General features: G+C 47.3%; 1 protein-coding gene across 1 annotated transcript; it reads left to right on the plus strand.

The window, feature by feature from the left end:
- The first annotated feature begins 49,363 nt into the window (after nucleotides 1-49,363).
- On the plus strand, nucleotides 49,364-204,135 carry LOC8036128 (insulin gene enhancer protein ISL-1). Its single transcript, XM_029983141.4, has 7 exons — nucleotides 49,364-50,273; nucleotides 101,533-101,773; nucleotides 114,354-114,604; nucleotides 134,889-135,005; nucleotides 135,989-136,239; nucleotides 185,592-185,792; nucleotides 201,734-204,135. Exons 1-7 carry the CDS (start codon nucleotides 50,252-50,254, stop codon nucleotides 201,905-201,907), a joined length of 1,257 nt encoding a protein of 418 aa, XP_029839001.1. The 5' UTR covers nucleotides 49,364-50,251; the 3' UTR covers nucleotides 201,908-204,135.
- The last annotated feature ends 867 nt before the right edge of the window (nucleotides 204,136-205,002 follow it).

A 205,002-nucleotide genomic window follows, 5' to 3' on the forward strand; every position in this document is an offset into this window, starting at 1 on the left:
GCTTGGGTTGACCAATCGCTATACACAATCTACGGAAGGTCGGCGAATGGAAATGCTAAACCTATGTTCACCGTGCGTCCTTTCGCAGAAGACTGCGTCATTTACAGAGCCATCAGAACACCAGATGGCCATAAAACGCTTCAAAATAGCCTCTACATAATTGAACAGTGGTGTCACAATTGGTGGATGAGCCTAAACATGGAAAAGTGCAAGCTACTAACGTTCACTCGTCGTACCACCTCGTCTAATTTTTCTTACCAACTATAGGTAATAATAATAATAACTTTATTTTCCAAATGAATTGGAGGGACAGAAGGTAAAAAGCCTCCAGTGGAGGCTTTTTACCTTCTGTCCCATACGGTAACAAGCGCAGCAGCACAAGAAAAAAAAAAAAAATTGCACACACGCATATACATAAGAAAGACAAAAAACTTATTCAGAATTATTATAAATACTACACAATAGGCGCTGTTGTAGCCCTAAAATTAACTAGACAGTTCAAATAAACAAGTAGATAATAGTTGTAACATAGTAGGCATCGATGAAGAATCACAAGCGCAAATAGAATGAACGCAAATCTTTAGTTGATATGGAGTCTAAACAAATTTCGTTGCTGGCGAGTTAGTTGAGCAATTTAGGTATAGTGTAACGTAGAGTTTGTGTACCATAGTTTGTCTTACAGCCGGTAACCTTCCAATATTCCATTTGTCGGGTTAAATAGACGTGATCGTTCGGCACTAACTCGGATAAGTCTAACAAAAAACGCGTTTTTTTTTTTTTTTTTTTTTTTTTGTTCTTGAGTTTTAAGCTGATGCATAATCTATAGTCATAGAGGTTAAATATTTTTAGCATCCTGAACTTTCGAAACAAACCCTCACTATGGTAATCATAAGGCACATTACAAACAATTCTCAATATTCGTTTTTTGCAATAAATATAATTTCCGCAAGTTTGTGAACGTCGTGTTACTCCAAACGAGGCTACAGTAATGTAAATGGGACTGAAACAGGGCATTATATATTAATAGTTTCACGTTAACGGGTGGGGAAGAATGTTAGCCCTATAACACGTGACAGTTTAGAAATCAATGTTACTGGTACTGGTACCAGTAACATTGGTCACTGCACATCATATAAGTACCTAGGACTTCCCCTTACCAGCGACCTCACATGGAACAACCACGTTAACGAAGCTGCCCTGAAAGCTAACCGCACACTTGGATACCTAAACGTAACCTCAGACTCTGTTCACCCGAAATCAAAAGGCTAGCTTACGCAACTTTCGTTCGGTCCCAACTAGAATACGCATAATTAATTTGGTCGCCATTTCAAAAATATCTCTCTAATCAACTAAAAAAAAAATATGAAAGACGTCTAAAAATCTCTGTAATGCGAAATTAGAGCGCAGCTCTTGAGGAGGAGGACGGGAGGCTACGCAGGGGAGGGTATGCCCCTCTTCCTCCTACGTACCCTCTCCTCCTCTTCCTCCTCAATCCTCTTCCCTCCTCTTCCAATTGAGTTTCCCCGCTAAATCTAGCGGGGAAAATGACGCCACATGACTTGGTGTCAGGTCACCAATGAACAAATTCAGTTTCTCCGCTAGATTTAACGGGAAGATGACGTCACGTGACCTCAACACCAATTCAATTCCCCGCTAAATTCGCGAAACACGGAAACGGGTGCTTAAGAGCTGCGCTCTATAATCAAAACAGAGTACTAAGGTACATTTAGTCCGACCAGTCTTCCTATACCAGTATCACTTCATTTCGTATTCGGGCTTGTCTTCAAACACTTTCTTTTCGTCGAAGGCTCTCCCGACTTGCCCTCCTTCTTAAAACATATTATCAAAATCCGCAGATGAAAATGGCCCTTCTCAGCGCCCCAGGTCGAGTTTCCGCTAGGGTTGACAATGTGTGTAAAATCAAAATCAGGCACACTTCATCCTTGTTTTTCGCGAATTCCATGCTACCCCTTGCTATTGACAATTGGCATTCATTAAACGGCGACATTGTAATAGAAATTAACACTTCTAAGTTTTGCGAACCTCTCAGCGTTTTCTCAAATCAAATGAACGAGTTATAATATTGGGGGTGCTGAGGACCAGTCAAGCTGCTTGGACAGCTTTTTTCCTCAGCCCCCATCATGCTTATACATGGTAAATAAAGCTATTATTATTATTATTATAGTGATTTGCTAACTTGTTGTTATCGCTTTTTAACATTTGTACCGTGCTGTTTCTTATTACTTCCTTGTTTTCTTTTTTTTTCTTTTTGTGTTTAAGCAGTGTCCTCTTGTGTCTTCTTACCTTCACTTGCGTAATACCCGGAAACGGGTCCTCAAGGTAAATATATGAAATGAAATGAAATAACATGAAATTTTTAGACCAAAAAGAAAAACAGTTTTTGAAGTGCTAATTTTTATACAGCCTTCATTTTATTCTCTCTCTTTCTGTCTGTCTGTATGTCTTCGATGTGAGACAGAGCTTAGCGTTTCATGTGCTTTAATTAGGTTCATTGTTACAAGGCGTGCTGTATTTCTTTCGTGTCTAAACAGGTTTCAGCCTCATCGTTTGCCGAGCTTTCTCTGTGCATTTCAGCGATTGATTTTTCCGAGTGATTTGCAAGAGGGAAGCAGAAGAACGGGATACTTGAAAGTGCGTATATTTTAGAGCCCGGCAATGGACTGTAGGACTCGCTCGGATAAAGGTGTATTTTTGTGATAGTGATATATAGTGAGAAATATTTATTTCGACTCAGGAGAACCGAGGTGCCGCAGAAAGGCGAGTAGACCATACCGTGAAGCAAGGACGTATCAAGGGGGGGGGGGGGCGCATATGGGGCCCGGAGGCCTATGGAGAGCCCGGCCCCCCCCTCCCGAAATCTTCTGTTTTGCTGGGGCCTCCTCCCTCCCCACCGCCTCATGAAGAATTTTGTCATTTGCACCCCCCCTCCCCCCCCTCTCTTGAAACGAAATCCTGGATACGTGAATGCCGTGAAGACCCGTGGCGCCGTGTGCAACGATGATGAGATGGTATTGAACAGAATAATTTACTGAAAAAAGAAAAATGGTCATGATTGCTTAAACGGAGCTTGTGGACGAGGGTGGGGGGTTGTTCTGTTGTGCAGCCTGACATGTACTTCTTGCGGGTAAGCAGTATGCACTGATCTCCAGAGACGTCAGCGCGACGTGCAACTCGGTAGCGGACTCTTAGTCCTTTCGGAAGAACGCTGGGTGGCAACAATGGGGGTGTGGAAGGAGCCTCTGGCGCATTCTGATATGCGTTTTGAGACTCGTTTTTTTTTTTTTTTTTCCTCTAATTTCTCGGTTAGTTACGTGGTTCGTGTATTTTATTTATTTGTTTGTGCTTTGTCTTGGCCGAAGACAACAACACCTGTATGCTTTATAGACACCTTCTAAGAATCTCTCGACGCTCAGTGGTGTCTACCTCGGCAAGAGACGCCTGGCAGCATTGTACGAAAACGGCAGAAATACAGACGGAAGGAAATTGAAAGGAAAAGTTGAAGGGGTATAAAGATAGTTTAGGCTAGGTGGCGCAAGCTACCACCCGGTATAAAGGGTACAGCCGCTAATATCCATCCATCCATCCATCCATTCACGTCCCGGTTGGAGACTATCGATCTTTTTCACAAGGGTGCCGCCATCTTGAATTGTCCTCACTCCCAGTATGGGCGAAAACATTGTTTTGCTCTCGCCACGCCAATAGAAGACATTTAGGATGTAAGCGTAACCGTCACACATTCTTGTTGTGTTTATTCTGTTTCCTTCTGTTTATCTACTACTATGCGCTACGGAATGTTGACCTCATCACAGTGAGATCGAGAGAAGACACCGATTGGTCGCGAGTGCTGCGTCAGTGCTCGGCTGGGCTTCGTGTCCAATCAGCGTTTCGAAGAACGCTCGGGATCGGACTCGGGTCCAATTGCTGAGTAGGCGACATCCAACTTTGATGACGTTTCATGGAGGAAGAGTGGGCGTTCAGAGGCCTTCATTAGCATAGATGGTATAGACTAAAGCCCCCGATCCAGTGACTTTAGTATAGACCAGCGTCTGCTCTGGTTCATGGGCGGCGCCATGTTTGTTTTTGCTGACGCCATGACAAGGAGAGCTGTGCTTTTGCAAGACACCGTTTTTTTTTTTTTTCACCGCTTTTTAAACACTTTTGCGCATATCGTAGTGCAAGAACGTCAGAAATGCATAGTCACGAAGTTCCAAGAACAACACCGATGCCAAGAGTGCTGTCAGAACAAAAACAAAAACAAAATATTGTTTTATATCCGCAGCCCCCCTTCTCTCAAAAGCCAGCGTTTGAGAGCGTTATTTCACATTATTTTTTTATCGCTGGGGGCTAGGATTTTGGACACTGGTCTATAGGTTTGAACACATGTTCAGCGTCGCCTTTAGCCGAATCACCTCCGCAAATAGACCGATGTCACCAAGCGAACTGCGCAGGCGCGCGCATTCCGGAAGTGGTGCCGCCGCCATGCTATACTTGTGGTCATCCCTTCCAGGCTACATACGGTTGCGCGTACGTACATCATCATCGATTATCATTTGGCACGCCCCGCCCGGTATCACCTTGATTCTCTTGCATGTTTTTACTCCATAAGATTGTGTTGTTTGTGATGCCTTACTTTCCTCAGCAAGTGCAGAAAAGCAGTTTCAGTCGTCTTATCGCTTTTGTCGTCTGCTTCGTCGTCGTCTGCTCCTTCGTCTTCGTGAACGCGTGAGCCTACTGCCGTTCACAAGGTAATCCCACTGCAACCGCGGAAAAAAAAAAAAAAAACAACGGCGCCACTACTTGAACATTCCGACTCCTCGGACGTCTCGATTACCTTGCAAACAAGTGAAGATCTGGTGCAATAGCAAAGAACAACAAAATTCAAGGGACTATCGGCTCGGTGTAGCACCACGGAACAGCATCAAATGTGATGAAAAACTGAGCTTGGTGGTGCTCAGTCTTGTGCTTAACGTTTAATCAGCCATCAAGTAAGAGGAGCTAAATAGACTTTCTTGGTCAGTAATAGTTTTCTAAAAGTTGTTTCATTCTGGTTGACAGCCTGTGCGACAGAGTACAGATGAATAGCGGGAGAAGCTTGCACACAAAGAACTGATCTACAGAAAGGCCATGCCTGACGCGCCGTAATAATTGGCATCTATCAAAAAGAAGCAACCATGCCAGATAGCTGAAAGCTTGGGGTGGAGATGATTTTTCGTGCACAGTTTCTATTGAGTTTTATTTCGTTTGCGCAAGATCCGAACGCTAACAGTCGCCCGACGGAAGAAGCTTTTTTCTGCGGTCTCGACTGGTGCTAGTGCAGAATGGATCAGTAACACCAGCCTAATAGACCACCACAAAATGGATGAGGTTCGTTTGTTACATTTTTGGTGGTAAGTACGTGTTGTACTTCTAAATTGCATTATGTAATCTTTTCGCGTTGGTATGAAAAAAAAAATGAAGGCTGCTTCCGAAAAAAAGTTTTTTTTATATCAAGTGGTGCATATCGCGAATCGCTGCTCTTTTTTAGCGATTGTCCTGATCTTTTGCAGCACAGTTGTGCTTGAAACATGTTGTCGCAAAACCAGTTATAACCACCAAAATACACCGAGTAAGAAGTGTATTAAAAACGGCCTCCGCAAAGCAGTGCGGACGTAGTATTTGAGATAGACCAACGAATAGGCCGCTACGGAGCAAATGGTCAGAGAGATTCCAGCTTAGGGAACACTTCGGCACGCTGTATGTCTCGTGCCCTGTAATCTTACATATTTTAGCTGACGTGCAATAATTGGATTTAAATTATGAAGCAAATCGCGAAACAAACGCTATTTTTCCTGTCGCTCTGTCCGGCACTGTCGACCTTTCTTGGCCATGCTTCTTTCTTGCGGGAAGACATAATATCCGAGGCCTTTTTGCATTCTTGGTGCTGCTCTTATAGCTCCGTGGCATACAACATGTGAAGCCACCAATTGAAAACCATGCACGCGGCTAAAAGTCTCGTGCTAACCCGAAAATTCCCAAACGCCGGGCGTACAATGCGCGCCGACGCGGCCGGAAAACTGGGGAGAACTACAGGTACCAGAATGCACCGCGGCAGCGGTGGCGTCGCGCAACTCCTCGTGAGATCGGTCTATTGCGGCAGCACTTCCAAGTGCTTTGTGAAGAGGAGGAGGTGGGCGCCTCAGACTTCTGGGCGTATACATATACGTCGAGACGCGACGGCGAGTCACCGAGGCATCCATGCTTCTGTATGAAGCGGGACGAACAAGTCAATTAGCGCCACTCGGAATGCGAACCACAGATGTCCTGGTAACCCGCTCTCGTATACCTCGACGTGACTCAGCGAGCACGCCATTGTGTGAATGGGCCTTCAGTCATCACTGCTTCAAGCACCGGCCGCAGAGACTCCACACGACAGGCAGGCATGCAGACAGGCGCCGCGGGCGCCTCGTTCTTAAGGTTCCGTTTACGTCGTTGGCTGCGTCGGTTTACGCGGCCCGCGATACGGGCTGCCCCGAACGGTGACTGAGTAAAAGCAATGGCACATACGCCGACGGAACGGCTGTCACGTAAACAAGACCCCGCGGCGCCGGTGCTCGCGTGCACCTTACGCCCGGAGGAGGCCCGAAGCCTTTGCGGGGTCCCCCCGCTGTTTGTTATGGCTGGGTTTCATCTTCGTGCAACTTGACGTTTAGCAGTTTGCCGCGTGTGGGCCTCTATTTACTCTTTTTTTCTTATCGGCGTTGTTGATCTGCAGAGGCGTCGGCGACTGATGACGGCTGTCGATCTCGGCTATTCGCGACTCCGGCGGAGGCAACGCCACCCAGAGGAGAAGACGTAAAGGGGAGGAGAAGGGTGACATGGGGCCTACCCAAGAGTGTGCAGCGAAAACTGGCTAGGCCTCGCGGCCGAAATGCGAAATGCGGCAAACGGAAGGCCCCAGGGTTGGAGTTGCGAATGCATTCACCCTGTTCGTCCTCCCAGATGTGTTTGAAGAAAGAGAAAGTAAACAGGCGAGCTACTTGATGTTACACATAGTTGAGAGAAAAATAAAATAAAATAAAACGAAGACGACGGACGGAAAAGGGGACGAACACAAAACGTCTCAGACACAGCCACTAAACTTTATTGACACAACCACTTATGTACCATTTTTGTATGTCCTGTGCTTGTACCATGTACAAGCACAGGACAACCACGTTCGTTCGTGTCCTTCGTGTTTCATTCTTTCGATCTTTAGCATTCATGTTCAACTTGCTCGCCTTTACCAGTCCTTATAGTAACGGTGTTCGTATATGTAAACGAGAGATCACTGTACCATAGACGTACCGCGTATGTCCAAAACGCTTTCCGCAACCGAGCAGGCATGTCAGTGTGAAGAAGAATATATGACTATAAAAGACAAGGCTTCGCCTTTCTCCGTCAAACGTCATCACTAGTGAATCTACACAGCGTCAGCGTCTGAAAACAAGCCTGTAGCTCTCAAGTGTCGAGCAGCGCCCCTGGCGAACAAAATTCCTTGGTAGTGTGTCTGTTGTCCGTCGCCTTGCGTCCTTTAAAATGCCCTGTTGGCGCATATGGACAGACGGGACGCTGACAGACGCTTGTTTAAGCCCGTGGACCTTGCATGATGACACGCTAGGACACCGCTTCGCGTAAGCATTAAACGGTCGCGTCTCGCGGACGCTACAGCGTCACCTGGCCGATAGAGCTTGCGGGCGACGCCAAGACGGACGCGTCCGCCCCCTTGTTGCGATTCTAAACCGAGGTTCCGCGTGTTTGCCGCTTGAGGGCGGGTCGGGGATCGACTAAGGATGACGTCATATTGGCAGAAGGCTATTATCCGCCGACAAACAGAGCCAAAGGATGAGACGAGAGTGCGCGGGGGAGTCAGGATGGCCAAGCTCTGGTTGGAATGATTAGTGGGTATCAGGGCTTAAGGTCTGGGGGGTCTCGGGGGTCTCGAACCCCCCGCTGATTTTAACGGATGGTCTGAGACCCTCCTCCACAGCGCCAGAATCAGCGAAATCAAAATCATATCTGATAATAAAATAGCTTGATTTCAGGGATGTGACATTTGGGGATTAGCAATTTGAAGGTTGCAGGTACAGCGTGGGTAGAGTCAGCAGTGAGGTTTATTTTATGTCCATGCATCTAACACATCTCGTCACCCCCCCCCCTCCCCCCCCCCCCCGTTCCTTCTTGTAGGGACCCCCCTCAACTTACGGGAGAACCGGTGAGTATAGACCTAAAGCTACGGGCAGAGCAAGTTGCCTGATTCTTGCGCACGAGTTGCGGTGACGTCAGAAAGACGCCGAGCTGTGATTGGCCCTGATTGAAGGATAGTGGGTAGTCCCCAAGGCAAGCGCTAAACAAACAGACACCTTGCTCTCCGCATAGCTGCCTTTAGAACGCGGGACTCCGGCGTCAGGTGTTTGGCACTCGTATTCGAACGCGTTCGACGAGTGCGGTAGAGACAAGGGCAGCTATCTTTACGTCAATCCACTAATCATTCGAACCATGGGTTCGGCGTTCTGGAGTCCACGGGCTCTCTCGTCTCCTGCTCTCAGCTTCTCGGCGCATCGGAAGGGTCCGCTCGCTTTTCCTAGAAAGTGACAGACAAACGGGCACGCGCGCGAGAGAGACCGCTTACGCTGGGATCTCGACGAGCGTGTGTATACATGGGGCCAGATAATAGCGCGCGGTGGTTCTCGGAATTGCGTGTTGACGTTGGCGAGGCGGCGCGGCGACCGAAAAGCGGACGCCGTCGACGCCGGCCGACGTGCTATCGTTCTGACCCCGGCAGCAATCGGGCGTCTTCGCACCGCGTTGCTCGCGAAAAGGCCATCGTTACAATGAACTCGGGCGGCCGCCCCGCTCGCTCGCGAGCCGCGAGACTCCCTCCTGCACAGCGAAGCGAAGATCGAGGCAGTGCAATCGCATCAAGCCAACACCACCTAGAGCTGAAGGCCGGAGCGCATTGAGTGACGTGACGTCACACGAGTCGGCTGGCAAGTGACGTCACACGAGTCGGCTGGCAAGCCCCGCGGAAAAGTGCAGCGCTGAAGGCGTCGCGCATTGATTTACTGACGTAGAATGACATTTTTATTGACCCAAACGTTTGTTGATTGGTAAAACAGGATTTATAAATATCTATATGACTGGGGAAACATATTTTGTTACACGGGCAGCATATTAGGACGTACAATTATTGTTATGCTATGAAAGAACAAGGTTAACGATGTTCTGAGAGAGATGGGTTTTCGTTGTAGGCATCCAGATCTTGAGTGCTTTAATTATTTCTAGGAGTGAGAAGACACAATCAAACAAAAAATAAATGCCCTGAAACGTTATTGTAAGTTATGGGACCCGCCAAAATGCATAACAGCAACAATCAAGTTGGTGATGACTGATGACATGTGTGGTTGCTGAATTCGTATATGTGAAGCTAATGAAAAGAAAATTATTAAAAAAATGTAGAATTTTGGAGCCCAAAAAAATGTAATGTGTTCAAATGTATTTTTACCACAAGTAAACATATGATAATAAAAACAAAACTGCAGGCGAACTGGGGTATATTTATCATAAAGTAATTAATTCGAGACTGAGACACGTTGACGAAAAATTAAACGCAGAAAACACACAAAAAAGAGGGAAAGACGCCGCCTAGATTGAAGTGCACAAGGTTAAGTGCAGGCAAATTTAGCAAACTCAAAGCATAATTTTCAGTAAGGGACACATGCAACTGTGGGAGCTTCATGCACGCATCTACCCGCGTTCACTCACACGACGACTAGATGCTTGTGAATATAAGTTCTCTCACCTTTGAAAGCTTCAAATTTATATTCTCGTGTATCTATACTTTCTTCTTGTATCCATCTTGACACAGTTCAAACACAAGCAACTTAGATGCCGCTCTGTAGCTTTCGAGACACTAAGACACAACACATGTACGGCATGTAGATTTTAATGCCGCTTCGCAATAATAATGCTATGACAACAGTTGCACTGAATATAAAATAATTATTTAGATTTTATGGTTTTACATTTTCTTTTCTTTGACTTGGAATTAGCCTCATAACCTTTTCGTTCACACTTCCACAATAGCGTTTCAGCACAATGTTCAGGTTGCACCAGAACAAGTTTTTCAGCACGAGCTCACTTGTGTGTCCTTCTTCACATGCGTCAAACTCAGAAGTCTCGTTAGTAGACAACAGTTCCATTGTAAGCTCGGTGACGAACTGACGCTGGATCGGAATTTTCAGAAACCCTGCCTGCTTGGAGAGTTCTTGAGCAACAACGTAATTCTGTGTCACGGCATAAACGGCGAACATAGTTGGATAAAAGAGCCCCCTCGATCCAATTTCTTGAGAAGAGAGTATTTCTGCGCAAGTAAAACTGTTGCCGTCTTATCTTCTTCAGTAGGCGACGCCCTGCATTTTTGACATTTCGGCTTTTTCAAAGCGAGTTTGAGTTATGTTATCGATGTGGACTACGCCACGAAGGCAAGTGTGAAGCCAACGCCAGCTGCGTGAACTGTCAGGGACAGCACGCCTCCAACGCAGCCGAGTGCCCAGTCAAGGTAAGAGAGACTGAAGTTACAAGGTATCGGCTATAGAACACAACACTAATTTGCGTGAGGCAAAAGATGCCGTCCAGGCTAAACTTCAGGCAATCAAGAAAACGGAGCTGAGATCGATGAACCAACGTCCAGAATCACCACCAGTTATCTGCCGTCACTAAATGCTGAGGAGCACCCTCCTTTTAAGAACTTGGAGAACACAAGTGAAAATCCTGGAGCCGTAGCGTCCACTATAGCAGTTCGACTCAGAGATGCTCGGAAACCATAATTTGGGGAAAAACAAAACATCACTTCACACGGGCCTTCCGATTCGCGTACCTTTGCACCGAACCAGGCTGTGAAAACAGGTACTACATCTTTATTAAAAACCATAGTACCATTGGTATTCATCGCTCTTCCTCAAATATCGAAAACAATCCCACCGGCGCAAATGTGTTTCATCACGCGTTTGAAGCAATCTTTTCGTTAGAGTCCTTCAATGCAAGGATACTCTGAAGTTTTCCCATGCTCGCCTCACCCGAACGAACGAACGCTGTTCATGTTACGCTTCAATCGCTAAAAAACAGACCTCAGAAAAAACCCCGACTACTAGGGAAATGTACATATATCTCTCGCGAGAGTTTTCTTCCGAATTCTGTGGCCGTACCCTTCATTCACAAACTAACACTCTGACTGTCAAGGAAACATTGTTACTTCAAGGTCACTACCAATCCACCACACCCTATTTAATGTTTTGTTAAAGCTGCAAAAAACATTTTTTCACAAAGTATGGAAGGCACGGCGTCTCAAAATAACGTGCTTACAATTTTAGCTGTACCTGACCGTATGCTCTGTCCAAGCCCTCCCTCCTAGCCTACATATGTTATCAGTAGAGCTGATTCGGTCAGAAGCAACCATTTTTCAATGGAATGCAAGAGATCTTCGCAGTCGGCTATCTGACTTTCGACAATGTTGTCATAAGTACCGATTTCCTGTCATTACCTCGTTTTTATTTATTTATTTTTTTTTTCTTTATTTGTTTGGCGGGTTTTTTTCCGCCCAGGGGGCAGAGATAAAGGCGTGAAGCCTGACAGAGTCTCTGCCCTCCCCCCCCCCCCCCCCCCCCAAACAGTTCAACAGTAAACAGTACAATGAATATAATCAGTAAAAGGTATACTCAGTAAAAATTAAAAAAGGCACAATGAAACAGGTATTTTAACATTCAACATTGTGAATTGTAAAATAAAATAAAACGGCACAATCAAACAACCAGCAAAAACATGTTACACGACAAGCATGATTCGAATGTAACGTCGTATGACAAATGTAACGTCGTATGACAAAGAAGCATCATATCACTAATATAAACATTAAAAAAAATTACACAAAAAAAAGTGAGGACACAGCATAAAATAGGACTGCTGGCCGCCATTTAGTATAGCAATAAAGAATGATCTAATATATGTCAAGAGCCACATTTTTAGTCAAATATAAGTACATAATAGAAATAGCCTACATATTACACAACTGAGAAGCTGATACCACTGCCCACAAGAAAGCTTCGGCACTGTTTCTTGAAGGCATTATATGTTTTATTATAATCTATAGTCAATGTCTGTTCTGTTTAGCATCTTAGTTATTTGATATGACCAAAGCAGTGCGGCCATAATTGGTTCTTATTGAAGGCATCCTTCGCTTTGCGTCTCGTAGTTGGTACGGACCTAAACTCGATTTTGGTGTGTAGTATATTCTGTTTGGTCTGCCTGAAGCATATTATATTTGATGAATAGTGGTTGGGTTTTTATGTTTCTAATATCTCTTTTATAATTTTTGCACATGCGGAGAATCCTCTTCTGCAAGGTGATAAGTTTGACATAGTTCGAATTGATCGTCGTTCGTTTGAATCAAACATTGTTAGTGATTTGCGTATATCGAATTACAAGGTTTTTCACGCGACGCGAGGTACAGCTCCAAGACGTGTACTAGTCGCGGTTTGTAATTACCTTACCCATATTTCTCACACACTTCCACCTGACGCCAACAAAGATTATACGTAACGTTGACTGCAAAAACGATCGCTGTAAGTTCACCATAATCGAGGCGTGTATTCCACCAAATACTCAGTTTAACTGCCTACGCATTAATCCTACTATTGAAAGCACTCCTTTTCCGCACATCCTAACAGGGCACTTTAATGTCCATCACCCCTTAAGGGGATAGTGTGAATACAACTATCCGGGGCACCTCACTTGCGACACTTACCCATCAGCATGGCCTCTTTTCGCTGAACAATGAAAGACCTATACTATTTTTCGGAGAACGGCGGTGAGTAGACTGGGATTCGACATGTGCTAGCGCAGGTCTCTCGAATTTTAGTACGTGGTTCGCAGACATCAAATGCCATGGCAGCGGTCATCTTCCAACGTATACTCTTCTCAAGGGGTTTGGATCACATTATAAATCTTCCCCAATTAGACGCGCCGAAGGTATTTCTTTAAAATTACCTTTGCAAACACGTGGGAGTCATTTGGCAACAACGAAAAGTTTTTCCACGGTTCTGAAGAAGTTGTGAAGCAATCCACGCAAACATGACTTGCCTCGATCGTACCCTGTCATCGATGCAGAGTACGAACGACTTCGCGCGCTCCGAAGGAGATACGATCGAAAGGCTAGAAAAGCACACGACCTTGAAGATATGCGCAAAGCGAGACGCCAACAAAAACGTATAACACTTTTAAAAAAAGGGTGTCGTCTTACACTTTTTTTGTCCAATATAATGCACACCAAAAGTTCCCGTCGATGTACAGTGCACTATAGTCGAATAGACTGCCTAAAATTTCACGAGGGGCTTGATAACGGTGCGATAAACTTAATAAACAGCTAAGATACGTATCAAAGATTATAGAAAGAAAACACAAAAGTTTTGCAAAAAGGCCAAGAAAACGATTTTTTTTTTTGTATCTCGTAACACGTTACATTAGCTATTGTATTAGATTGTACCACACGGCTATCAAGCCGCTCGTGAAAGTTGGTACCGTCGGTTTAACGTCAGTGCGCTGTACGTAGAACTGAAGTTTTGGGGTGTCTTATATGGGACAAAGGGTGTAAGAATACACCCTTTTTCCGAAAGTAAAAACGTCACCTAGAAAAACTGGCTGCCGTTGGAGGGCCCACAGCGTAACGTTAGATCCTCGCAAGCCTCTTTCTTATATATACAACCTCGCTCGGAGTTTCCCGACACCACCCCAACAGCGTCACCCTCTTCGGGCACTAGCACTCAAACAAGGTGTTTCGGTTTTGGCTGAAGCCTAAAAAACTTACAGCAAATGCCACAAATCCGGTGGCAGCTCTTGTAAAAACTCATAGTCATTTCCGAGCGTGCAACTACTAGGACTTAATATTTGATGCACGTGAACTGCTCGTCTTCTCCCGGACCGGGTGGTATAACTTACTCAGCATTCGCTTATCTGGGTAACAAGGATACAAAGGGGCTCTAGAAACTCTACAACAAGCCATGGGAAACCTGCAAGGCACCCCGGGAAGGGAAAGCATTGTAGTACATCATACCTATCCTTAAGCAAAGGAAATCGCCTCTGGACCTATCCTCGTTTCGTCCAATCGCATTGTCTTCTTGTGTCGGCAAAGTGATAGTAAAAATGATTGGCACACGACTGGAGTGGTACCTTAAACAATCTGAGAAATACACGGAGTCTATGGCGGGCTTCAGATGAGGGAGGAATTCCTTTTACAACGTAATTGATCTCACAACTAGCATCCTAGAACACGGTAAATGTTGACTAATCACTACCGCTGTATTTCTAGATATAAAAGTCGCGTTTTACTCAGTAAGTCACGAGGCTATCCGTGACACCCTAAGCTATGCCGGAATAGAAGGACGTCTCTACACGTGGATATTAAGCTACTCAGATAGTCGAACAGTTCACATATTGACAGGAGACGGGAAGACGACTGAGCATACATTGTCGCCAGGCCTGCCGCAAGGCGGAGTTCTTAGTCCAACAATTTTCAGTATTACTCTCCTGGCACTCCTAAACAAACTTCCCCGAAATGTCAGCATTATTCTTTCCGCTGACGACATGTGTATATGGATGTCATCAATTACGTAGCGATTTAATACGATAAACTTTAAAAAAAAAGATCCTCAAGATCAACTCCAACATTTTACAACACCGCGGCGTGGACTATCTATCACCATCAAAGCGGGCTGCTATGGCATTTACCAGAAAGAGCACTCTAGTTGATGGTCATCCCCTATCACATGTTAGAACGAACAGATTCCTAGGAATAGTTCTGGGCAAGTCTTTGACATGAACGCCGCACATAAAGCAGCTGAAAAAAAAGCTTCTCGGCATTATTCATTGGAACTGATGCGATTCATAAGTGGAACTAAGCGGGGCACCTCTGTAGCTGCCCTTCTTTAGCTATATAACGCCATTTTTGTCGGCTAGCTTTGGCACAGCCTACCGGTACTTCATGAGATGGGCCGTAAAAATATAAGAGCCTTGAAGATTATGCAGGCTCGGGCCTTACGAGCCTGTCTAGGGCTCCCAAGATGCACCTCAAATGTCGTAACTGTAGCTGACGTAGGGCTGTTCTGATTGGTGCGCTCAGACTTCAAGAAACCCTTCGAGCGTACATCTGCTACCTGAAAATGCACAAAGACCACTACCTAGGCAGATATCGCAAACAGCAGAAAAGCGTCTGGTTTCCCCAAATTGTGAATGTTGACAACTCGGATCTTCCATGAGATTTCGAACCAGCAGAGTTCTCGTTGTTACCACCATGGATATATCCAGTAATTGCTATAAAGCTAGATGTTCCAGGGATACATTCAAGAAAATATACTCCATGGGAGGTATTGAGACAGCATTCTCCAGAATCCATTAATATACAACACCGTTCCCAAATTCATGTGTACACTCACGAAACTTCCAGCTACGGCTTTGTTATGCCATCAATAAATGCAGTACTTCAGGGAAAGCTAGGCCTTGTAACATCATCGACAGTAGCAGAGCTAGTAGCGATGAGGAAAGCAATTCGCTTCATATGTCTACAAGTGCCCCAAGCAATTGGTTACTCGTGACTGATGCAAGGGCAGCTCTTCAGAGCCTGAAATTCACCAAAAGCAAGAACACCAATGCTCAGCTAGTACATCAGGTCCTGAAAATTCATAACAAGGCTCTAAATAATTGGCCACACACTAATTTTACAGAGGATCCAGAGCCATTGCGGTATTCAAGGCAACGAAAGTGCTGACTTGGCAGTCAAGAATGCTCATCATCTTACTTTCAGACTGGTAATTCTCTTCTCACAATCAGACTCCAGACCTACGACCAACCGTATTACCGCGGTTCAAGTAAACTCCCTGTGGGCGAATCCATTATATCATTACAGACACCTTCAAAGCATTGACCCCCTCTCTCAGGTTTCGTCCTCCCCGGGGGCTCGAACGTCGGACACAAACTGCTCTTCACCGAATACGACTGAACGTGGCCTCAACGAAATATTACCTAAACTCACCGGTCAGCTGGACTCCTTTATCTGCAAGAGCTGTGATGTCGTAAAAACGCCGAAACACGTCGTTTGTCACTGCGCCCTCTACGCTGACTCAAAAAATTAGCTGATAAACTCCCTGGCGCTTCACAACGGAGAAGCTCTCACGCTCAATCATCACCTGGGGCCATGGTCATCAACATCGCAAGTGGACGAGTATAGGACACGTTCCAAAAGTAAATAAGAACCATCCTCAAGAATTTATCTCTTTTTATTTTTTATCTCCTTTTTACATGCTTAAAGTAGCAATCCTGCAAATTCCTGTCTAACAACCACTTCACCTTTCCAATAAACGTGTTTCTCTCTCTCTCTCTCTCCCTCTTTAGAGCGAAAGTAAACTTGATACTTGAACACACTTTTCTCTGAAGTGCATAAAATCGACCACTAACGGGGTTGGTATCGCCTTGGAATTGCAGGGCACTACGTACCCCTAATATATGACTAATAATAAACAAACATTATTGAAGTCTTGGTGGGGTACAAACTGACATCTGATTGCTCCACTGTGAATCTTGAGGTGTAAGGAAGTTCAGCGCGTTACTTAGACTTTTTAGCCGAATATGTGTTTCTAGGCGAATAGGCGAATAACACGAATCTATCTGTTAGAAAACGAGGGTCAGAATACGACCTTGGCCTCGTTTGATTTGTATAAATCATGATTGCTTGACTTCGCCCGTCTAGGCGGTTGAACGTATAAATTCATTGATCCCGTTTCAATCCGAATGAGCATCGTTTCTCGTATCACTTCCACTAAGTGGTGTTTGTTAAAGATCCCAGGTTAGCACCCGCACTGCGCCGGCTATATTTCTCGACTAAGAAAGAGTCACCAGACGCCCAATTGGGGTCCAAATCATTTCTTGCCGTCTAAACATGCATGAAATACAATTACAATTTACTCGCCAGTCTCTCCAGCACTTTCTAATAATCTCGTGAAGAGGAATGCAACAAGCGTGCGCGTGAACCTGCAGGCCACGTCGCGCTTCGTCAACTGCGCACGAATGTTCAACCATAATCGGTGACACAGGTTATGAATGGAATTATCCGCTTCCAGCGCGAGTGTTCTGCCTTCGATAATGCTTCGACGCCTCGTTAGAAAAAGCCCGGCGGAAGGCAGAGTTGTTAGATCAACAGTGACAACGGCTGCTTTAGTTTCTAGAACACCAGCGATAAGGTAAACGGAAGAGTGTTTCCTCCCACTTGCCACCGATCTCGAGTGTATGGGAGATGAATGTTTTGCTGTCAGATGACAATGACCAAAAAACGCTATTGTCTCCACCTTCACTCGCTGGATTTCTTTATACGGACGAGAAATAAAAAGCAAGAGAATACCAACGGCTTGCTGAACGCAAAACCGCTAAAAACAAATAGCAGCGACTGGTCATGAGCGAGATAATGTCGATAATTAAAACTTTTAAGGAAATATACGAACAATGACGACCTGGGTGCAAGCTCACAAACCAGTGTGCAGACGTCGCCCTCTTTTGCTCTATTTTTAATATTTTACCGCCCCTGGCTCGAGCTCTGAAAAATAATAGACAAAGTTTCTTGCGAAACTACGTTCGCGTGCCCAACTTCAAGCATGTATGTTTGAAATTAGCGTTCTGGAAGACGCGTCAAATGTGTTATTCCTTACAGCCATACGAAAGACCAAAACACAGATTCATACTACCTACTAATCCTTACGACGAACCTCTTCCACAAGATTCCATTTGAAGAGAGCGAGGAGGGATGGGTTTCAGGGAAGAAAGGGAGACGCAAGAAAAGGAAGGGAAAGGTTTTCCTCTCCCACAAAATGGAGAGCCCTTTTCATGGCGTCGACCACAAAGAGAGGGAGAGAGAAACTTGCATGAAAACCACACGCCTTTGTATACCTTGAACCAACACCGACCCTCGGATCCACTCAAGCCGCTCAGATATTCCGATGAAAAGCGAGGGGAAGTGAAATAAACGCTCGCACGTGCAGTCCATACAGGTACGCGCATACCTTTGTACGCGCACGAACGGAGTACATCGAGCATGCGCACTGACCCGTTCGTGGTAAAAGAGACGACCGCGGCAACAATGGCGGCGGCTAATGGACCGACCTTCGCGGTTGTTATATGCACCGATGGATAGAGTGTGGGGAGCCGCGCTCGGTTTTTTTGTTGCCGCTTGCTGTCCCCAGCGTCGCCTGGGTGCGGAAATGCGAAGCATTCGAAGGATGAGACAACCCATTACGACTGTCGCGCCATTGTGAATATCGGGATGAAGCGCCCCACCGTGGTGGCTTTTGTGTTTCATTTGATGCATTACTTACGTTATTTCGATTTCATGCGGTGTCACGGCTTTGTTGATGCTAGTCGAAGAATACGAAATTTGAGGTGGGTGAAACGAGCTAGAGATCTTAATGTTTCCGTTTATGTCGATACTTTTTTTTTAATGTTATTTGTTGAGCGAGCAGTGCTTGTCTGCGGTTGGATTGAGGGTCCGCGCGTCGGCTTCGGATTTGTCTTTTGCATGAAAGAGACGAATGGCGAGTTCAAAAACGACCCGGCTAGAATCCATTAGGGAATGTTCCCAAACGTTTTTTTCACAGAATGTGGTCTGTTGTCATAAGAGACGATTTTCTTTCTGTGTATAAGGATCGAGGTTACATCTGCTTTGGCAACAGATCGTATCATATGACCCGCACATCTGCTAAACAGTAGTTTTAAGTGTATACTCGGCTCCTCCCAATTTTTAGGGGTATGATAATGTATTCAGCTGCTTAAAATACAAATATAAACTAGTCTATTTGTTATCTTTTTTATTTATATTTTCATGTATTGGTTATTCAGGATTTTCACCGAAGAATTCCACTGGTGCAACTCAACAAAGAAAAGGCATGCCTCAATTACTTTATTTCTTTATTTTTTGTTAACCCCTGAAACCTTTTGCGAGAAAAAGACCTCGCAGTTGTTTCGGCAGCTGATTAGAAACGCCCACAAGTGAAAAACAAAAACTCGCTTGTATCCAAACGCTTACAAAAAAATAAATTTTAAAAATTCTGGAATGATTGAGAAAAAATTAACAAGAAAAATTTTCATCTAAGGAATGCTCAAAAGAGAAATTTCAGCAGAGATAGCTCACCATATTCAATGACAGGATTAGAGCTGAAGGAAGCTCCTTCAGTTTTCCCGCCTCCCGCGTATCGTTTGTATCGTTGTATCGTTCAATCAACACGTTTATGCATTAAAAACAAACCGTCACATATTTCAGACGTATAGCACCGATATTCGGAGCATTTACTCGTGCAAAACAGGCCACAGGAGAACGAAAGATAAACCGTAAACTTTCAGAATTGTTGAATTTCCTGAAAGAAAAATAGCGATATACTACTTTAACATCAAAAAAGAGATATGAGGTTTCATCCATAGAAACCCTGAAACGTAAGAACAATATCAAAACCGGACAAGTCTGTTATTTTTATTGTTCCTACGTCTAAGGGTTACTATGGATGTCCTTCACCAGCTCGTCTCCGTGTTTTTTTTTTTGTTTTTTTTAAAGCTAAGGTTATTCTCTTTGGTGCGAATATGACTACATAAAAAGTGCAGAGAATATTGTGTTTTTTTTTTCGCATTTATAATAATTATTGGAGCTGTCTTATCGTGCTTTACATAGTGTACAGCGAGAGCAGCGCACCGGGGAAACAGTCACTCGAGTCAACATACACACAAAAGAAAGAGACACTTACGCAGCGCTGACTGACAACTCTCGGGTATATTTACACTTTCTCCTCTTCTATTTGTATTATAGGCTAGAGCCAGGGAAAATGTTTGGTCTTTTTTTTTTCGATATGAAGCCAAATTTAAAGCTAAATAATTTGAAATTAATGTAAGGCTAGGTAGTCTAATTCTTTTTTTATGACCATGTTAAAGACGGAGTACTAACACATCTGCCGTTATGTTTTGCAATGTTCTCTGCCTCGATAATTTCTCTTGTAAGCTGGTTGTGGTGCTTGCCAAGCACGGTGCAGTTACTCAGCAGCACTGAGCAGCCACAGTCTCGACAGTGAATGCCTAGATGACCGGAGTTTTTGTTGGTGAATGTGTTGTTATGCTCACGAAGGCGATCGTTAAGACGCCTTCCGGTCTGACCTATGTACAGTTTTCCACAAGAGGGGGGAAAGGAGTACACCACCTTCTCTGTACAAGGGACAAAGGTGTTCTTACGCTTCATTTTGCAGCCGACAGTTGTAATTGGTGGGGTATTTACTTTCTTGCACAAGCTGCGAAGTTTGGTAGGGGCTGAGAAGATGACCTCCAAGTTTACTCGGTTAGCTATTTTCTTCAGTCTGTGAGAAAAATTATGAATATATGGCACAATGATGGGTTTCTTTGTTTTGCATCTTTGATACGTCTTGCCTGCTTTCGTTGATGAGCTTTTCGGCCACTGATGTTAATGACGAGATTAGGTATCCTGCGCGCTTTTGTCTTGAGACTTGCCCGTCAGAACTCGTTGGAATGAAATGCGAGCACGACTTTGTGAGTGAGTTTTTGAGGCATAACCGCATGATGCTCCTTTTAACAAGTTTTGAATGGGCCGAGTTAAATGGTGATAGCGGTTTGTTTCCCCTGGGCTCATACTGTCATCTTGCGTTATATGGCACAAGTGCTGGCTGGCTGTGTTGGCTGACAGATGAGCGTGACTCGGGTAGCGCGGGACGGATGCGCGTGGAAGGCTGCGATGCGCGCGTGTGGGCTCGAGGTTTTGGGTTGTTCGATAAAGGCTACCGGCGTAGTTGGTGTTCCCTTGCGGCTCCTGTCTTTGGTCCTCTTGACTCGACCCGACTCGGTACACGACATGGTGGCAGCGGTGGGATCAATGACCCTCTAACGTCTCCGAGGACCTGAGAAGCGACAACAGGGTTGCCAGCGTGATCTCACGGCCAGGTAGGAAGCGACCCAGCGGCCGAACTACGACATGCCTAACGACGCAGACGGTTCGGGTTCTTCGAACACCCAGGCCAGCGGAGGGGCATCCTTCTTCAATCCTTTCGCAGTCGAGCTCCCGGAGAAGTTGGATTTCCGGAATCCTAATGACTGGAAGAGATGGATAACCCGATGGGAACGTTACCGCATAATATCAGGACTCCATCTCCGGGACGCATCGACTCAGGTCAACACTTTCCTTTATGCGATGGGCAGAGAGGCAGAGGATGTTCTCTCCTCGCTCAACTTAACCGAAGATCAGCTTATCGACTACGATGTAGTCAAGGCCAAATTCGACACCCACTTCATTCCTCGGGTGAACATCATCTTCGAGCGAGCCAAATTCAACTCGAGAAAGCAAGAACCGGACGAGCCAGTGGAGGTCTTCATCACGGCCCTAGATAAACTGGCGGATACTTGCGAGTATGGCTCTCTGCGGGACGAGCTCATCCGAGAGCGCATCGTGGTAGGACTGCTCGACACAAAACTCAGTGAGAAACTCCAGCTGGACGCTCAACTTACATTGGAAAAAGCGACCACGACAGCACGATCGTCGGAGACAGTTAAGCGGCAACAGTCAGAGCTGCGCAGCGCAAAGACTGGAAGCGACGTCCTCGAAGAACTTAAAAGACATCCGCGAAAAAAAAGCGTGAACAAAGATACCAAACGTCAGAGCACGTCGCAAGACCAAGGACGTTCTAACAGTTTAACGTGGACATGCCGATGGTGTGGCAGTTCGCAAAAGCACGCCCAGCTTCAATGCGCTGCGAGAGGCAAGAAGTGTAACGCCTGCAAAAAGCTAGGCCACTTCGAAAGCGTCTGTTTTTCGAAGCATGCGATAGAAAATCGAAAATCACGAGCACATGGGCAGAGACTAAACGAAGTCTTCCTTGGCGAGCTGGTACACTCAAGAAACGGGAGCCCCTGGTTCATCACAGCTAAGCTGAACGACCGGGAAGTAACCTTCAAGATGGATACGGGAGCGGACGTCACGGCTGTACCTCCTAGCGCGTGCGACGCGACAACCTTGGCAGCGCTGGAGCCAACAGAGACGCAACTTTTTGGAGCCGGACACTCTCCACTCAGCACACTCGGCAAGTTCAAGGCAACTATAACCTGGAGTGGGCGAACAACCAGAGAGACGATCTACGTAACCGACCGGCTGAGATACCCTCTGCTTGGAAGAGCGGCTATTCAAGCCCTTGAGGTGCTGCCAAGCTTACAGGAGGTCAACGTTGACAGCAACATAGAGTACGATCAACAACTGCACGCTAAGTACCCATCGCTTTTCCAAGGACTGGGGAAAATGAACGTCCAGTACAAGATCACCCTCCACCCGGACGCTAAGCCGTTTGCAATCACCTACCCGCGACGGGTACCCTTTCCGCTGGTACCCAGCGTAGAAAAGGAACTACAACGCATGCAAGACATGGACGTGATCGAACCAGTCGACCACGCCACAGCCTGGTGCGCACCCATGGTGGTTGCCAAAAAGCAAGATAACTCTATCCGGATCTGCGTGGACTACACTCAGCTCAATCCGCAGCTGGTGCGGGAGCGCATCATCATGCCCACGGTAGAAGAGACCCTGGCAAGGCTTGCAGGAGCTACGGTATTTAGCAAACTAGATGCCAATTCCGGCTACTGGCAAGCCCCACTAGCTCCGGAATCAAGAGAACTGACCACTTTCATCACACCAGTGGGGCGTTTTCAGTTTAAGAGACTCCCGTTTGGAATCGCGAGGGCGCCAGAATTCTTCCAGCGGGAGATGCTGAGGATTCTAGAAGGAATCCCGGGGCATGTTTGTCACATGGATGACATTCTAGTTTTCGGCCGCGACAAAACAGAGCACGACAGAAATCTCGAGGTGGTGCTCCGCCGCCTCCGTAACACCGGAGTGACCTTGAACTCCGCAAAGTGCGAGTTCGCCAAGAGTCGCGTCAGGTTTCTGGGCCACATCCTGGACGGCAGAGGCATCGCGGCAGACCCTAAGAAGACGGAAGCGATTGTCAAGATGCCAGCACCGGAAAGCATGGCAGAGCTACGATCGTTTTTAGGCATGGTAAACCACCTCGGCAAGTTTCTACCTGACATCGCGGACAAGACTATGCCACTTAGAGATCTACTACATCAGGATCCAAGCTGGCTCTGGAGTGAGCCTCAAGAGAAAGCATTCTGCGAGGTCAAAGATCTCCTGTGCAAGACTCCTGTCCTAACCTTCTACAAACCAGGAGCGCACGTGACGTTATCGGCAGACGCTTCTTCGTATGGACTGGTGGCGGTCCTACTCCAAGAGGAGGAGAACGGCAACAGACGCCCCATGGCGTACGCGTCGAGAGCCATGACGCCGACGGAACAAAGGTACGCCCAAGTCGAAAAGGAGGCTTTTATTTATTTATATTTATTTATTTATTTATTTACCCTCAAGGTACAGAGTACATTTTAGAGGGGAGTGAGCAAACAATAAATAAACGTAATTAATCAACCAAGGGTGCTGTTAATAAGTGATTGCTTAAAGAGTGAAATATCATTAATATCTGCAATAGAAGCGGGAAGGTGGTTCCAGTCAGTCGATGTGCGAGGTATGAACGAGGTGCTGAATTTGAAGGTGTTAAAATTAGGTATGCCTACCTTGTGAATATGGTCGAGACGGGATGAACGGTAAGAGGGCTCGAGCATTAGTTTCAAACGGAGAGATGGGATGTGATGATAAATTTTGTGAAACAGGCATAAACGAGCTGTTTTGCGCCGAGACGACAAACTGGGAAGTGACAAAGTTAATTTCATTGATGTTACACTGGCTGTACGATGATAGTTAGATAAGATGAAACGAACGGCTCGGTTTTGTGTAGCTTCTAATCTGCTGATAAGACCTTGGTGACCAGGGTCCCATATGGATGACGCATATTCTAATTTAGGACGGACTAAGGACTTGTATAAGGTTAGTTTAAGAGAAGAAGGGGCTTGAAAAAAGTTTCGTTTTATGTAACCCAACGTGCGGTTAGCATTACTTACAACATATTCGACGTGGGTATTTCAGGTAAGGTCAGAGGTTATATGGACTCCAAGGTATTTATAACATGTGACAGACTCAAGGGATTTATTGTTAATGCTATAAGTAGGACATAAACTGTTAGAGCGGGATACTCTCATTGACTTACATTTATTAGTGTTAAGTTCCATTTGCCAAGAGTTGCACCAGAGAGCTATGACGTCAAGATCAGATTGCAAATGAATTACATCAGAATGGTCAGTTATATTGCGGAAAAGGACACAGTCGTCAGCGAACAAGCAGATCGGCGAGGAAATATTAGTTACAAGATCATTAATATAAATTAGAAACAACAGGGGACCAATTACAGAACCTTGCGGTACACCGGAATCGACAGGCACCAAATGAGAATTATTATAATTTACGTTGACGAACTGGACCCGATGAGATAGAAAGGCGATAATCCAATCAAGCACATAAGGATCAATGTTTAGAGTGCGAAGCTTATGGATTAGTAGCTTATGGGATACTTTATCGAAGGCTTTTGAAAAATCTAAGAAAACACAGTCAGTGCTAGAGCCGTTATCAAGGAAGGAGTGGAGCTCATGAGTGAAAGACAATAATTGAGATTCGCATGAAAATGGCCTTTTGAAGCCATGTTGAGCGGACGAGAAGAAACTATTTGATTCAAGGAAAGACACTAAATGGGAGCAGATGATATGTTCGAGGACTTTACAAGGAACACTCGTTAGAGAGATGGGACGGTAGTTGAATGGGTCATGGCTGTCACCTGATTTATGCAGCGGTACAACCTTCCCTGTCTTCCAATCATCAGGTATGGACCCTGACTCAAGTGATTGGGAGAATAGTTTAGAAAGAATGATGGCCGAATACATTTTAGTGCTTCTTAGAAATTTAGAGTTAATACCGTCAACACCTGCGGCTGATGAACACTTCAACACATCTATTACCTTAGATACTCCTATGACATCAATGAAGATAGGGTCCATTGGTAAAAAATTCCGAGAAGTTAGAGGAGGCACATAAGTGTTACTAAGAGCTGAGAATGATCTAACAAAGACATCATTCAACACAGAAGCACACTGGGCAGGTTCCACAATTATCCCATCAGAAGAAGTAAGAGATATATTTTGGTTACGCTATTGCTGACAATATTCCAAAATCGTTTAGGGTTATTAAGAAGCATGGATGGAAGCGTATGGTTAAAGAAAATTTGTTGTGCATTTTTTACTGTTTTGGCATACTCGTCAGCAATATCGTGATAGGCCTGCCAACGCAATTCAGATGAAACGTGTTTAGCGGCACGGAACAATCTTCTCTTTTTGTTGGACAGTCTTTTCAGCTTTCTATTGTACCAGGGTGCGTCAGCATGGTGGCGAATATTAACAGATGGAATATAGTTTACAGTCAAAGAATCTACAATAGTTTTAAACAGACTCCAATTCGTCTCGAGAGAGCGATTCTGAAACCCTTCTAAATATTCACCAAGAAATTTACACAGCTTTTGGTTAATTGTAGTGAAATCTGCCGCCTTGTAATCTCGAATAGATTTGAATATTGGTAGTGATGGCCCTTTAGGTATGTTAAGAATAAAGTGAAGTACGTGATGGTCACTGATACAAGGCATGCATGATATTGAAGAAACAACGTCTGGGTGAGTGGCAAGGATCAGATCTAAAACGGATGACGATGTTGCTGTAACTCTGGTAGGAGCTTTGACAAGTTGAACCAAGTTATAATCAGAACATAATGTAACAAACTCATTAGCATCAGTGCTAAAGGGGTATAAAGAAATGCCGTCATCAGACCATTTAATATTTGGATAATTAAAATCACCCATTAGGATTATGGGTGAACCTGGGAAACGCACATTAATCTGATTGAGACAGTCATGTAATACATTAGAAAATTCAGAGTATTTGGTTGGAGGGCGGTAACAAACACCAAGAATCCACTTCTTGTAATTAATGGAGACACATACCCAAATTATCTCTAGAGAACAGGCTACCGGTATAAGGGCGGAAGAGAGAGTATTAGTTATTGCCAGCAAAACGCCACCACCTGAGGTACCACATCTATCAGCTCTAAAAATATTATAGCCTTTTTGGCACAGGAAAAGCTCATTGTCACCAATTTTAGCTGAAAGCCAAGTTTCGGTTAATGCCACAATATCAGCATCACAGGAGTCAATAACCAAGCTCAGATCGTCACGATTACGAATTAAGCTTCTGATATTAGTAAGAAGAACAGAAAGATTTGAGCCAAGGTTTCGAGACCCCCTCGGGGAATGTTATGGTATTGGCTGTGCCGAACTGTTCAGCGTTTGAGCTCGGTTATGAGCGCGATGAACAGTTTTCACAGGCAATTCATAAACGCAATCATTAACCGAATTGTAGCAAAAACATTTACCGTTCACAAAAAGCTTATTATAGCGCAGTTTAAAAACCGCACCCTGGCGTTTACCGTATTCCAGCACTTGCCTTCTAGCCAAGCGAGTCTCGGGGCAAAAATCTTCGGCGATCGAAAAATGCGCGTTTTTGAGACCTGAACGACAGGAGAGAACTTGTTCTTTCATCTTGAAGGATTCAAATTTTACTATTAAAGGACGACATTTACCATCAACAAAAGGGCCTAACCTGTGGGCACGAGCTATCTGCTCATGCGATATGTTAACATTCAAGTGATTTGATAAGAGACAATACTTTTTCTTCGGCCTGCGTCCATGACTCGTTAGCTGCGTCATCGACACCATGAAAAAGCAGGTTGTCTCTACGTGACCGGTCTTCCAAATCATTTAGCCTATAATTAAATTGTAGGCTATCTTTTTCAATCCGCTCAAATGTCTGATGCGCCCCGACAAGTTCGCGATGCATATCATCGAAGATAGCAGTTCTCGATTCTAAGACCGTCACTCTTTGAATGAGATTAGTGACGGAAAGCTGAAGGGACTCGTGGTTTGCTTTTAAATCGTTAATGGAAGACAGGACAGTATTTTGGCCTTCTTCAAACTTTAGAGAACGAGCGTTAAGATCGTGCAAAAGACGAAGCATTTCACTGAACTGCTTAGCCTGCTGGTCACTCATGGGACCAGGGTTCTGCTCAACGTCACCGCACAGAAGCAACAACAATATTCGAAAAGACTCGACACAAGCTTCGGGGCGTGGAAGCACGACAATGCAAAGGAAGTTCGACTTAAATTGCGGGTCAGAGTCCCGTTTACTAACCTGACGCAGAAGAACGAAAAAACTTAGGTGCTGCATCGCTGCCGTGCACCCACGCCCACTGGCCGATTGCAACGATGAATCGGGTCTTATAGGGGATGAACTTGACGACGCCGATGACCATGCCGTTACCGATGCTTCCGGCAGAACGAGGGATGGCTTGATGTAGGTTAATCCTGGATGTGAAGCGGCGCAACCCGGCTCGTAGAAACCGGAGGTGAGCGGACGATCAGTTGCTTCAGCAGGGAAGATGCGATGAACGCGCTGCTGACACCCACTTTCCAGAACCATCCATCCAAAAACCTGAGGCAGAAGAACGAAAAAACTTAGGTGCTGCATCGCTGCCGTGCACCCACGCCCACTGGCCGATTGCAACGATGAATCGGGTCTTATAGGGGATGAACTTGACGACGCCGATGACCATGCCGTTACCGATGCTTCCGGCAGAACGAGGGATGGCTTGATGTAGGTTAATCCTGGATGTGAAGCGGCGCAACCCGGCTCGTAGAAACCGGAGGCGAGCGGACGATCAGTTGCTTCAACAGGGAAGATGCGATGAACGCGCTGCTGACACCCACTTTCCAGAACCATCCATCCAAAAACCTGAGGCAGAAGAACGAAAAAACTTAGGTGCTGGTCATCGTCTGGGCGTGTGATCATTTTAGAACCTACTTGGTAGGACAAGTATTTCACGTCGAGACAGACCATAAGCCCCTTGTACCGTTGTTATCGACAAAACGTCTCGACGAAATGACACCGAGGCTACAGCGGCTAAGAATGCGCATCTTCGAGTTCGACTTCACTATCTCTCACGTACCAGGCAAGAAGATGTACACCACAGACGTCTTGTCCAGGAAGCCGCTAACAACGACAGACAACTCTACAGTCATACCGAGAAATGCTGACAAGAGTGAAACATTCGTTCAAGAGTACGAGATGCTGACAGTGGAGCTTCTTCCAGCATCTTCTTCCTTTTTGGAGAGGCTGAGGACTGAACTGTCCAGAGACCCTAGTACGGCGAAAGTTATGGAATACTGCCAAATACAGTGGCCCGAGACGGACATGCTTCCTCCAAACCTAAAAAAGTTCGCCAGTCTCGCAACAGACCTTTCGGTTGTGCAAGGTCTACTTATGCGGAACGACAGGCTGGTTATTCTCCCCGTCTGCAAGGAGAGGTCCTAGAAAGAATACACTGTGGACATCAAGGTGTCGTCCGATGCCGTGCAAGAGCGAGGGATTCTGTCTGGTGGCCCGGGGTCAGCACAAAAATACAAGAATACGTAAGTCGCTGCCCTACATGCCAGCAATATCGACGAGCTCCTACGGGCCACCTACTTCAAACTCCACTACCCGATCGTCCGTGGCAAGAGATCGGAACGGACCTTTTCCAGCTGGGAGAAAAGAAGTATGTAGTCATCGTTGACTACTACTCGAAGTTCTTCGAGCTTGAGGAACTTCCAGGAACGACAACGGAAGACTTGACCAAAGTCTTCAGTCAAGTTTTCGCAAGACATGGCTGTCCGGAAGTTATACGCTCAGACAACGGTTTCCAGTTTGGATCGAGCGAGTTCCGGCGATTCGTGAACCATTGGGGAGCCCAACTGGTGGCTTCTAGTCCATATTACCCCCAGAGCAACTGGGAGGCCGAAAGAGCGGTACAAACTGCAAAGAACCTGCTGACGAAATCATCGGATGTGGCGCAAGCTCTTCTGGCACACCGGACTACCCCAGGGCCTGAAGGTCTCTCCCCTGCAGAGCTTCTGATGGGACGGAAACTCCGTTCAACACTTCCGAGTGCGCCAACTACACTGAGACCTCACTGGCGCCACTCGAAGAAATATCGACAACGGTACCGGTTTCGTAAGACGAGAGAGGCGTCTGACTATAACAGACGCCATAGGACGAGAGACTGCCAGGTGCTACCCCCCACTCAGCGGTCTGGATCCACGCGGGTGCGGCTTCGCAGGGAATGATACAAGGCCAAGCAGGACAGCCTAGGTCATACCTCGTGGAAACGGACCAAGCGACAGTGCGACGCACCCGGCACCATCTTCAGCCCGCGAGCTCCGAGATGGAAGCAGCCGGTCAACAGGACAACGACCTTTCAGCAACCGTAACCCGGAGTGGCCGAATTTCGCGTCCTCCAACTCGTTATGGACACTAATGCTTAAAAGGGGGAGGTGTCATATAAGTGGGAACGCATCTTGCGCTATATGGCACAAGTGCTGGCTGGCTGTGTTGGCTGACAGATGAGCGTGACTCGGGTAGCGCGGGACGGATGCGCGTGGAAGGCTGCGATGCGCGCGTGTGGGCTCGAGGTTTTGGGTTGTTCGATAAAGGCTACCGGCGTAGTTGGTGTTCTCTTGCGGCTCCTGTCTTTGATCCTCTTGACTCGACCCGACTCGGTACACGACACATACGACCAGCATAAATGGTGGGGTAACATAAAGAGTCGAAGATCCGGGAATCTTAAAGAGCGCTCGTATGGAAGTTCATGAGGAATTTCTAAAGGACTCATGCAGACTTTAAAACTGTCAAGGACGTCGGCAACCATGCTGGTAAAGTTGCGATCGTCGGAAGCTAGAACAATTAAATAATCGTCGACGTACCGGAACACCCTTATAACTTTGGAGGTGTCTAATGATTCTTTTAACTTCCTGTCGTGGTGCGAGATCGCTGAGGACAGGGGCAACGCAGGATCCGATGCAGACACCTCTCTTCTGTAGGTAGGGTTGGCACTCCCAGGTAGCAAAGGTCGACTTGAGGTAGATGTTGATCAAGGTCAAAAACTTATTTTGGGATAAGCCCGACGCATTTTGAAAGGCAATAGCACCGTAGGTGTCTATGCTGTCCTCTACCTTAGGAGACGGTCGTGGGGCAAGGAATAGTAGAGATCCTTAATGTCGATGGAGAACACCTTTAGGTCTTGGTCACGATGCTCTTCTAAGAAGTTGAAAACTTCGTAGGAGCTGCGGATAAGACAGGAGAAATTATCGAGGCAGAGAACATTGCAAAACATAACGGCACATGTGTTAGTACTCCGTCTTTAACCTTGTCACAAAAAGAATTAGACTACCTAGCCTTACATTAATTTCAATTTGGTTAGCTTTAAATTTAGCTTCACATCGAAAGAAAAGAAAGAAGACCACTTATTCTCCCTGGCCCTAGCCTATAATACCAATAGAAGAAGAGGAGAAAGTGTAAATATTCCCGAGAGTTGTCAGTCAGCGCTGCGTAAGTGTCTCTTTCTTTTGTGTGTATGTTGACTCGAGTGACTGCTTCTCGTGTGCGCTGTTCCCCCTGTACATCATCAGCAACCAACTCGCCCGAACCTCAGTGTTCACAAGTGCTTTACATATTTACTTCTGTTTAAATGTGTTGCATATTGAAGTTGTTGCTGTTGTTGTTGTGCTTGTTGTTGTTGTTGCTGTTGTTGTTGCTGTTTATATGGTATGTCTTTGCGCAACATACATGGAATACTGTGTACCTTTGTGACCTTTAATTGTATAATTTCTGGGGATGAGGAAATTTGTCAGGTCCATTGTAAAGCTTATTTATTTTCCCCATCCTTCCTCACCGATTTAATGGGAAATAAAAGTATTATTATTAACACTATTATTACCTTCGATCATGCTTCGACGCCTCATGAGCCTGAAGCGTGCACGCACAACTGAAGCACAACGGAAGGCAACAAGCGCGGGCTGGAGGTCGGACACCTGGAAGAAGAGATGAACCTGCCGTCCTCAACAGAGAAAAGTTAACCAGAGAAGCACTTACCTGAGCAGAGCTAAAGAGACAAAAACTTATAAAAAAAAAAAAAAGTAACACCACCAAAGAGGAGCTAATCGACAGCAAACCAAAGAGCAGCTAGAAAAAAAAAAAAAAGAAGCTTACAAGAAAAAAGCATTTAGATCACATAACTTGCTCGTAAGTAAAACGCTAAAATGTAAAAAAAGAAAAACAGAAGAAGAAAAACTGTTCCAAGAAAGAAACGCTTACCAGAGGACCGATTTTGAGTCGGGGCGTATAATAAAAGGAATGAAAAATAAAGGTTTCCATGTCCGCTCCAGGCTCACCAGAGGAATAAATCACACACACACACAAAAGAAGAAAAAAAAACGCTCACCATACAATAAAAAAAAAGAAAAAAAAACAAAAAAAAACCTGGGTGATCAAACTTTTTGAAGGATGAAAAGCTCGCCAAAGTACATCTGGCGGGGGAAGTTGTCAGGAAAGCAGAACGCATCGTCAAATAATTGTTCACTGCAAGAGATCACGCATTGGTGACTTCTCATGGTGTGAGACGCATCACAGAAACTTTTTTCCCCCGTTATTTGTCTCTTTAATAAATAACTGAAACATTCATCAGACGCTTGGGGGAGTGGCGGATACGAAGTTTGGGTACAGAGTCGCCGTCTGGTGGGTTTTTCTCAAAACCCAGAAGTGAGGACAATTCCAATACAGTTAAAAGTGCGTTGGCCTCGCCTTAAACAGTTGCCACGCAGACGGCGCGCGTGGCAGCACAGTAGCGAAATCCCCAGGGATTTTGCTTGATTATTATTATTTTCTTTGATTATTATTATGTGCTTGATTATTTCTCAAGATTATTAGTGACGAGCGCGACCAAACGCATGGCTGTGGTCGGCCTTCCACAATTGGCCAAAAGCTCACTGCAGCGTCTTAAGTGCGGTGAATTCTACATTTATTAATGGAGATGAAGGGTACGTGAGATTGTCACTCTTTTACGCTGTTAGTTCAAGGACGCGACGAATTCAAGCTTCCACCCTGCTTTTAACACAGATCCAAATCGTCAATCACAGTTGATAACCCTGATCGTAACGTCACAAATAGGAACCGTAAGAGGGGGCCACCGAAATATCTCGTCGCCGAGACGGAGCTGCGGTATTTATAAAATTCAGTCTGGCAACTTTTGATCACTATCATCATCCTAGTGTGTGGCATTCGTTCCATACTAATGGCTGCCTTCTCGAGGCCGATGAAGGAAGAGGCTCAAGGTACTATACCAAGCGGGGGGATACTTTGAACGACAAGACTTTCGCGAGGAGATCCAAATTTCGCGAATTTCACGACTTCAAAAAGAGTGCCAAAAACACTTATCCCGGGAACATAAGAATCTGTACTATTCCTTGATCCACGACCATCTCCTAAGGTACATGGAGGACAGCATAGACACTTACGGTGCTCTTGCCTTTCAAAATGCGTCGGGCTTATCCCAAAGTAAGCTTTTGACCTTGATCAACATCTATACCCCAACTCCTTAATGATCGTTAGCGCCGCCGTGTAACGCCTGCCGATCGCGATTGAGTGCTAAATGACAGTCAAAAGGGGGCTTGTGCATCTAGGGCATTGGACGCATATCCCCAACATCCCGGACACCGCTCCTGATTCAGTCTTCCACCTCTCCATTATTTTTTACGCAATGTAAACAGACCGACGCACCCCCAACAAACGTACAAACGAGCAAACAAACACACATAAACACACACACGCGCGCGAGCGCGTACCCTGAGACACAAACACGCATGCACAAATAAACAAAGATACACGCACAAACAGACCTGGATTGCTACGGCAATAAGTGCGTGCCCTCATAGTTAACACGATGAAAACGGGGTAAAAGGGTATTTCAAATGTCGCGCCTGCAACTTCAGCGTTTCACACCGACATTGCACACCGGATGGCAACGAACGCGGCAGGGGCCATCCGGTATACTTACAAACTTCCTGCCTCTCCGTCACCCGGCTCGTATAATGATTGCCATCGGCACCTGCGAGTGGGCTTCCCACTGGGCTTTGGTGTACTGCGGAGAAGAATCGCGCAGGGAGCGGACACCGCGATTCGGCTTCGCCGCAGCGCAGCAACCTGCTTTGCGGGAAAGCACGCGCACCCAGACACCACGCTGCGGAGAAAAGCCTAGCTTTGCCCAAGTATTGGTGTTTCGGTGGCGCCACCTCGCGGGCGTCGAAGCACAGAGTGGCTAGGTTAGTTCGCATCTATGCCGATTAGAAACAATCTATTTATTAAAGAAAAGTGTATGACGTTTTTGAGGGTGGCCTTTTTAATGAATAAAAGCGCCTCAAAGTTGCTTCTTATAGTAAAAAAAAAAAAACATTAAAATATTAAAATTAAAAAAAAAAAAGCCCGGAGTTTCATATTACAGCTTGCTCGGCATGCGTCAGGGCTATTCACAGCCTCCCTGATTCTTCTTGTTGTTGTTTTTTTTTTGTTTTTTTTTATCTGTGGAGGGTCCTGTAGAAAAAAGGTTTTGGATGCACCAGAGTGTATTACTTGCTGTCATCCTAGGTGCGCACAGTTGTGTTGCAAAGCGCCGCACATTTGTTTTAGCTACATCGAGCTTGCCGATTTCAACGCCTCTATCCAGGTGTGACTCGACAGTTGCCGACGAGCCAATGCTCGACAGCAACAGTCGCTTACTCATCGAATATGTGGCAAAGAAATTCGTCACATCGCGATTTCTTTTCGAAAGAAAAACAGAAATGTTCATAACTTCTTAAAGTGAGGGCTATGGCCCGGAAAACTCGGGCGATTGCTTAATTTGTTCCATCCAATTGCTTTATTAAGAGTTGTTTACAATTTTAAAGTAGCTCACTGGGAAGCATATCACGCATTATACGCAATTCTTTGGGTTCGCAAATTTAAACATACAAACGGCAGTAATTTATAGCAGGTGCATAACCATTTTTTTTTTTTTTTTGACGCTGAAGTGTCATTTATTTACTAGATCTAACAGACCTGAATCGCGAGGGGGCCTCGCACGTTTAATAGACCTCGATCGCGCGGGAAAAGGGGGGGGGGGGGGGGGAAATGGGAAGGAGAGGACGAGGGGGGGGGGGGGGGGTTCGCACGCTTTGCGACGACCGGGCGAATAAGCAGGGATTTAGTCTAAACGACTCCTGAAGCCAGCCGCGGCTTTTTCCTGACAGTTATTTATTTATTTATTTAGTTATTCGGATACCTACATCGCCCAGTTCTGGCCATTATTGTAGGGGGGCAAGGCAATACAAAACAATATAAAATTATAAATATAGAGATACACAAGACATTTTCTGATGCACAAATAGTGGCTATGGCATTTTAGGATAAAAATACAGCACTTTGTACAATATAAAAAAAAGTATAGTGACTGGCACTATTAGAAGAGCAAATTGAACAATTATTCCAACAGGTAGTTTTTTAGGACAGTAGGGAAGGGGGAAGGTGCAACAGAGATGACCTTACACTTGTTAGTGAGCGCGGTGGTCATGATGTAGGTTCAGAAAGAGTTATATACGTAAGACAGGGACTTTGAAAGTTGTGTTGTCCCGTCCCCTGTCTTTACGTATATAACTCTTTCTAAACCTACAGATGACCTTAGTTGGTAAATTGTTCCATTCGTTTACTATTCGTGGGAAAAAAAAGCGCTTAAATACGTCAATTCTGCATCTGAATTCACGTACGTTTAAGTAATGATCTGTACGCTGGCCACGCATAACTCGGTTATTTAAGATAACGTTCTTTCTCGATCCCGGTTCTACCATTTAGTATGTTGAAAAATAAAGTGAGCCTAAGGTAGCTTCTTCTGTGCTCCAACAGAGGCCATCCCAGGTTGCGGCGTATTCCAGATGATCTTTTAGAGAAATTATAATCGCCGGAGACGAACCGGGCTGCCCGTTCCTGAATACGTTTGAGTTGTTCAATGGTGTGGCGTGTATGGAAATCCCATGCGGCACATGTACATGCCAAAATGGGACGTACATTTCCTATGAACAACGTTTCTTTAAAGGAGCTGTGCAACGATATTCAATCGGAATGTTTTTCTCTCTACACGAGCTTACTGGCACACCTGGTACTCAAGGATACTCACACGCAACGCCATTGGCCAAGAAACTCCTTTGTTGCGGTGTAATTTCAAGGACAAAAGCGATCATTTTCATTCAATCTCTCCTTTGCAAAATTTGATGACGTAACTCGGGGATCGCAGTACACCCAAGTGACGATATTTGAATGCGGTTCGTAGATTGGACCCGAGCATTGCGTGGGCAATCGACTTGGGCTCGTGACAATTGCTAGCTCGAGAAGCATTCGGGTTGTGACCCGTGTCCAATCGCTGCAACGACGACAACAGCCGAGCCATAACAATGTCTGGAACTCAGCGCGTGTCCTGCGCTTTGCCAACCCCAGCGCGTGGCTATGATCAACACTGGCGGCATATAATCGGCTCCAGATCACGTGGCCGCTTGTTCTGGCTGCGAGTTGAGGGGGTGAACGCTGCTCGTTTTTCTTTAATTTTTTTCTGGGACTTCTATTGCGTGGGGTGAAAAACGAACGCGTGTTTCATAGGTCATTAACGTTAGGGATCCGTTTTAAGCGGTATTTGCACAAAGTACAAAAATTGTTGCGTAGCTCCTTTAAGGTTAGCAGGTGCCAGACTAAAATATGCGTTTGAGAAAGTTTAATGTGCGGCTGGCCTTAGATGACGAATAATCCACATGAGCAATCCATGACAAGTGACTAGAAAATAAAACTCCCGGATACTTATATTCAGGTACAACAGTTAAACCTATGACACCCAGAAAATATTCTGTGGCCAGAGATTATCTTGGGTTAGAAAATCTGACTTTGTTATATTTGTTCAAATTTAATGTCATTTTCCATGTTTGACATCATGACATGACAGAATGGAGATCGTCTTGTAGTATTTGGGAATCCGCCTCACACGTGACATCACGGTATGTATACAACAATCATCAACATACAGTCGGACGTGGCTAGAAAGATAACCAGCAAGATCATTTGTGTACACTAAAAAAAGAAAGGGGCCCAACACCGATCCCTGCGGAACCCCTGATAAAACACTAACAAGAAACACTCGTTAAAGGGATAGTCGTATAGTTGCATGTGTTGGTTTTATCTCCATTTTTATGTACTGGGAGCACGTTGGCGCTTCTCCAGTCAAGAGGAAGTTCGCCCTTATCAAAAGACTTCTCAAACAACGTCGTTAGGTAAGGGAAAAAAGAAATAGCACAGTTTTTCAGAATGAAGTTGGAAACACAATCTGGGCCGGGGGAGACACTGCTTACTTTGACCTTTTGTAATAACGACGCAATGCCATTCTCCGAGAAGTCGATGTTACCCATTTGTGTAACTACGTTTAAAATCGGTGATCTATTTACCGGGTTGACCGGCTGAATGAAAACTAATTGGGGAGTACACATGAAATGTTTCAGCCTTGCTCTTAAGGTTCGTTCCGTAACTGACACTAGGGAATTGTAGTAGACCGTTCTCGCAGCCCGCTAAGCACCCGGATAGCGCTCCGTAATCCGCCACAAGACCTTGAACTATGCAGACAAGGCTAGCGGCGCGCATGCGCAGCTGCGGCTTTTTCTTCGGGGATACCGTAGCGGAGGAGAAGAACGATCTACTACAACTCCTATGATATCGGGAATAGCAATGCTAAGAGCTTTCTTTTTTTTTTTACGTATTTCCAGATTTTTTTAGGATTTCTTTTTATCTTATAGATATTTATTTTGCGCCGTGCGCATTTCTTTAGTTAATAATTTGCCTAACTTCTTCATTTTGGATTGGAATATAAGCTAAACTCTTGCGAACGACAATACCTACTGAACAAATGATTCTTCTGGTTTATTAAAGTTCGAACTTTCCTATTCATCCACGGTTTATCATTCCTTCTTTTTCCTGATATGATGCGTGACGTTTCAAATAAATTCCAGGCAGAATTCTTATTCAAGTTTGAGCTATGCAATTGAAATACAGAAAAAAAAAAAAAAAAAAAAACGAATCTAGTTTTCGGGACAGCATTACGTAGTCACCTCTTTCATAGAAAAACACCTTGCGTGGTTGTGCACTGCGCCGTAGCATTGCATTACAAGACATTCTTGTAACGACAAAATCAGTTGACTAGAAACCCCGAGCCCAGGCTGGTACGATAATAGACGGGGTTTTTAGTAAAATGTATAACCACCACCAGCTCGTTTGCGCCCTAACGTTTTGTTCACAAAATCATGATCGCTTGTTTCTGGTTTCACACTGACGGAAAAAAAAATTAAAATCATTAAAAAAAAACAAAAAAACTAGCAGATTAGTGCTGTTAGGACCCCGTCCTGTTTGAGTTTTAAAAATTCAAATAAGAAGTGGACAATGACCGTTTCACAGAAAGCAGAAAAAATTATAGATGTAGTAGGATGATTGGCTGAAAAAAGACCCAGTCTATATTTGAGAGATTAAAGATACCGGCAAGGACTGTGTATGTTGCCCCCAGGCTTAATAATATAGTGCTTAATCGAAACAAGGGTTAGCAAGAGCTTGAGGCGGGTGGCCTAAAAAAAAGAAGAGCTTATAGCCACAGAGGAGCCACTACCTAACATGACTTTACATCAAATAGTTTCACATGATTTGCACTCAACATTGATAGGGACACTTCTCAGACTGTTGTGAACAAGCCCAAAAACACCACCACCGTGTGTGCTGCCGTCTTTTCGAAATGTAGTATACTTGGATGGAAAAATTTCACCATCTTCTATGGTACTATCCAGCCAAGACTTTATTCCAAAAAACTATATGAGGCTTTGTTGTTGTTTTTTTTTTCCGAAAGCGAAACGTATTCCAGAGTTTAATTTTTTTAGACTTCGACAATTGATTATAAGTCCATATAAGCCGACCGCCTGCTTTGGGTCGCTGTAATCAATGGTTGCTAGCAGTCTAATCTAGTGACGGCATATGTTTCGCTATTATACATGAAAAGTTGTCCATTCATTATAAGTTTATTAAAATTTAATTTCAAAGTTTCTCCACGTTAACGGACGAATCGGATGAGCTTTTGCCTTTGAAGGCGAACTTTGTTTGAGCAGTCTTCACTGACTGCAAACTGGGACATCTCTAGTTTAGCAGCGACTTTAAGTACACGATGTTTGTCCTTGAATGACAGAAACTTAACTACCAGAGGTTGATTCTTTGTTTCCATGTAGCGTCCTAATCTATGTGCTCTTGCGATAGCTTCGGGCGCGATCGGAACTTGCAGTTTTTCCGAGCAAAAATATAGTATTCTACTCTGGGACTCCGCCCATGTTTCATTTTGATTATCTTCGATACCAAAAAACAAAAAATTTAGGTTATTTCTTCGCGACTTATTCTCTAGGTGATCCTCGTAATCCTGCAAATTTGTACACGCAGTGAAAAGTTTGTCTGAACATTCTACGAGGCGTGCTACTTCGCCTTTTAATGGAACCAGAGACTCAACGTTGTCTTCAAATTGCTTATTCTTGTTCGCTAGCTCTGTCACTTTCTGCTCAAGAATCTGCTGTTCAGACAGAATAAGCTGAATTTCGTTAAGAATCTCAGACTGTTTCTGCTGGATCACTGGTATTGTCGCGATAACCTCGAAAATTTGCTGTTCTTACTGCTCAGAGAAGGGTACAGGATTTTGTTCTATATATCACCGACAAGAAGCTTTCGAATAAGGCGCGAAAAAAACATCGTAAATAAAAGACAGTCATGCGACGTGTAACCAAGCGTATACAGGCGAGGTGAGCTCTGGCGCCGACTTTTTGAACACTCTGCCATTGACGGAGAGATAAGAGTAACCAGCCTGAAGAAAGACGAAACGTGCGGCCATTCTCGGGCGCCAGATCCCACCACATTGGCGAGGTGAGGCAGCTACTTATGTAGGCTTATAGTGGATGGATCGATGGATGGTAATGGCTATACCCTTTGTAACGGGCGGCAGCTTGCGCCACCTAGCCGTGTTGAAGTGCCCACAGTTGCCAGTCCATGTAATTGACGAGAAGCGACGACAGCGCAGTCCTATTCAGTGGCAGGTGGCTACCCCAGGGGGGCGGGAAAGCCGAGCGAACTTGTGCATGGCCGATGTCGTCCCTGCAGGGAGGCAGGAAAGTCGGGCACACCTGATCCTCGACGTCGATGCCATCTGTGACGACACACTCGTCCGTCGCAGCGTCGTGAAAAGAAGCCACCATCCACACCACCTGAAGAAAGACGAAAAGTAAGTTTCTGGCGGCCAGATATTTTCAGGAAATGTTTGTTTACTTGTTTACGAAATTTAAAGATGAATCACCTTGGAACTATAATAAGAGACCAGCACTCACGCAACACATTGGAACTAACAGGACACGCGGTGTCGCTTTCACTGAAGTGTTTGCTGCACACACGAGAGGTTCTCGATTTTCGCATTCCTTTCTCAGTTTTGTATTGCCCAAATTTGAACCCCCCCCCCCCCAAAAAAAAAAAAAAAAAAAAAAACATCATATTTGCCGTGTTAGATGTTGTAGTGGCGTAAAGCGCTGGCTGATCTATTTTCATCATCCCGCTTTTTGTACTGGGGTGTATGGAGAACAACACAGTACCAACCGAGCGCTACGACACCTCAGGTGCGAAAAGTGTCTGCTAGCACGACCACGCATGCCACGGTTTCAAGCTTCGGTGAAATGTCCTACCACGAATATCACTTCACCAAATTAACACAACGCGTGAAACAGGCTTTACCACGTGCTAACTGACGAGCCGGGGGATCCAAGCCCTTGGCGATCTGTCCGGCCCGTGACGTCACAAACGATGATGATGGTAGCTAAACAAGCGCCCCCTGTTGTTCACGCACGCCGCTAATAAAGACCTTACTTGGGCTCCATTAAGTTTTTTTCCTAGTGCCAAAGTATTTTTCTTTGGCTTTTCGCTTTTCTCTGGTTCACCACATCCTTGGCTAAAGTGGCCTAGAAGGGGCAAACGAATACCAGCTGTTTTCTGCGAATACTTTCAAATTCTTACAAATACGGTGGTTGAGGAAAAAAAATACTTCTTTCAGGAACTGCCAGTCATGGCGAACGTCAAGTATTCAAACACAAGCACACGCACACACACACACGCACACACACACACGCACGCACGCACAAACACACACATACACACTAGTTAGCAAAATGATCACCAAAGGTTTACAAATAGACTTTAATTGTTGAAAAGAAACACAACGTTTACTTTCACTAAAACTTGCTGAGCGTCATCGACAAACCCTAAATAAGTCAATTTGTGAAGAGCGAGGATGCGCTAAGGCTGGCATGGCGATGCGAAAACAGGGACGATTTCCTTATCGTCCGCGTTTTTCTTATTCGCGCGAAAACGAGCGTGCGAGGAGGGCCTCACGCTGAAGCCACGGGCATTTCCCCCTCTCGGATCTCGAACCCCTGACGAGCATCGTTTCCCTGTGTGCTTCTTTAAGTCGGCCGAAAATGAAAGATGACCTGCGTGTTTCGTATCTTTCGCTTATGTTTCGCCCTCATTTGGGCCTTTCCGCTAAAACGACAATTTGAATGTCGCTGCGATCTCTTCAGCGTTCTGGAGCTCCGTGACCTTGAATACAACGTGCAATACCCCCCCCCCCCCCCCCCCCCACACACACACACACACACACACGAAATTAGCTGTTTTTTCTTGCAAAATTAAACTACGCATTGCCGAACTCTCATTCTCTGTTAAAATGTAGCGCTAGGGGCCTGAATAAGATGCCAGGGTTTCAGAAGTAGCTGTCCTCTTATTCAAAAGTTATGTTGCCTTTATTTATTTATTTATTTATTTTATTTATGAGCTTTTTTAATGTGAAGGGAAAATAGAGTTTATTTCTGCCCGTTTTCGGTAAATGGCACCATATAGAGCTTTGTGTATTTCGAGAGCTCTGCGAGCAGCCATTTTCTTTTTTTAATTAAAAATAAAATAAAAAATCAGGTTTAGCTTTTTGAATGAAATAATGGTTAGTGCTGAAACTTTGGCATCTGGTCCCGACCGCTAGCCCTACATTTGGGCAAAAATGAGCGTTCACCTGCGCGTAAACTATTTTTGTAATAAATTTTTTTCTTCTTTTCTTAGAATTCCTTGTACATTTTTTTTTTTTTCACCCTCCGGCTTTAGTTACACATTCAAAGAAAACCAATTCGCAAACGACGCGGACAGTGAGCAATCCCAACCGGCCGTCCACCTGTACACAAACAGCCGCCGACATCGTGGAACAAAAACCTAACGCACCTTATACAAAACGTAAAAGAAAAAAAAAAAGGAAACTGCGCACGTGACTTGGGGGACGGCTACAATACACGTACGCCACCAATTACACCCCTTGAACGGACTTCAGTGACTTTACAAATCACCGGAATAATACTCGGGTTTACCCTAGATGGACCACGACGAACGCTGCGAAGCCGTCTCAACCAATCAAATGTCGCGAAGCTGTCACGTGACAAAGACGCTGCGGCGGCGCAGTAATACAGCGACTCGCGAGCGCTCCTGGCCTTCCCGATTGGCTCGCGGAACGGCTCGCAGCGGTCCGCACAATGAAAATCGCGCGCGTTCCCCGACTTCGGATTGGCTCCGGACGGCTCGCAGCGGTCCATCTTTGTCTCGCGTGACAGGAAGGACGTCGGCGACGTCGCGACGCAGTAGTAATACAACAATAGCCACGCGTGCTCCCGGCTTTGGATCGACTTGGAACGACTCGTATGTACCGGTCTTCCGCCTTACTCTGAGAAGGGGTCAAAGTACCGCTACAGCATGGAAGACAAGGCCGGCTCGTGACGTCATCATTTGGGTCCGTCTTTGGCTTCGTCGAGTGCTATGGCGTCGCGTTCATTGTAAGACGCTGACGGAGATACGTCGATCAACTACTGATGACGTCTGGGGGGGGCAAAGGCGCCGGCCCTGTAGTCTAGGTGGTGTTGGTCGAACGGTCTTCTTGACCAAAGAAACCGCCTAGAAAAAAAGAAAAAAGAAAAAAGCTAAAATGGCGTGAAGCCTTTTTCGTCCGTTAGTCGTGTGGATAGACGGCGCCGCCGCGCCGTCTATCCATCACGATGAATGACCGCTTGACCGCAGCCACCATTAGTGAGGCGGGGTCCGTGTAAACGCGCGACCGGTGTCGGCGTTTTGAGCTTCTGCACGCCGTCCGGCGGCATGCAGCGCCGATCGGTTTTTGATGAGCTTGTTTTCGCCGGTTGCCCGTAGCCTATAGCCGTGCGTATGCGTGGGTGATTTTGTTGTTCTTTTTCCCAAAGTTGTCGTTGGGGTCAGCCACCTATTTCGACCGTGTTCAACGAATTAGGCGATGGGAGTTTGATGTTTTATAGTCAAAGCTATAACTTGACTTCCTCGTGGCAGAAAAACGGCTTTGCATCAGAACAATTCACCTTGTGTCATCCCACACGGGGAAGGGTCGCATGCAGCTAATACATTTCGCGAGGGACCGTCTTCAGGCATCAACACATATGTGTAAAGAAAACACGCTTCGGACATTTCTGAGGCGTACCCGCAGGGAATTCTGTCACTCTGTCTGCGGAGAAACTAGCTGTCTTTTGGCATGGAACATTGAACAATCTGGCTTTTTTTTTTCTTTTTTTTTAGTTATCCAGACTAAGCATATTTTCGGCATCATCCATAGGCTTTGCTCTTCACGGCATGCTACGACCAAATACTTGACTTTGACGACCAAATACACAACTGCAATTGCCTCACGGTTTTTTTTTTTTTTTTTTTTTAAGTAGCTTTTTTCGCTTTTCTGAAAATATATTTCCGGCGACGCTGAAGAGCCGTTCTATACTGACGCGCTCGGAGGAAGGGCAGTGTTGTGCTTCAGCAAGAGCTGGTGAGTCTGGGATTCCCCTCACTCTTTGTTGTTCTCTCTGCTTTGAAAGTTTCAAGTTGACGATGGGTTCTCTGCCTTCATGCGTTGGCAACCACCGGGTTTCCATTCGGTCTGTTACCGATTCCAGAAAATTCGACCAACGAATCTTATCGTGTTCGCTGGGTGAAAGACATCCCCTGCTGTCGAGTTCGACAGACATGTTCAGCGATAAACGTTGCTCTACTGTCATACCGTTTAGTTGTTTTTCGGGTTGCCCAGCTGCCTTTGTCGCAACAGACGTGTACTGCAGGTTACAATTAAAACGAGGCTGTTTAATATTTCTTGTACACGTTACCCACCAAAAGTAACAAAATGCCGTTACTCGTTACTTGGCATTCAAAAGTAACTCAGTACGTTACTCGTTTCTTTTCTAAAAACGTAACTAAATGAGTTACTCATTGCCCAGAAAGTATAACTAGGTAGGAGTAACTCGCGACTATCTATAGTAACGTCTCAGCTACATGACTGTTTAGCATCATCAAACTTCTTGTATATAAACTGTTAAGGATAAAGTTCCCCCGTACATATTCGGACATTTGACGTCACGTTTTCAGTGTACCCAGCAGAGCCTCTGCTCAACCAATTTTCAGGTAAGTCAGTAACTATTAAAAATTTCGGAGGCTTTGGTCCACGTAAGCGTGAAGCGTTATGTAGACAAATTGAAAAACAAATTGGAACTTTCGGTTTCACCTCCGATTTATGACTTTTGAATAAAAGATAACGACTAGTACGGAATTTTTGGCATCCGTTTCGGAACGCTTGTGGGACATCTAGGCAGAAAATTAGTGCTCAACAATGCATAACCTATTAAAAAAACTGTTTTTTTTTTGGAGAGGGGGGGCGGCATTTTTTATGTCGATAAAAGAGAAATACACACCGAACGATATTAAACAATATTCCTTATAATAAACACCGGAAAGTTTCACCGGCCGAGCTAGAATTAAATTTCGGTGCTTGGTAAGTTGATCAAGAGAGTTCTAATGAAAAGTTAGGTCGCAGATGGTCGAGTGTGTGTAAATATACTCTGAAGATAAAAGGAGTCTGTGAGGCTTAATTCGAGACCACGAATCACGGCGAACAGTAAAAGCGTCCCAGAGAGCGACAAAATTCAAAATATGACTTGAAAAAAAAAATAAAATAACACTGCAATGTGCGTAGCACTTCTCTTTCTTTTTAAAAAAAATATTTAATGGAAAAAGTGTTTCGCAATTCGCTGGGTCCCTTATTCGCGACACCATAGCAAACCGGACGTCGCCTAGCGAAAAAACACTGAACTGGCAGGAACAGGTTTTTTCGTGCTTTCTGCTCGTTTCTTGTGCACCTCACGCGTGATTCCATGTTGTCGTCGATTTGCGCGATGAAACGGTTGTACCAGTGACTCTGTTGTAACTGTATACCATCAGCTTGTTTCCCGCAGGTTGCTCTGAATGTGAGGCACGTAACAGCGCGCGAACCAGACAAATCCGCGTTCATCGACAATCATAAGCACAGTATATAAAGGGACAGTACGTAGACAGTCCATTCATCGCTTTTTCCTCCAAGAAAGTCAAGCCTATAGTGGAAGCTCGCCCACGCCAACACATCGCCGCAGGTTCGAAACCAGTGGAGCATAAAAATCGGGGCAAACCAAATTGGGTTCAAAGCCTTTTTTTTTTCTTTTTTTTTAGAGTGATTTCTGATTGCTTTGACACGCTTCCAGACATTTACGTAAAACTGCCGACGCTAACCTCCCCTGTGTACACGCAGGGACTATCACACTCCCAAGGTCGCAGCCACAATGTCCATATACAGTTCATACAAGAGACGCGGAGTTTCTCGGCAGACATGACGACAGAATTAATCTGAAGACATGTCTCAGATATATGTTCGGAGCACGTTTTCTTCCATACATTTGTACGCTCCGTATACATGTTCGCAGAGAGTGCTTGTATGACTCATATCTGCCATGGCCGCCACATGAGGAATGTAAACACGCCACAGACGGTGTCTACAAACTGACTGTCTGCAGACCCCAGGCCAACGGTTCGCAACGCACTGGCTAAACTCCTCATCTATACAGCTGAAAGACGAGTCGCGCATTGAGGCAAACTATACAAGTTCTAGGTTGTATATAAACAAACACACACACACCAATATTTTTTTTATTTTTTTTCTGGAGACAGTCTTTTGTACGGCGTATCGTGTGGCGGTAGCGGTTTAGCCCGCTTCGCGCATGCGCTGTGAAACTGGGCGAAGTTCCCTTCCGACTTGCGATGGCTGCGCGAGGGCGTCCGAGGTGCACGGAATGGCGAAGCGCGTTGTCGAAAGTGAGCTCGCGCTGGAAGCGGGACAACCGAAGCTTCTCCCTGCCGTTCTAGCCCTGTCAGTGACGTGTACAATAAATCCAGTCTCATTTCCTCTAAAACACGTACGATGTTGTACTTGATCCTTGGCCATCCTTTAGTGCGAAACAAAAAGCCACGTACAAATTTTCTTCTGGGTACGCGCTTTCGAGTCCCGACGGAAAAAAAAAGAAAAAGAAGAAATATACGAACTAAGCATAGAAGAACAAACAATATGTCGTAAGACTTCTATAGGACTCGCAGACTTTGTATAGGTTCTCATCTGTTTTCTGGAAAAACAATAAAAGAAACACTTTTTTTTTTCTCAATGGTGCGAACAACAGTACGCGAACGTTCTCCGTTCACTCCATCTTTCCCGTGTATTTAATTTGTTTTACTCTAGAAACTTTTTTTTTTACTGTATTGTGAACTTGTGATCGAATTACCTATGCGAAATGCTTACTCCAGCCTCCAACCGTTGCAAACTTCCTTTGACCTCCAAAAAAGAAAAAAAAAGAAAGAAAAAAAAGGTTGATAATAATTGATTTTGGTCACACAATTACACATCAGTTTTCAATGCGTCAAAATATATTTATTGCAAAATAAATATTCGAGTTCAGCTGAGAAAAAAAAGAGAGAAAAAGAAAAAGTACCCGGTTTTTTCCCGTGCTTGTACACAAATCGCTGATGAACAATCGAAGCGCTGCGCTCTACGCTGCATACCGAATACACAACTATTCTCCATCACAATTCGAAATGTGGCAAACGTGTAAACATTACATTGTCACGTAACGTAAAAAGAAAAAAATATGAATACGCAGTTCATAGTAACCCCAAAACGAATAACTATAAAAAAAAAAAAAAAAGAAAGGACAGAAATTAAGTATTACATTTTGAGACTTGATTGTTCTGTCTGTTTCTTATATATACCTTTTTTATTTTTGTGTTTTGGGTTTACTGTGGATGTATTCACGAGCTCGCCTGCGTTTACACTTTTCCATATATTTTTTTTTATTTAGGAATACTGCAGGCCAATTGCGGCCCAAGCAGGATTGGGGGTTACAAAAGACAAGTAAAAAAAAAACGCAACACCAGGTAATCCGTAAAATGGGAGACGGGAACAGGGGAACAGGGAAAAAGTATGCAAAAATTGTAATAAAGCACATGTAATAGCTCACAACAAAGTTGGGAGGAGTGGCGGTAGTGGGGAACAGGAAAATAAAACACAATGCAAAAAGTTACACATCAAACAAACGCTCAATCGACTCCAAAACATTGTCAGATATAAATACTATGATGAGGTAGGTTGTTCCATTCTGTTATGGTTCTGGGAAAGAAGGAGTATTTAAATGCATTTGTTCGAGCGAATACTGGAGTTATTTTATGCGGATGGTCATGCCTTGTGTGCCTAGTCGAGGATGGGTGAAGAAAGGACGACGATTCAAGCCGGAGTTTTTTAAACCAGAGTTGATAAAGAAATTTTAGTCTAGCTAGCTTCCTTCGTGATTCAAGAGAGATGATGTTGTTACTTTGAATTAAGGCAGCAGGTGAGTCATTCGGGTGGTAGCGATTAAATATAAAACGAGCTGCTTGCTTTTGAACATCTTCCAGTATCTTGATATCTTTTTTTGTGAATGAATCCCAGACTGTACAGGCGTATTCTAACTTCGTTCTTATCAATGTGTTATAGGCTAAAAGTTTCACATGAGAAGGCACGTGCTTAAGCTTGTGCCTTATCATACCTAGTTTTCGACGGGCAGCTGCACAAACGTGTTCAATGTGTGAGGACCAAGATAAGTTGCTAGAAATTGTTATACCAAGATATTTAAAGCTCATCGTCCGAGAGATGTAGTTATCACCAATGAAGTATTCATACTGATGAGAGGACTTTTTGTTAGTGATGCGCATGTACAAGGACTTTTCTTGGTTAAGCTTCATCTCCCAACGATCGCACCAGCTAGAAACTGCATTAAGACTTTCGTTCAGAACAACTTGGTCCCTAGTAGAGTTAATATCCTTGAACAATAGACAGTCGTCCGCAAATAAACGAATACTCTCGCTTTTATCTATACAAAAAGTGAGGTCATTAATAAAAATTGAAAAAAGAAGAGGGCCAAGGACACTCCCTTGCGGAACACCCGAAATTACAGGAAGAGGATCAGAATGGTGACCGACTACATCGACGAATTGTTTTCGCATTTGAAGATAAGCTGAAATCCATTGAACAACTGTGCTGGGAAGGCCAATCTCATTTAGTTTGTATATAAGACCGGAATGAGGAACTCTGTCGAAGGCTTTGCTAAAATCAAGGAAGATGACGTCGACTTGACCAGGCCTATCTACTATAGAAGCAAAAGAATGAATAGTTGAAATGAGCTGAGTAGTAGTAGAAAGTCCCTTTCGGAACCCATGCTGAAAAGGCGAGATTATTTCATGTTTATCGAGGAAATCATTGATGTAATTAGAAATTATATGTTCCAGTAGTTTGCACGAAGAGCTGGTAAGTGAAATTGGGCGATTTCACCTAATAAAATGACAAAAATGATTTGACGAAAAGACAGTTGCAGGATACAAACGTGCCACGAAGGCTTGGACAAGCCGCGGCACGGTGACCTGGTTTCTCAAAACATGGGGGGCAAGTAAGCAGAGGTGAACTGCCCTTTTTTATTAGTCCAAAAATATTCCGAAAGCTGGGAGACGTCATATTTAAGATAAAAGCACCGACTCGAAACACACAAAAAGAAAAAAAAAATCATTAGACGTTTCGTTGGCCCTACCTTAGCGTAACTGCCAGTTGTACTTCTGCCCAATAAACGCTTCTCATACATACATACATTTCGCTTTCCATGCGGGAGGCATCTTCAGTAGTTACAGAGCAAATGCAAAGTTCAACTTCAGGTCAACGCTATTTATCAGGAATGTCCGTATAATCTTCGTGGAGAGGGCCGCGGCTTTTGTTACACACGGATGTGTCCCTGCGGAGAAACCAGGTTAGTTTCCGGGGCCCCCATCTGTCCTCCCTCGCCAAGGTCGTTGCGGCCGCAAAGTCAAAAGAATGCCCCATTGTCCACGCATGGTCAACTCTTGTATTCATTCTCGGTCTTTTGGACAGAGGCACAATAGACCAATACACAGGAATCCCGTCAACTGATTTGCGTGACCATCTGAAGAAGTCCATGGTCTTCGAAAAAAAAAAAAAAAAGAAAGAAAGCAACGAAGTTTGCTTTCTTCCGGAAGTTACAATCGCATCATGTAAAACAACACAAAAATATCCAGAAAAACAAACAAAAGAGACCCAACAGAGAAAGTGAGAAGATAAGAACGCCATAGAGCTGATTTTTTCCCCACTGGAGAATGAGGACGTATCCATTTAGCCTTCCCCAATGCGTTGGCCTGGTCGTGCCAAAGCTGCAAAAGCTCCCTTTCCTCGCGATCGCATAAGCGGAAACGAAGACGTCGGCCGTCCTGGAATTGGTAAGCTAACAGCATGCGATCTATAATTACTTTTTATTGTCTTCTATGGACATATACACGACAAGAGTACCTATTTAAAGAGTACAAATGAGTAGCTTGCGTCCGTATAGGTGTGCCTCAGCGTCTGTCTAAAGCAGTACCCTATGTGCGGTGTATGAGTAAGCGAAGAAGCGGGCTGTTCGCGTTTGTATTGTCCCCGACTGTGACTCGCTCGCGGGAGACTCGACGAAGCTTCTGGATTAACTTAGCGCCGCAAGCGAATAGTGCGAGTTAGTTACAGCCATTCAAAATACAGGTATACGTGCGTGCGTTTCTAAACCCCGTTTATGATACGCAGAAATCCGGTAGTGTCGTAGCGGCCGAACCGCAGCAGGCTACCCGCTAAGCCGCCGGAACGCTTACCGGACGAAGCCCGAACCGACCCGAGCCAAGAACCCGGCCTACAGCCTAATCCAAGACGTAGCCAAAGGCGAAGCCGCAACTGGGCTTCACGGCTTCGCGCCGCCGCGGGCGCCGCAAACGTAACATAAACAATGGCCGTGCCGAGCAAGCAAGCCGCCGCCGCCGCTTTATGGAAAAAGTAAACACGCACGTGAAATAAGATAAAATAACTCCCTTTGCCTTCGCAGACGGACGACGCCGCACATCGATTCCGCCGAGCCTCCGCCCTGCCGCCGCCACCAATTTCAAACGAGCCAATAGCGAGCCCCCTTTTTAAAAAAAGAACCGACGTGCCAACTCCGCCCACCGCACGGTCGAACCAATCGCAACGTTCGAAGGCGGAACCTAACCGGGCGGCCGTTGCGCCTCCGCCGTCCCGCGTCTCAGTACGGCACGGCTCGGTCCGTGGACGTGTCGTCTGCGTTGGTCTGTGGTTTCAGCTTCGGGTACCGAGTACGGCGCTAGGCCTAGCCGATCTTCTTTTTGTATTTGTTTCCTGCCGTTTTCTGTGAATGCGATGGACGTACCTACGGTGGATGTGCGGTGCCGTCGGCTTCGCGGCGGCACCGCCGCTGTGACCACGAGCAGTGCCGTGCCGTGAGTGTGTCCTTGCCGTTCGGTCTGGGAGACGACGTCGTCGTCGTCGGCGGCGCAGCGTCGTCGACACCCGAGCAAGGAGCTACCGCCTGTACCCAGGTCGTAGTTCCTTGCCGTGCGGCGGGGTCGTCACGAATTGGGACGTGCAGCTCGGAGGACGCTCGAACTTCGGCGAGGTCGTCGTGTTGGTCGGCTTCGAGCGACGTCTTCTTTCAGTCCTTGCAGCCAGTTTAGGAGGCGCCGGTGGTGCTTGCGTCAAACAACGTCGTTGTCGCCGGGACTGCGATCCCGGCCGCCCTCATTCAAGCTGGTGCTCCGACCCACAGCCAAGATTTCGCCGTCCAAAGCCGACGCCAGCGTCGGCTCCATGAGCGAGGCCATGCCGCAGAGTGAGTGCAATCTCTTTTTTTGACCGGAGTGCCTTCACTTTTAGAGTGCGTGCAGTGAAAAGCGTAAACCCCGTGCTATTTGGTTAACGGCTACAAACAAACCGATTGCGTAGAACGCGAGGCCTGTAATCTCCTTAGGGGCATCAGGTTTTTGCGGTTGTGTTACGTTTACGGCGTTGACCGACATATTACAAGACGTCGGCGGTTGTTGGGCATATTTACAGACATCGATTAGCACATCGTGTAAAGTGTGGCGAAGTCGAGTCAAGGCTGCTGGCCAGGGTAATGTAACAACAAACATAAACGTCCTCTGTGCCACAGATGTACCCAGGTAAGCTTCGGCTGCCAATTGAAGATAGTATTCGGAAATCGGCGCGTTTTTAGCGTTCATTCAATGGGGCAATCCATCGTTGTTCCAGCAATTATTTCTTTAAGATCGTTCGTTCCTCGTGAATGACGCACGCATGCCTGAACACGGGGCAGTCGTGTGCCAAGCAGATGCTTGACAATTATGCTTGATGACATCACCTCTTTGGTTCTTTGAGCGATCGGCGTTTTTCTGATGGCAAGGCTCTTTCAAACACTGATGATCTAAGATCACGAAGGCAATATAACCACAGTCGGGATGTCTCGGGAAAAAAAAAAATATTCTGGTAGTGTTTTTGAAGTTCTCGAAGTCCGGAAAATTAGTCAATACTGACATAATAAACACTTCGCCTCTCAATATTGTCGATGTCAAACCGACGAGGACCCATTATACAGTAGACATAAGGAAAATGTTCGTGGAATGTTGATATAAGTTGGCTAACACGGGGCTGACAAGAACGTTTGCTGCATGCTTCTTTTGACTCATCTGTCCAAACATCGAGACAACGTTTTGGGCTACATGTATAATATATACAGCTGCGCTCAGTAAATCAAGAATCGTCCAGTCCAGTGTTCCGGCGAGCTTCCTGTGATGGCAGGAGACCAGGGCAGTCTGAAAATAAATATAAAGTGGATAACGTTAACCTACGGAAGTACGCTCATAATTTTACTTTAATGATTATTAAATACGAAGTTGTATAGGCTGCACCAAAAATAAAATTATTCTGGTTGCGCCACGAAAACCGTTTCAGTGGCAGGGACGCTATGCTAAAATTCGAGCAATAAGTTATTTCATAGAGCGAATAACACAATCTGGGACCAACTTTTTCAAATAAAAAAATCCTATTTAAAAAACAAAAAAACAAAAAAAAACATTTGCTTCGTTTAAAGTGGTGGGGGTGACAATTATCCGTTTTTGCATTGAAAAGTTCAATGACCTTTCAATCCGCGGCCGCATCTTAGTCAAATTCGGGATAACGTATGCTTGTATTGAGATACGACTCATGTATCCCAGATTTATTGACATGGTTGGAAGCCTCGCGTTCAATGGCCCGAATCGTATACATTAACCGGTGGTGCGGTGGTCCTTGTATATCCTCTGAAGAGCTCGTTTTTATTTTCTTAATATTACTGGCAGATAAACACACACAATCAGACACCAAAGAGATTAGCCAAAAATTATGATCCCACAGGCTTTATACCCTGCATGGGGGAAAGGGAGAAACAAACTGAGTTAAGGGCTTGAATTGAGCTAGTTCGTACATACTTCTTATTGGTCAGCTTGAACTTGTGTAGAGAGAAGATTTAAAGGGACAAGAAATCCAAGCAAACTATATCAACCTTATTGATGAACCTTTTTCTTGTTTTTCTTTTTTACGCATCTTCTTTCTCTTCAGAGGTCGTATAAATACAGAAATTTATAGTACACACAAAACATATTCTGTGCAAAAATTATTTTTTTACAGAATATGTTTTGTGTGTATATATTTGTGCATGTACAACGATCACTGAAGAGGAAGAGAATACGTGTCAAAGAAAAGAACAAACTTTGAACACTAAATCAAGTTGCTAGTCAGCTGGTGGCTTATTTCCTTTTAATTCTTCCTCTTTCTACACAAGAACGAGCTGACCAATAGAAGTAGGAAAGGATTCAATAAAATGTACGCGATTCATTTGTAGAAAATTAAAATACAATTCACGTGTCCGTATAGATACAGGACAGGGCACGCTTATGGTATACGCACGAACGCCATCTTGCAAGATTGCATCAAACACCATAATATTACACACATGACATTGGGTCATCGAACACAATCGTTGAATTATCCCAGCCGATCTAAAGAGATGTGCGTTTGTGTTTAGTCGTGCGCTGCAGCTCACGTTAATAGTGCTTAACACAACCTTGCCGAAGAACTCCAATATACACCAATGAATGTCTGATAAACAAATAAAAAAAGGGGGGGGGGCTTCAAATTATTTCGGACAGAGTAACTTCCTTTCAGTTTTACATTTAGGCTGGTTTTATCTCTCTAAAAAAACGTGTAAAAAGAAACACGAGGATCGCGTTTTTGAGCGTATATATATATATATATATATATATATATATATAGTCCATACTCAGGAATTCAAGAAATGTTGGAGTATTATTACGCCCACGCGTGATGGCATGTTTGTTTCAAATTTGGCGACACCGTTCCTCGCTGTTCTGTCGCAATTTCGCATGAGCCGATTGGCATTGCTTGCTCTCTGCACCCATTCGTCCACCAGTGGGCTACACAAGCGAACAGACTTTTGAACATTTATTAGTCTGCATAACGTGAAAGTTTCACGTTATGCAAACTGTAATGGCACGCTACAACGTCTGTCGCGTAGCCACTTCCAACGTTTACTTACGAGTTCTACGGCACAAGGTCATATTAGGCAGATAATCGAAGAGGCTTTCTCACGAAAGGGAGCCAGTGGGGAACGCTGAGAACAGCAGGGTGTACAGAAAGAGCAGACTACAGCGTATAACAATGTAAGGTTCCCTGCAGCAGTTACTGCGACAGGCCCAGATGACATTCCCATCGGGCTCATAGAGACCCTATAAAACAAGTAACTCGAATTTACGACAAATGAGGCTGATACGAAGAGTCAGAGGAATTAATGACATCAAGACGTACCGCTCGATAACAGTAACATCCCTTTTGTATAGACTAATAATGCAGATAATAAAGCGAAGATTAGAGGAAGGGGCAGAAGAAATGCAAATTCTGGGCAAGCTTTAGAATGGATTTCGAGGAGACATAAGGCTTGAAGAAAACCTATTCGTCATCACTCATTAGATAGCAATGAAGAGCCAAAGACCCTTATGGTGATCTTATTTGGACATCAAGAGGACGATTGTGTGAAGCAGCGAAGACTATGGGGCCAGCTGAAGGGGCATAACTTACGTGCAAATTTTGTTAGGTCTCTCAACAGGTGTACGCAGACAATGATGTAGTTATAACAGAAGAAGCAGAAACTGCACAACCAACAGCACTAAAAAGAGGGCTCAAGCAGGGGTGTCCAACTGTCTCACCTGCTCTTCATGATATACCTAAGTGGAATGAAAAAGAAATTAAAGCAGATCAGTTTAGGTTTTCATGCGAGTTGTATGGAAGTGGGGAGAAATATAATGCAAGTAATCCCAGGACGAATGTATGCCGACGACATAATCGCAGATAACCGCGATACATTAGAAACTGTATGGAATATGTGGAAAGGAAGGGGACCGCTTGGGCCCTAAGTTTTGCTATAATGGCGAGTCTGGAGTAATGGTGTTCTACAACGAAAAGGGCGAACACTGAAAAAAACCTGCAAGACAGAAATGCACCATGTAGAAAAAATGCAGATGTCTAGGGATATTGGCTCAATCACGGAAGGAAATATCCAGGCGAACACCACGAAGAAAATATGATTACAAAAGGAAAACTAAATTCAGCTATTATGAAACTCGAGGCTCTAGGAGGTGGTCAGGGGTATATGGAAATGAGTAATGGCACCGGGACTGTATTTTGGCAATGGGGTTCAGTCAGAATGGGATATTCGACAGAGGAGCGTGGGCAGGTTAGCACTGGGAGCGCATGGGACCACACCAAACGAGGTAGGGCAGAAACTACAATTCGAAGATATAGTTAACTGAAATGGATGACACCCGGTGTGCACGGAAAGTATTCAAAAGTTCAAACACAAAACGGACAAACCGAACCCAAATTAAAGCCGACATTTAAATACCTGCACACTGTTTTGACGGGGCTGAGCAGAATATAGTTCCGTGAAAAAAGAAGCGAAAGAGGTAGAAAGGAATATATGGGAGGGAAGAGTGCGAGAAAAATCAGCTTTAAGAGGGAGCGCTCCTCCAAGCCCCATAGAGAATACACGCGATTTTCTCTCTCATTTTACGAAAATTCTCATTTAATAACCGTTACTCCCATTTTTTCAAACTTTTTTGCTATAAAAAGATTGATTCTTCGTCGAACTATCCCTCAGAGCATATTTTTCATAAGAACATTTATTATATTTTATATTAAATCGTGAAATCAGTCGGAATCGGCTGTTTTGACATCGACAGGTCACAAAAAAAAAACACAAACAAACAGGGCATGCGAAATGAAAAAGTGGTTGATAATTAACAAGGAAGTTCTTCGATTTTCGAGGTAAAGATAAATTTCGTCAGATTATAGCATACGGCACATTATGTGTCGTAGGCTGTAGTGAGGGCGAGACCTTTGAACATTTTGGTTTTGAAGGCGTAACGGATCGGGCGGTAGCCCTGCAGGGGTTTCGGTGTCGACGATGACAGATTGGAAGAGTAAAGGATTACAATCACGAAGAGGAGGTTCGAAGATTGGTGGAAAGTATCTAGGAAAAGTTGAATGATGGACAACTAACTAGCACAGCTGGGGACAGGCGGGGCAGAGGAAAATTGGAATCGCTCCCGCGTGGTTCCAGCCCAAAGTCTCAGCCCTGTCTCCTAGTGGGTCCGGTGTTGGGGTAACGCCGACAAGGTTTGATCGGAGACAAATTACCGATTCCCTTTGCAAAAAATAAAAGAGAAAGTAATTTTTTAAATTTTTTTAAAGGTTATTTTGGTGATAGTCAGCACTACCTGGTGAGAGTAACAAAATCTTCAGAAGGGAAGGAAGATTGGCTTAGAAGGGCGAAAGAAGGAATCAAACTTTTATCGTTATTTTTTTTCTATGATAGGTGGCGCAAGCTACCGTCCGCTATTAAGGGTACAGCCGTTAGCATCCATCCATCCACGGGGCTGGATGGCCAGATACAGTGGCGATGGTGTATTCAACGTCATCACTATTATTGGCTGACCAGTAACTTACTTCTTGACGAATAAATAAGTTATTATCGCTACCCGCTAAAAAATAACCTAATACGTTACAAAAAGAAACCTAGTTGTTTTTGTTATCTCGTCTAATAACCGCAGCATTCATTTGAGTTTTATTGCAGCTGCTTTTCAAAATTGTTGCCGGTGACATTGTTCTTTTTCTTGTTTTTATAATACATTTTTTAGAGCTTTCTATTTTTACACCCTTCGAAGAAATGAAAAACTCTCGTGCGAAGTTTTCTCGTTTATTTTTGGGGGGTGAAATAGCGCGTTGAACCCCTGCAGGCTCCCTTTCTTCATTCGGAGGGGCTCTGGTCGTCGGAAAGGGTTGTGTCTCGTGTGTTTTGGAACACACGAGGCACAAACACTAGGCAGTTTCAAAATAGCGCACGCTAAAGCTTTGCGTCGAACGCTAATCACGTTTCGCGCTTTGCGTGCGCTATTTTAGCGTACGCTATTTTTTTGGATATTGCGTGCGCACGCAAAAAGTCGATGCCCCCCCCCCCCCCCCCCCCCCCCCCCCAAGGAGGATTCGTGATGAGAAGTTGGCTAAAGCCAAGACGTAACAGCTTGCTGCTCTGGATAATCAAACGACATATTTGAAAAAAAAAAAAAAAAAGTGGCGGCTCTTAAAGGGGTATTCACACGAGGGAGAAATCCCGGGGATTTCTCCCCGGCACGCGCGCATCACGAGATAAAAACGCGAGGCTTTTGCACATCGCAAAGCCTGACGTTTTCGTCGTTGGATGCGCGTGCCGGGGAGAAATCCCCGGGATTTCTCCCTCGTGTGAATACCCCTTAAGGATGGCGGTTGCGGCCGCTTTGGCTACGGTGTGAGCGCGGCGTCGGCGGCATCCTCGCGACTGCGGTTTTCAGCACAGCACGATATTGCCCTCGGTTTAGAAGACCCAGTAACGTGGGCAACAATCGTCGGCATGTGATGCTTGCGGCGCGTAGGCATTTTTCGGCGACGGTGTATACAGTGTGGGAAGGTCAGTGCAGAAGACAGAGTTCAGTCAGCGCTCGTCCCGTCCACTTCTTCTACTCGTCTTTGTGTGTGTTCCGCTGTTTTCTCGATTTAGTCAAGCGGACACGCGCCCGGTCGACCGCCCCCGCCGCATTCTCATACTCGAACAAATCTAAAATGTTACTCTGGATCAAAAAACCTTTTTCTATTTCTCAAGTCACAGCATTTCGTGTGTGAAATGAAGAAAAAAAAAAGTTACTGTATCTTGGTGGCGTTGCAAGCGCGAGATGCTTGGGTTTTTGCGTCGCGGCGGAGAAGCACTATTCTAAAACCCTCTTGCTTGGTGCGTTAATGCAGGCGCTAAATATAGCGCTAGCGTGCGCTAAAATTGCGCACGTTATCCTGACTCTCTATTAACGAACAATAGCGGCAGTCGTTGCCGCGGTGCAAAACGCGAAAAGGCAGTTCGTATACATGCCTTGCACCTGTCACATGATGACGTCGAACACCAGTATCCACCATGCTGGTGGTTGACTCGACGGCCCTTCACAGCGAGAGCAATGGTAAACTGCGCCGCGCTCGGCTGTAGCAATTTACCCCGTATCCCGACGATACGTAGTAATTGCTACGTAACTACGCATGCCCCGCGAGACAGAGTAGCCATGAAAATAGAGTAAGTACGAGCGGCAGGAAAGGGATGCGGCCGTGGATTACCGAATTTGCGGGACGCATTTCATAACGGCGAGCGACGGCACTTTTCTACCGTCGTTTACGTTCTCGCACGCCTTTGCATCGGCTGTTGCCCGTTCGTGGTGTAGATGGCCTTTGCCTTTCGTTACATAACGCCGTTTGCATGCTTCGGGGCTCCCGGCCGAGTACGGGCGATTGTTAGAGAAGCGAGCCCGGCCAGACGGCGATCGGTCGGTGGCGGCCCCCATGTGCAAGCTCGCCGAGAGGCCGCCGCCGGGGCATCGGTTCGTGCCGTCCGCGAGACGGTTACCTTTGCAAGGAGCGAAAGCATGCAGGCGAGCCGGTTAGGAAACTTCATATTATAAACCCTCCGTTATTTGATTTGTCCTTGTCTCAGGGTTTAGATTATTTTATGACGGTAACCTTGCGTTGTTTACCAGTATTTCACAAAATCGTGACATTTTTTTTTTCTACAAGCGACTCAGAGCCGCTCGTCCAATGTTAAAAAAAAGCAATTCAGGTTTTTTTTTTCTTTTTTTTTCTTTTTTTTTTTGCGACATGGGAATTTTTTGCGTCAAAACTTCGTCGGCGGCATTTCGAAAGTTTCTGTTCGTAGCGCTATCGCACCGATGCCGAAAAATTCTGCACGTGCTGGCTAAACGTCGTCATCGTAAGCTCGGCACGTTTTTTCAAGTTCCCATGTAAAACAACTAAATACCTTTGTTAAAAAGCCAGTTCATGTCAGCGCATGTCCGGGCAGTTAGCGGCATCCTACGCCTTGGTAAGCGCATCCGCGTGGTATGACGTCAACCACCAGTATGGTGTGGGGCCACGTTCTTTCCTAGCGTGACGTCACTTGCAAGACATGTATACGCTTCGTGGTCGTGCATGGACTACATTAGTCAGGGGAGATGTCGAGTTAAGTTTCTCTTCCCTTCGTCCCTTCGGGGTGACCTCGGAACCTTCAAATTTAAGTGCCGAATATTCTCTCTATACACGAACTGAACTCTGTTACGTCACGCCGCGGTGGTGGCACGTCGGGCGCACTTCCGGTCTGGGGCGTTGGGCAGAAGTCCCCATGCGAGACGTGTATTCCTGCGTTGTTTTGAAAGGAACCAGACAAAAACCTGCCTTCTCATCAAAAGGTCGCGACTAGGGCTGTACCAAAAGAGTCGAGAATGCTTTGAAGGTCCGTTCACGTGCTCGGTTCGTCCGAGAACGTGGATATGTGCCGTGAAAAGGGAAAACCAGACACCATCGGACCACGATTTCTTGGGCGGGAAGCACTTTGGGTTGAATTCACGGATACTTGAGGTAATCAGATTTATTTGTTTTGTTCCAACATGAACGCCAGAAAACCGCCAAGTTGTGCAGACCAGCTGTGGACTACGTTCGTGCGTCTTCCAGTTCAAACGGCCGCCTGATCGTTCGAACTGTCGTCTGCTCTTTCAAACGTTTCTGCTTGTCGTCTGCTCGTTTAGACGACACCGGCCCGTAGACCAAATGTTGGCGTTTCTGCTAGAAAATTGAGGGGCGAACTTCCTAAAAGGTACCTCCTAATCACAGATGCTACCATGAGCTTCCTTCTCGAGTTTCTTCTACTTGTTGGAACTTGCCTCGTGTTTTGTTGAAGAAGCCATCCCGAACTGAGTATTTGTGCTCTGCGTCTTCAACGACAGGTGGGGCCCACTCAGTGATTTCTCTTTCGACCTGCCGCTTGGCGCTTGGGAGAAGAGTTGTACGGAACGACGTTCCTAGAACGTGTTCCTTTCAGGAGAAAAGCAGGAACGCCGACGGTCCATCTTGCATCACTGAAAGTGGAACGCAAGCTACCGCCTGTTACAAAGGGTACAGCCATTAACATCCATCCATCCATCCGCGCCACCGTCTGTCCGCCATTGCTTGATCACGTGCTCTAAGCGTCTATCGGACACGAGTGTGACGTCAGCGTTCGACGAGAACTCGGACACAATCCCATGCATCGTGTCCAAGGATGGATGAATGAATGTTAATGGCTGTACCCTTTGTAACGGGCGGTAGCTTGCGCCACCTAGCCTAAGGTGCCATTGCTTGGTGGCGGTCGCCAATGTTGCTTGATTGACTTTTTGAAAAAGGTGCATTAAAATGCCGAAAGTAGACTTTTATGTAACAACACGTTCCAACTATTTTTTGGAAACGAAACGGAAACGAGTTCTTTCCCACCGACCGGAACTTGTAACGCGAACTCGTTCCCAGATTGAGAAGGAACGAACTTTCGTTCCTGTCGTATATAGAAGAACGTGTACAGCACTGCTTCAAGGCCGGTTCACACAGCAGCGTCAGCTTACGCTGCATTATGACATCTAAACGAAAGCTCCGCTTACTTTGAATGTCACCGGGACATCTGCGCTTCGTATGAAGCGTGGCACCTGGTTCAAAGAGTAGCCTTGCACGCGACATTCGGTGACACATGCTTCGGTGACCGTATGACGTAACCTACGAAAACGTAAGCAAACTCTCCCGCGTGAATGGGCCTTCAGAGCCACAGTGGGAGCTAAGGCCAAGACGAGGTCGGGGTCACTCTTTACGAAATATAGACATAAAATAACGCAGATCCCTCTCTCGTTATTCGGGCAGCGGGTAACACAAAATTCGTTACTCGCAACAGTCGTTGGAAAGTACACGCTCAATCTCTAGCGACGACAAAAAACCCCGAGACCGCAAGCAAGGAAAGGACATATGCATGCACGCAAAGTCTCAAAACCACCAAAGTTGCCTGCAATTAAAAAAAAGTAATTATTTTTAAATTACATTCGCTTGTTTATGACAGTAAGCCATTACTTCGTTACTGAAAAAATAAACTATCCAATACAAGCAACGCGCTACTTGTAAAGCGTTACGTATGTACTGTCATGCATGAACATACTGCGATGTATATCGTTAACATAGACCCCTTATTTTAAAAACAATTTCAATAATGACAAAAATGCACTGCTTAATTCGTCCCTGAATATTGTGTCTATATACTATAGATGTGTATTCATGTAAGCGAGGTTCATATTAAGGAGACATATGACTGTGACCAAATACGCCTTGCCGGCGTATTCTGAGAGGCAAATCTATAGGCTAAAAGTACGCATGGCGTGCTTGCAAATGCTCGTAAGAGTGTCGCTTAGAAAAAACAAACAAAAAAACTGCAGTATACTGCGCCAAGGATGTACGAACGATCAACGCAACCTTCACAAGAGTGAGGGAGGCTTCGGCGACTGCCAAACTTCTCGAAAAGTCTGCCACAGTTTATATCTGGTGCGTGATCTTCCGTAGCCTACGTTATGTTCCACTAAAGCATAACTCGATTGTATTTTACGTCTTCGTTTTTACCACCGTGGCTCTATATATCAACAGGCTAGCCGTCGAGTGTTCAGTAACCTGAACCACCAGCTGGCGGTCTGCCATCGACTCCAGTCGCATATGCTCGACGAGTAGGTTTCCTCCGCGCGGCTAAACACGGCATAGCTCCGAATTAAAAAAAAAAAAAAAAAAAGGACGTGAACTGATTTCTTTATTGATCTGAATAATTATAAGCTACCTAGCTGCGACCACGTTGTCGGATGAAGTGCCTGTATAGGGGACCACGGTATGCGGTACTTCACTCGGCGCCTCTATACACGGTCACTCATGCGACCTCAGCTCACAAATCCTTCGTGACTCAGCAGCATGACGTCTGAACGCACGTGCCTGGGGATGCAAATGTGTGCAAGCACGTGCGGCGCGTGCATTCCAAATCGACTTTGCCGAGCTTGCTTCGTCCGCGATGCCGACACAAGCAGAAGAGATGGCAGCAGAGCGAGCGCCCCGTTCGCAACGGTGGACGCCGGCTTACTTCCTGACTGTGGTTATCTGCGTAACAAACAGGCTCGTGTCGGCCTGCAGGGCCTGTTTGCTCCAAAGATAGCCGGTTCAGCCATTGGCTATGTCTGTCCAGCTACTGGTTTATACTTTATCCCGTCACACGTTAGAAAACAATGGTTCTTTGTTTTTTGGTGGCTTGCCAGAGTCCACCCGAAGGGCGTGAAGACAATAAATTGATCGCGAGCCGAATCATTAAGATACGGTATTTTTCGGAAACGCTTAAATAATTTAAAAATGTAAACATATATAGAAAAAAAACGAGAGAAGCAAAATCTGTTTGCATCCCCATCTTTTGCATCACTGATCAGGAGATTCTATATACGGTGACCACGCGACTTTGACAGCAGAGTGGAATGATTGATAGGACCTTCACGGCAGCGGAAAGGGCGAAACTACGCGGTCTTCGTTACCGGGGGTACAGTGTTGTAGAGGATGTAGGGGCAAGAGAGGCGCCTGCGTGAAAACGGTCAACGTAGATGCCGCGAGTGGCGTTGGAGTTCCGAGCCGAGAATTTGTGGCAGATGTGCGATGAGGCGAAGAAGACGACGAGAAGCTGAGGCGGTTCGGTTCTCCCGAACGTAGCACCGTCTAGCACTTCTCTTTGTAATTAAAATAAGAACGCCGACTTGACATAACAGAAAAAAACAACTTCATTAGACGTTTCGCCTCCATCTGTCCTCTCTCGCCGCGACGACCTTGGCGAGAGAGGGCAGATGGGGGCCCCGAAAGCTTCTAGAATCGTGGTTTCTTCGCAGGGACACATCCGTGTGCAACAAAAACCGCGGCCCTCTCCACGAAGCTTACACGGACATTCGTGATAAATAGCGTTGAGTTTAGGTTGAACCCTGCATTTGCTGTGTAACTACTGATGATGCCTCCCGCATGGGAGGCGAAACGTCTAATGAAGTTGTTTTTTCTGTTATGTCAAGTCGGCGTCCTTATTTTAATTATGACGTCTCCCGGCTTTTGGAGTATTTTTGCAACTTCTCTTTGTTGTGTAGTGGTGGGGAGCCTTTACCGTTCCGTTGCCGTCTCGGTCATGAATGCAAGGAAAAAGACGAGGAGACACACTGGTTCGCGCCGGGATGCAAGTCGGGCTACCCGGTCAACAAGGGCAGGTGGAGCACCAGCGATCGTAAGCCGTCGCTGTTTCGTGCGCCAAAGGAAAAGTCGCGCAGACTACAGTGCAAAAAAAAAAAAAAAAAATCTTATTCGAGAAGATAAACGCCTCGCCGAGACATCAGCGGTGTGCGAGAGACATTTTGAACCGCGCCTTATCCTTCGGGATTATGTGCACATCATCAATGCCGATCAGGTTAGGATTCTATGCCGCAATATGTTATGACTCTTTTGTAGTCTTTGCGTAGTATGGGGGGGGGGGGGGGGGGGTTTGCTGGATATCTCTCATGTGCCTGCTGTGTATGTCAATGAAGTGGATTACCACTTTTAAGAGGTCATAAACCAGTGTGTTAAGAATAATCTTTTTTTTTTCATATTAGGGGTTGTTGAAGCTTGTGTTTATATTGTATTGTAATGCTTCATGCACTCCCAATCGAGGTATTTTTTTCTGCATAGACTGCCTTCTACAAAATACGATTTGCTATATGTTCGCCAGTTGCAGTGGCACCTTGACCGTTCCCAAACGCGCTCGGCCTTGCACCTTACACAACGCTGGTCCCCGCATCAGCAACACGATGACAAAAAACAATACACCAGTTTATTGTTCCTCTCACCATTAAAAAAGTGAGAAATCTATTGAGACTTGTTAGTCTATTTTTCCTTGTTACTTCAGTATCGCGTGGTTTCTTTCGCAGCTATTAAGCGTGCAGCCCAAGCGCGTTGCTAAACTACTTGTCAGTACTGGGAAGGAGGGGGGGGGGGGTAGTCGATATTAATCAAATTATCTCCATCAAAAACACGCGAATAATGAAAGCAGAGGATAGCACACACTCTAGAGGCATTATTGCAAAGAAAAACCTACAATTTTGCACATTAGCGATTGTTTTTCGTCGCGAAAAGCTCCCGTCGAAGCACGCCGAGCAGCGCCGACGACGAGGCTGACGGGGGAATATTGCTTCTCAGAACAGCAGCGCTACGGTGTCGTGTACGTGCAAAATTTTCACGCGGCGGCCGTCGTGCTCGCCACTACAACTCTCTAGAACAGTGGTCGGCAACCTTTTGGCGAAGCGGGCCGAGTCGCCGCGAAGCCAAGGCGAAACGGGCCGGACGGGAAGCAGCGGGGGGGGGGGAGTTAAAATTAAAACAACGCACTTGCACGAACTTACATTGCCGTACATTAATCGAAAATGAACAGTTTCTTTATTTCACGACAAACAACATGAGATACGACATTTCCACGAAAACCTAGAGACTCCTCTGAGTGAGACTTTAGGTGTTGAACTGCGCTCGCCAAACTACGAACATCCACATTCAAGCTGCTAATTGCGAGTCGCAAAACATTGTGGAGGTTCTCGCCAGTCATTCGTAAGCGGAAATTGGATTTTATGCACTTCATTCGTGAAACAGTCTGCTCGCAGACGGGCAGCGAATTAGTCAAGTTTATAGCTGACTGCGTAGAGGGGAGGGGGGGTTACCGGGAGGCTGAGGGCCGTATGATACAACCTCGCGGGCCGTATCCGTCCCGCGGGCCGCTGGTTGCCGACCACTGCTCTAGAACACTGTATACCCGGGCGGTATACCCACAGCGAAATGGGACGTTAGGGTTGGGGTCTACCGTAGTATCAAGTAAAGTACCAAGACCATGGTTTGCGCTGTGGATAAGAAATGTATCTTATCTGGTACAACTGCCTTTAATGTGCGCTCGAGTCACATTCCTTGGCTTGTTGTGGTAGATTCATGTGAGAGACTTATCCGAGTACGGCTCGATCACGTGACTACAAGTTCGCCGATCGTTTTTGCTCCCAAAAACATTCACCCGGAGGAAAAGACGACCAGAGGGCAGCGAAGACGAACCAAACCAATTCGAGATCCGACCTGCTCGTGAAATATCGGCAACCCACCCGGTGACACCGTTGTTCGAAAGTGTCATCGTCACAATGGACGTTGAGCGAAAGCGACTTTTGACCGCGATGGACGCGGCGCAGAATCGTTGTGTGCAGCAAACAAGCCTCGACGTATATGCAAGAGGCTGCACGAATGTGCAGGAAGAACCGCAGCGTCACAGCAGAGCTTCGACGCAGAAGTTTCTTGACTTTGACTCCAAGTATACCGGAACCTGCGGCGCGTCGACCGGGAACGGTTACTGCGGCTTCTTTCACGCGGGAAACCACGGGTCGCGCCACAAAACGCAGTAATTCGCAATCTTTATTTGGCGACACTCATTGTTGTTGCCGGACAAGACGCCTTTCAAATCAGTTCAATCAAGATCCCCCTTGCCCCCCCCCCCCCCCCCCCCCCCCCCCCCCCCCACACACACACACAAAAAAAAAATGTTTGCGAGTGAATGCGTTTGACCGTTTCGACCATTTCAGTCCCCTTGTCCGCGGACGAGGCGATGGTCGCAGGAATAGATGACGTGGATGGTCACGTGATCCACGATCCGCGGATGAGAATTGTGATTCGGTCCGTCATCCGAATCTGCCATTAGCCCCACGTGCTGCGAGGGTCATTTAAGGCTTACCAGGACATTTATCCCCGAGAAATCGTCGAACAAATCTAGCACGATGCAACGTGCGGAGCACTTTTTAACAAAATCCTTTCTCGAATGTCGCGCGCACGGAATGAATAATTTGACGCACGCGTCTATAGTTGTCATGGCAGCGTGCAACGTGTCCGCAGCTATGTGACAGTGGTGCGTAGTCGAATTTCTGGCAAAAGAGACAGTTAATTAAGCTTGTCGAAATTTTGGCAACATTGCGAGCGCAGTTCGGAGAACTGATGACGCCACAGACGGCGAAGAGTGTACGAATGGTGTAAGCAGTTTGGCAAAGGACGACCGCCCCTGACAAATGATACCTACGTTCCTTCGACTGTAATTACTCAGTACAGTTATTTAAAGGGGCGGTGCAATGATTTTAACACTGAACGAATGTGCAGCTTGTATTTTTTATATTTTTTACTTCGGCATAAGTAAGAGAAAAAGTGCCACCATACCCCAAAATACCTCTATTTCGCTGCGTAATCGCAAAATAAAAAACGCTTTTTTTCCCAACCTGCGGCCACATGGTGACCGCAAATGGAACCTGTGGTGTGACGTCATTCGGAGTGGTTTTTGTAAGTGATAGTGTTAGGCATTTCTAAGCTTGATTTAAGGTTAAGTTTTAAAAAATCTTGTTGTTTAGGCATGCAGAAACGCTTCAAAAGCCTAATATTGCCGCTAAAAGGGTATGAATTATTTGTCGCGCCATCTACCGCAAGTCAACCAAACCGGCCGTCGCCGTCATCCGTCGACGCCCGAGGCGCCTACGGCGGCTACACGAGCAACCCGGACGTTTTGTCTTTCCCTCGCTCGACGGAGTGCGTTGGTCGTGGTCTGTAGTATCGTGGTATCGTTATTGTTCCTGGTGTCTCGACCTCGACTTCGACTTCGACTGCCCGCCGCGTCGCAAGCATCTTGCGCTCGACGTCGCTCAGGCTGTCCGCCCATGCCGCCATGTTGGTCGGGAATCGGCGGGAGAGCGGCGAGCCTGGCGAGCCGGCGAGCGTTGGGGAAACGGAAGCCAGAAGAACCCAACCGGAAACCAACGCCACTCCGAATGACGTCACAGGCGAAGCTGGTGCCGCTTCAATGTTGAGTTGAGGGGTGCCGGAGATACCAATTTTTTTCTTTTTTTTTAATGAAAACTATGGCAAGTAGGAAACAATGGTTTTCGGTCCTTCGTTTCATATGTGGCCGGGATCAATTCCTGCAATTAATTAGCCAAAGTCCGCAAACTGTTGCACCGCCCCTTTAAGCGCCGAGGGAATCGGAGAGCTGACAAGACAATTCCAGCGGTGCCTGGATATGTACGGGGATGAAAGTTCCGGGAAACCTTGGCCGATTCTTGTAGTTCACTTTGTCCCACTATACGCGATTGGAGGCAGGGGGTGCATTAACTCCTTTTTGGGAAAGGAGGCTTGTGACCACGATGAAGAGTGTCTAGACAAATACAAATAGGACATGAATACTGAAAACAGTCTCGTTTGCGAGGGACGGAACCATTTAAGGGACGCCACGACAAGAGATGGCACTAGCTTTCGCAACGAATATTAGTCTAAGGTCTGGAACGAGCACTTGCCGTTCTGTATTCGTGCGGTGTGCCAAGCACTATACCAATTTCCTGCCGGCTTGGGGTGAAATGACAGAAAAACACTCCGAATGTTCAATACTTTTTTTTTTCCTGCAAAAATAAAGTACGCGTAATCGAACGCTCATTCTCTGCCCTAACGTAGCGCTAACGGTTCGAACCCGATGCCGAAGTTTCAGAACCACAGCCGTTAACGTTATTCGAAAGTTATACGTGCTTTTCAGAAATGTTCAATGGAAAAGGGAGCCCGTTTTTACCCACTTTCGGTTTTTTCCCCCTAGAGCCTTCGTGGGCCACCATTTTCCCACATAAAATTTCAGAAAATCATTTTTAACTTTTAGGTAAGATCACGGTTAGGGCTGTAAGTTTAATGTAGTTTCTTCTTAGTGATATACAGGTCTTGCTCCGACTCCAATTTCTTGACTTCTCGTGCGTGGCTCACTTTGGGAGGGGAGTGAGAAGGCTGATGGGAAGATTTCGATAATGTGTTGAGAAAGGAGCATCTGATAGCGGAGAAAAAAGTGCAGCGCTATCAACACTTCTCCGTGGGCTCGATCGATCTTGTATATAATCGGGCAGCGCAGCATTGCTGCAGAGCGCGCTCTGATTCGTGCCCTTCCAAGTTGTTATCGCGTGACGTCGATGGTCCAATGGGGTTTCTCCCGACACCGACTCGCAGGTCTTGCCGACCGCGGACCAATCGCCGTCGCTGCAGTTTGTGACCGTGGCCCACTTCCTTTGTGCTACGGGACGGCGATTCCGCTTCCCGACCGTCTGCCTAGAAATGGGCGACATCTTATGTACACGAGTATTTGACAAACGTATTGACAATATTTTGTATTTCGTATTTAATTAGATATTGGCTAATCTGTTTCTCATTTGCTTTTTACTGGAAATTGAGTATTTCAGATAATTGTATTTCGAATGCTGCCGCAAATAAAAAAATTGGCGCTGTTCTTTCGAATCAAAAGCGACATTACGCACCCTTCGCCATCGGAATCGTATGCAAATAAGTCTGAAACTTGCTACGATTTGCTCGTGATAAACACGGAAGAAGAAAAAAAGTAGACCATTAAACGAGTGGCGTGGGTATACCTTTGCTGACCTTTTGGTTGACATGATTTAAAATTTTAGGCTTTGCATTCTACATGTGTTGTTTGAAAAGCCTTCGTTGTTTTAATTAACCGAGCCTTTAAAACCAAACTCATACTGAATACATTGTGTTTTCTGGCGTTGTACTTGCCTATCTCGTGACAAATCTTGTATTTGTTCCCGTAGACTGGCAAAGTATTTCAAAATAATCAAACTCTTGTTGTTTTTTTGTTGTTATTTTTTATGTATGAAGACGGCACGAGTGCATTTCTGTCTGCGTCGAATATGGACCGACTCATAGCCAAGGGAAACTTAGTTTTTGAAAAGCTTATTTTGGGGTTAACAATTAGTGGTCTTAAAATAAACACTGTAAAAGCTAACACAATCGTTTTTAGACCTGTAAATAGGCACGCTACTAGTAATTATGATCTAAATATTGGTTCCGACCGTATTGAAATAGTCGAACAACACAAAACGCTACGTGTCATTTTTTTTCTTTCTCAAGAACATACGCAATGGGGTGATCGCGAAACCGTCAAAAGTTGTTGGAGTAATTTATCACTGTCGCTCTTGGTTCCCTGTCAATATTAAGACGCAAGTGTATCACGCTCTGTTTAGCTCACAAATTAACTATTGTCATTTTGGTTTGGGGTACAACGACTAAATGTAATGCTAACAAACTTACGGTCCTCCAAAAGAAAATGCTGCGTTTTATTGCAAACGTGTCTTACGACAGTCATGTCGGACCAGTATTTTCGAAATTCAATGTCATGAGAATTGCTAGTGTATTCGAGGTCTTATTTATTTTCAACTCATGAGTTTATTTCTTTTTTTGTCTAATTTATCCCACCCGACAAAACGTGAGTATTCCATCCAAATATCCCACGCAGAGAGTTCTTGAACGCGCCTTGCCTTCGTACCAATTACGCACTGCAGTCAATTGCTCATAATCTGCCTATTATAGACCGTATTAATATTCACTGTTTAACAAAATGTACGCGCTTGTTTTGTTTAGACAAATAATATTGTATACTGTTTTTTGTTATTATTATGCCCTGTAAGTGCAGGGGGCAACAGACCCAGTCAAGTTACCTCGTGGAAACAATCTCGTCCGGTGCCCTCAGCACAACAGTGCTGAATTAAACAAGTTCAAACAAACAAACGGAGCTTGTTGGCCACGAACGCGAATCCAAATATTCATTGGCGGATCGACCGCGTTCGTCCGAGTGACGCGGTGCTCGAGTCCAATGCGTGAGATGGGGGTCGGCTGGAGTGCTTTGTGTACCGCAGATGCATCACAGTGAAAAGGCGGAGAGCTTTCGAAGGAAAGGAGTTACCAAATAGTGCCCCTACGTTTTCAAATTTTCGTACCGAAAAAACATATGCTTTTGACTTTCTACCCCCTTTCTTTTGGCCCCCTCAACGATATGCGATTAGTAAAACCCCCTAAACTCATTTATCCGAGCCCAAACCTCATTTTGCTGCCCCTTCAAAGAAAAAAGAAAAGGTTCGGTGCGTCTCACGCGTTGCATATACGCGGGCAACAACGGGGGACAAAAACATGCAGCCGCGCCGAAGCACATAGCGTGCCGGCGGCGTGCCCGTGACCGAGCCCCCGTGTTGTTTTGGGCGGGATATTACACGAACTCGCGCTGCCCCGGTCGTGTCTCCTTCGTCGCGCGCTCGCCGTTCGAGGACCACGCCCTCGGCGTACACAAACCACGTAGCGCCTCACGCACGCACTATGTACTTTTCCGTTCGCCCCTAAGCTGATAGTGCGGTGGGAGCTACGCACGCGCGGGACCAATCAGCGGCCTCCCTTTCATCACGTGACTCCGCCCTCTGCGTTCGGAGACGCGTAGGGAGGGTGACCACGTTATGAAATATAGACGTTTACGATTGGTTGGACGAGGGTGTAGCTTCCACCGTACTGCCAGCTTGGCGCTCCGTTCAACCTGTAAACTGACACGGGTGTGCGAGTCCGCATGGCTGGGCAGAGGTCACTTCAAAAGTTATTGCGGAATACAGATACCGAGATACGTATATGTTTACCTTAAGGTTAAAACGGAAATACTGAGATGCATTTGTCAGAAAATAGTGAGTTGGGCGGGTTGGGCGGGGGGGGGGGGGGGGGGGGGGGCGGCTCGTTAGGTACGTTTAGGCGCCAAAAACAAGGACAGAGTGAAGAACGACGACATTTTGTCTTTGATGTGACAGGAATATCTCTGAGATACTTCTGAAAGAGAAAAACGGTAAAAAGAAATAACTAGCACAGAATACAGCTATACGCACATGAATGAATATTTGTTTCCCAAATGGTGGAACCTGGGAAGGGGGCAGTTCAAGGCGAATGCGATCGATCTTGTGTTCTTCTCCTTGTTTCAGTTTACAGCGCCTCCCCTTATCTCAGGCTCTTCATCAATGTCGCTGAACCAGGAGTACCGTGTTGCACATACTTGGTAGTTTATACGGAGCAGTGTTTCAGATGATTCGTAATCGTAAACGATAAATGTAGAAATAAAAGAAAAACCCTCTGAAAGTTTAAAGCGGATCAGACTGGCGCTTAAGCGGAACAGGGCAAGTATAATGGCATGTAAGTGGAATGACAATTCACGTAACACCTACCTCTTTCCATAAAAATAAGGGAAACATAAAGCGAAGGAACCGGCGTTCCGGATAAAATCTTCTATCCACATAAAATTTGACTTGCTCCAAAAGAATATCCGGAACGTTAATTTATTTGGAACCTATGTAGAAGTTAAAAGTGTAGGTATCTGGGGGCCGACTGCCTGCCATGCCTGAGAAGACGTGCTTGCCCAAGCTGAATCCTGCTTTGCTCTAAGGGTGCGCCTCAAACTGTCGTCTGCTTTTGATACCCTAGTTACACGGGCACACTTAACTAAAGGTCCGCTAAGCCACAGTTACCACACAACACTATGCAGTCAAAGCTATGGGTGCACGTGCGCTCGAGCATCTTGAGTAGCCATCAAACCAGTGTGCCCGCGCACTCTTCACTTCCTCTGAAATAGCTGTCCGAGAGCATAGTGCGGGAACTGTGGTGCCGCGTAACAGCAGTTAAAGGCGACTTAACGGCGTTTAAGGGTGCCCGTGAAACACCGGTACGAGCCATCCAGGGTGGGCAGATTGAACAGAGTGGAACCTGTCTGTCTTTAAGACACTCTAGATTTCACGAAACCTATATTGCAACATAGGAAGGTAGATCTCTGTCCATAATTGAGGGTTTCCCTCTCCATTCGCTTCTTTTCCATCGTTTGCTACTTTAAGGTGTCGAGGGCTTTGTGGAAGGAACTTATTTTTGCTATTCTTGCAAGTACAGTGCAGTCCACTTCTAACGATACCACATGTAACGATGTGCCGCTTGTCACGATCAGTTCCTAGCAGACCATGCGTTTTTGTGAGAGATATCCTGTCCAGATGCAACGATAATGGGTTATAATGTTTGCATTTTTGGGTTTTCTCATTATTGCTATAAGAGGATGGCACTGTAGTCTTTTTTTGCAGCACTTTTTATGCAGATTGTCTTTTTGTATGATGCATGAGCTAACGTTGGCATAAGCAGTGTGACCCTGGCTTTAGGCTTTTCACCTCTGTAGAGGCGGTTACGCAAACGATTTCGCAGGTTTCACCAGATTTTCAGTTTATCGTAAGAACTCCAGTTCATTTTCCACACACGATACCTAAGCGTAGCAGAGTATTGCAATATTCAATCGATACGCACTAAACGTATTTCACTACTGAGATACATACAAATAAATTGTTCAAGTGCATTTCGTCGATACAGTGGTATACATATATCATCCCTAAAATACAATTGCGATACATTTGTATCGCGATACTGCACAGTGTGCGAGCTATAGACGCGCTTGCCGGACTGCGCCACCCTTTCAACAACTGGTCCTGCTCTCTGGCGCGCGTCGGTATCACTGGGAGAGCATGATCACGTGACGAAGGACGGACGTCTCATTGGTCCAACGATCATGTAGCTTCCGTCGCACTGTCAGTTTAGGGGTGAGCGCAGTACTCATAGGTCGGAGCACGAAGGCGGCGGCAGTCTTCCCACGTGACACCTGCCGCGCGAGCGGTGTGAGCGTGTGCTCATGCAAATGAGGGGCAGGTTTAGCACGCACGTAGCGCGCGCTCGGGAACGCGCCCTTGGAGGCAATGCCTCCTCGTCTGTCGCTGCTCGTAAAACAGGAAGACGAAAAAAGTGAGAACGCAAAACAAACCACAGAGACGTCCTTCGGTGGGAAGCGAAGCCTGACCGTTGCACACTGCGCGAACTAGACATAAGAAAGAAAGAATTATAACGACTTCATTTTAGTTTGTGCACGTTTCACCTGTATGCTAAGGAACGTATAATATATACGCTGTTCGACAATGTGGTTGGTTACTGGACACGCGTTGACTGCAGGTATCCAGTCAGCGCGCTTGTTTTGTCGTCTCGTTCTACTAGTCCTTATCTTTTACAATGTGTTTCTACTTTTCGTTATAAGATTTAAGAAGAACAAGAAATCTTCCGGCCCTTACAGTTTTTAGCGTTAGTGCGATATGGCGTTCGATTCGTTCGTTTTGCGATGTGCCGGACATGCGCGTGCTGGGTTGTGGAGATTTCACGCTGGGCTGCGAACTTAGGAACGTTGGAATGGTGCGAACACCATTCCAACGTTTACACAGCCCAACGTGATGCGGATCTTCTCTTCCACAAACACACGGCATGCTGTATGTCCCTGCATGAACGGCGAAACAAAACAATTCGCCGGCCGTCAAAAAAGAAAAAAAAAGTTGTTGGCAGACGCGACTGTTTGAACAAAGTCTTTTTGGTTCTAGATTCGATAGTTTTGGTGCTGCAGCATGTCAGGATCGTCATGAAACTGCTGCAGCAATAAACATGCCGCGTCCACATTCACTTGGTTTGACAGCCTTGTGGTTGGCACACTGTTTCGATGTAACAGTTCTCTTCTCTTTTTTTTTTTGCACAATTATTGATTGCGCAAAGCTAGCTAGCTGTCCGGTCAATATACCGATCTCACAGCCGGTTTTTATTGCAACCACCGCAGCCGCCATGCACCATGGGAACTCTATGTAGTCTTTCTGCACGACCGATATACCCCATCACTGACGGTCTGCACGAGTAGAGCACGAAGCGCCACGAGTTGTCTCGTGAACTGCGACCCGCCTCCAATTATCTACAGCATGACTTTACGGTTACGGCGGCATCACGCATGCGTGGAACCCTTTTGCGACATCGGTTCTATTGCGTTCTCGAATATGACAAGAGTACGCGAAACAAACCACCAAATCCGTAAAACGGCCCTACTGATATTCCTGGGGAAGCTTGCTTCGCTGCGCTCGTACCAGCCCGGCCGTTTCTAACAGTTTCTTCGAAAAGGCTACGTTCCGAGGGAAAGGGTAAGCGTGTGCTCTGGTTCGAGGGTAGTCGCGAATAAAGAACAAAAAAAAAATGGAACCCGCTAATAGTAAGTAAATAGAGGTGAGAGAAAACGAGAATGGGTGACAGTTGCTTAAATATCCTGAATAACGGCAAAAACAACGCTATCGCCCATACTGGAAGGGACGACATTCAAGATGGCGGCGCCTTTGTGAGAAAGGTGTATGGTACGGTGAAAACCCACCGCTTTTGAAACACAGTCAAATGTACTAAATCCCCCAAGTCTGGGTTACTTGGGTACCTTCATGTGCGCTTCGCTCGTGGTGACGACATCTGACCATTTTGTTCCCGGCGCCTTTTGTGTCATTCATTTTTGTTTTGTTCCGGAGCGCTTGACTGCGTTCCGGAACGCGTTACTGAAATAATAGGGAGTTTTCGTAGACCGCGTTTCCCCCTCCGCTAAGCCCTCCGCAACGAAGCAGCCGCTACTGCGCCGGCGCGCCGGTAGCCTTGACTGTAGAGTTCCGGCTAGCGTAGCTGGTTGCGGAGGGCGTTGCGGGACAGCGGAAACGATCTACGAAAACTCCCTAATAGCGACTTCTAGCAAGCCCGGTCTACTAAAACTAGTAGACCGTGTTTTCCCCTCCGCTAAGCCCTCCGCTACGAAGAAACGGCCACTGCGCCTGCGTGCCGATGGCCTTGGCTGAAGAGTTCCGGGTAGCGGAGTGGGAAACAGGGTCTACTAAAACTCCCTAAAGTGACTAACGCGTCACGCGCTACTCAAATGAAGTGACTGAATACCGGGTTAGTTGTTACTCGAAAAGTTACTAACTCTACGTTACTCGTGACCGATTAAAAAGGAACCCGTTACCTTAGCTTTGAAAGTAAGGCGTCATTTTCCCTTTACTCTGAATGTGTCGTTTTTATCGAGATGGATAGCCGCTTCCAATATTTGTCGTCGTCATTTATTCATTGATTTTTTAACGCGTCAATCGGGGATAACTACGACTATACTGACTTACCGTGTGCACCTCTTTCTATGGTCTATCTAGCGTTTTCTCGTCGTGCAGATTACAGGCGCGAGCTGGGAATGAAAATTAGGTTGGGTACTCGTGTTGTACACGTTCCCCTCAACAAGGAACTAAACAACATGATTCGTTACTTCATCAAAAAGTAACAAAACTCATTACTCGTTGCTTCTCTGTTTTCCAAAGTATTCGCAGTGGACGTCCAGGCACCACTGCCTTCGTATTTGCAGCTCCCTGACGCCTTCGGCGTAGGAAAAAAAAAAAAAAATTAAGAAAAAATACTGGGTTTTGTGATTGCAGTCACATGAGCTTGTCCGTGCATTTCATTTGTCAGTCGTCATACGGCGAACCGTTCACGCGATTCGTTTGCCTGCGCTTGTCCGCGTGAAGATGTTCGTTCCCGATACCGTGCGCGTAATTTTGACGAAATTATACAACTGGCTGAACTTCCCCCATTTGCCGAAAACAATTGATTTTTTTCACCACTGCTCCACAGATACAGGATCATTGCACGCCTCCGTGATGGCTGAACCTGCTGCGCATGCGTCAAATACGTCGTTCTTCTCCGGGCGCTATAGACATTCGAGCCGGGTCAGGTTAATGTCCCCCGCAAGTTTCATTATGCTACGGTTCTTCTGCGATTTCTTGCGCACAAAAGTCGCGTGGTAAACCTTGAACGACCTTGAGCCGTGGTTATGTTGCTAACACATTACACACAAAAAAAAAAACATTCCGCAGACACGTGTAAGGCAAACATCCGTACAAAGCAAAATAAAAAAAAAGGAAAAAGCTGGGGAAACGAAGCCGCGAAGCGACCAAAAATTCGTTCATGTGAGAACTCGTTCACTCGCCTCCTTCCTTCTCCCCCTTCCTTCTTCAAGGGGGGGAGAGGATATGGTCTGGCACGTGACAGTCGCATGGAATGCGTGGCAGCAGGCGCGTGCGACAGGAAGCCACACATTCCCGCCACTCACACGCATAACGTGCGAATAAAACGAAAAAAAAAAATACGCAGAAGCGCTTGGTTTCCGCCGAGGCACGCCTTTTCTCGCGCCGCGAGCCGTTTCTCAGACCGGGCATATCGACCAACGACACTGTTTATAAACAAGAACGCCTTTGCCAGGACCAGGTGTGTGTGCTTGGGGAGGGGGGAGAGGGGAGGGGGAGGGGGGGGGGGGCACATGCGCGCGTGCGCAGAAACCAGATTAGCCCGAGGCGAAGCATCTGCGCATGCGCAATGCCGACAGCAGCGCCACCCACGTAAGAAAGCTGAGTTGTGGGGCGACGCCATTTTGGTACCTGGTGCAGAGCGCGGGCGATCGTTAACGATTCGAAGATGACACTTCCTGAGGTTTAGATAACCGTGTTATAGGAAACTCGGGCGATGGCGGTTTGCTATGGCGCGGACTGTTTTTAGCGTTTCTGGAAGATGCAAAAAGTCTTTTCCAACGATATCGGATAAAGTTTAAGATAACTGGAAACCATACCGTTAAACAACTAGGTGATTGAAGTTTTGTTGCTCTGTGGCGTAGCTTGTCTGTTTTCGGTGACGGGATAAAGGGGAGGCGCAACGATTTTTGTTCAGGAAATATTGCTTAGAGCGACTCCCCGACTTAATACGTATTCGTTTTTCTGCCCACGGAATATGGTAGTCGCGGAAGAAAATGAAAAGAAAAATCGAGAAGCGTTCACCCAATCAACTGGCACCTTCAGAACAAGCGGTCACGTGATCGAAAGCCGATTAAAGCGGTATTCACAAGGGGGAGAAATCCCTTCCTTTGCTCCCCAGGATATGCGTATGCCGTCATAACAACCTGACGCTTTTGCGCGTAGCCGCGCTGACGTGGACGTCCTAGGGGGATGGGGGAGGGAGCCTTATGCTCGGGCGCCTACACAAACCTTAACTGGGGATCTCTTCGCAATTATCGGTATTTTGTTCGCGTGTCTAGCAGCTTTACAAATTTTGCTCAGCGAGATGTCGGCGGTGGCATCTTGCCTAACTTCTCACTTCATGTCGTCCGAGGCACCCGAAGGAGTCTTAGATATTCATCAATGCCGTCCTCAATCCACTCCTTTGTTAAGATTTCGCATTCTTTGCCTGGCACCCTATTGAAAATTCCATCAAGATACATAATTTGGGACACTGATTGCCAGTCCGCAGCCTTGGTGGAACGTGATGGACCATCAGACGTCATCTGATGGTCCATCAGATGACGTCTGACTGCCACTGCCAAGGGAACTTCATCAAGAAGGGCAGCTTTTACATAAGAGTTAAGCTATACGCACTCATAAATATCGCCAAATGCCTCGATAAAACAAAATGTTCGAGAAAAAAAAAAAAAAAAACAGGACCACCGCGGATCGAACCCGCGACCACTTGCGTACAAATCGGACACCTTAAACCCTAAGCTATGCCACCTCTTTGGAAACACAATTTGACTATTCGTTTTAAACGAGATGCTTCGGCTGCAAATGCAGTTAAGCCGTCAGCATGTTATGCAAAGCACTCGTACATCACTCGCCGTACTTCAGTTCTACTCACCTGCCATGTAGAGCACTTTCGCGTCGTAGAACGATCCTTTTGTTCGCGCGTCACCGGCCCAGTAGACCTGGTACACCTTGTCGTCTTCAACTACACCGCTAAAGTCCCTTACATCGTCGGAACTCACAACAGGCTGGGTTTTGTCGAGTAGAAATTCTACTGAAACGTAAGACATTGCAGAGCCCGGGCAGGATCGACAGGTTGGAGCAAGCGGGCAAACAAAACGAGTCGAAAGCGATCGTTCATGAAAGCTCGGCGAATCCTCTATGGGCGAAGCGAAGTGTCGTGTTCGGCGCTTCGGCGGACTTCTGATCAAGGTTGTCGGTCGGTTGCGTGTCATATCTCTAACGCCAGCGGTTTTATGGGCTCACGTCCCGAAATCGTTTTCTCGTGCATAGATTACTTTTCGTATTCATAGATTTGACGAAATAGTGGTATCCGAACGAACTTTACGTCCTTTGACCGTACGTCTGTCTGCACGTCAAAACTTTTTGTCGTACAGTCAGAGACAATCGATGAACAGTCAGAATCGCCACCAAGACATCCTGATGGGATTTCGCGGCGGCCGACTGCCACCAGGAAACCATTAGAAAGCCGACAAGCGGAGTCTGACTGGAGTTTGACTGTCGGTCAGAGTAACTTGTTGGCCAATCAGACATGCTTGACGTACAGTCAGGCACAGTCAGCGGTCCACTAGAAAACATTGACTGCCAAACAGGGTTACATTGATGGATTTTTCCTTCGGGCATCCACCCATTCAAGAAGTATCTTTGTTTTAGCAGGAAGCAGGTGGTGGCTGCTGCCATAACCGAGTGCGACCGCTAGATGCGTCTGATAACACCGACATCCCTCTCGGCCCCTCCGACGTTCGTGTGAATGCTTGAATCGGGGAGGGAGTCCCTCTGGTTCCTACGATCAATGACGTCACGCACATCCCTCCCCGAAAAGCATCCCCCGTGCGAATACCCCAGGCCGCCAATAGGGACTTTTATCAAGTAGTTACTGGTGTTCTGCGTACCGCACTGGGGATCCTTTGAAGCATGGTTTTAAGCGTGCGCCCCGCGGTCATGATATAACATGGGCGCGCACTTAAAGACCGACGACTAGAGACGAGATTCTGCAAGGCAGAAGATCCTCCTTACCCTAGGGGAAAAGTAAACAGGCAACGGGAAGCAGGGTAGACGTGCAAACATGCTTCCCTAAAAACTCCCTTTTAGGGAGTTTTAGAATACCGTACCCAAAAGTTTTACGCACTTCAATGAATAGAGTCGTCACCATGAACCAATAAAAAAACGCGGTGTGCACGGGTTCGACGTATAAGAAGTGTAGACGACGCTACTTTTATTCGCTTCTTTTTTTGTACGCAGAACTTTTGGGTACGCGATTCGAAAACATTTTTATTACGTGCTCGCGTTATTCACAGCTGAATTGGGACGTTCACACTTGTGTTTGTATCGGTGAAGTTACACTAGATAGGGCTGCGTGAAAGTTGCGCGTTCTTTGAGAGGGCGAGTGTCTGTCTGCGTAAAACGCACGCAATGTATTTGTGTACTGTAAAGTGCTTTTTTTTTTTCGTAACGCCGTTTACAATTGGGTTTAGGATTCTTGCTAGAAAGCGCGAGAGTTGAATACGCGTTGCGGACGTGGCTGAATGAGATATTGGACAAACCGTGCTTATGGGGTGTCTGAGGAACGGTTAAAGCGAAACCTTAATGAGTTTTTTTTTGTTTTGTTTTTTTTGTTGTTGTTGTTTTTTTTTTGGAAAAGGGGGAGGGGGGTGCGGCTTAGTATTTTACCATCGCATTTTAGCGTGACCCGAACATTCACCCAAAAAGATCGAATGCCAGTCCCAGAGGAATCAAGCCCAACGGGACACGCGAAATTACTTTATTACCTCGTCACTGTTCTGGGATGGTATACGGGTACCTCGCATTGCCTTCGGGCCCGGGACCAATCAAGTAAGAATTCTGACAGTGCAACAAGTTCAATTGCAAGCTTGTTTAAAAAAAATGCTTTGCCGAGTTGGCATCATCAACGTGCAGTATAGGTGTATGCGCTGACAGGTCTTTATACCGCCGGGGCAAACCCGATCATGGCCGAGTACGTCACAGATCTGCAAGAATGAAAGGCCGCTAAAAAGACGAGGTGACCGGTGCTGAAGATCCGTGCGAGCATTCGCACGGCGCAGTCGCATGGACTCGTATCCACGGAGTCTCTTTTCGCGAACGCGTTTGCGACTTTCTGGGGCTCATCGAGCAGAAGACAGGGAAAGAGAAAAAAAGACCGAGAAAGGCACCCCACAGCTCAGCGCTGCTGGCCGTAATCCTTCTCCAAAAGGAAGGGGAACGGTCACTCTGTCGCGGCTGGTCGCGGCTCCCCCGCCGGCTTGGAAGATGCGTGAAAAATCTGTGGCGCGAAGCGTGTGGCTTCAAAACTCGATAACGTTTAACCCCCTCCTCGGAGAACAACTCCGTCGCGCGTACACGCCGCAGGTATCGTTGTTTTGCGTTCTTTGTATACAAGTGTGTTCGTAATATTATCTTCAGTCTCTTACTGCAAGACTGGCGTTGAACTCTGAGGGAGGTGAAACACGTTTCGGTAGACATTGGTTGCAAAAAGTCCGCAGGACATCACAGTGAGAGCTAGTGCGTCCGTCTGAACCCCTCTCTTCTTTTCGCCAAGCGTACAGTCGGAAGCCATATTTTTGACAGCATGATGCACGCCGCGCGACACTGTTAACGCCAACACGACTTCGGCGTTTTTTTTGTTTTTTTGTTTTTTCTCGCATTTTACTTCTAAAGTGCACTAACAGGCATCAAAGTTCCCTACTTATGTTAGTAGCCCAACTGAGCACCGTCCACCACTATACTAGTTTTGGTGAAAGTCTTTTAATACTCAGAGAAAGACAAAAAACCGTCGATGGCTTGTTCGCGCAAACAGTGTCGCGAAGTGAACTTGAAAAGGGAGTCCGTTGGAGAAGTTGCACGCGACGTTTTTCTGCGACACGTTCGCTCCTTCAGGGCTGAACAGCAGTTTCATTACTGGTACGACATGTCGGTCTGACTATTGGCGACTGCAGAAAAGGCTGTAAAAGGCTGCGCCACCCAGCGGAAACGACTGGCGCGACCTGGAGATCGAAATGGGAAACATAAAAAAGGAGGGGTTAAATGCACACCGTTTGAGATGCGATTAATGTCACTCGGAAGCTACATGCCCATAGTAGCGCCCAAACAAAGCTCTCTTTCTGTCACAAGACCAAAAGAGAAGGGCAAGAAGAGAGCTTGGGGCGGCGAGAAGCACGACAAGCAGGAAGAACAACGAATGGAAAGCGCCGAATAAACAAGGACAAAGAAGGGGACAAAGGCGCTTTCCCCTTCTTCGTCCTTGTTTATTCGGCGCTTTCCATTCAGTGATGTCTCAACTAGCCCATTTATCTATTCTACTAAAGAAGAACAAACAAGTCACGTGTAAGCAGTTGAGCAAAACAAGAACAATATATCCTTGAGCTACACATTTCACGTTCCAGTTTCGAATGACAAGAAAGCATTCAAAAGCAAGCCCACCAGATGGCGATAATTGTATTGTCTAGTTAGGGTGCCTACATGTCTGTCTGTCTCAGGGTGAAGACATCCATTGTTGCCCTGAATGTGCCAGCGCGTGACGCTCTCGCGCACTCGGTGCGTGACTTGGGCGGTAAAATGGCGACTATGCCTTAGCCAAAGCTACACGCTCGAGCTGAGCGACACCAGATTGCGTGGGCTTCAAGACGCATAAAAGAACGATTGGGCGGAAAAATGGCGGGAGATGTCACCACTCAAGCAAAAGCGCGTGTGTATGAAGGCACTCTATGTCTAGTTAGGGTGCCTATACTTCGTTTCAGCTTCGGTCCAGACGCAGCCGATGCTACAAGCGCGAGCATGTGGCCCAGAACAGTGCTTGCATTGCACGAGCGCGCGTGCTTGGCAGGGATGTTGAAAGCCCGGAGCTCGCGTTTGTAGCTTGGGCTGCGTCTGGACCGAAGCTGAAACGAAGTATAGATGTCTGTCTGTCTCAGGGTGAAGACATCCATTGTTGTCCGGAATGTACCAGCGCGTGACGCTCTCGCGCACTCGGTGCGTGACTTGGGCGGTAAGATGGCGTCTATGCATCAGCCAAAGCAACGCGCTCGAGCTGAGTGACACCGGATTGCGCGCACTTCAAAATGCATAAAAAAACGATTGGGCGGAAAAATGGCTGAGATGTCACCACTCACGCAAAAGCGCGCGTGTGTATGAAGGCACTCTATGTCTAGTAAAGTAATAAAGATAAAAGGAACCGTCACTTTTGAAACTTAAGTCAATGATGTATAGACAGAGGAACTCAACTTTTCGAGGGGACGAAATAGTAATCGCGATTGCATGATTCGTCTAATCTGTTGTGAGACAGATGTGGTAACGTGTACAAGTGGGGTCAAGAACACGCGTGAAACAGAATAACGAGGAAGAAAAGAAAAGGAAAGAAAACAACGTTGCGATGATGCAACGATTTCGTGGGAACGCCGCAGCCTCACGTCAGTGTTGTCCGCTAAAAGGATGGGCGGGCATCAAAGGCCTTCACCCACGCGACGTCGTGACTGACACGTGTGACAAGCGCCCCAGAAGCCATGCGTGCACGTCAAAGAGTTGCCACACCACGACGGCCCGCCCAATGTTCCAAACGTGCCTCCGCCCCAATGCCACAAGTTGCCCTTGCCCTCGCAGCATTACTCAACTCCTTGTTTCGCTGAAGCCTTTCAATGTCAGCGACGATCGCACGCGGATATACGTAACCGGTACAACGAACAGAAGGTACGAAGACGCATATGCCGTTGGTGACCATGCATGGTAAAATGCAGCGCGATAAGTGGTTCCGTGCCTCTGATTGGTTCAGCGGCGGTCGAAGTCTCGCAATGCACGCCGCGGATTCTGGGCAGCTGATTGATTCATCCACCGGTTTAGTTTGGCAGAGATATAGACATGGCACATCTGCGCTACACGCTGTAGACGAGAAATTTAGCTGCGGTGCAGAAATTCTGCTCGGCTGAGGTCTTTAACGTGTATCACTCAGTAGTGACGCACGACTTCGCGCCGGTGTATACGGTGCGCGTTCATATCGAAAGGGTATAAGACGAACCGGTTCTAGACGCACGCGGAGAGAAAGTTCACGCTTATTTCCCTATCAACTTTACGCGCTCTCTCTAAGCCCCTCGCCGCGTTCGTGCGCAACTCAGTGGCACATACCTTATAATTTTACGGGCCGAGGCGAAGTTTTAAGGAGAATGCGCGTCTGATGGGTCGTTCCGGCGAAAACCACGGCAGACATAAAACGTCTAGCGACACTCTTGCCAAAAACCAGCTTGATATTATAGAGATTACCGCTATTTACGACCACTATACACTTCTCAATCGGTTTCTTTACGAGATTTGCCGACCAAGCCGGGGTTTTTCGTTGTGCTTCGAGAGATTGACATCACCCAATACCACCAAGAAAAAAAAGGCCTTATCGTACCCTCCCCTCCTTTCCTCCCCAAACGTCATCACTGGTGAATCCACGCAGCGCCTCGGCCAGCGCATCTTCCATGCATCTCACAACGAGCGCGCCGTCGTGAGCCTTGAGTCGTGAGTCGTGAGTCGTGAGTCGTGAGTCTTGAGTCGCGAGTCTTGAGTCGCGAGTCGCGAGTCCTGAGTCCTGAGTCCTGAGTCCTGAGTCCTGAGTCCTGAGTCCTGAGTCCTGAGTCCTGAGTCCTGAGTCCTGAGTCCTGAGTCCTGAGTCCTGAGTCCTGAGTCCTGAGTCGCGAGTCGCGAGTCGCGAGTCGCGAGTCGCGAGTCCTCAGTCGCGAGTCCTCAGTCGCGTGTCACGAATTCTGAGTCGCGAGTCTTCAGTACGTTTGCCACCTGGGGGCGGGGTCTGGAATCCGGCGAAAGACGACGTCACCCGCGGGCCTTGTCTTCTAGATGGCGTCGTATCACCCCGCCCTATTCGCTCGACTGACACCGTCTTTTTGTGCCGCCGAATAACTGAATGACTGTGACAACTTGAGAACCGCTCGCACGTCATACCAAAGACAGGCTGTTTGTTCCCTGCAGACACGATGAGGGAATTGTATCCGGACAAGCCTCAAGTGTTTTCCAAGAATGTTGGTTTTGTATACTACATACGTGTGCTTCAAACGTGTCCGCAGACTTTTTTTTTTGCGTGGTCAATGTGAGAGGATGCCATACAAGGAAAGCCTCAGTCACTGTCTCCAGGCTGTCTTTTGTACGATGTCTTAACACCGCGGCTTTAAACCGTCCTCGAATATAAAGAGAGTTCAAATCTATGATTGTCCACGTTGTTGAGGCGCGGGGTAGATAACTTTCGTTCCGAATCGGTCGACGGACTGACACCTATCCGATCAAGGCTTACTTCTGACGAAACACGAGCTTTCTTTTATATTTATGTGGAAAAATACTCAGTTCTGCTTTTTATGTTATCGTACTGCGAGCTAATGCTAAGTTGGGAGGCGGTATAACGTCTTGAACAACGTTTGTTAATACACCTTATATTATAAAAAATCCGAATCAGTTTTTTCTCTTTTTTTTGTTGAAAAGGCATTGAACGGCAGTACTTCCATGTCAGATTTCTGGAGGACATGAAATCCAAGACTATTATTTTTAGAACGTCATTTCACGGTTGATCACAACCGTGAAATAATGAAATGAAACAACAACCACGATCATGGTTGTTGTGCATCCTGGAATGTCAGAGAACGCCAGACAACGACTCTGAAATTTCTTGTGATCGGTGCACGGCCTAAAAAAAATGTCTCAGTCGAAAATGCGTTTGTGCATCGCGCGTATTATCACCATTCGTCCGCGTAATGCATCCACTCCTCGACGCAGGATGCCTGGGATGGCGGCACCGACTGGTGCGAACTGTTATCGCCCCATCCCGCCCATATATAGATACGTCAAATATGGTCCCGAAGTGGCAACAAATGACGTCATAGAAGCCGGCCTGTCTCGTTGTCGGATGCCGCGATCCTGCCGGTTGGGTGTAGAAGTTCCGGAAAGAAACCACGAGAAAACGCGAGTGTCGCCGTCGTCGCCGCGTCCCAATTCCTGACTTCCGAAGCTGAGGCTAGAGTGCGCGCAACCTGCAGCAGAACGGACGCGTCTGTCACCTTCAGCTCCGCTGGCTCACCGGCGTGTAACTTTGTTTTATGGCGTCATCAGGCGGAAATCGAGGGACCACGAATGATAACGCGGTAAACAAACCTGTCGTAGACGCGTTACATACACCGCGTGTGCTCGAACTGCGTTCACAGTTGGCTGAACAGTCGGCGTCCGCCGACTAGATTACAGGCGGCGAACCGTTTTTTTTTTTTTTTTTTTTATTTTACTCGTATCTTTTGAGTTTGAAAGCGCGCACAAGCACCGTCTCCCCAACTTCTCGCCATCGCGGTAAACAACAAGCTCCACACAAAGCGGCGCGTTTAGCTATAGGCAGCGAAACCCGAAACCGCGTGCCGAAGCCACATACATATCCCTCAGACCGTAGCCGGAGCCAAGCCAATCCAAACCCGCAACAGATCTTCCCTCCGTATCCCCTTGCAAAAAGCGTTCGCCGCCGCATTGGAGAAAGCCGTCGCGAAAGAAAAAAAAAAGGTGCTCACGAAGAGGAGTATCCTCAGTCTCCCTTTATTTCATGCCTCTACACGCTGCAGCCATTGTCACCCGCGCGTCCGGCGGCGCATGCCCAGAAGGGCGTGTGATCATCGGTGAACCTTACGGCTCGCTTGAGCAGCAGGACCGCCCGTTTTTATTTTTTTTTTCCCCGCCTTCCCTAAAACGGTGAGGGGAGGTGGGAAACGCAATAGGCTGGAAATCGATGCGGCTTCACTGATCCGCGATTCCAAATCCCCGGTAAGCCCGAGCGTGGTCGTGCACGGACGCGCCGCGCTATTGCCGGTGCTCCCCTAAGCAGACGGTGTGGGGCGGGGGAGCTACGGGCTCGCCGGACCAGGCAGCCACTACCTCCCTTTCATCACCTGACCCCCGCTCTCTTCTATGCTGGGGTATGGGGCGAGAGCGTGATCACGTGACGACAGATAGACGTGCGATTGGTCCAACCATCGTGAAGCTTCCACCTCATGGTCACGTTTGGGGTGAACGCAGTGTACCGGAGATCTATGTAGCGTTGGGAGGGGAAGTGGTGCCGACGGAGCGGTCGGCTGCACCACAATGCACCTGTTGGTTTTGGAGGATGCCACGACAGAAGGCGTAGGCTTGCGGCTTGTATAGACTCGAAGAGCTATTGATTGTGTAGCACGAAGTATGTGGGGGTTAGTTTGTGTACTTTTGTACGCGTGACGGTCTATATACGGCACGAGGTTGATAGGCCTCGCATCTTCTTTTACCCCTCACGAATTGCAGATGTTCGGCGTTTGGAGACCCCGGAGGTACTGAAGCCGGTTACCTGTTGTACATACGCGCCAGGTAATGGCGGCGCACGTTAAAGAGGTTTCGGGGTCGTTTGCACACCTTCAGAGCGCTTATGATGACCCAGACAAACGATGTCGATGTCGAGTGGACTGCGGACGTGTGCGCGGGCTCTGATATTCCCTCGAAGAGGTCTAGAGCATGTTCAGGGCGCATTTTACAGCCCGTTAGAGAAAGGCGGTGGCGCGCAGAGTACGATTAAGGTGGTCTATATACATACGCGTATTGGACGATTTTTAGAGCGCCATCGACGGCGCTCTAAAAAAAAAAAAAAAGAAAACACGGCTTGGAAGTTTGGCATCAGTGCAATCAAACCCATGCCATCAAATCCCTTACCCGCCATCTTGCCACGTCTAAGGTCACATTGACTTTAAAGTCACTCTTTTAAGCATTAAGAGTTGCAATCTCTCGGTATATACTTCTGGCGCATGCGTGCAGTATGTTTGTTGGAAACCATTCCAATGATCGTCTTCTGCGCGCCGCCATCTTGGTCTGCTGGGCTGTGAAGCGTGCCTAGAGCATGTGTACTAGTTTTCTTCCGCAGAATTTTAGATGCCACGCATGAGCTCACAGCCCAGTGATTCGGCATGTTTTGTGTGGGTATTGAGCCCTCGAAAAGCGCGCAAGTGCCTTGTGTGGTACACAATGCTCCGCAAAGTAAATCTTAAAGTACTTGAAGTAATGTAGAAAGTGAGTTGGAGGTTATCTACTTCAGGTAAAGTAGTAAGTACACTGGGCGCAGTGTACCTGAAGTACAATAAATACAATGTACTTTTAAAGTAAAGTACAAGTACTTTTTTACACGAACTTTTATGATGCCTTTTCATCCTTCTATACACTAGTTTTCTTAACCTGGTGTGATTTGTTTAAGGGGTAATCGGAGGGGGGGGGGGGGGTCATGTTATTTTAGTAAATGACGGCAAATATTGGATAAAGTCAATTGGCCACAGAGGAGTTGTTCTACTTTCGCTGACGAACTCTTTAACACAATTAGCATGTAAGACACTTATATGTTGACAAAGCATCAGTTTGTGATACAAATTTAGCAAGATCTAATATGGGGAATGTACTTCGAAGTCGGGAGTTGCACTTTCCCCCGGAAAGTATCAGAAAACAATACTTTAATAGAGTACAATTGCATACTCGGAGAATGCACTTGAAGTGAAGTACAACTTTTCTCAACCTGCTTGAAGTAGTACCTCAACCTGCTGCATATGCCGGTCTGTCGATGTCGTGTGCCAACTGACCGAGATTCTCGGTCGCAACTCGCGATGAACCGGAGGGGGGCGTGCACGGTTCCCCCGCTCGCTATCGGATAAATGAGGCCGATAACAACGGATAGCTGAATCTGCGGTTCGGGCGCCCAGACGTGTCGGGTCCCTTATCGTGCCCCGAGGGGAAGGTCAAACGCGATGCACCTCGTTGCACGGACTGTTCCATCGCGCCCTCTTGAACACCGTGTTAGTTGGGCGGGTGGTCAGGCGTGCACAGCCAGATCGAGCCAGAGAAAGAAGGGGTCGTGTTATCGCAATAGACCCCTTTCGAAATGCTGCCCTCTGTTGGCAGTTGCGGAATCCCTGCACAATGGCGGACTAAAGCCGCAACGTCACGGCATATTTTATGCATTTGGTTGAAGCAGAAGAAAAAACAGACACACAGAAAAAGGCGATGAGGGCAGTGACGTTGCACTTTCGACGCTGTTTGACTGGCTCGTTGACTCCTAGCATTGACTGCACTCTGACGTTCACTATATTATGGAATGACTTGCACGTGTCACGATGAGTGCTGTTCCGCCATTGTGCAGGGGTTTAATCGGCACGGGAATTTCGAAAGGGGTCTATAATAAACATACCGCGAACGAGGTTTCTGGCTTCGGGTATTGTCATTCTTGAGATGATGTCTGACGAGGTATTTACGCCTATAAAATTATAGGAAAATTCATTGGTGGATTGGTGGATTCATTGGCAATGGGTTAGCATGACCTTTAGGAATTCCACACACGTCCTCCTTTGGGAAATGCTAACGCTGGCCCCTTCACTTTTTTTTTTTCTTTTTCTGCTTTCTCTTTTGCTTCTTCTATTTTTCGCTGCCTCTTTCTGGCCTCGATACGGGGTCAGTGTTAGCGTTTCCCAAAGGGGTCATGCTAACGTATTCCAAAAAAATCCACCAATGGATCTCCCTGTAATTTTTTCCCACCCCTTTCCTGCACTCTCTACCTGTCAGAGTACGTTGACGCCCTTGGATACGGTCATCCATATCACTCGTGGAAAGAACCATATCCATGACACTAGTGCAAGGAATCACATCCATATCACTCGTGGAGTGAACCGCGTCCATCGTTTTAACTACACACACACATCGCAGCCCACGCACCGCTACCATGGAAATTAAGAGCGAAGAAGAACCGTCGACGGGCAGAGCGGCAACTGAGCACGCCCGCGTTCCACCGCGCCGCGGCGCTACACCTCCTAGATAACAAAGACGTGGTGCTGAATGAGACGGCGTCATCAGAGAAGGCCAGCGTTGGGCGCAAACTGGACACGACGATTGCGTCAACGTTTGCCTCAAACTGGAATCAAAGCCCAGCGCTGACGCACCACTCGTTTCCAATCTGTGTCCGGCGTTGGGCTTCTCTGATTAAGCCATCTCATTCAGCACTTCGGCTTTGTTATCAAGGTATTGCGCGGCGCCTCCTTCTTGCTGGCTCCGCGACAGCTTAGCCGAAAACGCTGACTTTGCCGAAAACGAAAAGGCTCGTTTTGACAAAAACCCGGCAGTGTCTGTCAGTTTGTCAGCGCCGGGGAGAGAGGAAGAGGTCAACGCGTGCTCACATCAGCGCTTCGGACCAAGGGGAGCGTCGCACTAGTCACGCTTTCCCTCTCCCTCTCTCTGTCTCTCTCTCGCCGGCCGTAACATACTAAAAGACACCGCCAGGTTTTCGTGAAAACGAGCGTTCTAATGCGAACGCGTTAAAACAAACGAAGAATACGACCAGTTCCACGCCGAGTAAACCATCTGTGCTGCGAGCGCCAGTCCTTTGCTAGCTGTCGCATGGCCGCGCTCTGCCCCACAGCGCCCTCACCGGCGTGCTTGCAAATCGCGACACACTCATGGCCGCCGGACGGCACACCTCCCCATTCTAGTACACCTCAGCTATGCGCTGAATGCCGTGCTCCGCTTCCGAGGAAACAGAGTCAAGTCAGTCAGAGCATTATAAAGCTGGAGCCACCAGCGAAAAAAAAAAAACAAAAAAAACGCATCTTTAGTGGTGAATGATGTTGATTGGGACGAAGTTCTGGTGGCGCTGATGATACTGATTTTATTGTTCATAGGTAGTGCTGGTGGTGCTGATTTTTTATTATTGCTCATAGGTAGTGCTGAGTTCCGGGTTGCGTTTCGACGTCATTGTTACCGCTTTATGGTCGGTGAAATGCAGAGCCAGTGGTTCTTCTAGAGAATCAGCTTGGATCCGCTAGAACCCGTGGGAACACATCTCCACCGCTTAAGTCAACGGTCCATGTCAGAAAGAGAATGTGTGGTATGGAACGTGGTTATACACGCATTTGAGCATTTGACCGCAGCGCCCTCTCCTGTATAGACGTTGAGCGGCTTCATGCAACGTTTCATCCATGACAGAAACCCCAGCTCTTGAGTTACTACCACATCTCAGAGCCCCCTATTCGTCCCGCAGTCGTGGCCGAGTGGTTAAGGCAATGGACTAGAAATCCATTGGGGTTTCCCCGCAGTTTCGAATCCTGTCGACTGCGCAAACATTTTTTTCTTATGTGAGCACGGAAGCCGGCCGGCCAGATGGACGGACGGGCAAGGCTAGACCCTAAGGAGCTTCGCCCCTAAAGATATAAATACATCAAGTCCGGTGTATGTTTAAATTTCACTTCGTGTCTGCATTTGCGGCAAAAAGAACTTGAACCGAAAATGTAATATATGAGATAATACTACATCTGCAGACTTCGTCTATTACGTTTATTTAAAATTGTGGTACCAGACGAAAGTTTTTATGGATACTTCTTTCTACATTAGTTTTGGCGCGACTGTGTTTTCATTGATTTTTTATGCATCTATTCCGGTGATTTTTATGAATCCTTTATAAATTCCTCCTTTGCTAAAATTCTTCACAGCGAAAGAGACTTTTTTTGTAACAGAAAAAAAAATTACAGAAATGCCGGCAAGAATGCGTGCCTGCAATGGTAAGAAGTGGGAATATATAAGGTTCGATTTTCGCCCTAAGGGAAAGCTGTTTATTAGAAAATCATCCAGTGCTATATATGTCTTGTCATTGTGAAAAAAGCGCTGCATGTTGAAAATATGCAGCGAATCGAAATCGAATATTGACAGGCGGATTCACTGTGCCGTTGACAACACCTGTTTATTGATCGCTTGAAACCACCTTGCTCGCTCAACTGGATCAGATGGTATTTCATGGTGTGATACGGTGTTCTTGAGAGATTGCCCTCATTTGCTTGCACCGCAAAATGGTATGGAGCAATTCATACCTGAAAGAACCTCAGTATTACGAAATATAAATTTTCACCCTTTCATGCCAGAGTGGTACAACTGTTCCATCTACATCTTAAAATCGCTGTGTTTTATTTTTCACATTTGGCGCGCTAACCATTTTAATCTGGAAATCAGACTAAGAGCAACTGTTGGTCAATTTATGTGTCATGTGACGCCATGGTGTCGTATGAAGTCACAAACTCACGTGACGTTCTGATGTCACGTGACACCGTGGCATATGGCATCCCTATGGGCTTACTACTTATAAGGCCATAGGGCCCATAAACGTGTTACGCTCGAACAGATTACCCCGTCGGTTTTCTCATTGAATTCGGTTTATAAAGCATTCTGGTTGTAGTCAGAAAAGTTACGACCTTCACAGATGGCCCACCACCAGTTTTATATAATGAATAAATACAGCGGTGGTGCTAACATAGTGATAAGCAATGTGCCAGATCTGCGGCGAATGAACGTGCTACCAAAATATCATGACATAAAATAAAGTGTTTAATTTAAGCATAGCCTCCTTTATTATAGAAAGTTCAATGTGTCAAATCGCGTAAGAACGTGATAGAGGAGGAGATTAGGTAAGAGGACGCGCGCGGGAGCTCTCTCGCAGCGCCAAACAATGCCCCAGTGGTAAAATCCGGAAACACAAACTCGCTCTTTTTTGTTTTGATTTTTCGAGGAAAGGAAGACATTTTGCGTGGGCCTTGCACTATTCCGCCTGTCTCCCATTTCTCCACGCGCCGGTATACCTCCTTTTCTTATTTTCTCCGTTGTGGTTTGCTGTTGTTTCGCGGAGAGACCACCGCGGGTATTGGTGGCGCTAGCTGAAAGGGTTACTCTAAAAGTGCCTCTGCGCTACCATATGGGTAAACCGTTCGGCGCTGCTGCTCGCCTTTTTCCGGCGACCGCGCGCTCAATGGTTCCGTCGTGTAATTGACATGCTTTCTAGAATCAAGGAGGCTCTGGTATGAAAAGGCCATGCAACGATATTCGCTTGCAATGTTTTTCACTTACTCACTTCCTCGCACTAGGGGGACTCAAGTGTACTCGCACGCGACGCTACTAACCAAGAAACTCATTTGTGACGGTGTAATTTCAATGACAAAAGCGAGCGTTTTCTTCGCAAAAACTTGATGACGTATCTGGAAGTCGCACTGGCCTTCAGTGACGACGCATGGCTACGATCAACGTTGGCGGCATATAGCCGGCTCCAAATCACGTGGCCGCTAAATCTGGCTGCGAACTGAGGGGGTGGACGGTGCCCGTTTTTTTATGTATATTTTTTCTGTAAAAGGTTATAGCGTGCGGCGAAAAACAAACGCGTGTTTCATGGGTCATTAACGTCAGGGATTCCTTGTAAGCGATATTTGCGCGGAGCACAAAAATCGTTGCATCGCTTTTTTAAGGTGGTGCAGCCAGCGCAAAAAATGAGGAAACAATTTTTCTCAACGAAACAACAGTTAAAGTTTTATCATCAGTAATTCTGTCATAGTGTCCCGTTACTCACCTGGTGATATTGGCTGTGTTTTGATGTCTTCGGGGCGTGGAACCTAGAGCCACTAAACGACCTGGCCTTAGAGTATCGGCACTCTGTACCCCGACATTGTTGTGGGCGCCACCATTTTGGTGCTTGTGCAGTGCAGACACAATTGCCGATCGTCATGATTCGAAAATGCGACTTCCTGAGCATTAGATTCAGTATCAGGAAGCTAGTGTAATATTGCTTTGCTCTTTCGCAAACTGTTTAAACATTTGTGGAGGACGGAAAAGCGTTTCCCGTGATATCAGGTAAACCTTCAGATAACTTGCAACCATGGTTTTCAGCCACAATATGGGCAAGTGTTGTTACTCTGAAGCGTAGCTTATTTTGTGGCACTAGTGAAACCGCGGTAAACACAAGAGTGCCGAGACAACGCTAGATCCGCCAGGCCCAGATGAGCGAGAGCCGAACGGCCGTGCGAGCTTGCGCGGGTTGCATCGTGTGCAAATGATTTTGTAGCCGCGACAACCACGGGATGGCGCTTCCGACATAGCTGGCTAGGTGGCGTAAGCTACCGCCCGATCCAAAGGACTCAGCCGTATTCATTCATCCATCCCTCCATGCAGAGAAGCTCCGGTTGTCGTGCAGGCGCTGTGGATTGACAGGCACTGACGCTTAAATGCACGTCGCCACGGTTTACAAAAATCACAGTCCAGCCAGCGCTCGCTCGCAGCGGACATTTCTGGAAACGCCAGCGCCACCAGTGAGCGCTCCGGGGCATTACGGGAATGTGAGGCTGTCGCGCCGTTTAGCCAAGCCAAGTCCATGGCCTCCGAGATCCCGACCAAGTCTAGCCTAGTCGAGCCTTTGCATGGTTGGTGGCGCACGCTACCACCCGAACTGCAGCACCATTCTTAATGCATTCATGCATGCATCCAGGGGAGCTAACGGCTTTCAAACGTTAATAAAACAAGCTGCGTGTTTTTTTTGTTTTTTTTTGTTTTTTTTTTTTATTGGCGAAGGAAAATAAAATGTACCAAAAAGCTTAAACAATTCCCGAAGCAAGAAAAAAAAAACACGTTGGATGCGTGAGTGGTACATCGATCTTTTGGCGTGTGGCCCAGGCACGCATCCATTCAACAAAGAACGGTAGCAGAATTGAATGTTTTTCACAAGACTCAAAAGAATGCCATTCTTTTTTTACTCTGTCACGGTATTGGGCGAGGCATGCTGCTTCACTTTTGAGGAGTAAAATTCCAGGCACTTTCGGGGCCACCTACACGAGAAAGATCATTAGCACTTGCAATGGTTTCTAGTTCTGACGACCTGAGGTTGCACAAGGAGACTATGGGTGCTTGAGGACTCTCCCCACGCCATTACATACACTTTAGCCGTGTCCCGTAGCTTAAAAAAAAAATCAATTTGGTCACCTCTTGTCTCTTCGCCATCTCGTACAGTTGAAACCTATTTTTGAAATGACCAGCCTCCCCGTCGGAGATGTCGAAAGTTTCATAAATATCGGAATGTTTTCTTCCCGCCACTTTTCAGCTATGCGCAGAGCGAACAGTGTGTTTTCTGTATTCTGCACGACGTCGTCGCTGACAATTCCGAAGCTGTAAATTTTGCGCTCCTTTGTAGTGACGCAGGTGAAGATAGACACGATTTGGTTCTTCCAATGAAAGCATTGTACCGCTCGGTGAAGAACGACGCTCCAGTTTTCCGCAAAATCAAAATGCAACACGCCGGTACAAGCCCTGAGATGCGACTTGTTTGAGGTTATGGCAAGCCGCTGGTCATGTCGGGTGAATTACTGGGGTAAGTACTTTGTCACGCACTTTCTGAGCTCATTGCAAAATGCGTTACTTCCCATTGCTAGATTCCCACAAGGCCACTTCGATTTATTCGTTTTCCTTCATTGGCAACGATTCCAGGGTTAAACCATCTCTTTTTGGACACACCTTACAGGTCAGCGAAACGCACTCCTTAGTTGTGTTAGCACACAGGCAAAATTTCTTAATGCCTTCGAGACTGAATTCTTGGCCGCCCACGTTTAATATTGCTGCCAGGCAAAGAGTAGTTGTCCCATCTCTCGCTTTTGGTGAACTGCGTCTAACAAACTGAGATGAGATACCAGATACGTGGACAACATAGAACCTGCCAGCGAAGGAAAACGAAAGGGAAAGGCTACCGCTCTCGAAGGCGGCGCGGAAAACGAGCTTTAGCTCTAGTAGCGCCTCCTGGTGATCACAGGTTGTCTATAGCTTCTTCCTTTCTGTCACGTGTACGGATCGTCATATGGTAGTCTTTTCTATGTTCATAGTGACCCTGTCTGTGGTAAATAAACAATCACAAGAGCGATATATAAAAAGGGGATGCGACACTCATAGAGTTAAAAAGGCTGGCGGCATGCCTATGTCCCACTCTGCCCGTGGATTGCCCTTTCGTTCCCACTTTCCGTTGAAGAAAAATAGCCAATGCAGCTTACGAGAACCTTGAAGGTGCTTATATCTCAACAAGAAAAATAATATAAAAAAGGCGAAATTAGGGAAGTCGCGCACATTGCAGAAAAGCGACAGCGAGCGCCGAAGCGGCGCGATGCTTTCAGAACTGATAGTTTCTCCTCATATATCATTCTACGAGATTTATAACGTACGTTTGGTTTCGCAAACACAGAAGTGCCAATAGTCAAGACGGAAATTGGGAGGTTACAACAAGGCCCAGAAAGAAAGTCGTGCACGCTTATTGACGTTCTGGGCGGTCGTCGCTTTGAAATGTTTTTTCCCCTCAAGTGCATTATTAATTCGCTGAAAACTTTTAAAACGTCCTATATACGTTTTCTTAGTCTCATATGACAAGGCTCAAGCGCGAGACACATGTGCGAAAAATCCGTCCGATCCGACGTCCGATCCGGCAGTACGACTGCCTGATCCGAAAAAGTTTGTCGCTTCAGACGTCGGATCGGCGATCCGACATGCGTCCAACGGGCCAGATAGTTTCGCACGGCGGACGGATTGTCGGATGCGTCCAGCCAATGACAGCACAGCTAGGGCGAACGTCATGATGATGTGCTGGGTATGGCGGGACAAACAAGCAAACGGGACTGACCCGGGCGACTGGAAGCCGGACGCGTGAATCCCGCTGACCCATTCGAGAAAGATGTCTTTAGCAAAGAATGCACGCGCTAACGAGAACGAGCTCCTAGTTTCGCTCGTGCGAGCTGAACCGTCAACGCTTGGATCTCTTGGGCGAAGCCGAACGGATCGTCGCGTCGCATGCAAGGTCGGAGGCGTGTGTCTCAAACTGTCGCGTGCAGCAGTTCGGAGCGGCGTTCGGACTGTCGGATCGGACGATTCTGCCGTCCATGTGTCTCGCGCTTTAAACATCATTTGAGACAGTTTTGATATCTGTAGTTCACTAAGTAAGCAAACTGAACGTCCGGACCATATAATATTACACTATAAATACAATCGATGTTTAAGTTTTGATTTGCCAAGCTGTGTGTTAACACGAGAACCAATAAAAGCTAGATCATGTTACAAAAATAACTAATATTTAAGTGAAAAACAAAATGACTGCGATGTGCGTCGTAGAATGGAGGTACAAATGTCTTTTTTTTTTAAACGCACTGCTTAATGTGACGAAACCATATATGCCAAAAAAAATTTATTGCATTTATAAGAGCACATAGAAAGCTTTTCATGTAAGAAAATGGAAAAAAAATACGTATTCTTATAAAATAACGTGGGATTTTGTACTTTTCGTTTTTCTTATTATGTTTAGTGTTGTTTCTTTTATATAAACTACATATACTTAAGTTAAGAATAATATAATTTTAAATAGGCATAAATACAAGCTTTCATTTTTTGTTTATTATGCCTTAAATAATTTTATTTCGAAAGCTAGCGCGATTCAAACTTGGCCCATTTTTGCCGAAAGTGCAAAATTCAAGAATTTGTATTTTAAAAAAATAAAATAAAAAAACACACTTTTAGCAAACTTTATTCCTCCTATATAAAGTATTGAAGAAGTAAAGAAAGTTATCATTGTTACAAAAAAAAAAAAAAAACATAATCTAAACGTTGCGATACTTCAAAATGTGTCACCAGTGAAAACTGCAAAAATCGCAAGACCTACCTTGTCCTCTTTCAAAGTCCATAACTCAAAAAAAAAAAAAAAAGGAAACATTTTCGTAGTTCTAATTTGCAGTTTTGTTCTAATCAGATATTTTCCACCAATATATATATTTTCCACGATTTTTTGAGGACCCATCATTTTTTGGTGCACGATTCGAGGTGAAATTACACACACACACACACACACACACACGCACACGCACACGCGCACACGCACACGCACACGCACACGCACACGCGCGCGCACACACACACACACACACACACACACACACACACACACACACACACACACACACATATTTATATATATATATATGTATATATCTCTCTCTCTAATATATATATATATGTGTATATATATATATATTAGAGAGAGAGAGAGAGGGAGGGAAATTCTCCACGTGATGTCTACTTGTCAAGAACAGGTCGCTTGGGAGTTTTCCTTACTTTTTCTTCTTTTCAGTCACGTACGACTGCGGAACGGAAAGCGGAAGTTTCGAGAAGCAATACGTCGACTTTGGAGGGCCTTTAACGAACACATTAGAATGCAAGAAACGCAACTTTTATGAGCACTGAAACACCCAAGTCCCGTTGATTTAAACGGCAACGCGTTCTGTACAGCGAATACCTTGTAGATTGAATTCCGAACGTTCACGAACCAGGCATTAGAAAGTTTTAGTATTGCGCACAGGAGCCGCTGCGCGTTAACGTTAGCATTCCGTGCTCCACGCCGCGCATGCGCGCCGTAGCCCTGCGCCGATCCCAGCCCGCAGTTTGAACTCCGCGCACGCGCAGTGTGCAACGCGCAACGTTAACGCAAACGTGTACAGTGCATGCGTTCGCACGTGTAGGCAATACTGAAACTCACTCTCAGGTTTGACCTCATCCACCGCTGTATTACGGAGCGCAAGTTCGTCTGCTTCTTTTTGCAGGGGTTGTGGTGACGTCAGAGAACGCACAGCTCTGATTGGCTCTGATAGAAAGGATAGTGGAGTAGACCTCAATGCTAGCTGCCGTCAGATTTATCCACCATCCTTCCAATCAGGGCCAATCAGAACTGGACGTTGTAACGTCACTGCAACCCCCTATGCAAGAAGCAGACGAACTTACGCTCTGTATAGGATCTGATGGAACCAATCAAAAAGCTTCAAAAGCGCATATTTATAATCATCGTCCTGTTTGTACGTTTTAGCCAATCACGCGCAAAAAAAAAGAAACAGAATCACGACGCATTCATTGTACGTGATTGGGTTTAGCTGGTAATGTATAGCAAGCGCGCAAATATAGGACGACCGCCATAACGATACACTTTTGGGCTTCCACTGATTGGCTCCGTCCGATCATGACGTTGGCGGTGGTCAGATTCAGTGCCACCGTAACGCATCGAATCGAGATATGACAGTTTTGATTGGTTGCAGATCGGTAGAAAAAATAGGGAGGCGAGGTGCGTGTTATTGGTCCCTGCTCGGTTCAGTGAGCTGCTACGCTCGTGTTCGTGGAAACCTTGCCCATAATGGCCCAGCCAGAGCCATATGGGCTGGTGTTAGTTATGCCTATTCCAGCCGACGTTCGTCAGGGGCTGGGAAATAATTAAGGCAAAGCCAAAACCGGCCGATGTTCATCGTAGCCACGCAAAAGATAAAGTTCCTGCTAACGACTAAAAAAGATGAGCACATAGTTTTTTTTTTTTTTCTGACGAAGCGATGTTTTGTTAGAAAATGGAGTGATGACTCGTTAATATGGATGCCTCTGTTCCTCCCAAAAAATCGTTCCTAAAGTGAGTTGTCCATAATAACGAGACTAAACTGCATGTAGTTTCACGGTTTGTACCTGAAGATGGTGTCGATATAGCGGGGCACTCGTTTAATGGGGTCCATATTAAGGAGGCATGACTGTATATTAACTAGGTGTAGAAAATGAAGGTATTGCTCCTAAATGTTAGTGTATATCGGAGGTACGTGACGAAGCAAAAAAAAAAAAGGAACTGTGTTAGAAGATACAGCGTCGGACGAAAGGAAAGTCGTAAAACTAGAAAACAAAACACAAAAAAAAAGCATTGATTTGCATTCGACATCACTGGGATACGCTAATTCGCCTCGCCCTAATCGGTCAGGCGTGCCTCACCCCTTTTATCTGCGCACACACGCACACAGAAAGAAAAACGAGTTTGCCATCTTAACCGCGCACACTTGTCTCGCCGCATCGGTGTCGCCGGTTGTCGACGGGTTGCCGCTTCTAAATCCAGTTCCAAATAGATCACCCCCCCCCCCCCGCCCCCCCCCCCCCCCCCCCCCACCCCCATTCCTCCCGTCCTGAAGGATATCGAACAGGAATCGGATGCCGATTTGCATCTTTGGCATCTCTCTGTTTATACTCCGTTTCGTCTTGCGATGGAGCGTAGAGGGAGCTACGGGCCATCGAGGCCAACCCAAAGTCACATCACGTGATTGCTTCCCGGCGCTGGATTGGCCGAGAGCTGAGATGGCTCGGTTGCGTATGGAGCTACCAAATATGCCTGAAACCATTGTTTTCCGGTTACCCGAGGCTTTGATCTGAAACCGCAGGAGACGGTTTGCTCCTCTCGAAATGTTAAAACTGGGGATGTCGCGAACTTTTGACGAACTTCAGGTTCGGTTAACATTCGACCTTTTTTTGCAACGTCCGACGCAGTTCGACTTATGGACAGTGTTGCCCGGCTCTTACATAGAGATTTTATATATTGGGGAAAAAAAAGAAAGTAGTTTATTTTATATCTTATAAAATGATTATCAATGTTTACGCGTTTTAAATGCAAAATTAGGTACTTTTAATGCTTTCCTTAGTTTCTAACGAAAACGAGTCAAGCAATAAATCCAACAAATATTGCACGTTTCCTGCGCCGAGTGGTGTGAGCTCGTTTTCAAAATTTTCGCGCATGCGTGCTAAAGTTGAGCTTTAGTCGAAACCTTTGTCGAAGTTCGCGTTGGAAGTTTCGTGAAAGTCGAACTTAGTCGGAACTCCAGACCTCCGCAGGTTCGCCGCATTCCTCGTTAAAACTGTCTGCGACAGAACAAGTGTGTATCGTCTCAGCTTTCTGACACCGAGCTTGGAAAATCGCATTTTCGAACCCCAACAATCACCGATAGCGCCCGGTGTGCACCCGGGTGCACCAAGATGGCGGCGCCTACAAAGAAATTGGGCAGTGGAGCGTATATTTAGGAACGCGTCCGATGCGGTCCAGTCATTTAATGAAACGGAGTATGGTATCGTTCGACAAGAAAACAGAAGCAAAGAAAAAAAGCTAACAAGAATTCCCTAGCACTTTTTAGAGAGAGAGAGAGAGAGAGAAAGTAAATATGCCATAAAATAAACGAAAAAAAATGATATCGTTTCCGTGAGCTTTGCTAGGGCAGCCTGCGTCGTTTCGGCATTCCTCTACCTGGGGAAACCGTCTAGTCCGGTTTTCGGGTGGCGGTTCGTGACTTATGGTGTATGCGTCTCGGTTGGGGGCACTCCGCGCGTCTCTTATCTGGGCTTGCTCCTCGGATGTCGAAGTTAGCGCCGCCGCTGCTACGTTGTCGACTGGCTCTCGTATTTAGTGCCGGGCAGAAGAGGAGAAGCGAAAGGGGATCGAGTATAGGGTTCAAGAGAGTGGTCGCCTTCCTCCGACACGTTCGTCACAGTCTCCGTCTGGTTAGTGAGTGAGGACCGCTGGTGAACCAATTAAAGCTGAGGTCACACTGCTCATCATACATCATAATAAGACAGTCTTCGGACAGTGACTGCGGAACGTCGGCCGCCATTTTGAGACTTCCACGAGTCTCGTCTCCAACATGGGAGATATCGTAACACCCTAAACGATCGCATGCCGGTGCGATATGAATACACAGAAAAACGACCACGAGACATGGCTTCGGACCACGTCCGGGATTCCGTTTTCGGTTGCGTAGGCAGTTCGTCTTACAAATTGTGTGCAGCCCTGTCACAGGCGCAGACCGTTGCCTGCGGCGGGGTTCACCGTCCTTTTGTTGTTGTGTGCTTCTGGGCACAGGGCACAAGTGCCCTCAGGGTTTAGTTCGCACCATCCAACACAGACGACGTGAAGGTCACAGGCTTGATACTTCTCCAGTATCATCATCTTTAAATAAACTCTGTAAATGCTTTACTTCTTTTTTTTTTGTCGTCCCTTTTAACTATGTTAGATTTCGATATGACGACATAAACTGTGTCCGCATAAACTGGACAACCTATGGAAATCGAACTTCTTGATTGGTTGATGTCAGACTTGTTCGGTACTCATACCAAGTAATAAAATTTTAATCGATAACTTTGTGGAGTAATTTTGTAATCATTGGATTACCTTCATCAGGGAGCAATCACAAGAGTTTAGGTCAGAAGCACTTTGAGTCACAAGTACTCAAACTGCTTCTGACCTAACCTAACCTAACGACGCCCACTGTTTGAACTAGTTTCGTGCCGAGGACTCTTCGATCCTAGTCTACCAAAACGGCTGTATTGAGAAGATGAATAGTTTGTAACTCCGTGATTCTAATTCAGTATCGAACAGTGCTAAAAGCTAGTTTTTAAACAGGCAGAAGAAAAAAAAAACATCTCGTTTTGAAAAATCTGAAGTAACGGGGAAAGTAACGGTTGCAACTTTAATTTGATTTTCCTGTCAAGTAATGATGTAATCTACATTGAATACTTTTCTAACCGAGAGTAATTGCATTTGTAATCAAGCACTTGTGAGTAACGACTCGGGCATGTTGACGACATGGAGGACGTATGTAAAACGTATGCGGAGAGAAAGTCGTCTGCTCCTTGTGCGAGTGCTGCGGTGACGTTAGAAAGACGCCGCGAGCTGTGATTGGCTTCGATTGAAAGAATAGTAGGGTGAGTGGCTTCCGCGCATTGAGGCACTTTTGTCCATGAAACAATTTTCGCCTCCGACGCCAGTCACATCGGGCTGGTTTAGTTTAGCCTTGCCCTGCTTCCTGTGGTTTGAGCGATATGCCTGCCTATTTGACAATGTAAAAAATCCGGCAATAAAGAAAAAAAAAAAAAGGATCGGTGGCCGAGTGGGCTAGCGCACACCAGCTCGGAGCACGTGGAGCGAAAGCTCGCGCTGCAGAACCCAGGGATCCTGGGTTCAATCCCCACCCCTGCCCGTTTCGATCTGGACGAGCATCGTACCGGCGTGCGGTCGTGTATCACTACTGCGTGATGCACGTTAAAAACCTCAGGTTAGCGGTTGTACTGTACTGGCTAAATTTTTCATCTACAGCTGGGAGACTTGTCGCCGTTGGAAGCAGACCAAGTTCTAGGCTGTATAAACATACACACTACCCAATTGCCTCAAGATTTACCTTTTTTTTTTTTAGCAATCAGCTAAAAAAAATGGTGTTCTGACATCATCGCAATCCCTTATGCAAGAAGCAGACGAACTTGCGCTATCGGTGTACGTTCGAAAGTTCCGAACCGCGAGTGATTTACTACCGGTAGGAGGATCGAAAGGCAAGATGGCAGAGGCCACGCATGCGTCTGCGAACATTACTTGTCATTTTGCTGCTCGGATGATGAGTGGTGGAAATGACTGCATATTAAATAAACGGTAAGTTGTTCAGTGAAAGGAGAGCAGGAGTTGCATGCCCACCTTGATTCCATTGCGCGGGGCTGCCGCCGCCATGTATCTGCTCGTGCTGGAAAGCCCGTGCAATTGCAAGCTTGTCAAAGCTATATATGTTCACGCGCACGCTACATGAGCTTGCACGCATGGCGCCAGTCGGGGCTCCATAAGCTTGCAATGGTCTATTGGCGACGTGAGCGATCGAAAGCGTCGCTGTGTTCGGCCTACCGCGATTGGCCGAATGCTGACTGTGACGTCACCAAAGGATTTCCCATCGACGGAAATAAGAGTTATGTAATATCTTCCATTTTGACGGTGTTGGCAGTGCTTCTTTCAGAGCGTAATGATTACAAGATTCCGCCATGCTAATTACAAACGCCATCGAACTTGTTGTTCGCAGGGTAATGACGTCACGAAGGAACCACGGGAGGGCGCCACCAAAACATCTCGCCGCTAATAGTAACCCGCCGCTAATAGTAATAGCCACGCAAAGCTGCCTTGTTGCAGCTTTGCGTGGGCGCCGCCATAACCGACCTCCGGTTCTTTATTACTCTTGTATTTGGTTTTTATCGCTTCATCATTACCATAGCAGGCCAGGTTATTGTCATTTTAAATGCTATGTTGCATCTTCAATAGGTGTGCTCTGTTATATACTTCGTTTTAAGACCACACTCAGCCGACGCTACGAGGTAATCGGGTCAATCAAGCAGCATCACAAGCGCACGTCACTAGGCTTTTTTCTGTTTTGAAGATTGCTTCAGCGATCATAGAACAGATAGAGAAACATGGCGAGCGTCATGACGGTGCGGGTCTGAACTTAAGTTGAAAAGAGTTGTAGGATGTTGCGTGGCGTCACCCCTCTTCCTCCCCAACGACGTGTCCTCCTGGATCTTGATGTCCCGACGTTGTCCTCGCAGTGTGCGGCTCGGCGTCGTCGGACAAGCACGGCGTGACGCACTGCCGCGGGAGCTCGCTGTCTCGGCGCGTCTGCGTGGGCTGCGGTGCCCCGATCCGGGACCAGTACATCCTCCGCGTGGCCCCGGACCTGGAGTGGCACGCCGCCTGCCTCAAGTGCGCCGACTGCCAGCAGTTCCTCGACGAGACGTGCACCTGCTTTGTGCGAGACGGCAAGACCTACTGCAAGCGAGACTACGTCAGGTCAGTAGTTCCTTTCCCAAACGCCGCTATATAGACCGGCACAGTGTTTACAAACAAGTCAGCGTTTGCCTACAAACAGGTGTGGGCAGTGCACGTGCGCAAAAACCAGATTTACGTGAAAGGAACGTTCTGCGCACGCGTACTAGTGACAATAGAGCCACTGCAGCGCTCTGACGTCACTGCCGCGTGTTGGTGTATATGCAGACTTGTACGGTTATCATTACAAGCAATCAAATTACTTGTAAGCGATTACCTTTCGGAGTACATTTGCAATCATTTGATTACGTTTATTAAGAAGGAATCACGAGGGTAATTTGATTACCTTTGCATGTATTGAAATTACTTGTAACCCTTACTATTTTCACCTCACCTCTTTAAAGCGCCCTTTGTGCAAGTTTCCTACCAAGGAGTCCTCGAACCGTTGTCTCCGAACCGGAAGTTGATTTACCGAAATTGGTGGATGAAAAACATAATTATTTTATAGTTTGCTGATTCTAATTCAAGAAATGAAATATACGAAAAGAAAGAGAAAACATTTTCAAGCCGGTAGAAAAAAAAATCTTTGGTTTTAAAAATCGGAGGTAATCGGAAAAGTAACGGTTTAATTTATTAAGTACCGTCCAATTACTCTTCATCACGAGAAATCAAGTGATCTAAATTAATACATTTTGAACCAAGAGTAATTGTACTCGCAATCGACCCGAAGTGTCGTGTCCGCCCGTTCTAAAAAAAAAAAAAAATTATATTGTGTTGTGCGTTTGTTAGTCTGCGTAAAGTTGGTCAACCCCGGTGGGCTCCCGGTGTCTCCTCTAGGCGAGAAATTTAGCTAAGGCAGTACCACTGCTAGCCTGCTGGGGTCGTTAGCACGCATCACGCACTAGTGATACACGACAGCACGTCGGTATGCGATGTACTCATCCAGATCGAAACGGGCAGGGGTGAGGAATTGAAGGGTCCCCATGGGGTCTGTATAATTTCGCTCCACGTGCTCCGTAAAGACCCTTCATAATATTCGCGCACAAGACCGATCAACGTGGGCCAGCGATTCCCCCAAGTCCCTCCGCGTGTTCGTGAGACTGCAGCCAATGCGAGATTCATCGAGAGCTCGAGATCGCTGCTTTGAAACGTTCTTCGGCAGAACGAGCGCTCACGCTATAGGAGCTATTCACTGGACGCCATATTTGAGGGCGATGTTTAGAGCGCATGCTCAGAACGAGCTCGCATTAATAGCCTGCTAAGACCGGCAACCTTGATGGTGCTAAATGCACGCTCCAAAAAGGACTGCGGAAGCTCGCCGTCAGCACGCGCTCAGCAGCAGCGCACACGGATATGGCCGCCAGTGAATACTCCCTATAGAAATGGAAAAGCTCGTGACTCGTGCTGCCCTTGGAAGCGAATGGCGGCACAACACCGAAATTAACGACCCTTGGAAGCAAAGGGGGGCAGAGCCCTCACTGGTGTATTTGGCGTTAGGAAGTGTTGGTTGATAGAGAAAGGGAAGTGAGAGGGAAAAAGGGAATATAGAATAGGAAGTTTTGATCGCACTAGCCAGGTGCCTGGCTCCGCGGATCCTGCGTACCACAGGTCTGGTGACGCCCGTGACAGAGTCCCTCTACAGATCACATGAGCGTCCGACAACCGCGGGCCCTCTTTGAGTCTGACAAGGATAACGGGGACTCGACAACGTTTAGTCAAGACTGTTTACGCGTTAGACGATAGCGGCGATTCCCGTTGACGGACGCCCCGAGGCGCTGAGTGGCGGCGCGTTTGCTGGGGTCACGACACGCACGCGGAGAACCTGACCCCACGGCGGTACAGTGTCGAGCACAAACACTCGACGAGAGGTTCTCGAGCACGAGACTGCCGAGATTCGCAAAAGCGGCCTAAGGGCCGATAACGAAGCTGCAGGGGAAGCCGAGTGAGCAAAGCGGGAAGGGCGCGGTGAAGTGGTGGAGGGGGTCCTCGGATGATGGTCCACGGCGAGGAAGCGTCGTGGAAAAATTCACATTTGGCGTATCGGGACTCAATGAGGGACATGCTAATCAAACGGTAACATACGCGTACGAGTACGCGCCATGACTAGGCAGTTAAGCGCGCTCCTGCATTGGTCGTGATCGGGTGGGGAAACCAGCGCAGGTGAGCGCCTATGGCGGGTAAACAAACGTATACGTGAGGTGTGCAGTAGCAAACGAACTTGCACGTAATAACAAGTGATGTCAAAAGCCGCGCGTTAGAATGGCCTGTACTCTAAACCATTATAATAGCGATTACCTTCTGCGCGCTGTCATCTTTGTCTACTGGGCTGTGGAACGCAGTCTGCGCATGCGCTGGAGCATGTCACATTTCTATGAACGTCAGTGGGTATGACTAAGCAGTATTTAAATAAAATCGAGAGAAAGCGTTTCGTGGTCTCTTCCACCGCAGCAATCTATAGGGGCGATTATACCGACCGAGCGGGGATGTTTATTTCTAGCAAGTAGCACCATCTCGTGCTGATTTCTGGCAACCCTGAGGTGCGCCACGGCCACAATCCTTGGATCCGTAGAAAGTGGTCCCGAAGTTGCAGCGAATGACGTCACAGAAGCCTGGTTGTCACGTTATCGGATGTCGCGATCCTGGCGGTTGGTGGTAAAAGTTCCGGCAAAAATGTACGAACGGACGCGAGGGGTCCCGGTCGTCGCCGCGTACCAACTCGCGACTGCCATATTCACCTTCCGGGGACTGTCGAACTGAAGAGCGACCTACTGCAGAACAGAAGGCGCCTGCCATATTCACCTCCATCGCTGTGCCACCGGCAGGATCGCTGCAAGCAACAACACGACACTTCGACAACGTCGTCAGGCTCAATTGGAGGGACCAGGTCCAGTTTTCATGTTGCGGTAAACATACCAGTCAGAGAGGCGTTCCAGGCACCATACTTCTTAGTAATGTGCGAGATTTTTTTTTATTATTATCTTATTATTATTTTGGTTATTGTAATTACTTCTGAAGTAATGTATTTACCGTGGCTTGGCTGCACTCCCGATGGAAGCGTGACGACTACGTGTTTTTTTTTTGTTTTTGTTTTTTTCTTCCCCTTTGCGTCGAAACCGGACGTGACTTGGAAGAGCTTCCAATTTGAACAGTGCGTTACCGGTGGAATATATTATCATAGACTCGGCGGAAAAGGTCCGTGGCACGCGTTTAGAAGATCCCTCTCGCATTCTGTATGCCGGGCTTCCGCCTCGTCAGTTGTCTTTCTTTTTACTATTGAAGGCATTTATATATCTACGAACCCCAGAAGTTGGCAGATTGAACGCAGGCGGTCGTGGAAACTCGTTCGTCCTTAGCGTTTTCCTTAGTTAACGCCAAGTTCGACAGACGTTCGATTGAGGTGACACAATATACCATATGCGAAAAGAAGCGCCATCTAGTGTATTCCTAATCAATTATCAGATTTCCTCCATATTGGGGAGTTCCCGTACCGACGGTTTCGCCCGAGAAACAACAGTCCCGCCGCCCGGCAACGTGGAAGTCGTAGAACTGAAATATGTTCACCTGCTGCAAGTCCAGTACGAACCTTTCACAGGGCGTCTTCGATAAATACCGTTCATTGACCTGGTTCACTGCTTGAATGACGAGTCTTGCGACCTCGTTGCTGACAATTCCTTTTCCAGAATTTTGCGGCCGTCTTTCTTTTCTTTTTTGAACCGAAACTAACCAGCAACCCGTTGAGTGTTCAAATAAATTGCCCTAATATCATGAAAACTGAGTTAAATGCAGATGCGCCTCGTCCACAACAGGAAGATGTGATAAACCCCCCAATATGGCGGCTCCTAATGGCCTGATGATGATAGCTGGCAAGGATTTTGCATATGGCCTATATGCGCATGCGCGGAAATTGAACAGGAACTGACGTCGCCTAGCGGAGGAAAAGCGCAGTAATTATCGTGTATATTGTCTCTATTTGAAGCTAAATGAATATTCAAAAGTTGCTTCTTTATCGCTATATCGTGCAAGCATTGGTGATTATTCACTAAAGTGTATAACAAGCCACGATATCAATTACTCCTTAAATTTGAACTGTTTAAGTAAAGATCGGGCAACGCTGGTTATTTAGTCGAACTTTGTCGAATTTTCCTCAAAAGTTCGAAGGGTTCGTCGACCTAGGTAAACCTCAGGTTCGTCAAAATTTGTTTGCGACATCACTACATCCATTTTCACCTCAAGAAAAAAAAAATGAAGCTTTTGCGCATTATTCATACGCGGTGCAAAGTAGTTCTTACGAGATTTGGTTGCCAGAAGAAACAGGGATGCTTTTGTCGTTTGGAACGCGTACATCTTGACAAGATAAGATATATCTCATCTAAAATTTCCCTACATATATCTTTAATAACCACATAAAAGGGGAAATTAGTAATGCTCCACAAGGAGCCGGACTTTTTGTTTTAGGTGAAAACGAGTGTAGGGTGAACGGTAGGTTGACATAACCGGCATAAGCTATATATATTAAAATCATCTGGTGGCCTAGTTGGCTATCCATCTTGTTAAAGTTAGCACTAATTTAAAAATAAAAGAAGCGATATACAATTTCTTCTGAACGGGACGTTGCTCGGAGCGTCGTCACGTATGCGACGACGTGTGTGTTTGGTCGGCAATTCGGCAAAGGAGGGAACAGTTCCTGTTTTAGTCAACAAAAAGTACACAATCCTAATATTTTATGGCGTTTGTGTAGCGCTAATGTATGACATGGGAAGGCGTCTACAAAAATAAAACATGGTGTTTTAAGTATCTTAACAAAGTAGATTCAACAAATGGCCCTCTTCGTCGTCATCTGGCTACGGCAAGAAGCGATCTGAAACGTGCTTGTCAACGTGAACACGTTACAATCATAGCCGCGTAAGGAGTGCACTTTTGCACCTAGTACAATGTAATTTGTGTATGCTTTTTAACCACTAACAGGCGTTTCAAGGAGCCGGTTCTTGAGATGTCTCCTGAACGTTTTCGAGAAGCAGTGACCGCAACTAACTTCTCTGGAGGCCTCTGAGTTCGATCTGCGAGTGGGAGACAACAGTTTTCGTGCCATCGAGCGATATGATCTCTGGAATTTCCTTACGAGCCCCTAAGGTTTCACCTATTATTCTTAGCTTACGTCCAAATGGATAAAGGAAGTTCTTATATGCTGTAATTAGAAAAAAAAACAAAAAAAAAAAACAAGACCACTTTTAAAACGGATTGAAACATTTAGCGCCTGTCCTGTTTACTTCTTGTCCTTGTTTCTGTTGCGCTATTTTATGTTTTACTAAGATGAACCAACTAGCCCAACAACGTACCTTACTTGAACATTTTCCCCTTAAAATAGACAGCATGTAGGAGAGGAGCCTAAAAATATATTCTTGATCTTCATGAGAAATGTCTGTAAATGTGCCCAAATGACTGTGATTGCTATATTGCAAACGCATTCAGTCTCAAATATTTCTTCTATTACTTGAATGCAGAAGTCTGTTAGTCTGGAACACGAGAGTTCAGTTATTAGAAGAGAGTGAACAAAGCGGTTTGAGCCCTAAGTATACTTTAACCTCCGAGATTACTTCGTTGTCTGTGTTGCTTTACTGTTCAAGTCAGCAATTATTTAAACAAGCTCCAATCAATCGGAGCAATTTCTGGAATAAAAACTGTATATTCTCGAACAGTTTTCGAGTTGCCAGTCGCGAGGCACGTCTTCAAGGGTAGCGAAATTTTTTTCTCTCTCTCTTGCAATAAGAGTTTCGCCGCTCTCCTCTCGGTTACTGTCTAATGCAATTTGTGTCCAAGTAATCATGCCACTAGACATGAGTGTCATCTGTGCCTACTCTCTAGCTCGACATCGTGATGAATTCATATGCAAGCCGGCAGGGACACGTACTGCATAAATAAGGGTGAAGGCCTGGTCAGATAAGGTCAAAGGAGCGCGGAGTCATCATTTTCAACTTTTCAACGGAAGTTAACTTTGTGGAGCTGCTGAATGTGCGCGACACTTCTTCACATTTTTCCCAATCGTTCATTGCTTTGCGCTCTTAGCGAGTGATTGACTGTTTTTGAAACAGCCTCGAATCCACAACCGCATATGCTTCATTTCCATCTATCAAGACCTGGGTTTCTTAATCATCGAACCATAAAATGAACGATATTTGTATTTTATAAGGTGGTGAAATATACATATTGCCGTCATTGTCGTTACCACCACCGTCATTGTCGTTACCACCACCACCATCGTCGTCGCATTTACTATTATGATCATCATTAGCGGCCTCGTGAACTTCCTTAGCCCAGGGCCCAAAAATTTCTTAATCCGACCCTGGTTACTCGGAGGTGCATGACGATGGATAAAGTGAGTTGGCCACACGGAAGCATTTTTACTCTCGCTGGTGACGACCACTTATAAGTAAGGTTCCGTGTTTTCGGATAAATCCGAAAAATTCCGAATAACACCCGCCGTTAGAATTTTGATCAATTCGGGTTGATCCGATAAACTCCGAATTTGTACGTGCCAATGCCTCTCCACCCCCCCCCCCCCCCCCCCGCTAAAAGAAAGGAAGTAATATATATATATATTTATATTAAAATTTCATTAGCGCAGGGTTAATGGTCCTGGAAGAATGCCACCATAATTATCTTCCAAATCTCAAACCGTTGTCAAAAGGGGTCTTACCGCTGGTCTCGGCAAGGTTGGTTCAGGGCAACAGGTCATTGTACATTCGGGTCACGACACAAGAGCCACTCTTTTGGTTTCCAGTTTGGGCCATGCGATTTGTTGATTTAAGGAAAGGAGAGGGTATGTTTTTGTAACAGTAAAAGCTATGGACCATAGAGATTGTATAAAATAGGAAAGAGGGGGCAGTTGAAACTTCTCTTTTACATCCTTAACCACTCCACCTTGCGCGGCCGCGGGATAGAATGATGGAATAGGGCGGGATGACTACGAGCTTCCTAGCGTACCTCCGGAAGTTTATTGATTTTAAGGCACGGACGTTTATCGAAGCAACACTTGTGTGCAACTTTTGTTGTGGGACAAATTAGTATTGCCAATGGCAATGGCACCAACGTCACATTCAACTGAAGAAATTTTAATTGATAAAAGCGCGTTATATTTCTTATCTGGCACACGTTTACATCTGGTTAATATTTATTTGTTTATTTTTAATATGAAACACTGCGAAATTAAACTACGAATTTCGGAGAATCGGGAATCAAACAAATATAAACTCCGATAAATTCCGAATCTTCGGCAAAAAAAAAATCAACTCCGAAAAACGCCCTCCGAATATGACGAAAAATAAACTACGAACACACGGAGCCCAAATAAGACACTTATTTGTATCGGTCTTATAGCCGTCATTACTTCACTCGGAGAAATGACCAAATAAGCAATGCGTCGTTTACTCGTGTTTCTGTTAAGAGTAGAATGTCCCTCCCAGTATTTCTTCAGAGCTGACAAATCATAATTTGTGATACGAACTTTACAAGATTAAATTTGAGGAATGTGCTTTGAAGTTGAGATTTGTACTTTGCTTAGAAAGTGCCAGAAAAAAAAAAAAAACGTTAAGTAGGGTACAATTACATGCTCAGAGAATCTACTTCAAGTAAAGTACAAGTTTCCTAGACCTACTTGAGGTAGTACTTAAAGTACAATGTGCTTAGAATACTTCCCAACACTGTTTTTTTTTTCCTGATATTCCTCGTAACAAAACACGCCTTCACTGTTGACTCGCATATTTGTGGTGACCCACAAAGTTGGCAAGACACGCACGGTGTTTGCTCAGCTCAGAAGACCCCCACCGAACCACCCTCCGGCCAACCGCGTCTGCTCGCAGCCGTCACGTCGTTCTCCATCCTCCCTCAAAAAATGTCTCAGCAAAGACAACACGTCCGACGAGGGGCACCAACTATCCCCCCTCACCGAAGACAACAATTAGGCATGCAGGCGCCACGGGTACCCCCCTCCTCCATCGCCGCCGCTTGGCCGCCGTCTCCGGTACAGGACCCCATTAGAAGCAGACGCCCTTCTCCCAGTCTAACGTTGCTGTAGCCCCCTAGCATGGCGTCAAGCTTCTCCCCCTCCCCCCCCCCCCCTTTCCCCCGTTTGCGTGGCTACAGACAGACCACCACGCCGAGAAGAGGAAGCCGTTTTCTCCGTGGTGTCCGTCTTCCAAATGGGTGCCTAGGGGGAGGGAGGACAGCCCCCCTCCCCCCTCGTTTTCAGTTCACGCATAGATCCCCCCCCCCCCCCCCCCCCCCCCCCGAAAATTGACCCCCTGCCCCCAGCCCTCTTTCCCGCCTTCGCGTGGTGAGAAGAGCGTCGTATAGTAGACATCGGTTATAGTCACAGCGAATTGTTGCTTGCAGCGTCAAATATTGACTGCCGTGAAGTGTATAGAAGGCTTCAACTGGCCGCTTGGAGAAGAAGCTATCGAAGTGATTATTTTATTCATTGAATAAATTATTGACAGATTCCCATTATAAAAAAAAGTAGGAGGATGTCAACCTGCTATGATACGCTGGTTTGCTACTTGACGATGTGAGCAGCATGGACCTGACCAGCGTGACGAAGTTGACGCCAAGCTGCAATGCACTCCAAATTCATATAATTAAGCGCTTTACGCAGCGAGAAGTCAGTCTACCTCAAAATGGCATCTCTGCTGTCAATGTGTATATTGAGCAGCGCAGCACGGCCGCTAACCTTGGACGCCTAACGTGGGGTGGGTCACGCTCTGTTGATTACATGAATGGACGCACGTATACGAAACGCGCCCGAATCAAAGCCCTCTAAGAGTGGAATTCATGCTAGGCTCGAGGTCCTAGACAGTGCTTTATAGCTCCACGTACTAACGACAGTCGAACCCATGCACCGAGCAGACGAAAACGCGAAGGACTTGTGCACACGAGGCAAAGTTTCTTCTTTGTGTAAGGGTTGTCTCATTGGTCATAGAAAAGTCTGTCTGCAGGGTTCAATCCCCACCCATGCCCGTTTCCATCTGGATGTGCATCGTTCCTGTGTGCGGTCGTGTATCAGCACTGCCGCTGAAGACACCAGGCTATAGCACTGCTACCGGACTGGCTAAATATCACCCCCTATACCGGAGACGCTAGATGCCCATGGGGGGGGGGCTGATTATCTTCCCGTTGTCTAACCTAAGCACGATACCATTACTCTTAGAGAAAATTAGGACTGGCGAAGTGCTGGTATGAGTCGCGCCGCTATGAGTCGTGCGGCTACAGTAACCGAAGTGTGACCGTAAGCGACGTGGACGTAGAGGCGTTTCGTACAGCGGTAGGCCCACGGGGGAGGTAGGAGATGGAGCAGTCGATAGGAAATTAGGAATTCTGCGCGCTTCGCGGGCCCCGATAAGCTTGCAGTCTGGTCTGGCGACGCCTGCTTGTCCGTCCCCGGACGGACTGTCGCTCGGGGAGTCCTTTGCCCGCGCGGTCGGTGTGCCGGATCCTCGGGCGCGGTGCCCGTGTGTCATTATATCCGGTGTGGCATCGGACGACCGACGTTGGTGATCGTCTGTGTGCGTCTGTGTGGGGGGTGAGGGCTGGTTTCCCTAAAGCTGCGGTGTACACTGCAAGGACATCATACAAAAGACTGTCTGAAGCGTCTGTCTTACTTGTGTGACAGTGCACGCTGTCAGATTGGTCATGTGAAAACTGTCTGCGAACATGTTTGAAGTATATAGATATACATAAAACAAGCATGCTTCCAACATGTTCCAGGCGTGTCCGCGGATAATTGTGTCATCATGTCTGCGAAGAAACTCCGTGTGTTTTACATGATGTGTGAAAAGCGTGTCTGCGGCTTAAGCTGTGACGTCACGCGGTCATCTTTACCCGGTGTGGTTTTACTGCCTTCGGACAAAAGATCTCCAATTGGCAGTGAATCGAAAGATCCAATGAGTCGAGAGATTTTATAGTCCCGTGACAGCGAGTTGAGATATCTAATAAGGAGATTCAATATGGGTCGAGACGTTCGTAGTCAACAGATCCAATGTGGAGATCCAACACAGGTCAGTGGGTCCAACGACTCGACGTATCTAATGGGGAGATCTAACACGAGTCGAGAAGTCCAAAAGAGTCAAAAGATCCAACGAGTCAAGATGTCCAACAGTCAAGAGGTCCAGTGGTCCCATGACAGCGGGCCAGGAAATACTATAAGGAGATCGAATATGGGTCAAAGAGTTGAAAGAGTCAACAGATCAAATATAAAGATTCAATGTAGGTGAAGGTGTCCAACGAAATAAGAGATTCCAGATGGAGATCCACGTGAAAATGTCCAACAAGTGAAGTCCAACGAGTGGAGAAGTCCAACGTGTCGAGAGGTCCAACTAGTTGACAAGTCCAACAAGTCTACCAGTACGCGTGGAGTCAAGAGGTGGAATAGTCACGTGACAGCGAGCCAAGCGACCCAACATCGAGATCCATTATAGATGAAGTGGTCCAACCAGGGCTTGAAATCTGGGGGGGTCTCGGGGGTCTTGGAACCTCCACTGATTTTAACGGATGGTGAGACCCTCCTCCACAGCCCCAGCATTAGTTAAATCAAAATCACATCTTGCTATAAATTAGCTTGTTCTCAGGGATCTGACATTTGGGGATTAGCAATTTGGGGATTACAGGTGCACCGTGGGCAGAGTCAGCAGTGAGCTTTATTTTATGTGCATCTAGTATCCCCCCGCCCCCCTACCTTCTTGGGATCTCCCTCAACTTACAGGAGACTTTAAGCACTGGGTCCAACCAGTCGAGAGATCCAAGATGGAGATGTACTCTGGGTCGAGAGGTCCAGAACAGTCAAGAGGTCTGACAAAGCCGAGTCAAGAGATTCGCTGATCAGACCCAGGTTTCGTAGGTTCTGCGTTGTAACCTCGCGCTTCTCCAAGCTGCGGGGTTCGGAGAAGCGCGTTTGGAGAGGGCGAGAAGCCGTCTCCAAACGGAGAGAAATAAAGAGTTTGAGTTTGAGTCCGTCGCTGTTGTCACGAGTATGATGTGGTCTTGAATACATAGTATGAGTGTGTGGTCTTGAGCACACGAGTCTTGAGCACCGTAGCTCGAACCCTGTCTCCACGGAGATGTTGTGTGAGGTTAACAGATTATTCAATCCCCTTACTACTGCGTTAAAAAAAAAATAATAATAACAATAAGCAAACTAAGAAAAGTAAGAGTTAAAACAAAAATCTGAATCTGGCGGTCTTCCTGGCACGGTGACGTGTGCGGCACGAACGGAGGTCACGTCGCTTCGCGTTCCTTCTCTTTGTTCGATATCGTGGGCCGCACGCCGCCCGCACGATGCTCTCGTCGATCGATCGCGGAGAGCCTTGCTTCGGCGTCGGATGGGCGGACCCTCTGGCAGCCTCTCGGGGCGGAGCCTCTTTTATTTTATTTCTTCCCGTCGTTTGCTTGTATCGACGCGACTGCACCCCTCGACTTCTTCAACAAAGTAAACAAGGAGAAGACGGCGGTGCTCTCTGCTCGAGGAGTCACCGCGTCTCGTAGCGGCGTTTCGAGGCTATTTCTGGGGCCCGACCGGACTCTTCGTGTATACGGCTTGACATCGTGTCGCGCGGTGCGCAGCCAGAAACAAGACAGATTACCGATACCCACCCGTCACTGAAGCTTGGGTGGACAGGTGGCGCCATCTTACGTGAAATTTTCGCAACTCTGAGAGGGCCTACGGCCGCGTGCATTGGACCCCATCTCATGCTCAAAACGGATCACGAGTATTTGCTCGACTGCAAAACCGGGTTCACACTAAGCTCACACATCATGCAACCGACAGTCTGCAAACACGAGTCTCTATACAACATCCGTGGTTCGAATGCCGCGTGACAAGTTTTTTCCTTGAACTCACTGCCATGCGGCATTCGAAGCATGGATCTCGCGGTGACTTGAGTTCATTTCTCCTGCTGCGGGTGAGAACATCTCGAGATTCGAACTGGGGAAGAGGTCGGATACTGTACCGGCGTTCTGGAATAAAAACTGCACTTCAGACACGTCCTGTACCCTCGGGAGTCGATGCGGGGATTTCGATGAAGCAGTCGGGGAATTTGAAAACGTCTTTTTTGTAGACACCTTGGCAGTGCATCGACATGTACAGTGGGAAACGGAGGTAGAGGAGGAGAGATGAAAGCGCCGGGCTCTGATTGGCGGGATTAGTGGTTAGACACAGGAGGCCAGCTGCCCTTGTCTCTACTCACTGTTCGAACCTCGAATGCCGGCGTTCGGCGTTCGAACGCGAGACACTGCGAAAGGAGTAGACGACGCTCTTGTTCGCTCTGAGCGTAAAAAGACGGTGGGTGGAGGCAGTGGCAGCTACCCACTAATCCCTCCAATCAGAGCTCGGCCCTCTGAGTTTCTCTCCGTATGCACCACCTCGACTCTCTGACGCCACGTAATTGTGGTGGGGACTGCATTCACATGCGCAGACGAATTGTGAGAATCTGGTTTCCGCGCACGTGCAGCGTCAACGCCTCATGTTGGCAAACGCGAGTTGTTTGCGAACGGCTCGTTGGTGTGCACGAGGCCAACCAAAAGCAAAGCTTTTCGTTTCTCTCTCTGGGTTGTGGTGCAGGCTGTTCGGCGCCAAGTGCTCCAAGTGCCAGCAGGGCTTCAGCCGCACGGACTTCGTGATGCGGGCCCGGCAGCACATCTACCACCTGGACTGCTTTCGGTGCCAGGCCTGCGCCCGGCAGCTCATCCCGGGCGACGAGTTCGCGCTGCGAGACGACGGCCTCTTCTGCAGGGCGGACCACGACGTGCTCGACAAGTTCGCGGCAGCCCCCGGCGCCGCCGCGCCGCCGGCAAACGGCATACACGTGGCACGTGAGTAGAATGCACCACCTTACCTCGCCCTGCCGCCGACGACTGATACTTATACTACTTATCACGTATTTATAGGAAGTATTCACTGGACGCCATATTTGTGGGTCCTGTTTAAAGCGCATGCTCAGAACGAGCTAATATTAATAGGCTGCTAAGACCGGCATGCTTGATGGTGCGGAATGCACGTTGCAAAAGAACTGTGGGAGCTCGCCATCAGCACGCGCTCAGAATTCGCGCACACAGATATGGCCGCCAGTGAATACTCCCTATGCGCTTCTTTCAAGAAGGGTGATTCTGCGCATGCGCGAGCATTTCTGCCACCTAGCGGTGGAGGCTTGCGCTTGCTTCGGAGGCAACGGGACGGGCGAAATAGCAGACATCACTCGCGATCGGAGCAACGGCCGACGCATGTTTTGCGCAAGCGCGAACAACTCGCAAGTGGGGAAACTTCCGTCAGTTGCTGTTCATGAGGGGGGAGAGCAGCCCGGGAACGTTCATCCAAAGTAACTTCGTACTGTATTGAAGCATGGTTAAAAGCGCTAAAAAGACGTACACAAGATAGAAGACAAACACGGGCGCTACTCACAACTGTATTGGGAAAGATGCAAGAACATAAACCCGTTTACAAATATTTATGGAAAAAGAAATCTCCTCTTCGTACGCTGGCCGCTAGGTAACGTCTTCTTGCAAAAAAAAGCTGAAAGAACAAAACAAAAAAAAAAGTGAAAGCCGTTTACCACTCCCTGTAACGCCGAATTGGAGCGCAGCTCTTGAGGAGGAGGAGGGGAGGGTACTGAGGGCCACGTGTTCTCGGGGGGGGGGGGGGGGGGGGGGGGGTCACGTGACCTCGGGGGTCACGTGCCCCCTCAGAGGTCACGTGACCTCGGGAGGGGGTCACGTGACTCCCCAGGTCACGTGACCCCCGGGTCACGTGACCAAAATTTTTCCGCTAGATTTAGCGGGGAAATTTTATCCGCTAGATTTAGCGGGGAAATTTTCCTGCTAGATTTAGCGGGGAAATTTTTTCCGCTAGATTTAGCGGGGAAAGTTTTCCGCTAGATTTAGCGGGAAAATTTTTTGCGCTAGATTTGACGGGGAAATTTTCCCGCTAGATTTAGCGGGGAAATTTTCCCGCTAGATTTAGCGGGGAAATTTTTTCCGCTAGATTTAGCGGGGAAAGTTTTCCGCTAGATTTAGCGGGAAAATTTTTTCCGCTAGATTTGACGGGGAAATTTTTCCGCTAGATTTAGCGGGGAAATTTTTTCCGCTAGATTTAGCGGGGAAATTTTTTCCGCTAGATTTAGCGGGGAAATTTTTCCGCTAGATTTAGCGGGGAAATTTTTTCCGCTAGATTTAGCGGGGAAATTTACCCATAATGCACCGCGCGGTTACGCCGACGGCGACGGCGACGGCGACGGCGACGCCGCTCAAGCCGGGAACGGGCCCCTAAGAGCTGCGCTCTAAAACGATTCACTACAAGCTTGCTATCCTGATTCTCGTATTGATCGTTTCTAACGTTGACGTATTTATTTTATGAACGAGCGAGCATGCATACGCCCATCGCGTTTTCTAGTGCGAGAGGAACACGCTCAAAACATCCCAATTTCGATGTGGGATTCGGTGGCTCACAAACACTTAATCGGCTTGTAATGACCGATACCCATGACATGTGTATGGCTAGTGCTTCGAGTTCTAATATAAACATGTGGCAAAACGACCACCCAACCGCCACACCACCTGCTTATCCGCTTTCAAATATTGGAGCTGCGTATGACAGAAACCACGTTCAAAAGGTAGCGAGAACAATTTCGGCATAGTGAACCGCTGTTTGCTTTGTGACCTTCCTTTAGTCTTCATCTAATCTAATACCGTAATACCACTGACTGCGCAACGATAATAACTCAACATATCCTGCATTTGTAAAGTTGTCAGTAAATACAGAATCCCTTTCTCTCTTCATCTCCGCACACGACGCCGTGCGGTGTCTTCGGCGTTACCCCGCTCCGAATCCCCAGTCCTCACTGCGAAGCTTGCGGCGACAGCCGGTAGAGGCGCCTCCATCGGCGGCGCCGCTGTCGAGAACGCGGAGGACAGATTTATCTGTCTCTTTCTGTTCCTCTTCCGTTCGCCTCCTCGTCCTCCCGACCGAGCAATTAGTTTAATGCGCGCTCGTATTCACCGCGCTCTCAGGACGCGGATGGAGGAAGAGGAGGGAGAGGAGGATGCGGCGGCAAGATGGCGAAGCCTCCAATTAATTGCGGAGGAGTGAAGGGGGAGGGAGGGGCAGGACTTCTGCGACCCCCGACGACAGAGTTGGCGACGCCTCTCCGAAGAGTCGTTCGTGGGCCGGGCCGTGATTAACGAGGCCGGCGTCTTCCCGGGGGTCGCGTTCGCGAGGTCCTTATGTGCGAGCGTCGTGCGTGGAGTCTCGCCGTGCATCTCGGAATGGTTGCGACGACGACGGTGGTACAGCCGGTGGGGGAAAGACTCCGAGTGCCGGGATGCCGCAACGTTGCCATTTTCGACGATGCTTTTCTTTCTTTATTTATTTTCGTGAGGGGCGGTGTAATTATTTTTGGTGTTATGTTTTTTGACAAGGACAGTTGACGTGTTCTGGGCCGGGATTTTGGCAGTTTAGGCAGTTTATCGGGTAGCCAGAATTCTCGGATCACTGTTTTTTGTCTATGTTAAAGCAAAACACGTTTAATGTTACTTTTTTTTTTTTGGTCCATCGGACGTTTATGTCTTGTTCTCACTCCCAGAACTGTAGTAAGAAACGCCTGGCTGTTCGCGGAGCATTACGTACTAACAAGCACGAAGCCAGGAAGAAGGGGGGGGGGGGGGGGGGGAGACTATGCCCCCCCCCCCCCGAAGTCTTCCATTTTGTTGGGGCTTCCTCTCCTTCCTCCCCCCCCCCCTCCCCCATCCAGCATTTTGTCTTAGGCCCCCCCCCCCCCCCCGCCGAAACAAAATCCCGGCTACGTGCCTGCCCACTAATTGGTCCCCTTTATGCGGAGCATTAAGATATAGGAAAGTGCATTTTAGATTAGATTAGGCTCACGTAGTCGCCCATTTCCAAACAACTACCACCGATTTGACCCGCTCCCTATTCATATTTGTATTCACCTTATGAACAGTAATAAAAAAATAAAACGTGCGGCACCTCGCGGAGCATTACTAATTAGTAATTTCCCCCTTTATGTAGCGAATGAATATATATGTTGGTGTGTTTAAGGTTAGCTATACGTGTCATTTTATCAAGACGTACTCGTTCCAAGGGCCAAAAGTATCGTTTTTCTCTCCCGACAACCATATCTTGTAAGAACTACTGAACGCGTAGGCCATAAGCAGACTTTTTTTTTCTTTTTTTTTTCTTTTTTTTAATGAGACAACGAGTATAGCTGGTACTGCTCCGAGAAACAAACGCCCATCTCTCGTACCGCTCGCAAAAGGCGCACTCCGAGAGAGGCAGGCTCGGCGAACAAAGCCAAAAAGAAGCGATTTCAGGGCGGAAAAGCGGGGCCTCACCTGGTTAAGACCGGCATTCATTATTCACGCGGCGGCGGCGGTAAAAAGGGGAGAACAATCTCATTGGCGGGACACGCCGGTTCGACCCCGGCGCTTCCGCTCGCCGCACAGCGTCGCCTCTGTCGTTACTCGCTCCCAGAAAGCCTAGATGAAACAGAGGGCCCAACGGAGGACCACGGAGAACGTTTGCAGTTTAATGGCGGACGCGTCCTGCGCATGCGCAGCGCTAGCGAGAGGAGAGGCTGGCACGCTTGCAGACACCCAACGCTTTCGTCTGCTCCTCGTAGCAGCCACGTGATCTTGATTAACCAGTTAAAAACACTCTGAAATCTAGGCCTTCTGCTCCACGCTTCCTTTTGTCTTTTTTCCCCGCGTCTTGCGCACTCAGGCGTCTGAACTGGTCGGCGCACCGCTTCGGGAAACCTCGTTAGTGACACGTGAAGTTGCGGGAAGGAAATTTCCGCGGATCCGGTGTTAGAGCCACGGGTGGATGAATGAATAAGGGCAAACATTATGAATAAGGCGGCGGCTTGCGCCACCTGGCGGGTCCTCCACGTTTAAGCCGATAATTTTGCGTAGCTCTGGATACACACTGTATCTAGAGCTCAGAAGAAGGCCTCATTTTCGAATCGTAGCCATGGCGAGTTTCAAGCGCTCTGCACGAGGCGACAAAATGGCGGCGCCCGCGAGACACTCGCAGACTGCAGGCGGTACAGCATACTTTTTTTTCTTTTCAAAGCTCAGGCTGGATACACCCTTTTTTGTTGGTGGGTGTTGGCGCAAAACGCGTTTAAGATAAGTCTGATTTGTTATATGGATGTAGACGTAGGACACGATGTTAAGCCTGCTTTAAGATGGCGTCAGATAGATAACAATTTTAAGAGCAGATTACAGACGTACGACTGCAAACTGGGAGTCTTTGACGTCTGCCATGCAGTAGTGAAAGTATAATATGGTCAAGCCTTGGGATACGGAAGGGCTTATAAACAAGAAGCTGACATTCCGAAACTACTTCTTTGATAGCTAGCACGAAAGAATGCTCTCCTAGATTTCCAGAAGGAATTTAAGGTATTGTATTTGTGCGGACAATTGAAGACATGTTTGAAATAGCTCGTGCAGCAATTATTACTTGTCCGTATACAATGATCCGCAATGTATTTTGACAAAGTATATGAAGTGCCCATTCGTCAGTTTGTCTCCTAACTTGCGCATGATCTTGTTTGTCAAGAAAGGCGGCAGATGCTTAAAACCGTTAACAGCTGCTTTTCTCTCCCTTAACTCTTCGCCCTCCTTTTTTTTTTTTTACTTTGTACAAAGCAAAGCAAAAACAACTGATGTTGGTAACACAGTGCTGCTCAGAAGTACTAAACATGGCGCCAGTCTGAGATGGCTGATGCCTTGATGAGTACGTGACTCAGCAATTTCCGTTTCAGTCGCGCCACTATAGAAACAACAACAGGGCGCGCGTGGGTTGCCGGCGCCTTTGAAGCTTCCGAGTCGACTTTATGCCGATGAGCAATATACTATCCGCAAGTCCCTCCCGTAAAAAGCAACAATATTAATAAAAGAGCAAACTGTGGCCGTATTGTGGACACTTAGCTTCGCGTTTTCGCTCGTTTAAACCGCCGCGGTAGTGTTCTGGGTCAGCTTCCGGTGAGCTTGTGTATAACGTTATCTTGAAACTTTACAGTGAAAAAGTCTAAAAGCGTTTGCACGTGCGATCACGTCTGCGTGTATTTTATTTGCGATTTGTTTATGCTGTAAAAAAAAAATTGTTTCGCGGGTAGTTGAAAGGTTTCCATAACATAGTTTTTGAAAGAATCAGCGAACCAGCGCACTCCGATGAGCACGCATGCGGTGTTGACATCGCGATCAGATTGGTCGCTTTTTTTTAAAGAACTTCGTACTGAATACTGTTGCACGGACTTCGTACTGCTGCATGGACCTTTTAGGCGTCCATGGAAGAGAGACCTTTTAACGGGAACCTTATACAGGCTTTCGGTCCGAAGGCTTTTATAAAATCGGAAAATGCTGGCGGCCTTTACTCTGCGCGGGCCGCTTGGCATGCACATGTTCTCCGTCCCGATGAAGTCCTTTAAATGAGCATGAAAAGATTTTGCTACTTTTGCTAAATACTACTTAGGATCACTCCCTAACGCTAGAAACTGAATAAACTTGCCTTTCTTACTAGGCAATGGTAAGGGCAGTCGCCAAAAATAAAAATTTGAGAAATATGAGCATCGTTCATCCCCTAACTCGGAGCCAGAACAAGCGGTCTCGTGGCCTGGTGCTTGCTTATCTAATGCCGCTAACGTTAATCATACCCACGCGCTGGGGTTGCAAAGTAGAAAAATGCGTGCTGGATTCCAGTCATTGTTATAGTGGGGCTATTCTCATCACGGCAGTGGTTGGACACGAGTTACTACCCGAGTGTCTGCCGAGGCATCGATTGTTACGAGCCGAAGTCGAGTGCTCACGCAGTTCTCGTGCCGAATCCATGAGCCGCGCTCAATTGTCGTCAGGCGGCTGAATTTGATCCCTTAATTTACGTCATCAAGCTTTGCGAAGGCAAGACTGAAATAAATAGTCCCTTTTTATCCTCGCAATTTTACCGCCACATAGAAGCTCGTCTGCAAAGTCATGAACGTTCCAACCCGATATCGTTTCATGACCCCTTTAAGATATCTCCAAAGAACGGATATTAAATATCTTGGGATTGTGAAACATTCAAATATGTTCCATTTAAAGCTGAAGTCGGAATGAAACTTGATGCATGGCAATACGGTTGATAATCTCTGGGTCTTCAACAAACATGCCTGAGTAGCAATTAACGCAACACGAAACATTTCGTGACAGTAGTATTTCTCTTCTAAAACGTTCGTCCATACAGAAGTCGCCAAAACGTATGAGTATCATTCCTTTATTTAAATATAAGAGGCAAACACAATCCATATCACCTGCATCATCCGACGAAAGATACAAACACAGTGTTGAGTTAAAACGGGATAATCTTTAAATTAGCTCTTGCAAGTATGGGGAGACTGCGATTACGTCTAAAAGCAGTACCTTTATAGTCATACTTTCTTTGACAGCTAGCGAAAAAAAAAAAAAAAAAAACGTCTCCAGCTTTTGAAACTGCCGCCACGAGCTCGGCATAGCGCCCCAAGGAAACCTCAATGGGGCCTGGATTACGTAAACAGCGTTCACTACCAAACTACGAGTCGTCGCCTCTGGGAGAAAACGCGAAAAGCAAGCGGACGTACAACGAAATCGCCTACCACGAATTCGCTTACTACGAACCCGCCTATAACGAATTCGCTTTACATCGCACGGGTGGGCGTCAGACGACGCGAAGGCGCGCTCTTCTGGCCATGCGTGGAGGGTTATGACGTCGTAAAGCAAGTGGGAGCCCCCAGCCCGCCGGCGCCACATCGTGTACACGGTGGAGCCCGCGACGCGGCGCTGGCATCGGCGGCGGCGTCGGTGGCACTAAAATAAACAATTGCCCTCCGAGATAACTCTTAAACGGCAAAACAAACGGTGGTCGACGAGAGAGCGCTTTTTTTTGCCGATGGGGAGAGGGAGGCTTGGGGAGTGTTTAAAGTTTGGGGCCCCCACGAGCAAATATTGGTTTTCGCACGGGCTGACGTCATCCTCTGGGAAGCAACTAACGAAACGTTAAAATGCAGTTTACATGCGAGAGACGGTTCCCGTGGATTTGTGCGGAATAGGGGGCTTTTTTCTCAGAACCTTATTGAAAACACGTCTGTCTGCTACGGTTTGTCGCACATGGCCGGGTCATTATCTACAAAACAAATCGCGTGATACAAAAGAAAAAAACAAAAAAAAAACACAGCTACGTAGTATTTTAATTTTTACCGGTGTGCGAATGCTGGTTTGAATCAAATACCGCAGTGCCATCCCTACGGGCTCAACAGCAGGGAATTGTAGTAGACCGTTTCGGCAGCCCGCTAAGCAACCGGATAGCACTCCGTAATCCGCCACAAGACCTTCAACTATGCAGACAAGGCTGGCGGCGCGCATGCGCAGCTGCGGCGTTTTCTTCGGGGATACCGTAGCGGAGGAGAATAACGGTCTACTACAAAAATTTCCACGTGTTCTCAAAGGCAACTACAACCATTTCTACAGTCTTTCTTTTTTTTTTTTTTTTAAGAAAAGCTTTGGCGAGTGACGGCGAACGAGCAGAAAACGTGTCTTCCACCACGCTGTCGCCCGGCCTCGGCAACGCTCCTACAGGTCGACTTCCGGTGCCTCAAAGTGGACGATATGGAACTTCCGGTGGCCGCACTCGCGCTGCAGCGACCAAGCGGGGATGCGCGATCCAGCAAGTCGTCACGGAGATCAGTGGGGCACGCGCTCTGAGCATCTATTGAACGCGAGGGCACCGTCAACCTACGGCGTGAACTGGGCCCAGCTCGTGCCAAGAACGAGTGTTACGTCAGCGTTCGGCGAAGACTCCGATCCAATCACACGCCTCGGGCCCGAGAAATGGCGACCGCCAATGTTGCTTGACGAAGTTTCGAAAAGAGTATTGCAATGGGAAGGCCATGCACGACACTGCACTTTTTTTATCCGCACTACCGTTCGCACAGTTCTAAAAAATATACCGAGGTGCCAATTCTTCCGTGATTTTAGTGAACAAACGCACCATTTCATTACACTCTTTTGCTAAATTACACAGTTCCAAGTCGCATCTACGCTTCAGAGCAGTGTTGCGAGCTTAGAAATTAAAAACCCAGCCGCAATAGGAATCCCGAAGAACCTCTAAATTTAACGCGCAGGCCAAGAATGACCGTTATATATGTTTCAGTGTTAGTCCCCGTAACGTCTCAACGGCGTCGCAAGCCGGTTTACTATCAGCGACAACAATTTCTTTGCGAGCTAGCAAGCGAATATAACAAACCCCGTGATTCGTGATTCTAGCTTAGTACAGAAATTAACCTGCGTACGATTAAGCATTTCCTCTGTTGCTACAGATCAATTTTCTTTACCAGGATATATAGGTAAATTCTACACGCGGTGTTCCGGTCATGGAGGTGGCATCGCGGTTTTCGTGAATGAGAAGTGGTCCATTACTAATATTTCTTTGTACTTCAATCACGCAGAGTATGTCGCCCTGTCTCTAGGAAACGCGGCAACCTCGGTATGTTTTTTGGCAGTCTACAGACCGCCTTCCACGAACGTTGGATCTTTTCTGGAAGAACTGGAATCTTACATAAGTAGTCTCACCATGCATGACCAGTTATGCCTTGTAGGAGATTTTAATATTGACATTTTAAGCACGACCAAATCTACGGTGTGCAAATACTTAACCATCTTGTCAACGCATGGGATAGAGTGCACTATTAATGCTCCAACTCGTGAAGAGTTTCTATTAGATAGACTAGTTTGCTCCTGCATTGACCATATCAACATCAGAACATCTGCGTCGATCGTTAAATCAGCCATTATTACAGAAAAACTTGCTGACCACTACTTTGTGGTCTGTCATTGTTCTTTTGGTAACTCTGCATCGCGCCAACTACCGGGCCGTATTAAAATAACCAGCATAGACAATCGTGCCTTTGATAAGCTAGTCTCGTCATATGACTGGATCGGATTTCTGGAGTCCGTCCACCACAGTGACGTATATAAAAACTTCGTTCTTTTGTTTGATAAATTCTATAATACCTGTCGGAAAGAGGTGTACATAAAGAAACGTAACCCTGACCTTTTATGGCTAAATACAAATATTTTGACAGCAATTAGCGATAAAAATGCTTTATGGGCTAGATGCCGTCGTTCACCTAACAACGTGCAATTGAAGTCAGACTTTAAATTTCTTCGCAACAAAGTCAACGCAATGATTAGATCTGCCAAACGAAACTACTACCAGAAAAAATTCACAGAATTTCGTTCAGATGCACGAAAAACTTGGTCCCTGATTAATGAGTTCCGTGGAACTAGCACGCGTCACTCTATCGACGATACGTTGAAGCAAAATTTTGGCGGTAATTTATGTCATGTTGTAGAAAATTTCAACGCTTTCTTTGCTACTTTTTCTGGAAAGGCGAGAGATCCACCAACTCCTATTGGTAACACTGTCAGCTCCTCTGCGTTGCTTTTCCCACTCCAAGAGACGGATCTGCACTCGATCTTGTTTAGCTTTAAGCCAAGCAAGTCGCCTGGAATTGACAACATTCGTCTCTCCGATCTTCGCAGAAACTATGTCAGTCTCAAAGCGGTCCTTCTTTTTATGTTAAACGGCTTTATTGAGACTAAATCGATTCCCGACGACCTTAAAACATCAATAGTGCGTCCTCTATACAAAGGTGGTGCCAAAAATAACATCGAGAATTATGGACCGATTTCTATTCTACCAATAATCGTGCAGATACTCGAAAAGCATGTGTTTCAGGTAATGACGTCTTTTTTAGATAAATTTAATATATTGTCACCTACTCAGTTTGGATTCGTGCATGGAAAGGGCACACAGCCCCTTCTGGAAGATTTTTCTGATTATCTTTACTCTGGTTTTGATAACAACGTTGTCACGTCAACACTATTCTTGGACGTATCTAAAGCGTTCGACACCGTTAGTCACTCGTTACTTTTACGTAAACTTCACAGCATAGGCTTCCGTGGCACTTTTTTTTCTTTTTTTGAGAGCTATCTTGACAATCGCTCCCAGCTGGTATCTGCTGGAGGTTTTCAAAGCTCACGAACCAAACTAAAAGCAGGTGTACCACAAGGTTCAATTTTGTCACCACTTTTGTTTAACATCTTTGTCAATGACATCGCCAAATATGTACCAGGATGCAAGATCTATCAGTATGCAGATGACACTGTAATCATGTCCCAACATATTAATTACGTAGACTCGATTCGCCAGTTACAGCACCATGCGACTGCGGTCATGGACTGGTTTGAGAAAAACCTAATCGCTATCAATGTAAAGAAAACAAAACTAATGTGTTTCTACAATCCACATAAAACAATCAATCTCAGCGTTCCTTTTATTTTACACTCATCTGCTTGTAATCAGTGCGCCTGTGTCCCCTTAGAGTACGCTAGTAGTGTTAAGTACCTTGGTATTTTTTTTAATAGTGGCCTAAAATGGCATGCCCATTTAGCATATATTTGCAAAAAATTAAGGAGCACCAGCTGCATCTTATATAGATCCAAATGTCTCATGCCTCTTTCTGTTCGTAAGGTTATTGCTCATACTCTAGGGTACAGTATCCTTCGATATGGCATAACAGTTTTTGGTAATTGTTCCGCTTTCTGGAGAGCTAGAATTGACAGCATCCTTAAAGCAATCCTAAAGAGTGTCTCCCATAACATGCAAATACCCGAGGACACCACTCTTTTCGACATTCTTCAACTGCCTGACTTTCACACCCTCTATGTTCACACAGTTATTTTGCGACTTTTCTGGAGCTCTGAATTCAAAACTTTAAGCTCATCATCTCGTGCCCTCCGACACGTGCAGCCTTTCCAAATACCTCTTGTGCATACCCGATACGGCGAAAGTACGCGAGCATATTACGTTCCAAAGCTTTTCTCACAGCTGCCGCCCGAGCTTCTAGGCCTTACCTCGCTCCGTAAACTTAAGAAATCACTTAGAAGTATGAGTTTTTGATGATCTCTGTTTTACTTTGTTTAGTGTTTTCCAGTGTGGGTTTCACTTGTTTAGCCTAAACGTCCTGGACAATCGCTTGTTGGACGCCGTGTACTGCAATTTCGTTTTTCGCCTGACTATTTTTTCTTTTTCTTTTACACATCAGGCGCGGCACTTTGGTCTTCGTGATTATCGTTATTTTTTATATTAAGTTCTTTTAAACCTTATCTATGTACTTGAATCAGTATTTGGAGGCGTGATTCTGTGTGTTGCATGCACCCAACTGCTGACTTTGACTTTGGGACATTCTAAGGACGTGTGTATGTCAATCTGTCTTATTTCCTTTTGTATACCGGGTAGCAATGTTTAAAGTGTTAATTTTAGGGTAGCATCCCACAAGCCTTGTTTTGGCTTTGATGCGCCCGTCACGCAAACAGTGTTGTGCTCCATACAATAAATGTATTATTATTATTAATACATGTAAACTGAAGAAAAATGGGGCCGCCAGAAAACACGCTCGCATATCTTTAAAACCGCAAAAAAAAAAAAAGGAATCTCGCCAATTGCATAAACGGCATCACATACAACTCAAAAAACTGCTAAATTAAGCGGAAAAACTGATAAATGGGCAACACTGCCACAGAGTAGCGACACTTCGCTGTCTTGCTGCTCAAAAAGCATGCTTGCCAATACACCCCTTTTCAAAAGTCCATTAAGCAACATTGGCGGTTGCCATTGCTAGGTGGCGCAAGCTGCCGCCCGATAGAATTTGGGACATGAAGGCACCCTAATAGAAATGGTACAGCCGTCAGCATCCATCCATCCATTAGCATCCATTGGACACGAAGAGTGCGATTCGGTCCGAGTCTTCGCCGAACGTTGACGAGGTGTGGACTTCTGAAAAGGATCTATTGTCCGAAGCTTTATAAGTTATAACTGAAATCGTAGGAAACCGTTTTCCGTCATCCAGAATTGTCAAAAAACGGTTCGCGTCAGAGCAAAACAATATTGCCATCTAGCTTTCCTGAGCACGTCCAGGACATGAATGGTTGGATGGATAGATGTTAATGGCTATACTCTTTGTAACGGGTGGTAGCAGTCTGAAACGACAAACATGCTCGGGAAGTCGCATTCGCAAATCGTGACGATCGTACTTATCGCGTCCGCTCATCGCTATAGGCTCGGAAATAATGGCGGCGCCCACGAGACAACCGGAGAAATGATGGAAGTGTCGGTACTCTGAGAGTATAGCTGGACACGGGGGATCTATAGGGCCACGCCGTAATGTGCCTGCGTCATACGGCACGAGACGCAGTCCGTTAAACTTGCACGCGAAATAATTTGTTGTCTCTTTCAGGGTGTATAATGCATTACACACTCTCTCATTTCCATTTTTTTTTTGTTGGAAGAAGTAGGTGACAACTAAAAAGGCTCATTTTTTTTTCTTGCCCCCCCCCCCCCCCCCCCCCGCCATTTTTAAGGCGAACAATGACAACAACGAGGTGAGCATCGGATTTCGCCGTGGGTCAACGGGGAACCAACAGGAGGTTCAAACATTCAGTTGAGTTGTACGCAAAAAAAAAACAAAACAAAAAAAACAGACAGACAAGCCAACAAACAAAGAGAAACGTCGTGTACGCGTCGTCAGATGGCGGCACTTACCGCCTCATCCAAAACGGCCGAGAAAGTCGATACCCCACGCCTCGTCGGAAGCCAGCACTGCCTCCACTAACTTCAAGAGGGGACGCCGGCAGAGAGCACAAAGACGTGTATAGACAGCATTGATCCGTACGCAGATATGTACATACGTCTAGAAATACACATACACACCATCAAATATTAAAAAAAAATAATATACTAAGTAGACGGGGACGGTTCTCAAAGCCCTGGGATCGCTTTCAATTCTCGCGCTCCACACCGCTTTTTTTTTTTTTTATTACTTTTTTCCCTAAAGCTTTTTTGCACAATTCAAACAAAAAAATCATCCAGGAAAAAAAAAAAAAGAAAGATGGGAGAAGGGGAAAGAACTAGAGAGGGAAATTAGGGAGCCCGGAAGAGGGAGAGTTGGGGAGAGAAAGTTCCCTAGCTGTGCCGGGAGTTCTGAAGTATACAGTGCGGAAGACGGGCGAGCGAGCACTCTCCTCGAAAGCTTCCCAAATCTGATATTTTATCTCTTCATTTACTTAGCACACTGTTATTTTATTTTCGAGAGATTTATCCGTAAGCCCCTTCCGCGTTGCGGAGAACAAAACAGAAAAACAACAGATGATACTTTAGCAGGTGAAGAGACCATATTTAACAAAAAATTCGTTTCTTTTTTTCTTTTTTATGTCTGCACATTTTATGTTGGAATTTAGATGGTTTGGGGACCTGATTGAGCACCGAAGGCTACGGTAAATAAGAGGCAGATTTCGTGCTATTTTAGGGACGACCGATCTAATGCTTTTATGCTTGAAGACCTCAAGCCTCTACTCGGAGAATCACCTGTCAATCTATCCACGCATAAACTAGAGGATTGTCGCAGCTGTTATTCCCAGAGGCCATAAAGTTAGACACAGCCTCTACTTTGACTAGCGATTTCCCTAGAGCTTAACGTGACGTCGCAGCAAGAATTCGTGTTTTCAATTGTGGCGCGTTTACACTTGCGGATTCGCAAGCCGATCCGCGCAAGCGGAAAAGTGGATTTCGGAAGCCAAGTGGCGAAATGGACTCGTCGCTGGCGGACAATCTGGGTATGGGTGACGAAAATAATCCCTGGAGAAGGGGAACATGAGCGACAAGGGACAAACACAAATCTCCAAACACAGCTAGGCGGCAGGTACGCGGCCGAAGAAAGTCGCCTGGTCCGGTTATCGAACCCGGGACCTCTCCATTACCAGTCCCGGACTGATCCAGATTTTCCGCCAGCGACGAGTCGGTTTCGCCACCCGGCTCTAAGTTCCAATTTCCGCCTGCGCGGATCCGCCGGCGGATTCGTGTAAGCGCGACATTATGCACCTTTTTCATTAAGGGCGGCGCCATCTTGGATGAGGTCACTTCCTGTGTGGGCGAGAACATTGGTTTGCCATCGCCACGCCAATAGAAGACATTCTCGATGTATTAAAATACCAATTACCGTTTTCTACGGCATTAATTTCACACCTTTAATATTCGTTCGCTGTTGATTATTGTTTGTTGACATCACAGAAAGCAATTGTGGACTTCTTCTCGAAGTTGTTAGAGTGATACCGGAGGTAAGATAGCCGTGCCAGCTGGAGGGAATAAAGTCACTTTAGGAGGGAAATGCCCCTAGATATAGGGACGTTGAATGCTCTCCTGGGCGAAATCGGAGGTATGTGCGAATCTGCAGGAAATAGACTTCAGATAACAGCACTCAGCGTCAACCTTGTGGAAACGCATAACGACAGGGCTTTCAACCAATTTATCCGGGTGCGTGTAAAGTGAGGCGAGGAAATAAAGAAAGCGAGATATGACGAGGACGATTAAGGTATTTATGACGCCTCGAGAACATAACCCATATCAATACTTGGCTGAACACAAATTTGTTAGATAAATTAGGGATACCGACAATAAAAGAGATATAAAACTCACAAACGAAGCGAGAAAAAATGAGAGTAAAAGGTATTGGGGAAAAATAGGGAGAAAAAAGCAGGCAAGGGCAGAAAAAGGGCGGGGGGGAGGGTGAAGGAGAGCATAATATGAAAAAATAAAGGAACTTCTAAATATCTTAACTTGGAAAAGAGAAAGTGAGAGGGTGCGTGTTAAGAAAAAAAAATAGACGACTTGACAGAACAAAAAAAAAATAATTAAGGAACTGGATGGGGAAAATGGGGAGAGGGAAAGCGTAGAAAGAGGGAACAGGGGGCTTAGTGTCACGTGCGCGTGCGCCCGTCAGTAAGTAACCCTCGGTCCGACGACCGGGGGGAAACTTGGGGTGCGTGGGATGTCCGAGCTCGTGAGAATGTCATCAGGTGAATAAACAGGCCGTGTTTGGCGACGGGGATCGCATTCCCTTTTCTTTTTTTCGAGGGAGGAGGGGGGGTTTTGTTGTCCCTCTTTAGGGACAACGGGGAGGGGTCCTGTCCCCGGGTTTCGTCGTCGTCGTCTCCTGTTCTCCCGTCGGCGGATGGGATGGATGGGACGTTCAGGGCTCGCCTTACAGCTTCATTGTCTCGCAGTCTCTCGTCCGCGTTCCCGTCGGAGCGAGAGATAAACGCCCCTTCATTGTGCGTATTTCCCTCCTTCTTTTCTTTATTGGCTATGGCAATGGCCCCTTTTCCTTGTGAGTTTGGAACTCTCTCAAATGCGAGATTTTTCTGTGTGCCGAGGTCGACCATTGAAGAGACGGTGTATTGGACCTTCGTTATCCATATACTATTCACATTGGTTAAAGTGATATTGGGAAAGCAAGGGTGAAGTACTAACGCTATGATTTTTATAAAAATACTACTAAATGTTTTGAAACGAAACAACAACAAAAATGTCGAGGAACGATTAACCCACCCAGACTGTGGCAAGCATCGTCTGGGGGAGATGAGTAGAGGCGTTGCGTGCGTGTATACCTTCCTGCGTACACCCTGTGCACAGCGACGCGAGCTCTCACGCCGCGCATGCGCGAAGCGCGAGACCAGGCGTCACGGCTCGCCTCGTCGTCCCAACACGTCCCCATCGCGCCGACTTCGTACGACTCCCCTAAGCTGACAGTGCGGTAGAGGCTACACGCGCGACGGACCAATCGGACGCCTCCATTGCACCACGTGACCCGGCTTTCTGTGCCTGGATGTATGGGCGGGAAAGGCGTGATCAGGCGGCGAGATACAGACGTATGGCATGGTTCAACGAGCAAGATGTAGCCTCCACCGCTCTGCCAGCTTAGCCGCGGACCGAGTACGGTTGTGGCTGTCCGTCCGACCGCGACCCACGACGCGTGCGGCGGTCACGGTCCTCCGGCTCGAACCCTCTGTCCGCCGGGCCAGAAAATCGAAGCCACCGCAGCGCATATGGCCCGTGCCTCGCGTGAGAATAAGCGTGCGGAAATCCGTGCGCTTCAGCCGTAGCGGCGCGCATCAGCGAATCCGTGTATCGGGCGCCGCCATCTTGGTACTCACGTGTTTAGATCCAGTCGTCCGATAGTCTAATATTGTTAAAGGGCCCCTGAAAAGAAAAAAAATTGTGGTTGGGTCACGCGTGTCAAGAAATGAATTTTACGTGAAAAAGAAAAATCTTTTTAGCAGTATTGACGGTGCGAGACGCGATTTAGTCGGTAGTCAACTCCTTTCCACTTGCTTTCTCTCTCGACATTTCGGGCGGGTGGAGGAGAGGTAGAACGGCTTGGAGGGAAGGGTGTATGACCATTCCGTGACTTTGCGCCCAGAATTTAAAATAAATCTCGCGCCGTCAATATTGCTAAAACAAAATTTTTTCGCGTAAATTATTTTTTTTTTGTACGCGTGTCCCACCCAGTCTGTTAAAAAAAAAAAGTATTGTCTTTCATTTTTTTTTTCTTTTTTCAAGCTGTGCTTGCGGAGTTTGGTTCCCTAACAAGGCGTTTTTCACCCACGGAAGCCAGACTTTGAAACACGACTGCTTGCAAACGCATACATGCTTGCAAACGCATACATGTTTCCAAGTGCGGTTCTAGGCGCCGCCATCTTGTTGTTGGTGTGTGTAGATCCTACTAGCTATTAGGGCTTCTTTAAAACGTGTATAGGTCACTGATCTCTATGTCTATTTGCTGAATCGCGTTTGCCCGCTCCGCGGATGCGGCCACTGGCGGCCATCTTTTTAATAGAGTTATATTACCTCATGCCAATGCTCAGCTGGTGCAGCCACTATCATCCGTCCGTGGCTGACAGCGTTGTGGCAGCTGTGATGGCAGGCTGCCATAAAAACAGTCGTGGGAGATATTTCGTCCTTGATTGAAATTGTTCGACGAAACGTATTGTTGAAACTCGGCGTGAACGGTAGCCCGATCTTTGAGGACCCGGTGAAAGTTTCACGAAATCGCAGCACCGGGGAAAAGGAAGGAGCCCAGCAAGCGTCGAAAGTCGCATCAAACGCGACTTTCGCATCGCATCAAACGCAGCTCGCATCGAAAGCAGACGCCGTACCGGCGTCTGCTTTGGATGCGACCTGCGCTGCTTTTTCCCGGTGCTGCGCTTTCGTAGAACCTTCGCCGGGTCCTCAAGAAATGGGGCTACCGTTTACGCCGGGTTTCAAGAATCTGCTTCGTCGAAAAACTTCAATCAAGCACGAAATATCACCCACGGTACAGTGTACTAAACCCACGGCTATTTTTATGGCAGCCTGCCGCCATAGCGCTGTCCGCCACATTACTATGAAGGCTAGAGATAATATAACTCCACCAAAAAGATGGCCGACCTTGGCCGCATTCCCGTCCACAGTCGGAGATGGTCAAACGCGATCCAGAAAATAGACATAGATATCAGTGGTATAGGCAAACATTAATGCCCTGTAGACAGGAACATCGGAAGCGTTCGAGGAGGCTGCTACTGGTGACGTCAGCGATCGAAAGCGTCGCTGTTGTCGGCCCACCCCAATTAGCCGAATGCTGACTATGACGTCAGCAAAGGATGTCTCATCGACGGAAATAAGAGGAATGTAAAAACTTCAATTTTGTCGGTGTTGGCAGTGTTGATTTGAAAGCGCTATAATTTCAGGCTTCCACGATGCACATTACAAACACCATCGAACTTGTTGTTCACAAGGTAATGACGTCACGAAAGGTAACCGAACGAGGGCGCCACCGAAACATCTCGCTGCTAATACTGTTGCATGAGCTAGTTGGGCGGATCTGCACGATCTCGCGCAGTCTTTCGCTTGCAGGCTTTGCTGCGCTCATTCATCTCTGTAAGTGATGTCGTCACAAGATGGCGCTCAGCTCCAAACAAACCGTTGCTAGGGCCGTTGTCATGGACAAATGCATATGCGCTTTACGTAATGTTAGATATTGCCCGATAAAAACAATGTAAATAACTTTTCGTAAGCATTGTGTCCTCTCAATATTTAATCGGCAAGACTTTTTTTTTATCGTCTTAGTGTCATAAAGCGATGCCAAAAGCCAGTAATAAAGTTTCAAAACAGGGTTTGCTTTGCTAGCAGACGACAGTAAGGTTTCGCGGGTTCAGTGGTTCCTTCTGTGGGATGAGTTTGGTTACGATCGACGAAACCTCTGTTCTCGTGGTCAAAACTGTATATTTACCAACACGCTCGTTTTTAACGTTAATCGGCTTCGATCGACGCTCGAGGTGCTCGAACGCCTACCCGTGGAGCTCGCTTTCGCAATATTTGAGAAGGTGAAAACACCGTGCACCCGAATCGGCCTAACCACGCTCAACGACGACGTGAAGTGTATCAAGGTCGAAGTGCAGGCCAGCACACGTTTAAAGGATTTCTGACAGCACAGTTGCTTCAATGCACAACTGTGTGATCAAACGAACTGTCCGTAACCAGATGGAAACAGATCCACAAAGGTAGCACAGAAAGTAAAGATTTAATCGGCAAACTTGTGCCTAGAAACAAAAGAAAGGATGAGCGTCGCCGGCGGCAGCAGCGTGATGATGCGTCGGCGTGGCAGCTGGCTGTGAGTCGACAAAGCCGCGCTCGACCCCTTTCCAAAGTGCACTCGGCGTCTGAAACATTTGATTTAGAATGTTCGTTTGTGAGCTGGGGTGAGACTGATTAGGCAAGGTCATTCTGACCTCCTCCTCTTTTACACTCTGTAATAAGAGTGAATTTGAATCTTCTAGAAGCTTGGCGAAGCGTTCCTTCTCAGTCATGCACGCTTGGGGTCTTACTTAATACTGAAGAATCAGTGGGATTTTTTCTCACTGTAATGATGACAAGCAGGTACGAAACACACACCCATATTGCGAGCCTGAAAAACAAAGTTTGGGGTCTCGAACCGGTCATGTCGGAGTCAAAATAGTCGCTGCTTCATTACAATGCACGTCAGCTGCAAAATCAGAACGAGGGCCCGACGCTTCTTCGATATCATGTTCTAAACAACTGCTTTTTTCGCTGTATTTTTAGCAAATCTCAATGCGTGTGATGATTTTCGTCAGTCAGCCCCGTATCGTACGTAAATATTATTCGTTATAAACGTAATTAGATTTCTTAGGCCCGCCATGTTCTAAATAAATACTAAATCAAAATCGTATCAAAGTGCAAACGATTCAAACTATTGCAGACGGCATACTTCAGTCATTCCGTCTGCGTTCTTCATGCGCGCGTCGTCTGCAACAGGCATTTCGAGGTGTCCCGATGACCGGAAGTTGCCGTCGCAAATATTTCGGAAGCAGCCGATTTTCGACAAACTTCTGTCGTGTGGAATCTATAGGCTTCCTTTGTCTATTATTTTTGAACGTTTAAATTCCACGTCCGATTTTTTACCCATCCTTCTTTCAGAGCGAAATCCAGTTCCATGTATTTGTTTATTACAACGCCCCTAGCAACGGCTTGCTTGGAGCGGTGACGTCACACTTACGGGGTCAATTACGGAACTACAATCTAAGCTTACTTCTGCTTCTCACCACAGCGTGCGGGGTAGTCGCATCTCGTGGCCAGTGAGGTGCGTGAAGTTTATGGCGCACATGCCCAAAGAAAGTTTTGTTAAACAAAAGAATGCCACGTTTGTTTCATGGACATCGTGTACAGATAGCTGTTCACAACGCACATCGTATTCGTTGGCATCGTACACTGGAATTTTCATCCACGGCTCCAATACGTTTCCGCCAATCTCGAGGTGTGTTTGGCTCTCCAGAATTCGACTGTAAATTACCATAGTCCTGACTACGCTGATAGTCGAGACTGAAGTGGAGTTTAATGACTCCACAAACAAAATAATCGTAACAGATGTCATGCCCTCGGACCTCCCACTTCGGGTACTCCACATCTTCCTTCCTTTAGAACTAGCGTACTTTCCGCGGTGCTGTAGGTGAGAGTGATGGCAGTTATGGATACTAGTTATTACACCACGAAACGACTGTTTAATGCATTCTAAAAAACTGCAAACGGTACCTTTTTATATGCTGCATTCCGTGCGTTATAGGGCTTTGGAGATAGGGGTGGCTACCTGGCTTCTAAAGTTGGCATTGTTGTTCTTTTTGTGTGCAGCCAACGCGGAACCCGTGCCGGTGAGTGGCGGACCGGGCCACCGTGGAGGCGGAGGGTGCGGCCAACCTCGGGGGCACACGCAGGGCAAGCAGCAACACCAGGGGTCTTCGGATTCGGGTGAGCATATATCTTCTTGTCAGCAGTGGAGGCCCTCGAACCGCCTAGCGTGCTGAGCGCCAGCCATCCAGATCTGGTCCAGATGGTTGCGCACCGGCCCAACCATCTGGATCAGATCTGAATCTGGAATAGATCCAGATCTGGTTACGAAGGTTGGGCTGGTGGTTATTCCGTACTATTGCTTGCTTAGACATAATAATTATCTGGTTTAAAAGTAACGCAGCAGAAGGCGAGGTCGAGGGAGTTAGGTACGCCACAGGGATGGTAGGCGAAGTCATATGTACTTGTTAGTGCAACTTATGGATACACGAGCAAACTCTTTGCTTAAGACGCACCTCTGCTGCAGGAGCACTCTAGGGCTTCTAGTCTTTTGTATACATATACGAGTTCATCAAGATAAACTGTGGATAAATTATTGTCTGCAAAGACTAAACAGCTTTGAGGGTGCACTGGAATTCTTCAGAAAGCTCGCTGCCAGCATAATTGATGAGTGGGTCGCGGGCGGGACATCGAATTTGAGGAAGTTGCTTGCCTCAAGCGGCGTTTCGTATCTCTGCTGTACATCAGCAATTTGGCGAGTGTGTTACGCTTGTTCGCCTGGGATTTTTAGCGTGCATGGCCTAGTAGAGAGACACAAGACTTCCGTCGTATGTGGTTATCAGCATGGGCTGTGGGTAACTTCTCGTGTAGCAAGACAATTCAGAAATGCGTTTAAAGCTCGCCGTCAGCACAATTGATGTGTGGGTCGCACACGAGGCAAGGAACTCGCGGGAAGTTATTGTCTGCCTCAAATGACGTCTCGTGTTTCCGTCGGGTCAGCCATATGTGGTCATCAGGTTCAGCTGTGCGTAACTTGCTATCTGTCAATACCAAACTTTTTGCGGGTGCGAAATTAATCTGCTGAAAGCTCGCTGCCAGCCCAATTGATGTGTCGCCTGCGTACAAGACAAGTGACTCAGTGGCTGTCCATGTCCGCGTGGCAGGTGGTGTCGGTCAGCAGGGCCAGCAGGCGCAGCACAAGCCGACTCGGGTGCGGACGGTGCTGAACGAGAAGCAGCTGCACACGCTGCGCACTTGCTACGCGGCCAACCCGAGGCCGGACGCGCTCATGAAGGAGCAGCTGGTCGAGATGACGGGCCTGTCGCCCAGGGTCATCAGGGTCTGGTTCCAGAACAAGCGCTGCAAGGACAAGAAGAAGAGCCTCCTCATGAAGCAGATGCAGCAGCACGAAAAGGTAAGCTCAACCACGGCAATCGCCTTCTTCCTTCGTCATTTTATTCCTCGCGGTTTATTCATCGCGTATGGCAACCTTGGCGACCGCTCCTAGACAACAAAAACCTCGGTGCTGTCCTGCGTCACTGAAGGCCACCGCACAGATTCTACACGACTGCTGCATCACCGTTCGGCTGGGACTCGGGTTCGCTCTGATTGAACACGAATGCTAGTCCAACGCTGACGCAGCAGTCTTTTCTGCTTTTTGTGCGGGCCTCCGGTACAGTGACGTAGCCAATCCGTCGGTCTTGGCCCCTAGGAGGTTGTGGTATGGGTCGCCATCGTGACCTTGGGATGACCTTGGAATTCTGTCGGGCTCTAGGGCGCGAGGGGTAGGGTTCGGGTTGCGCCATCTTCAAGAGATCTTCGGGACGTCTCCCATAGATTTAGTTTTTGATATAAAGCACTAGTATTTTCATTATGAATGTACGATCGCTACAAAAGTTATGCTTTCTCCGTCGTGATGGCTGCGTTAGCTCCGAAAGGCTTCATCGCGCGAGATTGCTACACTCATGGAAGGCGACACGTCAGTGGCCAGTTACCATTCAAATTGATTAAAACCCTTTGCCTACCGCAAAAATTTTGAAAAAAAAAAAACGATTTGAAAATACCGACTTTTTTATGTGCCCTATAAATTTAATATGCAATACAAAGGCCAAAAACAAATGCCAAAATATTTATTATATGAGAAATCTTCGAACACACTGCAAAAGAAAAAGAGACTAAAGTTCCGCTTCACTGCATTACCGCGAACAGTTCACGTTACCTTGCACATAAACGTTCAGGCCGGGCGTAGCAGTACTGCAGAGAGTTCACATCAGATTGCACGCAAAGTGAACGCAAAACGTAGAGGGGCTGGAGGGGGATTTTTTACATTGATTCTAGTCCATGCCGAAACGCCGACACGCCGACACGATGTCCTTCTTGACATCGGAGTCGTCGGAGCTTAAATCCAATAATTCAGTTGCATTGCTCTCGCTGTTCGATTTCCTTGTCTTCTCAATCTGAAGAGACGTCACAATATCTTCGTCTTCGTCACAATTTTGAGGCAAGATCGTCACTACAAACGTAGCGACGAGAAGTTGACGTCGCCATTTTTAAATCCCCTGTTGCCTGCGTTGGAACAATTTTCTGCCAAATTCAGAAATTTTCCAGGTTTTTATTTTCTGTGAAGCGCCATCTATCCACGGCAAAGCTCACTAGAAACACGTGGACTAGCCCAGTTCGTGCATGGTAGCGTATTGGAGCCCGAATCAACGTGGACGAGCCCAGCTCATCTTCGGGGGGAACGGTACAAACAGTGTAGATGAACTCAGGTCGTCCATGGTAAAGAAAGGGTTAATTTAAATCCAAAGTACGTTCTTACTGAATCATTTTTTTACGTGTATGGCTCGGAAAAGGCTATGGAAATGAGTCATTTAGTTTCGCGAGATACTGTTTGTAAACTGGTTGTGCATTGCTTCGACAACACAGAGTGTATATAAGAGATCTAACCAAACTTTTCACAAAAAAAAAGTGGAAAAGTCTCGCGACGTCAAAACAATATTGCCGGAACATCAAGTACACGCGCGGACCACAGGATAGAACATAAACAGAAGAATTTGAGTGCTGCAATCTTCTAACCGTCTTGCAGTCCATACGCTGATTCTTGTTGAATCACGTACCACCCAAGTTTCAACGCTACCACGACTAGTCTGCTTGACGGGTACAAAACGCCATGTGCTGATTACTGCGTTCGTCCAATCGAAAGACAGCTTGACAAGGCCAAGTAGTAATCAAAATGGGACCGTCGGGTGGGGACAAAAACCAAGGGGATATCAGAATGTCCCGTGGAAAGCACCCTGCACGTATACACATTTCGCATTTCATTGCTCAAGCTTACAAGTCTTCAGCTCACCAGGCCATTGGTGACGTGGACATCGGATTTGCCACCCCGACGTGGACGGTGGATGCGAATGCTATACATTGAATACCATGTTGCACTCGTGCATGGGCCCAAGCTTTTCGCTAACATCAGTGGCCACCCCCGTCAGCGCTTGATGAATAGACAATCAAACCACCTAATTAACCGAGCCACCATCGGGTGTACTCGTTGGGGTGTAGTACGTTGTTTCGGCGCTGTGTATGTGACGGCCGGCGGTGCATGACACCAAACCGTGCTCGCGCTTGCTCGCTAACAAACGTCGCCTTATAATCACCGCCACGCCGCGCGACGTGAACCTTTGACGTGCTGACCGCTCAACCGAGCAGACGTCTACTTCGATAATTAATCCCGAGCCTCGTTAAGTGCACCGCGTCTCGGATGACTTAGTTCCGTATTCTCTGCGCTGACTCTGTGCGAGCTCGAGCCAGCTGGTTTGCGGGCGGTAGCCGGTAAACGTACACACGGGCAGCCGACCTACTCGCAACGGCTGCCACGGCATATGGTTGCGTCATAACCGTAATAATAAGCAGTGCTTGTGCCTACCCATGCCAAACATAAAACCGGTGCTTAATGAGTAAGGTTTCTTTAAACCAACCCACTAATTATTATATATATATATATATATGAAGATAGCGTCTGGATGAGAAGTCAGAGTTCCCGGTGCTTGTCATCCATTCACAAATGCCGAGTCGTTGAGCCGTGGACGTATTCCCGGTGCCTTATATTTTGCGGAAGAAATTTTTTCCCATGCTGAAAAGGCAACGCTCAGGAGGCGATTAATATATGTCTATACTTCGCCTTCATTCTAAGTAAGCGCAGACGACTCTACGTTCTGATAGGTCCAATCAAAGAACAACAAAAGTGCAGCGTCACGGCATCTCTCATCTTGTACACGTCTGTTGTAATCGGCCTAACCTACGAAGTGCACTGAATGCACCGTGACATTGCGCTTTCAGTACGTATGTCCGTGTCTATACGTTTCCTAGCCTATAATAGCGGTGTTACGGCGAAGCGAAGTACTTCCCGTTACAATGGCGTGGTTATGACGCAACCATATGGATGGTAGCCGTACAGTATAGACCGTTTTTGCATACTCTCGCCCCGGACCGCCAAGTATGCATATCGGGTATGGGCGACGAAACAATATTAAACCATTTCAATCTGCAAATAGTAAAAAAATAGAGGGGAGGCAAAACTAGAATGGCTGACGGTTACGCTTATTACCTAAATGCATTCTATTGGCGTGGCCAAGCAAAGCAATGTTTTCGCCCATTCTGGAAGTGACGATATTTCAAGATGGCGGCGCCCTTGTGAAAAAGGTTTATTCGTCTCAATGAATGACGAATATCAACCTCAATTTCCTCCGCTAAAAACTACAGGAACGAAAAAAAAAATTCTGGGTTACGAAAAAAAATGTGTTTTATGGTTTAATATGAAACATAAAATACAGACAGTTATACTCCACGCAATACCCGACGGCAAAAAATATAATAAAACATCTCAATCAGCGCTTGTTAATTTTTTTTCTCGAGTCGTTATATAGAACGCACGAGCGTTCCGGCATCGAAGAAGATGAGCCTGCGCAAAAATGACACGTGAACCGAACCGCCGACGAAAACGCGCGCTTCTAACGACCTTCTTGCCCAGTCGACCGCAGCCTGCAAACATCCGCCAACGAACCGCTACAAAGCACCCTGCTGGGTGCGATATGTCCACCCCCCCCCCCCCCCCCCCACACACACACACACACACACAAACAAAAATAACAAGAAAAAAATAAAAACAAAGGCGGGAGGATTAGGCCGAATTCTCAGCGCCGCGGTTCCGCACAGCGGCGTCCCACCAAAAATGGCAGCCACCCGGCATAGCACCTGGTCACGAGACTAGTGTACCGTTCCCGAATCCAATTAGGGACGCCGGCGGTGACTGACTGGGCTGTGCTGCTGCTGTTTCGGACTCCCCACCGTCTGCTACTCTCTTCAGGGAGCAGACGCTATATTATAGACGCGCGCACGCGTCCCCCTTTTTTCCGGCACCGGCGCCACCTAGCGGTATACGGCGCGTCGTCGTTAGCGGAGGTCACGCCCAAAAACGCCGGAGAACGTCTGCCGGCCGCTAGGGTGTGCTTCCTCCCCGTGAATTAAGGTTCGTTCGGGGACCTCGGGGGGCGCGGCCGCAAATATAAATAAATGAGCGATCCCGGGGAGGAGGAGGTGTGCACCTTTGACGATGCTGCGTGCCCCGTGTGTGTATCACCAAAAACAAACGCGTTGCGGTGGAGGCTCTGAAGTAGAGTAGCAAAAATAATCATGCGGACGAAAGGTTTTGTGGGGTGTGTGACGTCAGGAAAATGGCGCATTTTTGGATGCTTTTGCGGTGAGCGTATAATCAGCTTAGTCGGCGGACCGACGTTCATGACGATTAGGGGTTTGTGTGTTGGAACCAAGGTCGCTTATTATCAACATGTGTGCCTTTTTATTGCCCTCGTTTTCACCCCCAAAAACTGCAGGAAAAGAAAGTTGGGCTCATCGCGAATCATTACTGATTTTCCTGTTTAGATGCATTCAAGATCAGTTATCAATGGGGGTGCCGGGAGCTTTAGTCGAACCCTCAAATTGTCGGCAATTGAAACATAAATATTGATCATTGTTTTGCACAAATAAAAGCAAGATATAAGCTGTTCATAATTCAGTTTGTTAGAATGATATTCCCCTCATTATCCAGGCGGTGCCAGTTCATTTATGTTTAATTCACGCGCTTCCAAATAATATCCGAACTTCTGGTAAACCACTGTCGACCTTTTTTTTTTTTTTTAACCAAATTTTTAACTACTTCGCAGAAAGATTCCTTATATATATAAAAAAAAATTACAACAGGGTTGTTTTGTCAATTTACTGTCTAAATTTGGTCACATCTCCTCACCCTCGTTTAGCATATGTCTCTGAGGCGCATGACAATGGCACCAGCCACTGTCGTACGACCGTTGCCATTGTCGTATGAAGTTTCATACGGAATGCTTTCCTCGCTTTATCGATCGGGCCTTTGGTAAGAGGTTGCAATTAACAACTACTACTGATAACGAGCCTTTGCCATGTGAGCTAACTTTTTTCTGTTTACCACTGTCGAAGCAAGCACATTAGGTACTGATCTTCAATGGCGGTTTGCTCCTTCCGCAAATATGATTGTTTTTTTAAATATGGTTTATACGCGGTTTCTTATTTGGGGGAAAACTTCACGAAAGAAACCTAAATGCGGGTTTTTTATGGCGTGGAGAGCCTATTTTGCTTAAACAATGTAACATAATAGTTTCTATTTTTTTTTTTTTTCCTTTTTTGTGTGTGTGGAAAGGTTATTTGTTCCCGAGAAATAACTCGGGAACAAATAACAGTTCCCGAGTTATTTCTCTAATGTTAAAAATCGCAGTTGTCATTATATAAACTGCCATTGCTTCCCCTTAAGCTCTTTTTTTTTTTATCTCGCATACAGGCACATGATGAACTGTCTTCAGGTTAAAGTCACGTACTTCTACTTGTCAGCCCGGAGTTAAGAATGGAGTAACTTCTTTTATAATCACACTGCGATTTTTATTACGCTACTGAGCCCACAGTATCGCGGAGCTCGACGACTAAACGCGAAGTGCGCTGCACAACGCGATGATACAAACCGATTCTCAACACAATAAAAGCGCACGTGCGTTTGATGTGCGAGGGCCTGTCCCCCGGCGTTCCCCACGGGAAGGGATGACGAGTTTATAATCCGATTTCGGAGCGGCGGGGAGCTCCCGCGGCTTCCTAGCGGGCTGATCTCGTTTGCAAATACGGTGGCGGGCTAAAGGAGGACCAGCCCCTATTACAAGACCATATGCATGCAGCAGCCTCCTCCGGGCCGCTGGAGTCGTGTATTCGCAGCTATAGAGTCACTGGAAAGCGATAGACGCCCATAGAGTATGGACACCCTCTTTCTTCCGTTGTCAGACGCCGCCGCGACGGTCATTCGTCCGTTCGTGTCACGTGACGTGTGCGTGCGTGCTAGTTGCTTGTGGACGCCGCCATCTTGGTGCGGGCGTCATTCGCAATATTTTTTATGTCTTTTTTTTATTTTTTCATGCAACAGTTTGAGCAGTAGATACGACGTTAGATGATCGCGGTATTCTTTTGCTCGGTTATGAGCTGATGTAGCAAGCGGGACGACGGAAAGCACTTTTTTACGTGAAACGTTTTTCGGCTAGGGGCTAGTTTCACAAAATGCGAAATCGCATTTTGGGAGGTCAGCCCGGCGTCCCATAATGCAACGCGCGCAGCGTGGCATTATGGGACGCTACAGATCTACTCATAAATTTAGTTTCTCGTCTAAATTTAGCGGAGGAAAATTAACATTCCGTGGCCTACTCACCCATTCACTTTTCCCCTCTAAATTTAGCGCATGCAACGCAATAGCACAGCAATGTGCCATTCACTTCTTGCGCATCCGTCAAACACGTCAAAAAAAAAAAAAAAACTGCTGGCAACCGGCGATATAGATATCCTACGCACCAGTACGGCCGCGGTGTGTCGTTCCTTTAAAGTCGCATTGACACGCCGCTCGTGCATTAAATCAAAGGAGCGGAGTTTTTCCGCAGACATTACGACAAAATTATCCGAGGACGCGCCCGAAGCATGTTGAAGCATGCCTGCAGACAGTTTTCGTGTGACCAATGTGACGTCATACAAGGAACGTGTCAGTGTCTTGCAGACTGTCTTTTGTATGAGCCGCGGTCACCAATATAGCCGCAACTCAGAAAACGTAGATTTTTTTTTTTTCACAGAGTTCGCGGAGTTTTTTCGCAGAGATTATGACTGAATTATCCGCGCAGTAAACTGCAGGGGCCATCCGGGATGTAAACATCACAGAAAACGTGTAACGAGGAAAATGGGGGGGGGGGTGGGGGGGGGGGGGGGGGGTTACTAACGATGTTTGAGAAGGGTTGTCGTTACACAAGCAGACTAAAACAGAAAAAGGCAGCTGCTCAGACACAGCTGTCGACGCAGTTCATAATGACGTCCACGGGTGAGGTTTGAACACTCGTGGACGTAACGCCTTGACTCACGGGAGCGCCCCCGTGTAGCTTGGTCTTTCGCCACCCAGTAGATTTGAAAAAAAAAAAAAAAAAAGACCGAAAAACAAAAAACAAACAAAAAAAACCTGCCCTCATGATTTCATGGTTCATAGTCTGTCGAAACTAAGAATATCACGAACCTGCCGAATTCGAGTTCGACCAGGTTCGACGTTTTTGATCTTTCAGTTTGAAGGTCGTCAGAAGGTCGGCAGAAGTTCGACTGCTATGCGCATGCGCGAAATTTGAAAACGAGCTGACGCCACCTGGCAGAAAAGGAGTGCACTATTTATCGGGTGTACTCTTTGACATCTATAAACCAACTAAACCACTATAAGAAAAAAGTTTGTGCTTGCCTTTGTATTGTGTCAAATATAAGACAAAGCGCAATATAAATTCTTTTTTTTTTTCTCTAGAGCTTAATACATTTGTGTGGAAGTCGGGCAATTTTGTTAAAAAAAAAGTCGAAACTTGTGCGAATTCAGCGAGAACGACGGATGTACGAATAGAGCGGACTGTTAAATATCTAGGCTTCACGCTATCGGCGGGCTGCACTTGGAATGCACTTCTTGAGGTTATGAGGGCCGGAAGGGGTCTTCGATTTTGAAACCGAAATGTAAGGAAATCAACTAAACCTGTCGAACGTCGAAATTCGACAAATGTTCGTGACAGAGAGAACTTTCGTATTAAGCGAGGCAGTGACACCATTCCTCAAGCGTAATTCGAAGGCGAAGCTGCTCCTATGGTTCGTGTTTTTCATCGGGCTCTAGAGAGGATGACGCGTTTTCAGTAGAGAAAAATAGAGTTCCGACAGTGGTCCTGATAGAGTGCCCTAGCAAATTGTCGTCGTTAAGTTACATGAAAATTGCACTTGTATTGCAAGAAAAAGCGTGTTTATCAGTTTATTTTTGTTAATATTTACTAACACTCCCTACTTCTTGAATCGTTGCAAGGGTAGCAAAAAACGTGACGTCAAATGAATAAACACAGGAAATACAACGGCAAGAAAGGTCAAGCAAAAACGCATTTACACAATCGTGAATATTAATTTGATTTATTTTGTTAAAAATATATTTAACGTCGCAACTTTTTGCAAAAAAGAACGCCTAAAAAGTTCGACGTATTGAACGCTCTGAAACTTCGGCTTACACTCTTAAAATTTTACATACCACTACATCAGTATAAAACAGCAATAAGGAATATTTTGGTTAGTTGCATTACACAATTAAGCAAATGAGACGTATTTAGTATCTACTAATAATATTCTTGGCCCGACTTTAAGTTCGTGTATTTCTATAGGTTCAATTATAATTTCTAGAATTTTGTATGTAATAGCAAACTAAAACGATACGATTTATAGCGCGACGTTTGGCCTCACCACAGATAATCCTGTATGCGCTGAGCTTCTGTGTTAAAAACAAAACAAAAACATAGCCTCGGGAAAAAAAAAAGTTAAAAGAAAAAGTGCACCGCGATTCAGATCAGACGCAGATTTCCAAATCCGTCTTTCGCGAACTTGTATACCTTGTTTCTATGTCGCTTCCGCATAGTAAAGTCAGGCACCGGAGGATTTCAAAAACAAATCGGCCGAGAAGAAACGCTACCCCTCGAACAAGTTAAAACGTCGCGGCAAACTTAAGAAAAAAAAAAAAAAAAAACACGCACGCACACTTTTTTTTTCTAAAACATAGACGTTTGAATTTGCATCTTGGGGACGTCTTACGATGGTTGCCGGTAGCTGTACACACACACACACGCACGCACGCAAAATACAGACACACACACGCGTGCACACAAACGCGCGCACACACAACACACAAACACATATAGATATGCAAAAAAGAAATTGCAGATGCAGAAGCTTGCTTACTGGTTTTTTTTTTCCCTTTTTTTTTTCGTCTTCAAAACTAAAGCGGTTTGAGCCTCTTCCGCGTAGGAAGTGTTGACATGCACGCGCTAGTTGCTCGGTGAGCTGCGGGCAGAATCATGACCGGAGAAACGGGCCGCCAGAAATGTAAATAAGAGCACAAAATCCCCTGCCAGTCCCATATACATAAAAAAAAACTTAAAGAAAAAACATTCTAAGATGAATGTGTGTGCTCGGTTATTATGATGTATTCGGCGCTGACGCGACGACCCGGTTGCGAATAGTCAGTAGCAGGTTTATGGCGACAGGTATGCACCTCTTTTTTTTTTTTTTTTTTTTTTTTGGCGTTGACGTTTTTGATGCGTGAGCTCGCTGTCTTCGGTTGGCTAAGCACGAGCATTGGGGGAGCATGTCGGAGCTCACGCGATTCCAGCGCAGCGTAGCGCGGTGGCGTGTTCTAGTTTATTTCGTCTCCGGCTGCATGCTATATGCGTCTTATATAGGTACATACGAATAAGTTCACGATGGTATAAACCGTTCTCGGGCGGCGGTTTCCATGTTGAAATTACGACGTAGTCGAAGTTGGGCGGTAAAGAATAAATAAAGCAATTGTAGCATAACTACAAACAAAAAATGCATAATTCGTATCCACGCTTTGAATTCTAGCGCCTTCTAGTCAATAAAACGAGAAAGTAATTTGGTATTTTGCTTAAAACCCACCTACGTCAGGATTCAACATGGCGGACGTCACAAAGGGTTTCTGGCGTGTGCTATTTTTAGCGTTCGGGCATATGGTGCGCTTTTGCTCGCTTTCCGAAGCATGGACGTGCTGAACTGTGAAGACAGCACGCTGGGCCGATATTCTACACTCGACTCTAATCAACGCAATAGAACCCTTGCCGAAATTCAGTCTGGCCACTTTGATAACTATCCTCATCTGAGCACTTTGCTAACTGTGCATCAATGGCATATGTGTTGAACTAACTGCGGTCTTGTGGTTCCTGATTATGCGAGTCGTTGAAGAAGGTGATCTAAAGCGGATGATGCGAGGTCTACATTCGAGACGTTAGTACGATGCGACGCTGGAATCGGACACATGAGCTGCGTAAGCGTTAATTTCTAACTCGGTTTCCAGTCTGTCTGTTGGCGGTACATAATCGGCGCGAAGGCGTCTTGACGTATAAATGTTTTTCACGGCGTCAATGTGGGTTTGTGCTTCGTTCTTGCCGCTTGTATATTTGCCGACATGAAAACTGAGAGATCCAGAAACAATGACAAGGTAAAGAGCACATTCTCCTATTCCGTTGACCAGCGAAAGTTACGGTGCCCCATCAAAATGCTCTACAGACTGCCGGTCGATTAGCGCCATTACTAGTACAACAAAAAGAAAACAGCTAATTTGAGTAGCAGATGAAACTGAATTTCGATAAGGGTCTATGTGGAGACCTAGTTCGACTGCTGCTTGCGCAGGAGTTGTGGTGACGTCAGGCTGATGTTAAGCTCTGATTGGCTTTGATGGAAAGGATAGTGGGTAGACCTCAAGATGGCCTTGAGGTCTACCCACTAGCCTTCAACCAGAGCCAATCAGAGTTGGGTAGACCTCAATGCTAGATGCCTTGAGACCTACCCATTCTTACTTTCAATCAGCCAATAAGAGCTCAGCGTTCTGACATCATCGCAAACCCCGTACAAGAGGCAGACGAACTTGCGCCCCGTATAGGCAATCTTAGATGCTGTTTGGTGTGGCGCCATCTAGCGCCTGAAGTGAGAAATTTTGGGTATGCCTGGAACTGGCGGTTGCAGTGTTCATACGTGAGTTATTGCTTTGGTGACGTCGCTTAGCATATATAGTGTCCAAAGCTAGATGATGCTGGGTAGGCCAGGAAGCCATGGGCGTATAAGATGCCAGTATTTTCGAAAGCTATACCTGCCCCTGCGGGCCAATCGGAAGAACATATTAAGGCACGTGACAACGTATCGCTGAAGTGCACTTTTATTACGGAGAAGGCTTTTCGCTGCGTCATGCTTCAACATGTGTGTGTTCGTAAAGGTAACGCATATCGAAGCTGTCGTGACGAGACAGGGTATAACGGTGGACTCACACCCTGCTGGCGCCGCCTGGCCGTTGCCGGCTGGCTATTGATTTCAACCGTCTTCAGACCAGAACCAAAAAGAAATACGAAAACGGTTAAACGATGAACAGAATAATGCAGCTCGCACTTTGACTGTCGTATCAAAACGATAAGAATGCCTTTTCTTGTTGCTTTATCGTACTGTTATAATTTCTTTTTCGAAAACTTATATCCGCCAATAAAATGCTGCCTGCTTGCAGCACGCCAGCAATCAAGAGAGAGTGAGTAAAAACGCACAACCCGAAAAGGGAGCGAAAGATATTCGATTCTGCTCATCAGAGGCGCTGCTCAAACTTGTGAGCTGCATGCCTATATCCAGCCTGCAACAGACAGGCAATGCCAGCAGAGTGAGAGCCCACGGTTATACCCTGTCTCGTAACCTGGCGCAGCGTGAACGATAAGCCCCAGATTGCGTGCCGACGGCTTCGATAAGCGCTACGTATACGAGCGCTACACACACATATTGGAGCATGACGCAGCGAAAAGCCTGATGCTTCTTCGTAGTAAAAGCGCACTTCGGTGATACGTAGTCACGTTCCGATTGGCCCGACAGGTCCGTAGCTTCCGCCGTACTGTCACGTTCTTCGATCACGGCTTCCTGGCCTACCCAGTATTTCTTGCTTCAGATACTTGGCTAAGCGGCGCCACCAGAGCAATAGCTCGCGTTTGAACAATGCAGCCGCCACGCCCAGGCATACCCAATGTCGCTAGATAGCGCCAAACCAAACAGGATTGCAGGTTGCCTATAGCGAACCGTGGTCCATCGAAGGGTGAAAGAAAGTTTAGGCCGCATTTTGATATACAAAATCTGTACCGAACTTTTTTCTTTTCTCATTATTTTCCTACTTAACGCACAAACAGAAAAAAAAATCGGCGAATAAACACTACCGATAAAGGAATCACGGCTATGGAAGGAGCGCCCGCGGCAGCGAAACGGATCGCCACTCCACGCGTGCACATGAGCCCCTAATGGAGTACGGGAGGGGGACCAAAGACAAACCGTGACCCCCTCGGCCTGGTCGTCCTTTTCCCGCGAGCCCCAGCAGTGGGTCCCCCAACCAAAACAGAGTAGCGAGTGCCGGCTCTCCGAGAGAAGCGTGCTGGGCGAGTTAAATCTAACCCCTAATCCGGGCAAAACCCGATTTGTTCCGCCGCGGGACCCCCCCTCGGGCACTGTTAGTAGGGGGCCCCCTCCTCCTCTTACAGTCTGTGCCCTTTCCCTGTTACAGTCGGTTAATGTCACGTGTTTTTTTACTGTCATCTACTATTCAGGTACAGATATTTTTCTTCTGTTTATGAATTTACGTTGAATTTTTTGAGCCTCAATAAACCCTTTTTCAAAAGTTCGCGCCGTCCCCTGTCCGCCATTGCTTGATCACGTGATCTAAGTGTGTATTGGACCCGAGTGCTGACGTCATCGTTCGGCGAAGACTCCGATCCAATCACGTGCTTCGTGTCCAAGCAATTGCGACCACCAGTGTTGCTCGATGGATTTTCGGAAAGGGTCTATTGAAGTAAACAGAGGGATCGAAAAAACAAAACAAAACGCAATGTGTCACAAAAAAAAAATGAAGACCATTCCCGAGTTTAGAACTGTTACACTAATTCCATGAGCTACAGTGTTTAACAGGCTGATTATAAAAAACAGTACAAATGTATCGTAAAAAAAAAAAAAAAGTCGTTCCAAATGGTTATATTTGTGCCGAAGAAATCGAGTGCTTTGAAAGAATTCATAAGGCTGCTTAGGGAAAAAAAAGGGGGGGGGGGGATATTGGTACAGAGATATAGGTAAGTAGTCAACGACACCGTCCTTAAAAGAAGCCTCTCGTCCGAACTGTCGGTTCATTTTCTAAGTTGCGGCGTTGTCAGGTTGTTAAGCGCTACGTCTAGTAGTACATGACTCAGTCGTGTGCCTCTTCTTACCGAGATTTGAAAATGATTTGTTGCGTGTGAAGAAGTTTCGTATTGTATCAGGGAGCAGCTTGGTGTAGCGAGTGATTTTCAGCACATACCGGACACTTTTTGTCTATGATGGTGTCGGCAGTAATTGGTTGGTGGAAGTACAGAATGTGGATGATATTTTGTAGATCGTCTTGTACAGAGTGATACGAGTTTTGCACGAGTTGAGAGTGCAAGCACGAAGCTCACGCTCGAAACAAAACGTCAACGTCTTGTTGCAAATTCTTAAAAAACAAAAAAAAAATTGTTGTTTTCTTAGCGTTAGCACGGACGTGGGGTCTCTTCTGTGGATACTCATGACGACAATGAAGACACTCATGGAGAAAAGAGTGCAAACATGCACGGGGTCACGCTGCAAGCAGACTAAACGATTACATGGAATCACGAATAACACGAATCATAATACGGCCCAAGGCATGGTAATCTGCAAAACACAATGAACATGCGTTTTTCTCTTGGTGTCGACGCCGCTTAATTTGTTACTAATCGTCCCCAAGTTCTTTTTAGTGTGTGTGTGTGTGTCTCCGATGTTCCTTGTAAAGGAGCGAGTTACGTAAGTTCGGTTATCATCTTCAATACTGTGACATTATGTATTTAAAAAAATACCTTGACAAAAGTTTGTTCGAAAATACGTTCAACTGTCAGGCTGACCAAAAAAACATTTCTTTTTTTATGAACTGAATATAAGGGAGGAAACGAGCTCATTAATGTTAGTGTATGCGTCTTTTTTAGTGTGCGTAACGTTTTTATTGTATGTGTCGTGTTTTTCGCAGTCTGGTTTTTTTTGTGTGTGGTTTTTAAAACGAATTTTTATATTGTAGCTTTCACGTGACACGTAGCATCTTCGCATCTAATGAAGCGATTATAATGAAATTTTCTTAAAGCGCGCTCCCACTTCCCCTTTTTCCTTTGTTTTTTCTTCCTCTTTTCCCGATAACGTTCACGGTTAAAGGCTCCACTAGATGGGGCTAGCCTACACCCTAGCTTCAAAGCGCCGACCCGTAATGCAGCTCGCCCCCGGGCGCTTGGCAGTCCGTCCTCTAATCCGCTTAATCCATGAGCGCGGCCGACAGATTTCGCGCACTATATAAATATAATGACCTTGTTTTCAAACTCCCCGATGTGCGCCACTGGGGGGTCCGTAAGGGGGAGGGAGGCGTCCCGTTCCCTCCACCTCCACACTCCCCAAAAAGGGAGGAAGTGACTGAATGGGGAGGGGGTGAGTTTAGACGTTCCCCCCTGGTGTCATGCTGGGAAATGGGGGCCCGCCCGGGGCCCCCCTGGCAGATGTGGCGCTCGCCTGGACGTCGTCAGCGTCGCAGCGTCGGTCACGTTGTGCGCGTGTGCGTCCCGCTGGCACGTGGCCACGGCACGTGACCGAGAGCTGCCGATCTGGTCACGGATCCCCCAGATATCCTTGCACGGTTCCCAGCAGGCCTGCTGCAACGCTTTTTGCTCGGCGAAAAAGGAAAAAAGGCATGAATGTCGTTTGGAAAGGTTTTGGGAAGTAAGTCTTTACTACGGTGTAATGGATTGCGCGTAATCCCTTATAGGCTTTGCTTAATCTCGAAATTAGAGCGTGACCATTTTTTTTATTATTTTTATTTGTGAGGCAGACACGTTGACGGAGTTACCTGCGGACGCGCTTCGGGCATCTTCGAATCATGTTTGCTTCGCACATGCTTTGAACATGATACAGACAGCGTTCTATGACCAGTCTGAAGGGACCGTCATACAACGAAAGAAACTGTTCCTTTTTATGACGTATCGGCAGGGTGGCCGCGGCTTTTACGAAATTGAGTAGGCCTTCCCATCTCGAAGGTGTTGGCTGTGGCGCAACGTCACCGAGAACAACAATCGAGGCCCGTGAAGACAGCCTTCTCTGCCTCCGCGAAAACGTCATCGCTGTAGGATGGCGTCGACTCGGCTGTCGGGCCGGAGCCCCATGCCAGGCGCCTTTCAAAGCGCTCGTTGGAGAGAGATGTCCAGCCGAACGCACTGAGGCGTCATCCGTGTCCAATCAAAGTCTGCGCTCCGTGTAACTGTGATGGCGCCGAAATCTCAGTACGCGGGCGCTGACGATTACGAGCGCTGTCGGCCGTGGCGGGCAAGAATGAGCCGTATACGGATGCTACCACCGAAGCTACAGAGCTATCTTCTTGTTTTAACCGCACTGGTATTTTCTCGTCGCAAAGAACAGCGGGGGCAACCACCTTAACAGTCTTCATCGCTAAGCTTTTCTAAACGCCTCGAGTGTGATATTTCAACAAGCCTTAAAAGGCTTTACGTTGTTAACTGTTCGTTCCAAACTTTTTTTTTTTTTTTTAGAAAGCGTCAGTTAGCTTTTGACAGCCGGTCGTATGTCATCCCCACACTTACACTCTGGTGTCATCGTTCGCAGCAAACACGTCAAACATATCTCCCCCCCCCCCCCCCCCCCCCTTCGCCACGGGAGTGAAAACGACGCCCCAGGGTCCCCAAAAAACACGCTCCCAATGCAAGTCTCAATGGCGTCGCACGCCCACCGACACACCCTCCCGATGCACAAAAGCCAAACATCACTATCATCATCGGCTGCGAGAGAAGCCAGCTGACAGAGGGCCAAAAAACCCAGAGGCGCATATATCCACTCAAACCCCAAGTTGACAGCACAGTGGGAGCCAAGCGCTCCCCGGCACCAATCCACCACCGCCTCTCTTTTCGTCGGCTGACCCCGCCGCCTGCCCCGTAAAGTATACGTGGCTTGCGCTCGGTGTTACACCGACTGGCATTATTGGCGACGTGAGCGATCGAAAGCGTCGCGGTGGTCGGCCCTCCACGATTGGCCGAATGCTGGCTTTGACGTCAGCAAAGGATTCCTCATTGACGGAAATAAGAGTTATGTGAGAGCTTCGGTTTTGACGGTGTTGGCAGTATTGGTTTAAAAGCGCAATGATTTCCAGCTTCCACCATGCTATTTACAAACACCATCCAACTTGTTGTTCACAGGGTAATGACGTCACGACAGGTAACCATAGGAGGGCGCCACCCAAACTTCTCGCCGCTAATGGTGGTCTTGCTGCTGAGCGCTTACATTGTGAGGCGCACTCGGCCGACTCGGCTCGACAATCTTAGCACGAACACGATTTCGACAGTTTCTCACACTTTACCTCGAACGGTTATGCAGTGCGGGCATCAAAATGTCTGACAAGGAAACAGCGCACCCTCAAAAGAAGCTCTCTAAAGATTTCATGCACACAAAAGAAAGAGCCACTTACACACCAACAGGTTTCATCAAAATGTGCCACTTAGGTTAGTACTCGTTACAAGTGTAATCAAAGTACTTGTAATCGATTACGTATTTGCGTTGCATTTTTAATGGTTTGAATACATTGCTCTCACAGGAGGAGGGTTTACCAGAATTGGTGGATTAAGGAAGATTAGTATAGTTTATAATTCGGTGATTCTAATCCAATGATGGGTAGTACGAGGGACCCATTTTCGTACCAGCAGAAAGAAATATGTCGTTTTAAAAATGTGAAATAATCGGATACGTAACGGTTATCTTTTTTTTTTTTTTAAGTAAACGGCCAATCACTTTTATTCTCGAGTATTTAAAGTGAACACTTTTAACCGAGCGTAATTGTAATTGTAATCGTTAACTTTTATCGAGTAATGTGCACGAGTCTAATTAGTACCCAACGAAGAGATAAAAAAAAATTGACGATGGCTTGTTCGCGCTAACAGTGGCGTAGAGTGTGCATTTTGCACCACCGATAATGTGTTTTTTTTTCTTGGCAAGCATTATTGGGAATTATTTGGAATGATCACCAGCGCGCTGCGATCTCGTCGCGTGCGGGCGATGTATGAGAAGGAATCACGTGACGGGAAGATGAATGTATGACTGGTCCAACAAGCATGTAGCATCCATCGCACTGTCAGTTTCGGGGGTTTGGGGGGTTTGGGGGGGGGGGGGGGGGGGGTGAGTGGAGAATAGTAGTGACAGCAGGCGAAACGGGGATGACATGTCAGCAACGACTGGTGATTTTCCCCGCGCTGCCACCCAGGCGGGCTTTTCGTGTTTGTAAGCGCCCCCCCCCCCCCCCCCCCCCCCCCAACTCTGAAAAAGCGAAACTCGAAACGAGCCCGGCGTCCCAGTGGGGCGGTCCACTAGCTTCCCGTGTTCCCCTGCACGATGCTTGATTTCGTTCGGGGACGCCGTTGAATTCTTCTCGTCTGCGATTACTTCGTGTCAAACGACAGCTAAAAAAAAAAAAAAGTGTTTTTGAATGAATTTCGTGGTTTATTTGTGTTCAGCGGATTTAAAGCGCGCGGGGTAGATGAGGATCGTACAGGCGTGCGGTCGGGTATCCCTTCTCCGTGAGGCACGTTAAAGACTCCAGGCGGTAGTACTGCACTGGCTAAATCTGTGGCATCTACAGCGGAGTGACCGGACGCCTGCTGCGGCAGACTAAAACCCAGCTGTCTAAACAAGCAAGCACCTGGCACAGTTAACACGTGGTTCAAAAGCTTTTACTGCGGCGATTAGATTCCAACATTGGGAAATCAAACACCGCACCTGCCGATTTCGACGTGAACTGTCGTATTTCATAGCTTTACACTTTCGGCGCAAGAAGCAATCGCCTTTGTTTTCTTCTTTTTTTTTTTTTAAGAATTGAAAGGCTGTAATTACAACTACAAGTGTTTGTGGGAATCGTTCATTTAGGACGGAGTGGAGGTACACGCCTATCTCAGCCATCCACCATTTACTCTGGACGACAACACAGCAAAGAAGCAAACTAACAAACGTTCCTTTGTAATCAATAAATTAAAATAAAATTCAGAGTTTACAAGCTGAAAGTTTAGTTACTTCCCGATCGGAAGCCTCTAGAATGGAAGGGGGTTCCTACCACTGGTCATTGTCTTTTTTCCTCCCGTGTATGCACCCGTGACATACAAATTTCATAAATCGACGTGTTTTTTTTTTTCTTTTTCCTAAATTACGTGTCGGGTTTTGGCATGAAAATAAATTAGATAGCCTTTCCGCTGTACGATACGGGGCACCTCACAGTAGACAACATCCATCATTTCGACTGTTAAACCCGATTAGAAAAAAATGCGTCTGAGAACGGCGGTTAACAGCTTCCACGTTGGACGCTTTTGACGCTGTCGGTTCTTCTTGCTCTCGTATTCCGCGTCGTTTTCGGGCTGCAGTTGGTGCTCAAAGCCGCAGTAACGCTGTTCGTGCAACATACAGAAGACACGGAGTTTATCGACAGACAGGACGACAGAATAGACCGATCTCACCAGCCAGTTTGATTACGCCACCGCTGCTGCAATGTATCGAGGGAGCTTTAGTCTATCTGCACGTGCGACAACCTCGCTGGAGCTCTGCGCGTGTGGAGCATGAGGCGGCACGAGCCGTCTTGTGCACTGCTGCCTGCCTCCTGCGAACTAAAGTTATGGCCGCGTCACGCATGCGCCGAACATTTGGTGAGATCGGTCTATTATCCACGGTAACGCCTCAGGCATGTTCGAATTAAGCGGGTTCAATTTAAGAGGGTTTGCTTTACACATATATTTACGCTTCGAATATGTCTGCAGAGGGATTTTGTAGGACCAATATGGCAGGAAGGTTATACAAGGAGTATACACACCTCAGACAGTCTGCAGACTGTTTTTGTATGGTGTCTAAGTATAGTGTGTTAATTAAAAGGATTGTCCGATCAAATTTCGTATTAAAAAAAATTAGAGCTCGTTGTCAACAGCTGTAGGAACATCTTTCACGCCAAATCTGGATGTTGTAATAGTATTTTAAACCGAGCGTGCCTAAACAGCGTTTTCCTCTTCCAGCTTCGGTGCAGCAAAGGCTCTGACGTAACATACCGCAAAAAATCGCGACGAGCTGCTGCGCCTTTCGGTTTTTGTCGTCCGTCTGAGTGTTATACGACGTGGTTTACCCTCATTGCTGCGCTATAAATTTTTTGTGTCAACGAAAGAGGACTCTCGTTGTGCGACTGTCGCGCTCTACACTTCTCCGCGATATTTACAGTGGCGAGTAGAATGGAACACTGCGGCGCGTTGGGAGCACTGTGTCACAGAATATGACACTTGCGAATTTGGTGTGACGTCACGTCAGGCACGAAAGCGCAGCCATTGATACTTGCAAAATTTGGCATGGAGTTTCGTATGATTATTTGTCATTGATTACACTAAATTTGGGGTGTCGTTTGATAGAATAAATATGGCCTATAGGCTATGTTAATCATTAGGTTCCCGCCAAGTAACCACCGCAAGATCTTAAGAACTTCCGGTTTTTACCGAACAATACCTTTAAAGGAAGGAATTAACTACATATCGGAAAACGAGAAGCCCATATTGAGATTGACGCATACATGCACGTCGTTAATCGTTACGTGTAAGTCACCGAAGCGTTCGTGCCTCGAACGTCGCGTGCCAGGCTATTTCCATGAATGGGTAGCCACGCTTAATATGAAACACAGATTTCCCGGCGACTTGTGGCGTAAACATACGTAAGCTTTCGTAATGTAACGTAACGTAACATTCGCAAGTTCAAGGGAAGCAACGCCACCCAGCGGAAAAGACGTGAGTGAGAGAAGCGGGGAGCTACCGCGTCTATATATGCAAGTCTCCAGTGAAAACAGACGCCGCCTGGAGGCCGAAATATAAACTTTTACGACCGTATTACCCTAATTTGAAGCACAGCGAAAGCTGCACGAACGAGGCCAAAGCTTCGAAAGTCGATGTATAGCAGCGTGCGAGCTCCGGTCAAAAAAAAAGATTCATAAGTCAAGAACTCGTTGGTTGGTCTTCACCAATCAGTCATCGTCAGCGCATGTCCGTACGAGACTCTAAAAAACCTGGAGTATCAACTTTCCCGCACAACACGCTAGCCATTGGTTCTCCCAACTGCTTTGAGGGAAAGCGTACGCTCCAGATTTCTTAGAGTGTACTAAATGTTGAGCTTAAGGCAATTGCATGAACTCGTAGCCTTGTCATGATGTGGTATGGAGCTCCTGCAGGGGGTAAGCTATCACGCGATCCTGTTCACGCAATCCAAAGAAACTCCATGTAACGTGCGAAACGAGACTGACGTCGAAGGCGCCTTATGTTGACGTTAAAAAGCGTCGCCCATCTCGGGTCCGCGTCGGACACAACTCTGCGTGTATCATTCGTGCGACAGAACGCCAAAGCGCAAGATACCGGATCATCGCCGTCTGCTGCGATTGACCATGCTCCGTGTCGCTGACCAATCGCAGCAGGCGGCGAAGTCCCAGCCCAGACCTAGTGCCTTGGTCTCGCAGCGTAGGTTAGGGCCCCGGAGCTCGGAGTTCAGACGTCCCCACGCGGTATCGTCTCCCCTCTCCCTCATTCACTCGGTTAGTTACTGGCAGAATAAGAACTGCAGGGAGTGGCTTTCGAACGTCCGGCTTCCAGCGTGCGCCCCGAGGCTTCCGCCGTGCTTTGACCGTTCGAGCGCGCTCCAGGTGCGCGAGCTGTCGAAGCACCGTCGAAGGCGCACGGCGCTCGGTAGCTCACGCTGGAGGCGGAACAACTGAAGTCCTTCCCTGCCGTTTTCACCCATGTCAATGACCATGGCCATCGCCGGCTTCATTTCGCGGGGCAGCGAAGAGAAACAAACATCACCTTCGCATTGTAACGATAAAGGCCGGTTTGCACATTTGTGTCGGTTGCTTTCGCGGCAACCGAAACGACAGCAACGACACAGTCGCTGGAACAAGTGTTTGTCGTAAACAACGTAGCCTGACGTCACTGAATCCTGGGAAAGTATAGCGCCATTGCCTTCCCCGCCTGTTAGCTGGACACGAACAGATACTAACATACAGACAACAAATTCACGCAAGGTGATCGGCTAATTGGTCTCAGCTGCCGTGGCAATCGCCATTTCGGTCTATTCGAATCTTCGAAAGGGTCGTTTTGGACCAGTCGTACCAAGATGGCTATGGAGCATCATCGTACTGAAAGCGTTCCTCGCCAATATAAGCCTCTCTGGCACCGTGCACGCAGTCAACTTATCAATCACGGTTATCTCCACGGATCGCTTGCAATAATATTGTTTTTCTCGCGTATTTCAAGATAGGAAAATTATTTTTCAATGCCGCCAAGAACCGATCGACGCCGCCCGCAGGTGGTGGAGGTGCGAAGAGTGTGCGCTTGTTTCGCCGCTGTGTGGAGAACGAAATCTCGGAAGTGTCTACAAAGCTACGTGCCACCGGGAATTTCGGATCAGCTCACCAAGAATGCAGGGTTCGAGGAGAAGCTGCTCATTTCATGAACCAAAATGGCGACCATACGGGGAGCTTGGCTTTACTTTCCAAGGATCAACTGACTTTAGCTTCGCCAAACATCAGGAGTTCATGACGTTCCGGTGTTTTGGTCGCTTCTTTCCTTTAGGTTGTTGTGAAACGCGACCATCGCAAATTTGTGGACGACTTTAGGGTGAACCAGCCTGAAGACAAGGAAAAACATTTCATTAAAGTTGCGTGAGCGTGTGTTTCTCGCAGCTGGTCGTATTAACCGAAATTCACATTATACGGGGAACATGGTTATCCAATAGGGACATGTCGCGAGTCCAGATGGGGCCCTGGGGAACCGACGACGCGCTGCCGGCCGGTCCCCGCGGGGGCATCAGGTTTCCTACACGCTCGCGTCGTCGCTACGTATTCGTCATCGTCCACTCCCTTATTAATTTTCTCGCTGCCGGCAACAAAGGTATATCGTTTACGTACGCCTGTCGAGCATCTGTGAAAGCTAGAGGATACGTTTGCTTCCCTCTGCGTTCCTGGCTTTTGATTGACCCGCGGCCGGAAACCGGCCATTGATCGCGCCCTACGATGAACATAAAGCTATCCAACTATACTTCGTCTCACAGTAGCATGGACTAACGGCGAAGGCTGTGCAAGCGTGAGCGGGTAGCTTTGATTAAATTCTGGAGCACTCGCTGCACGAGCGCGCGTGCTGCCGCCGAGGCTTCATCCAAAGCACGGTGTAATCCAAAGCAACTAGCTCAAGCTTTTAGCATGCGCGGCTAGCAATAGTCCATGCTAAGCTGAGACTACACCGTGAGTGAGACGAAGTATAAGCAACGTTGGTATAAGCTACGCTTTAAAGTAACGTCACGTCAATCATCTTGGTCCCTGAAATCATGGTTGCCATGTTATTCGATGCCTCATCTGAAACCACAGGAAATGCGATTTCGTCGTTTAGAAACCTTGAGGTCCGCACCAAAGCAAGACGATATCGCCTGAACTTCCAAAAAACGTTCCTAAGACTCAAAAAGTCGCTAATTTCTTTTTCCTTTTTTTTTTTTCTTTTTTCGTAACGATCGCGAATGGCGCTCGCTTGCACTAAGCAGCAAAATGGCGACGTTTGCAAGAAAATCGGGCGATGGAGTGCTGTTACTCCCTCCGAGCGCGGCTTATTTAGTAGCTCTAGCGATATAACACAACTCACAGAACCACGTTTTCATGCACAGATGGATGAATGGATGGATGCTAACGACTGTACCCTTTATAACGAGGGGTAGCTTGCGCCATCTAGCCGAAACACAGTCCAGTCCACGACGGCTCTCAGGCCGCAGTTCCTGTCTTTGACGGTCGGGGCAAACGTTCAAGTTAAACTTAGAAATCTCCAAAAATTAAAAAAGAATAGTGCTGAAATTTATTACAAAATATAACAATGATTGTCGCTGACAACTTCGAAACAACGCAGGTCGTGGCGAGAGCCTTTCATTTTCGTTCCGCAGGCAACGAGATTGCGGCGTCCGCCGCGGAAAACGGAGAATTGTGAGTGAATTTGAGGAAATTTGCGGGAAATGCAGGGAGTTTCCGGGAATTATCGGGAAATTAATGGGGAATATCAGGGAAGTCAGGGAAAAGTCAGGGAATTTCCACCCCAGTCCCCATTGGTCAGGGAAATTGAGCTTCTTTTCTCTGATACATACGACGCGTGTCTGGCGTGACACACATCGCGTGCGACTCAGCCTGCGCTTGTCGCCAATGCAAATCTTTGCTCAAAAACACTTGGGAAGGAAATCGAACTACAGGAGGCGCTTTATGGAGCTTCTTGTCCCCACAGCCCTGTGTTTACTAACGCAGCATAACAAAGAAATTGAACCTCTCCTAGCACGAGGGGCGGCCTTAGAACCGTCATCTTTGATTTCTCGGATCAAAAACAAACAAGAAAATTCGGTTTCTTGTCCGCACAGCTGAAGCGTACCGCTAGAGGCGTGACTGTTCCATCTCCTCCCCTATAGAGTCTTGTCGGAACCCGAATCATCTCCACTTAAACCAGATGCACTAAGACGAACTTTTCTGCTTGCGCTCGCACCAATACATTTGCTCGGAGGTTTACTTTAAAACAGGACATTTATTCAGCAAGAAGTATAAAACGATTGGCTGAGGAGGTAATAGGATGTGGTGCTTTACCACCGCTCAGTTGGTCGTCAGATATGTCATTGTTTTCACATAACATCTGCATTTCAGACATGCCCTGTGAGGACAGTTTGCAAACTTGAGTCATCGCAATATGCTGGTTCGAATGCTGCGTGCCAAGTTTTTTTCCTTCAACTCATTGCCACGCGGCATTCGAAGCACGAATCTCGCGATGACCCGCGTTCGAATCTGTACGCAGACTGTATTTTGTATGATGCATAAACAGTGCAACCCCAGCTTTAGTGTTCGGTCAGAAAATTCCGATAAACTAGTCTGAAAATTCAAAAGCGAAACTTTGGTAGATACCTTGATCTTTCCAAAGGAACCGGATATTTGTACAGCCCTAGGTAGACAACGACGACAACAACGGGGATTTTCATGCAGTATGTGAAGCTCTTTCCCTGTTTGAAAAACAGACCACTTCGCGTAAGCCTCCTTTGATTGACGGATAGGGCCTGCGGGTTTCGGAGACGTCCAACGCTTCTGCGAAACGGAAGACAGCCCTTAAACCTTCCCCGATAAGCGAAGCCACAAACAAACAAAAAAAGCTTTATGCGCATCTCTGAATGAAGCTTCCGCTACAACCGCTCTTATCCTGCTCTCCCAGCGGAGTGCGTAGCTGCGGAAGCTCCTGACTGAGTGGTCACATTTGATGGACGAAGGCCATTCGAAGCCTAAGTGACGCCCAGCTTACAATTGGGACTCTATTAAGGTGTCGCGTCGGATGTTTTTTTGAACGATGCCCTTCAGCGTTCAGCAAACCGCGTCGCAAGAGGCCGACGCGTTGCAGGCACGGATAAGAAACATCCGCCACCTACTTGACACAATCGACCAACTCGAGGGACAGAGTCAACCTGTCCTAAAGCAAACAGGAAAGTTTTACGTTTCGAAGGCGACTAAAGGAAACAATAAGCATGTTCTTTTGTTGTTTTGTTTTTGCTTTTTTTTTTGTTTTTAGCAGCTCGCCCCAAAATTTATTTTGATTCCATCAGTTGTTTGCTTGCTGATCAAAACGACTCCAGGTTGGATCTATCCGGAAGTTGCAGGCGACGTATAGATGAGGAGTTTTTCGAGCGTCTTGGCAATTTTATTCAAGAAACTAAAAATGTTTAAAGGGACACTGACAGGGTGTTCATGCTCGCCGGGGTTTTTTATTTGTACGTGGCAAATGAGAGCCAAACTTCGCAGAACACAATTTCCGACTCGAAATTGTTTGTTTGTTTGTTTTTTCGCCCGAAAACCGCTGCTGATGCCTACTTTTTGTGGCTTCTAAAAATCTGCAAAGATGTTAATTAAAAAAAAGAAAGAAGCTGCACAGCGAAGTGACGTTTGTCAACTTCCCACCTTCTCTATATTCCTTCTTCCTCCCCAGTCCAATTGCAATTTCTGTTTGGAGCAGTCGCGTTTTTTTAGTTTTCTTTTTTTTTTTATGCACGTGACGCTCTAGCAAAATATTGAATGGGTAGTCTTGTGACACCATAATCAATCGCTTCGGGAAAAAAGAAATTAAAAAAGGAGCGAGGACAGTCACGCACTTCGTTGATTAATATGTTTTCGTTTCTTGAACGTATATTTTATACAGCCGTCTATTACATATATTTCGAACTCTTTTGTTCAGCAAAGGCGAAAAATGAGTCCAATTCTTTTGCTAAGGACTAAATAATCTGTTTTTTTTTTCTTGCCCTTGGAATTCTAGTTTTTGGGCAAGGCAACATAAAAACTGCAGGTGACATAAGAATTTAAGAATCAATACACAACTGCAGAAGACGTAAGAACGTAAAGCGCGATCCAAACCAACGCTTCTTTTTGCGCCTGTAGGTCGTGCGGCTGCGGATGTGACGCATTTCGTGGCGTTTTTGCTGTTTCCGGGCGCGCTTTCTGAGTCAGAACCGTGCGCTTTGGTTTGGACGGGCGAAACTTCGGCACGAGCGCACAAGCAAAGTGCAACTGCGCCAGACGGCGAGAGAAAGAGAGAGAGAGAGATCGCGTTGTCATGTTGGAAGAGAATAAAAGGGGGGGGGGGGGGGGGGGGGGCAGGAGAGGGCAGCCAGACGGCGAGTAACGCGGAGCCGGAACTAGCTTGCCCTCCACCGATTGGCCGGGACACAGGAGCGCCCTACTACGTCACCGCGCGTTTTTGTGCGCGTTGAGAAAGAAGTTGAAATCAACCAACTTTTTTATGCGCGCCCGGAAGGAGCGAAGAAGTGGCGCGACGTCACGAAAATACGTCACATCCGCAGCCGCACGACCTACAGGCGCAAAAAGAAGCGTTGGTTTGGATCGCGCTTAAGAACTGCATCAGACGCCAGAGCACAAGACTCGCATGAGATGTAAAAACTTGCGAACTGAAAGAGATGTAAGAACTCACGAACTGCTACATAACAGTTGAAGATGGCGTAAGAACTTAAGACCTGCAGGAGACGTAAATAGTGTAAGATCTGTAGGCAACCTAAAAGACAAGAACCGCGTGTTAAGCGGATGGGACGTACACCCGTGGGCGATATGAAGGTGAACAGCCCGCTTCTTGTTTTGACGCTTCTGCAAGTTTTGGAACAAGCTCTGTTCCAGGAAAGGACTAGAAAGCAAAGTTCAGACCCCAAGCCACGTACCATTTGAGACGTTGAGAGTTAATATAGCTTTAGGGAGCCGTAAAACAGGCAAGAAACCAGGTAAGGTGTTCACCTTCATATTGCCGGCGGGTGTACAGCGGCGAATCGCCATCGTTCCAAGCAATGGTGGTGTCTGTGGTAACAGGTGTCGGTCGCAACCGCAAAAATTACACCCCCCCCCCCCCTCCCTTCCCCTCAATCTGCTTCCGCTCTGCTCGGACAATATTTTTACTCGCTCCACAATCACGGCGGACGACGTTTATCGGGGCCACCCGCAAATGTATGTATATACTTAACTGCGCATAGATTGATAAAGAGCACGGCAGGTTCTTTCGGTGTGAGCCCCCCATTCGCCTTTTCTGAGGCGAGTTTCTCTTAATGGTCTTCGAGGAGGGCGACTTCCGTTTCGTCAAGATCGTTTTTCATCCTGCGTCCATCTCTGGTCTCTTATTTGTCGCCTCCGCAATATGTTCTTTTTTTCTCTCTTTTTTTATCTGAACAGCGGCTACTGGTTCGTGACTTCCGTTTGCGTTGCTTGAAGAGCGGACAAACGGACGCACAAAGTACTTTGGTATCGGTGTTTCGAGTGTACGATGACCTTGGCGCAGCGCGAATGAGGCTAGGCTCCGGGCCTTCGTCGATGTTTTTTGTTCGCAGCAGGAAGCTGCCACAATGAAATTATCCTATAGCCTAGTAGCCTATCGGTATCACGCGCACGGTGTGAAACTACGGTAACTGGAGCCCGTCTCCGACTGGTGTATGTTTACCGCGTCGTCAAAAGTGGTCCCTCGATTTCCGTCCGATGACGTCACGGAAGTGGTCAAGATCGCGACATCCGACAACAGGACACGCCCACTCCTGTGACGGCGTACCGCTTGTCGCTTCAGGACGCTACAAACTTTTCAAACGGACGCGATTAATCTCGCCTTCTTGTTCGGGATATCTCTTCGCAGAAGGTTAGCCAGGCCCGTCTTCCACTTAAACTTCAGAAGGGCTTCAGAAGGGCTTTTGAAGGCTCTGTCCGCCCGTTCCGCGCGATGCAGTTCGGAGATTTTTCGATGATCTAGCATAGGGAAGGCCATTAACTGCGTATCGTTGGTAGAGGTCCTTCTGCTCGTCTGCATATTCCGAGCCGGAAAGAAGCGCGAGTTCGATATTCCTTCATGTCCCGCAGTGTTGGCGGCTGGGATCATGGACCCTTCGGAGTTTATAAAGAGTATGGATCGGCTGTCTGCGCCATTTGACTCCGGGTATAGAGCAGTAGTGTCGCCTTTTCGCTTGGACGTTGCTACTGACCTCACAAATGAGACTACCGACTCGAATATGCATTCTCAGCCTTCGTTTTATGCTTAAAACAGTTTCTACCTTTCCCGCGTTTAGCCAAACTCCGATCCTCAAAACAAATCTTCGCTCACTCAGATTTTTGTCGCGCACACGCGCTGGCGTAATTGAACACGCAAACCCACACGCGCACGAACGGCACGCATTTAACCACGCGAACGGATCACCGTCACATCTGTTCCACGGTATGTTTCCTCCATTCATTTCTGCTTTTCTCCCCGCGAGCTTAGTAAAAAAAAAGGGACAGCGGCCGGGTAGTACGTCCCCCCTGTCCTCCCCGGTGGGTATACGGGTAATCCGGTCTAATGAGGCGGATTCCGGCCCCGAATCGGTCTCGAAAGCCGACCGAGCCGCCACCGATCTAGGTGCCGATAAAAAAGGTGGTTGTTCGTCGAGACGAGACGCCGCCCTGGCGAACACCCCAACCGGCGACGCCGAGCGATGCCCACGACCTGATAGCAGCGACGGCCTGTTTGTGTCTGTCCTCGAGGGGGTAGTCTCCCCTCCCCCCCTACAGAGACCCGGCATCGGGCGGGGGGTTAGTCTGCACCGCTTGTTTCGATGCTCCCGATAAGGTGACAGAACGGTGCCCTCCCCGTCCGCCCGCCGCCGACGCAGGCGCCACCTGGTAGAAGGGACGCGCGAAAGGCGGTCGTTGTTTTGGGGGTGTGGGTCGCGCGGCACGGCGTGGAGTTCGCGCGCGCGCAGGGCGGCCTTTGAGTGTGCCCGTGAATCGTCGCTTCGTAAAACTGCATATAAAGCTGCGCTGATATTTTTTTTTTAATTTTTGTTTAATAAAGTTTAGGGTTTTGTTTGTACGATATAGTTTAATCACTGACAAGATAAGAACGGCAGGTAGGAGTTGCAGTTGTCCCGCCTCCAACGCGAGCTTCCGACCTTCGATAACACTTCGGTGTTTTGTGAGCTTCGAGCCTGTGCGCGCGGGCAAAGCACGACGGAAGGCAGCGCCCTGCCGTTCTTATCTGAACAGTGACTATTTTTTATTTTGTTTTATTTTATATGTGAGCGCGAGCATGGTTCCCCTTAAAGGTGCTTGCACTGCACGACAGCGCATGCCTGCGGGGAAACTTATACCCGTGCCACACGGGCAACTCGAATGCCATTTGCACCGAATGACATTCGTGTGGTCAACGAATCGGCTCGCGATCTGTCGCGCGTGGAACGCCCCACGCTCGGAGTGTCGCGCGCTGATCGGCCGATCGTTCAAATACCATTCATTGTAAATGGCATTCATTGTAAATGGCACGGGTATTAAAACCCGGTGCTCACTCACGCGTACTTCTACGCTCACGCTCGAAGTGAAACGAAGTTGACGATTTGTAGCCGATTGTTACAAGGGTTACACTTAGCGCTGGGTAACTGAACGATAAACCTTCCGGTTAATCAATTAATGCTTTAATCGCGATAACTTTTTTAACCGGTTAATTGGTTGATTTCTGAAATAAAAATTTCGAAGGAAAAGTTTTTTTTTTTTAATTGGTCCGCATTTATATATATTATGAGGCCGAACTGTAGTATCCCATGGTAAAACATTTTAACAAGTCTCGTGATTAATCTATAGTCATTATTAGGTTAGAAATATCGTAAAATATTTTCTACTTAAAATAGTTTTCGCCGTGTTTTCTTTTTGCGGGCGTTACAGTTGTCAGGTTTAAAATGAATCTTCACACCCTACCGTAAATGACATACAAGTTTTTTTTTTTTTCTTTAGAGGTGTAGTTTTGACATTATTTTATATATTATGCCTGAAGGCAAGCGCACTCCATTATTCGGTTCATTAAACGAATAAGCGGCAGCTAGTTAACGGGTTAAAATTTTTAATCGACTCCTAGCCCCATAGTTCCAATATCGATGTTGAACCGATATGTTTTATGAACCCATAAAGGGTCTTCTGAACTAACTCCTTTGACGGATAGGCGAATCAGCAGGTTGTGACATCGGGTCTAGGAGTGTCCATGTGCGAGCCCTGCGTTCTCCGATTCTTTGTTCTAAAGGCATTTAACGTGCCCGCAAAACAGAGGTATAAACTTTATACCACAGAGCTCCGTTTATGGGCCACAAACGGAGTTTTGTACGCCAGCACTACCGGTGAAATTAAAGTCGTTTATTTCGATGGCAGACTGGATTCACTCCGTGTCAATAATCAAACGTCCAATTCGATTTTTTTTTTGCTGTAAATAAAACACATTGTCAATCGATTACCGATATGTTTTTTTTTTCTTTTTTAACACTGACACAGTTTTTTTTTTGTTTTTGTTTTTAATTTTGATCCAGTTTTAGTTAATTGTGGAGCTGTTGGCGGTGCTATGATTTGGTGGCGCCCACCTATGATCCCTACCGATGACGTCACGATGTTTGCGATACTGGTGAAGTACAAATCTTTAGGAATGACAAGTTGGTGGCCCGCATAAAAATCAGGCTTGAAGATTGTAGTCATCGCGTTATGAACAGGAAAACAGCGAAACGTGACGTTCGTGCGCTATAGGATTGAGAAACTGAAGCCTGCCTGGCCTCTCCGTGACGTCACTCTAGGCCGGCGAGCGGAAAAGCGAGTCGGCTAAGCGCTGGGCTTTGATTGGAAATATCGTAGGAATCTCACTTACCCGTGCATGGCGATGACGTAATTAATCGAATTAGAGTATTTTAAGATCAGAAGATCATATAAAATTCTTCAACTTCTACAGTTCCTCTATTAAGTTAGAACGACTGAAAATACTCACGGTAAATATTAGCGACTACACCCTTTCCACAATAATTTAACTTAATCTCCTTTGCAAAGACCAAAGCGTTGCTCTGGAATCCCGAATATCTTAATTTGAAAGATATTTTTGACGTCCATGCTTACCAGACATCAAGAAAATGCCTGAAATAGTATTTGTTCGGAGTCTATGCAGAATATTCGTTGCCTTCGCACATGGTAGCCACACCAGCGTTCCCCTCGGCAAGGACAGTTCTGGTTTCCCGCTTTTTACGTGGCCTCGCACATCCTGAGTAGGGAGTTTTCGAAGACCGCGTTTCCCCCTCTGTAAGCCCTCCGCAACGAGAAGCCCCTACTGCGCCTGCGCGCCGATGGCCTTGACTGTAGAGTTCCGGCTAACGTAGCGGGTTGCGGAGTGCGTTGCGGTATACTGCCAAGACGATCTGCGAAAACTCCCTAAAGGCTTTGAGCGGATCTATCGGAGGGTCAACCGATGGCGGTTCCTGATGGGACACCGCTTCAAGTCTGTCCGCCTTTTTTTACGTTGCCCGATTGCGCACCTAATGTCTGGCTTTTCCTCGCTTCCGAGCCGCCTGCCGTCTACAAAATTACGTCGTCACGTCATTTACTTCTTTTTTTTTTTTTAAAGATTTAGTCGGTACAACTATAGCCTTGTCTATACTCACAAAGCGTGGCAGTACGACGACGCAGCCATAGAGTGCCCGGTCGCAGATTTGGAACGCGAGGATCTGGTAGCACAGAGCATCAGAGATTCATTTCTCGGTGAACCTGACGTCAGCGCACAGCTTTTGCAGCGGCGAGGACCCGAACCACACTTGTTCGCTCTCGGGAGACGTGTGTTTCGGGGTCTCGCCGCAGCGGGGCGCCAGTCACGTGGCTCTCCTCTCATTCGTTGTCTGCCGCTCCACCTTTTCCATTTTGGCGGCCGCTTCTCGTGGAGATCTGCCAGGTTTTGCCAGTATATAGGAGGCTATGCTACAATTAACCTATAACGCAATTCTATCTTCGACGGATCATTGAAAAATAAAAATAACGAAAAAGTATCATTTCGGGCCATCCGAAGTGCACCGTCAGGATCGTCGCAGATGCTCGACGGTCAAAACCCTCTGCCGGCTCTCCTAACTTGGCCTAGGAGTTGTGACTTACTCTAAGAAAAAAGGGTGTCACCTTACACCCTATTGTCCCATATAATGCATCCCCAAAACTTCAGTTCGACGTACAGAGCACTATAGCCAAGCAGACGGCCCCAAATTTTAGGAGGGGCTTGATAACGGTGCGAAAAAACTTATTGAATAGCTAGACTACCTCTTAAAGACCACAGAAAAAAAAAAAAGCACTGAGGTTTTGCAGTAGGTCAGTAACACGTACTTTAGCTATTTTAATAAGTTGTACCACACGGCTATTAAGCCTCTCGTCGAAGTTAGTATAGCGTCAGATCGACGTCAGTGCGCTGTACATCGAACTGGGGTGTATTATATGGGACAAAAGGTGTAAGAATGCACCCTTTTTGTTTTAGAGTGCTGACGTGACAAAACGCGGCGCGCAGGCTTTAGTTTTTTAGGTTTTTTCTTAGCAGCCTATAGAGCTTTGCTCTTAGGCTGCTAAGAAGCTAAAAAATTTCTTAGCTGAGACCCGGGCAAAAATGCCGAGTCACTGCGCTCTGAACGTACGCGCAGCGTCCGATATACCGCACACCAGATCAACAGCACATGTTCACAAGGCGTCCCACAGCCCAGCAGACAAAGATGGCAGCGTGCAGAAGGCGTTTTCTTTAGCAGCCTATTAATGTAGCTCCATATCATCATGCAGCGCTGTCACGCACATTCGGTCGCTCGGACATGTTTACAGTTCAGGTGCGTCTGCTACAGCGGAGCCACGGCGACTTGACTCGGATGTGTCCGTAACTCGGACAAATCGAGTTTACAAGTAAGAAACAAACATGACGAGTATGACGCTGCGTTCCTGCGCTTCGAAGTACCACGCTAGGCAAAGCGTAGCCGACGCAACTAAAGTCCCGTGATACTTATGGAGGGACTTTAGATCACTAGATCTATTATCTAGGGACTTGAGATGCAACAAGCCGATAGGCGTAAAGGCGCGGCGTCATGACCTTCGTTGTATATTAGGGGCGAAGCTCCTTAGGGGCTAGCCATGTCCGTATGTCCGCCCGCCGTCGGGTGCACGTGCTCCTGCTCGTGAGCTCACGCGCTCACGAGCACGTGAGCACGTGCTCCCGTGCTCGTGTAGGGCAAAAAAAAAATCCGCATCTCCACGTGGTGAATGTTGTTGATTGGGGCGAAGCTCTGGTGGTGCTTGTCTGCGTAGACGCTGAGCCGCAGCATGCCGAGCCTTTCGTTCGTTTTCATCCATGTCAAAAAGAGAATGTGTGGTATGGAACGTGGCTATATACGCATTTGAGCATTTGACCGCAGCGTGACATGGATGAAAACGAACGAAAGGCTCGGGATGCTGCGGCTCAGCGTCTACGCAGGCAAGCACTACCGGAGCTTCGCCCCAATCAACATCATTCACCACGTAAAAATGCGTTTTTTTTTTTTTTTGCCGTTGTCGACGGCTAAAACAATTCGAGTATAGCGAGTGGGCTGGGACCTCACGATTTTATTCTGTGTTTGTATTTGTACGTTTATTGTCTAAATTAGAAACAGAATACCGCAATGAGGCTTTTAAAAGCTAAGCCTGGACTCCATGGGGCAAATACGCGGCGAATAACCGATGAACTTCGCATGGGGTCGTGTTCGCTTTGCGCCCAGCGTGACGGCCATCTGACGCTAAGCGCAGGCAGAGCGCGAACCCTGCCGGGCGATATTCGTCGCCTTGTTCGCGGAATTTTCGCCCCAGGAAGTGTAGCTTCTTCTTAGCTCCAGACTATCCTCGCAACCGTCCTTATTTAAGCACCGATAAATATAGAAACAATAATAAATACATCTCTGGCGAGAAGCGGCGTCTGGTTTCCAATCCCGGATCGATGGAGAGCGCTCGCCTTGCGCCACGGGGCTTTGCCGGACGACGATCGATACGGCGCTCTTTCCCAGCAGGTGAAGGTCGGTCCCTTCAACGCTCCGTTGCGCCATGGAGGCGTTTCCCCAAATTTCGCAGCCAAAGGCTCCGGCCAGCAGCGGCCGTCCGCCTACCGTGAGAAAAGACCGACACTGGGAAGACATTGATTTCGTGCCGGTCTCGCGCACGTGTCGGGCTTGCTCGACCGCCAAATTGAGTGCAAACGTTTTTTTGGTTCGGCTATTTTTTTTTTTTTTTCTTCTGCGCATTTGTGTTTATACCACGGTGTAAGATAATACTCTCCAGGTGAGGACAGCGCGCTCCTTGCGACGTGCCGATAAAGTTCGCTTTTCACTCTCTTTCTCTCTAACTACGGTTTCAAGCGGCGCCGGCAGATGACTCGTCGACCCGTGGGCACGTAAAGCTTGATAGGCACGGTGTAAGACGCAGGAGGCAGGCAGCAGTGCACAAGACGGCTCGTGCCGCCTCATGCTCCACACGCGCAGAGCTCCAGCGAGGTTGTCGCACGTGCAGAAAGGCCACGGTGTACTGGGGTGTCATGGCAACGAGATGATTTTTTTCGCTCTCACACAGTTTCGCCGTTTGGCCGCCGGCGACACTGTCAGCCGCGGGCACGGTGGCCGCGGAATGATGCAGCCTTTCGAATGCCCGTCAAACGAACACTATCTGATTCCTCGCGCCGCGCATTCAGCCCCGCCGTGTCCTCACCTAAAGAGTGCATCTTACACCGTGGTTTATAGAAATGCCCCAGTCCCACTAGAGCGACAAACAGAAACAAACGACAGCGACATGCCTCAAGCTAGGGTTCCTCAATGTCCTTCTGTTAAGGGTGATGCCACCCTGTACCCGATGCCGACAGCACGCGCTCACGGTGAAAATACAAAGAAATCGACGAAAATAAAATGTCGCCATAGCACAGTCAGCGCCACAAACGCGTGCAGGGACACGCTCTTTCACGCGCTTCTGAACAAAAAACAAAAATAAAAGTGTGGGACGAAATGGCTAGATGCATAGCCAGATGTCTCCACCCTAAGCAAAGCGCACATGAAGGCACCCTACCTCAAACTAGAGTCTTTCGCGATTTGACAGGCTTTGTAGAATGAAAGAGGCTATGCTCAAACACGAGCATCATGCACGTGAGGTATCTTTGGCAGGCTTGCAATCGCTCGTGCTTACTTTCCGAGCGCCGAACGAATATGAACTAAAGCGCCTCTATCCTGGGAAAAGCGGCGCCATTCGTTGTTGTAGAAATGCTCGAGGCACGTGCCGCGCGCCACTTCTGGGAAATTCATGGAGTCTGAAATCTTGCTCAGTGCCGCGCTGTGCCGCCATGATCTTCCCAAAGGCTGCACGTGGCATGTGCCTCGTCTATCGACGAACATTGCGCTGCGTGTGTTGGAGGCTTGTCGCTGTCGTGTGTTTCTGTCTGTCGCTCTAGTGGGACTCTGGTATTAGGGACAAGAGGTAATTGCGTTGTGCGTTCGCTTGAACAGCCGGAAGTTAGTCTGCCTCAACGGGCTCAGTCTGACAAGCTTCCAAAGAACGCCTGGTGCCTTTTCGTGGCGCGGCCGCTCGGTGGCGCTCTCTACACTCTTAGCCCAGAGCCGTTTATACTGAGAGAGTTTGGCCAATGGGCGAAACGTGTTGCCCGATAGAACCAGCGGATTTCGCGATAACCCAAAATGGCGTTACTTCTTTGTCTCGTTTATTCCCACTGATCTCTATGACAATTGCTGGATCGCGTTTGCCCGGCACCTCTAGAAAGGTACAGCTGGTGCAGCCACTATCATCCATCCATGGCAGGCAGCGTTGTGGCAGTTGTGGTGGCAGGCTGCCATCAAAATAGCGTGGGTGATATTTCGTGCTTGAGTGAAATTGTTTGACGAAACATATTATTGAAACCCGACGTGAACGGTAGCCCGATCCTTGAGGACCCGGTGAAAGTTTCATAAGATCACAGCACCGGGGAAAAGCAGCACAGCACGCGTCGAAAGTCGCATCGAAAGAAGCATCGAAAGCAGACGCCGGTACGCGTAGTGTGCTTTCGATGCGAGCTGCGCTGCTTTCCCCCGGTGCTGCGCTTTCGTAGAACTTTGGCGGGGTCCTCAAAGGTGGGGTCTTCACGCCGGGTTTCAAGAATCTGCTTCGGCGAACAACTTCAATCAAGCACGAAATATCACTTACGGTACAGTGTACTAGATCCACGGCTATTTTATGGCAGCCTGCTGCCATTGCGCTGTCTGCCATATTACTATGAAGGCTAGAGATAATAGCGAGTTTTAGAATAGGGGGCCCCAAAGCTTTGGGTGCCCCAAACAGCTTGGGGTGTCCCAGCGCGCTTGCGCAGAACTTCTGCGCATGGGCACTGGGACGCCCCAAGCTGTTTGGGGCACCCCAAGCTCTGGGGCCCCCTATTCTAAAACTCGCTAATATAACTCTACCAAAAAGATGGCCGACCGCGGCCGCATTCCCGTCCATAGGCGGAGCTGGTCAAACGCGATCCAGCAAAGAGACATAGAGATCAGTGTTTATTCCTCAGAAATCACATAGAGTTCTTAGGAGTCAGAGCCACAAAAATGGTGGCCGGAATTAGTCCTCCCCCGGTTGTCAGACTACGCCGCTGTGGTTGTCAGGCTGTCAAAATCTCCTTAAAGGGATACTGAACCAAGGAATTCAGTGTCCATAATAAGTGGCGCACGTTCTTTCCACGAGCCAGCAGCTGTCATTTTTGTTGCGTGCGCGAGCACTCGAAACAAAAATGACGTCAAAGACCCCCATTCGATGTTAAGATGACGGTGAAATGTATGGGCTTCGGGCCAATACATATCGCCAGAGCGATATGTATTTCCTATCAAGCTCAGTCGCTACTAACGTGAAATAAGTTCCTTACCGCGCGTCGTTCGGGGAATTACCAGCCCGTAAAGGTTCAAACTTCAGACACACCGTCGCCGCTTTCCACCGAAACGTCCGCCAAAAACGTCGATGACGACGACGACGACGGCGGTATACACAACACTCACGACAACGTCGCCGGTCCATCTATACGGCACGCGACCTATCTATGCTCCAGTCTCCCATGACGAACGCCGAGCGCGAGCGCAACTCCAGCCAGCGTGTATACCAAAACTTCGTCCCCCTCCCCCGCGTTCTCGACAAACACACCCCGAACAAAGCGCAACAAAGAAAAATAATTTCAGTTTTCCCACGAGAGAGAAAACTGTTTCTCAATCCCCCCGCACCGTCGTTACAGTTCCATCACTTTCTCGTCTGTGTGCTCTCTCTTTTTGTGATCTTTACATTTTGCTTTATCACCGACTCCATCTTTTTTGTGCTCTATATATATGTTCGCTTTTGGGCGAACGGCGCGAGCGAGGAACTCAGCCGTGTCCGGCACGTTTTGGCCGACCGCCGCGTGCCGCAAGACAATGGTGCGTCATTACAGAAGCGGCCGTCCCGTTGCACGGAAAAACCTTGTGGTGCCGCGCCCTCTAGATCCCCCCCTCTCCCTCCACTAAAAGAGCAGCGCGCGCGTGCAGTGATCTCGAGAGCAGGCGCGTGCGCGTGCATTCGTGCGTGAAGAGGCCGCGCGCGCCCGTGCACGTGCGCGTTCTGCAACGCACCAGCGACGTTCCGTATATATATATCTCTTATACCGCTGGAGAGGGAATATCGCTGCACGGGCGCGAGGAAGGCGCGTGCTATGAGCGCGGTTTGAGCAATGGGGGGGACACTTTTGGCTTCGAAATTCGTCCGCGCACGCAGAAGCTACTTACAGTTCGAGTCCGGGAGTTCGTCTATTAGCGCTATTCAGTTTCTTTGAAACGCCGCGTGTCAAAAATTCCTCTTTTTTTTTTTAATTTTTATATATATTTTTTTTTATTATTCTGCGTGATTTGTGTTAAACGCTTTTGTCGTGATGCTACGGCCGTAGTTCGGCGTGCCTCTAGGTTTATGATGTAATGCAACGATAGAAAAATCAGCCTGGCAGTAGATTAATTTAAGCGAAGAGAACTAACATGCTTACTGTTCTCACACACTAACTTTAGAAATAAAAAAGGGGAAGGGGGGGCGATTGTTAGGTTTTTCGTTGGGTTTTTCATTAGTGCGCAGGGTAACAATCTTCGCTATTTACAAATGGAACAAAACAAGGGGTGTAAGACAATTCATTTCAAGCTAAAAAGAAGAAAATTTTGGACGTTAATGCACCCGTTTCGCGGTCGGGCTGTGGAATGAAATACTCTACGAAGTATCGTAGGATGGCCACCTTCATCACGCGGGCATAACGAAATCAACGTCGTTGCAGAAATAGACAGGTGAGAACATGTTTGTGAAAAGAGGAAAGCTGGCGTCGCAAGCTGAATCTCCGATATGAATGATTCCGGCTGCAGCAGGTTCCAAACTGCAGAAGCCTAACTCGAGTTGCCTACACACGTACAGGTGAAACAAATGATACATTCGACCCCTTTTTGTGTTGCTGACGTGTACAGCAGTTCGCCGGTTCCCCCACAGCCGACAGGTGCGTGTATTAGAGGCAGTTTAGCATCGTTTGTCAGTGTTACGGGAATTCCCAGTTTTTATCCAATTCAAAGTCTGTGGACTTCACGCATATAACTAACTTCGTCAGCAAGATGCATGCCATATAAGCAAATATTTTAACTTATTTATTACTTTTTTTACATATTATCAACCAGTATCAATTGGCTAGCCTTTCATTGGAACGAGCTTACGGTGAGTCGTTGTCGAAATTCCAGCACGCGAGAGGTTATCCTGAAACATGGAGAAAACGTGACACGAGTTTCCGGAAATAGCGACGTGAATGAGTTTACCGAATGCTCGCTGTAATTGGGGAACGAAGAATCGCAATGAAGAATAAGAATGTATGAGTTCTATAAATAAAACGAAGTATTTTTGTTTTCATTAGCCACACAAGTTTTCTCTACCTTGGGGATATGCGGATGCTAGCATATCTCTTTGCTCTGGTCTGAAAACTGAATTTTGCTGTTTCGAGACCCTGCCTTGACTTGTCTGCGCGCTCTTCAAAACCGGAAGGGGTGGTGCTTCATATTCGGTGCAAACTTCCCGTTCGCGAACCAAGCCAAGTCACAAATGAAGCACCACAAACAAGAATATGTGCGAGCGTAGGATTTTCGGTGAAAACAAGCTATTAAAATACAAAAAAGGGGCGATCCTCAGCAGCTCTGTAGGTCACTGCGTTCGCTCATTGCAGCAGGGATATAAAAAGAATTATGCAGGTAAATCAGCGAGTACTACTTCATTCTCGACAGTTCCTCAGCACCCCTGGTGGCAACCAAAGGGAGCTTTCGGTTACATGCAGTCACATGAGGATTGAACTCGCAGTTTTGAGCTTGTGTTTAATGAACGTGCCGACTCAACATCACCGTTTGCAACAATCCACGACCGAAGCCGTGATTAGGAAGCACGTCTATCCACGGATGACGGCGTTACCATCACGGTGTCAACTGTGATTGTGATACCCGAGGTCCGGTGAAAAAGTTCGATGGCGTTACATTTACGGTCGCGGAAGGTAACTCTCTCCATGGGGACTTTTAGCAAACCGTTACCGTGTTCAAAAGCTTCGGTAGTGCGGTAAGCGGAACACGGTAACGGTTTGCTTAAAAGTCCCCACTGAGACGCATCCCGAGTTACTTACGTTGATGTTACAACGGTGTTAGTTCTATGCGTCATTATTCGTCTATAACAGCAATACTGATGAACCCGTACAGAGGAACGGTGAGAATCGCCGGTTAACTCTACAGTTCGATAGAGATTAAATATTAACAGGCAACTAAACTCACGCGCGCGCAGACAAATATCAAACATCCGGAAACGTTAAGAGAAGTTGTACAAGACGCTATACTGTCGAGGAAGCACGCAACATGAAAGCGAAATAAACGAGGACCCGTATAACCCAACACAAATACCACGTGCTCCGCAAGCGTGTTTGTGATTGCATGATGTATCTGCGATCAAACACGCGTACCCCTGCAAGAGAAACCTATTCGATCATCGTTCCAGATGAACTACAAGGGCTGGGCGGCGGAACAAGCGCCAGATAGCTTGGCGCACCGGCGTCCGCGGTGTTCGATATAGAATATAGGCGCCGCGAGCGTCCGGCCTGATTCAATATTTGCGCGAGCATGGCGCGAAGCGCTGCCACACCCAAATCCGGAAACCAACAGCGGACGATTGAACAGTCCGAGGATTGAAACGCAGCCGCAAATTTATTTATTTTTTGTTTTCGGCAATAGCGATTATTCGCGAGGTTTCTCTGTGGATCCCGAGGTATGTTTATGTGTAGGTCGTGGCCCGCTACATTTAGCGAGAATTCAGTGTGACGTGACCACATCAGGTGACGTCACACGCGACGCCGCAGCGTCACGTCACCCCTGTCCGTTTAATTTAGTTGGAATTTAGTACCACATGTCGGTCAGTCTCGCATCGACCCCGTCCACTAGATTGATCTGGAATTGTATGTTACGTGTGACTACGTCGACTGACGTTACATTGTTACGTGACGTCATAGTGGCGCGTGACGTCGGGGCGGTTTAACTGCGTGCCGCATCGTCACAGTTCATTTCCAGGACATGGCAAGGATATTTTATTGTTGTTTCTTCTGAAATTTTGTGACGAAATGTGAGTAAGATATACATATAGTCAGTCCTGTACACGAGACTCGAAAAACAAAAATTGATTGCAGTTATAATTACCCCTGTTTAAAAAATATTGAATAAATGATTTGATTACCTGAAAAGAAAATTAATGGGCCGTTACTTGAAAAGGAACCGTTGTGCCTATTTGTCCGAGTACTTCAAATTTTCAAAACGAGAATTTTTTCGGCGTTGGGTTTTTTGCATTGTTCGTTATTGTGTTAAAATCGCCGATTTATCCACGACTTATCTTTTAGTCCACCGATTTATAAACGGCTTATCTGTTAATCCACCAATTTGGGAAAACCATCTTCCCTTCGTGGACTTCGGAACTTTTTCAAAGGGCACGATTAGAGAGGGGAGTGGGAAAAAAGCGGGTCTTACAAGTAACTTTGTACTTCCAAAAGTAAGGAAATTACTCTTAGGATTACTTTCGTAATGAAATTATTACAAAATTACTCCAAAGAGTAATCGATTACGAGTAATTTGGTTACTTGTAAGAAGTGCCGCACAAGTCTGCACACACATCGCTTGCAAGTGTTGCTGTTGCTGGGTGCTTACGGCTATTTCCACTTACCGGTTTATTCGAACAACTTCCGCAGTGTGAAATTAACACGGCGAACCGAACGCTCGCGTCGCATAAAAGTACTGGCATGGCCGCGAATAACGTCCCATGCAAACTACGGGCACCCTGCGTCCGCTAGGAGCCGCTACCGATCAGCCTGCGAACAGCGCCGCGCGCGGCCACTTTTGAGTCAGCGTAGGGAGAACGGTAGAGCTCCTGTGCCGCTCCCGAAGCTCTCGCAGTTCCGGCGATGTGGTAGCCCAGGCAGGCATGTCGACCTCGCGACATCCACCGGTGTACCATGCACTGCAGTCGAGCTGCGACTGCCGAAGTCGCTTCCCGACGAGTACGCGCGACGCCGCCGCGAGAGGCGCGCGTGTCGGCCTCTGAGTTAGATCTACAGGGTGCCATAGGTATACGCGTTTGCAGGAACGGCTCCTGTGCGCTGCCATTTTTGGCGATTCTGGCACCCCGTAACGTTTCCGCCATGCTGGAGTGCGCCAGGGGTACGTCATTCGGGTGTGCAAGGACAAAATGGCGGCGTCTGGTGTATCGCCGACGGCCAGCGCTAGCGACACACTGTTTCGGAACGCTGGAAAAGGTACCCACACAGATTCGTAGCATCAAATGTTGTAGGACGTTCCAGCACATCGTGGAAGCCAGAGCCGCCGCGCGCGCAGCCATCGTTCATGCAATGGCCATGCGGCTTCTGGCGCATTCTGATGAGCGCTTTGACACTTTAGATTTTTTTTCTTCAAATTTTTCGATTTCTTACTGGTCTTGCTATTTCACTTAATTGTTCGTACTCTTTAGCGGTCGAAGACAACAGCTGTATATTTATCATTATTTTTCTAATTTCTTTCTGCGCTCATTGATGTATGCTTAAGAGAGAGGCGCTTCACAGCATTGTACGACAAGCACCGAACGGCCTGGCTAGAGAAGAGTAGGTCCGCCTCACCTCGGCGCGCTATTCGAGGCTAAGCCGGGACCCCACTTACAAAGGTGTACAGTGCGCCGTTCCTCGCTTCAAGTCCCGATGCACGTAACAAAGCCCCACGCATACACCATCAGTCTTGCGCGCGCAATCGTCATAGTGTACGTAACAAAGGAACCCGGAATCTGGACGTTACGATCACAGGTCCGTTCCCCGTTCACCCGTAAGCTGACAGTGCAGCGGAAGCTACAAGCTCGTTGGTCCAATCAACGTCTTCCTTTCATCGCCTGACTCGCCCGCTCTTTCTCTGCGCGAAGGTATGGGAGGAAGAGTGATCACGTGGCGAAAGATGAACATTCGATCCGTTTCTTTGATTCGAAGTAGCCGGTACCAGAATATGGGAACACACACTTCTCTTCGTGAAATGAACAGTGAATTTAAAGGCGAACGTGCGACTTTTTTGAGGAGCACGTACAGCTTCCGTCGCACTGTCAGCTTAGAGTACAAGAGTCCGGGCTGCTGCGGACGAGCATGCAGGCATCGCGAATCCCGGAAAACACCGGCCCTTTCGATAAGAGTGCTCTCCCGCCCTCGTGTTCGGGCTCGAGCTTGGACCTCCTGAACGAGAGTATGTTTGTATGGAGGGAGGCCGGGAGGAAGGCAGGATCGCGTGGAGGGTCCCCGCATGCATGTTCCGAGTACTGCGCTCCACTCCATTAACCTTACGTGCCGTCAGCCCTCCCCGGAAAAAAAAAAAAAGAAAAAAACTAAACACGCGCATAGATGTACGGAGGAGGGCGCACTCGAGTGGAGTTCGAACACTCGGTGCTCGGTATGGGGCGACGTCTGGCGAGAGGTGTAGGGCGCGGCGGCGCATATACGACCCCGTGGTACAGATAAGAAAGGTCTGGATGCACGCCGGGTGTTCCGCCAAAAAAAGAAAAAAAGAAGCGCGTGCACGCTCGCACAAACGCACATGTGCACACACAAAATCAGTGCGGGTTGTGGAAAAGTCGCGTGAGCCGGCCTTACCGGTTTCGGTGGGTGGTGTTTCTGGTGCGCGTACCCTTTTGCGTGATTTTAGGTGTTTGGGCGGTCCTTTACTCGAATCATATCGTCTGTTCGGAGGATTTTTTTTCTTTTGCGGTGGGGTGTTCACCTGCCAGATTGCGGGATGGACGGTGGGCTGGGGCGCATGGGCGAGTACGGCGTCAGGATACTCTGATGTTAGGGAGCGTGACACTTCCGGGCGGACCTGTACATTGCATGCGTTTGTTATGGAGAAGAAGCGCTTGGACGGCCGCTGGTTACCATAGCAAGCAAAAGATGGTGCATTACTTGCACACACACAAACACACACACACGCGCACACAAAGCAATACAAAGCATAAATAAGTTAGAGCGGCGTCATAGACAGGGCGAGGACCATTGAAAATTGATTTTCGTAGGCGTTAAATAAAAACTTTTTTAAAGGAATAACAGAGTGTTAAAGGGACCATGAAATGACCTTTTTACTTTTTCCAGATAACTTTTACATTAAACCGTCAATGTTCACTGAATGCCGAACAGGCATCCGTTTTCGTCTCGGTTTATTAACTTCTACACAAAAAATTATTGAAATATCGACTTTTTCATTCTCTCCAACTGACCGCAAAAGAAGCCGTGACGTAGACCGTTTCCGGAACCGGAAGTTCTCTCGGCAGTAGGAGAATGGGAGTGTTAGCGGCAACGAGTCGGGGTGCGCCGGTAGGTTTTACTGCGCTGATGTCACCGACGTATTTCCTGAATCGGCGCCCCTCATCGCCGCATCGCAGCTGAGCGAAATTCAATGAGATATGTTGCGCTACAGCGACAGCATGGGACTAGTCCCATACGCCGGTATGCCTGTTGGGAAGTGCAGCGAGTCTTGTCACCACCCCGTCATTGTTGGCAGAAGGGCCGGCCCGTGTCAGTCGTTTGCAAAGCGACGTAGATGGCGTTTTTCGCGGCCTCGGAGATGCAGGAGCGAGCCGACGTTAAAAAAGATACGTTTGAACTACGAGTGTCAGCAAGAGCCACGTAAATACCTGCTTACACTCGGAGCGGACGCGCGCGCTTGATGGAAGTCTTGTATTCGCGCTGTTGGTAAGCGCTTCGGGACCGTTCTTTTACGATTGCAACTCGATACTGACGCGACACTCGGCAAAGAAAGGTTGGACCGGGGTCGACAGTGACGTGCAGTCTGTCAGAATAAAAATGGCATACCAATAACAAAGTGTACATACCGTGTTACGAAGGCAATCCATACGGCGTTTATTTCAGCTCTATATCACACAAAACAAGAAGATAGAATCGACGAGAGTCCCTTTTCGACGAGTGTTCGTCAACACTGCCTCGGAAAACAAGGGGAAGAGATTGACCTCCTCACCTCTTAATCTAGAATTGAGGTCAGTGATCAAACTATAATACGGGAAGGGTCCACAAGGGTCGCGCGGGCATATTCCATTTAGCACGCCAGCCGGTCGTAGGTAGACGGTCTTGCGACGAAGCAACGCAGCGCCGAGTCGGAATGCCTGCTAGGCCTATACGCTTCGTCGGAGTCGGTGAATCCAGCGTTCTTGTTCGTCGTGGTCTGTTTTAAGTACTGTTTTCTTGCTGCTTGAAGTCGGCACGCGCGGGAAGAACACGTAGAAAAATAAACGTTCAGTCAGTCAGAGTTTTGAGAGGAAGGAAAACAAAGAAAATAAATGTTAGTCGGTCGCCGTCACCCAAGTAACTGGCGGCCCTGCCCTACTGCGCACGCGCAGTAGTTGCTTCGTTTACCACACGATAGATGGCGCTTGGCTCTCAGCATTATCAAATTTGGCAATTTTCGCCACACATCTCTAATTATGCTACAAAATGTGGATCTGAATATTATTTAACAAAACTTTTAGGAAACATTCGCCGGCTATTTATTGTTTACGATCGCGGTGCTGGTGAGGTAGGCTCTTACCCAATAGGCGATGTGGATTCGGCTGACGTGCACCGATTCTGCGTATGCATCGTAGTGAACAGGCGAAGGAAGGAAGGCGCAAAAGAGTCCAGTTTTCTTTTAAAAGTTCTATAGCAAATAATTTTTTTGGGCTCCCTATTTTTGTGTTTTTGTGTTTCTTTTCACACCTTTTACGACGTGCGGTGGATGAAACTCGATTTTAAAATCATTTCATGGTCCCTTTAAGAATTTTGCGAGCTTTATTGTAATCGCGAGCATAAACGGCTTGACATCTAGTTTCTGCTGCGCCTAACTTTTTTTTTAACATATCGGTATGAGCTTGTACAAATATCTTGGAACTTTGTATCTGACTGAAGATGTGTACAACAGACAATTTGAAAGCAAAATATTGCACCCGAACAAAAGCAGCCACGCATCTTTTTAAGTCGCAGCCAGAAACGATCTGGATCATCACACCTTTTTAGTACTTCCCCCGCTCGAACTGTGATCAGGAAGCGCTTAAGTTTCTGCACTCCATCCAGTAACATCGTTGCAACATTCTGAAGGGCGACATGTCGTCGATTTCAGATGTCTGTCTGTTGCTTTGCCCGGCCTCATCCATGTCGCCCGTCCGAGCCTGTCCGACGCAATGCGTTTTCGAAGCATTTCCGTTCTTTGACGCAATGCGCCGATAAACCGAGGAAGAGGAGGGGAAACGAGAGCGCGTGGGAACGTTCAGAACGCCGAGCTCTGGTTGGTAGGATTAGTGGGTAGACCTTGGGCTAGCTCCATAGGCCTGCTGCACTTGGCCAGGGGGCGCGAGCGCTTCCACAAGACGCGACCATGTAATGTTGGTTTCGGCGTCTGCAAGACGCGGCCAAAAAGGTGGCGTTGTATCGTTAGAACATGCACTAGCCACGAGCAGATCCTAGCGTCTGCTAACGTCTCTTCATTCGCGTAAAATAAAAAAGTACAGTCATAGCCTCCTATATATGGACAAAGCATGGCATCGCCACGAGAAACGGCCGCCGAAATGGAAAAGGTGGAGCGGCAGACAACGGATGACAGGATGGATGGATGGATGAATCCGGTTGAGCCCTTCGGATCGGGCGGTAGCTTACGCCACCTAGCCTAGGAGAGCCACATGACTGGCGCCCCGCTGCGGCGAGACGCCGAAACACACTTCTCCCAAGCGAACAAGTGTGCTTCGGGTCCTCGCCGCTTCAAAAGCTGTGCGCTGACGTCCAGGTTCCCCGAGAAATGGCCCTTTGGTGCTCTGTGCTACCAGATCCTCGGGCTAAAAATCTGCGACCGGGCACTCTATGGCTCCGTCGTCGAACTGCCAGGCTTTGTGTGTATAGAGGAGGCTATGGAAGTATCCATTCCTTTCAGCTGTTTTGCTAATGTTTTCTTTCATAGCGCCCTTCAGCAACGAGAGGAAGCTTAAGAACAGCGCCCAATCGAAACGCGACCCAAAAATATTCGATTTCGCTCGCGGGGGGGCGCCGCTCAAAAACTTGACAGCTACAGGCCTATGCGTCGCGACGCTTCTTTTGTTGTGTGTGTAAGATAACATAATGTTCCTGTCTCATCAAACGCTCTGTGCAAAAAGCTGCATATACATTTGTGTTGGACGATGGGCGGCAATTTATGCCGCATACAGTGTAACGAATAAGGGAAAACGGAGTGGCCGTTTTTTCGTAAATAACTTCCACAAAGACGGGAGCGATAACGGAAAAAAGTGATAAAAATAAGACCTTATTTCCCAATTATTAGCCGACTGCCGAATAGACGCCGTCATCATGTCTATAGCTAACACCGTGTCTTTTGTCGGATGAATGAAAAGAGTGACTGGCTTTACAGTGTAAGGAACATGTCCCTACACCGTAGGGAAACATTTCCCTACGCTGTAGGGAAATGTTTTCTACACTGGTATTGCAGCACGCAAGACCAGAATCAAGGGTCTTGGGCAGCATCGCGAGAGTATATTTCAGAAATACATTGTTTTTTTATATCTCTGTATCGCGATACAATTTTTCAAAGTGTATATTTTGAACTTCTTGTATCCAAATACGATTTCGGGTGTATTCCTGGTATCAGGATACTATAAGAAACAATGTATTTCGGTAAATATATATTTTTTTTTATGAATTGGTGATTTCTAGACCGAAAGTCAAGGTCAAGTTTCGTCCAGGACGTTTTTGTGTCGCTGACCGCTCATCACTCCCTTCTTTATCGTGCAAAAGTCAACACATGTTTTCCCGTACTTTTGGTGACCTACTATTCCTGTAGATTCCAAAAGTTGAAGGCTTTTTCGGCGCGCCCAACTACCAAATAAAAGGATTACGAGTACCTTGAACATTGTTCGACGGTGGCGTTGTAAGGTCACCGCTGAAAGATGCACCCGCATTGGGAATAATCGTAGTAACTTCTCGGCGTCATTTGGGAGGACGCAAAATTGATTCAGAGGTAAGAGATAATATAATAAAATAGGTAAGATAAGAAAAGATAAGAGATGCCGAAATAAAACCGCGCACAAGCCAAGGTGAAAAAACAAACAAAAAAACACTCGTTTGTTTTCCTTATTACTTTTCAAAATGCAAGATGTTAATTCTGTGCTAAATTTGATTCTAGCAAAACACGCCAACGTCAAAATTCAGGCTCAATTTTGCATTAATTACTCGTTTGCTAGTTTAAAAACAAAATCTCGTATTCCAAAACATACTTCGTTTTCTTTCTTTCTTTCTTTTTTTCGCATGCGTGAAGAGGTGCACCAAAACATCTACAATAATGTCGAAGAAATCCCTGGAGAAGGGGAACAAGAGGAACAAAGGACAAACACAAATCTTCGTCATTCTTGTCCAGCTGGCTTGCACCTTTGCATTTAATCGCATTATTACAATACTGTTATTTTTCATATATAACAAAGTTTCGTAGTGTCTGTGTTTCTGCCCCACAAAAATGTATTCAAGTATTTGTATTTTAAAATACTTTTTCCGTTTTTTAATCGTATTTCTGATAACTATCCCTATACATTCTCATAAATGTATTTTGGTATCAGTATTTTAGCTGTTTTTGTAGTTCCAAATACGTTTGAGGGTAGTTCCACTCAAATCTGCAGGAAACCAATCGTACTCCTATTGAAAATAGTCTCTTTTAAAAAAATGAGCCGTTTTTTAGTCTCTGAAGCTTTTACAACTTTATATCCTCGACGGTTGGGGGTGCGGGATGGCGCTGCTAGATTTCGTTCACAAAGCGAGCGCCTATACGTGTCTACAACGTCGGCAGGTGGCACAGCGCCGCGTCTTCGCAATTGATCGGAGGCACTTACGTATACCTGGTGCCGTGACTGGACCGTTTTTGCGATCACAACTTCCGTTCGAGCGCAAATTGGCCAAGGCGGCGAATTTGTCGCGGATTTTGCGGAGGGAGTCCCGCCTCGTGGCGTGACAAAGGCTCGTCCAACTCAAAGTCGCGCCCAATCTTCTTCTTCTATCCGTTCACCACCTAACCTGACAGTGCGGTGGAAGTTACGTCGTCATTGGACCAGTGGTACATTGATCCTTCAGCACGCAATCCCGCTCCCGTCCACATCCACGCACAGAGGAGCCGGGTTAGGTTATTAAAGGGGAGGCGGCCGATTGGTCCGGCCAGCACGTATAACTTCCGTCGCACTGTCGGCTAAGGATCGAACGACGTTCGAGTATATGGCCCTTCGTCTTGCACCGTGCACTAAACCAGATTGGTTCCGCAATCATGTTTACTGTACACTGTAAACTATAAGGATGATAGCTCTAAAATAATAAAAAAAAAATATGACGGCGTTATTTGTGTTTTTTTTTTTTTTTTTCGGTGAAATAGTCATTTTGTAACCTTTTTATTTCCAGAGAATACTACTGATATTTATGGGCATAATTGTAGACAATTGTGCCATCATGTGTAGATGGTACGGCGAACACGGTACGTGCCTTTTGTAATGATGTACGAGCATGTCTGACTGCCGTATTACTGGCGCTAGTGGGACACGAGATGGACCAAACCAAATTGTTGTGTGTATGTTTATACAGCCGGAAGTTAGTCTTCCTCAGTGGGCGTCTGGTGTCTTAGCTGTAGATGAGCAATTTAGCCAGTTCGGTGCAACCGCTAGCATGGGGTCTTTAACATGCACCGCGCTGTAGTAATACACGATTGCACGCCGGTCATCCCGATCGAAACGGGCAGGGGTGGGGATTGAGCCCAGGATCCCTGGGTTCTGCGGTGCGAGCTTTCGCTCCACGTGCTCCGAGCTGGTGGGCGCTAGGGACCGAAGCGTATACTTGTTATCTACACTCATTGTCACGTGGCGTACGAAACGCGCTCGTCTTGATAAAATAACGTAGAGCTAACCTGAAATGCACTTACAACGCGGTTAAAGTTGCGCAAAAAATAAATAAATACAGGGACAGAGGAGAGAAACACGTAGGCGATATACAAGACAGACAACAAGACAAAAAAACAGGGACATACATATGGTATACGTCGAGATACATCGATGTATATACCATATAGAGGGCTACATTGGTCATGCTTCGCGGGGAGCCAAATTCTTTTTTAATGCGAATGCATTGACCGCCTCACTGAGCAAAGCCGGCGAAAAACGGCAACTAAATTCCCTTCGGCTGGACTTTGTCTGTAACAGCGAAACGAGCAATAAATTCCCATTGGCTGCGACGCGTCATATCAGGTGCTTCGTCACGGAAGTCGGCGGGGGGCTAAAGGTCAAAGCGGACGCGCTTCAGAAATAAAGCAAAGAAAAGCACAGCAACGCAGATGCATCGTCACGGAAGTTGTGGAGCCGGCGGGGTTCGCCCGCGCCTGCGAATTGGGGGAACGTGATGTCCCCACGGGGCGCCGCGTGTGAAAAAGAAAGCCGTGGCGCGCTGCCGCGTAGGAATGCTCTCGCATTCCTACACGTGAGCAGTCTTTTGTTTTCGCACTATTCTTGAGGCGATCCAACGCTGCCAGCCGGTGACTAATTGTATTTCTTAATTTGCGCAGGACGGTCGTCCGCTGAGCCTGGGCGCCCTCCGCGGCGTGCCCATGGTGGCCAGCAGCCCCGTGCGGCACGAGGGCAGCGCCAGCCCCCAGCCGCTCGAGGTGCACGCGTACCAACCTCCGTGGAAGGCGCTCGCAGAGTACGCCATGCACCCGCAGGACGTGGACCCGTCCACGCCACACTTCCAGCACCTCGTCAACCAGGTACGCAAGGGGCCGAATCGGATGGATGGATGCATACGGCTGAACCCTGGAAATAGGGCGTCGGCTTGCGCCACCTAGCCAATGCTTTTAGTATCACGCAAGGCTGAATCGGATAGATGAATGCATAGTGCTGAACCCTGAAAATTGGGCGTCGGCTTGCGCCACCTAGCCAGTGCTTTTAATATCACGCAAGGTTGAATCGGATCATCATCATCATCATCATTTATTATTCCTTGAAGGCCCAGGGGGCATTATACAAGGGAGTGAACACTTAAAAAAAAAAGTAACAAAACTATTTATCTACAAAAACACGTTGTTATCTAGTTATGGGTTAGAAAAAATAAGCTAACGGCTGCAGAAAATTTCTTAGTATCAGATAAGGAAGCTGAAGTGGCCACCTTGTGCGCGTCTTTGCGTGTGGCTCGCTTTCTGTGAGCCACATCGCCATCGCGGACACCTAGTTGCTACAAAGCAATTACGTCAGGCAGTGAGTTCCAGTCGTCAATGGCCAATGGTAAAGTAGACATTTGGTGAGTGACGGTTGACGATGAAATCGGACGGAGTTTAGAAGAATGGTCGAGACGAGGGAAAATGCGGTAAGGAGGTGATAACAAACTTTGTCTGAGATGACTTTTGTAATAAAAGATAAAAGATGGATGCATAAATAGGGCTGTACCCTGGAAATAGGGCAGCGGCTTGCGCCACCTAGACAATAATTTGAGTATTAACCGTTTTAGAAAAAAAAATTATCAACCGTTAAAAAAAAGTGACGTTCGTGTTTATACTTTCTGCTAGACTCGCGTCTTTAAAGGGGCCATGAAACAATTTTTCGACTTTCGCTAAACACTACTCAGAATCACCCCCTAACGTTAATAACCGAATAAACTTGCCTTAGTTTTTTTTTTTCTTTCTAAGCGAGGACAGTCGCCAAATAAATCCGAGAAATGTGAGCATCCTTCGTCCCCTCTACTCGGAGCCAGAACAAGCTGCTGCGTGGCTTGTTGCCTATCCGCCAACGTTAATCATAGCCACGCGCTGGGGTCGGGAAAGTGGAAAACGCACGCCGAACTCCAGACATTGTTAGAGTTCGGCTAATTTTATCACCGCAGTGGTGGGACACGAGCCACTACCCGAGTATCCGCCGAGGCATTGATCGTTACGAGCCAAAGTCGAGTGCTCGCGCAAATCCCGTGTTCAATCCACGAGCCGCGCTGGACTGTCGTCAGGCGGGTGGTTTCGATCCCACAATTACGTGATCAAGCCTTACGAAGGCAAGACTGAGAGAAGCCTCCTTTTATTCTGGCAATTTCACTGCGACAAAGAAGCTTCTGGATTATGTAGCGGTCTGTGCGAGTATATACTTGGACCACACTAGGACCGGTACGCATCTGTAAAGTCCTGAACCCATAGAGTTATTATAATATACGCTAGAGGTTCAGGTGGCGCTAATGTGCTGACGCAAATTGAAGCAGACAGCAACCAGTCCAAAATTGACTTCCGGTAATGCATTTCTATGGGAAAAAGTGAGTGCATCTTCTCTCTGCGATCGATTATAAGAGCAAATATCCCAAAGAATTCGTACGTACTAGGTAGCTTGGAACATTTCTCAGTCAGACTCACGAAATAATTGGTCAGTTACGGCGTTTTTCTTTCAAATTCAACGCATTAAAAACGGTGCTAAAACGGCTTCGTACGTGTATTTATGTGCACTGTCGGACACTGTTAGCGCGAACACGACGTCGGCGCTTTTTAGCGTGGGGGATTTACGTGCCAAACGAACGAAGAACATCTGGAAATTAAGAAAGACGGCAAGAACTACGCAGTTACACTGAATCAGTAACTACACGTGCATGTACGATCAAAATAAATTGAAGGCCACGTAATCTATTCCGATTTTAAATAAGTGAGTACCGCTTTATGCTTTCTGCTCTGAGCGAAGCTGCTTGTTGTGCGCTTAAAATATCACCCGCACGCTCGAAATCTTTGAGAGCAAGTGCCCGATAAAAGCTGCCCGGCAGAGAAAACAACACGAAGAGAGACCTTTCATAACCCACGGACTTTATTATCTACGTTTTAAAAGCTTTTATCCGCTCATGTACGACGGGGTCATTTTCATATAGTGACAGGACTAGCGTATTGTCAATATATAAGCGTCACCGGAATGCTGGTGAGTCTTGAAGACATTCTATATTCCTTTCGATTGTAATTTTGCTTCGAATCGTCGCTTGTTTTAACACACTACTGCGGAACACACGTTTGGGACTGAAATGTAGTGAAGTTAAACATCGTTCACTGATGAAGAAAAATGCGCTAACTAAAGCAATTACATTACAGTGTCAATCAAGGTACATGCTATTCGATACGACCCAAATAACCAAAGTGTTCCGTGTTATTTTTCGGCAAAGAGGCAAAAAATGCACGTGCGTTTTCCCATAGGAATGCACAGGAGCACCGCAAAAGTAGACTGGTTGCTGTCTGCTTCAATTTGCGTCACGGAAGTCCCATAGACACTAGCGCCAGTTGAACCTCTAGCGTACATTATAATAACTCTATGCCTGAACCTTCCAACCCCGTGTCTTTTCATGACCCTTTTAACGAGCATCACGGAATAGTGATACACGACCGCACGCCGGTACGATGCTCATCCAGATCGAAACGGGCAGGGGTGGGGACTGAAGCCAGGATTCCTGGGTTCTTTAGCAGGAGCTTTGGCTCCACGAGCTCCGATCGCTGCCTTACGTTCACAAGATAAGGTGTTAAGAAACGTGCGTGGAAATATACTGATATATAGGGTGTCGCAAGTCAACAAGCTCCATATAAAATGGACCGTAAAAATCGACGCCTGCACCTATAGCAATCTGAACTTTTCGTAGATGGTGTATTTCACAGGTCGGTTTTTTCTTCTGAAATTAAAAAGCGTAGCTTTCTTTCAGTAAAAATTAGGGCCAAGAAACTTGCCCGGCTCAACGGTGGGCGGTGACGCAGACGACAAAGTCGAGTTGCGGGGCGCGTTTGGCGCTGGTATTGATATAGATGGCGCTATCTTTTTATGAAAATTGCTCGCAACTTACGTGTTTTATTAAAATGAACTTATTTTTGTAATGTACATTTGGTTTAAAAACAATTGCGGACAATAAAATCAAAACTTAAAGTAAAAGAAAAAAAAACGCGTTTGCATAACGACGGCGCTTTTGCTACCAACGGATTCCGTCTGCGTGTCGTCAGCTGCTTTCTTTCGCTGGTATAGGCTACTTCTTCCGACGCAGCTCCCGCCGCCACCTATCAATACGCGCGCGAAACGCGCTCCGCAACTCGGCTTGGTCGTCTGCGTCGCCGGTCGCCGTTGACCCTGGAAAGATTTTTGGCCTTATATTTTTACAGAAAGGGAGCTACGCTTTGTAATTTTACATGAAAAAACCGTCCTGTGAAGTACACATTTGACAAAAAGTTTAGATTGCTACATGCGGGCGTTAATTTTTACGGTCCAGTTTAGATCGAGCCTGGTGACTTGGGACGCCCTATATATATATATATATATATATTTATTTATTTATTTAGAACAGTTACCACAGCAGTCGCGTGCAGCGTTTGTAACTACTTTCGGATATATTCCTTGATGTTCGGGTATAATTTAGCAAAAGGTCCATTCCCGCGGGTCCCTGCAAGCGCGCGTCATCGCCACCACGCGATTACGACTCCTAATGAATGACCGCTCATCGAGGCCCGCCGAACTCGCCGAGTACTCGCCACGCACGTACCCGATGACGCACGGGCTCGATGGTCGGTTGGGTTCCGGGGGCCAAACCCCGGCCGTCGCCAGTGGACCGTGAGGCATCGTTTGGAAAGCCCTTCGCTTCCCCCGGCTTCCGACGGCCCTTCGACCGATCCCTTGGCGTCGAACGCCGGGATGAATGGCGACCATCTTGGATCGTGTCCTCATCTCTCACACCCGACTTTCAGGGTTCGTTGGATCCGAAGCGTGTTCCGCCGTAGCGATTGACCGCGCGTTTTGAGCCTGTCGCTCCCGTTTCTTCCATTTGCTCTGCCTTGCGTCGTGGCGCTCGCTGACATCGTATAAAAGCCGCAGGAGTGCCGCTCATACATCCTACGAAAGACACGGTGTTTCTTCGCGGATACGATAGAGAATTTGAGGGAACCGTTTGGGCACGTCCGATACGGTACGATCTGCGCATGCGCTGCCACAGAATTCTCGCACATGCGCAGTTCGTGCGAGACTTCTTTGGTAGCAGTTTACGCAGAACAACCGTAATGAATGATCGACTATCTCGCGGCCGCTGCTACTTGCTAAGTCCGACAATGCAAGAGGTGTTTTAAAGATCTAAAACAGTTTCTTCGCCGCACACTAGGTCAGTCATCGTGTCTCCTGAAAATTTCTAGGAAACGTTTTACGAGGAACTTAGCAGGACGGGTGAACAGATCTGACTGGAGCAGATATCCGACTGAAACAGACTATCTATGTTTCCGGTCTGTAGACATCGCTGTGATTCGTGAAAATGCGTATGGCTAAAGTGAGCAAGAAACGTTTGGATTAGATTAGCAGGATACGTTAGGAGCCAGCAAAACTCGTCGCCGGTTAGGATAAGCAGAGAAAAGAACGTCTACAGGTCGGAAAAAAATATTGTATTGGCCTGACGGGTGACCGAACTCACCTAATCGATTCTGGTGTCTGACATCACAGGTTCCGCACACTGAACCGAAGCAGATAACGAAAAAAAAAAAAACATATTGCGCTGCTTGATACTGACTTATGACATTAATTAGAAACCGTGTTTCGCCAGGAATTAAAAAAAAAAATATTCCAGTCTTTTAATAAACATCTTTATGTCAAAAGGACAAGCTGCGTGAATGAGAAAGATTCATGTGACGATAAAGATTATTCATTTAATTTCACACTCCGGTAAATCCGAACAATCTCTAAAGAAGTCCTCACAACCTGTTTTTATTTTTAATCAGCGAAACAAATCTTATTCCTACAGTGCACTTAGACCATTACAAATAAGTTATCATCATACACTAACCAGGCATCAGATAATTTGAGCGTGTCAGTCAGCGTTCACCCGAACCCTCCAACCTACGTCATCAGCGCCCTCCCGCGGACACCGCGACAGAAAAGCCCCCTCCGTCGCGCATCCCACAACACTAACACAACCACCACGCATGCGCGTCCCGGCACTCCAGCAGAGCCGGCACGCGACCAACCATACCGCACGCAGGGGGAATACTTGAAAAGAACTCGGCGGGACACCAAAAGCGCCCCCCCCCCCCCCCCTCCCCCAACACTACAATTTGAGGAAGACGACAGGGGAGATGCAGCAACCAAAAACCGGAACCGGAAGCGTCCCCGGGCCGCCCTGCTTGACCGGAACTGGGTCTGGTTCGTCGTCCCCCCGCTTTTACGAGTCGGACGGAGGGTCCCAAAGGGGTTCGACAGCGGGAACCCCATTGTGCACCGTTCCGGACGAGCTGCGCTAAAGAGCGGTACACAGGAGGCTCCCGCTTTCGGACGGAGCCCCCAACACTCGATCACTACAACGCGAGCCTGGCTAAGGCAAGCGCTGTAAGGTTCCGAACTTGAGCTGAGTAAGAGATATAGATCTACGTCGTTGAGAAGATGTCGTTAGGGGAACAACGTGACTTGTAGCTGGGTTTTAGCCGATTCCCGAATTTCGGGATCTGAACCGGGGCTCGTGCGTTAGCGGTAGCCACGTCGCGTTGGTTGAAGCAGCTGGTCTGCTTCTTGCCCAGGGGTGGCTGTGACGTCAGAACGCCGAGCTCTGATTGGCTCCGATTGGAAGGATAGAGGGTAGGCCTCAATGCTAGCTGCCGTGACGTCTACCCACTATCCTTCCAATTGGAGCCAATCAGAGCTCGGCTTTCTGACGAAACCGCAACCCCTTCATAAGAAGAAGGCGATCTCCGCTAATTCCAGTTTACCCGGAGCCTATTCCACACCTTACTGCAGTGTCTCTACTAGCGCTATTATTAGATAACGAGGCGCGTGTAAAGGACACGGTTAATTAAATTACGTGACTCGACTGCCCGGAAGCTGTCCGTGACTGTATACGAGCATCATTATCGTGCAAAGGCGAGAAAAATCCATGCGTTGGTGCGCATTCCACATTCCAAAAACTGAAATTATCCTGCGGACATGATGGTATTTGTATTCTTCGAACACGTCTGAACAGGGTTCTTTGTATGACCAACGTGACATGCCCGTCAGGAAGAAACACGGCTCAGATAGTGTCCTCGAGGCTCGGACTGTCCTTTGTATGCTGCATCAGCAGTGCGGCCGCGGCTTAATACGGCAACGCTTCCAGATCCATTCGACCAGAGAAATTTTCAAAATATTTTTCGGAGATACGGTTCCGTAAGCCCGAAAAATTGGAGATGGCGTAAGCGGTGGTCGCTGGTCCCTGCCTTCAGGATTACGCAAACACCCGCGTAGAGATCGTTGCAAACACATCACTCCTCCGATCTGGCCGAAAAGAAGCCGAGCGTGCAAGGCAAACAGCGAGTATCCCGTGGGACCTAGACTCATAGGTGGACGCCTGCATGCCCAATGCAAACATGACTCAAAGCCTGCGGAGCTCGCAGCCCGCGGAGACCGCTCGTTCAACTGACACAATAACAGTCACATCGCCGCTTAATGTGGACAGGCCCGGACCGTTACGGCAAAACGGCTTCATAGTTTTCGTACACGCTAACGTTCGGATAGATGGCCAAGCTGGGAATCCGAAGTATACATTGTGTAAAATGAAAGATGTTACGTATGGACGTTTATGCGGCATAATGACGCCACCGTTTCTCTTCTGGCGTGTGTGTGTCTAGATCGTCTGATAGTGAAGCCTGGAGGAATGGATAGTAACGGCTCTACCCTTTGTGACGGGCGGTAGCTTGCGCCATCTAGCCTAAAAGCTAACTAAATAATTCTTCTTTCTTCCTTTCCTCTTAAGCCAATGCATTTCTGCAACTATCATACCAGGTCGCGGGGCTCCTCGCCCGGGCGCGTTTGCCAAGGCAACCCTGTGCACGTCTTGCTAGCAGGCGGTACGGCGGTAAATTGGGTCTCGCCACTGCGTGGTTCCGGCCCGAATTCTCAACGCTGTTTCTCAGTGGTCCCTACATGTGTTGGGGTAACGCCGATCAGGTTTAACCCGATGAAATTGTCGACTTTTTCTCCGGGGGGAGACGACAAAAAACTAGTCCTTAGTTTTGAGTCTTTTCTTTTTTCCGTATTTTGCTTTATTTTGTAAAGTCAGCCTGACAATATCCGGCACTGCCTGGTGATAGTTACAAAAAAAAAATGCAGAGAGGGAGCGAATTGGTTTAGAGGGGCTAAGGGAGGAATCGTACCCATTGTTTCTTGGCAAGGTGGCGCAAGCTACCGCCCGTTATAAAGGGCAGAGCTATTAGCATCCATCCATCCAACCATGCCCAGGGATGCCAGACTGGCTCCCCAGACAAAGCGCGTTTCGTCCACGGTGGCTTTTGAAGCGTAGGTGCATGCAAACATCAAAAGACCAAAGCGCTCTTCACAACAAACAAGCTAGCGCTTGCTCACACGAAGTGTGGGCCTAGCGCATGCGCAGAAACCATATTCCCGTTAAGTAAAGCGTCCGACAGTGTACGGCCAGCGCAGCGCCGTCAAATCAGAACCGCGCGTCGGTGTGTACCAATAATTGTAATTATATCACCTTGAACTTTAAAAATATCTAGAACAGAAAGACAGAAAGGACAGGATAAAAAATTGGGTTGTGTGTGTGTTTATACAGCCTAGAACTTGGTCTGCCTCACAGGGGCGACGAGTCTCCCAGCTGTAGATGAGCAATTTAGCCAGTGCGGCACAACCGCTAGCCTGGGGTCTTTAACGTGCATCACGCAGTAGTGATACACGACCGCACGCCGGTACGATGCTCATCCAGATCGAAACGGGCAGGGGTGGGACTCGAACCCAGGATCCCTGGGTTCTGCAGCAAAGGACAGGATATGACACAACAGCTGTGTGTCATATCCTGTCCTTTCTGTCTTTGTGTTCTAGATATTTCTAAAGCTCAAGCTGATATAATTACAAGTATGTACCAACAAGCTCAACTCTTAACCGTTACACGGTGTGTACCAAACTGTCCTCCCGTCAATTCGGTCAGGTTTTCCATAAAGCGGGGGTTGGGCTCGCGTTGTGTACGCAGCGAGGCGGTTTCTAGTAACCGGCGAGTTGACTGTACCGTGTTCTTGTTTGCCCGTTGGGTTGGGTCCTTGGGAAGAGGATCGAGCGCACTATGTCAATGTAATTACCGACGGAGCCTTTGCAAACGCGAACCGCGAGCGATCGCGTATTCGGAGGCCGCCGCCGGTACCCCACTTTAGGCCTAACTTTACTTATGCCTACCGGTTGGTTTAGGCCTAACTTTGCTTAGGCCTAACGCCGTGCGCAAACATGCCCGCGCGCCCACTTTTCTTTTTTTTTTCGGGGAGGGAAGCCAAGTTGAATAATTAACGAAGACCGGTGGACCGCGCATTGGGTAAAAAGCTTTCTTTTATGTTTTATTCTTTTTTTTTTTTTTTTAGTATATCTTGGTCCTGTGGTTCGTTGTTTCCTTTGGTAGACTTGGCTCTTTGCATTAGGGTAAGGAATACTTCCTTTAAAGCTCCATTCAGGGGACGAAAAACTCGATCTTTACGCAAAGTTGGATCAGCACGAATTACCGTCGAGTACTATACAGAGAAACACGGCTGTAGTACGTAGTTCGTTTTATTCGCTCATTCGTTACAAAAAAATATAAATCGATTTTCCTTTTAAATTATGTCTTGTTTCTTCTGTCAAACAGGCGCTAGTGGTTGCTTTTAGTGAGTCAGAGATGAACATTGTTTTGCCCGGCGAAAAGTTCGGTGACCGGATGATTCGATTCGTACGGTCAGCCACGAATATTTCTCACACTGGCTGCCGTGATTAGGTTTGAGTGCCTGCTGCGATAGCGATGCTGCTTACGAAACGCACGGGGCATGGCTTATTATCTTCAAGCTTCTTGCATTCTGATTGGTTCTTAGGCTTTCTTATCAGCCAATGGTGCGATTTCATTGGCTGCGCAGTGATAACGAGAGATTAGGATAATTAGATGTTTTTTTTTTTTTTGTTGTCTTTTTATCGAGAAGGAATGGAGTTTTATTTACGCTTGTTTTGTATTCAGCTCAAGGGCACGGTTCTCACATTCGCGACTGCTTAACCCGGAGAGGCTAAAAACTGGTGCGTAGACAATCTTAAGTAGACGCAAGGCACTTAAAACCTGTTTTTCTAAGCCTCGTCGTAAGCAGACGCAACTGTGTGAACCACTCGTTATTATATATATAGATGATGAGGGAAGAATTTCATTTCAAGAACCGCACTATGCTACTTTGTTTATTTTTTAAAGAAAAACTACTGTGTCATTTTTACCCCGCAAGATAGCCCACCCCTTATTTTTCGCTTGACATGCTATATTTTTTTAAACATCGAAAGATAGCCCGCTCCTACTATTAGTAGTGTTGTAATCAATGATGGTCTCGGCGTAAATGCGGCTCGTTCGCTATGGCGGGATATAAGCGAACGTTGCTGACTGGGAAGTGCAGTCATCTTTGCTTCGTTGCCTGACCCTCGTCACCATAAGAAGCTTGGAACGGACACGACCTAAACATAGCCATTTTTGTTTCAATCTTTTTTTTTTATTGTACACCGAAAGTTAGCCCTCCCCATATTTTCAGCCAATTTGCTTTTGCTATGTTTCCTATCTCTCGGGATTTTACGGTAATGGCAACTAGGTGGCATTGTCCGAGTGCCCTCCTGGGAAGTGAAGGCGATGGGATTTTGACATCCTAGCCTTGTACTATATGAGAATGTTGGTGACTTTTAAACGACGAGAAAAAGGGGACAGATATAGGGGAGGACACAGACGGGACAGTCGACGATTGTCCCGTCTGTGTCGTCTCTTAGGTGTGTCTCCTCTTTCTTATTGTTTAACATCTTAGTCGTTGTTTTTTTTTTGGTACAATCTTAGAGGGGACCGAGGTGAATATATATATATATATATATATATATGGTTACAGAATAGGCGGTGAGGCATATTATAGTGATTAACAGGCTCGATATGAAATGAAACCAAGTTCCTGATTCCTGTATGGTTTACCCGTGAGCGCGAAGTCGCGTCACGCGCTCGTGTGATCGTCGCGGTTTTGTCTGCCAGCTAAGAACGTTAGAAGGCGAAAAGAAAGAAAAAAAGACAAACAAACAAGACCGAGACCCCCTTTGTGGGGCCTTCTGGACCGCTCGCGGGGACAATTTGGGACCCCCGTCTCTTTCTCCGGCGCCGGACGAAGCCACAACACGTCGCGCCGTCCCGGCACTTTGGGCTGGCTGGAGGCGCCGGGCTGCCGGTGTTCCTCTCCGGGTCGTTTCTTTTCCGACCTTCATCGTCGGGTCTGGTCGGGGGACCCCTCTTCGCCGATAGTCGGGGGTGGTGTCACGAGCAGGAGGGGGGGGGGGGGGGGGGGGGCAGCCAAAGCTTCTAGGGGGGGGGGGGGGGGGGGGGGGGGGGGACCGGAGGCGGTGTGCGGTATCTTGCGCGGGTCGCGTCACCGTCGGAACGCTGTTTTCCGATTAGCGACTCGCCCCCGAGGACCACAATTAGAAATATAGTATAAGCGCCTAATTGCTATTTTTTTTTAATCTTCCTTAAACTAAACTGACCCTAAAACATTCATCATAATGTAACACCTCGAAACTCTGGTGCGGAAACGATGAAGACACTTTGAAGTGTATAGTGACGCCCTCAGCTCCAACGATTTGGGTCTCCCGAGCAACTTGGGGCGTCTTACCGCGCATGCGTACAAGATATGTGCACGCGCGGTTCTCCAGGGTGTTCGGGAGCCCGAGCGTCGGGACGCCCATATTCGAAAACTCCAACTGCCGAGGAAGGTGACGGTAATCAGACTCTGGGTGGAGAGAGAGTTTGCGCAGGCGCAGAACATTCCCACTCTGGCTTCAACCGCGTGCTCGTGCAGTCCCAGGGACACCAATCGGTCGTCGAGCGCGACACTGCGCAAACTTCGAAGCGGCATCGACAAAATGGACCCGCGCGTGTCCGGCGCGGCCGCACGCCGCGCGTGTCTACACGAATCCCCCGGGCTGACGCGTATTAGCGCGTTCCGGGGACGCGCGATCGCTTCTCGGCGAGCACGCGAGCCGTATATATACCGCGTCCCGCTCTCGTCGTCGCTCGACGACGTTGTGCAAACAACGGTGCGGCTCGCAGTGGCGACGGGCTCCATCGCGGCGTGCACTCCGCCGAAGGCGACCGCTCTCCTCGAACGAGCAAACAGAAGCCATCGATCTGTCAGGCGGGAGGCTTTCGGCCGACGTCCAACGAGCCGATGGCGTGCCGGTCCGCGCCGGGCCATCGCCGGACAGAAGGGAAGGACCCCGAGGTCCTCCGACCCGCGGGGTTGGCTGCCGTCGCGAGCCTGGCGCCTGACCAGCGACTGTGCTCCGTTTCACAATCAGTATATCACCTACGAATCCAATCACGCATAACCATTGCGCCGCACTTCCACTGCACACACGTCACACACACACACACGAACGCACACACACAAAAGACAGCCTGGAGACAATGTCTGAAGTTGTGTCCTCCTTGTATGGCGGTCCCGTGACGTTGGATCATGCAAAATCTGTCGGTCGGCTTGTTAGAATCACCAGTATGTACGAAACTAACGTGTGTCGTGTCGGCGCGAACACGACTTCGGTGTTTTTCGGCATTGGTACTGGCAGGCAGCAATATTTACTGCTTAGGTTGGTAGCCCCAACTGGCACCCCATCCGGCCTTTTTAAGCGCGTTCGGTTCCCACAAACTCGTTTATCTCTCGATTTTCCAAATAGTCCGAAGTATGGGACTTCATCTTCGCATTCCACTCCTGTAGGTGCTGGGCAGAGGAGCGCGCCACCGTCAGTTGATCATCAGCGCCACCGTGGCCAAATGAAGCAACACTGGGACGGCTAAAGTCGTCAGCGCCGCCGCCGTACCCTTGCGAGATTACGTTATTGTGTTGGTTTGCGCGCACTGTACTACCGACTATTAAAACAATTAGGTGTATATATATCAAACGTTAAGTATATTAATATGTGTGTGTGTGTGGTCGTGTGGTTCTAGCATGAGGAAGTTTTCTTGTAGCAGGCTTCCTCGATAGGTTGAGGCAACCCTAAACGGGAACTAGTAGAACAAGATTGAACGCCCTGATATTACAGCCAAATTTAAGTAACAACAAATAGACAAGAACAGCTTTTTTTTTTTTCTTTTAACGTTGTTTGCGCGTGCCTTCAAATTACAAACGCGAAGACTTTGTCGAGCTTACCTCCTCTACAAAAGCGGAACTAAAAGCGTCGTCGTGTTCAAGACGAATGTAATGTCCGGGGAATGCGTTTTTTGTGCAAGCTGGCTGTAATTTGAACGGCGTCGTACGCAGTTGCTGGTCGCAAGTAGAGTACCTTCATCGCAAGCTGATGCTCGTTCTCGTCGATCGAATATGCTGTCACATAGAACACAAACAAACGCGCCGCATGGATAACCTTTTCTCGTGGCGTGGGGTCCGTCCTTTTCTTTTTCCATTATTTGAGTTGACTGTTTTCTCACTGCGGGGACGGGGTTCGAACCGCATAGACACGGGTCGAAATACAGCAACCATCTTGGGCAGCTACGCAATCACGCGAAAGCCGCAAACGACAGTCCTCTCTGCAAGTGGCGAAGCGGAGACAACGCTCACTTCGGTAACAATTAACGCTCAAATGTCCACAAAACGTCGTTCGACCGTGATATGTCCGCAGAGCAGACAGCAGTGAGAATGTTCCCACGATCTCGACGGGAACCTGCGGAGCTTCACGCCTGCTAAGCTTTCGGGGCTGCGACAGTCCGGTACGCAACGGTGCCTACAGCCTCGACGCTTGCTCTTCTGCGACATCCGATAAAATACCAAAAAACGCACGAATCAACACCTTCGAATTGATGCGTGAACAGCCCCGCGAGCAAACAGGCTGGCGAAAGAACCTTCCCAGTGTTGCAAATCTTTTGAGCTAGATGGCGCGACGTGTCACACCGGACTCTATTGCTCCAGATATCTCAATACCTGGCAGGTACGCGCCAAAGGAGCATGCAAGAGCGATTCCGTTCACATTGTCCGCGATAGCACGCCGAAAAATTCTCCTTTACTTTTAAGCACGGCCCACGGCCATAAAAACGACGTTCTCTCCCACCCACCCTTCCAAAAAAATAAAAAGCCCCCCCCCCCCCCCTTCCCATTCCCGTTTTATGCTAGTGCACATTTCACCCTCACTGAGACAGCCAGCGCCATCCCCAACGCGTAAAGTACCTCGTCCGGGCGCGTGTCACTGTTTTGGCAACCCATCCAACAGCGGCCGGCATGCTCGAGAAAGCTTCCTTCAGAAGATCCTCGGCCCTCCCCCGACTAGTGTAAGCAGTGTAAAGAGCAGGAAACCCCAAAAAGCGACAGCCTCTCCTCCGCCTTGTCCGAACCTGGGTGGCGCCTTCTCGGGGGGTAGCTCTGGCGTTCTCCCGAAGACCCGAGTGCACGTCCCTGCGTTTCGTCAGCGGGGCTGCGCTGCTTCGTCGTTCCGACAGCCCAGACCGGGCTTCACTCCGCTTTCACCTCACGCCGGACCGCAGCAGACGCCATGAGTAACAAGGGCCAATCCGCGGCTCGGAGAGCGTCACGTGATCATCACGCGGCACGAAGTCACGCGGTACGTCGGGAACGCCGGATTGGCCGATTCGGCTGGTACATGGTCCGCTCCGGTCCATCTTAAAGTGAAACTGAGTGTAGTAGACCGGGCTGCACGCCGTGATGTCACGTGACCCTCCAGGAGGGTGGAACGGCGACTCCGGATCCCAAAGTCACGTGGTACGCCTGGAACGCAGGATTGGCTCTGATGGCTTGTACAGCATCAGCCGCGGTTCATCGTTAGACGAAACGGAGTGCAGCCGGCCTGGCTAGCCGTCCGGGCGGCCGCTGGCGCGTCGCACGGAAGCGTAGAAGAGTCGAACTGGTCCCCCCCACGCGTCCTCCTCTTCGTACAACAGCCAGGGGACTCTCGGTTCTTTCGGACGCCTCCTGCCGCTCCGCCGTGCGTGTGTTTACTCTGCTCTTATCGGAGGAGTCTGTGGAGTGTGGCCACTCCGATGGCACCAACCCGGCTCGATTTGGCTCGCCTTCGGCTCGTTGCGGCTTGTGGCGCCTTTCCATAAGTGTGATGTGGAGTGACACGGAGCGTTCGTTGTTGTTTCTTGCTGCTTGTTTTTATTTTTCTTCTGGTGCGTGTATTATGTTGTGGCAGCGGAATGTAGTGCACATGGCACGCTGCCCGATAGCGCGTTTCTACGACGGGTCAGGCGAACGTGTGCGTTTGCGAGATGGGGCTAAGGTTATCCAACGGGAAACAAGCGCAGGGCGAAATCTAGGGTCTCGCGTCTGCTGAAACGAGCGACGAAAACTGACGCGGCTAAAGTTGATCGAGCGTATGAAACACTACAGTTGACACGACAAAAAAAAAAAAAAAAAACGTATCGAGTTGTTAGTGCCTCTGTAACGGTAATGTCCCCCTCGTATAGCGCCCTTAATTGGGCCTTTGAGGTACCATTAATAAATAAATGAATAAGTATAAGTGCGACCTATCATCGTACGATCCAGACGCTAATCCCACGATTATGCTTCACCATCGATTCATGTAACAATGGACGGTGAACTTGACCCCGGCATGACCGGTGTCTCTCTGGAACATGAACTTGTAGGAAAACAACTCAGTCAGCCCGCAGCAAATCCGGCATTCATGTTGCATTTCTGTAATCTGCCTGATAATAAGTGACCCTGGGTTCAATCCCCACTCCCGTCCGTGTTATCTGTAGGACCAACCGCCAGGGTCGAAACCACATCCGACACCACGACACAACGGATCCCGTGACGCAATTCGTTGCCATTTCGAGACCACTCCTAGTTCATGGGTGGGATAGGAGAGGTAACCACTCCAGTCGAAGATGCGTTCCAGACATCGTAATAGAACCCGATATACCCTTTTTTCGAAAGTCGAAACCACCTAGGGGCAGTTTCAAAGGCTTCTATAGTTTCACTCTAATGGCGGTGAGAGGATAACTCAAAGAAGAACAAGGTCCTCTAAATCGAGCACCCTGGACTTCGAGAATCGAGGCGACATATAAGGACGGTCTTAAGCAGTCGAAGACGTTCGCTTTTCCTATTGTTTTGAAGCACTCAAAATCCGCCATTAAAGCGGCAGGTTTGGCTCTGGACATAGTGAATAGACGAACTTTTTTTTAGATTGTTCATTACGTTTCGATTATAAGTGCGTCTTACCACCAAACGAAAACTGCATGTCCCTAAATACATTTAAAGGGAAGCTACGGAGCTTCTTGGAAAAAATGAGTTAGAAGTGAATTCTAGTGTATTTGTACCCCGTGAACCCGAATACCCAAACCATTTGCTGCGTAAGTATGGTTAAACGCGAGAAAAACGCGAAAGACAGTCGCTGTCCGTGACGTCATCGACGGCTCTTTTGGCTGCCCAAGGCTGGAGGCGGGGCTTCAGTCCTATTTTGAAATTGCTCGCATGGCTCTCCAGCGCGTCGCATTGAAATACAATTTTGATATCTGTTAATCTAAAGGCTAAATGAACGCAATTCTAGCGTTTTTTCTCAAATGTAGAAGTGCCCCATCTTCCCTTTAAATACCCGAGGCTAGGAACAAAAAGTGGACAGCACACTTTTTGTTCCTAGTCTCGGGTGTTAAAATGTTGAAAGTTCACCAGTTCGCTTGCATCTTCTCCGTTATTTATGCATGTCCCTAATCCGCCCTTTATTTGTTTCGTGCTCGCAGATGCACGGCTACGACACGGGCGACCCCGGCGGCCACTGTCTCGGGGGCGTGATCCCCCTCTCGGTGCCCGGGGCCTACCTGTGCCCGGACGACGGCCTGGGCTCGTCGCCTGGTAACCTCTCCCACTCGAGTCACCTGCCCGGCACGCCGTCCGAGCTTTCCAGTCCCGAATGACGCCCGCAGAGACGGCCGGGTCGTCCCCGGAGCCGAAGGCAGGGACGACCGCCGCCATGACCTCTGGAGGGCACCCAGTGTCCGTTCAGACCCATCTCCCTCTCGCCCTCCTGCCCTCACCCGCCCGCACACGCGACGTACCCGGTGGACAAGGGATGGGACACGAGAAAGAGTTCACCACGGCGCTTGAGCCCATAGGCCAAGACCCAGAAGACCTCCTGAAGACGTCTTCAGCAAAGAAGCCTCCAGGTCTCCGGGCCAAGATCTCCTAAAGGCCTCTTAAGCAAAGAGGAATACAGGCCAAGACCTCCAAGATCTCCGAAAGACGTCTTTAGCATAGCCGAGGCCCACGAACAAACGTGTACTTCAGCGTGAGCATTGCAAAATACGAGCTTTGATAGAGTCGGCAGCCTGAAGAAAGTTCGCTTTATGTAAGCGAAGTCTTGCAGAAGATAACCAAACCGCAAGAGGCTGTGCCACTATAAAAGACAGTTTATCCCCCCAAAAAAATGTGTTTGGCTAGAAAACACGCGTAGGGCAAGCAGACGACACTCGAAAGAACAAAAACCTTTGGGCAATGTCCCAGTGCAGGACACATCTTGACAAGACGTGAAGGACAAGCCAGGTCGCACACCATCTTGAAAACCGACTTCCAGAAGACAGGCAGTCATCTTCAAAGCGTCCATCTAAATAACATTCATAAAACAGGAACGTCTGTGAGACACAGTTCCCACAGAAATCACCGTGAAACGTCGGATTCCAGCTGAAAAATAGCATTCTTTCCATGGTGCAGGAAGATCAAAAACCACCGGCGTCGTTCGTGTCGTACACTTGCATGGCACAGGGACGCCAGTCTTCTCCAAAGAGAACCAGACTGCCGAGTTGCAAATAGTTTGCGGGACCTATGAAACCAGCCCCTCGCCCAGTCTCAGTGCATCTGGACAGCTTAAAAGCCGGCGGACAACAGATGCAGGAGGGATCGGCAATTTCGCGAAGCGGTCATCGAGCTCGACAATACTGAGAGTGATTCAACCGCCATTCCGCGAGCCTCCCTTACCCCCTTGAACCCAACGAACCCACTTCCCTTCCTTCCCCCAAAAGGTCACTATTTATTCCCCAAAAGGAGGCTGTGCCACTTGACTTTCAAGTCTTCAGCGCTGCAGACCGTGCACTACTGGCAACATGTTTATGTGGACTGAAGGGGCTTCTGCTCGCCTCGCCACGAACTGTGCTGTTCTTTGTTGTTTGTGAAAACATCGTACTGAAGACTCTGAACTGGGACTATGGACGGAACAAAAAGACAAGAAGAAAAAGCTTTTCTCTCTTCTTTTCTTTTTTTTTTTTTTTTCATTTTGCTGCCGATATCGGCACCGGTCAGCAGTAGATCCAAGTGAAAAAACTAGTCGCCTCTGTTATGTGCCGTACATTCATCGCTCTTTGCAGCTGCTATACAATGATGGTCATTTTTGGCTGGAACATCGGTATATTTTACATCCCTCAAAATGTGTTTAAAGAAAACTTTTAATTTTATTAAGTTAGCGAGTGTTCAAGTGTAGCACCAGCTTTTATTCGCGCTCATTGATGATCAGTGATGACGGATATTCGTTATCTGCTCCATCGGAGCGCACAAATTGAACAAAGCATCGCAATTACAGTATTACACAATTTTAATACAAAATTATCTTGTTTTATTTTTGTTTTTATCATACAGCGTAATGCGCTGTGAAAATATGACGATATTTTAGATATATTCGAAGAAAAAAAGCATATAGTAAAAACAATCTTCAGAAACTTCGCAAGAATGTGCAAGTTCCTCATAATGGCTTTAGTCTCGCTGCGGAGAGTTCAACTTTGAAGCCGTTTGCCGAAACCTGGAGAGACTCGTAAATTTTAATGTTTTTCTTGTGGACTTTTAAGTTTTTATAGACTAAAGTTGGATAGTGCCACTCATCTTCGATCCGTTCTTTTGACACTGAATCTAGTTATTCCTTACTGTTGCTCATCCAGTTCACGCAAGCAGCCATTGCGTACTCTGTTGACGTTCCAGCCAATGGTGACTCAAAAACAGCGCACACATTCTCTACAACATCCGTTTCCGTTCACACCTCTCCCAGAGTGTACGCGAGTGCTGGTTGCCGGTAAGCGGCGACCAGAAAAAGCAAAAAGCGACAAAAATGAAAATAAAAGTGACTTTGGACGCATACGCGTCGTCCGAGTCAGTTCAGAGATTCGTTGAACCTCATTCTTGTTTGCGGGGATCGATGGCCGACTTCGTGAACGCATCGACGACCAACACACTGTTTACAAACATGCCCGCGTTTTCTTACACCGGGTGTGGGCGCGCACTGCTCCCGCGCAGAAACCTTATTCGCCTGAAGCGAAGCATCTGAGCATGCGCGGTGCCGACGGCAGCGCCACCGCAGTGGCGTGAGTTTGTCTATGCGGAGTGCAAGTTCGTCTGCTTCTTCAATAAGGGTTTCGGTGACGTCAGAATGACGCCGAGTTCTGATTGGCTCCGATTGGAAGGATAGTGGGTAGACCTCGAGGTAGCTAGCATTGAGGTCTACCCACTATTCCTCCATCAGAGGCACTCAGGGATGCCGTTCTGACGTCAGCTAGCCCCTGCGCAAAAAGTAGACGAACTTGCGCTCCGTATAGTCATATGGTTCGCGCCACAAGATAAGCTACGCCGAGGGAAATTGTCCCTCCATTTCCAATGTTCTCGAGGGCGCCGCCATTTTGATGCTTAGCTGAGAGGGGACACAAATTCGAAAATGCGACTCCCCGATGTTTGGACACGGTGTCAGGAGCTCGGGTGATACCGTTTTTCTCCATCGTAAACTGTTTTAACGTTTCTGAAGAATCGAAAATCGTCTCCTGTGGTTTCAGATAAAAATTGACACCAATGATTTTCAGCACCAAGATGGCCGAAATGTTTTTACTCTGAAGCCCATAGCCTGCTCAGTGGTTCTAAGCCGCCCCTGCTCTTGGTCTTTATCTGGATAAGCGCCTATCGGCGTGTGGGCGTGTAATCGCTACAGTGAAATGCACGCGAAAGACTTCACCGTAATATCCCGAAAGATGGCCACCCTAGG

This window comes from Ixodes scapularis, unplaced genomic scaffold (assembly GCF_016920785.2).
Source record: "Ixodes scapularis isolate PalLabHiFi unplaced genomic scaffold, ASM1692078v2 PGA_scaffold11__112_contigs__length_91849675, whole genome shotgun sequence".
In the NCBI taxonomy this organism is placed as follows: Eukaryota; Metazoa; Arthropoda; class Arachnida; order Ixodida; family Ixodidae; genus Ixodes; species Ixodes scapularis.

Excerpts from the sequence above, each read along its gene's own strand:
- LOC8036128 (XM_029983141.4), top strand. The coding sequence starts at position 50,252 with ATGAGCGAGGCCATGCCGCAGA. Across the intron at positions 114,605-134,888 it reads AAACGGCATACACGTGGCAC|CCAACGCGGAACCCGTGCCG; the intron begins GTGAGTAGAATG and ends TTTTGTGTGCAG. Across the intron at positions 135,006-135,988 it reads CCAGGGGTCTTCGGATTCGG|GTGGTGTCGGTCAGCAGGGC; the intron begins GTGAGCATATAT and ends TCCGCGTGGCAG.